Source organism: Oreochromis aureus, linkage group 18, assembly GCF_013358895.1.
Source record: "Oreochromis aureus strain Israel breed Guangdong linkage group 18, ZZ_aureus, whole genome shotgun sequence".
Taxonomy (NCBI): Eukaryota; Metazoa; Chordata; class Actinopteri; order Cichliformes; family Cichlidae; genus Oreochromis; species Oreochromis aureus.
In genome coordinates, this window is record NC_052959.1 from 11265883 (window position 1) to 11526406 (window position 260524).

Consider the following 260524-nt stretch of genomic DNA (forward strand, 5'->3'; position numbering starts at 1 on the left):
GGTGGTCAACAGTCACAAACAACAAAACAGACTGCAACACTAAGCCAGGCAACCAATCAAATAGTAGAAATAGCATGCATAAACAATTATAAAGCTTTATATTTTTACCTTTAACCGTAGCTAGAGCGGAATAAATCCAAACTATTCATCATTCACTGCCTTTCTTGGACTTCATTCTTTCATACATCCATATGATGGAGATTAATGAGATGAACTAGTTAAAGTATGCCGGTGTTCAGTAGGCTAATCCTCTTTTCCATCTTTTAGGCTAACTGTCTGGAAGCTAGCTCCAAGATAATCCTGACTTTTACCCCTTTAATAGTGGACAAAGAAATCCCACTAAAACCAACTAGCATCTTGTTTTTAATCCTTTATAGTAAAAGGGTTCAATCTTCTTTCCCTGGTCTAATGGCCCTGCAGCATTCACTTTATCAGAAAATGCTATGATTGTGATCTGGGATTGGAACATGACAGCACGCCATTTATAATACGTTTTTTAAATGCACAAATACTGACTACAGAATCTCACATGGAGACATAATGTGACACAGCAGTCTTTTCCCCCTCTATAAGAAACATAAATGATCTACTGCATTTATGTGAATTTGTTACTTCTCAGCCATACATGTTGAGAAGTACTTGCCATAGGTTAATATTGCGTTTCCATGTATTTGACCTGAAATTACAATGCAAATAAGTTTACCTGCTTAATTTACCTAATATATAGCAGTATATACACTAGAAAAAGGGGGGTATTGATTCAAGTTTTTAAATAAAGAATTATACTAATTATATATTATACTATATTATACTAATATACTAATTATAAGTGCATAAGTATAAGTGGTGGTTATTTTATAGGAAAGGAGACAAATTATACTGTAAGTAGTGCAAAGTCAAGCCAAAATCCCTTGGTTACTGTTAGTTACTGCTAATAGAAAATATATCAAAACAAAGGCCACCTCACTCATGAGTCATGCATTTCTTTTGTGTAGCAAGTGATACATTTAGCTGCCTTTATGTGCAACACATTAAGTTAGAAGTTGTACACTTGAAAAAAGGCAGTATGAAATACATATCAACTACAAAGCCACTTTTAATCAATTAAAGAAGTAAATCTTCATTCAAGATAGAAAAACTTGATGGACGTGCTTGAAACCCTATAACATGACAAATCATGAACCCTATGAAGTAAATATAGTTGCAATAAGAAATAGGAAGTCATTAAAACAGTGTTTTTCTTACAGTTTTATGTTTTAGTTTTAGATTATATGTGATGTTTTTGTGATGCTTTTGCAAGGCATCTTCTGCAGGCAGCTAACTGACATTTAACAGCCTGGTGTACGTGTACGATATCACTATTCAACCACATTTTGGTTTGTGTTTCCTGTCTTGAGTTTTTTCTTCCTTTTTAAAACTACCATATTTCCTCACAGCTAAATTTGGCCTTATGTGAAAACCCCTTCTTTTGTGTTTTGCAGAAATGCATTTAAACATGGCAGAAGTAGATCTAAAAAGGAAGAGTTTGTACAGTTCTAACAAGCTTCAAAGTCAATATTTGGTATGACTAACTTTATTCTTGTACACAGCCTGAGCTCGCTCTCTCTTTAAGTAGTCTTCAGGATTATTCTGCAGGCGTCTTGGGGAACATGCAAAGCTCTTCTTTGGATGTTGGCTGCCTTTTGTTTTCTCTGTGAACATGATCTACACTGCTTCAATTGAGATCCGGGTCTGTAACTGATCCATCATGTGTTTTTCTATCCATGAATGCTTTTACTGGCTGTGAATGTGGGATCATTGTCTTTCTGAAAAATAAAGCTCTTGTCAATTAGATGCTTTCCAAATAGTAGATCTCCAACACCACTGACTGAAATTCAGCCCCAAACCATGACACACCCTCCACCGTGTTTTACAGATGGCTGTACAATCTCACTCCCATACCTACTTACATATTTAAGATTTGAACTACAAATTTGTTTTTTTTGAATTCATCTTGCCAGACCTTTGTTCTTCTCTGATCTTTCATTCCAGTTCTTGTGTAATTCAGCAGACCTCACCCCTTTCTCTGCATTTCCCATCCTTAAGAATGGTTTCTTGAAAGCCACCCTTCCACTGAAACTGTTTTGTCTCTGCTAGACTTTTTTCTTATTTCTTAAGGTCTTAACTTTCGAAAATGGTCAGGTACAAGGATTGGACTGAAAATGATTGAACAGCTGTCAATGAAAGACTGAAGAACTAAATCTAAAGTGTGTCTTTATTTCATAATCAATCATACTTACACCATGGAGAGTAAGTCAACCATTTAAAGACAAACCATTTTGTGTTAAGAATGGAGCTCAGATTCAACCAGAATACATTTCTGCTATCTGGATTCACTTATCCCAACATTTACAGTTGAGATAAGCAGTTGCATGAATCAGTTGTTCAAGTTAACCCAGAGTTTCCTTTTCATATAAAGCGTGGTGTTAGCAGCATTTGACTAATCTGAAAGGGAAGTTTAATAGTTCACATGACTCTTCTTCCACAAAATTGTTTTCATTGCTCCCTACTCCAGAGACATTATCAGCCACGATCTTGATGCATGCTCAATCATCCAGGTAAGCAAATCCCCCAAAGTTGATTCTGTTCATCTGGACGTAGCGTTTTCAGTGGGAGAAACGTTTCGTCACTCATCCAAGTGACTTCTTCAGTCTCAGCTGACTGCAGGTTTCCCCAATCTTATAAACAGTACATTTGCATAATGACTGAAACCAGCCCACTGAAGGAACAATGGACTGGGAGGTCAGTTCCTTGATCATTAATATGCAAATTCTCATGAACGTTGATCAACAACCACTGATCAAAGGCCACTGATCAATGGCCATGAGTACCATTCACAGAGAGTTGGGGAATGGCTGCATTCACAGCATTGTAAGATGACGAAAGATGTACCCTTAGGCCTCCTCGATTCAGAGATAGTCTTTCCCTTTTCACGTAAATGGCCTCCTTGACTCCGCGCTCAAACCAGCGTTCCTCCCTGTCCAGGATGTTTACATCCTCATCCTTGAAAGAGTGTCTGCTGGCCTGTAGGTGTAAATAGACTGCAGAGTCCTGGCCTGACGAGGTCGCTCTTCTGTGTTGTGCCATCCGCTTCACCAGAGGTTGTTTGGTTTCCCCGATGTATAAATCATGGCAATCCTCCTGGCACTTAACAGCGTACACTATATTACTCTGTTTGTATCGGGGGACCCGATACTTGGGGTGGACCAATTTTTTGGCGCAGGTTGTTTTGGGGTTTAAACGCCACAGAGACAGAAAAAATGCGCCTCAACTGTTCCGATACTCCTGACACATACGGGATCACTACAGGTTTTCGCTTAGGCAGCGGCTGTCATTCTCTCCTGGATCAGCTGGAGCTTTCTTTAGGTGCCTTCCCAGCTTTGACAAATGTCCAGCTGGGATAACCACATTTACTCAGGGCCTTTTAGATGTTATGTTCTTCTGCTTTCCTGGCCGCTGTGCCCGTGGGGATGGTGGTCACTCTATGTTGTAGCGTTCTGTCAGGAGTATCGGAACAGTTGAGACGCATTTTTTCAGGGAACTTCTGGCCTTTAATGACATCGATCACACATCAGTTCAAAATACAGTCATGGGAATCTCACTTGTTTTGTGGCTTTAATACAGGCTACATTATTAACGCACTGTAGATTCCTGAATTTCACTGCTCACATGTGGAATAATTCACAAAAATGATCGCTGGTGTTAAATACAATAGGCATTAGGAGGTGTTTATTACAAACATTACTGATGTTTACTACTTTTTAAACCCATTGATGACTATAGGGACAACCAGCTTTAGATGTCTAAATTGATCTCATTGATAGATAATTACTTTTTTTTTGCAATTATGCAATTGTTGCAAAAAACAAAGACAACACCCATCTTGAGTCAACATCTTAAGCTTGGATTTAACAAATGACTGGTTGCTGAAAGATGTTTCGGTGTTTAGCAATTCATGCAAGAGTAAAAAGTGTGACAATCCATCCCCTATTTACCTCATTGGAATAACCTAGTCGCACAGGTCCGACACATCTTCCAGAGAATAGTGATACTATAATAACTGACTCTAGGCCATGGTTTTATGTCTGTTCACCTTCAAATTACGAACCTAACCTGCTCCGGAGCAAGTTAGGTGACTTGTGTTGCCAACCAGCATAAGTTACCAGCATAAGTTACCATGGCGACATATTTAAGAAGCGAACTACCTTTCCACTACAGAAACCTTAGTGTTAACTTTGAGATTACCTGGATCAGACCACATCCGGTTTCTTTTATATAGCACCAAATCACAACTGTCATCTCAAGGCATGACCAGCAAAGCTGACCACACATTTAATCTCTGAAATAGCTTAATAATAATAATAATAACAAAAGAAAGACGTGGAATTTCAACTGTACGTCTCAGTTTTTCTACATGATAAAGAAATACTGCTGTAGTAAATTAAACAAAAAAATAAACAAAAAAAACAAAAAAACTGTCAGCATGGCTCTTTGGGCCTAAATTGTAAGAAATAAATGTTTACAAGACAGACTGTCTTGTAATTATAAAACTTTTTATAAAAGTTTTTTGTTAAATCGTTTTTTTTCCCTTGACAACAAAAAAATAAATCTATAGCAAATAGTGCAAAAAATATTTTTCTGTAATGTAATTGTTTTTCATTTATTTAACTACTTTAGTGGGTCTAGATCAGTAACTAAAGCTGAAACGTGAGAAAATACAGTTAAAAGTCACATTTTTTGAAAAAAAATCCTGTTGGTAAAATTGGAGCTTTTGCCAGGCCGATTCTGGCCCTCAGACCTTATGTTTGACACCCTGTGCTAGCGAAAAGACAAAGTATCCTGTCATCATGATTCATCTGGGAACAATGAATGACAAATATTGTTCCTGGTCTACATGCCCTTCCGTGATATCCATTACCAGGTAGCTTAACATAAATTCCAGCAACAAATAGCCCTTCTGATGATCTGGAAATGACTTTACAATAGTGCAAACAGAAAGGATTTGGAAATCACCAATGTAGATTAGAAGCAATAAAAGAGAGGAAGCCATGACTATCTTGACTTCTTTGATGACGCTAGAAAGCAATGCATGAGCATGACGTAACAAAACCAAAGGTGCCACCTGAAAAAGTCCTGAAACCAAAGAGGGTTTTCTTGTTACGCGTCTTTTAGAGAACATAACAGTTGGGGAAAGTACAGCACAAAAGTAAAATAGACAGGATGTTGGTATTCAGCCTATACGTGAATAACCACATCTTGCCAGTCTGCCAACTTTCATTGAAACTTAAGTGGATTTTTTAGGTCTCACTCACATCATCAGGACTTTACCTAACAAGAAGTCAAATAGAACTACTTCATAAGTAAGTAAACCAAATGCTGAATCAGACGATAAAATTTCCAGAAACATCTCCTGGAAACCTTGGGGTGTGCCTGTGTCACAACAGGGTAGGTATTCAGCCCTGTGTGCCAAGGTATTGTGCTAATACACACCAGCCTGTGTTATCAGGTGCGTTCATGAAGTCTTTACGTGTATGGGTACTATTACAGGCGTATACAAAATTGTACATAAAAACACAGGTCTTAGAGCCCTATATTAGTATTTTATAAACCATTTGCTAATATTTCTCAGTAAACTCTTTATTTATAGGAAAAAGAGTTTGGTGTTAGCATTAAATCCACATAGATTCGTCTTCTTATGGGGTCTGCGGTGAAAAAAATGACATACGCTGGAAGTGATAAAATGAAGCAATGAAGAATTTTTTGTTTGCACTGCTATGTGATTGCATTAGATTTACGCAGTTCAATGTGTCTGGTGTTTTGGTCTGGTGTGTGGTGTGGGGTGTGTGGTGTGGTGTGGCAGTAAAAAGTTGATTGCATAATGGAGACATTAAGACCTTGGACACCCTTTACTGAGAAACCGGTTTAGGTAGGTTAGGTTAGGTTCTTTAATGTTGGTGATTCATGAAGTTAACTGTGAAATTTCACAATACCAATAACAGATGAGCGGGTCCCATACTTAATAGGATTTGTATTTTCTTAAAAAAAATGTCATGTTTTTTGAATGCTTGTTGATTTTATAAGCTGAGTTCTAGTTTGCACACTAATTTCTTGCATCTAAATTTAGATAAAGCTGAGGTTACTTTACTCAGCCCTAAAATCACCTTAGAAACATGATGTCCATGATGGCATTACCTTGGCCTTCAGTAACCCTGTGAGGAATCTTGGGAGTTATTTTTGACCAGGCATGTGTTTCAATGCACATATCAAACAAATATGTAGGACTGTTTTCTTGCATTTGATCATTATCTCTATAACATCCTGTCATGTGATGCTAAAAAAAAGCTGGTTTGTGTATTTATTACTTCTAGACAGACTTCTAGACTATTGCAATTCATTACTATCAGGTTGTTCTAAAAGCTCCCTGAAAAGCCTTCAGTTGATCACAAAATGCTGTAGCAAGAGTATTGACAGGGACTAAAAAGAAAGATTACTATTTCTCCCAGACTGGCTTCTCTTCATTGGCTCTCTGTTAAATCCAGAATCAAATTTAAAATCCTTTTCCTTACATGTGAGGTCTTGAATAATCAGGACCTATCCTATCTTAAAAGCCTCTTAGTATTGGATCACTCCATTAGAGGCCTTTGCTCTCAGAGTGTTGGTTTACTTGTGATTTCTAGGATATTTAAAAGTAGAATGGGAAGCAGAGCCTTCAGCTTTCCAGCCCCTCTTCTATGGAACAGCCCCCAGTTTGGATTCGGGAGACAATCTCTCTACTTTTAAAATTAGACTTAAAACTTTCCTTTTATGATCAAACTTACAGTTAGACCCTTAATTCTGAATCCTCCTTTAGTTATGCTGCAGTAGGCCTAATATGGTGATGCAGAAGTGCTTCTCTTTCTCTCACCTCTTTTCACTCAGTATGTGTTTATACATCACTTTGCATTTAATCGTTAGTTATTACTAAACTCTGGCTCCCTTCCACAGTCAGTGTTTTGTCCTGTCTCCCTCTCCTCACCCCCAACTGGTCACCACAGATTGGCTGCCCCTCCCCGAGTCTGGTTTTGGGAGGTTTCTGTTAAAAGGGAGTTTTCCCTTCCCACTGTCACCAAATGCTTGCTCATAGGGGGTCATGTAATTATTTTTTCTGTGTTATTTCTGTGTGTTATTTTCTGTGTTATCTTTGCCTTACAGTATAAAGTGCCTTGAGGTGACTGCTGTTGTGATTTAGTGCTATAGAAACAAAATTGAATCAAATCGCACACCATTTCTTTTCCTAAATTAGAAAATGCCCCCCCGAATAATTTTGCCTATATTAATGTCAGTATGATAATGTAATGTAAACGATCATAGTTATAGGATAAACTGAAGAAGTTGTTTATCTGCAAAGTCACTGTACATTTGCAATGTGCATATTAGAGTTGCAAATATGCTGATTTTAAAAGAGATACTCTAATCATGTGCTAACTGTGTACTTCCTGTTTTCACTAAAATCAACACTTCACTTACTCTTGACTCAAACATTATTCTTAACCAGTGTGATTCTTTGCATCATCCAAGAACATATGCAAATCTATCTATCCATCCATCTATCCATTGATAGATATTAATAGAGCTATTACCACTATCTGACAGCAGCATTCTTTCCCTCCCTAACTCATGGAAAAGCAGGAGTGGGCGAGAAAAGCAGAGCAGACTTATTGATGTAATGATTTTCTGTTTTGCCTGAAAGAAAAAAAAAAGATTGACTTTTGTGAAGTACAGTTTTTAGGTGGATATCATTTAGCTTCATTTATAGTTGACCTATTGGAGGCTACATGCTAGTACGTGCCAGGGTTTTATAGAGAAAATAAATTACACCAGGGTCTTTTTCATATTCAAAACTTTACTCAAACAGTCGGTGTTTGCAAAGAGTGTACAGACTTAATGCTGCCATGGAGACAGGACCAAAGGAAACCCAATAGTAGCCATGATCACAGCTAAAAGGTATCTGCAAAGGTCATCTTACAGAGGTTTGTAATTCTCTGCACAAGTCTGTTTTAAAGCAGGTTCAAGGGACTGCACATGAAAGCAAACTCACCTAAATCCAAAAATGAGCTGTCTCGGTTGTTTGTCATCAGGGATCGAACTATCATCTGAAACTGCGATCTCTAAAGCTAGCATTTATCAGAAACACAAAATCTCCACTTAGTTGAGGCAATAAGCCTAAAAAAACAAAAATAAAAAAATAAAAAATGCTCAGAAGGAAGATAACAATAAGCTATTTGAGCAAATTTAGCAATAATAATCTTTACCTCCCGAGGTCACTGCAGAGCAAACGCGAGCCTCAGCTTAGACAGCATGTCTGAAAACCAGTCAATATAATAAATATAAATACATCTGAGGTTTTCTACAGACTGTGAAAAGGACATGACAAAAATAGCTTTGTTTTCAAACTTGATGCACTTGCATAAATAAAAGTATAGTAATAACATTACTTACAATAGTTATAATAAACCAAGATAAACCAAGGTATCGTAGGCCCTCTGAAGTGTAAGGCTTGGGCCTATAAAACATGTCAAACGTTCTCCGTCTTCACAGTAGATGCACAATAACACAACTATGTATGGGTAAACTACATACTCTAAACGTATTTCTCAACCACAAAAACGCAATAAGCAACAAGATCAACTGTTGTTAAAACTGTGACAGAGAAATTGAGTTCTTTGGGGTTTATGATTTGACACAGTTCTTCATAACTCAAACTGATAAAGTCAACAGCTACAGTGTGTCTGCATCAGTGGAGAAAAAAAAAAAAACAGACTTGAGAAAACCTCCATCAACAAGTTTTTTTTTTTTATGGCAAAAATATTGTGAAAATATTAAGCAAACATCAGTCAGAATCAGTTATTTGTGATTTAAGTGAGAAATATGTTTTCGCAGTATAACATGTAAAGTTTTTTAGTCAACAGCTGCTAATCAGGGTGGCAGTGAACAAAGAAAATATCCAACGTTTTTCACATTTAATTCATTAATGGCTTCTTCCTGAGAGAAAGAAAAAAAATGATGAAATGGGGGAAAACAAGCAATCTCCAGACTGCAATGGGACATGAATGTCTATGAATATTATTCAAAGCACACAAGAGTCAGTTAAAGTCCCAGCCGTAGTTTATAAATATGGAGCCTGGCAGGCCATGGAAGAACAGGAGGGGCGGTCAATCCTTTAAGCAGTAGCCGCAGAAAGAAAAGGATGTCACTCCATGATGGCTCGATAGATGACGGGCTCAATGTAGTCCTCTCTATATCGAGAATTGATGACCCGTTGCCTTTTGGTGTTCTGCTTGACGTCGTTTTGTGTGAAGAGCTCAAAACGCATGTCTGATGCCACCGACTGAAAAGCAGACAGGAGATACAGAAATTACCACTTGGTTATACAGATGTGTTGCAAACACACAACTGCAATTCCACAACAAAGTTGGCCAGGTGTGTAGAAAAGAAGGACAAAAGAAAACAAAATACGGTCACCAGTCCCACCCCGCAGCCTTCAAAGTAGATGCACCTACGTGCATCCTACGTCACCTCGTTCTCAAGCTATCGTGTTCACAAAGTTGGGTGTCCATGTCGTCCACCCAGCAGGGTGACGACAATACCCTATCAGCCTATCAGAGCTGAGGGGTAATAAAAACAGATTGTAATGTTCTGCAAAGCTCATAAACCCCATTGTTACTCATAATAGAACACAGAAAAATAGTTAAAGATTAATCATCCCCTCATCAGTTAACAAGAGTACATTTGTAGAATTGAGGCTTGCTGTCCTGTTCTTGCCTAATAAAGACCTAATAAAGTATAGTTGCTCAACAGTCTCGGCTCTTTGTTGAACGTTTCACTTCATAATACTTGAAATGTTTTCAGTAGGTGAAAGGTCTAGACTGCAATGAGGTCAGATTTTTTAATGCATGAAACCACGCTGTTGTAATAGCGGTTTTGCATTATTTTGTGGAAATACACAAGGTCTTCCCTGAAAAGGTGTCATCTGGATGGGGCACATGTTGCTCTAACACCTGTAATACCTTTCAGTTGTCACGCTACCTTTCCAGATCTGCAAACTCTCAATTTCACAGGCACTTATTCATCTCCATACCAGCAGAGTGCTGATTATAAGCTCCACCGTAGTCTTGAAGATGTAATGTTCATATTTTCCAAAAAGAATTTCAAATTTTTAACCACAGAACAGTTTCCCAGTATGTCTCAGCCAATTTTAAATGAGCTCTGGCTCAGTGAAGACAGCAGTGATTATGGCTTCTTTTGCTATAACCTGCATTTGTGGATGGCATGGTCTACAGTGTTCACAGACGGTGATTACTGGAAGTTTTCCTGAGCCCCATGGAATGATTTTAATGCAGTCCTGCCTGAGGGCCTGAAGACTAAGTAACTAAGTAATTAATTACTTTTGAAAATAAGTAATCAGTAAAGTAACGGGATTACTTTTTGGGGGGAAGTAATCAGTAATTAGTTACTGATTACTTTTTTCAAGTAACTTGACCAACACTGTCCAATACTAATTTTGGACTTTGTCTCCTGGATATTAGGAAAAGGTCTGAAGATTATCTCTCCACATTCCCTGAATCTGTTGATATTATGTTCTGTAGGTCAGCGGTTACCAACCCCCGAGCCCGAGTCGTTTGGTACCGGGCTGCGAGAGTTGAGGCTCGGGTGTGAAATTTATGGTTTTCAGGGGGGTTTTCGATTTTATCGTTAACTCTGTTTCCCTGGGTCTTTTCCTGTGTGTTATGAATAAATCTTCTTCTTTTGGTGCCGGTACTGGTTTTATTGTTGTATTTATCTGCGAAAACTTTAAGGCCTGTACGTGAAAATATTGTGGGATATAAACCGGCCCGTGGCACAAAAAAGGTTGGGGACAGCTGCTGTAGGTGACGATATATACATGGTCTTTGTAATTTTACACTGAGGAACATTATTTTGAAATTGTGAGACAATTTGTGGATGCAGGTTTTTGTAGATTGGTGAACCACCTCTGAGATACTCTTTTTAGATGAGTCATGTTACTGACCTGCTGCCAATTAAAACAGTTAGTTGTAAAGTGTCCCTCAAGCTGTTTATTTTAATACTACTTACTCTCCCAACCTTTTATTAGCCCTGTACAGACTTCTGAGACATGTTACTAATACTTTTCATGAAATAGTAAAATGTCTTTGAGTGAAGTAACATCTGATATGCTTTCTATGTTCTATTGTAAATAAAATATGAGTTTAAGTTATTCATTCCACTGTTTTTAGTTACATTTTACACAGCATCCCAACAACTGGTGTTATATTCATTTCCACATAACATAAAGGATTGGGATTTTTAGCTCACCATTCTTGACTTGACTCGTTTAGGCAGATTCTCATCTAGAGTGTAGATGTCTTCTCGCTTGGCAGAGATTTGTGAGCCATCCTCAAATTCCACCTACACACAAACACACACACACACACACACACACACACACACACACACACACACACACACACACACACACACACACACACACACACACACACACACACACACACACACACACACACACACACACACACACACACACACACACACACACGTAGGAAGTGCTTAAATGAAAGCATATTTGAATATTTCTACTCCTCCTACTGTATTGTATGCCGTTGTGTCACATAATAATTTTCTTCATAGCCATAGTAGAATTCACATTCAATAGGTGGGCAACAAAGATTAATGTCATCAAGTAAGTGTGACAAAAAGTGAAATGTCTGACTCCGCTCCTGACAGATGTAACAGTAAAGTTCACCTCCCTCCGGCATAAAATGTCCTTTATCCTGTTTGATGTTAAAGTGAATTTTTCTCATCCCGGCCACATGAATTCTTCTGTTTTAAATGTATATTTGTATTAAAGAAAAACATTTTATCCACATTGAGCTTGATCTTAGACAACTTATTATGTAGTTCTTCTTTCTGCCAAGAAATTCTTTAAACATATTTAAACACGCTGCATTCATGAGAATTAGACAAACTGATCTCCCATCAAAACTCGCATCTATTTTCTGTATAGAGCTTAAAAACATGACTGATAAAGACCCTTCATCTTAAAGTATTACAAACTTGTTAGCAACCATTTGTTTAACATGACAAAATGTTAATTATTAAACCAGAGCACCAAGACTTTACAGTCAGCCTAACCCAGCATTTTGTGTGTTGATGAAGTCAAACAGAGATGAAGCTGATGAGGATCAGAGGGACAAACAGACACATGCTTACCAGGTACATGGGGATGGAGTGGGAAGCTACAAACTTGGCTCCATATATCAGCCCATCTGTCCATCGAACTTGAACAGCATCACCTTTGGCAGGTGGGCCGAGGCGGACGCAGTCCCGGTTCTACAAACACATGAAAACAAATATTGAACTCCGGCCATCTTGAATGGGAGGGCATTTAGAAAAGGAAAATGTAAGGGCAGCTTTAGCTATGTGAAAGTTTATTAACCTCAATATCCTCAGGGAAGAGGTTGTCGCTGAATGAGCCGTCGTCAAAAACCACTTCATAAAACGTAGCCGTGGTTAGCTCCAGCAATTCGCTCTGGTAGTAACGGCCATTCTTGTATTTACAGATCACCTTTTGGCCCACTGCCAGTTCCTGCATGGCAGCTTTGCTGCGCTGTGGAAGACAAACATACTGAGTGTTAATCAAATGCTATTACTTCAAAGTTAATTTTTTCCCTACAGCCCTAAAATAAAGCGTAAAACAGTGGCTGTAGTGCAATAAAGATAACAGGTTACAGTAATGTTTAAACATTATCCCTGCTGTTTTAGAGAGGAGCGGTGCTTCAAAGGATAGTTGCAGATTTCTGTCAGAATCTGCAGATTATACAGTACAAATAAAATCTTCACGTTGTCTTCCCAACAGTTTCACTAACATCTACACCGGATGGCCAGGAAGCCTTCGCGATGTCTTCTCCGGCGCTGATAATTGGCGTCTGTCTTGTGTCAGTGACGTAAAAGACGGATTTAATGCGACATGACCGTTCAAACAGCAGTCGCTTTCTAAAACATCGGATATGTATCGGATTCAGTACCACATACGAAAAGTGACCCAGATCGGTTTGAAAATATCGGTTTGTGCCGTTCACACTGTCATACCATGATCGGATATGGGCCGCATAGGGTCAAAAAAATCGGATTTGATGCGCTTTCGCCTGCAGTGTGAACATAGCCTTAGTGAATCAAAGCTTCAACATGCAAAAGCAGAAATCCCTGTGCAAGCTTCCAGCTGTTATGGTGCTGCACGGCTGACTAAGCTTGTGCTGGAAGCTACAACGGAAGGCAAGACAGTTCTCACTTTATAAAAGCATCGCGTTGTAAAGAAACTTTATCAACTGATAACATAAATGAAAAAAAGGAATTTTAAATGCTACAACAACACATGCCACAGTTTACACAGCAGTGTAAACAACATTAACTATTTTACTGGCTATGTGGACACAAGGAGCTGCAGACTAAACCACTTAATCAGCAGTGCAGGGTGGGGCAAAGAGTTACATTAAAAAAGTCACTTAATAATATCTGTTGAGCACTCCAGTTAAATTTTTTCTTTGTGTAAAGGCGCCTACTATATTTACCGCTCTTTTGTGGATTTAGCCAACTGAATTCCACAGATATAGGCAGAGGGCTATATGGCTGATTTCCAACCCTCTATACACTATGAAGCTAGTACAAAAGGTAGAATTTAATGTGTGAAGCTAAACAAAATCATAACCTTGAATTTATATTACTACCCTGCTACCCTTAATGAAACCAAAACCACAGCTTCGCCTGCACCAGTCCAACACAGCACATCACTGTAAACCGTACAACACCACTGCAAATTAGCAGCTTAGATTGCCTAACTGCCTAATACATATTAGTACATTTTTTTCAGCAACTTTTGAAATACAGCAACTCATCAAGTATCTCTCACAGTAAGATGTTTAGACGTGCTGCTAGACTGCAACTTTAGATCTGAACTTTGAATGTAACAATGCCATTCAAGGAGACCTTGAAATGGTATTATGTTCTTTTTATGACGCAGAATCTCTATACATTCAGCTGGAAGTGTATGAAAAAGTAACTAATTTAACAGTATTCATTAACCTGCCCATCAGATTTAATTGCTCTTTAAATCAAAGTCCAAGAAAGCCATTCAGGGTCATTTTAAACCTTGCTGATAATGAGGAACTAACACTTCTTTACATTGAGGAACTGAAAATGCTTCATCTCTGAAATAAACAATTTTGGGATGATTGAATACAGAATTCTATGGAAATCCAAGCTAAGCAGTGTAAGCTCATGCCGAGAAAAGGGCAAATTTATTTGTTATTTCCTTTCACTGGTAATCTGTTTTACACCTTAAACACATCTTCACAGGACAGTATCTTCAGAAATTATTACTGGCTAGACTGGGACTTTCAATGATTACCTCAGGTATGGCTGGTGCTCTGTGCCTGTGGCAGGTGATGAAGACAATAAATGGCCAATCATCTGGGTGCATGAGGACACCAGCTGCCTGAGCACATGTGGGGTGAAATGCCGTGGAGCAACGCCCATGGGAGCACTGAACACAGCAGCCTTTCACTTCCCTCTTTATCCGTTTCCTGCAGTACACACATTTCTACCGGAGAAAAAAAGACAAAAGAGTGGAATAAGGGGGTGAAATTAAGTGTTCTATATTGTAAGTGGGAGACTAGGAAAACAAAAAACATGAGAAGGGAAGAAGGAGAAAAATCGTCTAAGCCAAGCAGGGAGGATGAGAGGAAGGAAGCCAGAAATGAATTATAAAAGGCAGCCCCAAACACAAAGTGAGATGCAGACATGAGGGAGGAAATTATACAACTTCCTGTTGACAATTTAGTGACATCATGTGTCTTATTTAAACACACGTAAAAGTAGAACGTTTGACAAAGGTTCCTTTGTGTTACAGACGTGTAACAAGGCCAACTATTGTAACTGAATTCCTTCATTATTTCCATCACAATGCTTACATCTCAAACAAACTACAAGATAAGGATAGTGCAATCCTTGTACATTATTTTGAAATTTACTTTGTTGAGCTGACAGGAAGCTAAAAAAGTGTGTGTGTGTGTGTGTGTGTGTGTGTGTGTGTGTGTGTGTGTGTGTGTGTGAGGGACAGAGTGAGTGAGTAGGTCATGTCATTTCACAGTTAAGCGGTACTTTTTCTTTATTTTTAGAAAATACAAAAACAAGAAGTAAAACTGTGGTGACAGTCCAACAGGCAGCACAGTAGTTAAATAAAAGTGATGTGTGAAAACTACAAACTCATGACATCAGTTTCCCAAGTACCCTTGTGCTCGGAAGTGGAAAAGACACAAACACACAGCAGGCAACTACCATGTCATTTCAGGACAGATGCATTCCACATTCACAGGAATTACCTATATCCCTGAATCTACAAAACACGTGACATTGTGTGGGTCACCACACTCATGGGTAATCCTACAGTACACAGCTGTACTGACTTACCAGTCTGAAACGTGGCAGTGGGATGGCAGAGATATCAACAGGGCTCCGCTCAGTGATGTTGACAAAGCGAGCCTCCAGCACAGTTATGGCACACATCACATGAACCCACCTGTGTGAAAAGCAACATGAAGTGGATTTCACAGAAAGAGTACGCGGTTATGTTCAGCAAAGCACCCCCACCGAATGTTAGGGATACATGTTATTGTCTACACATATTCAATATTGAACAAAGGAATGTAACTGTTAAAAAATTGCAATCTTGTATTTACAAAAATCTAAAGATAAGCCCAACAGGAGAAACTAGTTTAACTGAAGATGACTTTTGAATAATATCACTTTAACAGTGTGTGCGAATCTGCTATTTGAACTTCAGCACACTGATAATTCTCTACCCTCTAACAGGATGTGACAACATCACCTGAGCTAAAGGTCTTTGCCTTCGGGCGCTCTCCACATTGTTTGCATAAATAAAGTAGAGCGCCAGGAATTATCTGACTCGGGTGCATGTGAGAAAGCATATAGTCAATATAGTGAAGACAGTCAATCTCTTCTATTTGGGTAACCGACGTTTGTTTGTTTACACAACAACCACACACAAACACACCTGTTTGCGTGGGTGTGTGCGTGCATGCTTGCATGTGTTTGTATGCATTTGAAAAATCAGATTAGCTTAAAGGTCTAATGGTTGAGATGGATTTCAGAGGTAAGAGGTTGAAGGAAGCAAAAATTACAGCTGTCAAAGAGAATGACAGCAAGAGATGGCCGGCAACTTTATGACATCATTTCGCGACTCTGAGCATGATTGACTGAATCCAAGAAGCAGGGAAATATTTTTGTAGAAGTGGGTTTTTTTATGTTCTATTGTCTTAAGTTCTCAGAAGTTCAAAAGAAAATTCAAGAGACAAAGACAGAGGCAGAGCCCCAGTTTCGACCTCTTGCTGCATTACTGTGTGTAAATGACAAAGTTGTGTTTAGAATATCATCGCTTGTTTCTTTTGGTACTTCTTACTTGTCATTGTTGGCTCTCTGTAAAGCTCCTCCTCTCAGGGAACACAGGCAGCAGTCCTGCAAGCAGAAACATGCATCATATATTTTTAGCTGTGGTATATGATTCATTTATCTTTTTACACCAGATTGGATGTTTTGATACATTAGGACAGTATATCATTCTTAGTCTACACTGGAGGAAAACCACAATTATGTAAAGGATTGCATGAAAAAAAAAAAAAAAATCAGTCATATGAAGCTCAATCTCGTCTGATCATTTGTTTGTCCTACAAACCCAACAGACACGTGCTAGAACAGGAAAAAACCACCTCAGCATGTTTCAAGTAAGTAAACCGCTGAGTGTCGCCAATAAACAAAAAGCTGGACAAAATTCATGAAAGAATCACTGACATGCAGGACAGGTCTCTCTTTAAAAAAAATTCTGTTTATTTCACTTTTAAAAATTTGGACAAAAAGACTTGAATGAATCAAGTCTCTTAAAGCCATTTAAAGCTATGCTAGGCAGTAACATTTAAATATTATTATTTTGTTACTATTTACTTTTCTGTGAATAAAACTAATAATTATTGCAAGCTATTTTTATTTGCTTTCTATACACCTTTTTTTTTTAGAAACCTTTATACGAGATATAAACCAGAAAAGCACTGACACAAGAACCATGGGGAAGTAACAGCTTAATGTGGACACCCTGAACCCTGATTAAGCCCTAAGATTCGCTAAAAACAGAACAAGGACATCTGTTCAATAAAATTTTAAGTAAACCTACAAAAACAAAAAAAAAAACCTTTTCGCATACTTAAACCATGACCTCAAGTAAGATAAGACCGAAAACTTCCACAAGTCAAAAAACACAAAACTACAGAACATCGTCTCAGGCTTAATGAAGTGTACAGTGGAGCACTGCCCACTAGTGGTCAGAGGGATTTGGACTATCTTCAGGACACATTCCCAGAATAGTTCCCTATTGTTTTGAGCTGATGGGAATGCTGAGAGCAAAGGAAATTTTGAGATAATTTTTGAAAACAAAAGGTGGGAAAAATAAATGTCCACCCAGAGGAAGGGGCCACTAACGCTATCTCTGCAGAGAGGAAGCGACGTCATACAGAGCCAAGTTTTAATGATGCGGCTGTCAACAAGCCAATTCTGTAGTGCTGACGTGAACAGTTATGCTTTATTCTGTACCATGAAATAATATAAATTATTAGTACTTTTAGTACTAATTTTAGTACTATTTAGTACTATTTAGTACTAATTAGTACTAACTATTAGTACTACTACTACTAACAATGTTTTGACAGAGAGAAAGAATCGGCATGTGCACATATGCAGACACTGTTTTAAAAATACAAAGGTATCTTCACACTCACAAAATTGCCAAAAGATTTTTTGCAGCAGCAGCAGGAGCTGCAAATCATTACAACTTCAGTCAAATAAATTCACAATAGAAGTCTCTGTTATACAAGTTCTGCAGTTCTAGTTATTGAATTGCAGAACACAAAAACTAATGATTTGCTCCTCTGAGGACGGTAGCCGTGAACACAGCATGTCTATACTGGTAATCTTTTATGTTATCTTCAGATTTTTTTGTTTCAGGTACTTTCAGGTAGCAAGCTGTTCATATCATTTTGTGTGGGTATAATCAGCAAACCACCTCAAGTTGATATATTTTTAGTAAGTAGTACATGTGTTAGTTTCAATGCAACCACAGAAACTGATCTCTCAATGCCAGTGGGCCCCACAGCAAGTGTGTTATCATCCTATATGGCGAATGTGGCTTAGCACAAATTTATAAATTGTTTACATCTTACCTCATCTAATTTTACTTTACATTTAACACTTAATTAAAGACATACACATACACACATGTTTTTGTGTGTTTTAACAGACATTCATCCGTTTCTGTTAGCAGAAAACAGAACCACTATGAAAGAGTGACACAAATGGGGCCCATTAAGATTCCAGTGGTAAGCTGCCTCCATTTATGAGCCTTTCCAAGCAGCAGACTATCCTGCTAAACACTTGATTTTGCTGTAACATCCTGTAACATAATCAACATACACAAGCTAATACTAATGGATGTGATGCCATTTAGACTAAATACATGTACTAAATTGTTCATTTAGATACAAGTTTATAACTAAGCAGAGCTAAAGACTTATTTTAACCTGTCAAAAAGAAAAAAAGAAAAAAAGAAAAAAGAAGGATACGCCTTCATTAACTAACCTCAGTGATGGCGTCAGCCTCACAGCGGGCACACAGCCATTCATCTAGCTCTGCATCATCCCTGGAAATGCCATAGCAACCTAAAACAACCGGAAAAAACAAACTCAGACATTTCAAAGCCTAAAAGGGCAGAGATGCTAAAATCAACTTTTTGCTTATTCTTATTTTGCTTTTCTAAGTAAAATATTCTTAAACCATCAACTGTTAGCAGTGCACAAGGTATATAAAAAACAAAACTGAGGGCTACTGTTTGCAGTAAATTTTCCACTTTCATTACTCCCCATTCGTGTTCTCTGTAAAGCAAATAACTCTAGCACGTCATTCAGCAAAACCATTCACTTGAGACTTTGTGAAGCAGCTGCTAGAGGTACTGGCTGCATCGTTTTACGCGTCAAAGGGGCGTTTATGTATTCATCTTTTATGTGCCTATTTATTAGAGTAGCTTAAGAAAAAAAAAAAGCAGCTGAGTGTTAGTTTCCTAAAGAAAAACAAACAGGTCTGGATGTACTATATGTAATTAAGATTTAATTTAATAATCCCTCAGCCTTCTTCTACCTAACTATTTTTAATAGAAGCATAAGAGAAAATGGGCTTACTTGCATGTACACGTACGCAGCACTGAGCGCAGCTCACCAGGCGGCTGGTACCATCCACGGCTACATTAGGGTTAGACAGCTGCCCCTCCCCGCTGTCAGTAATCTTACTGGACTGGGTGTTAAAACACATTTCAGGGATCAGTGGTTTAGACCACTGTTGGCCCCCTGGACGGTTCACCAGAGTCACGCTCGAACTCCCAGTGTTGGATTCAGACTTAAAAGAGAAAAAGTTTAGAGGCTTGTTAGCATCATTGCTCTCCTCAAATTCTGATAAATCCAGTCTTTTGACCTAATACAGAACTACATGCAGCATATTTATTGCAATCTTTGTTTAAAGAGGTATCTTAATAGATCTAACACATTATATTATTTGCAAATCCATAGTTGCTCTTTCTACAGCAGAAGCAAGGATATAATATAGATGAATACAAGACAGTCAACAGTGCTGTAATCTGGTGATGCTTCAAGATGTCTACTTCAATACATCTAAAATATAGGTTCAGATAACTTGATTCACAGTATACTGACACAAAACTAACTTACTAACCCACTGTGCCAGTGCATACTGACTGCCAGAAATGTTACATATGCATTTCTGGCAGTTCCTTTATGAAGGGGTAAAACTTACATAGGAGACTATTTAAATCAAGCACGCAAACCGATTTACTAATGTTTGCGACACACAGTTTACTGCTAACTGTGACAATACTTAACAGGAAAAAACATGTCTTTTTTCCCCACTGACATTTAAATTAACTGAGTTTGCCTGTGTTTAGAAAACGAGAACTTTTGTGAATCACTCGTAAAACTAACCACACCTACGTAGATTACACATGGTTTAGTAAATCAGACCCTTAGTTCCTACCTGATGGTGAGTGTAGAAGAGCAGGCAGATAGAGCAGTAGGGAGCCTGTTGGCCCATCTGTTTGTTATATTCCCTCTCTGCATCAGGGTTAAATGGCAGACACTGCCATAACTGGGTTAGCGGCTTTGCCCACTCCTCTTTCTCCTCTTGGATGACCTGCACATCTACGTATAAATCTATGGATAACAGGTGTGCCATGAACGAAGGAAGGACATGTTGAATCCATTATGTTTTAGGAAGACAAGGTGACAGGATAAAACAAAAACATTAAACACTTTAGTCTTATAAATTTACAACACCTGAGTTCATTTATTAGCAGATAAAGCAAGAAAAAGATATGGAAAAAAATTAAAACAAGACCTAAAATCATTGTGGTAAACACAGTGCTTGGTAATCTGGCGAACTACACACCACACAATTACACAGAGGATCTCAAATACTACGTACCGTCATCACTGTGTGCCTCCCTGAACAGAGGGTGATGACGAGGCAGCTTACACAGCTGTGCTTCCTGCTGGTTCTTGACAGGCTTACAGTACGACTGCTCGTCTGACACCTGCTGGAGAAAGAAGTGCATAGCAAGATATAACTAAAGGACACATAATGCACGTTGTAATAAACATATCAAAAATAATTTGCAGTGAGGTCTCCCTATAATCGGGCATAATGGAAGCTCTGTACTGATATGCACATTTTTCCAGATAACAATCCGATCCAACCGTGCCTTTAAGCTTCTGGTCTCAGGCATTAACTACTTACATGATGAATCTGAGGAATCACCTTCAGCTCATCTTGCACTGGTTTCATGACAGGAATGGTGTCTTTCAGGATGACAATGCCATTATCCGCGAGGGGGGATTGGTTACTCTGTAGTTTAAACAGCATGAATTACATTGAACATCTCAGATTTTAGAATAATGGCTATTAAAATTCAACACGCCAACGAGAGAGATTATAAAAAGACTACAATGTTAATAGAGATTAGTGTGCAAACATTATGCATAGAAAGACACACCAGTACAGAGCAACCAGAAAGTCCTGCGGGTGTTTTAGTTTGGACACTCACATGTGTATTACCAAAGCAAGCGGTTTTAGTGAAACCTAAGATTGTTCATCTTGAGGTGAGACAATTCCCTTTTCGGATGTTAGTTTGTTAGCCTATAAATACTTGCCCGTTCCCCATCACTTCCTAGATTTGTTAATCAATCTAGGTGCATGTCTTAGAGTTAAGATGTGCTAACTTTTGTTCATGTAATAAAAATACATTTTTACCAAAATTGCTATTAAATAAATCTAAACGATATCATAACATTGCATTGCATGCATCATCAAGCTAGACCCAATTTCCACTACAATCAGGATTACCAACATCTGTAAAGCTTTTCTGAGTTATTTTACAACACTCAGATCCTGACAAATTATATTTAACTTATCTCAAAACAAACTGCAACAGCATGCCTGTGTTACGTGTACGCTATTGACATAACTTACACATTTACTTTGATGTTTTTTTAAAATACATTTTGCTCAACAATTTTTCATGCAGTGACACTCTGGGGTCGTTAAAATGTCCTGTTATCCACATATGTAAATAAGTGTTCATCAAACAGTGATGCTAATAGTGCCTGTAATTAATTACTTGCAAACAAGAAAAACAATAAATATTAGTGCTGTCAAAATTAACGCGTTAACGCAAAGTAATCCGCCAACGTGATTAAAATGATTAAAATTTTTAATGCAATTAACGCATCTGGAGTGGAGAATGACTCAAAATCCCTGAAATGTTTTTGTCAACGCATTTCGGGCAGTTTGTCCAAGTAGAGTTACCTTCGCGCATGCGCAAATGGGCAGCTGATCTGGTAGTGACGGGCAGCTGAACCAATCAACTCAATATGGAACATGATAAATGCACAATGGGCCTCTCGATGGGAAATTTGAGTATTAAAAAAATAACAAGATGGAACAGTCGACCGACATAAAATATTATGCACGTTGCGCAAGAAGGAATTTTCACATTTAAAATATCAACACTGACGGGAAGCTTACATTAGTCGGGGATGCTGGTAGCTGGGTAAGGCATCACCCAGCTTGCAACAAACCACTCATGGAGCATCGGGGACTCAGTAGGTCTACCTCGGAAATATTGACTGACACAACTGCCAAGTGGATTGCAACAAACTGCAGACGTATTAATATTGTTGAGAACACGCGCTTTACATAGCTTTAGTTCCTCGTTTCAAGGACTTGAAGTGCCTCACCAAGAGTGACAGGGAGAGTGGATAAATGTTTCAAATCAATCAAATCAAAATGTATTTCTATAGCACATAATAATACAACAAAGTGCTTCACAGTCGGTCAGAGCAATAGCATAAGACAGAATAAAAAGAAACAGTTAAAAGGAGGGCAGGAAACAATATGAACAATATGGGTAAAAAAAAACAAAACAAAAAAAACACAACTAGCCATGAAATAACATGCTAGTTTGAATCAAAAGCCAGACTAAAATAATTATTTTTAAGACGCAATTTAAAAGACTGGATGGACTCGGAGGAAAGAATATAAGGAGGGAGGTTATTCCAGAGTCTAGGAGCTACGACAGCAAAGGCCCGATGACCTCTGGACTTCAGACGAGACCTCGGTCTGACCTGCGTCAGGAGCTTTTGATTGGAAGATCTAAGTGCCTTATTAGGGATATACAAATGGAGGAGTTCGCATAGATAGCTGGGAGCCAAATTGTTTAAAATTTTACAGGTAAGCAAGAGAATTTTGAAATTGATACGATATTCAACAGGGAGCCAATGTAGGTTGGCTAAAACTGGTGTGATGTGGGCATAATTTCTAGTACCAGTTAAGAGACGCGCAGCTGTGTTTTGAACTAACTGGAGCCGGTTAATAGAGGAAGATGGGAGGCCCGAGTAGAGAGAATTGCAGTAGTCTAATTTGGAAGTGATAAGAGCGTGAATGAGCTTTTCAAGGTCCTTCAAAGGGAGGTATGTAGATATCTGATGCAGCTGGTAGAAACTGTTTTTTACCACAGAGGAGATCTGTTTCTTGAGTTTGAAAGAGCTGTCCAGGAAAACACCAAGGTTTCTAACAGTGAGCGCGAGATGGCTGGCAAGGGGCCCTAAGGCATCAGTTAGTTGTTCCAGCGGGGTGTGACTATCAAAAACTATAACTTCTGTCTTATCCTCGTTCAATGTTTACAGAGTTTTTTGTGAACATGAATGTTCAAGATGTTCAATTAACATTTTAAGTGCGTATATTTTTCCTTTTTTCTCGAGTCTGTTTGCTCATGCAAAATGAAATGCGATTAATATCCAATAAAAATGGATGAGATTTAATCGTGATTAATCAAAATTAATTCACAGTAATCCTGTGATGAATCTGATTAGACATTGTAATTGTTTGACAGAACTAATATATATTATACATTAGTGTATATTTACCTATTAGTATATAGGTTTTTTAAAAGTTGTATTTCACAGGAGAGAACCTGCGCTAAAAGATTGAAGAAAACTATTCAAATTCTCTTTGAAATTTAAGCGTACGTTCTTTGTGTTTATTCTGCATTTACTTCATTATATTGCATAAAAGTCAGTTACGAGCTTAAACATAAAGTTGAAAAGTGTAATTGCAGCCAGGCTATTGATCAAGTAACTGCAATTAATTGCGATTAATTACAGAAAATTGTGAGATTAATTAGTAAATTTTTTAAAATCTATTGACAGCACTAATAAATATGTTTTTATTATTAGTTTGTTTGGCGTTTGTGAACAGCCGTTTTTGCCATATGACTATATACAGTGCTACAGTGAAGACACATGTCTGTGTTTTTATAGGAGTGAACAAGCAGAGAAGGCCTGAAGAGGAAGAAAAATAAATAAATAAAAATAAATCAGCCATAGCGCAGATTTTTGCCTGTCAGTTTAATATAATCTGAGGCAGGATCTGCGCTAATCCATGAATCATCATTTGTCATCTTGAGGTTAGCCTATTCAGAGGCAGAGTTATGTTTTGAGTTGTAACACCTGCTTTCTAGGAACAGGCGTCAGTACTAAAAAGCAAAGATGTGATTAAAAGCTGCTTTGGGCAGCCTGCTGGTAACAATCCATGCACTATGGCCCGTGTTCAAACATGCCTACAACACAACACTGACCAAATGAACAAATATAACAACTAACATCTTTCCCCTGTTACATCTTTAATGTAATTGTTTATTATAAAAACATAATTTTTGTAATTTTTATATTAAAGAAATATAAAAACAAAGTCAAACCTTTCTCTTGTTACTCTTGGGAGCCTCAGTTTCCACTTTGTCCACATCTTGTGGCTGTGTGTGAACCAGCGGGGAAGCAGGCTTGCTTATGGGCTCAACTTGAGGCTTCTCCACTTCAGCAAGAGCTTCGACAGGCACAGACGTTTTGGGTTCATGTTCTTCTTTGTCCGTCGCCACAATATTTTGTGCTTCTTGTTTATTCTGTGCTACTTTGGTCATAGTGATTTCAAACTGAGGCCGTGCTTTCATTTGCTCACAGCGCGGCGCCTGAGATGAAGATGGAACCGGCGTTAAGGTTTTGTGCTGGAGATGGCGGGCCTGGTGCTCTCTGGCATAGCTGTGTACATGTAGCTGTGTGGTGGGTTGCCGCTGCGTCTCTTGACTGTAGCTCTGCACCTGAAGAATGTCTTTAGGACTCAGAGTCCTGTGGAATAGCAGACTGGCAACACCCATTTTGCGGGCAGGCTGAGTTCCAACTTCTGTCCACATAGAGGCTGCTGAGACTGAGAGATGCCCGTTTCTGGACCTGGACTGAGATGAGATTGCAGGTGCACGCGTCTTGGTATAATGAGGAGGGCAGCCACTGTCACCCTTACTTTGGGACAGGCCCCTGTGAAATGGATCCATTAACGTGAGCTTGGTTGGAGTGACAACCAACTTTGGTGGGCCTGTAAATTAAATGAAACAAAAAATAAGTTTTGCTACGCTGTTCAACTTCACCATCAAGCAGCTGTTGTTAGTGGACTCTTGGTTGCCATACAGGAATCAGTGAGACAATATTAATACCTTTATTTCTTTTGCCATCTTGTGCCACAGCCCGTGGAGGTATAAGACTGAGTCTAGGACGCTTTCCATACTGCTCTTCATCGTCTTCATCTTCAACATGAGGCACAACTTCTTCGGGCACTTCCAGACACACCCGGTGTCTTTTGGTCTCTATTCTTTGTTTAGTGCTGAGATTCAACAAAACAGATGTGGCATTTGTTAATACCGTTCCAGATTTTCCCAGTTTCATCAATGTTTTTCTACCATTTAATGTGAAGTAATGTGAAGATGTATTCTAAACATATGTTGCAAAAAAACAACATACCTATTAATACATCAGTGAGATTAATCCATGAACACCAGTAAAACACAGGTGAGGAACATGCAGAATGAATACTTTTGATACCTTAAGGTAAATTTGTTAATAAAGCACACTTGTGAAGTACTTAATTGCTACTTTTATTAAGAAATAAATATCTTAATATTCTGCTAAAGCTGGTTTTATGGTAGCACAAAGGTGGCACCCCTGCTGTCAGCTCAACTCCAGGGACTGCCTATCTGCCTACAGTGTGTACTGTTGCCAAACAGAGGCAGTGTACAAGTATGTGTTAGAACCAGTCTATGAACCACTCTTGCTTGTACTCTTATAGCCAGCCGTGGTCAAGAGTAAAGTTATGACATACAGTGAGATAAAGTGAAACCAGGTGTAAAAACACTGGCACCAGCCATTGGTATCCCTAAGCCCCCCCACCCCCACCCATAGCTACAGCTATGGTATCAGTTTCAAAATTCTATCAGTCACACAGTCACATTGTTCTCAAGTTATCACATGACGAGTTTGAACCTAAAGGTCAGAGGTCACTGAGACCAAAACTCGTCCAAGATTGTTAGTAGATACACCTATAATGTCAATTTGATGCTCCTTGTCTCCATAGAGGAAAAGTTCATATTCACGAAGAGATTCATTTGTACAGTAAATGGCCCACCTCTTCCACTGTCCGTCCTCCCCACAGCTCTTGATGGAGCTAGTCTCACTGCTGCTGGTGATGTCATTAAAGGACTCATCCAAGAACTCCTTAGCTTCTGGGGTGGGTCGTGAGTGGTCAATAGGCACCTGGTCTCGGCCTTCAAGCCACTGTTCGTAGCGATCTGGCTGGTACTTTTTCACAAAGACATCCATGGAAATCTTCACCATGTCTCTACGGCATGAGCACTAAAGGGAAAAAATGCATACACAGATTGTGTTTTAAGTAATAATAAAACTTATTTCTTTCCACTAAGATAAGAATCAATTTGTTCTTCGACACTGTGAATGATTGTCCTCACCAAAACTGCCTGCTTGCCATATTCAATCCATCTCTCTGTAGCAAAGTTGGTGGACTCTGCACAGTTGAAGCCGTGGTTGAAACCAGCATGATAGGAATATGGGAAAGTGATCATGAACTCCCCAGCCTCCTGAGTAATCTAATGAAGAGATAATAAAACAATAAGCAAGTGCAGTTCATGCATTTAGCTTGTGTCATGGCTGAAAATATGATAAAATGTTACAAAAAAGTTACCCTTTCGAATGGAATGCTGTATTTTTTCAGTACAAAAGGAGAGATCAGAGTCATCTTATGCCTTAGAAAGGCATCACAATTCTGAGCGCTATTGGGAAAGAAGCCTAGAAGGAAAGAGATCAAATCTCCAGTGAAATATGAATATTACAGTAAAAGATTCCATGACTGTGATGTAGTCATTGTATAGCTATATAACACATATCTACAGAAAATATCCTACTGGCCACCTACCTTGAGCCAGACGCTCAAATCTTTTCCCGTGCTCTGGAGGAATACAATACCTGCAGACAATCAAATGCTGAAAATTACTTTGTGCATGTATCCATCTGCCCTACATCTTTTCAGCCTGGTTTCTATGCACAAGTTGAATGCTTTCTTTAGTTTTAACACTGTGTACACGCTTAACAGTTAACTGCTATTTCTGCCTCTTCTTTAACACCTTGAGAGACGAAACTGTCTAATGTAAATGAAAACCCTTTGCATGTCAAAGGCCTCAGCACCCACGCATGAAACAGCACTCACGCCCAACCCGCAACCCCCGAGTTTCAAGCAGATACGAGAAACCACTATTTTTTTTTTTTAAAAACCCACTGTGTGCAAGTTACTATTAGATAAAATTACCATGATTTAGGCTCTCCAAAGTGCAAATAATTGATACTGTAGAGGTCCATGTCCTCTGTGTGCCATGGAAAGGTGGTCTTCCACATGCCAAAATACAAGTAGGGTGTATTAACACCCTCAATAGTGATGCCGCTGTCGCGCTCCACAGTATCCAAAATGGTGTCCAGATGGCAAATATTCCACTCCTTGACATCCTACCAGTAAACAGAAAACAAAACAAGAATTGTTTTTTAAATGAGACTTAGAAACAGAATCAGTCAGTACAGTATGATCAGTGATGTTATCAGCTTGTGTGCCGGGTGAAATAATGTTAACTCACTGGATCATACAATGTTCCATTAACATCTGCCCCATATAAAGGAGCATTAAAGGTCACGTTCTTCCAGTACTTCCTTTCCAGCTCCTCAAAGTTATCATAATGTGGACTACAGTACCTGTAAAAGAAGAAAAAGAAAAACGTTTATTATCATTGACCAATTCCACAGATTTAAAGCATGAAAAGATTGAATATGTTAGTATTAGTACTCAAGACACATCAGAAAATAAAAATCTTCAACCTCTTTAATTTTGCGCTTCTCACCTGTTGCTGTTGGCAACCCTGCGAAACTCTCTCACCGTCATGGATCTCCTCTGTATGTTGTACTGCGTGAAGAGACCTGACACACCTGTCACAACCTGCTGAATGGGTGCAGGTATCACCAAGTCATCTATGTCATCATAAGAATGTCTGGGCTTCCATTCTTTTGGTGGGACAATCTTGGAAGAAGACATTAGACAGTGAAGCTTTGAAAATGGCTGCATAAAAATATCAAATAATGGCCCAAGTGTTAGCATATGTTGTGTTAGCACTTACTTTAGCCAGGCCTGCTTTATGTGCTCCCTTCGACTCCATATATGCAACATAGCGCCTGAAATTCTTGAATTCCTCGGCAGTGGGATAAAAAGTCATAATCCCCTTGGAAGCTTCCGAAGCCATTTCCAAAACTTGATGGCAGCGCCTGCAAATGTAAATGGTCAAAGTATTTTGTGGCATGCAAAACAATTTGCATGCAAAGGGAAACACATTTAAGTGGAACTTACATGTTGCCCTTCACACATAAAGATTAAACAAATATTTTTTTTTCCAATGTAAAATAAGGTACTGTGCAAAAGTCTTGAGCCACAACTTTTATATAACATATTTTTTTTGCTAGGAAAATGAGAAAGATCTGCAAACATACATGGAAATACAGCAGAAGAGAAAAAGATTCTGACAGCCAATATTTGACCACCTTTAGCCATCGACACAGCCTGAACTCTCTTAGCCAAGTCTTCTTATAATTTCTTTATATTTATATAATGTATATGTCTTCATAGTTATTCTCTTGTGACTTAGCCTTGGACTGGTTCTTATATAGCACTTTTCTACTCTGAGCACTCAGTGCTTTACACATCTTGCCTCATTCACCCATTCACACAAGCACTTCTATGCTCTTTTTTGATGATGATTTGAACTAAAACTTTAAAAAAACAATTTCTACTCGATAAAACCTGTTGCCACTGTTTTTCAGACCAGTTCTTGGCTAGTCTGGCATATCTCAGCCTTTCCTCCCCATTCCCCTTCCTTAAGAATGGCTTCATCACAGCCATCATTCATTGAGACCATTTCTGATAAGGCTTCAGTGAACAATAGATGGATCTACTGAAGGGACATGACTTTTGAGATAGTGTTCATATGCTGTAGTTTTTTTTTCCCTTTTGGGTCTGCCATTTCTTTAGTCCCCCAGTGTTCATACACACTATAGACCACACTAAGATATACGTAGATATAACATAGATATAAGTAAGCTTGTTGGTGTGGAAATACTGTAATATACATGTCAATCTGTGTTACATTTAGGCTTTTTTATGGATTCACCAAAACAAATTACTGACTTAACAAGTCAAATTCTCTGAAAATGTGCAGGAACAAGAACTGGACTGAAAATAAGTGAAAAAGCAGCCAATGTCCAAGAAAAACTATGAAAGACCTTCAGAAAACCATCAGAAATTATTGCTTGAGACCACTTTAAAAATGACAAGAAAGTCTGGCTCTTTGGAAGCGAAATATATAGAAACAACTAGTGACTCAAGACTTCTGCACAGTAATGGATTTGTATTTATGATTTTATTGATATTATTCATACTACAACTCAACTAAATCTTTACGCTGTAGTAAGCAGCCGTCAAAATATTGTGTTATAAATAGTAGTGGTTTCCGTCAGGATCGTCACAGCGCCTCAGTACTCAATACGTCCTGTAGTGGGCACACACCACGTACACGTTTGCCATTGAATTAAAACGCTCCCACGGTCTTGTACGGAAAACATAATCTTATTTAATGCGAATGTGTCCTTAAATGTCCTTGTTGTCTGTTCGCACTTGCACACTTGTAAGTTTCAGCATTGCACTAATGTGGAACAAGCTAGCCTGTGAAGTGCTGTACCCGCCCCCGAAAAACCTGCGGCCATTTATCAGTCTCTTTGATTCGGACTCGCAGATGAAGTCCACCAAACAAATATTTGCTCATTTACAAACTTGCTAAACAAGCAGGAAACGATTCTTGTAACGCCACATAATGTTAGCATTAGCCACTATGATAGCATAGCACTGGTGTCCGATTTAGCTCTGGTGACGTCCGCAACACTGCAAACTAGGACATAGTACTGAAAGTGAACTATATGACTAAACCTTAATTCTAAAGTGACAGGCAGCAGATTTCAGAAGGCTAGCGTTAACTGACCTAACCTTAGTTCACGTTAACACCGACATGGGCTGAGACTATGCTCCGTATTACAGTTTCCACCAACGCTAGTATACACTATCCAGCGAATTCGTATAGTGTCATCTTTGCAAACTTGCATAGCGGTAGCTTAAGTTCTCACATCACAGGTATATAAAATATATAAAAATTATTCCAAAAAGCATCGTTTGAAATGATTGTTCGGGTTGAATTACACAGACAACACTAAAAGTGAAACTATCATTTGTCAAATCAATGATGTTTTGTCAGGAAATAGACTGCACCCTGAAAGGGCTAGCATCGCCTCTACATATTAGCATCGTAAGTTCAGAAGTTCACATTCTACGACGAAGACAGCTCGACATGCACTTACCTACCACCGCTGCTTAATTCTCTCAGAAGCTGTCCCTTGCGTTGTTGATATCGTCGTAATCAATACAAGCGGCGACCTGGAACATAACAGACAAAACACAGCTTGCTAACTAAGCCCCCTGTGAGTAGACGAGTATCCTCCATTACCAGCTCTACGCATGTACACGCTCCTCAGATTTTGTTTACCACAACACGCATGGGAGACGCTTAGCCAATCAGAGAGCCACTCTGAGGCACGTCATAAGACCGCAAAAACCGTCTTTCTGTAACCACGAGATTTGATATGACTGTATCAGTCAAGGGAATAGTTCACTTTTTACCTACAAAAGATGGATATCATTATATTTAATTTTTTAAACAAATGTTGCTAAAATGTTCATATTACAGTCTTTGTTCTTTAAAGGTTCAGCTCAAGATAATATAGAAGAAGGTATTCATTCAGCAGGGTATACAAAGTTTTGTTAAAGGGGTCCAGCTCTTCAAATGCAGGTAAACAGATTTCTGCAGTATCCACAAACATACTAAACATACAATACATGCTAATAAAAGCACTAATACATAAATACTACTAATAAATACACATTTATTACGACAGAAAACTATACATTAACCTGGTGAACAGTGTACAAGAGTGCATTACAGTACAGAACAATGGGGAAAGTTCCACACCGACCTCTGGACAGCGAGGACAGGGCCGGTTCAACATCTGATGATCAGAGGTATTTCCAGTGAAACATTTTAATGTTTTTCTCTGCAATTTAAATCCTATAGTCAAAACAATACAGCGAAGACATCATACGAAGTGCTGAAATGTTTTTTTTAGTGTCAGCCGCCTATTTCACAAGTTGAAATGGCAACAAACAAAAGCTGAATAGGTTAAAAAAAAAGTTTAAAAATAATGTTTCTCAATTAAACAACAGCAACTCAGAGAAACAGGACATGGCCTTCACCTTTTTTAAACTCAAGTGAGTTCCTTTCTAATGTTAGAAAATTGCCACTTTTTGCAGTAGATAATGCATTAGTAACTCAAAAGTTACATTCAGACTGTATCGTCTCCTTTTTAGGGAGTCGAAGTTGTAGATGCCGTGGTTGACTGAGCTTTCTTTTGTATCACCCTGACAGGATTAACATGTTTTCACAGCATCTCAGTGGGGAGTGCTAACGCTTCCTGAAGTGGGAAAATCCCCATACTTTTGTTCTGAATTAGAACATGCCTGCTGTCTTGTATAGAAAGCATAAAATTGCTTGATGTAAATATGTGTAATAAAGTCCTTTACAGCTGCTTAACAGACAATGCTGCAGGACAAGCTAAACTGAAAGATTCTGGGAACGGCTCTAACTGCCCCCAAATTAACTATCTATGTAATTCTGCCCCACTGTTCCATCCCAGCCAGCAAGTACCTGCATATTTGCAGAAATAAAAGAAAAGACCATATGGTGAAAATTACTGGTGTATAACCAAACTGGTTATGTGCAGAGCAGCCCAGAGAGGCTGTGTCTCTCAGAAAAAAAGATGGACAAACTTTTCAGAATATTATCAGACTGTTTGGTGCTGAAAACTAGTTATATTTGATTTTTTGTGTTGTTGTTTTTTTTTTTTTTAGTGAATCAGAGTTGTAAATGCAGTATCTGAATAGCAAGACTGCTGCCGTTATCTAGCTGGAGCTGGCACCTACCCTACATTGACCTCTCAGTGATGCAAATCAGCTCGTCCAGAAAACTGTTCCTAACCTATGCAAATAGGACATAAAAGGAAGCGACTGCCTTTTCTTCCTAATTCAAATAGCTTTTCCTGCTCTTGTAGCAAATTAGTTGCACAAAGCTTCACCTCGTTCAGATAAAGCAGTTGAGCCAAGGAGGCGCAAGTGAATTTGATACAATTAACTGGCAAAAAAGAGAAGCTGAGACCCACTGGATGAAATTTTGCTAAATTAAAGAATGTTTTTGCTTGAAAAATAGAAAATAATTTTTTCATTTTGATGCCAGTCTGCAGTCGCCAGTTTCACAAAAGTGACAGGAACACCAGAGGAGCGACAAAACATTTTAACATTTTATCAGCATTTTATAACCAGTCAATTTGATCATGACTGCTTATAAAAAGTGCTGTCCAGAGACAAGAAATACATTTCTATGGTCATTTAGGAAAAAGAATAGGATTGAGCTAATATGTGTCCATTCAGTATATTGCCTTAGGGATATTTGCAGGCCTCTATTTAATAAACGTGATGAAAAAAATGTCAGAATTGAATTTTTTTTTTCCCACAAAAACATGATTTTTTTTCTCAGTAAAATGCAAATTGCCCACTTCAGTTTTCTAATTTGTAATGAATCCTTATAGTACAAGTTTGTGAATGAGTGGGAGGCAGGTAGAAAGGTTGAAAAGATTCAAAAAGTACAGTAGAGGTGGATGAGTTTAAATTCCTGGCGTCAACCATTTAAAGTGATGGACAGCAAGAGCTAAAGAGGTTTACAGGGTCGTGTGGAGGAAATGCAGAGGGTTTGGTGTGACAGAGGAGGATACTAAGCAGAGGGTGAGATGTAGTCAGATGTTCAGCGACCCCTAAAGGGCGCTGCTGGAAAAAGAAGAAGAAGATGAGAAGGAAGTATCATATCCAGCACTCAACAGAGAAAACAAACACCTTTTAACTGGGAACATCTGATTTATTTCATGCCAGGAAAGGCACATTCATACACTGAATTCGACTGTTTTAATAGGCTATATAATGTTATATGCATCTACATTTAGGCAGTGCATATAATATGATTCCCTTGAATAAATGCCACAATAACATTAACATATTTTGTTAACCACAAAAAGATATAGCACATATGAGCACTGATAATTTATATATGCACACTTTTAGCATAAAGAGAAGTACATGTGCACCCTGTAGTCCATACAGTTTTACTGACCTTTTACACCAAAAGAGACATACAGTACTTTGCATCAGCAGCACTTGTTGGTTTTTATAAAGTCCATAGAGAATATATAATGTTTTAGAGCCGGGTCCATTTATTCCCAAACTATTTCTGTTCATTTGTTCCTGTTGCATAAATCCAGTCATCTCGCATCTGCACTCTCTCTTAAAATGCATATATAACAGACTAGCATGAAGAGCACAAAAGTCCCTCTTTTGTTGTTGTTTTTTTTTCTTAAGGGGATTTTTCACCTTTGGCAGATTCATATTTGGGCTTCTGCTGACTTACACCCTCTGTTACACATAACAGTAATCTATCCAATCAACAGATAAGCACTGTCAGGGAGAATCAGACTGTGCTTTTATTCACACTTTACTGTCCCACTATGAGACAAAGCAACATTCACGAATGAATGTCTAACAGCGAGCAGCATGTCCTGCTTCCTTCAGTCCGACATGAGTAGATATACAGTGTAGGGTGGACGGGGAGCAGCAGGGTTAGGTAACGCACACGTGTTTCGCGATCAGTTATCAGTTTAAGACAACATTTTATCTGTTTGTTGCTGTTATGCCAGGATAAAAACAGAAATAAATAAACAATAATAATACTTACACACTGAGAGGAACCATTTCATTAAAGACAATTGTGCTGGGAATTTATGGCAATATATTGCAACTGTCTGAAACAACCCTTGTGTATATATCTTTCCATACTCTGAACTCATGCATGCTCTCAGTACTTTTTATCCTTAGGATAATGTATATATATATATATATATGTATATATGTATGGTATCGAGGCAATGGCTGTTAATCTGGAAGAGAATCTCTCGGCTTTGATGTTTGTTTTAAAATTAACTATTAACTATGAATTGATTACACTTTAATACTGACGCATAGCATTTTTGATTTTGAGTTTAAAGCAAGGAAAGTAACTTGCTTCTGTCATTTGTTAATCAGTCAGATTGTGTGTGTCTGAGATGCTGTACACTGCATATTATGCATATGTGGTTCCAAAACAATATGCTACAATTTTTTTTTTGTACGTGTGTGTTTCTCCTTCAATCATATTGCAATTTATGTAAGCATGTGACACAGTTATTAATCACATTTTACATGGACAGTGTAGTATATTAAATGCATTTAATCTATTTCCCCGCTGTCTGCATTTAATCAAACACAATTATTCTGTTATAAATTGCTCTTCACCCTCACTGATTCCCCGGTTTACTATGTTTGATGGGTTTTTTTTCTTCTCTTCCACTGAAAGCAGGGCTAAAATGGATACATTAGCCATTTTGTTAAGGTAGAACAGGAGCTCTTTTCTGCAGTACTTTACAGAATATATATGATGGAGGCGAGACAATTCCAACAGCGTTTCACGCCCTTTACGCCTCGTCGGTCAGTTCTTCACCACAAACATTTCATACACAAATCATGGTCGGATGGTCCCTTTGACCTCCAGACTTTGTGTTGGTTTGCAAACATGGTGAGATGGAGGACAAACTGGTATCAAAAAGCGTAGCAGAAACTGACTGTGTATCGGCATCCGCCCCTCTCATCATACTTCCTTTCCCGCTTCATCTCGGAGCACCAGTGGTCATCTACATCCATAAGATGTGACCCTGTTTTAAACAGCTCTCAGCCTGGGAGCCTTAGGAATACATGCCAACTGCCGAAAAATAGGCCTTCTTCTTTGCTCTGTAATAAAACTTTATGCCTTGATGGTTATTTGTTCACAGGTTTACTGTTTTTCAGCGTGTGGAGAGTGTCACTGGCAGCGATCGCCTTCTCTGTGTCTGTCTTGCTGCTGACTTTTCTTGACATGTCAGGCTCCCATAGAAAGAACTCATGCAGGAGGGTGTTGACAGTTTCAGGGCACTCCATCATGACCATGTGACTTCCCTCTTCGATTACTTTTAAGAAAGCGAACAGGAGGATCTAAAAACAAGAGCCAAAATGGATAAAATTACAACAGATCCAAATCCAAATCTATGAGACAATAAATAACAAATGAAACAAAATAGCTCTTGTTTGGATAAAGGTGTGATATACCTCTGCCATCCGCTGGTCCTCATCCATGGGCACAAACTTGTCACACATGCCATGAACCAGAAGAATGGGCACAGTGAGCTCGGCATGGTAGACCTCGTCCCCCTCGGGCCAGTACTGACCGCTCATCATGGCACGCAAAACGAATGGAGACACATTGAAGGCATTGCCCTGCTTCAAAAGCTGCTTTTCTTTGGCACCCTGACGGGCAAATCCAGCTCTGAAGATTAGAGAAAGAAAGAAAAAAACTTTACCAAAATCTGCTTCCTGCACATTTTAAAGATAGTAAACATTTTAACCAAGCTATTATTTATCTATTACATCTGTCTGTCACAGTGTGTCACTACTGTTTGCAGCATCACAGCGTCTTACTTGAGGAAGCTCCAGGCCAGACAAGGTGACAGACAGTGAAGGACACAAGACGGCAGTTGGAAGATGGAGCAGAGGCTGGGCTCCAGGGCTGTGGGACCCCCTCCGTTGATCATTACTACCTTATGGACCAGATCGGGATATTCGTGGGCCAGGAAGGTACAAAATGACACTCTGGAAGAGATATAATGGGATAGGTACAGCATGTTAATCACTGTATGCCCTTACTTTTCTAAGCTGACCCTCAACACAAGCATCTCACAAATCCTCACCCATATGAGTGGCCAATAAGAATGTTGCGTTTACGAGCATATCTCTTGAAGATGGCTCGCAGGTCCTCCGCGAGGGCATAAAAGGTATAAGCTGCTGCAATCTGTGGCGCTGTGCTTGCTCCGTGACCTGCCAAATCCGGTGCAATGACCTCGTAGCCCAGGCGGGAGAAGAAGTCCAGCTGGCTGCTCCAGATGTCAAGAGATCCTCCGACGCCATGCACGAAGAACAGTGCTACATCCGAGTGCGTTCCTTTGCAGCTCGAGATCATCCTCTTGGAGTCTATTAAAACTGTGCGCTTGGGCTTGCGACGGCGGCGCCGCGGAGGCGGAGCAGGTTTATGTTCCCCAGGTGGTGGAGGAACTGGAGGAGGAACAGGGTTGGGGTCTGGAGAAGAGGCTACTTCTTTGTAGTCAGCAAGCTCCACCTCTACAGTGCTGCAGGGCTCTAAATCCCCATCCTGACACTGCAGAATCTCAGAGTGCAAAACATCCCCGAGATTTTCGATCACCAACTGGCCATTTCGGTAGACTGTGATCTTCCTCTTGCAGTGGACAATGCTGCCATTATCGCTGTCATTATTAGATTCGGGAGAATCTTTATCATAACAGTCAACATCTGCATTGTCCTTTTCAGCAACTTGTTTTTCTGTTTCTATGGGTTGGCGCTCAGGGACGATATGCCGCACTCGCAGGACTCTCCCAGGTTTCACCTCCACATACTCAAAACCATCAGAGGGTTCTGACGACTCCAGGGGCAAGACTAGATTGGCAGTCTTCCCAGTCAGGCAGCACAGTATCCCTTCAGTGATGCTAGTCAGCATGGTGTTTCCCTGCAGGAACAACATCACACAGACACAAATAAAACATATCAGTACTCTGATGCTTCCTTTGAAATGTGGGAAAAAAAATATTTTTAATGTCTTGCCCTACTTTTCACAGCTCATTTAGTCTCACAGTTTCAAACATTCAAGCATTCTAACTTGTTCCAGTTGCAGTGCTTTGCCAATAGCATTGGCTGCACTGCAAGAAATTGGACCCAGCTTGATTCCTACAAAACTGAACCCAAGCTGTTTCCTAGCAACAGAGACACAAGGAAAAGGCTTTCTTTATCCTTCATCAGTCCAGAGCCAGACACAAACTACGCCAAAATAAAGGGTACTTTAACACATTTCAATATCCATATCATATCCAACAGAGCTGTTTAAGTCTCTACTAACACACTCACCTCGGTGACTCACCTGGCTTGACATTCTGATGCATTCAACAAACAACTGCAAAGCAATATTTGCACCACACACCACACACCATATAAAAAACCTAGTCCGAGCTAGATGTCTGCTATAAATAACCCCTCTGTTTCACATGGTCAGAATCAGGATATATATAAATAGAGAACTCCAGTCAGAGGGCATGACTGTACACATGTCTGCGGACTGTGTGTCTCACGACAACGTGATAGCAGTTTTCCAAACTGCGCTCTTTCCGGCGGGAGAGCTGGTTTCTATGTTTCCATTTAGGTCCAGTCACTGCTTGACAGTCTGCTGTCAGCAGCACAAACACACACATTAGTGTCCCCACTTTTGATACAAAACACCGTTATCTCTAGGAAACACACAAGGCTGAGTCACATCTTCAGTAGCTGGTGAGACTTTATTGTTTCCTTGTTTGTTTCCTTGTTTAAGGAACTGCTGTTGTGTCTATGCACTATATATGCATTATCCACACTATCATTCAGCACACTTTTGTGTGAATGCAAAGTGATATACAGCTCACTGGATGCAAAGTGAACCCTTATTTTTACACACAAATTGAAAACCCTTTTAACATTTGAGTTGAGCTGCATTTGCAACTCATTACCATTGAGCATTATGTGCATTATTGTAGGATATTTGTGCATTCCCCTATATTAATGTGCGTTTTTGTACTTCTTATTATACTTCTTAGTATACTAAGAAGTACAAAATAATACAAGGATGTAAACATGTAGTTTACGTCTTTATTGTCTTCCAGTCATCTTGGGTACTTAGTATATTTAATGATTGGTACCTTGATAAATTTAGAGAAATATAAAAATAAAATGTAAATAGTGGAAATGATTATTTGTTGGTGGATGTCTGTGGAAACCTGACAAAAACAAATCCTTTAGGTATATTGTGGTATATTGTGCACGTGCCAGTTTTTCAAGCACCATACACCTTACATTAAAACAGAACATCAACACAAGAAGCAAAATCCTCCCCAAAGAGCACGGTTATTACCATGCTAGTCTGCAAAAAAACCCAAAAAAACAAACAGAGCAAAAACACATAGATGAAAAATATTCTACATGGCCACCCACAATCAACAGATCTGCACAAAACAAACTACAGCAGCACAAATTCAACAGTCCTCCCACTTAAATCTGAGCTTCTCCTCCTGACCTACAATTCTCCAATCCTGCCAGCAGGTCTGGAACATGGCTGTGGGGGAGCAAGTGTAATGGTTTCCGCGACATCCATAACCTCGACCAAAGTCAGGGCTGAAGGTTACTCAGCCATGTTGAAGTTGTTTGTTTTGTGTGTCTGCATTGCAGAATATTTAGGTTGACAGGCCTGCCAACTCTTACAGTAACACACATTCGGTACACTGTGTGCTGCTGCATTTCCATAACAAGAGTCTAGCAGAGTGAGGCGCAGTCTGTCAAGATGCACGTGAAGTGAGTGGCCTATATTTGCAACACGAGACCGTTATGTTAAAAACGCCTGATGCACAAACACTTGGCGGCTTGGCTCCTACAACAACACATGATTATTATTTTTTAAACAATTCATACATCGCAATAAGAAGAAGATTCAAATACTCACAAATATACGCACCAAAAATATGTTTATATAAATATTTATATATATATATATTCAGCTTTAGGCTTCATAAATAGTGCGCTTTGAATGACCCTGCTTATATTATTCATAATCTATTATTATTTTAATCTGTGTAAGGCGAAATACATGCATGCAACATGCCTGCAGCCGTTTATTGGCGCTGATATGCTGCACAGTAAACATCAGATATCCAAACGTCACAGAGCAATACAAAAAAAAAAAAAAGCTAAAACAAAAGCAAAACCAAAAGATTTGCATTACCTGCAGAAATACTGATGATTAAGGTGATGAGAAACCTGCACCCAAAGATGAGAGTCAAGGGCCGACCACACAGTACCGACAATAGCGTTGCATCTGGCGCAACAATTTGTCTACGCTAGAGATGCTGCAAAACAGTGAAAGCTCCTTATTGGCCCAATTAGACTGTCATTACAGACCGCAGGAGGGCATGGAGTGAAGATAAAGCATGCATCCATAAAAGAGTGCCACTGGTAGTTTAATGATATACCCATTACGAAAACAGACGCCTGTGTTTTTCTCGCTTCCTCTGCATCCACTGCGCACTCGGGCCAGACCCTACCCAGCCCTGCTGCCCTTGAATCCGCAGCACCAGCAGCAATCTTCGGGTATTTTCGCTGCTGAGTGGCAGTGGGGAGGGCGAATAGAAAGCAGCTGTATATTGAGGAGGCCAATGAGAGACGCCTGTTTGCTTGTTGCTAGGGCTGACAGGCCAGCAAAAAAAAAAGAAAGAAAAAAAAAATACAGTGTGGTCCTGCCTGGGCGCAGAAAAGGAGACAGGAATGATAAAATGACTGCCCGGCTAATTTGTCTAAATAAATTGGGCACGTGACCACAGTCGGGGGCTCTGCGTGGGGTGTTATTTCAAATCCCACATCTGATTGCGGACTATCATCATAAAGTGTCACCTGAGAACGAGTTATTGTTGCCTCACCACCAAGGACAGACATGACCTTTCAGTTTTAATCTAACACATTTCGAGCAGTGCCCCCTTCTTGAACTCACATCAGCAAATTGGTAGGCCTGCTGCTGTGCCAGTCCGGTGCCAGTCACTGGAAAGCAATCTGTGACGTTTATTGGGCGGAGAGCCCGTGAGCCAACTGGGTGCTTTGTTTTATTGCTTGGCGTAAATAATCATTGGTTTATCTGTTTGTATCTGTGTTTTGGAAGATTAAAATTCAATTAAAAAAAAAAAAATAGGCCTTTATCACTGATACCCGCCTAAAAACAAAACGTGCGTCAGTTTTTTTTCAAGATTCCTAGTGTACCATCATCACTGTAATGAACTTTGAATACATAGTGCTTTAAAGATACTGCACTATGTTAAGCAACAGTTTGGCTATGGAAAAAATACTGAAACTGACTGTCAGTGGAGAGAGCTTCAGAATTTGTGTTTGCACATCTCTGCTGATGTGTGTATTGTCTTATCACAGGGTGGTCTTTTACATCAAAGGCTAGCCTGAAGTTAATGTTTAATGACTAAACTGTTAGATTAAAATATAGCAACAATGCAAAAAGCAGAGCCTCCAAAATGCAGGTGAATTACACATATAACATTCTAGATGGCCACCAGAGCACTCAACAGCAATTACACTTACAGCTCAAGGAGTCCTCAGTCAGCATGCCAGGATAGACTATACAGAAACTCTATTATAAAAACATCTTCTCACATCTAAAGCTCACAAGCTCAAACTGAGCGTCAGAGTGAGGAAGAAAGCCCATTTAAGTGACTTTGAAAGTAGAATGGTTGCTATTGTCAGACAGAGTATTTCAGAAACTGCTGATCTACTGGGATTTCCAAAACATGGAAGAATGGTCTGAAAATGAAAAAAATATCTAATACGCGGCAGTTCTCTTAGAGAAAATGCTTTGTTGATGTGAGAGATCATGGGAGAATGGCTGGACTCCTTTGAGCTAATTGGAAGGCAATGGTAACTCAAATGACTACTCTTTATAACCAAGGTAAACAGGAGAGCACTATTGAATCTTGGCACAATATGCCAAGATTTGAAGCAGTTAAGCTACAGAAGACTGCGGATTCAGCTAAGAACAGGAAAATGAGGACATAGTTTACACGTGTTACCAAATCTTGACCAAAGCATGGATCCGCCCTGCCTGGTATCAACTGTTCAGGCTGGTGTTGGTACAATGGTGTCTTCTGGGCACATTTTGTGCTCCTTAGTAAGAACTGAGCACACAGCCTATGCCTGTTGTTGATCACTATGCCCATCTCATTGCTGTGGCCACTGTGTATCCATCTTCGAGCTGCACCCAGCAGAATAATACACCCCGAAGTCAATTAATCTCAAATGGCTTTCTTGAACATGACAGTGTGTTCACTGTACTCCATAATCACCACATCTCAATCCAAAAGAGCATCTTTGAGATGTGGTAGAACGGGAGATTAGGATCATGGATGTGAAAGCAACAGATATGCAGCAACTGTGTGATGAGCATGCCAACATGGACCAGAAAAACGTTTCCAACACCTTGTTGAATTTATACTATGAAGAATTAAGGCTGAATTAAGGCGATTGGGGGCTCAACCTGGTACAAGCAATGTGAAACTCATAATGTGTCTGGTGGGTCATTCACCCTATTAGTGCAGTTAGAATCTACAAATGCTAAATACCTTACACCAACGTAAAAGTTGTGTAAAAACTTTTCTTTAAAATCTGTCCAACGGGACCAAAAGCTGTTGTACCGTGACTCAGAGTAATATCCAAAAATACTTCATTCTAATGTAACCATATATTTCTGTGGTTCTTACACGCTGAGATCAGTAGGTGGCAGCATTCACCTTTAACGTTGGTTTGCAGTCTTTTAACAAAACCAAAGAAGAAGAAGCAGACCTGCCTGTGACATTCACTGCTCTCATGTCGGTGTCATCTGTACATTCCTAAATATCTCAAAATGAACATTATGCTGTCCTCATTTTCCCGACTGCGTGGTCTAACTCACGTGCGTAGGTAAGTGACTTAAGTTATTTGCACGCGAGGCTAACCCTTAAGCCCACAGTGTTTTCTTTATGAGGCTAACATTGGAAAGCTAGCTTGGTACTCATTTAGCAGCATGGCTAGTTGCAGTTAACCTGGATAGATAGCTTATATTTAGTCGAGCAAAGGCTAAACCAAACAATACTGATTTACATTTATAGGCGATTTTACGTTTAATTGCTAATAAGCAGTGTGGTCATGGGAAAAAACACAGTAATAATGTTTCCTATAAAGAACTTTTAAAAAACAGTTTTGGGGAAGACTGAAACACTTTTCTGCTCTAATTTTTCCACAAGTTATTTTATTCATACAGTATCCTGGTTGTATATGTTATGTAGGGGAGACCGGGGCCAATTGTAGCGATCTGTTCCTCAAAGCAGGACCAGCTTTCTTTGATCATGCTCATTATGGTTGAACAATCCACTCTAATATAGGTGTTGTTTGCTATAATGCAAGATTTTAACATGGAACCTTTTAATTGTCCTAGCTAAACTCAAAGACTTAAAATCTATTCTGTAGAAGCTAGAACTGTTGTAAAGTTTCTGGAAAAACAGAAATGGAAGTCTTGAATGTATAGCCAACAACAACACATATATTTGTTCCTTTTATGAAAATATGACCAGTATATTTCATGTAGTCTGTGAGTTATCAAGTTAAATGTAAAAGATGTTGTAATTGCCACCAGTCCACTACTCTTTAAGACAACCTGCACTAAATTTTGTTTGCAAATTCTTAAAATTAGTCCCTTTATTCTAAATATTGAAGTAGTATAACTGATATAATGCTGTTGTCCAAAAATGAAACCCTACACATAAACTTCATTATGATAAATGGATTTACAGCTTGCATGAAGTTACTGTATTATTGTGGCATAATTTTGAAATTAGAGTAACATATTTCAACAACATTTTAATCTTTGTTCTTCCAACAGCATCCCCACAGGACACCTAACTGGAGCCTCTTACCTTAGATCGTTCAGCAGCTGGATTGGTCCCGGAGCAGCTGCTAGACCACAGGTTTTCAAAGCTTCAGATACAATTTCTTTACAAGCTGAAGGTTCAGGAGTGTTTCAGCAGGTTCCCTGGCAGTACCAGCAGGTACGGACCCGGAAAAGAGGCACAGAGTATCAGCCCAAGAACATCAAACGAAAAAGAACCCACGGCTGGATCAAAAGGATCAGCTCACAAGGAGGCATCGAAGTGATTCTGCGGCGGATGTTGAAAGGACGGAAATCGCTCTCACACTGAAAGTTCCCGATGGAAGATTTGACTTTAAAGAAACAGAGCTTGGTTCTTATATGCTGAAGGTGCTCAGCATGCAACAAAGAACTTGTGTATTGGGTTAACTGGTGTGATACTAGGTGTGGTCTGGGTCTGGCAGTTCCACAGTATTGGTCTTGAGAGTGTAAATGTGCCCTGTAGTTTTGCCCACCCACTCTGGTCAGGGTGGTTTTGGTCAAAGTCATTACATGTTAGCACATTTGTGTGACTTCATTTCTTTTTCTTTTTGAGTAAACATTGTTGACTTAAAGAAAAAAAATGTTCCTATAATAAAATTATTTTCCAGAATCAGCATGGTCGGGCTGAAAATGAAAATACCACCTTCACTTCTTTTAGTTTTATCCTGTTTAGAATGGCTTTTGTAGAGTCGCTGTGCTCATGAGCATGATCAGTTCATTTGCAGCAAAAAAACAAAAACAAGTCTGTGTTACCTTAGTTGACACAAAAAGGTATATACATTATTTTTTCTGCATATCTGATAAATGTGTATTATGCTTGAGTAAATGAAACATCACAACAATGGCCTAAAAAACTAAAGATTGTCCTTTGGTTGTACCAAAAAGCTCCTCTATGTTGGAAGAACATAAGAAGAAAAAGAAGTTCTTTGTTAATTCATTGTTCTTTGTTTGAAGTTTTCCGTTATCTTGAGAGACTATACTTGGAGCTACAAAGCTGCCGCAAATTTTTATGTTTTACTTAACCTTTTTCACATATCCTACATTCAGTCCTGGTCTTATCTCTAATAAAAACATGCCTGAAATCCTTTTTTTGATATTTGACAGATACAGAGGCTCAAAATTTACTGGACGATTGACTAACAATCAGTTTTGTGGCCAGGCGAGCCCTGTTTCCTCATTAGCCCGTGACAAAACAAGCAGATAAAAAAAAAACAACAAAAAAAAACCTTGATGTGATTCCAAGTCTGAACTTGCATTTGGTAGCTGGAGCATGGTATAATGTCCAAAGATATGTTCACGTAAGTTAGGCCATCATTAGGTTGAAAAACCAAAATAGACCTATCAGATACATAAAACTTTACATGTAGTCAAGTCAACATAAAAAGTGATCAGACAACACTTAACGGTGCAAATGAATAATGACCCAAAGCATACTGCAAAAGCAAGCCTCAAAAGAAAACAGTGAGGTATTGTTTAATAGTCAACCCAACAGAGCATGCTTTCAAGTATTATATACAGGTGTTATATACAAAACCAAAGGCCGAGAGACCCACAAACAAGCACCGACTGAAGGTGGCTGCAGTTAAGACGAAACAGCATTTGGTCCATGGCTTCCTGAATTCAGGCTGTAGTTGACTGCAAGGGATTTTCATCCGGGTTTAATCCTTATATTTCAATCGATATTTGATAGCCCAGCGGTATAAAAATGGTTCTATAGCCTAAACAGTTAATGCAATACTTTTGTTAAACCCCTTGAATTAAACCTGAAAGTCTGCATTTCAATTACATCATCATACAAATACAAATTACATCATACAAATGTGGCATTATCCAAATAATAATGAACCCAACTGGAGCCTTGATATGGTGGCTCCCCTGAATAAGAAGGCAACAAATCAGAAGTACTTTACTCCTTGGTATAACTCTCAAACATGCATCTTAGACTAATTTAGAAGGTCTTCATTTAGGCTGTAGAAATAGTTTGTTTTTCTAAAAAAAAAAAAAAAAAGCCCCCCGTAAAGCTAGGACATCTTACTATTCATCAAATAAGTACAACCCGAGGTTTCTCTTCAGCACTGTATTCAGGCAAACTGAGTCCGAGCTCTCGTTAAAAACTTTCCTTTATCTAGTAATGACAAGTAATGACTTCATGAATTTCTTCACAAATAACATTTTAACCATTAAAAATATTCACAACCATCCCACAGATGTGCTTATAAGAATAGCAACTTTTAAAACTGCTGATATATATATATGTATACTGAGTTTACTTCAATAATGTCTTCCCCTTAACCATCAATCTGTCTTTTAGACCACACTGACCCCTCTTGAAACAGTATTTTTTAAACAGCTTGCTGAGGAGTTGAAGAGTTTGTGCCAAGATTTAGTGCATCATAGCACAGCACTAGAGGAAGTTATGAATGATCTTCTTCTGGCCTCTGACAGGGAACTCTATTTCTATGTTTTTCCTTTTAGACCTCAGTATTTTACTACAGAGAGTAGAACACACTGTTGCTTTTGACTATAGTTTGGTTATGTAAATGAGGAGTTTTCACACACAAGTTAGTCATGTTCCACATGTTTTATGCAAAGACCAGTACTTTTTACATTGTACAGGCTTTCCTTAGGCAACATTATTAGAAAACACTGCAAAAATGTTCATATTTTCATTCGTATGCAGATGACACTCAGCTTCATTAAGCCACGGAGCTAGATGACACAATTCAGCTAGTTAAAGACATAAAGGTCTGGATGACTTCGGATTTCCTGCTTCTAAATGCAGATCAAACTGAGGTTGTTGTACTTGGCCCTATAAATCTTAGAAATATGGTCTGTCACCAGATACCTATACTGGATGGCATTACCTTGGCCTCCAGTAACACTGTGAGGAATCTTGGTTTCATTTTTGACCACAATATGTCCAAATATATAGGACTGCCTTCATTCATTTGTGCAATATCTCTAAAATTAGAAAAATATTTTCTCAGAGTGACACTAAAAAAAGGTTCAACCATTTTCAAAATCAAGAGTGCGACATCTCACTTAAAATCCAGAAAATCCCATTGGGCTCCACCCAATCTTAAATCTTTATACTAATCGAAATACAAGAGAAGGTCGTTTATTTCCTTGAAAAATGCAATCAAAAAACATGCATGACCAACACAGGCTGTTGGTTATAAATTGTTAATGCTACCCAGTCGTATGCAAAGTGTTAAGGCCAGTTTGTGACCCACTTGCCACTGGGACACAAACCTCAATACAAGAGCAGTAAAGGTCAGAGTAATGACTAATATCACAATATAAAAATGTACCATTACCAATTTTAATTCACATTACATATAAATATGAAACTGTACGTAGTGATTTAATTTCAAACTGAACTTGTGTTATTGCTGCGGGCCACCTGCAGTACCTTCGCAGCCCACCAGGGGTCCCCAGCACAAACTTTGAGAATCACTTCATACATTAATGAAGACAGCGCTTCACAGTGCAAATGACTAATGAGCCAAAGAGTTCCTCAAAAGAAAATGATGATGTATTCTTCAATAGTCAACCCAACAGAGCATGCTTTCAGGAATATATATACAAAACTGTTGGCAGAGAGACCCACAAACAAGTGGCCACTGAAGGTGGCTGCAGTCAAGACCTAGCAGAACATCCCAAGGTAGGCTGGACTGTCATTCATTATTATCAGGCTGTCCTAAAAACTCCCTGAAAAGCCTTCATTTAATCCCAAATAGTGCACCTAGAGTACTGACAGGGACTAGAAAGAAAAAACGTATTTCTCCTATACTGGCTTCTCTTTACTAAGAATCAGATTTAAAATCCCTCACCTCACATACAAGTTCTTGAATAACCAGGCCCCATCCTATCTTAACGACCTCATAGTACCATATCACCCCAACAGAGCACTTCACTCTCAAACTGCTGGCTTACTTGTGGTTCCTAGGATATTTCAGCTTTCAAGCTCCTCTTCTGTGCTCCCAGTTTGGATTTGCGAGACAGACACCATCTCTAGTTTTAAGATTAGGCTTAAAAAATTCCTTCTACGATAGAGCTTACAGCTGGATCAGGTGACACTGAACCCTCCCTTACTTAGGCCTAAGTTGCTGGATGCTTCCCATGAGGCACAGAGTGTTCCTTCTTCACTCATCTCTTTTTAGTCTCTGTATGTTTATTGTCCACTACTGTATTTAATCATTAGTGATTATTAAACTCTGGCTCTTTCTCCCATAGTGTGTCTTTTGTCCTGTCTCTCTCTGCGTTCTTCTCTTTCCTCTTACACTTAACTGGTCTTGGCAGATGGCTGGCCCTCCCTGAACCTGGTTCTGTCAGAGGTTTCTGTTAAAAAGGAGTTCTATCATGAAGTTGTCATCAAGTGCTTGCTCTTAGGGGGATATCTGATTGTTAGGGCTTTCTAATATTGTAGGGTCTTTATCTTAGAATATAAAGAATCTCAAGGCAACTATTGTTGTGAATTAGTGCTATTTAAAAGAAAACTGAAATGAACTGAAATGAAATGTTTTAAATTAATTTAATTGTGTTGTAGCTCTTTAAATATGAGTTTAAAGGTAGTTTTTAGGGGGGGCGTGAACAATTACAGTTTAATACCCTTGCAATATTCTTAAGCCATTATTGTAATTCATTTTAACTGAATATACACGACAGGAATCAGTCCGATCACTTAATTAATAACATTATTATTATAGCTTGTTTTATGCTGCTGTATAATCTGCGTTTTTCACACTCTCTCCCTCTGTGTGCAGATTCCCCAGAAGCGGTGTACGTGTGAGGGGAGTAGTGGAGAAAGTAGTGTTGTTTTTATGAGCACCCTCGTCCATAACCTGCGTCGTATTGGGGAAATTTGTCTTCTACGTCATGACTTTCTGACCAATCGGCTTCTTGCCCTTTCTCTCTTTTCCCAGACCTGCCACTGTTCAGCCAATGAGATAGGCTGGATATCAGAAGATAACCGCCCATAAGAGACGAACAACAAATATGGAGTTTTGAAATAGTAGCAAGTTGGCGGCCAAAAAGACCCTAAATTTCGGCATTTTTGTAGTTACACGAGTGGTAGTTTTCTACCTGATTGAAGTGACGCGATGCAATCATATCAAACGTAGTTTATGTTTTGTAGCAGGCGCTGTTGACCGGGTAAACAGTTCGGTATCTTGGCTTCGACAAAAACAAGGCTTAGTAGCTAGCTAGCTAAAGCAGTAGCATTTGCTGGGTTTCACCCTCACCGTGCTTTGCTCAATAACAAACGAAGAGCACGACCCGGGCAGAAATGGAGAAGGTTGGTTCATAGATACTTCATTCCTGAACTGTTTAAGTTGCTATCCGTCGAATTGCTTGTTGTAGCAAGTGAGACGTGCTGTAAATAGCCTGTCACATTACAAATACGTCACCTTGATAAATGTGAAGGGCAGGAGTTGTTTGTGCAACCTGCCTGAGTGTGTTTTCCATCTGGTAGTGTATGTGTGTCGCAGCTGCAGTTACACTTAAGTGTTTATCGTCTTATTTTTCTGTTGTGTATACAGAGAGACTTCCTGAAAGGACTGCCCGTCTACAACAAAAACAACTTCAGCAGGTTCCATGCAGACTCTGTGTGCAAAGCCTCAGTGAGTGATGCTTGTGTTTCTCATTATGCTCAGATGTTTTCATTTCTAATCTGAGCTCAAGAACGTCTTGTCATGTTGTGATGCCACTATTGATGTCTGAAGCAGTTTAAGCAATAATAGACTAACTTGGACCTCTCTTATTTTTTTCTTTTTTCTTTTTTTTTTTTGTAGAACCGTCGACCATCTGTTTATCTTCCAACTCGGGATTATCCCTCAGAGCAGAGTAAGTACACACCCAGTGAATGGCCTCTAGGCTTTTACGTTCTTTCTCACAGATTGCTAAACTTTGGACTGATGTCAACTTATCATAGGCTTATCAGTATCAGATTACAGTGTTGTGAAAAAGCATTTGCCCCTTCTTGGTTTCTTTTTCTTTCTTTTTGCATATTTGGCACACTTTCATGTTTCAGATCATCAAACTAATTTTAATATTAGTCAAAGTAAATGACTGAGTAAATACAATATTCAGTATATTAACTGATCATTTATCAGGTTAAGCCTGCTTAGCCCTGTGTGGGAAAAGTAATTGCCCCAACCCCTATGTAGGCATAAAAATCTCAAAAAGGAACACATTATAAAACTATCTAAAGAAACAGCAGAGAAACAAAGCCACTGACATCTATCAGTCTTTGGTTACAATGCTGTTTTTAAGGTTGGGACTCCAGTGAACCACAATGACAGCCATTATCCACAAATTGGGAAAACAGTGGTGAACCTTCCCAAGAGTGTCCCGTTACGTATGGCATAAAACTAACACAGCATTTAATAAAAACAGCATCATACCGGCAGTCAAACATGGTTGTGGTAGTGTCACGGTCTGATGTTGCTTTGCTGCTTCAGGACAACTTGCTGTAACTGATGGAACATGAATTCTGGTCTATACCAGAAAATGCTGAAGGATAATGTCCTGCTATAACTTTCTGTTCTGAAGCTCAAGCTCACTTGATTTATACAGCAGGACAATGATCCAAAACATACAGTGCACCTCTGGAAGGCTCAAAAAAAAAAAAAAAAAAAGGTTTTGGAGTGGAGTGGACTAGTCAAAGTCTAGACTTACTGTAAATCCAATAGAGACGCTTTGGCATGATGTTAAACAGGTTGTTCATGGTAGAAACCCCTCCAACATGGCTGAATTAAAACAATTCTGCAAAGAAGAGTGGGCCAAATTACTCAGCAATTTCACAGCAATGTGAAAGACTCATTACCAGTTGTCACAGAGATTTGATTGTAGTTCTTGCTGAACTGAGACTGAGGAAGTCACTTGGATAAGTGACGAAATGTTTCTCTTATTGAAAATGCTACGTCCAGATGAACAGAATCAACCTTTTGGAATCTACTTACCTGGATGATTGAGCATGCATCAGGAAAGGGAAAGGTATTTTTGGATAGCTTTTTTCCTTAATAAATGAAATCATCATTTAAAAACAGGCAGTTAGTCAGGTTGTCTTTGTCTAACATTAAAATTTGTTTGATCCGAAACATGCAAGTTTGACAAATATGGGAAAAAAACAAACAAAGAAAGAAATCAGTAAGCTGGCAAATACATTTTTACAGCACTGTATATGATTTCTAATATTGTTATTCTCAGCAGTAGGCGTTAGATGTGTGCAGTCAAGTATGCTTGCAAAATCATTTATAAAATGCTCTATATGGTTGGAGATGGCTCATCATTTAACATGTTCACTTTGACTCAAATATATTGTATACCTATTTATGCATTTAGAGATTATTGGCTGATACATTGATATCACAATTCTTTTTACTCCCTAAAAATTGATGTCTGCATCTTCCCCAAAAGTCACTCTACATAAACACTCTGCATCTATTATGCATTCCTACATTTTTTTCTCTCTTTTTGCATTGTGTGCTTTTGTGTTTCTCATGATCAGATCATCTCTGTGTTTTTGTTCCTCAGTCATAGTCACAGAGAAGACAAACATCTTATTACGATATCTACATCAACAGTGGGATAAAAAGGTAAAGGCTTTTAAATATCGTTCATCTAATGGAGGAAGCAGTTTGTGCTAATTATATTGTCTATGATGGCACGTCTCCATTATGTTGAAGTTCAGTGGTTAATGTCCTTTTCCTTACTCCATCAGAATGCGGCAAAAAAGCGAGAACAGGAACAAACAGAAGGGGAGAACACGGCACCTCCACGAAAAATTGCAAGAACAGACAACAGAGAGCCGAATGAAGCTTCATAAACTGCTGCGCCATCGATTCTCCGAGTAGAGACTGACCCACTCAGACAAAATGCACGAGCCGATGCAAAATACATGTTTGCAAATAAGTTTGCCACAGCTGCACAAGCAGTTTGATTTCAGACCACAGCTGTCAAGTTGTTCCTAATGTTTGGACTTTACTTTAGAGCTCCTTCTTAACCAAATACCTTTTTCCTCAGTTTATTCACTGCTTTCATGCATTGTTTTCTTCCCTTTGAGGAGGCCATACTTCTACTTCAGAGTTTTTTTTTTCATAGTAGTCTTAAAATGATCAAACATCTACCTCCTTATTGCCCAGTCCCTGTGGTTTTATTCCACTTACACCCATGTAGTTTTTCTTTAAAGATGCCAGGGATTTAAAAAAAAAAAGAAGAAGCTTTTGGCCTGACCCTTTAAAGGTTTACAGTTGCAGTAATTCACACATATCTGAAATGTGCATGTGCTGTGAGATGACCTTGTGGATATTTTTCAATCAGGAACTTAAATTTTTGAATTAAGTAACGACAGAAATTGTTCATATGTCATTTTAGGTAATCTTTTTAAAGATTACTGCCATTACAATAAGTGGAAATAATTATTTTAATAGTGGTTTAGGTTTAACGTTAGATTCAGGGTTTGTTTTTGTGAGCTGCGTTGCAGAAACAAGACGAGTGATCGAGAAATGTTTGTTTTCTCCCGATGAATAATAACTATAATGACTTATTGCCTTATGTGGAAGTGAGTGTGTTTCCACTTGCGTCTTAGGGTGCCCCTTGGTTTACATTGTGTTTCAGGAAGATTAAGCACTGCAGAGTTGGATGGACTTTGGTGTAAGAAAACATCCAAGCCAATATTTATACTAGAGGATGCAATTTTTACTTGTACATATTTTGTAGCTAAAATCTCAGCTTCTTAATACTTCAGCAGTTGGATCTTTGTAATGGCGCCATCAGCACAGTATTTTACTGAATAATATGTGTAAATTTACACTTTAGCCATACTGTTGTTTTGGGGGGACTACTGAGCATCCTAGCTGTAAATGTGCTGTTCTCGTGTGCTTAAACACGTCAGTCATTTGAGCCATGTTGAGGAAATATTTTTGGATCAACAAGGTTCAGTACATACATTGCAAAGAGTGAAGCTGCTCCCAAGGCTCTGCAAATCTTGTATATTTGTACAGTATGTGTATTGTGATTGCCCTCACCTTTTTATCAGGTAACAAGACTCACTCCAATTTTCTTTCCCAAGCTAGCTGTAGTTATCCTCACATTGTTAAGACAACTTTTATGCTGTAGGGAGTTTGTGTAAATGAAACAAAAGCATTTAACTAATTTGTTGAGTTTTTGCACCTTATGAAAGAAATACTTTTGAAAAGTTTAACCTGCTACAGTGTACACGAGCCAGCCACAAAATTAAAACTGACCTTATGTCATGTCGATCTCCCCTCGTGCAACAGCTTTGAGTGTGTGGAATTTAAGGGATGGGTCAGTGCTTTGGGCTCTTTGTGTTGCTTGAGCTGTTCCTGGGCAGTTTGATGTTTGGCCAGAAGCAAGTGCTGTCCTTAATCCACTTATGTACTTTGTTTAAACGCCCACTTTATTTAAGAGAAAGTGGGTGATAGTAACATCCAGACGAATGCGCAAGGTTTCCAGCAGGACGTTGCAGAAGATGTTGTGTTTTTCATCTTTCAGAGGTTTTATCAGTGTGGCTGACTCATGAATGTTCACTTTCTTGCTTGTGCAGGTCAGTGGAACGAGAGTACACGTAGATTTCACATGTACTACTTTAAACCTGAAAGAGGCAGTGTATTTTCTTTAGCTTCATATAAAAGAGTCACCCATTTCTTCTGATGTCTTATGGTTTGTATTCCATCACTTGATTAAGTTTGTTGTTTTGCTTTGAGTTGATTGTATAGTTGTATTGTCAGTTTTGGATGTTCTTGTATAGATTGCTCTGTGACATGCAGTAAAGATGATAACTCTGTAATCAGCAGCCAGTCTTGGGGTGAAACTGAAGAAAGATCCTTCTTTCTGATTGCATGTGCAAATATGCAGGTAATATACAACACTTTAAACATTGTTTATTTTTTTTATAGCTCGGCACCTGAAAGCTATACCTTTTAATACCATGTTTATATAAGAGAATACACCAATGACCACTTAATTAAGTACAGTTCTTTTAATAATTGGTTGGACCCACTTGTACCCTCAGAAATGCCTGAATTCTCCACAGCATAGATCCAACAAGGGGCTGGAAGCATTTTTCAGAGATTTTCGTCCATATTGACATGATAGGATCACACAATTATTGCAAATGGGAAATTGCTCAAATATTCTATTGTCCAGTTTTGGTTAAACTTTGCAAATTGTAGCCTCACTTTCCTGTTCTTTTCTTGACAACAATCACACCCGCTTTGGTCTTCTGCTGTGAAGCCCATCTGCTTCAAGGTTTGATATGTTGTGCATTCAGAGATCCTGATAATTTGAGTTACTGTTGTCTACCTATCAGCTCAGTTTCCAAAATACTCAGACCAACCTCTCTAGCACCAACATCCATGTGTTCCTTCCTTTCCCATTCTGATGCTTAGTTTGAACTTTGAACTCTGGACTATGTCTGCATGGCTGAACAGGTATACCTAATAAACTGGCCTCTGAATGTATATGAGCGTTTTAATTCAAGCCCTACATCCAGCAAAGAAATCGATCCAGCAGTGCGGTCAGTCATACAGTGAGTGTTTTATTTCTCGATGGGCGTTTATTAAAGTGAGATTTATTTGCATCAAGGAAGTACATTCGCTAATTTATGTAGTAAAATAATTCATAGAAAATCAAAGTTAAGAAAAATAGAATATTTTTTATGGTCACAGTGAATAAATCTGACCTATTGCGGAGGAATACAATGGCTTTGAAAGTGCTTCACAACTAAAAAGACACGATGGAGAAGTAATGCATGCACATAATGCAACATGCATTTTATACAGGCATCAAAATGAAGGAGAAATAAATGCAGAATGGGAAGTTGCTGCTCATGACCTCTGACAAAAGGGCTCATTGGTGATAAAGTCCTGGAAATTGAGGGGGGGGGGAAACGATCCTTCACATCAATACAGTGTGTTCTGGTGCTGTTGAAAACCGCTCATGCAGTAATTGAACCTTAATTAAAGGTTACTCAAGCTCCACTCAAGGAGTTATGATTACTGTACATTTTTTACATGGAAGTTAGATAGTTGAGTGTTAATAGATACAGTTTAACGTTTTGTGAGAAGTAAGTTGCATGAAGTGTGAAAGTCTAATCCTCGCTGACTTTACATGTGGTCGTCATGACTAATGTTCTCCTACAGTGCAGGTGCATCAATGTCACTTGTATGCTGCTCTCCACTTTATAATAATACACTGGTTTGGTTGATCATTTATTGAGTCTTTGAGTTGGAGCTTTCTAAATCAGTCAGTTGTTTCGATTCACCTTTATCTGACTCATTCGAGGGTAATTCCTCTGAGGATGTGTTTAACTCAACCCTATTGGGTTGAGTGTTAGCAGCCTGGGTGGTCAGCTGTGTCCCATTTGCGCACACCACAGTACCCTCTGACTTGCTGAAGCTGAACAGCTTCCCAGGACTGAATGTCCGGTTGGGGGATTGTGACCTCTCCTGGCCACTAGGGGGAACTGAAGAGGTCACTGTTGACCCCTGCGTGGCTCCAACTGCCACTGCTGGCTCTTTTTTCACCTCAGGTGACTTCAAGAACTTCAGAAATCCTGGAAGCTTTGCTTCGCCTCCCGTTGGGGACTGAGCCGGGGACCGTGATGTGCCGGAGGAGAACTTCCCCTGGAGAGGAATGATCTGCTTAAGCTTCATCACATTGTTGTTTCCCAGCAGAGAGCTTGGTCTCTTGGGCTTGTCCCCTGGCTTACTTCCTTGTGTTTTGTCATGGTGATGCTGGTGCTGGGTGTCTGCCTTATGGCAGTCGCTCTCCTGACGGGCTTCTGCCTGCAGCTCAGCATGACGCTGAAGCTCTTCTTCTTCACGCCTGCGCCTGAGCTGCTGCTGGAAGTGTTGTTGGGCCTGCAGCTCATGCTTCTAAGAGGGAGAAGTTTGACATTAAAGATAGAGAAAATGAGGGATAAATACATGTAGAAATACACATTGAAATATTATACATTTAAAATATATATACTAACAGTGATGAAATGCAAACATAAATACAAATATCTAGATTTTTCCATTTGGCTCATAGTTGTGTTGCTATCTCTATAACAAGACTTATCATCAAGACAAGGTGCCAACAAGACTATACAGACAAACACATACAGTTACTTCTTCATTCACTGGTGTTTATTGTTGGATAATGCACACCATGAGGTACCAAGGGGCACAAATGTAGAGATATACAAAAACACAATACAGTATGCAGCCAACAGCAAGCCTTACGTTGGCCGAAGGTCTTTCAAGCTATCACAGTTATACCTTGAAAGCTTCCCTTCGTCGGTACTCTAGTTTGGCCATCTCTTCTGCAACCCAGCCAGGGATATCAGGGATGGCAACATGGATGATGTACTTTAGGAGGATTGCAAAGTGCTGTAAACCACCAAGACCACAAAGGGACACTCTCAACACACAGTTCCACCAAGGCACAATGGCATTCTCCCCCTCCCGCCTGTCTTTAATATTTCTATTGATACAAATACCAAAAATCACAATAAATATAAGAAAATATCATTTTCCACATTTACAAAAAACAAACACAAGTCTTCACTGCCAAATCTAAACGACTGCAAATACCTCCAACAAGACGATGGAGATGATGGTCATTTCAGGACTAAGCCAGGGGAACAGACGCTGAAGCTGCCCGCACTGACCAATCAGGTAGCAGTTAACTATAATGGCTATCAAGCCCATGGCCTCCATCGCAGTCTGGCGACACACAGGGAGAGATATTTACATATTATCAGATGCCCCTGCTGTGCACACTGGAGCCTGGAGGCTTTTCTGACATTTTTCAAAGCATGACACACACTGACCTGCCATTGTCCTATGTTCTCCACCCTCTGCCCAAACGGTCTCTGCAGACCGGTACAGAGCTTCAGGGCATCGCTGCGTATTTCGATGATGTTGTTGATAAGGGCGCACATGGCCGCCAGCGGAAACGCAGAAGAGAAAAGCACCACGTAACCAAACTGAATGAACATCTCCTGGTAGTCCTGAAGTGTGTCCTGTCGGGGTCAAGTTGTCGTTAAGCAACAAAATTTCTATTAAATGTCAAATTATTTTCATGGCGACGGATGAATTTAAGTGTAGTCCTACCTCGTATGTCTGCATACAACTCTCAATCTCGGCCTGGGTCAGAGTGACAGCTTTTGGCTCTTCCGGTGGATCGATCCATGATTTCTTGTCATCATTGCCCTCCCCCACATTCCTTCTTCTCTGACAGACAGAGGGCATGGTGGTATTCTCTTTGGTGTCCTGCTAAAGGAAATATTAGACTGCTAATCTAGTAACAGGAGCTTTAATTCTATAGCTTTGCAGTGCATACGTTAGTTGTGATATTGTGAGTTAAATGACTCTCAAACAGCACAATGTAATATTGAGAGACCTTTGATACCTATTAAAGCAAAGGACGTCAATTTTGCATTTTAAAGACATACGGCAAGAATACAAAGCAGCAATCGAATCTGATACACAGTTCAATTAAGCAAAGCACATACTTGAGGCAGCACTTCATAATCACTGTCCTCATCGCAGCTATCAAAAATACTGGAAGGATCCATGCCCTCCTCCACCAGCGTGGGACTGTCCTCTAGGGAGCTGTCATCCGCTGCCTGCGTGTCCGTTGTGACATCCTGGTAGTCGACCTTCTCGGTGAAGCTGACTTTACGTTGCTTCATGGCACTGTCGGTCATGTCCCACTCTTCCTCTGTCAGCCTGAATCCTGCTTTCAGATCCCCTCTTCTCTTTGGCTCTGGGTTACCGTTTGCACTGTGACTGACAGGAATTCCTCTGGGACTCAGAAAGGAATAGGATGTCATTGAAGCTTGAGCCTTTCCCAGAGCCAGGCGGCCATATTTTAGCACGATGGCTTGGAGAAGCTCCCACAGCACCTTTGGGGTGAATACACCGAGCTTGTTTTGCTCATACAGGTAAGGCTGAAGGACCTCTTTGATGTTCTGTAGGAACTGGCGGAAAATCAGTAGAGTAGCTAGCATCTGTGAAGAGAAGGACGGCATCTGTTACTGTGCTGAATGTAAGAATGACATCAAATCAAGACCCAGTCATTGTTGACTGGAAAAAACACAGACACTGGGATTCAGAATAAACTGGTGCTTAGTTCAAGAAATTGTGGGTGTTGCTGTTAAAGCTTTGATCTTGTGTGATCTACAGAAGCTTAGAGCAACAAATGCAGTGTTTCATTATTATACCATGCTGTGCAAAACTCTTGAGCGACCCTCAGTTCTTTATGCTTTATTCTCACACATTATACTGCACCGTGCATTGTTTGCACTGTGACTGACAGGGATCCCCCTGGGACTCAGAAGGGAATAGACTTAGATATAAAGTTAATATCAAAAACCGTTATAACAAATCAGATGAAGTTATCTTTATTCATTATATGTTGGAAACAGCCATTAATGTAATGTTTTATTTCCACACTCTGACTTAAATGAAAATGAGCTCATGTGAAAAGCCCCAAAATACTAAATGAAATATGGCGCTCATTTTAACTTAATTACCAAGCTGTCTGCAGCTGAAAAAAATCCCTTGGTTAATCAGTTTGGTTGATAAAATTGCTGACAACAACAATATTATTACTACAAACTGCCAAGTTCCAAGTGTAGAGTTGCTACTTTGGGCCACGGTGCCCAGTGTTCAGCAAAGTGACATTTGGGCATTTGCAGATAAAATGACTTTTAACTCAGTATTTTGGTTATCTGTGGATAAATAAATAAAACTGTGGTTACCTCCTTCAGTCGCTCCATGTCCTTGAGGTAGAATCCAATGTAGAAAAGGCTAAGGTAAGAATTGATGAATTCAAACTGCAAAACAAAAGGAAAACATTGCAGAAAGGCAAACGCTCACTCACTCACTCGTTCATGGTAAACTGTGTTTAGCCCCAAATGAGGGGAAATAATGACTTACAAAAACCATCTTGATGATGAGATTATTCTCATAGGCACTCTGGAGTCTGTAGTTTTCTAGGCGAAGAAATGCAAATAAGAATAGTGTTATTCAGTGTGCAGCAGTTTTTCCTCTAACAAAAAGTAAAAATACAGACTAGGACATAGGACAGCCTTCTACCTACCAAAGAGTTGCATAAACTAAATCACGGTCATGGGCAAGTACGCTTCATTAAATTTAATTTCTTCTTACCCATGTCATTGAGCCAGTAGGCGATCTTCTTATACACTTCATCACATACAGTTACTGTCATGGCCAGAAGTATCTTCGGAATGAATCTTGTAATACTAGGCAGCTCCTGAATCTCCATCACCACTTCCTGCAAGGTGAAATAGAAATACATTTTTAATGGCCTGTTCATTCATATCTCAAATCCCTGGGCTATTTTTAAAAGGCCGTTAAATGAATGTGAGCTGGTAGGAGGTATAGTTGATTATGGTCTGTTTAACCTGTTTTAGAAAATAACACATTGCACAAATCTCAGGACTACCAGTTGACATGGATCTTACATTCTTCATAGCTTTTATTCAAAAAAACAAAAAAACATTTATGACATAGAATAAAGATAGACTTTATTGGTCTGAAGCAAATTTGTTCTCACTTTTTACCTCTCTTGTTAAACTCCTTATATATTTATTTTGTTAAAGGTAGAATTAATCACAGATATATATCATCACCATGACTATATTAAATTCATCTTGTCTCACAGAACCTGCACACGGTTGTTCTGGGTGTCAAACCTGCAGTTCCAGGCAGAGGAGCATGGCGAGGAAGACGAAGCAGAGACAGAGGAGGCAGATGGGCAGGCTGACCAGCCATCTGAACAGAGCTCTCTTCCAGGGCGGATAGTAGAACTCCTCACAGCCAGTTATAGGACTGCAACGCTTCACTCCCTGCAGAGACAACAGAGGAGGAGGGAACAGACGGGCCAGGCTGAATATGAGATTGGAGGCTATTTTCGGATTTTTGTCATCATTTGAAGTGTAAAAATGATATGAGATGTCTTATCATAGTGCGCTCCACAGCAAACAGCTAATTCTCTGTATATAATTTGTTACATCCAACTCATGCCATCTGTACAATTTGCAACATTGCCTGCCAAGAAGTCAGATCTTCCTATTTTGTAGGACTTCCGGTTATATGTATGTCTTCTTTAAAAGCTATCACGCCCAACGTGGGGCTCGAACCCACGACCCTGAGATTAAGAGTCTCATGCTCTACCGACTGAGCTAGCCGGGCTTGTGCTAAGGAGTTCCCACACTCCCCTTTCGAGGCACTACCCCCCCGTTCAGTTTTCTATTCATTCTTCACAGCACGACACAGTGAGTTGGACACCTTCACCCCCCACGCACTCACACTCACACACTACTCTTAGAAACACGTTGATCGCATTTCCTGGTATTGTGTCGCAACTGAGTTGCTGCAGAACTGAGTAACTGATCCCTTGCATCATGCAAAGACAGCAATATAGCTTTTTACTTTGATAAAAATGGAAATGCTGAATAAAATAATTCAAAGTCTGCGTTTAAATTCATTAATTTAAAACAAATAAGCTTTAGAAGTTTATTATCATTATCACCGAAAAATGTTTGGTGGTATAAGATCTGAAACAGTGCTCACCCTGAACTGAGGTCTGGGCTCCTCTAAGGACTCGGTGGGGGTATCCAGAGTGCCCCACCTGTAAGCCAGCTCTGCCTCTCGCCTCTTCCAGCGCTCCAGAAACAAAGTCGCCCACACAACGTTGAAGAGGGCAAAAACCACACAGCAGATATCCTGACTGGTCTGAGCAGGAGCATTAGAAAACCAAAGACAAAATGCTGTAACATGTGATGATAAAGTTATACCATGCAGTGCCACTGATTAGATTATTTAGTTTGTATCATGTGCTGCTTTAACTTATAAACAGTTTAAGCATTTTATGAAAAACATTAGAGGCAATTCAGTGGAAATTTCATATTTACTTTCATGCATATTACCCAAGTGTTTGCTCCTTACATGTTACATATCAACTGTTTGATCGTGAAGAGGGATTTTTGTCTGTTCTGCTTTTCAGCGTGCCAGCACGTCAGCTTGACCATAAATCAAAGCTGCCTACTTCCTGTCAGGGGCTGCTATCTTTTCAATCTCACACATTCAAATTAAAAGCCTCTGAGCCAGAGCATTTATACTGTCAGGAAAACCAAACCAGAAAACGATAAGCTGAAACGAATACGATTATTTCTGTGTAGATCAACTATCATCTATTTGAATATTTAGTGCCTTATGTTTGATGACATAATACTCTGAATTTGCTTTACGCAAATACATTTTTTCAATTTCCACAACGAGCTAAAGAAAAGATAAAATATTTTCCTGAGATTAAAATGCTTTTTTTTGTAATTTTGCCCCTGTACACCACCACCGTGGATTTTAAATTAATCAAGGTGTGACTGCAGTGTAGACTTTCATGTTTAATTCAAGGACTTTTACAAAGGTTTGGCATAAACTGCTTAGAAATTAAAGCTGGTTTTATACACAGGCCTCCATTTTCAGAGGCTCAAAGGAAATTGGACAAACTGGCATATTTTTAAAAATAAAGATTATTTTTTAAAATAAAATCCTGAAAATCCTTTCAGGTTGTTTAGCTGTGTTCAGTTGCTGCTTGTTTGTGGGTCTCTACATTCAGTTTTGTATTTAATAGCTGAAAAGCATGCTCTGTTGGATGACAGACCCGGCCACTGAAGTATATCCCTGTAAACGTCTTTGCCGTATACTTTCATTTTTCACTATCCACGTGCACCGTGAAGCACTATCTGATCAGTTTTGTAATATTTGTCTGAGTCTGAGTAGAGAGTATAGCCTTTTACACTTCCAATTCATCCCATTACTTCTATCAGCAGTCACATCATCAGCAAACACTAGTGAACCGGTTCCACTGCAGTCATACCATGACACTGCCGCCACCGTGTTTTAATAGATAATGTGGCATGCTTTGTGAGCTGTTTCTCTACTTCTTCATGTTTTTCTTTTCACTAGTTGATTTTGGTTTCACGTGTCCGAAGAAGTGTCCAGGCTCTTGTGTTCTAGGTGTTGTCTGGTGAAGCATAATCTGGCCTCTTTGTTATTGAGTGTAACCAATGTTTTGCACCTTGTTACAACAAGGAAATACAAGAGGAACAAGGAAATACTGAGTGTTTACAAATCCTTCCATACATGAAGGCAACTTTTGATTGTAGACTTGATGTAGACTTGTTTAAATTCTTTACATTACCGATTGTTGACAATGACACGCCTACATCCTCAAGGGTGTTTTTGACTTGGCTACATGTTGTGAAGTTTTGTTTCCTGGAAATAATTCTGTCATCAAACAATCATCTCTTTTTTTTCTAATTAATGATGACCTGCATTTGCATCAACACCTATTTGGACCTCATAGTGATAACAGAAGAGATACCAAATACAAGCTGAACACTTGGAATCAGCTCTAGAGCTTTGATCTTTTCCTAATTAGTCATGAAATAATGAGGGGACGGGCTTCGTCTGTATGCAGTCAATTGTCCAGTTACTTCTGAGTATTTGAAGCATGCCACTTTAATCACATATTGACTGCTTTATTTGAAACTCACTTTGGTATCACTAAACACTAAGATCATCAAACCAGATGCTCTTAATGCAAGTCTAGGCTGAAAACCAGAGGTGATCGTGCCTTTGCTATCGTAGCACCTAGACTATGGAACAATCTCCCTTTTGCCATTCGCACTTCTGAGTCTATTCAGTCTTTTAAATCTCGCTTTAAGACTCATCTTTTTACCTTGGCTCTGAGTTAAGTTGGTTTGACTATCATTTGGCTGTCTTGTCTTGTGTTGCTGTTTGGTAAATTTGTCTTATTTTATTTATTTCCTAATTTGTGAAGCACTTTGATCGAATTTGTTGTTTTTAAATGTGCTACATAAATAAATTTTGATTTGATTTGATTTGATTTGATTTGATTTGATTTGATTTGATTTGATTTGATTTGATTTGATTTGATTTGATTTGATTTGATTTGATTTGATTTGATTTGATTTGGTGGTGTACAGAGGCAGATTTACTGTCAAAAATCCCTGTCCAAAAATGTATAAATGTTTTCAAGAAAGAAAAAAAAAATGCTCCGAGTACCTGGTCAGCCTCTGCTAGTATCCAGAGGAGAAAGCCAATGACAGCAGGATAAAGCATGGAGTTGGTGTAGAAACCCAGCCAAGCAAAATACATAGCAATCTTCACTCCAAAGTAGTCACAGATGTCATCTACAAAGTAGAAAAATTGAAAATGTTGAGGGTTTAGGATTTGAAGGCATCACATAATGTTTTACAGTGTCATTTAATATTCCTTATAACTGTGTGTAGGCATAATGGAGGCCTTCTGTTTACTGCCCTCCAAAGTAGAATTGCAAATCTTCCTACCAAGGGGCTGCCTCTCACATACAGCCTGGACCCAAGATGTCATCAGCTGATTCAGTATCCTCTGCTCATGAAGAGGAAACATTTGCTGGATCACCCCCCGAGCTATCAGCTCTGGAACTAAAGAGGACACATCAAGTTTGGAAAAACATGGATTCTAAAATCTTCTGTAATCCAGCAAAAAATAATACATTTAGTTTATTTTAGTGAAAAGGGTAAAACTCTAACAGTGGATGTCCTGATAGTCTTCAGTGAGGGGCTTCTTGTATTAGAACATGAGATTTTCATGATAAACTTGGCATCTATTTGTACACCAGTTGAAATATGAAATATTGCATTTAAAAGCAAATCCATTCGTGAAGTATTTAAGGAATGCCTCAATATAAAGTGCTCATAAAAAAACCTCAGCATACTGATTGGCTGTCCCTCCAGGAAGTGAATGTTGTGAAGGACCTCCCCCTGCTTGGCTCGCAGGTTATCAAGCCAGTACTTAATGATGCTCTGACGCTCCTGAACAAAACCACGAACACAAAGCAGGAAAAAAAAAGAAAACATACATTTTAATCCATTGAATTCACAGTTTATACTGTTTAAGATATTCAAACAATACTGACATCCATACATAACATGACCCAGGGTTTGGCTTCTAACCTGAGAGGTAAAAAAGCAGAGCTCGCTCTCAATGTTCTCATAGATGTTGTCCTCCTCACAGGAAAAGCGCCGCATGCCACCACCAAACTGTGGTTTAACGTTCTTGTGCATGCCCATCTGCTCCGCTCCTCGCAGTAAGCTGAGGGTGAATGAACAGCAGCATAAACCCTGATGGAGAACTGACACCGAACAGACGCTGCACTGAAAATGTTTCATTATTTAGGTACATTAAGGGCCGGTAAATATCAAACTGCAGTGAATACAAGTGGAGGTGGAGGATGACTTGTCACATGTATTCAAAATAATTTTACTCTAATACTCTAATTACATTTCTTGCTTAGAGTTAGTTCATTGACTGTGACATTTTACACTTAGTAATCCATTTTCAGAGCCTCAAAATTATTATTTGGACAATTGACTAAATAACAATTTTATGGCCAGGTGACACAGTTGATCACCTGCCTCCGACTCCCTTTCTCTCTACCATCCTCCTCTGTCACACCAAATCACTGCATGTCCTCCTTCACTATCTTGTTTGTGATCTTCATCTTTTCCTTCTGCCTGGCAGCTGGCACAGTCTTTTTCCAATATATCCACTATCTTCTCTGCACATGTCCAAATCATCTCCTTGCTTCTCTAACTTTGTCTCCATAACACTAAACCTGAGCTGTTCCTCGAATGTACTAATTTCTAATCTTTTCCCTCCCAATGAAAATCTTAAAATCTTCAACTCTACTACCTCATGTCTTTGTGTTCATGCCACTGTATCCAAAACATAAATCATAGCAGGTCTCAGCCAGCTTCCTCTTTCAGTCTTGCTGCTATTCTAGACTCACAAATCACCCCTAATTCTCATCTCCACCGACTCCACCCTGGTACATTGTTAAAAAGAATGAATGTACTTGCCAGCTCTTCAACACCAACGGAAAAAAAAAAGACCACAGAGGACAACTAAAGCGGATGAATTGTGAATTTTTTTCCTTGGTTAACAAAAATGCTTCAGACCAAGTCAAGAACGCTCCGGAGGAGGTATCATTGTCAAGATCTCCAATCAACAGATGCCTTCATGAATGTAAATAATGAGAGAAAACCACCGGTTAAACTCAAGAACTAGAAGATCAGATTAAACTTTGCCAGAAAACATCTAAAAAGCCTGCACAGTTCTGGAAAAAGAAGAGATGAAATAGAGATGAGCTTATATCAGAATGATAGGAAGAAAAAGTCTGAAGAAAAATTGAAACAGTTAATGAAACAAAGTACACCACATCATCTGTCAACATGGTGGAGGTAGTGTTATGGCATGGGCATGTATGGCTGGCATGTTTATCGATGATGTGACTGCTGATGGAAGCAGCAGGATGAACTGTGACGTGTACAGGGCTGTTTATACTCTCAGCTCAGACTCAGACAAATTAAATGCTGCAAAACTGATCAGACAGAGCTACAAAGTGCAAACACAGGATTCAAAGCATTTGGTGATGTCCATGAGTTCAAGACCTGAGGCAGTCATTGACTATAAAGGTTTTTCAAATATTAAAAACAGTCCTCATATTTAAAATTATGTTAGATTTTTTTTTTAAATAATTTTTTTAACCTCTTTAATTAAAGCTGAAACTCTGTGCTTTAATCCACTGTGATGGTGTACACAAGATCAGAAAAACAAAAACAAAAATAACTGTCTACAAACATATGGGCCTAACTGTATAATCATGTATGTAAAATTAATACTCCACATTTTTGTACCTAACTGCACCTAACTGAATAGGAGCTATAAACACACAGTTCTTTAATACTAAAACACATTTATCTGCCACGAAGCCCATTAATGGCAAAATCTAGCAGAGGATGGCAACACTAAGTCTGGGCATTTGTTTGTGGCTAAGATGAAGCAGGTGTAAATCAATAATGGTATAAAATGTCAAAATGGTGTAACACACACAGCCACAGTTTGAGTTACCTACTTCTCGAACGTTGTTGTGATGAAGAAGGCGTTTGCCTGGGTGTGTTTATGCTGTCGAACCTGGATGCTGACTTGTGGGATTCCAACCCGAATCTGATTCAGGAGCCACAGCAGAGTGTGGTCATCTATTGTATCTGTAGGGAAAAATGTTGACATTTTTTATCAATCGCATTAATGTCATTTACATGTATTTTTATTACAGTCTAAATTAGTTGTTTATCAAAATTATAAGGAAATTATATGTTTGATGCTGCATAAGGAGGCTGAACCAAAGACAGTTTTTCACAGCTCTGACTGAAGTGTCATGAAGCAGGGAGGTAGGTGGGAGGTGGGGGTGGCAGTAGAAGGCCGTTCCAGTTAAATACTTGTCTCCATTTACCACAGACATTTTTTTAAAAGCTAGTGAGGATGGACTGTCACCAATCAATCTTTTTCAGCTGACTCTATGAAAAATTTGAACCAGTAATGAAACTGTTAACGACCTTACTAACACTAAACATCACACTGAAAAGCATTTACAACGTTAAGTTCATCTAACGTGGAAACGCTTTAAAACAGGTGCAATTTATATATAAATATGTGCCGTGTGTGTTTCTTTCTATCACATTCAGCTATGACTGTTGCACATTGTTGAGTTACAGTTTTGTAACAGCTGCTGTCTTTGATTGCTTAGAATAAAGTCATACTGAGCCATTTATGGTTGATAAAAACTGCTTCAGCTGACTCGACAAGACTACTTATTCTGGTTAAAATTCAAGCGTGCCTGCCTAGATTAAAAACTGCAGGTACGCACGATAAGACAGTTAAGGTGCAATTCTGTGCGTCATGTGTGCACTTTCAGATGGATGACTTAAAACATCAAAGCGTAAATAGGTGGAAACAGTTGAACTCTAAACAATCAAAGCAGCTGATGTTTCCGCTGAAGGTCGGCTCAAAAGGAAATGTGTGAAGAGAAAAGTTTTTTTCAGAGTGGTCATAAAAACCAGATCCGCATTCTTCAGATCTGTTTTCTTGAACATAAAAAATCTTCACAGTAATCGTAAGATCCAATGTCGAAGAGTTTACATTTCAATTCCTGTTTTGCTACAATAAACATCTTAACAGTCTCAACCATCTCTTTACTCTAATTAAGTTAAATTAAATTCATGATACAACCTCAGTTCTTAATAATGGGGATGATAAAAACAGAGTGCAATGATTTACAAATTGCATAAACACATTTTATTGATAAGAAGGCATTTAAAAAAAACATATTAAATACTTAAGCTGAGAAAATGTACCATTTTATGATGATTACATGTCTTTAAATAAAGTTGGGACAGGATCATGTAAACCACCGTGTAACATCCCCTCTTCTTTTAACAGCAGCCTGTAAACAGGCTGAGGAGAGCAGTTGCTGGAAATTTGGGAGAGGAATGTTGTCATATTCCTGCCACCATTTTCAAATCACACATCATAGCAGCTCTCACTACCATCTTATAAACCATCCCTTTCACTCTTGGTGCCATCCTTCTGTCAGAGTTCACCCTTGACAACCGTGTCCCTCCACTCCACCCTGCCTGGATTCCCTTTTCACCTGTCTTGTCCTTTGATTGTTGCATTATTTAATCCTTATATCTGCCTTCACTCATCCTACAGACATCTGATGTTCCCTATAACTACATTCCAGACACCACCTCACAGCCTCCTATCTCTTTAGGACTGCATGTTCTGCAAAAGATGTAATCCACCTGTGTGCACCTTCCTCCAATCTTATATGTCATGCTTACCTCCCTACCACAGCCATTTCTATAGTTTGGGCAAAAATCCACCACCATCTGTCCTTCTGCATTTCTCTCCTTAACACCATGCCCACTTAACACCTCTGTTCCTGTCACGCAAATGTCCACTGACGTCTGCTCCAATCACCACCCTCTTCCCCCTTCAGACACTCTCTACCACTTCATCCAACTTACTCTAGAATACCTCTTTCTCTTTTTATCCACATCTACCCTTTTGTGCACTTTGAAACTCTCTTCACCTCAGTAACACTATTCACATACTCTTCAAATAAGATTACCCCTACCTCATTTCTTTTCCTACTTACACCATGGTAAAACAGCTTGAATCCGTCTACCTGGTCTCCTGCACACCTTCCAACATGCCTTCCCCCTTTCCTCTTTCTTTATCTTTCATCAACAGTAGCACAGATTCCTCCAGCACCCTGATGGCCAACAGCAGCCAAGGCAGTCCTTGTTAACCTGGGCCCTGAACTAATATGCTAATCTCATTCTTTATCATCCACATGTTTGATTTGGTCAACATTTTACAGTTGATGGAGGATTAGGAGTCCCCCCTGCAGTCCTGGTCAGTAATCTCACGTTAAACATTTTATATGTTTTCTGTGTTCCAATGTAAGTACAATATAAAATCAGCAAATGATTGTAATCTGTTTTTATTCAGGCCATAAAATTTCATTCCATGTCATCAAAGATTATTTGCACTTAAAAAAAAGCAGTCTAACATAGACCCCACACAAACGGTATCATGTTTAAATGCAACATAATGTATAGGATGGGACTTTCATGTTGTATATGTGAAGGTTTGGCCAACGAATTCACAGCTTCATGAAAATACACTGCAGAAGGGGATGGTGTGTAAGCACAGTAAATGGAAGGTCCCATCTTACAGTCACAATCATCTGACTAAGTGGGTGGCTGATCATCACTGATATTAAATGAACACTGCTCTCTCTGCAGCAATGGCTTCAGCACAGGACAAATGAAACGAATAGGACACGTTTGAGCTTACTGTACCTGGGAATGTCATCAGTATATCACAGTTCTCTGTGGGAACCATCTTTAACCAGGACTTCCGTGACATAATAAAGTGCCTGGCTTGCAGAAGTCGCTTCCCAAACAGTTTATCTAAGGAAGACAGGTAATATAGAGAAAGGATGAGACTGGGTCAAACTGGGGTTAACAAAGTTTAAAGAGAAAAAAAAGACAGATACTAACCACAACTGACCAGTTTTTGATTAATATCAGTCACTTGCTCAATACAGACAAAGTTTAATCACAACATTTTCCATTCACTATTAAGTGTTTGCTCTGTCATGGTGACATAGGGACTGAAATGTAGAAAATAATGAGTCATCTCCAGTGTAGGTTAACAGTGCTGTGACTGAGCAAATGTTCTGAGAGGCAAACAAACAAATGATCTGCAAACTGGTCGGTGAGTAAATACTCTCTAACAAGCTACTTTTTCAAGCCTCTCTAGATAAACATTAAGTGCTGACAAACCAACAGGCCTCGGTGTACTCAGCAGCGTCATCGCACTTGTGCATTTTAACGATACACTGAAGTCTGAAGTCATCATTTTTATTGCTGTGCCTTTCACACGTTGGTTTTCAGTGGCTCACGCTCAGGAACGACAGCCACAGTGATGGGCGAATCGCTTCATAGTTCACTGAATTATAGTGTAACACTCTCTCAGTGTGTGCCTGTCTTCTGGATGTCACATTCTGCAATATCACATCACCTACTTACAGCACGTATTAGCCCTCTTTCTGAGGGCCTTCGATGCTGCTGCCATCTCGTGTGTGACAGTATTTTGTGGCTGGGAATAAACCAACTCACTGCATGCAATGCACAACTAATAAACTCCAACATCAATCAGATGTAAACAGAAATACGTCTTGTGTGACATATTGATGCGACCCAAGCCAACTCACAGACACTGGCTGCTTCGACTCCACGCTCTGTGTGTTTCAGAGTACCGCACACCGATGTTCTCGCTGGTTCCCCATGACAGAAACGCTTATTAAAGCCATGAAGAATCCTCTACTTGAATGTGTATCTGACATGCAAATTTCTCTCCCGGGCAGAAGCAATTTATCAAATTAGGGTCAAATTATCATTAAATGATGAGCTTATTTAATATAAGAATGCAATAGAGCAGGTGCACACCAAAGAACTGGAGTATAATGAGTATATTTTAAACCCCACGACATATTATTTATACATAAATCAATACATAAAATGACAAATAAAACTACATTTACTGAGCACTGGCTATCAGATATTTTTCACAGCTGTGAATATCAATATCAGTCCATATTTTGCAGTTTGCTTTGCTTTCCTGAATATTAATTGTGATTTTAGCATCTAGTTTACTGATACAAAAGGGAGAGGTCTCACGTAATGGATGAGAATTATGATATTTATCAAGTGCAATGGGACTCTAAAAAACAAGTGTAACAGTAAATATTAAATATTAAATCAAATATGAGACTGCATCTTAGTTTACTCCGTGTCATATTTTTGTTGGGATTCATCAGACAGCATGTTATAGCTCAAGAATGCTTTTAGAAAGTTACTTCTCAAAATGTTTTTTTTCCGTTTGATTTTAGTATTAATTTAAATATTTATTCAGGAGTAAGTTGACAAGTCAAAGTCAAGCTGTTGTAGGGTGGTTTCCCAGCATGCAATGGACAAACAGCAGGCAAGCATCCGTGAAGTCTTCAACAAACAGGCTACACACAAACCAGAAAGACGGAAGCTTTGATAATCTGCTGTAGCCTCCAGACTGACAGAGCAAGGGGAAATGGTAGGATATCTTTCCAAACCTTTGAAAGTTTAAAGTGGTTTTTTATGTATGTATACATATTATGTGCCACCAGATTTCCCCCCAGTGTGGTTTACGCTGGTTGGCTTGAAGTCAGTTGGTAAATGAAAGCAGTAGCTATGGTGACACTGTTCAGGCCAGGACTGTAAAGGTTATACAGTAAGAGGCCCAGATTATAACCCGAGTCTTTTATAAAAGGCAAGGTATCTATGCGTCCTGAAACCACCACAGAGCAAACCCCCATGAAGTGTCACAGATGAGTGGAGTAAAAGGTGACAGCGCATATAATTCTTACTGCTTTTTTATCATCTTCATAATCCATCCATCCATCCCTTGCTTACTCACTACTGTAGCATGCTATTTCTCCGTGTAAAGTCACAGCTGACATCTGAGCTCGCAGCGTATTATTTAGTGTCTTCAGAGTATAGCGCACAGTGTCCGACAGCCCGCCGGGACACACACCTCCGTTGCATATCAGCCCTTCATGCACCTGTGGACCAGGAAGCCTGCCTCGGACTCTTCCCGGGCCTGCCTGAATCGGAATGCGCACCGTGTAGCGGCGAAATTAAAGGATACGGAAACCTCAACCCAGTCCCAGACGGATCCCTCCTGTCTCCCCAGTGAGTCATTCAGTGAAGTCTGTTAAGCATCAGTGACTGCACCATATCGTTCGTGCATTATCCCCATTCTTTCTCTCTCTCTTTTTTTTTTTTTTTTTTTTTTTTTTTGGTAAAGGCACACAAACACTCGCTTTCTGTGATAACAGAGAAGGCGAGTCCACACACACATTTTGCCGTTCACCCCCCCATCCCCTCAATCTTTCTCTGCGATACTCACCCAGCACTCCAGACGGGGTTGAGGACGTCTGTTGATGCTGCTGCTGGTTGTTGGTCCTGTCCTGCTGCTGTTCGCTTGGCACCGTCCTCTCCATCCTCTCCCCTGCCCCGTCTCTGTCGCTTATGTCTGCGGCGCTGCTGCTGCTGCCACTGTTTACAGTAGCATCGGCATCAGCTGCCGCGGTGCCCGCCGCTTGCATGGTGGTGCACAAATACTCCAGTTGGTGAATTGGCTGGAAGACTGCACCGCACGGAGGACTCTGATTTTTTCGTTTATTTCATGGCTGTTGCGTGCAAAGGGAAACCCTAATGTATGTGAAAGATGAGGAGGAGGAGGAGGAGGCAGAGGAGGAGGAACATGATCATGGCATGTACACGTTACGCGCACCAGTCGTGACTGTGTGACGACAGAGTTTTAGGGGAACACCTAGCAGGCTACAGGTCCACTGGCGGTATGAAGGTACACTTTATGTTTGTTTTTTTTGGTCTTTAAAAAAAAAATATGTTTATTGAAAATCTACAAAGCCAACAGAATTGTATTGAGTCCCTTCAGGATTTGAAGTTCTCACATATTAAATTAAGTCAGTGCTCAAGATTAATAACTTGTTATCACCAGGACTTCATGGCCTGTATCTGTATAGCAACTAATATGGTTGCTAAACTTGCAACCAGTGCTTTTAAAATCAATATTCTTTGTGCCCTGGATAGCATTGGAGTCTTTTGTGAATTAAAAAAATAGACTAATTTGCTTTTTAAATCATCTTCTGAGGTTGCAAGCAGGAGAATGCAGCCAAGGAAGTGGTTACCATGGCTTACCAGGGGTCTAGTGGTGACAGCAGCTTCTATACAAGTCTGTATGCACGTAACACTCAGTAGTTTGCTTATTACACAGCAGTAAACTAAGAAACCTGACACTCTGACATGGTCAGGTTTCTAGTAATCCCTGAGTCATATCTCATTATTTTGGCATCTATAAAATGTGGCTCTGGACTGCGTATGGAAGTCTTTTTGTTTCACTGTATTGTTTTTTGTGTGACTTGCTGACCTAGTTACATATTCCAAATTTGCTCACTCAACTAAAAATATACCGAGCAAATGTGACTATGGTTAGACACAGCTAGCAAGTTGGTTTTACGCAGGGTCATGTATTTGGTCATAATGAAGTTGAGTTTTACACTTTTGTTCATGTACAAAACAAAAAACGAAAAACAAAACCTAAATAATGATGTCACATTTTAATTAGGTCAAGCCACACTAACCATTTCCCTGTTCGATAAAGAAATGCACATGAATATTTCCCAAGACATCAAAGCATTCATGTAAGTAAGCACAAACTCAATTCTCAAATAAAATTTTAACAAAACTGAAGAAGGAAGAAAGCGTTTATTTCTCATGAGCTCACAGGTCCACTGCTTCTGTGAACTTTCTGTTGCTCAGAACAAAATAAAAAATGTGCACGTTGGTATTTTCTGGCCACCCTCTGATGACACATTTCTGAGCATTAGAATTGGGAAGAAATATGATTTAAGTGACTTGGAATCTCTCAAAGCACAGCAAATTGAACCTTGCAGCAGATGGGCTACAGCAGCAAAAGACCGCACCATGTGTCATTCCTGTCAGTTAACAACAGGAAACTGAAGCCACAGTTGGCCCACGTTCACCAAAACTAGACAAAAGAAGATTGGACAAACGTTGGCAAGGCTGATGAGCCTGTGACATTCAGATGGTAGCATGGAAGTTGTAGCAGAGGAAGACTTTGGACGGATGAGAGCCCCAACTACAGGAATGAAAAGTTTGTTTTTGTTTGTAGTACTTGAATAAATGTGCTGACACGAAATCATTTCATTCACCCCACGCTTGGGTCACCTTTACAGTTGACTGATAATGCACACCTAAAGTCATCTCTTAAACCAAGGAATCAAATTTGGGGTGTCAAAAAACAACAGAAAAAAAGTACAGGGAAAGAAAGCAAAATGAGGGAAATGAGCCATTAACAGACTTCTTTCAAAACAAAGGTGAGCAGAGCACAACTAACAGGTTAAGAATGGTTTAGCTAAGAGCATTTGCTAAAGACAGTGAGCCAGTGCTTCTATCAGAGTTAGCCAGCACAACTTTATTAACACAGGAACATTCATTTCAGAAACAGCCAGAGACTGAAGCAGCAGCAGGTCCCTTTCTAGATTATGTGATACTAGCTGAGCGCATGTAGCAGCAGTTTAAAGTTATTTCAGTCTTTTCTATCAATAGCAGCTTCAGCTTCAGCTTATGTTGGACCAGTGAGGCCGTGATGTAAACAAGGCATTTCTGAGCAAGTGTTTCAGGCTGATGAAATAGTATTTTAAAATGACACAAAGACATTGCTTCTTAATTAATAATAATAATAAAGTATGTAGGTAGTCAGTTATATGGCGACGGATGCATTTATTTACCTTTGGTTAGTTCTTATGAAGCACCACCAGGCAGGACACAAATATGTCCGCGTGTACGCTCACAGTTTCATGTTCTGCTAAATCGTCCAGTTTTCACTAGAACAAAAAACTGCTGTATAACGTTCATGTTTGATAACATCAAAGGAACACTAACAGACGGCGGCTGTTACATCATCGCACATATTGTAAACCTAATTTGACTTTCAACACAGTGCTGTTAGACATGTACAATACTGTCATTAGAGTTTCATGGAAACAAGTAAATATGGATACTTATTTTCACTTTTTACACACAATTAGCAAGATAAGTACATTTATAATGATTCTGGTTTGCCTTGATGATCTGGTTTGACCTCTGATGTGCCTTAGTGCCAAACAGGTTGAAAACAGCATGATCCTGTAAGGTTAAGGGGCTGCAATCAGTCCTGAATGCTTCATTTTGTCTAGAAGACAGTGATAGAGGAGATCTGTTAGAGCAGCGGTCCCCAACCTTTTTTGTGCCATGGACCGGTTTATGTCCGACAATATTTCACGGACTGGCGTTTAAGGTGTCACGGATAAATACAACAAAATAAAACCAGTACTGGTACCAAAAGAAAGAAGAAGATTTCTTCATAACACACGAGAAATGGCCCAGGGAAACCGAGTTAACAATAAAAACGATAAAAACATAACGCTAAAAACCGATAAAAGCCCTGAAAACCTTGAATTTCACTCCCAAGCCTCAACTCTTATGGCCTGGTACCAAACGACCGGTCCGTGGCCCGGGGATTGGGGACCGCTGTGATAAAGGATGATGGAAGTGAAAAGAGAAAGCAAAATGAGGGTTACCCTGGGGTGATGGGAAGGATGAGGAGAGGACAGAGCATGTTAGAAAGCTAAGATTGCACTTTAAGCTTTTTTTATGCTAAGAAAATAATAAATACTTGAATATAAATGAAGAAAATAATACACACTTAAGCTGGATACTCCAAGCAAAACTCATTGAAACATAATGTAATTGTAGAAATGTGTGGATATTTCAAACTGAGCAGACATTTGGTCTTATGTGTTTTTAAAAGCAGCTCATGAATGGCTACACTACAGATTATTGTGTACAGTTATGAGCTAAATTATTTGTTTAAATAAAATCAAATCAAATCATGTAAGATATGGATAAAGAACGGAAGAGGGCCCACAAAGACTACTCATGCATATGTGCCCCTGAAGGTTTGGTCAGAATTTAACATAAACAGCACAAAAGCATGGATCTATCCTGCCTTGTGTCAGCAGTTCACGATGCTGGTGGTGTAAATGCTTGGGGGATAATTTCCTGGCACGCTTTGAGCCTGTCTTGAGGATCAGTTAAACACCACAGTTTACCAGAGTATTATTTCTGACCATGTTCAGGCCTTTATGACGGCAGTGTCCCCATCTTCTGATGGTTTCATTCAGTATGATAACGCACAGTGTCACAAATCTCAGATCATCTCAAACATGGCAACGAGTTATCTAAACTCAAACCACCCCACTGTCACCTGATCTCAATCTAACAGAGCATCTTTGGAATGTGGTTGGAACAAGAGATTTGCATCATGTATGTGCAGCCGATAAATCTGCAGCAACTGTGTGACACTATCATGTCAATATGGAGCAAAATCCTCTGAGAAAAGTTTCCAGCACCTTGTTGAACCCAAACCACAAAGAATTAAGGCAATAATAGCATAAAATAAAGGCGTAATTTATAATGTTTATGGTGAGTCAATCAACAAGCCCAGTAAATGTTCTTATTTTTTTTTGTGAAGAAAAACAATATGAAGCATTAATAATGTCATAATTAAGGTTTAAATAATAGCATATGGTGTTGTATTTAAATATGTGTGCATCGTTTTCCACGAGCAGTATAAAAGAAAGCGTTCAGCTGGATAGCGATACAACAATTAGAGCTATTTGAATCTATTATTCATTCACACCTTCTGCTGGTGTTGTCACACAAAGGCACAGCTGTTTGCCTGCCACAGTTCTCACTGTCATGTCAGCACATGGACCTGACAAATTGTCCCTCAGCTCTGAAAGAGATTTTGTGTCTGCCTTTCAGTGCGCTGTGCAACGTGAGCAGCAGTGAAAGGTTAGCACGGCTGAGCGCTGGCAGTAAGTTGAAGTTAGAGATAAAAATGGAGTACTGTTGATTATTTTCTGTTCTTGACTTTGTATGCCAGTATAGGCTACTACTTGGTAAAAAATAAACCAAACTTCGGGTTTTATAAATTGCATTAACTTCCTGCTTTGTAAACTGGTGTACCTTTCAGGCAGGTAAAAAAGAAACAATCAAAAGAAAGATAAACGGGCACTCATGACACCCTTGTGTTCTAGTATAGCAGTACACTGGCACAGACACTAGATGGAAGCAGTACACAGGTTAGCGTCATAAAGGATGTTTCTGCTGCAAAGTTAATATGTGAACCTGAAACCCTTTTATTGCATTGAAAGAAAGACACTACAGGTCTATGACACACTGAGATAAACAAACGCATAAACTGTTGTAATATTAAGCAAAAATAAGGAAGGGGCTGTCATTGTCACGGACTGAGATACAGATTTTTGTTATCAGACCAATTTTGTTATCAGCATGTTGCACCGGGGCGTAGCACTGGACCTCTGTCATAACTTTTTATGATTTAAATGGGGAACTCCAGGAGTCGCACAACCTTTGAAAAGTACCCATATGAATTTAAGATATTATCAGTGACATCTGAAAGAGAGGATTTTTCACCGAGTTCGCCATTTGTTCTTAATTATTTTCTGCTTTGCTCAAAATAAACAGATGTGATAACTTCAAGAGCTTTGTGTGATGAGTGATGTCCTCTCTAAGGTGTGTAATGTATACAGCACCTACTGTTACCCTTAGCAGACTGGATGATCAATAATCTTCTCTATATTCCCTGCTGTAGGATAGAGTTCTCAGCATGTGAGGGATAATTGATTAGATAAACAGCACCCTCTTGTAAACAGGTTTGAGTGGGCCGGCTTTTTGTTTCTTGTTTGTACAGCTTCCCTTTGTTACATATTGCAGATACACTAGCAGACAACAGTAAATGTTTCTGCTATGCAGCACTTTCTGTTGAATTATTTTGCCTCTCAACAAGAGAGTCAACAAACTGCTTCACTTTTTCACTACACATTGATATATTGTTATTTTATTATCATCAAGTCTACATTTTACTTTGATTCATTAACCAATCAAATGGAGGATAAATGGATTTTCCATTAGTCTCAGCTGCACCATGTTTAGCTTTTCCATGTTGAGCATTTTTGCAAATTGATGTTAGCTTTTACATTGACTCTTTTTTTGTCCTTTAACCTTGGTCCATATGCGGTTTGCTGCCATTTTAGGACAATTCAGACTGCAACTTGCAACGTGTTAATTTTAGTTCCAGTGCAATTCATTAATCCAAATAGATTTTGGAAAGTAATAGTTATAAGACTGTTTGATGCAAAAAAAAAAAAAAGGAGATGTCATCACAGGAGCTTCAAGTAAGTGTTGGTCTTAAAGTGGAAAGTGTCAAAGTCTGCCTGTGAATAACTGCACAAATGTGACTTTCACGGTGTTCATAAAGAACATTAGAGCAAAACTACTGTACATGTGTTTAAATTGATATGCATTCGGCAGAGAAATCAATCATTCCAGCCGAGATGTGAAGTAGTGAAACTGCTACAGTTTTGCTTCAAACATTTGGTAACGATTGATTCAGCAGTGATTTCTGCATCATATCAGTCATAATGAAATTCCATCTGTCCAGCAATTCAAGCTGAACCCAACCATGAGCTTTTCAACTGGATAAAAAAGCCAGTAAATTTAAAAAAAAAAATTCATCTATTGATACAAACTCTTCTTTCTATGCCTTAGTGCTTTGTATCGAACATCACAGAGAAACTCGGAGTTTGGTTTCTTGCCCAAGGATAGTTTTGGATGCAGACTGAAGAAACAAGGGATCAAACCATCAACCTGCCAATTAGTAGAAGAGTACAGCTATTATGACAGGCCTATGACATTAAACAAAAATACAGAACTTACAATCTGACAGCCTTAGCACTTTCATTAAATTAAGAGACACACACAGACACGTCTGTACATAATTTACTATATAAAGTTTAATGAAAGGTATTATTGTGGTCTTCGTGTTGGGGCAGTAAAATAAAGAAAAGTTGTAGGTGGAGCATTTTATTATATTGACGTCACCATTTGAACTTCATGTTTCTTCATAAAACATAAAGGTCTAGCTGTTAAAACAAAGATTATATGAAAGCAACCTGTTGTCTTTAACAACAAAACAATCTTCGCCTTTCTTCCAATAACATTTCTGCTGAAAGAAGTCAAGGTGAAGGTCAGGGTTGCTCCGAAGGATGTAAAAACAAACAGAAAAAAAAAGCCTCATATTCCCCTCTAGACTCTGCAGTGTTGATGGACAAAAAAAAGGGGTTTTGCTTCATGATGTCTTTTCCATCCTGGGCAGCCGTGTGACGGCAGCTACAGCCCAACAGACAGGAAATGCAATTAGAAGTCACAGTAAAAAAGGGGACATTAGCATGCACGGACAAAAGAGTCACAGTCCTGAAGCCCCAGGTGAGGAAGGAGGTCGTAATCATAACCACCCTTACAATTTCCTGCCTTATAGGAAGTAGAGGGAGGTGGTCCTTCAGACTGTGGCACAAATGCCTCATATTTTTGTAAGTAATGACCAGAGTTCTTAGGGTCAAGATCCCCAGTCAACAGCCAGCAGTGACTGTGTGAATGTTATCTAGTCTTAACCTGAGCATGTGCTGGATTAGCTTTTACCCAGACGTACATCTGGCCTTAATAATGACCTGCTTAAACACCCAGTGTATCATATTTGATACATGTCTTTTGTGACTTTTTGAGACAAGCAGTTAAAAAATGCCAGATGTAGCATTTAAATGTAATTATTTTTTTTAAACAAATGGTCAGATGGTTCACTAAACCTTTCCTGGCAATTATTTCATGTTTCAGGCTTTAAAAGATTTTTAAAAACCTAAACAAACAAAAAAACAGGACATGTGTGGATAGACTGCTTACACTTTATTTCAAACTGTGTCCAGTTTTGGCAAAGTGACAGAAAGCTTGAAAAAACAGTGACATGCATTGCTTACGGAAGATCCTAGACATTGACTTTATTTAATGCCACACTGGGGAAATTTACTCATTACAGCAAATTTGACAGTTTTGGACAACTTACATAAGATTTTGGCAGTTTCAAGTTCGTGCCAACAAGTGCACAAGTTAAATGTGTGGATAAAGTTGATCAACATATCCTTTGGACCTTTGTATTGTAAGCAGACACAACTCACCACAACTCCTAAACAATCAGACCTGACTTCACTAGAATACAATTTACTTGTCAATAAAGTTTAATTTAGAAAAAAAGTAACGTTACATTGTTCTTGTATGTGTCTCGAATGTAAGTATATCTCGTATGTCCTATTGTTCTGTGGTAAAGTTCACTTTATGACATGTTAACATATTTATCATACTTTATTTTTAGTTCTGTTAAAAGGAATAATATGAATACAATAACCTTCAGGGAGTTGTTCAAGCATAAATTAAATTTAAAGAATGTAAGGTGGGAAAGTTCAAACTAAGCCTGTAGCCTCGTAGTCTGTTCAGAGTCTGCCCCACCTCTTGCCCTATGACAAGCCTGAACTGGATGAGAAATTATAGAAAGTGCATAACAATTGTTGTTATTGACCACTGTGTCAGTCAGACAATGCTCAGTGGTGAACTGTGCACGTAGAATACACAAATGATGTACGGGGCAGGAAAATGAGATGACATGACAGGAAACAGACTTGTTTAGACCAGCATCATCAAGATAATTTTCCAGTAAGTAGTTTTAACACATCCTGTGTCCCATTGCATCCAATAAAGAGACTCCCAGTAGCATCCAACCATCTGACCTTTAATACCCTGATTGGCGCTCCTGCATTTCACATCCTAAATGTGGAAAACACTACTGTTAAACAAAGGATATCCTATCCCTCTCGCCCAAGCCTAAGTGCTGTATTTAATTGGCACCAATACAAATACCCTTTTGATTCTTGAATTAACAGCATGTCCCCATCCTTTCACAGTTCTTTGAACAGGATGTTTGTCTGTTCTCAAGATGTTTTTTCCCCACTGGACCATGTTGGCTCCACACTGAAGCTGTTGGGGTCCAAATAAAATGGACCTTTGTATGAAACTAATCCAAGACCAGTAGCTTTGTTTATATTTTTGTCTGTATTAAAGCTGCTGTATTAATATTCAGGCTGTGATCGGAGAAAGAAGATAAAATCTGATTGCTATGTCTAAGGTTGTTTAAGGTGTGGTCAGACCACTCATCATGTAGCAATTGCTCCGTCTTTTCCCACCTGTTTTTTTTTTCAATGAGAGGTATTTTAAGATCTTATTTAGATTATGGATATCCGTGTTCTCTGCCGTAAGGAGGTTACGCACTGTTTTTAAGTGCTTGTCAAGAAATTCCTACCATTTTTCTCTGCCTCCATACTAACAAGTTGGCAGGTAAACATAAACATGTTGGAAGGATTAAACCGTGTTGCCAATAAGCTGTCACAGGAGGGGCTTGGGAGTCATCTGCAGACAATTAGTTACACAATAGGTGACGCACACAGAAACAAACAGTTCTTTCCGGATCTGAATGGGATAATATTTTAAATAGCTTTGTTTATAAAGAACAAGACAAGGAGACAGAGAAATGGAGACCAGAGGCACAGTTTACATACTTAGGCTTAAACAAAACCTTTATTTTTATCTTTGTATTTACAGTGTAAAAATACTATATACTAAATACTACATGCCATTATTCATACACGCATGACAAAGCTTCACATTTTAAATGTAAAAGTGCAAGTTATTGGAATGGATTTCATACATGCATACTGAAACATTACCTGTCGGAAGCAGAGCGTGTTATACAGTACTTTTATGTATAGACAATATGAGAACTCAATATGAGAAGCCATGTGTAACAGATAACAACAGATTATAAAAATGATACGGTTAACCCAGTATTCTGGAGATTTCTTGTTTCTCCCTGTTGAAAGAAAGAAAGAAAGACAAAAATTTGGTATTGTATATAAAGTGGAAGTGCATCAAACCTGCAACATGTTGTTAAAGGATAACTTTAGTGATAATCTGTGTTATACACAAGGGTCTTCTAGAAAATTTTGATATAACCTATTTAGAAATAACATATAAACCTACTTTAAAACATTTATGTATTTAATTTTTTATTTTATGTATTTAATATTATTTTTCGTAAGGTGTTCCATCGCACATTGTGTTACCTAAAAAAAATGGTTTGTCTAAAAAGGCCAATTAATCACGTTAGCAGAGGCTGAAATCTGCCATGCTGATTAAAGAAGCAGCACATTTGCTTAAAAAGTGCATGACGTACGTGATGATGCCTCATTCACGTACGTGAGCAAATGCATTGCTTCTTCAATTTTATTTGGTGCACAAATAACCCACAAGTGTTTCTAGTTTGAGTGACTTGCAGGTCTTCAGCTGGCAACTTAATTTAGTAAGAGCTAGACTGCAGGTTTGTGAAGAGAGTATTATACCCTGTTGTATGTCTTTAAGAGTCTATAATCAAACCCAAAAGGCTGACATTCAAAGTCAAAGTCGTTGCTTCTTTAATCAGCACCCTTTTCAGAATTAAGTAAAACATAAGTGATGGCTGATGTTGATTTTAACTTATTTTTAAATAATCCTGCATTAATTATGGTCATTTACAACATTTAATGTCATATTTTATTGCCCTGTGCCTTTCTTTAAGAACCTGCACGTTTCTTTCTGATGCCAACCTTTTGAACATTAGTATAATAACAATACTAGTACATGCCCATTCTACAGTATTATTTGGCCTGGTTGTGCTGTTGACCGTGAAAGGAAAATGATGCAATGCTTTTATAAGGTTTGTAAATGCATAAAAAGGGTCATTTTAACCTATTTTTCTACAAGGTTGCTAGGCAACATGATGATGCAATAATATACCATGTGCCATTCAGCTTTTGTGGATGCAGACGCAGATAGATAGGTGGAGAAATGCTTAAATGAGGTCATTTTAGCCTGTTGCTAGGCGTTCGCTTAGCAACATAGGTAAGAACCTTCAAGGGCTCAAGATGAACCCATGTGCCATCTTGGTTGCTCACCTCCTGATCATGTAGGAGGAATCAGCAATCAGCAACTTACAATACTTGCAAGAAATTATAATCCTCAGAGAATAAATACAATACTTACTGTGGGCCAGGCGGGTTGATCAGGCGTTGTAGATTTTGTATGTGCTGAGCAATGTTGCCTATTTGTTAAACATAAGAAAATAGGGGTTTATCATTACCTCGCCATGAGTTATTAATCATATAGATTTAGATGTTTGACAATGAGAATAATAAATAAGAGTAAAACAAATGTATTTATTTATGCTTAAAGGGTATACCTGTCATTCCATTGGGTTTTCCTGCACCAAATGGCGATCCAGCTCCAGTACTGGTACCACTTGATGTTCCTCTCCCTGGTACACTTGGTGTCTTACTTTGACCTGAGTTACTGCTCCCAAACCAAGGAAAGGTAGTTTTACTTGTTGATGATGATGATGATGATGATGATGAGGAGGAGGAGGAGGAGGAGGAGGAGGAAGAGGAGGAGGATGAACCTAATCCAAAGCCAGAGCTTCTTGTATTTGATGTTTGCTTATTCGAGGAAAACGGATTTGAGCTAAGGTTAGGAGTCAACACTGATGACCCAGAGGAAGACCCGATGGATGAAGACCCTCTCCCACTCAGTAATGGGTTATTTGAGCCTATTCCACCTGAGCTAAGATTTGGATTGTTGATTCCTGACCCAGGAGAGCTGACTCTTGACCCAGTGGACAAGGGTGTATTTGAGGAGGTTGCTCCAGTTGCACCCAGTAGAGTTGATGCAGGTTTATTGAATGATCCAAGTGAGCTAGAACCTTGGCCTAACAGTCCAGTTGACCCTGTCTTACCCTGCTGACCGAAACTGGTAGAGCTTGGAGAGTAAGAACTAGCCCAGCGATTCTGTACTGGTATGCCTGGCTGATGGCCCAGGGCTCCAGTAACTCCAAACCCTGTCTGAAAAATCAAAAATGTTCAGTTTTAACATGAGAGAAAATAGAGCCTTCAATTTTCATTTATGTATAACACAACAAAACATGTGAATCAAGAGAAAATATCAAAACAATGAAATCATGTTCTGCTTTAAGAAAAAACTTTTCCTCAGTAATCACAAAACTGCACTAAGCTTCACATCTAGGTTCGAAATTTCTCCTCAGACAATAGCAGACACTCAACACGAAAGGCAGAAACATTTGCCTGCTTTCACCTCTTTGCCCTCTAGTTTTTTACTGGCAGACAATACCCCGCTGCCCCCTCATCTTCTGCACTTGCTGGAGTTGAGGCTGGATCATTTCCAACAACCAGTCATGCTGCTTTGATCTCATCCACCTTATATAACACCTCATTATCTCAAAGAGGTGAAGCATGGGCTTTTTTCTATGTTACCATTCCTGCACTTGCTCTGTACTGCAGAGGCTGTCATTAACAGCAGTGCTAACGTTTTTGCACAAAATCAGCTAGTTGTTGTATCAACAAATGCAGATCATTGCACTTATCAATAGTTTTATAGGAAAATCTACAACAAAATATACAGACAAATTGTATGGGATCACTTTTCATAATAGCATGAAACTCTGTCTGCAGTTGTCATTGAGTTCCCCTGAGAAAAGCTTTGGAAGGATGAAGGACTCAGTTGAAAATTAAATTAGGTCTTTGATGACTAAGTGGGTTTTTTTTCCTGAAATATCCAAGTTTTTATATAACATCTGGATTAAGAGCACAAAAGAGCGCAAAAAGCGGGGCTTATGTAGCATATCAATCAGTCTCGGGTGTTCGTTCTTACCCTGGACTTGTTGAGAATTTCGATTTGCTGCATAAGGCTCTCAATCGCTTTAGCGTTATAATTGACGGTGCTTTCTAAGACCTCTTTCTCTCCGCTTAGCTTCTTCTTTTCCTTCAGGAGTCTCTCCTGGTCCAGATCGTGCTTCTGCTGAAGTTTGTCTAGGTTCTGTTTGTGTTGCTCAACCATGCCTGCGTGCTCCTGCCTGCACGAGCGGTAGTCTTCAGAGAATCGCCAGTTTTCAGCCTTCAAGCGGATGTTCTCATTCTGAATGCCTGCCACATGATTTCCCACGGTGTCCATGTAACGCTGGAGCTTGTCTTCGACCTCTCTGGACAGGTTGGTGCAGTTGGAGCGGATCTGTTCCAGGTGTTCCCTCTGTTTTGGACAGGTGAGCTGGAAGGCAATGTGTGCAGGGAAGAGCGAATCGATCTTGTGCAGAAAAGCCCTGGAAACATTGTAGACCGAACCCAAGGACTGGGAAAACTCATCTTTGGATGTTTTCTCGTAGATCTGTATCTGCTTTTCTTTTGTGGCGATATCCCTCCTCAGCTTTATGGTCTCCAAGTTGAGGTTGTCCCTTTCTTTGGCAATCTCCTCCATTTCCATCTTCATGGCTTGCACTGACTGGGTGAAGTTGGAATTCACAAGCTGAAACCTAGCTTTCAGTTGTTCGACCATCGCCCCACAGTTACAAGTATTAAGATTTGTAGCTTTAAACAAAAAATAGAAAAGAACAACAATATACAAAGTTAGTCACAGCTGCATGAAATTCATTAATGTATTTATTTTGGGGCTTGCACTGGAGACATATCATATTTACCACTTGGCATGGGGCATGGGGACGATCGTAAGAGTCTGCATGAGAGCAGGTCAGTATTGAACTGTAGCTGTTGACATTAATACAAACAAAAAAACAGAGTGTTAGGGATTTGTTATAAAACAGAGTGAAAAAACACATTTTTAAAACTTCAGGTTTGCCAGTCGCAAGAAATATTATGCCATTTGAGCTAAAGTTCTATGGATCTATGATCATTTTGATTCATCTCCAGTTTTGGTGGTGTGAAGCTCAGCGGTCTCTGCCAACTTCTATACAGCAGGAATGGACACATTCCCTTTGTGGACAATTTTATGTCCTTGCGTAACTTCTTGGAGCTTTTTTTAACCAGGACCATCTTCACCCTGAACCACTGGGGTTCATATATTTTATCTACAAACATTTAACTAACCCTCAGCATGGCCCATAAAAAATCCCACTCAAATACAGGTACAACTATCATAGACTTTCACCTTTTAACATGTACAACCACCTTGGGTAAATGCCTCACTGCCATTACTATTTTGATATCTTCAGATTTCTTGCATCCTAATGCCAGCAAAATTGAGGTTCTGGTGTTTGGACCTGACAGCTTCTCTGAGGAGGTCAGTCATTATGTCGTGCCCCCCCCGTCCAGATTATTGTAAATCACTGCATGTACACCTCTGTGTCCTCCTTAGCCTATCTCCAACTGGTGCAAACAAAAAACTCGCCAGTAAATATTACATTTAATCTTGCTGCCATTCACTGAGAAATTCAGAATTCATTTTCAAATGTCATTAATATGTAGAGCTCTGATTTGACCATGAGAAGATATGTACAGCTTGGCCGTAAAGAGATGGAAATGGTCAGCAATACTTAGGTAAGCTGGGGCATTTAAACAAAGCTCAGCTGGTACAAAGCCAGCCTCCTGCCTCTACAGCAGATCGGCTTAGACCTTATTCCATCAGCTGGACTCTCCAGTCATCGGCAAGTCTAAAGGTGTTCACGCTTTTGGAAGTTGTGGCTCCTAAACTCTGGAACAGCCATACTCAGCCTGGCTGAATATGTGGTTTGCTTGATGAATGATGAAAGCTCATTTTTATAGCTTTTCTTTGTTCTTGTTTTTCTGATGTGTGTGTGTAAGCATGCATGCAGGAGTGAATGTAAGACCGTATATTTGACAGTTTGTATGTTTGAACCTGTAGATTTATCGTTAATGTGCAGTTCATCCAAACTGTGAAGCACAAATGAAATATTATTAATTATATTATTATTTTGCATCAACTTGGCTAAAACATTGCAGGTGTATTGATTATCTTTTCCTATCATCTGTAATTTTACTTATTAAAAAGATGAAAGCTTCATTAATTAAATTAGATAACACATAAGAAGGTAGACATAGAAGAAAGATATAGGTATTGTAAAAAGCTCAGTTCCTCACCAGCTTCTGTTCGCATTCGTGGAAATACAGAATTGACATATTGGTGTACTGACGCAGTAATGCCAGGTCAGAGTCCATCCGAGCCTTCGCAGTCAGGGTGACATTGAGGAAATTGGTCAAGTTTGTCCTCTGCTTCTTGAGAGCCACATTCTCCAAGGATAGCTGACTGAAGCGCTCCTCCAGGTCCTGGGTGCGTTCTTGGCATGCAGAGTCCTGCGTCTTACCATAGACAAGAAAGAGCACGAGGCTAACTATGATAAGAGACTGAATGAGCGAGGAGAAGAAGAAGACGATGCGCATGTAGTAGCCGCAACTCTTGCTGCTGGAGCGGTACTGCATCGTTTTTTTAGCCTGTGGGCTGTGCTTGGAGACCTGGGAATAGCCGCTGCTGTACATGGGTGCTGTAAAGCAGAGTAAAAAATCAAACAAAAAACAAAAACAAAACAAAACGAAGGGCTTAAAGCGAGTCCAAAATCTGAGAGTTACCAGGAGACAGATGATAATGCTGAATTATTTCAGGCTGTCCGGCTGATTTCACACCCCATTTCTTGTAAAGTCTTCCAGTGAAGCCCAATAATGCTGCAGATCCTGACCAGACGTTTCCTCTTTGCAGTTGTGCTACAAGAGAATAGAAACGATTGTGTACTGGGTGTAAACTTGGGGAAGGGTTTATAAACACCTTTGACCACACATTTCCTATAATGGGAATGGTCCTGTTCCCGGTCTCCTCCCTCCGTTGGCCGTCCACACCTATGCAGAGTTTATCAAACACACGATGACCCCTCTGCATGCTTTATGAGCCAAATGTTTTCTTGGGAAAAAATTAATAAATTCTTTTACTGTAATTTGCGAAATGCACCTCATTGCAATTGGTTGAGTCAGAATTTAAGACCTGCTGAAAAAACCCCAAATACCCAGGGCTCCAAGGACCTCACTGGACTGACTGCGTGGAGCTTCCCTGTAAATCTGCCAAATCCATCTTTCATGGGATCATAAACAGTGATTTCCATCACGCAGCTGACAAGGAGGACAATGGCTCCTGATGCTCCTCTAAGAGTCTTACTCAGTGGCTCTTTGATGCTTCGAGTCTCAGTCCAACACAATGACGTCAGCACACTTCCCTCTGTCATAACACAAACATGCACTACGGCACACACAGGCGATTTAAAATGAAATGTAAGAGTGAGAATCCCAACTTTTGTCCTGGACGCTATTGTTGACATGTCAGGCTTCATCTTGACAGGAAGTGGCACACTGCAGAGGAACTGCTGATGTCCAAAGCTGCCAAGAATCTACAGAAAAGACTCAACAAACACAGGATACAGATTACACAAATAATAAGGGTGTTTTAATTGAGGTTGAAGTGGTTTGTTTGTTTTAAAATATCTAGATCAGGGGTGGGCAATCTCAGCCCACGAGGGCTGGTGTCCCTGCAGGTTTTAGATCTCACCTTGGGTCAACACACCTGAATCACATGATTAGTTCGTTACCAGGCCTCTGGAGAACTTCAGGACATGTTGAGGAGCTAATTTAGCCATTTAAATCAGCTGTGTTGGTTCGAGGACACATCTAAAACCTACAGGGACACCGGCCCTCGTGGACTGAGATTGCCCACCCCTGATCTAGATAGTGGGTCCAGTTTCCATTGTATTTTTATTTTTGGAATCATGGTGATGCCGACCTGGTCGAGCAGCACAGAGAGCTATGTTTTATGTGCCTCACTGACTTCCAGTGTACGCTAAACACGTGAAGCCCGAACTGCAGGCATCACATGCATTTGTCCAGCAAGCTGGAGTGAAGTCGGACTCCAGTGGTGATGGTGATGAGCCACGAAAATGTGGTTCAACACCATTCTTTGCCTTTGAACATGAGAAAATCTCCCTACATGTGAATTTCAGGTTCCTTTGTGACATAAATAACAGGAAGGGCTCATAGGGTCCAGTTTTGTGTGATTTCTTTGCTTTGGGTGCGTCTTTCACAGCAGGACTCCCATCACAAAGACTGTAAATCAAATATCAAGTGTTTGAGCTGACCGTTAACAGTCAAGGAAATGTTTCTTGTAGATAATGTCATATTTATAAGACAGACACATGGCTATCAATCTTCTCACATCACACTCCACAAGACAAATTTCCCAGTCACCAAATTTTTTCTTTTCCAAATTTAACCTAGATTGTGACACTCACACTGACCCAAAGACCATTTCATCTGCAACTTCTGCACACAAATTTCTTGTCTCAGTTAGGCCAGCAGGCCAGATTCTTTCATTTGTTCCAGCGACGCAGCACAAACTCAGAGGTGATGGAGCTTTCGCAGTTATGGCTCCAAACTTGTGGAATGATTAGCCATTGCATGTCAGGCAGGATCCTTCACTTGCTGTTTTAAATCTCTTTTAAAAGCACACTTTTACTTCCTGACCTTCAACCCAGTGTGAGAGTTTAAGTTACTTTTTATGCGCCCATTTGTTGTTTAACTTCTATAAGTCTTTCTTTGGATCTGTATCTTTCACCCCTGACCTGTATTTGTCTTTTACATTTGCTGTTATTGTGCAGCACTTTGATCAGCCCTGTTTGTTATTTTTAAAGGTGCTTTATCAATAAAGTGTTATGATGAAATTATCCCATCATGGGTAAGAATTTTCACTAATTCCCAAATAGAGGGACTGAGCAGCTCCTTCAGCAGGAGAGAGTTAACACCCCTGTGTAGGATGAAGGGTTATCACAGGTCCTGTGCTGTACAACACACACAGGGTAAATACCTGCTATAAATACAGGTCTATATATATTATTATTCCCACTGCACTTTATGTACAAATATTAAAGAATAGACTCTGTGACATGTCTTTTAGTGTAGTTTAATTTATGGTACAATTTATAAAAAAGTACAAATTAATCTTGTATTTTACTGATTTTTAACATTTTCAGTTGTAACTTATTTGTTTTTTAATGGTATTTTTAATGTTTTCTAATATATCTCTATTTCACCTTTACCTTGTGACTCTTGTGCTGTGGTAACAAGTGAATTTCCCCCAGTGTGCATTTGATAAAGTCCTTATCTATCTGAGAGATTTTACGCCATTAATATTGGTCATTTAAAAAAAGAAGTATTTTAATTTTATTGTCTAGTTTGTTCAGAACATGGTAGACATTTGGATCTTTATGCAGTTGTAACAATAACAACAACCAAGGAAAACTTTTTTTGACATAACTGATCTTTTTTTTAAATTATTATTAGTCTTTTATTTATCCAGGTAAAAAATCTCATTGAGATTAAAAATCTCATTTCCTCATTTTCCAAGAGAGACCTGGCATCTGAACATAACAGTTATATTTCACTTGACTGCATCATTTAAAAAAAAAAAAAGTAAAGTCATGATTAACGATGATTTTATGAGGCCGCTTAAGCTTTTTTTGCTAGAAAATGCAGACGTTACTGCAAAAACAGTTTATTTAAACCAAATTCTGTTTATTTCTCAGCCTCAAAACTGTCATCAACAGCTGCCCATGTGAGTGTGAAACAGCCGCAATTTCTAGCACCTCATGTGGGAACAAGCCAAATGTGTACTCCTCCCACACAGCACCAGCTAATGTAGGTGTGCAGCATCTGCTCCTGCAGCTGAGGTTAAGCACTTTTAACAGAAACACGGAGCTTGAAATGTTTGTGCCAGGCGCTGAGATTACACTTCAGGCTCGTGGCGGGCAGAAAATATTTCCCTTCAACAGGATTTGTTAGTTATTTTATTGAAAAATAAAAATATCAAAATTCAGCCAGACACTGTAAAAAAAGCTGCACGCTGTCATTCACCAGCGGTTTTCCTTTCAAACTAATTGGGGAGGAGGAGGGTGTTTGTAGAGACCAAAGAGAAGGTATTGCATTGTGCTTTTTATTTTCCTTGAAACCTGAAGACCTCCATTATGCTCGTGTTTCTTGAAACTGGAGAGGGCATACACCCACACAAAATCCACTGAGGGCTGCTTGCGTGTTCGCTTAAAATGCAGAATTACTGCTTCTGCAAATGAGCAACAAAACATTTGGAAGTGGTTAAAGTAAACCTTGGTGCTACAATATGAGCACATATAAATAATTCTCATATATATATATATATAAAGAAAACATTCTTTAGATCTTATGAATGATGAAAGTTTAGTTTTAGTGTGGGTGAAATATTACACAGTTTACTTTTATAGTTTCCTACATATTTTTAAAACATATCAAATTTGTCACCACAAGAAATCAGTTCATGGATTAAACAGTAACATTAATCACAGGCCTCTACAGTGTACAACGTACCAAAACTGACAGATTTCTAATACATTTACCTGCAGCAGGTTGGTAATCAGTAATGACACATTTTAAGTGATAATCATTTAAGTAATGTCTGTCCTGATGGCACAGCAAGAAGACAGTCACATACAGTAATCGTCATGGGACACACTGCCACTCAGAGGAAAATAAACACTACTACAGCTACGGAGCTACTTAGAAATGTAGTGGCTGAATGCATGTGTGTGTAGCAGCTCCAAGCATCAGGAAAGTTGTTTTAAGCTTTACCTGGATTATTATACTCCTCTAGGGAATGTGCATGAATGAAAAATATGCACCTACAGAATTATTTTCTTGGCTATAATTGGAGTGCCACTGGAAAACTTTGAGAATGTTGTTCTGTTCAGACAGGACTACTGATATTTTTGTTTTTGTGGCACAACTTGTCATATTTGCTCAATATAGCCTAACATTTTGATGAAAATTTCATGTTTTTTTTTAATTTTCTGACTATTTTAAAAGTATTCTGCATGTTTCCTTTAGCATTTTTGTGACGTGCAACAATATATCATCCTGAAATTGACACTAGTGAAATTTTTAAATCAATGTGTGCTCTAATATGGGATTTTACAGGATGGCTTGATTTATTTATTTATTTTTTTATATTTACTTTGCCCAAACTCAGATATTCTTTTGTGTATTCCAGATTACAGGTCCTGAGTCATTTTTATGGTATGAAAGGCCAATAAAAATTTCTAGCTTTTACCTTTAACAGGTTTTGAGATATTCATGTTCAAATATTGCTGCAGATGTTAACGTGCAAACAAAAAAAAACATTCTGGAAGTGGGCAGACTGGCTGCTTTTAAAAAGATGTAAGTAGTAATATACCTGTACTTTTTTTGCACCCCCCGCCCCACCCCACTTCCCCTTTCCCCCTCACCACTTCCCTGTGCGTCCATGTGAGTGCGCGTACGCGTGCGTGACCCTCTGTAGTTGGTGGCTTTGCTCGTGCATGTGAGTTCAGGGGTCATATGAGTTCACAAGTGTTTAATAGCGTTTTATTTAATGAAACCATTATGTGTTTTAATTAAACTCTTTTTAAAGGATTGTATAGGTCTCAGAGCTCTGTTATTTAGACATAGATGATTTAATTTAACTAGTTTAGGGGTATTTTACTTTTAATTTAACTAGTTAGGAGCATTTTGCTTTTTTCTTTAGTGCTCTGAAACACACAGTGGCTAATAGTTTCAAACAGAGTGCCACAAATAACGGGTATCCCTTTAGAAATAAACAGTCATACTTCTAAAAACCGTGTATTCCCACACAGCATTTAATTTAACTAGTTTAGGAAGATTTCACTTTTCTAATAGTTTCACAGGCTAATAGTTTTTAAACAGAATACCACAAACAACATGTATCCCTTTAGAAATAAACTGTGATACTTCTAAAAGCACATAGTCACACCTAGCCACACTAGCACTGTATCAACCCCCAATGTTCCTTTAATGCAACTAGCCCTATAATTATCTACTAGTCACAAACACACTGCAACAGTAAGACTTGTTAATTACACATAGATGATTGAACTGTTTTAGGAGCATTTTACTTTTCTTTAGCGCTCCGAAAAGACACAGAGGCTAATAGTTTTAAATAGAGCACCACGAACAACAGGTATTCCTTTAGAAATAAACTTTTCTTGTGTTACTTCTAAAAACCGCATATTCTTAACTAGCCACACACTGCAACAGTTAGACAGAGGGGTTACAGGTAGGCCCCAACAGTCAGCAAAAGAAGTCATAAAACAATAAAAGCGGCCTCCTTATCAAGAGCATCCCAGCACTCACACATCCCAACTGTAGTTCCATAGTTTTCACCTTTTTTCATTACAAACAGTTCCTTTATCTTATCATGTCAGAGGTCAGCTGAAACCATGTCCAACTGAACCTCCAAAGGTTTTTCACCTTTTTCATTACAAACAGTTCCTTTATCTTATCTTATCATGTCAGAGGCCAACTGAAACCAAGGCCACCTATATAAAAACACCCATCAGACACACAGTATTTTCCTCAGCACTTCACAACTGTCGCAAGGTATATCGTTTTAACTTTTATTTTTCGGATCCCAGACACAGCGGTGCGAGGTAGTTAGCACACAGTTTGGACATGTAGAAAACATCGTTTGTTTGGGACACACCAGCAGAGAGGTAGAATTCATAGCTGTTCATAAGAGTTTAATTTAATCAAACCTCATTTTACGGATCTAAGTGGCTCCTCATCACTAGCCAATTCACCATTTTATTTAAATATCAGAATTTTCGGAATGATGATCCAAGCGGGACACAGAGGCTGCTAGTTTTAACGCACCAGAATGCAAATATAAATAAAAGCCTGACTATCCTGAGAGCCTAGCTGCAGCGACACCTTTCTTTCACGCGGATTCCTGGATGTGTGTTGGAGCCGACTTTGCTACCCGCACAGAGCGTTTCTGACCTACGGGCGCTGCTTATACAATAGAGAAAAGCAACAATACAGCGTGTTTCTCTGCTCCAAGACATCCGAGGGCCTTTCACACAGTAAGCATGTCTGTTATACCCAGCGCATAAATGTCTGTGTCTTAGCGCTGATTATTCAAACCCTGTTTAAAATGTGACACATTTGTTATCCAAAAACATTTCCTCTAAATTTGCAAAGTTACTGATTTAAAAATTATATTTTTGAATTTTTAATTGCATGACAAACATACGATAGACTCTTGAGCATATTTATATAGCTAATTTCACAATGGTATAACCGTGCTATATAAAAGATGCCCAAGCACCAATGCACTCTAATGCAAGCCTCTAAACTGCATGTTGATAAGTGCGTGAAGTATACCTCTACCTCTACAGCTGAAAACAGTTTGTATCCGCACTCTGAGGGTCTGCTGAATTGTTTTTACAGTTTTTCTCGATTGCTTAAACACTATAACCAGGCCTCTAAACTAAAATTTCAAAACCATAAACGCTATTGGTCAAAAAGCTCACCCATTTCCCTGAACTATAAACACTATTCCCTGCTTTGACACATGACTCAAATTTGGTGAACTGGTACTGCAAAACTCTACACACAAATCCCTACATTTTACAGTGCTTACACCATGTAGTCATGTAGAAAGCACTAGCATGCAATAATGTTAACTTAAGTCAGCATAGCTTGAGCCCAATTAGCACACAATTAACCAGGTGGAAACACTAGGAGTCAAAATTTAGCACACACCAATCAGAACCTGCGATGGATAGATAAAAGGGCCAAAGTCAGCTCATTCAGGTTTGAAACAATGGATCCAAAGAGATGCAAAGGAAGAGGACGTGGTGGAGAAAGAGGACGTGGTGAAAGAGGAGGACGTGGTGGAGAAAGAGGACGTGGTGAAGGAGGAGGACGTGGTGGAGAAAGAGGACATGGTGAAAGAGGAGGACGTGGTGGAAGAGGAGGAGGAGGTGGTGAAGGAGGTGGAGGTGGAGAACGACGGCGACAAGGAAGGGGAAGAGCAAGGGCACGAAGACAGTCAGTCTCGGATGAAATTCGAGCCACTTTAGTTGACCATGTCCTTGTCCATGGGATGACTATGAGGGAGGCTGGGCAACGAGTACAACCAAATTTGAGTCGCTTCACTGTTGCCTCCATCATCAGAACCTTCAGTGAGGAAAACAGGTAGGTGTACTTGCAGTAAGACTGCTTTGTACAGTAACGTTTAAGTTACTGAATTTATGTGTCTTGAGTTTCAGTATGTTTCCATTATTTTCCTGTAAAATGAATGTGTGACAGTTACAGTAATGAGTGCTTCTATTTGTGTAGGACACAGAGACGACCACCTGGTGGAGGCAGGTTAAGGCTTTTGTCGGAGGAGCAAGAGAGGAACTTGTAAACATGGTAATTGCAAATAATGTAATCCGCCTGCAAGAGATTCAAAGGAGAGTGATTGAGGATGATCATCTTTTTCGAGGCATAAATGCCATCAGCCTCTCCACAATTGACCGCATCCTCCGAAAGAATCAATTCCGGATGAAACAGGCATACCGAGTCCCTTCGAACGAAACTCTGACAGAGTGAAAAACCAACGTGTGGAATATGTTCAGGTATGAGTTTTGATACTGTATAAGGTATTGTGTACCATCACAGCATGGCAGTTTATGCTGCCATTTCAGCACTCTTGAACTTTGGTTCAGGGTACCGATTGACTCTACTGTGTTATGTGTTTTGCAGAGAATCTTTGAGATTGAAGGACGGCCTGTTCCCCATGAAATGATCTTTGTGGATGAGGCAGGTTTTAACCTGACCAAAAGAAGGAAAAGGGGAGGAACATAATTGGCCATCGGGCTATTGTAAATGTCCCTGGTCAGCGTGGGGGAATGTCACTATGTGCGCAGCCATCAGCCAACGAGGGTACTCCACCGCCATGCCGTACTAGGACCCTATAACACTATGCTTCTCCTTGCTTTTCTTGATGGTTTAAGACAACATATGTTCCAGCTGGACTACAGGGAACCAGCACAGCCAGAGCAGCCTCACTACGTTGTTGTGTGGGATAACGTCAGCTTCCATCGCGCTGCTCTGGTTCGTGACTGGTTTACCAATAACCCAAGGTTTTCTAATATCTTTCTGCCTGCATACTCCCCTTTCTAAACCCGATAGAGGAGTTATTTTCGGCATGGCGGTGGAAAGTGTATGACCGAGAACCTTATGTCCGTGTTCACCTCCTTCAGGCCATGGAAGAGGCCTGCCTAGACATATCAGTAGATGCATGCCAGGGGTGGATCAGGCATGCAAGAGGATTTTACCCCGCTGCCTGGCTGGGGCCAATATAGCCTGTGATGTGGATGAGATTCTCTGGCCTGACCCAGACCAAAGACAAGATGCTGTGGTGGGATAATGTTTCTGGTGTGTGTTGTACTGTATAGTACATGAATGACAATGTGCCACTGTACATACATTGGTTGCGTCTTTTGTGTTTATCATGTGACAAGGGTTTTGAAGGGGAGAACCATAAGCAACCTAATTGTTTTGGAACTATTGTTTTGAATTAATTGTACCAGTGTGCAAAACTCTGTTGTAGTGTGTGTGTTTTTGAGGGCTTGTGTTTGATGTCTGAGGGCAAAGTTCGGTTTTTCAGCAGGAGTGAATAGTTTTGGGTGTAGAGCTTCATTTTGACCTGGAAATAGGATGTTTGGGGAATTGAGTGAGATGTTATGGATTTGTGTTTACTGTTGTGCGGATATGAGGCGTAGTTTCAAGAAATGTGTTTTAGCAATCGAGAAAAACTGTAATATGGCACTTTTTTGATGAACTGCAGATGATGAATTCCTCTTTATTGTAGAAACTGTCCCTAAGGTGATATTGTTGCTCATACTTAATGAGTTCCCTAGCTACATCCTTACTATGTCAGTAAACTTTTTGAAAAGGAAGCTGTTGTAGATTTAAAGAAACATCCTAATTGAAGCAAAGGCAAAAAATTGGAGTGAATTTTATGTGACTGTTCATATTAAAGCCAACAACAAGTGAAAATCCAAAAACCGACTCCAATCCTTTGTATTAATGATCTCCCTCTCTCTCTCTCTCTCTCTGTGTGTGTGTGTGTGTGTGTGTGTGTGTGTGTGTGTGTGTGTGTGTGTGTGTGTGTGTGTGAGAGAGAGAGTGTGTGTGTGTGTGTGTGTGTGTGTGTGTGTGTGTGTGTGTGTGTGTGTGTGTGTGTGTGTGTGTGAGAGAGAGAGTGTGTGTGAGTGTGTGTGAGTGTGAGTGTGTGTGTGTGTGTGTGTGTGTGGGCGTGCGCCTTAGAAGTGAAATAATACATTAGCCACACTTAAAAAAACAAAAAAAAATTGAATTTCATTTAGAAGTGAGATTCTAAGTTGTAAGCAGAAATCTTATGCTCAGCCACAAACGTGTTTCCCCACTTTCACAATGCTGAGGTGTCAAATCCACAAACCTCCAACAAATGGTTTGTTACACGCGGGTGTGAAGGGCAAGCTTTACTTACACAGCCTCACACACAGTAGATTTTTAAAGTTTTTTTGGGTACAGTGGTTTAGCCACAGATGCAACTTCCACTTTTGATAAAGATCACTCCACCTGTTTATTTCTTAAGAAATTAAGCTCTTATTTATAAATGTTTACACAATAATAGGCACCGTGTGCTCTGTGACATTACAGTCTTCTACTGTCGCTCCCAACCTTTCAGGTTGTTATGAACGACTTATATTTCTAACATTTTGTGATGTAAAAGTGAACCATGTGGGTTTTTATTTTCTGTGTGATGGAATGACTTAAGACACGAGTTATTTAAACAATTCTAAATGACAGTGTGATGGCCATAGTACTTTATGTGGGCCAAATATGTTAAGGATAATGTTTATCAATGTAAAATTGCAAAGAACCTTTGGATAGATTATAACATTTTGTAAACAGTTACCTCAGAAGCTGTACTGTCAGCCCTGTGTATGTAAGGTAAAGCTTTCCACAGTACTTCCACTTAAGTAACTAAACACATAAAGTCACCCTTACCAATAATCCACGGCTCCTTGAAAAAAGTAGCACAAACAGACAACTCAAATGCGCGTCCAAAGGCTTTAAACATCCGCTTTGTCTGTAACGACAATATCAAACTACAGAGCACTGTTTTTACTAAAATTAAACATTTTCAGATGAAAATTTGGCTGCTTTTTGTTTTTTCACTGTAACACAACCCTCAATGCCATTTTTAGGATATTCTTGGTGACCCCATTTTTTCATATTTATGCTTTTGGGACTGAGGGTATCTAATACGCACGTTGTCACTGTGTTTTGTACTATCAGCTGTGAGGGCTCTGCTTTTGCTTTGTGCAGGCTGTTTTTATTTTGTCTCATGAGTGTGTGTTTTTCAAACGAGATCCTCCTCAGTTTGATTTTGTTACCACAAACTTTGTGTGAAGTTCACAACAGAGGTAAAGAGATTTAAACACACCTGTTTAAGGAGGCAGCAGTTGGACCAGCTGCACAGGGCAGGTGAAGCAGAGAGTGTCAGGGGAGACGTGCAACAGAAGCAGAGGGAACATTTTACAAGATGATAAATGGCACATTTAGATGATTAGGGATTTGTTGACAAGATTAAAAGACACGGCCGTCAGAGTTCAACAACATTACAGTTTGATTAAATAAAAAGTTTTTAAACTACACAAGGTTTATTTTCTCCTCTGATAGTAATCATATTAAACATGTCAAGAAAGAAAGAGTACAAAGAAAAATAGTAAACGTGTGTCTAATTAAACTCTTCCTGTGAACCTTATATCATCCTTTAATATGTTTGGTGTTACAAACTTGAAGAAGCACAGAAGAGATCATCAGACATTAATCTAATCAGTTTTCAGCCTTCATTCATATTGAAAAGTTGAAATCTTCCCTGCTAGACCAAAGTGCAGCGTTTAACACCGTTGGCCATAACATTTTATTACAGCTATTATTAAATGGAGAGGCCTCTTCACACACTGAGGTTAATTATGAAGCTCCACAGGCTTCTGTGCAAAGACCAGTTCTGTTTACATTATACGTGCTTTAGAAGACATAGCGTACATTTTCACTGCTATGCATATGATACCCACTTTTATTGGTTAAACTGCCGGGATGTCTTAGACATATAATGAGCTTTAATTTTCTGCTTCTAAGTTCAGATAAAACTGAGGTTATTGTAACGGGGCGTAAAAATCTTAGAAACACTGTCTAACAAGATCCTTACTCTGGACGGCATTGCCTTGAGTCGTCTGTTGTAGTGATTTGACACATTATAAGTAAAATTGAAGCACACAATCCCGTCGCACAACATCAACATTTATTTATATACAAAAATAATTTTTTTTTTGCCTTTGCTTCAATTAGGATGTTTCTTTAAATCTACAACAGCTTCCTTTTCAAAAAGTTTACTGACATAGTAAGGATGTAGCTAGGGAACTCATTAAGTATGAGCAACAATATCACCTTAGGGACAGTTTCTACAATAAAGAGGAATTCATCATCTGCAGTTCATCAAAAAAGTGCCATATTAAAAACAATTCAGCAGACCCTCAGAGTGCGGATACAAACTGTTTTCAGCTGTAGAGGTAGAGGTATACTTCACGCACTTATCAACATGCAGTTTAGAGGCTTGCATTAGAGTGCATTGGTGCTTGGGCATCTTTTATATAGCACGGTTATACCATTGTGAAATTAGCTATATAAATATGCTCAAGAGTCTATCGTATGTTTGTCATGCAATTAAAAATTCAAAAATATAATTTTTAAATCAGTAACTTTGCAAATTTAGAGGAAATGTTTTTGGATAACAAATGTGTCACATTTTAAACAGGGTTTGAATAATCAGCGCTAAGACACAGACATTTATGCGCTGGGTATAACAGACATGCTTACTGTGTGAAAGGCCCTCGGATGTCTTGGAGCAGAGAAACACGCTGTATTGTTGCTTTTCTCTATTGTATAAGCAGCGCCCGTAGGTCAGAAACGCTCTGTGCGGGTAGCAAAGTCGGCTCCAACACACATCCAGGAATCCGCGTGAAAGAAAGGTGTCGCTGCAGCTAGGCTCTCAGGATAGTCAGGCTTTTATTTATATTTGCATTCTGGTGCGTTAAAACTAGCAGCCTCTGTGTCCCGCTTGGATCATCATTCCGAAAATTCTGATATTTAAATAAAATGGTGAATTGGCTAGTGATGAGGAGCCACTTAGATCCGTAAAATGAGGTTTGATTAAATTAAACTCTTATGAACAGCTATGAATTCTACCTCTCTGCTGGTGTGTCCCAAACAAACGATGTTTTCTACATGTCCAAACTGTGTGCTAACTACCTCGCACCGCTGTGTCTGGGATCCGAAAAAATAAAAAGTTAAAACGATATACCTTGCGACAGTTGTGAAGTGCTGAGGAAAATACTGTGTGTCTGATGGGTGTTTTTATATAGGTGGCCTTGGTTTCAGTTGGCCTCTGACATGATAAGATAAGATAAAGGAACTGTTTGTAATGAAAAAGGTGAAAAACCTTTGGAGGTTCAGTTGGACATGGTTTCAGCTGACCTCTGACATGATAAGATAAAGGAACTGTTTGTAATGAAAAAGGTGAAAAACTATGGAACTACAGTTGGGATGTGTGAGTGCTGGGATGCTCTTGATAAGGAGGCCGCTTTTATTGTTTTATGACTTCTTTTGCTGACTGTTGGGGGCCTACCTGTAACCCCCTCTGTCTAACTGTTGCAGTGTGTGGCTAGTTAAGAATATGCGGTTTTTAGAAGTAACACAAGAAAAGTTTATTTCTAAAGGAATACCTGTTGTTCATGGTGCTCTATTTAAAACTATTAGCCTCTGTGTCTTTTCGGAGCGCTAAAGAAAAAGTAAAATGCTCCTAAAACAGTTCAATCATCTATGTGTAATTAACAAGTCTTACTGTTGCAGTGTGTTTGTGACTAGTAGATAATTATAGGGCTAGTTGCATTAAAGGAACATTGGGGGTTGATACAGTGCTAGTGTGGCTAGGTGTGACTATGTGCTTTTAGAAGTATCACAGTTTATTTCTAAAGGGATACATGTTGTTTGTGGTATTCTGTTTAAAAACTATTAGCCTGTGAAACTATTAGAAAAGTGAAATCTTCCTAAACTAGTTAAATTAAATGCTGTGTGGGAATACACGGTTTTTAGAAGTATGACTGTTTATTTCTAAAGGGATACCCGTTATTTGTGGCACTCTGTTTGAAACTATTAGCCACTGTGTGGGGGCAAAAAAAGTACAGGTACATTACTACTGATATATTTCTTAAAAAGTATTTCATATATACAAAAAAAAAGTATTTGAAAAGCTACAATTTTACAGCAAAACATATATATGTCCAAAATTTAGCCACAAAATCAGTTGTGGATGAGAAGAAAACCTAGACATGAACAGTCCTTAAAGCAGTGAAAATACTGCAATACATGAGGACGATTTAAAGAGCTGGACAAAGAATTATAAATTCTTTGCAATGCTGTGGACAAATTTGTGTTTTACTAATCAACAGTTTTTGTTATTTAGATCAGATTATTAGTTAATATTTGATGGACTGACTCTTTCATACAGCACATGCTGCTGAATTTTTAAAATGCACTCCAAAAAATGTGAACATCAGCATTTTAGCAGCTGCTTTCAAAAGAGTTTTGTTAATGTTTCTTTCCCTAATATACACTGATGGAGATGTTACTTAGTTTCATAGCACCTGCCTAAAAATGATTTTATGACTGCTGTCCTGATGTTACCAGTTGATCTGTGAAGTTCTGTTATTAAGCTTCAAGCTGGGGATTTTTGTTGTCGCCATGTTAGCGTTTTGAAACTGGATGTGATTTGAAATAGAGACTGAGGACACTATGCTTATGATCCAAAGTGCTCTGATTATCATCCATTCTGACTCGTAGAATGATCCAAATTCACAAAATCGACTTAACTGTTAGTTTCACATCATGTTGAATAGAATATTCAGCTCATAAACCCATCTAGGAAATGTTTAATAATGTAATAGATCAAAAAAAGGTGAGGGCCAAAGACTCTTGTACAAGCGGAATTTGATTTGCATCCAAAGGAATCGCCCCCTGCTGGCCATTGGAGAGAATGCAGGTTTAAGGCTTTTAAGGCACACTGACTTTGATTTTTAGACCTGGAAGCTATGTCATCTTTTATTCTGTCTGTGATGATGAGCTGGCCTCCACATTCCCCATATCCCACCCAAATCAAAATTTCCATCTCCAGTTTCACTTGAGAGCAGACTTGAATTCCCAGCCCAAACACAGAGGATCCACACACCACAGGAGGTCCGGTGTCCATGTTCACATGTGTCAGAACTATCTTGTAGCACAGGAAAATGTGCACAACTTTAGGCAGATAGTTTTAATGTTGCAAATGCTTGTTCACTCTCACTTCGGTAAGAAAGTTCAAGGCAAAATTTTAAACATCTGAAAAATAATCTGATTTTCTTGTGTAGCATACAGTCCTGATATGTTTGCTTGCTTATAACCACAGGTAACATAATCCAGCTAATAGCAAAAAGGCTCACTTTTAACATCATCTATTTTTCTTCTTAAATGCCACAGAAATAAAGTGGGTTCAGTGTACGAGCTCTTAATTTTCTTTTTAATTGTGTTGATGGATTTTCTTCTGCCCAGTGAAGAGATGTGATAAAGATAAAATGTAAAAATGTAAAAAAAGCTACTTCTGAAGTAGCTTCCTGTCTTCGTCCCAGTTCCTGTGAACATCCAGACCTGATTTCAGCTTTTATGCTAAGCTAGGCTAATATTGCCCTGTCTGCGCCTTCATGTGACAGATATGAAACTGCGACGGCTGGTCTCATCTCAGCTCTCAACAGTCACAAATTAAATTGTTACATCTCATTTTTCTAAAGCATACACACCAAAGCGTATAAACAATTTGCAGTTTTACCGGGAGGGGGTTTGTGTTATGTGTCGGCTGGGAGCACTAACTTCCTGGAGGCTCTGCTGGTTGCCTGGCAACTGCTCGATAATTCCCTAAAATGTCCAGCTTTCGCTTTAATACCAAATATTTGGAAAGGAATCTAATTTACATGTTTCCTTTTTACTCCAGTGCTTCCTGGACCACCTACCTGCCATACTGTTTTATCTGCCCCAAGAAAAAAACTAAAAAAAAAACCAACCCAAAACTTATTTCCTAATAAAAACTCCGGGATGACACTCAGAATCACACCATAGGATTTCCCTCCTGAGATGTTTCGATCCTTGGTATTTTGCTCCAACGTATCTGGTTACCTGTTTCACAAGCATGTGCTATATTGGGTGACTGACTTAAGGAAAGAGGTGGTACATGTCTTCGTCAACCATCAGACCACGGAAAGGCAAATAAACAAGGTGGTGCTAAATAATGGCACGTGCAGAGTTTGTGCACAAAGAAAGTGGAAATACCTGCTCTTATTGTCTGCACTCCAGCTTGAGCTGAATTTAAATGGCACTGCACCGCGTCGGCGGGGTTCAAAAATTCAGACGTTCATTTATCACGACAATGCGCGATGATATCAAAGACAGAATTGTTGAAATGAATTTTCTCAACAGGCCCTGTGATGTGCCATCCTCTCAGATCATTTATTCTGGCTCAAATTTAATTTAGAAAAAAAATAAAAAATGAAAGAATAGCTGTGGCCAGCACCTCCTGCGGTTATGTGATAAGAAAGACTGGAGCATTCATATCAAAGAAATTTCCCCCTCATATATATTGTATTTATCTATGTTTTTTAATCATTTTTTTCCTGCTGAGCCATGAGGCAGACGGGGAATTATCGGGAGAAACTGGGAGGATTTTGCTTGTAATGATGGAATGTACAGTGGCTTTCTGCACGTTCCCACCAGGCACCTCTCATCTGAGGTGACTGAAAAGACCAAATGATGAATACCTGGGAGTTAATCCCCCTCCCCTCGTTCTCTCTGTGTCTTCAGCACAGCAGATGTTTTCCCTTTGACCCACACAAAAGGCTTCTGTTTTTGTTACCAGGCTTGTCCATTCCTCAAAGGTCAGAGGTCACACTGGTCTCAGGGCGAAGCTGTCACTGCAAGTCTAAACATTTGACGGCCATCAGAGCGTGATGAAAACAGCATCCCTGCAAAAAAGGCTACACAGACGCCTCACGACTGCTTTTAAGTAAAGACCTACTTTCCATATGTTGATGCAGTTGAAAGCACACAGTTTAGATCAGTTTAGAGTTTGGTGGGGATGTCTCGGGGACTGCCCCGTAATCTTAAATTAAAGGAAACTTGACAGCTTAAAGCCAAAAAATGTAAGAATCATTTTAAATTTGACAAATAGGTTTTCTGAGCAGAGTTTAAAGACATGGAAAACTTGTAGTTTCATGTTAGAATTGCATAAGATGATTTACTGAGGATAACCTAGAGTCATCTCTAACCTGAGAGATGGAAAATAGTCCAATAGAAATGAGACATTTAGGTAGATAGACGTATATGAAAAAAGTCAAACTTTTGCAGAGTTTAAATGAAATATTTGAGCCCACATAAAAACATGCCAGATTTTTCCCACAAAGTTGATTCAGTTCATGTGGCCGTAGCGTTTTCAGTGGGAGAAACGTTTCGCTACTCATTCAAGCGTGACTTAATCTGTCTCAGACTGTAGTCACTGGATGCGTGAGGAACGTCTCTCCCACTGAAAACGTTATGTCCACACAAACTGAATCAACCTTTTGGGATTTACTTACCTGGATGATTGCGCATGCATCAAGACCTGCCAGATTTACATGCACGTGTAAACTTAGAGATGTAAAACTGTGTATATTTAGATGTGATTTTAAAGCAAACAAAGCCTCCGTCTAGTGATGGGGTTGTAAAGTCAACTAACAGGCCTTTTTAGGTAGCCTTGTCCTCTATTAACCAGCTGCTTGTCAGCATTTGATGTATTCACCAACTCTGACCCCAATCAGGCTGCTTAACCTTGAAGAAAGGATTCAGCTGTGTCTTGTTCACTTGGTTCCTCGGATCCGTAACAAGCTTGGACATTTCTTACCTCAATAAAAGAAGCCACAGCCAGCTATACAAATACACAGTGTTTGGGTACGAGGCACAGCAATGCTCTGAGTACCTCAGATTCTTCAGTATGTTACAGACTGCTGGTGCTTGAAGCAGACTTACGTTAATTGTTTGTGGTGAGAGAAACCGTTTTTCTTCTTATGATTGATTTTATTTTGTTTTCAGTCTCATTTGTTATGTCATGTTTATTTGTCTAATATCTATACATATACATATATATATATATATATATATATATATATATATATATATATATATATATATATATATATATATATATATATATATATATATATATATATATATATATATATATATATATATAGATATATATATATACCTACCTATATAAATAAAAAAGCGTCATCAAGGCAATATCAAAGGAAATGGAAAACATAAGACCATCATGGTGGTGCATACAAATGCATGCTTGCCTGCTGTGGTGTGTGATTGTTTAATTATTTATAATTACTGATGTTGGTGCATGAAAACTCAACATGGAGGGACCCTGGGAAATGGTATGCAGATCTAGACTGTGCTTAAAATTTTAAAAGGGTTAAATTAGTTCAAGCTATTTTTTTTTTTCTTTTAATCTGTGCATCTCAGAGAGGTGACGTTTATAGATATTTCTGTCACACACACATTTTTTTAAAGAACAGGCTGGGCTAAAAATCACAAGTGCTGTGTATTACAGGTGACCAACCTTTGCATGGTTGTTGCAAGACTGGATCAATCTGCCGGCAGCTGTCAGTCATATCTGAGTATGAACTCATTTGACTATCAAAAAAGGAGGATAGGCTAAATGCTCTGATTTTCACTGTTTGCATCACCTCAACATGCATAATTTTAAGCAAACATCAGAAACATGGGCAGTTTTTGACTCTTTCACTTGATGTGACTGTCTATGCAAGCTTTTTTCTGCCAGTGGGAATGTTTTTATTTTCATGGGACTGGAAAAAAAACAGATAAATAAAAATTTGCCATCGTAAGACAAATTTTCAAGCCCCCCCCCAAAAGAAATTTTGAGTTACTCATTTAGCATTTCAAATTAGTAAGCCTCAGACTAACCTGAGCTTTGCTCCTTACCCTAATTTTGAGATATTAAGTCAAAATTTAGAGATAATAACTTTATTCATGGATGCCAATTTAGATTTTTTTTTCTGTTTCTTCAAACAAACTTTCATTGACTTTCTTACACCAATAAAAAGTGTAATACAAGTAACAGATTGTAGAGAGGTCCCTCTTTTACGTTCTAAAAATAACCTGTTTTACAATTATTATAGATGTTTTAAGGCTGTAAAACTACACACTTTATACACTTTTCTCAGACAGGCACGAACATTTTCACACTTTTCTCTCTTGTTTAAACACCCTCAAAGTCCAAACCTTCATAGAAAAATAAGTCCAGTATTATAGAATGAAACCAAAGATCAAACCCTGTTTTCAGGTCCAGAACATGGAAATAGAGCAGCTACCAGAGAATTCAACATTAATGAATCAATGGTACAGAATTAGAGGAAGCAAGAAGAATGAGTTGTAAAGTTTGACTTATCTGACTGCTTATAATCCGGTGCGTCTTATGGTCCAAAAAATATGGTAACTTCTACCTTCCTTTAGCATGTCCAGAAGTCCAACCATTTCTGCGATGGTTAGCATCTTCCTCTCCCTTTTGGGTGCTACCACCATTCTTGTGTTTGTTGGGGAGAAAACTTACAAACTTACAAGCGATCAAAAATTTATGTAAATCTGACAAGCTGAACACATTCTGTACTGTACAGGAGACACGGCACGGAGGAGATTGATTGACAAGGGTCTACAGCCGCTCAGGACGCAGAACACAACGCGCTGTAAACAAAAACAAAACAAAAAGCATGCAAAAAAAAAAAAATCAGCGAAACAGCGAGGCCGCGAAAAGTGAACCGCGTTAAAGCAAGGGACGACTGTACACAGAAGCTGTGCTCAAAAGGCTGGACAAATAAAACAATATTCTATTTTATTTGGTTATGTTTAATATGTTAACATGCCGATTTGCGTTTTAATTTTATTTTAGCAGTCTTTGAAACTGAGCTAACCCATCAGTTGTTCAACAGCAAAAGAACACATCACAGAAAAATAGTTCAGCTCCAACTAAACTCGTCATAAAAAAAGCATTTTTTTTAAAAAAATTTCTCTATTTTTGTTATCTTAAAACTGCTGATAACTGGGAGCATTTTGCATTTTGAGTAGCGTGACCCTGTTGACCTAAAGAGAATCTCTAAAATATTTAACCTGCTATTAGATAGTCAGACTTCACTATTTTATGTGTATGCACGTTTGTGTTTGTTGTTCTGGCTGCTTGACAGATATTTTTCACAGTCTTGCATTTCTGGATTTCTCGCTGGGAGCGATCACATCCTGCAAGTCCAAAGGTCACATCTCTGCTGCCCCCAGTAGCAGCATTAAATCGGACAGACACGCTGGCGTTGAAGTGACGAGAATGTAAAACATTCTCATTGGGTTTTTTTGCAAAAAGTGATCTTAAATGCCACACCTGTTGTGTGTGAAATGCTATTCGGGTTCTCTAAATGACAATTTTATTATTGACATTTTTGAAACTGAGAGTTTAGGAAGATGCCATTGACATGTTTTGAAGACAGAACATGTCAGTGGCAGCAATCTGGTGAGCTAATGCTGAACCTGCATGGATGATGACATACAAGAAGGGCAGTTGGGTGCTGCTACAGCTCCGCCGGTTAAGCAGGCAACACAAATGCCAAAGGCTACTGCCGGAGCTTCAGTTTGCGTGCAGGTCAGACCATTTCCTGTGTGTCACATCCCCCTCTCACTCTCTCCCTGTTTCCTGCCTGTTCCCGTTACTAACCTCTCAAAATAAAGGCCAAAAAAAAAAGGAAAAAACCAAAGAAGTTCAGTATCCAGGGGTTCGAATCCACAAGAGCTCTAAATTAGAGACTCCATATCCCAACATTACTGACAGCATTATTTATAATGCGATAAGGCTACACAAAACACTCCGAAAAAAATGGTTTTAACATTGTTTTGATTGCGTAAATCAGTCTGTAATACATCCTCCGACCTGCTATGCCAAATTGAAAATCTTCTGACATCTAACGACAGGGCAATTAATGGGAACTCTTTAAATTTACTGTTTTTTAGATACAAAAAGTATTGATTATCGGCCCTGCTGGGTATCTCATCTCCCTCCACACACACTCCTTTTACAAGCAGCCTTTTATTTGACAAGCCTAATCTTTCTCAACACAAGAAGTGACAATAAGCAGGCACAGAGGCCTAATTAAAGGGACTTTCATTCAAATTAACACACACTCTCCCACACAAACCTCTGATGACCCATTAGCTGCACAATGGTTAGGACAATGCTTCTCTATCACACACACACACACACAAATACACACAGTGTTCTGCAGGGGGAGAGCGGTAAAGCTGGATTTAGATTTAGGAATGCAATAAAAGTGCAGATGGGGGTGGGGCTAACCAGCTGCTTGTCAGTAGGGTGGGGTTGGGGGGAGATACCTTCACAATCTCTAGATAAGACAAGTTGCATATAATGGGATCTCTCAGGGCACTTTCATTTATCCATATCTTTGACTGCGACCCCCATGAAGCTGCGCAGTTTACAAGCAGATTCATCACTTATCTCTTGAAGCTCTTATCCGAGGTTGTCGTCCCTCCTCTCCTACCCTTTTATCGGAATTTGACCCCGGGCTTTTAGCGTGGCAAGGGGCGTGAAAGTCAGTTTGACCTCTTGGGGTAACCTCCGACACAAAACACCGTGCGTGGCAACAAAGCGCTGAAAACAGAGGACCTCTGAGAAATGAGCAGTGACCATAAAATGGTAACCTCTATTTTCCAGCACAATAAAGGTGTTCTCGGGAGAACTGCTCGCATGTACGCGGGATCAAAGAGCACCGTTCACGGCGCAGTGCGCTTTTGCGCTGGGAATTGAAGTTCACCTCGATGCTACCTCGCTTGGCTTCTTAAAAAACAAAGTTTACTGCGATATGAAAGCATGAATCTGGGGGTGTTCTTAAAGACAAAGGCGAGGCAGGAGATTGGTTTGCTTCCGTTTGTTGTGGGGCTTCTGGGTAATCTGGTTTTGTCGGGATGGTTTTTGGGGCCTCGGGGTCATGCTCTCTGCATCTCTGAAGACAGACATCCTCCACATTCTTCCTGTGTGTGTGTTTGTGTGCGCACGCTGCCCCACACAGCCCACTCTCTTTGCTCTTTGACTCCAATGGCCATATAAGGCAGCCAGCACCATGGTAACCACAGGGCTTGAATAGCAGTGTCAAATCCCTGGGAGCGCGCGCACACACACACACACACACACACACAGCCCCCTCCCCCTCTGCATACACTCCTGCTCCCCTCCCTCCTTCTCTCTCTCTCCGGCTTTGCTTGATCTCTCTTTCTCAAACACACACAGACTCACACACACACACACACACACACACACACACACACACACACACACAGACACACACAAATACGTTGGAGGAAAACAGACAACAGGAAAGAGGGTCGAGGAGAGAGAGAGAGAAGGTGGGGGGAAAAAAGCAAATGCTGAGAATTTCGGTCTGTGTGTCGAGCTCAGCCATTTCCTTGAATCATAATCTGATTTGTGGACTGTGAAGCCGGAGAGGGAGAGACAGAGGGGTGAGAGGAGCACCCATCTCTTCAACCCCCTCCTTCTGATCGCCTGAGCCATAGGGAAACGCTTCTCACACACACACAGAGGCGAAAAGCAGCACAGAGGGGCTAGGCCGCAAGTCATTAGTTCTTGGTGGACAAGCACTCACAAAAGGCTGGGGGGAGAAGGCTGCACAAGCGCCTGGAGAGCGACCACGGGAACTATGGAGGGCTGAGCACACGGACACCCTCTTGTACACTCTCTTGTTTTTCTGGGTTTTCTCTGTGGAAGCAGGAAGCACAGAAGCTTGTGTCACAACTGAAGCTACAACAAGCTACAACAAGCAAGGAAGAGAGATCACTTCCTTGTGCCGGGGATCTGCTGGTGTGTATTTTGGAAGTGAGTGCAGGCAGTCCACGTCGCCAGGTCTGCTGCCACCGCCGCTGCTGCTGCTGCTGCAGCTGCCCCCAACATCGCTCTGAGGACCGCCGTGACCACCTGAAAATGTTGCAGCTGCTGCGTGGACATTAACTTGGTTTGCTCAGTGTGGAATGTCTCCATCACGGGTCACAATGCTACTGCTGCTGCTGAGGGGATTACAGCAGGGAGAGAAGAGTTGCCCGCCTTCTCAGGAAGATCTCTAGAGCGACAAGAGGATTTCTTTTTCAGCGAGGGAAGCCACAGACACCACATTACTGTTTGCTCTAAGGTAAGCTTGACATTTTCTCTCAAAGGACTCTGCATACACAGAATAGCTGCTACGAGCAAGGGCAAATTCAGTGTTAGGGGTACTTTAAGAGGGGCGGTCAAATGCTCTCCAGGCATGTGCTAAGGCGAGCTATGCTGAGGTCCTTTTTCAGCCATTACTGTTGCTACAGAGACAGGGCTGTACGTGTGTGAGAGGACAAGAGCATGCAGAGCAGCGCGAGACAGGATTCTGCACCTCGTGCCATTTGCTTGCAAATGATTTTGTGTTTTGCTTTAATTTTGGAGGGTGTGCGCTTAATGTGTGTTTCCTGTGAAAGGTTCCTCGGCTGAGACTATTTGCCTGTGCAGCGCTCGTTGCCCTTAACCATCTCAGGAACTGGTCCGAAGAAGAGGACGAAAACACCAGGCAGGGGCTACGAGCTGGATACAGAGAGAGCGCGAGAGAGAAAAGAGCAGAGGAAGACACTGAAATCTACATGCATGCAAAACTAAAAGTTGCCACACTGAGACTGTTTCCAGGTCATAGTGGAGTGGGAGGAGACTGATCGCTCTTGTTTTTTTTTTTCTCGTTCTCCTGCCAAACACACTTCTACTCAAAGGCTTAAAGCCCCCTCCTTTTTTAGCCCCCCTCTCATTGACATCTGCCATCTACCCTGAGGATTGTTTTTCTTTCTGTTCTTTGGTATAACAACCCAGAGACTTCATAAACAACTGAGAGAGGGAGAGGTGGGGGAAAACACACGCACACACAGTCTGGACTTTTTGATATTTATGTTACCTTGACAGCAACCAGAAATCTTGGCTGCCTGTCCCATTTTCCTCTGCGGTGGTTCGTAACCAAGCGATGGCCATGGTGAGTGGGGGCTGGGGAGATCCCAATGGGGGCACTAACGGGCTGGGGGACAAGGGCTACCTGAGGGGGGAGGAGGAAGACGGCTCTCCCCAGGCGGGAGGCAGCGACATGGAAGCCGGAGAAGATGACAAGGCCTGCGTGGTGGACTGCGTGGTGTGCGGGGACAAATCCAGCGGGAAACACTACGGAGTGTTCACCTGCGAGGGCTGCAAGAGCTTCTTCAAGAGGAGCGTCAGGCGCAACCTCAGCTACACCTGCAGGTGAGGCATTGTGGGTAATTGTTATTTTTTGATTTATTGATGGGCTGAGCTCGCACAGTGTTGAGAAACCCGCTTAATACAGGATACTGGAAGGTGAAAGAGGAAATGAGACTAGTTATCGTTAAAAAATACGTCCATATGTTTTTTTCTTTTTTAAAAATTTGTAGACTAAATGAAATATTTAAAAATAGTTATTATTGACATGACGTGTTATTATTGACAAATATACACTTCCTAAATGTGAGGACTCGCTGCATTTCTTTGTCTTGTTGTACTGGATGTAATACTTTAAGTGCCACAAAACAAACTACTTTCATGTGGGAAGAACATTTTCACTATTATCTGTTTTTTCTGACTAAATTATTCCCCAAAAATAACAGAAACGTTACTAATCAAATCAGCTATTATTTGTAGCTAATATTTGTTATATGTGTTCACTAGATCGCCATTTCCATACAATTTTGAAACTAGTGATTATTTTCTTTCTTTTTTTTTTTAAATCAATCTAAAAGACAATCTGAGCTCTTACCATGCCAAGATATTCTCGCTTCAGATTATTTCTGTTCACTTCTGATCAAAAAAAGTATCTGAATCCTTTAATTAATTACAAATATTTATTTATTTATTTGCTGTTCATTTGACTTATTTAGCCCATGATAACATTTTTAGCCAATTTTACTTGAATAATAATGAAAGCGTCTGTTGTGCACAGCAGACAGCTACATACAGTTAAGCTATATGACTGAACCATGTAGCCATCAGCTCTCTGGGCGCCATCATGTTGTGCGCAGCCTCGTGGAAAATCTAGTTTCATAATGCAATATTAATGTTGAGTAGCTCTGTGAAAAGGAAGTGTTGGCATCAGGCTGTTGACACTAATCTGCAAACAGCTTTTATGCTCATCAGATTGTTTTTTTTTTTTTTTGAGAGGAAGATAATGGCTGCACATCAGAGCAGCTTTCCCTCTGCGACTTTTCTACTCCGTGTGTGGGGTTTGTTTTTACATTTGTCATCAGGTTTGGCCGCTTTTGATCACATGTCACACAAACTGATGCCCGCAGTAAAGCTGACAGTCATTAACTGTATTACAGGACAGTGTGGTCGATGTATTTTAATACATGTAAATGCAGTATGTGTAAATGCAGGTGTGATGTGGGGCAAATGTTTATTAACTTTACACATTTGTAATGCTGCTCTGCTGCATGTGCTGCACAATTGTTTCTTTTCCGTCTCACATATGCGATGACATAAGGCTGACTTCATTTTTCCAGACAATCAAATAAAGTTGGCAAATATTTAATGACTTATTATTCATTAATGAACTTTTTCTGGTTTTTATTCTCAGATCAAACAGAGAGTGTCAGATCGACCAGCACCACAGGAACCAGTGCCAGTACTGTCGCCTGAAGAAGTGTTTCCGTGTTGGTATGCGCAAAGAAGGTAACTATCCTGTTCCGCAAATTATTTTACCATCCATTCACTTTCTCTGGCAAAAATAAAAAAAAGCTGTGGCAAATGCTGTGATTATAATTGCACAATAATGGAAATACCGCAGCTGAATGATTACAAAAGGCCACTTTCAGCTGCTCCTGCATTTATAAGGGGTTGCCACAGTGGATAGCTCTGCGTATTTGATTTATGTGTTGGATCCTACATAAACCCCCCAAAACCAGGGATCTTCTGCTTGTTAGGTAAATGTGTAAAGCACTAAACTATAAAAAAGGGGGGATAAGTGACATTCAGCACTAAGCATCAGAGAGTCTTCTTGTTATTTCCATCAGATACTTTTTTGAAAAGAATAAAAACCCATCATAGTATAGTAGTAATTATCTGCTAGTGTAATCTTGCCTTTTCTCTGCTCTGTATTGCAGAGAATGCCACACATAGTTCTCTAGGTCCTATCATGGCTTAGCAAGCCATGCGTGTCAGCTCAATGCCATGTACTAAGTGGCTTAATCTAGTGCCTGCGTAACAGTGAGTGAGAGGGATACAGGGCTAAGACACCTGCGTCCCAGAGGCTTAAGCCTCTGGTTGAAGCTACAGAAACCCTCTGACTTGTTGGCTCAATCAAGAAGAATCCAATATGGGAACTTCACCCTAAGTGGAGGATCAAGCGAGGCCCTCTGACAGATACACAACAACAAACAAATAAATAAATAGTTGCAAACAAACACATTTGTTAGGCCTTTTAAAACTGACATCAACATTCAGGAGATTCTAAGCACAGACATCCTCCCTCAGTGTCTCTTGAGTTGGTTTATTCCTTGTAATCACAGATCACAAAGTACGCTAACTAGACACATTATGAGTCCCTGTAAAACAAGAGAGAGAGGTTCCATTTGCTCCACTACCTTGAGTGAGAGGTCAGAGTCAGCTAGTGAGCCGCATTCCTACTGTATGTGTGAATTGGGCATGTTGCTCAAGGACGCTTGAAAAGGGCAGATGCTCATACCGGGAATTAATATCCCCAAACGCAGCGATCTCTATTGGTTTCTGCCCTGCTTTGACCTGAGTTTGATTGTGCATGCTTTTAATGCTGGAGAATAGCTTCCTAATTGAGTCAAGCCTGTCTGCTGGTAATCAGAAATGCACTGCTGGCTGAATTCAGTTTTAACTTTTCTTTTCTTTGGTCTTCTCAACCAAATCCCCTCCATCACCTCCCCTTGTCCTTTGCAATTTTCTATTCTGCCCTTTTCTTCTCCAAACCCTTTCCTTTCCTTTCCTATCCTCTCCTCTCCTCCCCTTTGTCCCCCAACCAAAATACAGCAGTTCAACGCGGTCGCATCCCACCTCAGCCGAGCCTCAGCCCCTCCATCACACCCATAGGTGGCGCCAGTGGCCTTGGAGGCGGCGAGTTCTATAACAACAACAATGGAGGTAGTGGTGGTGGTCAGCCAGTGTCTGAACTTATTTCCCAGCTGCTGCGAGCCGAGCCTTACCCCAACAGTCGCTATGGACACCAGTACAACCAGCAGGCCGGTCCTGACAACGCTATGGGAATAGATAATATCTGTGAACTGGCTGCGCGGTTACTCTTCAGCACGGTGGAGTGGGCGAGGAACATCCCTTATTTCCCTGAGCTGCCTGTGTCCGACCAGGTTAGAGGATTATTTCTAATTAAAAGTCACATATACAGTTTTGATTTTGAAAGACTCGTCCCTCTTTATCAGATTATATAGCAGGAACTGTAAAACATAAGCAGAATGAACTGAGTAGACAAAGTGTTGAGGGGGGTGTCACTACTAAATCCTCAGGTGGCCCTGCTGAGACTGAGCTGGAGCGAGCTGTTCATCCTCAGCGCGGCGCAGTCTGCCCTGCCGCTCCACATGGCGCCCCTGTTGGCTGCAGCTGGCTTCCACTCCTCGCCCATGTCTGCGGAGCGCGTGGTGTCCTTCATGGATCAGGTGAGGGTGTTCCAGGACCAGGTGGACAAGCTGACCAGGCTACAGGTGGACTCGGCTGAGTACAGCTGTCTCAAGGCCATCGCGCTGTTCTCGCCAGGTGATTAGTGATTCGAGTGGCTAGTAAGAGCAGAAAACGTAGTCTTGCTTGTTGACTTCACCTGCTGTCATTTTAGCACAGCTAGATCAACAAAAGAATGGTAAAAATCCTCACAGTTTGATGGTGACTGGCAAACATCCAACAGCTTTATCTTGTAAAAAGACCCTTTAACTGTTTAAAGAGGCTTTAGGATTTAGAGAAATTGATCTCATGTCCGTCTTCTTCTTCTTTTATGGAGAAAAAACAGAAAGAACTGCTGGAAGACTAACAAGCCACTTAGTCCAAGGCATTCATTGAACAATTTACCTCCTATGGCACCATCTCCTGGCTTGTCATTGAAAATGCAGTAATGTTTTAAGTGCTTTGTAATTAGCAGCACCATTGATCATCATGAGCCCTGAGCTTTTCCTGACTTAAGTCTTACATAAGTGTCTGGCTTAAAGAAATAGTTTATAGCGACTGTCACCTCTAAAAGCGATCATTATTTAAAGTAAAACTTTTTTTAAGTGAGGCTTATAAATCATGTTTTGGCCTGAGAGCATCCATAGATGAAGCACTTTGGTTTCACGTGTTTCCCTCTGGGAGGTTTTATTACATTATTTGCTGGGATTTCATCCTTCCTCTAGGCTCATCACGACTCTTTATGTAACCTGCCCACACTATTAAGTAACTGCCTCCTCCCTCCTCCCTCTTAGATGCCTGTGGTCTAACAGACCCAGTACACGTGGAGTCTCTGCAGGAGAAGGCTCAGGTGGCTCTGACAGAGTACGAGAGGATGCAGTACCCGAGTCAGCCTCAGCGCTTCGGCCGCCTCCTCCTGCGCCTGCCCGCCCTGCGTGCCGTTCCTGCCAGCCTCATCTCCCAGCTCTTTTTCATGCGCCTGATAGGAAAGACACCCATTGAGACGCTGATCCGGGACATGCAGCTCTCCGGAAACTCAATCAGCTGGCCGTATGTCCCAGGACAGTAGCTCCCTGACAGACGAGGTCTCCGTCTGGTAATAGTGACGACAAGGACCCACAGGAAACCTCCTGACTCATCACTATCCATCTGTGTGGTTATCAAACTGCAGCGCCAGCTGGCCATCATATGCACTGTACTGTAACCGCTCAATTCCCCCTCATGAACGAGCCCTCAGACTCCACATGGGCCTCCAGAAGAAGAGAGTAGAAGAATAGCATAGCCAGTGCCAAGCTGGAGCTGTCTTGTTGCCAGTGCTGTCGTTCTGGTGCCAGGTCCCAGGCCGGAGACCAGCTCCTCACGCTGGGCTCCGATATGGCCACCACAGCCAGTCATGTCACCACCCACATGTCATAGTGACTAAAGACTCTGCAGTTTCATGTAGAGGGCAGCAGCACCCCACTACAAATACATTTAGAGAACAAAACTGTCCTGCCAACAAACATCGGAGGAGCAGTGTTTCCCACACCAGGCTCATTTTCCATGGCTCGCCATTTGTGATACAATGACCTTTTTAACCAAATAACTGACCACAGGATGATCCAGTATCATCACTATTATGGATCGATCTGTGCGCCTCACTGTTGAAGGGAAACTCTTACCTCTACACCGGGGAAGACACTAAGGAGCTCTTGAAAAGGAGCAGAAAGGAGATAAAACCAAGGAAAATTCACCAAAGTCTATCATGTCATCCTACGAGATGGTCCTTACACCCAGACAACGAGATGAACCGACTTGTGACTGCCTGACCATCGAGTAAACAGCGCATTTAAATCCATCCACAGGGCTCACAGGTGGTGTAGTTGAAGAAGATTTAACAAAAAAAAAAAAAAAAAAAGGCATAGTAAGATGAGAGCGGACTAATACCTCACTAGACATCAGAATGCTTTAGTCTGATATTTCCTAAACACAAACCTCTGTAAATTTTGTTCACCAGAAACCGCCTTCTTTTTGACAACTGCCTTGTTTTTCAGTACAAATTTGGGACACCTGTGTAACACGAGTCTTAGATCCCCCAAATTGATTTTCAGTCGTCTACTGAATATGAGTTTTGACTCGCTGAATATGGTGCATTCAGCGTTATTTTGATCAAACATCATTGTTATTATATATACATATATATATAAATATATATTTGTTTTCTTTTTTCACATATGCACTGAGAAACGGCAGGCTGACGTCTAAATTCTACTTGAGTTTAGTTGTTTGAAACGATTCTGAAACAATAAGAATTTGCTTGACAAAAACAGCTCTAAGAGTTAATAATCGACACTACCAGTTAAATCCCAGTTTACGCTTCTGGAGACCACGATCTCCTGAAAACTGTATTGAAATATGTACATATATATATTAAGGCCGGCTTTTGTCTTTTCTGCATGTTCAACTGTTATTTTGGATCTCTGCTAAGTTGATACTGTTTTATTTTATGTAATTAAAGTTTCATTTAAACATTAAAGTATTTGCCTTCAATGGTAGCTCCTAAATGTTTCTTCTTTTTTTTTTCCTACCTGTATTTACATGAAAATACCTCTGTCATCTGTTGAGATGTCAAGAAAGAAGCTGAATGCCATTACAACTAATACGACGTAGAGCTGTTCATGCTCTCATCTCTTAACGTCTTGAGTGTGTCTCTGATGTTTGTGAATGATGTTGTAATTGATGAGGATCTGGTGAAAAGACTGCGCTTGCAGGATATTCAATGCCAAAAGATTATACTGTCTGTCGGGTTAGAAGAAGATGGGATTCCCTGGTCCACCTGGATTTACCTCGCATGGGTATTTCAAGAGGCGGGTTTACAAAATCAGGACTATTTTAGGTATTTTTAAGGAAATTATGACAAATGCACTCCAAACTCAGCACGATTCAGCAGTTTGCAATTTAAGAAACCAGAGAGGAAGAGTGCAACTCCTGCTTCTTGATTTGCCGCTGGGCCATTTTGGAAGTTCTTTGCATTTTCTTCCCTCAATCTACAATTCACACAACCATGCCGTAGAGGGAGGGGGAAAAAATATTGTTAATGTTTTCTTATCTTTGTGTTACTGAGTTCTTAAGATTTAAAATTTCATGTGTATGGCAACGCTATTAAAAGAATCAAACGATGACGATGTGTCTTTGTTATGGTTTTTTTTTAACTTCTTGAATAATGTGTTGTAATTTCATCTGTATGAAGAATGCCAAATAAACACTGCAACATGTACTGCAAGTTTGCTGTTGAAAGTAGTTTTGTATGACAAAAACAGAGGAGTTTCACTTGCTTCTTTATTTACATTATGCTCATCTTCCAGCGTATTCTTACATAGTTTGTCATATATTTAAATTAAATTACAACTGAAATTGAAATCTCATGCTTAAATATGACAGACATGGTGACAGACATATGACAGTGCCGTGTTCTTATGCAGTTTAAAACCACACACAGAGTTGCTGTATGCTTACAGCTTCATGAACATTAATGTCAAAAACAGAAATGAGGCTCACTGGCTGTAGGACCAGTATTAGCGCCACTAGCAGGGAAGTTCTGTGCAGCCAGTGAAGGAAAAGTCAGTAAATGCTGGGTGAATTCTTGTCAGCACACCTTTCTGGACAGATGAATAATGTACACTAGCAGAAACCTTGGTCGTAGATTTTCACCAGACGTTTGATGTGGAAAAGTTTTTGCCGAAGTTCCTTACTCTGCTTCTTCTTTGCTTGATACTCAGGCGTCTAGAAAAAAAAAAATTTAAGCAAGTGTATATTTAAAAACCTCAATATTGTCAATTGTAGTAGTGTTACAGTGCAGGAATGAGATAGCTAGTTTATCTTATAATCTGGACTGTAAAACAGCAAATTACATTTGTCTAATACATGCGAACATGTCATAGCTCCCCTTAAAGAAATTAAAAAGTATATAGATGGCTACATTCTGCTTTCAGGTCCTGACCTCTGGGTTCCACCCTTCCCTATTGCTAGTTCCTGATGTTCCTGCTTTTCATGTCACTATGAGTCCTGCAGCCACTGCATGCTCTCCAGGGCCTATAGAAGTTGACTAAAGCTGCCTTTCCTTAGCTTGGCTATTTTTTAGTTTTATTTTTTTGTAGGTTTCTTATGTGCCTAGCTGGTTTGTTTTTGCTTGTTAAACCCGACTGATTTATTGTGACCACAGGGAACTTGTAGGGGAGAGTTGCCATATTCTTTTGATATTCCCCTTTTTCTCTTGTTTATCTTTGGTTGCTAGGGAGGTCTACTTTTCTGTTGACTAGCTTCATCAGTCAATGGGTTTTATTTCAAGTTAGGGCCAGTTTGGTTGCTGTGTTGGTTTTGTCTCTTCCTAAAATGAACTTCTGCTTCCTTTTATTCACAACCTGACAATAAATCTTTTCAAACCGACCCAAACAGCCTCCTCATGTTTCCCTATCTAGTATTATGTAATTCCCCTTACATCTAGGGCTATTTGGGGATGTAACATGGTCCACCCAAAGCCCCCAAATTGGGCTGTTAAATCAAAGAATGATGAAATGACATGTGGGAAGATTTCAGACAAGCAAAGATGGTGACAGAAGTATAACTTACAGTCAAAAAGTCTTGCAAAATGTGTTTTTATTTGATTTCCCTGGTGACTCTAATCCTGCACTTTTTCTGTTTGCGTGACCATTGAAAAAAATTTCGAAAATACCCCTCAGCTCCCTTACTGCAAAACATCAGAAAATAGTCTAGTTTATGGGCTTAATCACCAGCTTCAAGCCCTACTGATTATAAAAGAAATGTAATTTTTAAGAAATGGTCCTCAGTAGAGTTAGAAAGAAGGAGCAACAAGGGGATCTGTGTGTCTTATGATAAACAAGTCATTAGCCAACTAGCATGCAGTGTCCCACTTTTTCACCATCTGCGTTGATTTCAAAACGCTAAGATGACGTTGGAAAAATGTTCGGTTTGACGCTTCACAACTGATCTTTAATTTAACCAATGAGTGATGATGCAGCAGGCATGTTAATCTTTTAAATTCAATCTATGATTTTAGGTTAGTGCATGTTTAATTTACTCAGTTTCTCTCAGCTAGAAAGTGAAGAAACTGCAAACTTTACATTATGACATCACAGATCTTCTTATACTCACACTTTTAAGGTATTTCAGTCGGTTATACTCATCTGCCAGACCCTAAAAAAAGAAAAAAGAAAGGTTTTGCAGACTTTATGCTGGGAAATGTCAAATACTTACAGCCACAGCCATGACTGGCTGATATATTCTCCTGGCCCTCCACCTTAAGCTTTTCCACTCTGTGCACCTTATTCCTGTTTTTCTCTACCTGGTACTTCATGGAGTCTTCTTCCAGTGCGTCCAACTCTCGGCTCAGCTTGTGCATCTTGTCGCTGATGTCATCCAGCTCGCTGCAGAGGATCTTATAGCGCAACAGATCTGAGTCAAAATCCTTCTTGTATTTTCTGCGCTGCTCATCTGAAGTTATCTCTGGGTACAGCCTGGAACAGTGTTAATACCAAGACATGAAATCACTGTTACATTAAAACTGTTATTGGGGTAATGGCAGATACAAAGGGGAGCTTTTCATTAGTATCTCCACCAGTATTAAATTAGCTAAACTCCCTTAGAGGCAACAGTGATCCTGACCACTTCTTTCTGATATTGCTGTATTTTACTCTAAAATATTATAAATACTGTGTCATTTCTTTATTAAAGATGTGACTGATTAGATAATTTTTCCTCCTCAGGGTATGATCTTTACCTAATTGTGGGTATAACCAAAGGGGATTTTTAAAAACTGATACCAGTGCTAATTTTTCTTGCTTAGTCAACATCTGCAGTGATATTCAGCATTTTTTAATTTAATTCCATTCGTTCATTAAAAAATTAAGAGATTGTTAAAAGGAAGGAAATGCATCTGAACCAGCACGTAGACTCTTCATTTAGACATAATGCATATTTTTAACATTATATGAGTAAAACCATATTTTTCTTTTTCAGTAAAGGGACATGTAGTCTTTATAATTTGAGGTTCAAGACTATATTTTGTATTTATTATTTAAACTACTCTGAACACCACCGAAGCTTCTTTTGCCTTGACTGAACTCTCTGAGGTTGCAGCATTACGTGGCAGCAACCTCAGGACATACCTGTAGAGGTAATCTGTGTGGTCCCGGTCCAGCCCGTTGCCGGTGTCTCCCGTGGTGTAACCAGTTTCATACTGCGACTCGATCGTCGCCTGAGCAGCAGGCATTGGCTCTCTGTCCTTTTTCCGTTCCTTCTTCAGGTAATAAGGTGGAGGCCTGATGCTGTCACTCTCATCTGAAGAGCTGCTGGGACAAACTATGGCCCTGCAGTTTTGGTACAAAGGCTCAGCACCATGTGTCTTGCTCTTGTTTGCAGAGACACTGTGGAAAATCAAGATCAGGAACAGGGAAACTTAACTTATATGTTTGACACCGTGACGAAAATGTGTCTCTTTTTGCTTTTTTATTTAATACTTGTTTGGATTTGAAGCCAAACATCAGGCAGCAGTCACTGTCCTCACAGGAAGAGAGATGTGTGTGTGTGTTTTTGTAATGTGACCTATTATTTGGACACAGGCCACACTGGAGAATCCGTGCGTCACAGACTCATTTGCTGCAAACATCACCCACCTGTTGGTTTTGTAATTTCCCTCACTGTGGATGCTGACTGCTCCATTGCCGTAGGAGACCACGCTGTTCTCCGCCCTCAGGTCTGGCGCCGCTCTCTCTGACACAACAACAGTCGGTGCCTGCTGGGTGCTGCGCACTTCTCCAACATGATTCACCTAAGACAACATCCGGACATTCAAATCGTAATCTCCTTATTTACTTTCAGGACCTCTGGTTTGAATGAGCTGAAGTCTTTATCTTGGTATTTTCTGAGATAACGCCATATTTAACACGATGATATAAATAATATAATCCTCCAGAGTTGAGAGATGTATTTTTTTTAAGCCGGAAAGAAATCCTTCGACTGACTCTGTCGCCTAAGTGGAGAAGTGCAGAACTGGAGGGTTCTCCAAACTGCTCAGAAACACTTGGCTGAAAGTCGGCGTGTCCCTGCCAGACGCGTTCGCATGTAGCCAGACTGATACAAGGGCAGACACAAACGCTAGCCTTGGCCTCAGCATGACAGTGTGACAGCTCTCATATCCATTCAGCCATTAAAGAGAGAGAGAAGCACTCCTCCAGGTTTTCAGGATGAGCTCCCCCTCACCTAAAATAATCTCTTCATTTCTTTCAGCAGCTAACAGAGGCGATTCATTCGAAGGACACATCCGCACAATACAATTTCCCGGCTCCATCTGATGTGAGATGCATTCTACCAGAGCGCTAACAGTGTGAGAGCGTGTGAACATCAATATCATCAGCAGCGCGCTGAAAAGGCTGAGACTGCGGCGAAGAGTCGCATGTGTTTATCAGACAGATATTTTAACACCTACAGTGTAACAGATGTTGCAACTACTGTCAAAAGAAAACATCCTTATAGGATACGGAGAATATCAGACACTGAAACTGCATTACGCCTCATTTGATCCACTGTCATATGCATCATTAATGAAGGCTTGTCTGACCTATTTCTGTAACAGGGTGCAGTCACACAGGATAAAGGTCTAGAGAGCTGATGTTTGAAAAATGCAGTCAGTGAAATAGATCTTATGGATGTGAGGGTTGCAAGTCAATCCCCCATGTGAGGGTGTGGGGGGTGTGGGTGGGGAGCACCTAGAGGAAAGCTGCAAGGAATTTGATCCACTGCGGCAGACAGGTGCACATTCAGCTGTTATTGTTAAATCCAGACATCACGATTATTATTAGTAACGGTTCTGATTACTACCTAAATCTGCAGATATTTCCAATTAAATGATTGATTGTGTTGTTTACAAAGGGCTGCCAACTATTAGAATTTAGAAATTTACCCAGGAAGGCTGTCTTTAATGATTGCTTTGACTCACTATTATGGTCATTTGTAAGCAATAAGGTCTGCGACATTATGTAAACAATCATCACAATAAAATCCCTCCGTAACCTTGAGATATTTTTCCTTTGGAGGAGGTCTTGTCATCTGGTCGACTCCTGATGCTGATAAAAAAAATTAATTGAGTTTTTTTTTTTTAATTCAACATAAGCAACACACAGTTTTCAGATATCATAACGCATTTGCTTTTAATCTACTTTTCCTATATTCTCTCAATTATCTCTCTTTTCCAGTCATGTAGCACAAAACCGGGGGAAATTACGTCTTAGCCAGGAGTCTAATCTGCAGCAGTGTGTAGCAGCCCCTTCACAGACTGAATCATTTAGTGCCACCACACTCTGTAGGGATTCACACAGCAACACAGAGGCAACTCAACCCTTTTTATTCATTATACATGCCACATACATTATATATGCCTCCCTGCAAGGCAAGCATCTTCAGTGCGATACAAGAGTGCCCCAGAATAGGGCCTGCCTCTTGATGAAGCAACTCGGTACATGCTTTGCGCTGATAGGAAGAATGTAGGCCAAGACTTCACTGAACTTACTGAATACGTTGCTTCCCTTGCCCTAATGAGTCATGGTGGACCCGATACGTTCATGTCACATGGCTACTCTAATAGATTAATCGCTGCTAAACATCGCATCAGGCTACTGTGAAATAAAAAGAGCACATAGCGTCAAAGCAGCAGGAATAGCTGGTAAATGCTGGACCGCTGATGGTCTCTGAGAAAAGCTCTCAAATCAATTTTTCTTGTCCTTTCATTGATACATGTGTCAATAAAACCCCAAAAGAACTAATTCTTTAAATTCCTCAAACCCCGCATCATTGCGGAGGTCATAATCTGAGATGACGCATACCTGCATCTCTGAGAAATGCAAAGAAGGCAGATTGGACGGTATGTGCACATTTTGGTTCCCATTAATAAACATGCTGTGGAGGATGTTTATTAGTGACATGACAATGAGCCAAATTGCACCTCAACGTTCTGTGAGCTTTGTAGCGGACCAAGTGGCAAAGTGATGGAGTAGTGCATCAGATGGCATGGCCATTCCAACAGCCTGACCTAAACCACCCCATCATGGTTGGGATGCAGAGTGAGGAAATCAGTCAAGAAATGCTTATCGCAGCTGGCAGCTCCTGCAAGACTGCTGGAAAAAATTTTATGATAACCTAAGGAAGTCGCTTGTTGGAATGAACAGTACTCAAACCTGTTATCAAAGCAAAGGAGGTTATTTGAGGAATGCTTTGTTCACATTTTTTGCTTGGCACATTCAGTAAAGGTCAGAAGTTTACATGCTCTCATCACAGGCTTGAATGTCATGGTAATTTGGGGCTTTTAGTTATTTTTTTGAACTGTCTTTTTTGCATGGTGAAATAATTATACAGCATTCATCTTTAATGGCTTTAAAAAACAAGAAGTGGGTGCATGAGTTTGAATTTATTTTGGATTTTCTCTAATTCCCATACAGGCTAATGGGCAACTTGCTGAGGGACATTTAATCAAATGTTTGTGAGAGTGAGTGGCAATTAAAAGCCCCAAATTACCACGACTGTAAACTGTAATTGTGTTATTTAAATTGTTTGATGTCTTCAGGACTGTTCTACTATACTGTCATGTATAAAAATAATGAAAAACCATTAAATGTGTACAAATTGGTACTATAGATCAAGCAAATGTTTTTTCTGTGGGTAAAATCTTGATTCAAACAGATGGAACAAAGTGGTGCTGCGTGTTAGTCAAGAGCTTTTATTTCTGTCTGTCTCTTTTATGTGTCTCAGTTTTAAGTAGATTTTTTAGTTTCTAAGTCATAATTTATGTCATCTAAATTTAAACAAAAATACATGTGACAGAGACAACATAGAAATATTGTTTGTAATCTGCATCATACTCACATATCTTATCCCATCGATAAAATCTAAGAAGTCAAGCTGCTGTTCAGGGTTATTTCTTTAGATGGATATTGTACTGGTTTCTGTGGGTTTTGGCTGATTACATGGAGAATACAGTAATATCAATTAAAAAATAACTGAACGAGGTGCCGACACCTTTGCTACATGAGGTTCATTTATTGCCGTCTTTGTTGCTGTATGGTGTAATATATTATGTAATATGTTGTAAATCTGTGAGGTTAGGAACAAAACAACTTAATTTTATTTAGGGACAACTAGTTAAAAAAAATGCGTTTACCACAAATTTTTCTGGTTCTAAATGAATCATTCTGAGACTGTGTGCAAAGTGAAACTTAAAACCTGGCTCTTAACCATAAAGTGAGTTACGTTATGAGCCTCCTGATCAGTTTCATGTCACTATAAGGTAAAACCTGGACCTTGTAATGCTGCCTGACTGTCATTCTTAAATGGTTTCTATGTGCCTGTTATCACTAGTCTGGTTAATCATCAGTCAGAGTGAAACCTGGGAGTGTCATGGATAAACACCAGTATTCTTTGAATCAACATCGACAGGTATTGTGAGTTTGTGACACTCATTTTTCACTGTCAATGCATGAAAACTTCAACAGTTTGTTTATATAAATGCTGGGAATTCATTGGTGCTGGTATATAAAAAAAAAAGCCATCGTGACCATGTAGGAAGTGATGTAACTCTAACTGTAAAAAATGAAGTTATACAAAAATAAGTCAAGATCTTTTTGTTAATTAACTTTTTTATTTATCCTCAGCTAATAAACATCAGTTCTCCATTTATATGCTTTGTCAATAATAATACAGTTTTTTTTAATTGGTTTGGCGCAGTTTCCACAAGCAATTGGTACATTTTCAAAACTCTTCGTACTTATATCGCAACAGATCATCAAAAGTGCACCTTTTTCAAACATTTCAGCATATTTCCAATTGTGTTAGTACAATACACATAATGGCAAAATATCCTTTTCACTACACAAAATAAGTGTTTCATCTAAATAAATGTTTCGTTCACAGTTACTGCCTTTCATAATGTTATCCCTATAAAATTTTTGATTTGCATCTCTTATCATTCAGTTTAATACATTTGTCTGTCATTCAATTCAACTGATCTTAATGTTTAATCAATGAATCATTCATTATGTCCATGGATTTTCAACTTGACTGATTGTTGTCTGGTCATTTGTAAGTTACACATTGCTGCAAGAGCTTTCAATCTAGAAATACTAATTGCTAATTGTGTCCCCCTGATGATCACAATTAGTTACCATATAAGTAGAACTGTGTTTGAGACTTTGCACTGTTCAAATATGGAGCAGGATAGACTCGTGGGAGAGGAAACCTTCATCGAAGAGGTGGTGGTGCTCCTCGACAGAGAGGTGGGCACGGACAAAGAGGAAGAGGTGGTGGTGCTCCTCGACAGAGAGGTGGGCACGGACAAAGAGGAAGAGGTGGTGGTGCTCAACGCACCATCATCTCTAATGAAGTCCGGGCCATCATTGTTGACCATGTGGTTAACAGAGGCTTTACCATGGCTGAGGCTGCCAGGTTGGTACAGCCTAATTTACAAAGGTCAACTGTCAGCTCTATCATCCAAACTTTTCGCCAAGAAAACCGGTATGTCTGCTATAGCAACTTCACTTCTAAAAATAGTACCCTATTGTATAGATGAACAACATGTAATTGTCAGTTTACAGTAATGTGATTGGTAATACTTCAATATTGACAGTATATGATTGTCCTCAGAATTAACAGGAGACAACCTGGTGGTGGTCGCCCACGTGTTTTGACTGACCAGCAGGAGTTGGCTGTGGTGGACATGGTCAGGGCAAGGAATGACATACGGCTGTCTGAAATCAAACAGGCTATTGAGAACAGCAATGACACCTTTGCCAATGTGCCATCAATTAGCCTTCCAACGATTGCCCGGCTTTTGAAGAAGCACCAAGTTTCCATGAAACAAATTTACTTGGTTCCTTTTGAGAGGAACAATGTCCGGGTGAAACAACTGCGTTCAGAATATATTCAGGTACAACACTAAACTGGCATGCAATTACTGTAACAGTACTGACAACTATTAGTTGTAAAAAAAAAACTAACTAAATTATCATTTTAGAGGGTGATGGAGCTGGACGCTGCTGTGAATCATCACAAGTATATTTTTTATTGTTGATGAGGCCGGTTTCAATCTGGCAAAAACTAGACGCAGAGGACGTAACCTTATTGGACAAAGGGCTACCATCCAAGTCCCTGGACAACGTGGGGGAAACATCTCAATGTGTGCAGCTATATCTGAAGATGGTGTGGTAGGCTGTAGACCAGTTCTAGGGTCATACAACACTGAACACCTGATAGTTTTTTTAAATGAACTGGAGCAGGCCTGTCAGGGAGAAGACATTGTCTATGTTGTTGTGTGGGACAATGTCAGCTTCCACCATGCACAGCTGGTTCAGGAATGGTTTCAAACACATCCTCGCTTCATGACCCTCTATCTTCCACCATATTCCCCTTTCTCAACCCAATTGAGGAATTCTTCTCTACATGGAGGTGGAAGGTGTATGATCGCCATCCCCATGAGCATGTCTCCCTTCTTCAAGCCATGTGTGAAGCTTGTGGTGATATAACTGCTGAGCAATGTCAAGCCTGGATTCGTCATGCCAGGAGATTTTTCCCACGGTGCCTGAACAACGAAGACATCCACTGTGATGTTGATGAAAATTTATGGCCCAATGTTAATGACCGGCTTGATTAATTGTGTAAAAGTGATGAGAATAAAATAAAATAAAAATATATTTTGCTTATGTAAATGACTTGTTTTTTTCCCCTTTTCATGTGTGTGTGTGTCTGTGTGTATGTATATGTATATGTATAGTTATATAATTTTTTTATGTCTGAACATAAGTGTAATATTTGCTGTGTACAGTTTTACAGTTCAGTTACACTCATTCATCACCAAGGACAATTTGAATCGCTTACCTTGTATTATTTTCTCCTGAATGAAATGATTGGTAAAAGTACTAAGTTGAAAAAAGAGCTTACTGTTTTGTTTGGGTGATTAAAGCAAATGTTCTCAAACTATATCACAGTGATCATGTGTTCTGATACAATGATTACGTGGAATGTAACTATGTGCAAATGCAATGAAATCATGACATCTGATTTGAAAGAATGACTAGTGGTGTTACAAATGTGATCAAATGTGAGTTTTGTACTGAGAGATTTGAAAATGCACACTTTAGTTATGAAAATAGTGCCAAACCAATTAAAAAAAACTGTAATGAGACTTTGCTCACCCAGTCCTGTATATCCTGCCCCTCCGATGGCCTGGCCACGGGCTCATCCCAGTGGATGTTAGCTTTTCCATGGCGCCAAATCTTGCTGCGGGTCTTGTAGGCGAAGTAAGCAGAAAACGACAAAGCCACCACCACCAGAAGACCCAACACAAACGCCACTGCCTGAGGAAAGATTGAACTTTAGATAGATAGATAGATAGATAGATAGATAGATAGATAGATAGATAGATAGATAGATAGATAGATAGATAGATAGATAGATAGATAGATAGATAGATAGATAGATAGATAGATAGATACTTCCTGCTAACCTCCTCGGGGTCCATGTAGCAGTAGTGCTGCAGGTATTGATTGTACAGAGGAAACCCCCCAGGAAAACCGGCCCCCACGCTGCCACTGAGGCTAGGGCTGCCCTGGATGTTCTGACACATCATGAGCATGGGGTTGTACAGCATGCTCTGCGAGCTCTGAGACATCGGGTTCACCCCAATCACAAAGATGATGTCAATGATGCCCTAGACGACAAACCGAAAGCAAATTTAATCATAATAAGTAATTTCAGTGATTTGCCAATGCCACACATTAAAAACACAGAAGTCTCATGTAGTTTCTACTTCCACTAAACATTTGGCTCAAACATTTAATTTAGCATCATTTCTGAACACAAAAGGCTGCAATTCAGTTTCAGGTAAAAACTAACTGATCAGGAGAGGATCCCACTGATAAGCCCACAGAGAACACAGAACCACTGTACTGTGTTCCCTCTCTGACTGGGGTCCTTCTGCATGGAGTTAGCATGTTCTCCTGTATCTGTGCGGGTTCTCTTTGGCTACTCTGGCTTCTTCCTACTAGTCAAAGATATGCAGGGTGTTAGGTTAGTTGGTGATTTCAATCTAGCTGAAGGTGTGCAAGTCAATTAAATGGTTGTTTGTTTCTCATATGCTGGCCCTGCGATAGACTGGCGACCTGTCCAGGGTGTATCCTGTTAGGACAACTGCTTTTGAAAAGCAGAAGAAGAATGAATGGATGGGTGATGAGTGCTGATCGAAGTGATTTGATGAACATGAACAACTGAAAAATTTGTGACTTGCTTTCTTTGTTTGATGAGACAGACTCACCTGAAGGACAGCTAAGATGATATCGCAGATGAACACAGTGAGGTAAAACCTGCATGTCCGTATGCTCCGTGACCGTGAGAAACTCGCCACCAAGAACCCCAGTGACACCGGGAAGTTGATGGCGGCCATAGAAATCATCGCTGCCTTGGCAGACTGAGGAGTCATGTAGGAGCCGCCATAGCCGTAGCTACCTCCGTAATATCCTGACCCCAACCCTCCAACACCTCCAGTATCAACAACACCATATCCCCCATAGCCAAATCTGTTCATGTCCCACACCAAAGTTGACGCTACTAAGGCGAAGATGAGGAAACACATGAGCACCGTGGCTCCTTGGAAGGTCTTGACAAAACCAGGAGGTGAGAACCAGCGGTAGAAGTGTTGAGGCTTCCCCTCCATGTAGTAAGACTCTGGTGGGACATCATAGGTGTAGGGGACATTCTGGCTCCGAGGGGATTGGACACTCCTTGGGGGATACAAGCTGTGGGAGGTAGTGCTGTAGGGTGGGCTGTACACAGGGGGGCTATCATAGTACCGAGGCTCATACATGGTTTAGTGGATAATGCTCCAATTTCACCTGGAAGAGGGGTGAAAATGAGACACTATTAATGCAAGGGTAAATGCCTTGAGCCTATATAGATATCAGCCCTATAACATAATGCATTTAAAACTGATTTTATTGCGCTAAGTATTTTAATTCAATTTTTTATAGTTTAAATACTTCGGTGGGATGCTTTGATGAGTAAAATGACTTTCAAAATCTAAAAGATGAATTCACTTCCAACGTATTTTCCCTGTCCCTTTAAGCGCTAATGAAGTGTAGCTACGTTTTAGTTATAAGTACCTTTTTCAGCTCACCAGCATGCAGCACACTCACCTCAGCCCGTCCCTGAACCCTTTCTAGTGTAGCTGACCCACACTTCATCACTCCAATGAGCTCAAACCAAGCACGCTTCAATTATTCAGACACACAGCAGATAAGAGGTGAGCCGGAGCAGCCATGCGTGGTGTTTTCAGCAGTGGAGAGCCACAGCCATATCCCCTGTTCTGCATGTTACCTGTGCGCACCTGCTGATTGTCAGCACCACTTACGGAGAGGGGAAGATACAACTTAAACCCCCCAAATTTAACTTTTTCTGTTTGATTTAAACCCGTAAAATAACGAACTAATGTACTTCTCTGTTACTGCAACTGTGTGCTATTTGTGTATAACTGAACATCTCTACATTAAAAGAGGTTCATTCCACTTCAGCCCAGAAAAAACAATATTCAGTCCACTGTCATTCCGAGTTTAAAATATGAGCATTTTACTTGGTCGTAAAATGTTTTAAACTCAATTGTTAATACTCGGAGGTTTTCGTTTAATCAATCAGCATCATCAGCGAGGTTAAACGGTCAATAATAATTTAAAAAATTCTCTTTAAATGTAAAAAATTTCAGAGAAGAATCAACAGGGACATATCAGTTACGCAACTTACCCAAGCACCGTGGAAAGCTCGTAAACTTTACACCGGTCCAGGTTCAGCTGTGCTTAAACCGCGTTGTTCATGACTCCTGTCCACCACCACACCGTCCGCTTTATATCCCATCAACGATCGTTAACTTCGGCTTTATTTTACTGGATGGATAGTTTCTCCTAACAAAACAATGAAAGTTTCGAAAGCTTCACCCACACCCTCCGGAGCTGCCGAGCGTCTCTGCAGGGGCACAGTTCACCCGCTACGACCTGCTTCACCCACGTGCTCGTGACAGTTTATACCCAGGCTCCTGCTACATTCAAATTTAAGTTTACAACCTCCAACCTAAGTATAACCTACTGATAATCAGCCCAGTCCACGCATTAGACCGAAACCTTTTTGACAAATCTTTTAATCAATTATAATATATTTGTAAAAAATACAATTCATGTGATCTATGATTCATACTTTATACCATGCAGAGTGATACTTAACTACAAAATCATAACAATAAGTGCATAACTGCTTTTGTCAGACAGGCTGGTCTAAGTATTTCAGACACTGCTAAACTGCCGGGATTTTCTCACACGATCATCTCCTGGGTTCAGGAGAAAATATCCAGTGAGCCGCAGTTCTCTGGGTGAAAATACCTTATTGATGTCATAGGTCAGAGGAGAATGACCAGAGTGTTTGGAGCCGCCAGGAGAGCAACAGTAATTTAAATAACCACTCATTAGAAGCAAGGTATGCGAAAGAGTATATCTGAATGCACGACATATCAAAACCTTGAAGGTGATTGGTTACAGCAGCAGAAGACCACACCGGGTGCTACTGCTGTCAGCTAAAAACAGGAAACTGACGCTACAGTTCACACAGGCTCACCAAACCTGACAAAAGAAGACTGGAAAAACACTGCCTGGTTTGATGAGTCTCACTTTACTACCTTACTGCCTACCTGAGTATTGTTACTGACCATGTCCATCCGTTTATGACCACAGTGCGCCCATCTTCTGATGGCTGCTTCCAGCAGCATAGCACTCCCTGTCACAAAACTCAGATCATCTCAAACCGATTTCTTGAACATGGCATTAAGTTCACTATACTCAAATGGCCTCTACAGTCACCAGATCTCAGTCCAGCAGAGCAGCTTTGGGATGTGGAGAGTAACATCACGGATGTGTAGCTTCCAAATCTGCAGCAAATATGTGATGGTATCATGTCAATATGGACCAAAATGTCAGAGGAATATTCCAAGCACCTTGTTGAATCTATGTTAATTAGCTATTAAGGCAGGCCTTAAGTCCAAAGTAGTTGAGTCTGGTACAAGCAATGTGTAACTAATAACATGGCCAGTGACTATAAATCTGTTCTAATGGGTGTATATGACAAGAGAAAGGATCAACAGGTGGTTTTGTTTGTTGTTTGGTTTGTTGTTCTTGTTGTTTTTGTTGTTGTCTTAATAGAAATACCACAGCTGCTGATTTCATAGATAATATCTCTTCATTGTGTATTCTATTAATGTCTGTGGCAGAGTCTGAGAACAAGAATAATATTTCTGAACTGAGTTACTTTACAATACATTTGGGAGAAATTTTGCTGCATTCTCTTATTTAACATTTTTAAATCAGATAAACTATGAAATCTCCAAAATATATTAATATCATTAGATTAAAAATTATTGCCAGTTTCCAAGTTCTGTTAATTTGGCACCTGCAGTTTTTTTTTAACTGATAACTAAGAACTTGCTTTTGCTGTGGTGCCCAAAGAAGAAAAGTGAAAAGTAAAGAAATAACAGCGTAAAATTAATATAGTTAAAAAAATTTATTACAGAAAGATATATAACAATCCTTTAACTTGATTTTATTTCTACCCAAAGCATTTGAACATTGCTCAGCCATCACAGAAATGACAAGAAAGTGTTTAGAAACACAAAACCGTCAAGTCAAAGCTCTACAGAAGAAGCATCTCTTATAATGTTGTAGGCCAAGTAGTATAATCATGTCACAAACCAGAATTTGTGTAAACATTGATCTAATTTTACATGAAAATACAATGATGTGCAACAATCAGACTTTTCCAGAAGGAAGAATATTGTCTGTCACACAAAACAGAAGAGGAGATTTTAAAAAGTGTTTTTATTTCATCAGTTCATCAGTTGCTGCGGACACTTCTTTCTGAACTTCTTCATGTCTGACCATCTGCCATGGTCTCCTGGTCATAAACACGGATTCTGTTTTTAATGTGGCTCAACTTGGCTTTCAAGTAGTCACAGCGTTCCTTTTTCTCTAGGAAAGTAGGGTCCTGCGAAACACGCACACAACAGTCTGCTGATTAATGGCTGAAAACTCTATTTCCATCCTTTCTTACCCAATTCATTCTGTAATTGATCTGTGTTAAACATGATTTTTCAGAATTATTTGCATCAGTAGACAATTATCGAATAAAAGCTACTATTACCTGGGCAGAAGACAGAACTCTAATACCTCTATGGTTAAATTTGAAAATTGCTACAATTGATTTCAGTGTGAGCAGCTGCAGAAATCGTGGTTTATACTGTCATTAAAATTTTTTTTAAAAAAAGGTGAAAAAAAACCTTCTGTCACTTACATTCCGTTTCTGGTGATACTTCTTTACAATACTTTGAATCCTGTGTTGGTCCTGTATGAATAACAAAGTAATTAATGCCCATTTAAAATTGGCATCTGATTATTACCTGGGAGGTTGGTATGAATCTCACCTCTTTGCTATTTGTCTCTCTGGGGAGTCGTTCCATCATGAGATCCAGCTCTCTGAACTTACTCAGAGTAGCACTGATGTCTCTGTGAAGGTCTTTGTATTCCTGATACTGATCATTGAAAACTGCTTTGTACTTTTCCCTTTCCTCCACACAGCTGATCTCTGGATACTTGCTACAGAAAGGAGACACACAGTAAAACGGATTCTTTGTATTTTTCTGTATGTGGTAATGTTCCTACAGTATATAAATAATACAAATAAATACAGAACTAATGGTGTGATTCAACATGTAAATGTTAACTTACATGATGTAGTCTGCAATGATGTGCACTTTGGGGTTCAGGTTGACTGGATTCTTTTGGACCTCATGTAGGAGATTATCCCGATTGTTATAATCTTTACTCAGCGCTTTATCAGCTTCATCATCCCTGAATGATATGCGTTTTTTTGTTACCGGTTTGAGTGGGATGGACTGCTGAAACTCCTCCTGAGGCTGAAGGTAAAAGAAAAACATCATCTGGCAAATACAAAACAAATGAACAAGATGTTCTAAACACTATACTGGCATGTGCCATCATTACATTAAGGCTTTTATTTTGAAAAATAAAGCTGCATTTCTTTAATGGACCAATTATGTTCACATCTGGCTTCTCATCCTTTCTTATTTGACATCACTATACATATTATCCCAACACGCCATTACAGAAGACTATAGAGACAGGTTTACTGCACAGGTTATGTGGCGATCTGCACTCATAGTAATATAGTTGTTTTGTTAGCCTACAGTGGCCCAGATGTTGTTGTCAACAGCTGGAACAGCCATACATTGAAAACTAATTTGCTTCATTCTTGTTTTATTCTTCAAATATTTGCTGTGGGTTACTCATGGGATATATTTTGCTAACCCCCCAGTCATCTGTGTATCTGATATTTCTATTTAGCTCTATCAAACCTGCAACGTCACAGAACAGGCAGCCCTCTTAGACCTGTTTATCTGCCAGTGGGGAAATGATATGGTCATGGGAGCAGTGCTGATGTTATTTTATCATTATCAGTATTGTTACTGGAACAAAGTAGCTGCCCTTGTGCCAAAGATGCAGGTGATAGCTACATTTACAGGTGCAACTCTGTTCTTTAAAATTCACCCTCACTTTAAGGCCTTGTCTGTTGGTAGAATTAGCTGCAGACAAATTGACAATAAAGTTACATACAGTACGTTTGCTGTTATTCATAACATAACATCAATCCAGCCACCCTCTATGGATTATTCAGTGTAGGGTCATGGGGGGCCTGGAGCCTATCCTAGCTGTCATAAGGTGAGAGGCGGGGTACACCCTAGACAGGATGCCAAGTTGTCACAGGGCTAACACAGAGAGACAGACAACCTCTGCCTAATAAATGATATTTAAAACCCCAAATAACGACAGAAGTTGAAAAGTGATGTCCAAGCTTCATCTGCCACACAAGAAATGAGCTAAATATTAAACAACTTTAACAGAAAAAACTGTGATGATGAGCAATTTAAAGGTGGCTTTCCACTGTATTAGCCTTTCACAGAGAATTCAACTGTACTGTATTCATGAGGATACCTTCATATATGCAGCTCTGAAATGTATTTCAGTCATTATTCAGATTTAGAAGACATGACCTTGTATTTCATATTTGTTTACAGAGGAGTAAAAATCTGTACCTGGTTCTCAAAATACTGCCTCTCTCTACGTGCAGCTTCATGCCTCCACATCTTCAGACATACCAGGAAGCTTCCTAGATACAGGGCCATGTTGATGAAGATGAAAGCTGTTCCTGCCATCTGGCCACCATCAACCCGACACAGATTCGCGACGATGGGGTTAATACCTATTGTTGTGTAGCACAGCCCCCCGCGATTCAAGTCGTTCAGGTAAACTATCCCTGCTGCCATGTAGAACAGGAACAGAGCCACGTTGATGAAGGCCTCTGTCAGGGGCCACCACGAGGAGTCGAGAAGTATAGTGCGATAGTACATTGTCATTCCCACCACCAGGAGACACAGAGTAAGGATCCATGAGATTCCAGCTACAGCTAGAATGAAAGGAGTCATAGGACCTCTGTAGCTGTACCCAGACAGGCCCATCCCATTGTTGTATACACCATTATAGAGTCCGTAGCTGTTGGACCATTCACTGTCTTTCTGAATGTAAGCAATGACACATGCAAAAACCATTCCTCCAAACAGGAGCTGAAGTCCAGCTAGAAGCCTGAGCAATCCCGGCCATGATTTCAAATAAGAGTACTTCTGCTTGTAGACCTCCACCTTCTCAGCGTAATACTCTGCAGGGTGGATGCTGGACAGTAGTGACTCCTCTACTGGGACGTGACCAAAGAGACCGTCAGTGGGACTCTCTCTTATCAAAGGCTTATGTGAGCTGTGACTGGAGCTTCCCAGAGATTCATTCCAGTTCCGACGCTCCACCAAGGGACTTACCGGGGGGCTCACTCTGGTCCCATTAGGTAGGATCTGGATACCAGTTGTGCTGGCTTCAGAGTCGCTTTCTTTTGTCCATTTTTTGCCCCATGACTGAGGGATGAGGGATTTCAATCTGTCCTTCAGGCTTCCTTTTTTTTCCTTCTCTTGCTCAGCATAAGGTGGAGAACTGGATGTGCGACCTGTGGAGGTCGCATCATCCTCGCCATCATCGGTGATATTATCCGGTGTGGGTGTGTGAGTAACCCATACAGGAACTGGTGGATCTTTAATGGTGGAGGACCTGACCACTCCCTCGTGGTCTTGTTTCTTGAAGGATTTCATGCTGTGGGCTGATTTTGGGAATTCATTAGTAAAAATGTAATCGCAGAATCTTTACCACAGCGAGACAAAGAGAAGCTGTGGGAAAGAGAAAGAATAGTAGCATTCTACAAATAACATTCAAACATTTGTATATCAGTTTATTTGGGTAAAAATGAAGCCATGTGTATGTATATATCTATCTATAGATAGATAGAAAGATAATCATTTGTGGGTTTCTACTACTGAATTAAAATTTACAGGACATAGTTAAAAATAAAAACCTTCCCGATAAAGACAAATGTCAGATTCTTATACAGTGAGGTATCTTATGCATAGACCTCCTCAACCAGTTGCAAATATATGGTGACACAATATTTCTGTTTTAAATAGAAAACGAAGGAAAGCCTCGATTCAAGATTTCTAAAACACAGTTGTGTTGTTTGCAGTACAGTTAACAGCAGTGGAGTGTGGTTTGTATGACATGGGCCAAAATTAGTGGAAATGGCCGTTAAAGCCATTAGTCACACCATGTCGAACAGCACGACACATACACCACAAACTGCTGGAATACAACAACTCCAAAAAAGACCCCAACATGACTCCAGTGCTGCTTGGGCTTTGCTAATTACAGAGGACTTGTGTGAGTTGTGACTCACACAATGCTGCGGCTCCGTGTACTTCACTACTGTTGCGATACTATCGCTGATTTTTAAAAAACGGAACACCTGATTCTACATTTGTTTTTTAAATGTCAAATCCAACAGCTTACCTTGACCCCAACTCTCTGGTCATGTAGAGATGGCACTTTCTCATGGGATTTTTGAGCTGCAACTGTCCAGCAGGCCCACACAGTTCACTCTCTTCAATCTCTCGGGTGACTCACTCCTGGTTTAGCACACACAGGGAGACTGGCTAATGTGTGCGGACAAAAGAGGTGGTACTAAAAGCTTAAACATTAAACCTGAACCGCCCCTGCGCTGGTGCTGACTGGCACTGCTAGGTTAATCTGTGGGAGAGAGAGTGGCTGAAACTGTTGACAATCATGGAGTGCATGATGTTGGCACTTTGCTGATAAGAATAGGTTAAAAGAGTGAAAAAAAAAGTGCACAATCTACTAATTAATGCTGGATCAGGGACTCCTGGGAACACAAAAGTTCATCATGTCAGCAGTTCTTAAAGCATTACGCATATCACATAAGACTATCAGCAACAGGAGTTTGTCCATGAGATTTCACTTTTCTTTTTAGAGATGAGAACGTGTTTGATAAGAGACCCATATTATCAATTACATCTCGTATCTTGCATCGGTATAATACTGCTTTATCAACCCATCATTTATGCATTATTCATTCTCATCTCAGCTGTGGCTTTGTGTTAGACTGGGAGCTGAGTATTTGGCACTAGAGGGCAGCAGGCTCCCGTGCTTCTCCTGCTCTGAGTTTGGTTTGTCTCTTTATCCCATTTAATGTGGCTATCTTTCCCACTTACCTTTTCAGTGTTGCACTGAGTGTATTCAGACGTGGCCCTGTGAATAATGGCTACAATCTGTGTTTTAAGATTAGTCATGTTTTCTGAGCTAAATTCATAAAATACATTTAGTTGCAGATGAAACTGCAGGGTTTGATGATGACGTCTCTAAGGTGTTACTGGAACACTTCCCATAAGCGATGACATTGTGATACATGTCTTTTTATGTATCATTTAACCCTCCAGGAGTCACTCCTGCTGTATAGCGAGGCATCACTCGGTGCCAGCGATTGTTCCAAAACAGTGCAGATTTTCATGTAGAGAAAGCTCGGGGCAAGGACATCTGTAGTCCACCGCCCCTCCCCACCTACAGAAAACACGCATGCACACACACAATGCAGTACTCATACCCCATACAGTACAATGATCTTATAATTTGAAGAACTCTATCAAGTGAATAGGGAGTTGGTGGACCTCCGGTAGCCTTGGGCGTGGGGCTAAACCTCATTTGGGGTTACCATAGTGGTCCACTGCTGCAACACAGGCACCTACTGAACTGCTGATTATTTGGAGGAGAATGCAAAAGCATGTTTAAATATATTATTATATAGGTAATACTGCAAGCTTAGTACAGTGCCTCTCGGTTTGGAAACTGAAAAAGGTTCATGCCTCACACTCAGGCAGAATTTTACTGATCTAAATATAAGCATAATGGCATCACCATCATCAAATGGTACAAAATTGAATATTTTTAAACTTCCACTTTATGATTTTTTTAAACTAAGTTTTTAATTCTATGACAACCTAAATACCTGCTTGGTCTTTGCTGTTAACAGAGCAGGTAGCAAAGGTTTAATAAGTCAGCTGTTTGAAATGAATAACCTGTAGTTGCCGGCCACACCATTACCACTGGCTTTACTGATTATTTACTGATGTAAATAATGGGCAATAGAGTGAAGAGTGAGTCCTTGTGAGGTGTGATGTAGTCTCAGTGTGTCAGCTTAGATTGGAAATAACAGTGTCGATCATCATGGTTTTATCATAAACAACATTTATTGTGTCCATCTCGGTTGTGGGCCAGTACCCCGTTTCTGTGGTTGTTAACCATAGATATATATATGAATAACTGTATTTACCTACTGATGGCGCTAGCCCCCCAATTTGAGAGCCACTTATGTACTAAATGAGCAAAAATTTACAGATGAAGCAGCAATGAATCATGCTAGCTGACTCTGTGTTAAGTTGATAGGGAAACTAGGCCTACACACATACAAGAACAATACTGTATGTGAGCGATCACCAATCTGAGTTTTTAGCCTTGGCTGAAATGATCCTTTCACGTGGAAAACATCCAGCTAGCCAAGCATGTGTACGTGAGTGTGAACATACACATACGCAATATATAGTGCATGTACACTTTCACAGTTGGACTCCTAGCATATGGTTTGAGAGTTTTGAAAAGAGCTGCCGCCTTCTTTCACTGCTAAATGAAGCAGAGAAGCAATGGCAGCTTCCAGCAAGCAAGCTCATTTGCAGCCGTTCATTCTGTTCGGATCTCAGAGAGAGAAAAATGGGCAGCAGATGAAAAGATACAGATAGAGCTAAAAAGACAAAAAGAGAAATGATGGATGCTGAAATAAGTGACACTCAAAAAAACATTTGGTGGAATGAAAAGGCCCTTCACACCCACTCTCCACCACTACACCAAAACCAAAATCAATACTCTCTCTGATTTCCCCAAGTGTATGCCAAACCACATTAGTTGAAAGCTATATGCAGGGCATTAAGCATAATGCAGCTCCTAGCTGCTCGTTCCTGAGAAAAGTCAGCCTTGTAATAAATTGAATAACTTAATAAAAACACTTCCCAATGTCTTCTGCAAGTTTTCCCCATAGGATCTTTTCAAACTATGCTCTTCAGTACCCTACATGCTGATTTTTCTTCCCCCTGTCCTTCCAAACTCCAAGGGTCATCTTCAGTCCTCTGCAACATGACTCCATCTCCTGTTTCCTCACTGTTTGGCTGAGCTTCAGTACCCTCTAGGGGAGATTACTGGTAATTTAATGCCACTATGCTTGCTTTTCACACTTCAGCACAAGGATAAGCTGAGTGAATTAAATGTGTTTATTAAGACAGACTGTTAGAGAAGGAACGGATGGACATGTGGCATAATTTGTGTGCACTTTTCACAATTTCTGCCTCTCTTTCCTACTTTGGTTTCCACCGTAAAGCAAGATTTGGTTCTATGAGAGCACATTCAATGTCACATATGATTGTTATCACTTTAGAGGATAAAAACAATATTTTAATTACTTTGTACTAATTGGATTGTTGAGGAGCTGTTGCCTGTGTTTCCACGGTTGCATGTCTTTGGGGTTGTGTAGCAACAACAACAGGGTGACTGACTCTGCCACTCTTGCGGGATATCGGTCTGCTGCCAAGTCCCTACAGATTTGACTGTAATTAACCAGGCAGAGCCTTGTTTGTGCATGTGGACATGAATAGTAGCTTGTTATTTGAACATTAATGGCTGTGTACGTGTGTGTACGAGTGTGTGTGTTGTGCACAGCTCACAGTTCACCTTGGAACAGCGCCCCAGCAGCTGCGTGTCCTCTGGAGTGCTGTTTATATCAATACTTCCTCCTGTAATCATGTTTTAGGACGGCCCATGCCTCAGTTTCACAGGACGAAACGTGTGATGTTTGCGTCTGTCAACACATTTGCCAACCCACCTTTCAAGTGTCACATTTGACTTTGGGCTTCTGCCATTTTCCTTCCCTCTCGGGGAGGCCCTGGCATGGGAAAGTTTCAGATTGGAGTACGCAAATTAAACGGGAAGTAAAGCATTAGGAAGATTATTCAAAACGGAATTTTCAAATTCCAGCGGAAGAAAAAGAAAGAATAACGGTCATAGATGAAGATAGTCTTTAATGTTGACCTTGGTGTCTCTCCTTGTTAGGACAAAGGTTCACCTGCAAAATGAAGGAACAATGAACAGTATACAGAGAACATGTTAAACCCATTTGCCATCCATTAAAAGTTGATTTATTCCAGTGCTACTACGTACATTATGCATCATGTGGCAGTGTACACAGAACAATGATTTGGTTACATTTTTTCAGTTTTTTGGGGAGTGGGGGGTTCACTCTGTACTCAGCAGAAGTGTGCTCTGATGCCTGCTCTATGACGAAAGCCTACTTAGGATAATAAAAGTCCGGGATGTGTTAATCGTTTTGTCTTATCTACCATTATCAGAGCAACATCATGAATGTCCCTCACTTCACTATGAAATACTGTGTATGTGTTTCATCTTCTAGAAAAGATCAGTTCAGTAAATATTAGAATGGTGTTTAGGCTGGTCTTTGTGATGGGATACAAAGAAAACCAATTACAACAGAGTAAGGAACAGCAGATCCTGGATTAAATTTCCTATCTGCAAATGTAAAACAATAAAAGGTCTTTTGGGGTTTTCTTTTTTAACTGCCAGAATTTCAATCCCTTCGTGTAATTCCTAGGCATTTTTTTTTACTACATACCTACGACATGCTGGCAGCCAGCTACCTTTACCTTTTCACCTTTGTCCTGTTTAAATGGTGACATCTACAATGAGGTCATATTAACAGGACACCCAATCTTGCTGTTCATAACCTTCCTGTCAGTGAATGAGCAAAGTCTTTCCTTTTTTTCGTGCCACCCGATGAAGTCCTTAACACCAGCATTGTTATGTCTCTCTGGGGAAGAGACTCCAGCATCTGTGATCCTTTCTGTTGTAACTACACACCAAGTACAAAATGGGACATGACCTGGGTTTCCATTGCTTCTCCTCCCTTGCAGTTTTTTTGTTTGGTTTTTTCTTTTGGAACCACTTCAATGTCTTTTCTGCAGGCCATCTGTCAAGCCTACTTTTGTATGAGGGACTGATATTCTTAATAATGACAGATGAAAAACGTGAGGGCGTACCAGATGTAATGACAAGGTGGAAACCTTAGATAGGAGCAGGCAGGTAAGGCTGTAATCAAGCAGATAGGCTTAGCCGTCCTGACTAATTGGATGATACTGATTGAAACAGAGACTGCAAAAGCATGATAGATCTCTTTATAGGCTACTATTAGGGAGAAGTGTAGCACTCTGAGAGAGGAAAGGCTAAAGGTGGGGGCAGTAAAGAGTCATGCTTCATCAACTCAAGTTGAAAGGGAAAAAGCTAATATTCATGCTCGATTAAGTTGCACTTGTAGCAAACTGAATACATTCTTAAAAGAAGTGCTCTCTGGTCAGTCCAGAGCCTGTGAGATAGCGAACCTGTTTGTTCTCTCACAGGGTTGGACCTCGACCCAGTTAAGCCTAAAGCAGCTTGGAAATAATTAAGACCATGGAAATAATAATGATCCTACAACTGTCCATTTGCTTAAGGGACCACGAATATGAGTTTTAGCACTAGCGTACTTTTGGGACTCAAATAATCTACTGTTTGAATCATCCTAGCCCGCTAACCTGATGACCTCCTGTTCTGTTCTAATGTGCTCTGGGAAAATCCTAAATATTTGTCTTCAAATTAAACTTTGCAAGTCATCACAGCGCTAGCATACGCCAGTGCATGCTTTCATAGATGTTTCCCCCTCATTTCTTATCCATTACTGTATCACTCAGATAACCAAAGCAAAGGCCTCAAAGAACAGTACTTTACTACTGAGAGCTGTCCACTTAAGCTACAGGTCTGTACAGTAAATATAAAGCTAGTATTAGAAACCAGTTAGCTTATTCTCCCGATGAGTCAACTGAAGCCGCAGACTGAAAGTAACAAAACTCAGAAGCTCTGACAGACATGCCCAATTTTATAGCAGAAGCAACATCTTTACAATGGATTTGGTACCTATAGCCAATTTCCAAGTTTATAACAACTGTTTGGAATAATTTTGACTTAATTAGACTGTTTATTTGTAATAAAGCTTGAACTATAATTAAGGGTGTATCTGAGTATTGTTGAGTGTCTTGTTCTTGTCATACTAAAAGATATTTTAAGAAATTGACTGTTCAGTTTTCGCTAGTCAAAGTTTGTGTCGTGTTCAATATCACAGTGAACTCCTGATGCATCTTTTTTCTAAACTTTCCCAGCCAGTGCTAGCATTACAAACCATGAGTCACTGCAGCTCTCTGAGAAAAAAAATCCCCCTCACAAAAAAGCCCTCAATGTATCCGGTATCATCTGCATAATGGAGATAATGTGTCACAATATGCTAGCGATAGCTTAAGAGGAGCTAGAGCTAGCATATAGCTCGGGTTGTTTTGATTGTGGCTGGACTCAGTAATGTAAGTGGTTAATGTGAATTAGTGTTTATTACTTAAATTTCTCTGCATGTAGATGACAACATACACAGAAATTAATCGTGCAGTCTCCCACCAGTTAAGCCAATCTAAAAATAATTTTATATTTAAAGTACAGACATGAGGGGCAGTGATAACATACTTCACAAGACAGCAAAAAAGTTTAATCTTTTCTTCTTTTTTTAAACTGTAAAACTATGTTTTATTTACTTTGAGGTCATTTAACTGTTTTGTAACCCTCAAAGTTTCTTCAGCATTTTTTGTATTCTTGAGGATTTTTTTTATAATACTGATTTTTAAAAAGATCTCACCTCATATTTTAAACAGGGAATCAATTACAGAATCAACTTGCTGTAATTCTTTAGGTTCTGCAACTCTAAAAAAAACCCAGGTATCCTCACAAAATAAAAAAATGGGGAAACCAAAATTAAAAAATATAATACAAAAGAAAAGCAACCAACAAACCAAAGGTAATCTAATGAAACCAAGTGTATAAATAACCAGAGCCATCTGGGAAGCTTGTGATCCGTAACTACTACTGGACAGAACCATGCAAAAGAGCTGGGTTAGTTACTCAGTTCGACCAGTGATGTGTTTGTGCCTGTATCCCAGCAGACCTCAAGCCATGCAATTTTCTGAAGACCACAGGAAGTTCTAATTAGTGGTAGTGAGAAAGGTAGACTACTACATATTTCATATTTGTTGTGTATGAGTGTGCAGCATTGAGCTAAAAGTGAACTTGTTCTCTGAAACACACAAATATGCTCTCAATCTGTCTCGCCACGGGTTTCTTGCTGTACTTCTCCATTTGTTGCTGTGTTAGAAATAGAAAAACAGGTTTTCAAAACATTTAGAGTTGCGGTGTAATGGAGGCAATGTTATGCATGTTAGACATTTTCTTTAAAGTTTTGGAGAGGAATGTATCTGAAAAAGGAATGCAATGTTGTATTTAGACTGTTAACATCGTAAAAAAGCTCTGAAATTAGTAATTAAATAACCCTCTACTATTTATACATTCAGGCACTGAAAAATCACATGTCAATATGTAACTAAAAAAGATAGTCGCTCTCATTTTTTTCCTTGGTAAGAACAAGGAAGCTGATACCTTGAAGTTGGCAATAGTGATAATTTTTCCTACCCAGTAGTAATGCCATATGCATCCCCTTTGCTATTTATTTGTGTAACAGTTTCTCCTCCCCTTTAAGTGCATTTTCAATCACTGACCTGAAGTCAGAGCTTTTGTAGCCTCTCCTAAAGCTTTCACCCTAAACTATGGGAAAGAATCCATGACACTAGTCATTTGAAAGGGAAGTCCAATGGTTTGTCTTGTTCTCCTCACCGGACAAACAGGTAGACGGACAGATGGGTGGACAGATGTCCTCCATGGCCTCAGAGGGCCAGCAGGTGAGCCAAGGCCCTCAGCTCCACAGACCAACTTCCCCCCTTGTTGTTAAGGACTCTCCGGTGTGATAGCCAGCTCTCACCTCAGCAACCCTGAACTCAGTCTTTTTTTTTTTTTTTAACTATACAAGGGCTTTTACAAAAAAAGCTAACTTGGACAGCCATACAATGGCTAAAACATAAACCATATCTCTACTTTATCTCAGTTTGTAATTTTTTTTCTATTTTTCTTTTTTGGATGCATTTGTTTTTTCTTGATTTAAGTCTTTGCTTGCTTTTCTTTGTTCTTTTCGAGTAGCTCTAATCAGGCCTGTGCTGAGAGGCTCAGTCACAGAGAAACTGGTTTTCTGGATTTTTTTTTCATTAGGTGGAGAGGAAGGAATGAGTGGGAGGGAAAGGACAAGGATCAGGTCAGGGACCAAGATGTGGGTTCATTATTAGTCCAGACATGGACTTGCCAGCAGATATGAGACAGAATTGGATGGGACAGAATGAGGCGACACGTTGGTTTGGGAAAGGGGGTGCTCAAAGGTGATTACAGAAGATTTGTCAAGGTTATCCGCTATCAGAGGAGGTGTGTGGTGCTGTGGAGGGAGAGCGCCGCCTACGGGCGGTGGAAGTCCAGGATCGCTCGGAGCGTTCGGAACGCTCAGAGGCTAGCGAAGCGGGTCGAAAGCGGTGAACAAAGCCGTCCAGGAAGTCCTGCTGCTGCTGGGTTATGGCTTGCGAGATGAGGCAGGGCAGTGCCTGCAGGCTGCCCGTCACTGAGTCCAGCTTGTCCTCCAATGTGCCGATGCGCTTATCCAGCTCCTCACTGCGTTCCTGCAGCTCCGACACCAGGTCATACATCACATTCTGGGTCTAATGAAGGAGAGAAAGTAAATGTGTTTCAGGACAAGAAGGAACAGGAGGACAGAGACAGGAGGGACAAGGGAGGAAGAGGCAAGATAGAAACATTAAGAAGCTGTTTCACAACTTGTTGCAACAACTAAAATTAGGAGATGATATACAGTAGGAAACATATAGTGATTAAAGAAAAAAAAAACCTTAATGTAACAGTAATAATAACTTCCATGAGTAGACAACTACAGTAAATATATTACAGCAGAGGAGGAAATCATTTAAAGGAAGCAGTAGGAAGGGGAGCTGTAAAGTTTCAGCAAGTCAGCATAGATTTTATCTTCCCATAGATTTTACAACCAACTTCTCCAATCCATTTATAGCTCCTGAAGGTCTTTAATCCTTTATGTGTTTGCTTGACACAACTCATTTATATAATGAAAAGCATCGCTAGTATTTAGGTACTTATTGTTTAACAGTTGATGCAGTTCTGGCCAGCTCAGCATGTGGCATCTGCAAGTAATTCTTGCATCTAAACTAAGCAGTTTTCCATATTGCAAAATTAATCACACATTATATACAACATACTGCATTCTTCACCATTACAGAGCATTTTATAAGATTTGCAATTTAATAGTCATCTGCAGAGATTACAAAATACTCATGTAGGGTCTCCAGGCATGTGTGCCCCTCAGAAATCAAATCTAAAATCCAGATGTGAAAGGTTTATATCTCTATGGGGCTTGAAAGCTGAGCCACTGTAGGGTGTATGCAGATTGATCTGACCATTGAGCACAGTAAGGCGCAAGTAAACACACATTAAAGGGATTGGCCTTGGAACCTTTTAAAATACACACTGGAGTGCAAATGCCATCCACATCAAATGAAGTCAATGCAGTCATGCACCTCCCTTTGAACCCCCTCTCAGCTCTGGTGCCTCAGCTGACATCTGTACAGCCAGACAGAAGCTACTGAAGCATTTCTGTATTCAGCCTCTTATGGACAGATGCTGTTTACAGTGTGTCATCAGGTTCAGGTTCTTCAAACCGAGTAGTCTCGCATTAGGGTTCATTCTCCACAGAGTTAGCTTAGCCAAGATCACTTTTTAAGGTAGTGCAGGTGCTGTTTGATTTGAAGTGACGCATATATGTTACATTCAATTTAAAATGCTATGATAATGATAAACATGAAATCGAAAAGAAAACAGTTAACAATGGAGATATAATTACTAAATAAATGTATATTATTTATTGTGTACAATAACTTCACCGCTTTAATGATTTCTATAGGAGCTTAATTTGCCGAAAAAAAGAGAAAATAGTCCATGAAATAAAGTTATAATTGATTCTGACAGATTGTATTTTCATCTTCTCCCGCAAACCTTCTATAGATAACATAACAGTAAAAGTTTTAAAAGTTTTATTTAAGAATGAAACTGATGACCTGTACTGAATGACGTAATGTTTGACATTTGTATTAGGCCTCAAAAACTATTAAGTATTAGATTAAAAAGAGCACTCCTCTCAAATGTTGAAGCCTGAACAACTAAAGCTAGACTAAACTAAACTAAATCTCCTAACTCTTCAAGAGCTGCACATATTGTCTACCTGGGATGTTGTATCTTGGGCCAAGCATTTCAACCAGTTGCTTAAAACCCTGCTTTTCCACCACATAATCACATCAGTAATTTCTATCCACCATTTGCTCTTCCTTTCATATGCAGTAGAATTAGCAAGTAGTCCAGCAATGTTTGCTCATGTTACTTGTTCACATTTGAGTCTCATATAAAAAATTGCTATTATCTCCTCATTTGAAGCCTGGTTGTACTCAATGTGTTTTTGCCTGAAGTAATATAAAAAGTTAGCTGTTTCCACCTTTAGTCAGAAAGGTTTTCTTGCATATTTTGCAAAGTAGTGAGCTTTGCTGCTAGTTGTTGAAGTAGCTTCCTTTTATTTACCAAATCGTCATCAGAGGGTGATGCACGCTCTTGCTTTCAGACATGCCAGGCTTGTCTCGTTGTTCTGTGTGCTGGGGAATGTAAACACAGGCCATGGCTATAGTAATGATATGGTACTTTTTTATTATGTATTTGCGGATGATATGATATGGCACAGCCCTATTTTCCTAGGGTTTTTTGCTGACTATTCAAAAAAAAAGAATGTACAACTTGATGCAGTCCCAGGATTGGCTCACCTATCAGCTTTATGTGGTAAGCTAAAGACCCTACAATTTTTGAGAGGAAACCAGAGGAACCAGAAGACCCTATATTAGCAAGCACTAGGGGACAGTGGGAAGGAAAAGCTCCCTTTTAACAGGAAGAAACTTCCAGCAGAACCAGGCTCAGGAAGAGGCAGCCAGGTGCCTTGACCGGTTAATGCATGTCATTTACCGTGCACGGGGAGAACACTGAAAATATCCTAGGACAAAACCTTGGGGTTCCCTATAGTTTATGTCCTTGGAAAGAGCCTGCTTAGGCCCTTCCTGAGAAGAATATCTCCATATAATAGAAGAATATACATTCAGTCAGTTTAAATAAAGACAGAATAGCAACGGCAAGTTACCATCATCACAGCACAAATTATATCAAAACAAAGTCAGATTTTTAACGGAAAACTTACCTTTGCCAGGTCCACCAAGGTGTTAGCCTGATCATTGAGTTTCCTTTGCTCCATCTTAACACTGCGCAGTCTGAGTGGGCGCACAAGGAGGTGTGAACATGAAAAACAGGGAAGGAGAATGTGGACAAAAGAAAAGAGATGACAGCAAAGAAGAGAGGAGAGCAGAGTGAAGAAGGGGAAGGAGGGTAGTTTGAAGGAGCAGAGCACAGAGAGACAGGTTTTTGAGGGGCAGAGAGGGCCAATAGAAAAGAAAGGAGGAGGAACAACAAATGTTTTATCAGGACTTTTTTCTCATTGATGACATTGAAAAGAAAGACAGACATGCATTGTAAATTTTTTCTTTATGTATTTATATTTATACACATATATGGAAGTGTATGTATATAAATATATATTAAAAGCATTCCTGGTCTTGGTCAATACAATACCAACCAAAACATGCAAAATTACAGAAGCATACTACACTCATTTTGAAAAAAAAATATAGACTCTTTATCATGTTTTAGCTAGCTCTTTTTTGTTATAACAAGATCTTTTTTTCACAACGTTACAGTCCTTTAAGCAGCAGGTGGCAGCAAGTATTTTTGCTGTAATGAGAAATGATGCTAATAGCGAGAGATGATCTTGTTACAAGCCAAAAAAAGAATCAGTTTTTGAAAAAGTGGGAAAAGGAGCTCAATACGTGAAAGAAATGTATTATTAGAAGTTTAAAATGCCCCTGTGAGCAAGAATGCAATATGCTTCCATACAAGAAAATCCCAAAACCTGTTTGAAATCAAAACATTCCCATCTCTTTCCAAAACTAAGACATTGAAAAAAGGAAAAAGATGGCATGCCCTTTGTCAGTGCTACACACAGCTCAGTGGTAGGACTTCAGATATACACACTGGTCATTCAGTAAGCGTGCAGTGACTATGACTGACTTTGTGCACAATGAAACGAGTTGAGTGTTTTCAGTGCTGGATATTGTGAGTGTGTGTGTGTGTGTGCATATGTGCATGAGCTGATGTGTGTATGTGTGGATGCCACAGATAAAGGATGAAACTTGCCAGAAATAAACTGCCTAATGACACCGCTGAACATACGGCAACATCGACATTTCAAACATTTTAAATGAAATGCTGCACGATGATACATTGGACATGTTTTGTGATGCCTTCAACAAAGCGCCTCCTTATCTCTAATCAAATACATTATGGCTCTGTAAGAACTGTTAACGCTGATGTGCATAATATGCCATTGTTAGCAGTGGCATCACACAGCCATCATCTGAATGTGCAAGGGGAAGAATTTCCCTGTTCGGCAAATTATGAGACAGGATGACATTCAAGGGCATTTATTCATGTGCAAATCAGTATATCAGAGCAGAGTGAGACTGCTCGCTTACGGCTCTATCTCTGTGGGAAACTGCTTCAGCTCGTATGTGTCTGTTTGCCCGGCTTTGTCATCCCTTACGGCTGTCGAAGAATTGGGACTATTTGAGGTAAAAGCTCTAGTTATTAGCGTAACACATTTTGAGTACAATTTTGTTCTACAAAACCCCAATGTACATGTTGCGCTGTGCCTTTTGTGCCATCCTATTAATGTCATGTACAAGGCCTTGTTGTTTGATCTCATATTAGAAAGGGAAAAACAGCATAAATCAAGACTAAATCAGCAGCAAGCATTTGATCCACATTAGAACTACAGGATAGAACACTGTGCTTATTTATGTCATCACAAAACCTTCAGGAGTGTAGGATGAGTTCTGTTGATGCAGGTTAATATAGCCCCAGAGCAGCTATATTAATCATGGGCAACATTATACACTACATCATCAATGATTATGAACTGCTGGCCAAGCCAACAAAGCTCCAAGCTCATTCTGCGCAAGATGCTTTTTCTTTCACACGTTCTCTCCAGACAGCCCTCCACTATCGACAATGTGGATGCTTTTCGTTCATTCAAGTCAGGGGGGAAATGGGAGGGAGAGGGAAGTAAATGGAACACTGAAGTAAAGAAAAAAAACACAACCGAAAACAGCAATTCAGCATCCATCCTTTTTTTTTTCTTTTCTTCTTTTTCTTTAGTAACAACTTTTTTTTTTTTCTTTTTTTTTTTTACATGCATGTCGAACGCAGACATGGAGAGAGGAGGAGCAGGAGGATGTTGAAGAAACAGTAGGAAGAGGATACATAGAAGACTCAACTTACTTCTGAGCTCTGCGGTGATAGAGCAAAACAAAGACAGAACACAGTACAGAGTTTTAACCCCACAACATTCACGAAACGAGTGAAAACCATTACACTTCTCACTGTAAGCACAGGGTAAAAAGAGGGTCGCGGGGAGAGGGGGGCAAGGGAGGGGAACAGGAAGGACCATTACACTAGATTGCAGAGTGTTTGTGTGTATGTGTGTGTGTGCTTGTGTGTATGTGTGTGTGCGCGCGCACGCTCTGTATGTGTCCATCTGTGAGAGCTTACATGTGTGTATGACAATCAAAGGAAATGGTCTTCGAGGAGAGGACATTGTGGGAAAACACCATTGTTGATACTATCAGATATACACAACTATGTGGCATTATAGCTGATAATGCTGCCTAACAACAAACAACATTAAGGAATGAACACAAAGGGACTATTTTCTTTTACAGCTAATCAGTAAGAATTACATTATCTCAGATTAACAGTTGAAATGATAATACAGCCTAAATATTTTAACCACGAGTAGCATTAAAGATTGAGCATCATTAGTTCTGGTTTTAGGCCATGCTGAAAGTCTCCTTGGTAGTTTGTGGTGAACGTCTCTGTCATATTTAGATCAGATTACGCAAAACACACACGGTGCAGTGAACTTACTGGTGAATGGCTTGGAGAAACTTGCGCTGGTGTTTCCGCACCTTGGCGTGATCTATCTTCTTGACCAATTTTGTGTGTTTGTAAATGAGCCATGTTTCCCTGAGTACATTGGCAGCTGTGTTCTTTACCTGTGAAACAAGGGCGAGAAACTTATATAACATAGAGTAGTTTGTACTGCTCTGACAGAGTACAAACTGAAGCACCCATCTGTGTGTATTATTATGATATAACAATAATTTCAAAAAGTGGTTAAACACAGAAAAATAAAACAATAATAAAAAGGTTATGTTAGAACTACATGTGCCAACATTGAGTTTTAAAAGCTTTTATTCAAAGAAACAAACTCATTGTATTTGACTCCATACATACACTCGTCAGCCAATTCATTAGTTGCACCTAGCTAAGACTGGTTTTGGATTTGTGAGAGCCAATTCCTCATGACGTCACACAGTTACTACAGATTTATCAGCTGCACATCCATGACATAAATCTCCCATTCAACCACATCACAAAGTTGCCCTATTGGACTGAAACTTCTTGTCATTTTCAAGAAACCGGTTAGAAATGATCTGAGCTTTACGACATGGAGCTTTATCCTGTTGGAAGCTGCCATCAGAAGCTGGGTACATTGTGGTCATTAAGGGTTGGACAGGTGGTGTTTAAAGGAAGTTCAGCTGGTCCTAAGTGCATTTTCCCACCCATAGTTCATTTACTCTGGTCCAAATCAGTTGGTGAATTTGTAAGCTTGTGGCTTTCCCCCAGGTTTGGTTTGTTTTTTATACAGAGAAAAGTCCAAGAGAACCAAAATGCATCACTACAAACTAGGTAAGAACGTTCAGTCTGCTTGAATGAATCCATGCATTCATGGTGTTTATGCCATGTTCTGACCCTACCATCTGAATGTTGCAGCAGAAATTGAGACTCATCAGACCAGGCAATGTTTTTCCAATCTTCTGTTGTCAAGTTTTGGTTAGTCCATGGGAATTGTAGCACCCGGTGGGATTCTCTGCTGCTATAGCCCATCCGCTTCAAGGTATGACATATTGTGCATTCAGAGGAGCTCATCTGCATACAATTCAGTTCAATTTTATTTATATAAAGCCAATTCCCAACAAAAGTTGCCTCAAAGTTTCTTATAATGTAAGGGAAAGACCTTAAAATATTAGAAAGTTATCCCAAACGACCCCCTGTCGAGAGTGGGAAGGAAAAACTCCCTTTTAACAGGAAAAATCCTCTGACAGAATCAGGCTCAGGGAGGGGCAGCCATCTGCCACAACTGGCGGGGGGTGAGGGGAAAGAGAAAAGAGCAGAAAGAGGACGAAGGGAGAGAGAGTCAGAGTTTAATAGTTACAAATGATTAAAACCAATAGTCGGCAGAAAACACACACAGGTTTTTTTCAGCAGGTTTTTTTGCCCATGTCTACATATTTAAATGCACTGATTTCCTGTCATGTGACTGGCTGGTTAGACGTTTGCGTTAACAAGCAGTTGAAGAGGTGTACCCAATAAAGTGGCTGGTAAGTGTATTGTTTATTCTACAATCCCAGTCAAATTAACCGTCTGGAAGAAGCAAATTGTCACACATTTTTTGAGCTGAGAATGCTCGAAAGAGTTATAAACCAAAACCTTATCATCACTGTTACAAACACAAAATGCATATTATAAGAGTTTACTATTACAGTTTACTGTGACTCACTCGTTTGCAGAGTTGTGTGTCCATCATGAAGTTGTGGACATGCTTCTCAGCCTTGGTTAGCTCCAGCTTCCTGGCTACCACTGCAACTACCAACGCAGTGCAACCAGCTCCCTGTTGCACAAAAACAGCAACTGTTCTTTCTTATATGGACACTACGTTGGGTGTGGTGTTACATAGATCTCCATATATACCTAGTACATTTCAGGTTCTTTAAAATTCATGACCAGTGTGTGAGCTCTACAGAAGAAGAAATAAATACGTGTTCTGGTAGGTTAAAAAAAAAAAACAGAGGAAGAGAGAAACATAAATATGTGGAAGAATCAAGTTGAAATCTGACGTTCAGGTTGCATGATAATACTTTGAGCGTGAGGTTTCGTTCTATCTGATCATAGTTGTCTTGTGTGTTCTGTTATACATTTATGTAACGGAAGACATGTTGAACCTACCATGATCCCTGTAAGCAGACACACGCCTTTCCCACAGTAGGTGTGTGGTACCATGTCTCCGTAGCCAATGGAGAGGAAGGTAATCGAGATGAGCCACATGGCTCCCAGGAAGTTACTGGTCACTTCCTGTTTGTCATGATACCTAAGGCAATGGAGATATGCAGAAGTCAGGAAAACTGGAACTCAGTTTCGTGAATGTGAGCATGCTGAAGAATGACATGGTGCTGTGTGAACCAAACGGGTTGTGAGCGGAGGTGGTGGAGGTGGTGAGGATCGAGGAGTAGGAAGAAATCATGATGGAAGGTGAGACACCTGTTTTATAAAGCCAGTTCTAAAAAAAAATGCAGCAGATTTTAGAGAAAAACAACAAAAAAAGGTCTACTCAGTACATGTGCAAAAGACAATAGAATTTCTTTCTGTTTTTCTTCGTCTTTGAGGCAGTTTTTAATGCAGAGCCATATTTTTAATGGGAAGGACGCTCGGAATAAGGCAGGGGGAAAAAATCACTTTCTCATTGAAATAAGCTGATTTAAAACTGAAACCGTGATGTTCACCGTCTGTCAGTTTGAAAATGAGGCACTTGATGAGATGAATGATGGGAAATTTAAAAAGAAAAAAAGAGTCTGAGGCCAAATCACATCATCTTGATTTAAAATGGAAGTATAGTAAGCAAGTTTTAAATGACAAAGAGAGAGGCCATGTTGCTCAGCGTGACTGGATATAGTGCCATGGGTTTAAGTTATTTTCAGTATTGCAACCCCAGAATGTACATCAGTGCATCCAAAAATGCATACGCTTCTTCTTTAAATCAAACTAATAGTCGGATTATTGGTCAAAGTTTTATAAAAATCTTCCTTCCTTCTCAGAGTTGCCCTGACAGACGTTTTGGTAATTCAAATCATCAGTTCAAACTGATAGCCATGCTTGAAAATGTCAGTCCAAAAGGCCCATAGTGCATACGTAAAGATACTTGTGTAACAAAAAACACAGGGCACACAAAGCTGGATTGAGGATGACATTGCCGTACCTTCCACAGCAAAGCAAAAGTCAATCACGGAGGCAAATCTGCCTCATTCACCCACCCTCATTCAACTCGCCTGATTATTCCCAATGGGCTGTCTAGGAGGAGATCAGATAAGATTTAATTTTGAAGTCAAAATCAAATATTCATTAAGCACTTTCAGACAACATCACGCTAACATCCTTATGACAAGGCAATCTAGACTCTGAGTCTAATTTCTTGGGATTTGGTTAAGGATTTTGTAAAGGGAGTTCTAACTGGGCCAATCATGAATTTCCGATGAGTCTGAAATATCCAGCAGCGGCCAAGCCTATGAACTCAAAATGACCAGCACAATCATCTCTAATTAGTGCACAAGTACATATCAGAACAGCTGGGGTCAAGTCTATGAATTTCCAAAGTTTTCTCTACACCAGGGGGAAAAAAAAGAAAAGATTCACAGTTTCATAGAAAAACCGTTTCCTCTTTCTCCTCCAAGACAGTTCATTGTTACCAAACACCATAAATGAACTAATCATGCCTTCCACATTTCTTAAAACTCCCACTCTCAAGTTTTTCTATTCATGCTCAAAGTCCGGGGGAAAAATAGCTGAGCGTTTTTGTCCCACAGAATGTCAAAAAAGTGTGTGGTCTATGGGATTCAAGCTTTTTCAATAACATGCAGAGAAGCAGTCTGTACAACACCATGCAGGAATAAAAAAACATGTCTGCATCTGCATGCTTCAAAGCCAGTATATTGAGAGCAGGGGAGCAACAGAAAAACCTAGGGTCCATTTAGAGATTAACACCACCTATGACAAATCCTGCAGTATTACCATGTGGAAGGGGACCGCTATGTCTTCTTGGTACTGTTCATTTGTAAACAGTGGGGTGAGGACTGGTTGAGTAACAAAGGAAGAAGCTCATTGAATTTGACACCCCTGTCTCTTTTACCTGCATCCCAACACTTCACCAGCTGCCCTTTGATAACTGCCAGGGGGATAAACTTGATCAGCTGGCTAAATATTGTAATTACAAGTGACTACAATGTTAGTGACTAGTATGTTAATTTCATTCATTTTGTCATCAAGGCATGCAGAGAGTGAGTCACGTCTCCAAGGCAGGCAGGAATGTGCTGCACCTTTCAGCACAGTGAACAGTGTATTACAGTGCAATATGGTCGCCTCTCTGTTGTAAATATGACCTATAAATATGCTTGGCAACAATGCAAAGAGGCATTGTTGCTTTCCGTTTTATCGCCTGTTTTTCTGTTGGTGGACATTTCATTGCACATATTTCAGCTCTCTGAAAAAGAGCAGAAGACAGCAGTACTGGAGCAGAGACAGAGGCTGAAATGGGAGCAAATCAATAGCGTTTTAAGGCTCTCAATATACTGTGTCAAGTTTTGGAATAGCATGGAGAAGAGCTGGCACCACTTTCAACTTATTCCAGGACAGGACGTATATAATGTCCAGAGCAGATAGTTGTAATCCCCCCTGGTTAAATTCTCCCTGACAGACACTAACAGCAAATGCATTATTCTTGGATCAATTACCCAAACGTTTTACAGATTACATTATTTATCCGGCATCAAATACAACAACAACACCGTCATTTACACCCAAAAGACCACCGAGGCCTTCGTTCTGCGAGAGAGCGTGATGACCACAGCACAAGACCGATAAGGCAAGGTCTCAAGTCGCAGTGTTTTAACTAAGCTGACCAGCAACGAGATAAACAATTGGTTGTGAATGACTACATCGTCCTGTTCAAATCACCATCGGTGTAGTCTAATCAGCCCTTTCCCTCCCAACATGGCTATGCTCTCTGTTTATGTGCACAAATGGAATCACTTCATTTTTCAGCTGCAGTTGTCTGTAGATGTTTGACAGAGGCTGACAACACAGCCTCTCTATAAATAAAGTAGCAAGAATGGATCACATGTGAATGAGCCGCACTTAACCTTGCCAACATGCACACACACACATACACTCAGGTTTTCCTTTCGAATTGAATTCCTCCACATACGTGAAATATTTTAACAGATGTTCCCTTCGGAACAAGGGCGCTTTTTAAGGTATCGCACACATAAAAGTTACTACTGTGCTTTGTGCACCTAAAATGCACAAATGAATTAAAAAACACTCGCAAAACCCGATAGTACAACAATATTTAGATTTCAAACATGCTAGAGGAAGAACATCAACCTTGTCTCTGTTTCTTGCCTTCTTTAGTCAGCCGGCACAGCGAAGCAAAGAGCCAAGCACTTTGTTCACACTGAAAAGCTCGTGCTTTACATTCTGAAGTCAACACCTTCATATAGTAACAGCACATCACCACTTTTGTCCAGATGTTCAATCACGGCAAAATAAATGAAAAAAACAAGTCAGAATGCCAAAAAATTAATCTGAACACTGCTGTGATGATTTTAAACAAATACATTGGGATGCTCCACGGGGGGGGGGTTAGTTGCAATAAACATGAGCAGATTAAACTCAAAGTAATGACAGCTTCTTTGAAAAACTGCAAACCTAGCAGTGTTTTTACAGCACAGCAATACACAAGAGTAAGCAAGCAAAGCAGCACAGCAAACTAAAAAAAAAAATCTACATTTGCTAATTGCTGAAATTGAAAGGAGACATATTGTATTTTTACATGATTTGTCATATTTGCAGTGTTACAAAAATGGATCACATTACAAATTTAACGTGGCTGATTTTTTTTTTTAAATTGCCATGTACGAGACAAAAGCTCAGGCTTTTGAATCTTTGGGATTTCTTGTACCTTTAGGCTTAGTTTACCAAGAGTTCTTTTGCTCTTAGTTCTTTATGAACTAAAAGTACAAGTCAGAGAGAGAGAAAGGAGGTGTATGGTCATCTCAGTTGAACAGCTCCGGCTGTGAGCACAGTATTCCCACCCACTTGGTGTTCAAACACTCAACCAGAAGGGAGGATGGCCTTTGGATAATGTTCTTCTGAAGGAGAGGAGCTAAAACTGCTTCTTTCAGACAGAGGGCTGAACCAAGTCCCAGTGTAAGCTATATATGGATTATTTTGAACTGATTTATGCAAAGCTACTCCAGCAGAGTCCAAGAATTAAAATATGGAGATGGGTATGATAATAGGGGAATAATAAGTCCACTTTAAATATAGTGGGAGTTTTCTCAGTTCAAAGCAATACAGTACTGAGTTTTTTAAATCCCAGATTCTTCCTGTGGCACCAACATGAGATTGATTTGTGATTTTTGAAACTTTACAAACTTTACAAGACAAGATTTTCAGTTTTCTCTAATGACACGATTAGGTAAAATTTAGTTATGGATTAAATGTGTGAAAGAATTAATTATGGTTAATTAACAAATGTTAGCATGCTATCAATCTAAAGAGATGAAGATGGGACACGTTTTACTTAAAAATATGTCAAACTTAAAAATTATGCAGGTTTTACTTGCAGTTTAGACTCAACCCACTGTAAGGTTTATGCCCTAAATTAATCGTATTGGTAATTACCAAAATTGTTTTTATGTTTCGGTAACGGTTAATCTACAGGATGCACAAGCTCTTTAACTGAAATATTTTAATGTTGTTGTTATTGTTGTTACCCTGGATTTTCAAATTTTCTGGTTAAAAAAAATAAAAAATAAAAAATATAGTTGTTAAGATGCCAAATTACAGTCATCTACTTGGATTCCTGAACAGAAATTTTTATTTGATTTGATTAATTTCTTCTTAAAGAATTAAGTGTAACAGCTCAAATTTGTAAAAATATTAATACAGTAAAGTTTGTTATTTTCCTAATGAATAACAATATTTTTTAGAGTTAAACAATTTCTTGAAAGTTTCTAAATTTCTATTTGTGTTTTCTTGTTTTTATGGCCTGTGGTCATATGCACACATTATATACATCTCCCTCTCACCACCTGCTGGGTGATGTTTGTGGTCCTCAAGCTTGGGTCCTCAGGTCTGGGAGTTTGAGGGTCCTATGCAGTATCTTAGCTGTTTCTAGGTCGGTACTCTTCTGAACAGAGACATCTGATGTGCCTGGAATCTGTATCCATGTGTGGGGCATCCAGGTGGTTCTCAGGCTGCTCTGCCTGGTCTTGGAGTCCTGGTGGTGCTTTGACCCATTGGTGTTATTTCCAAAGCTATTATGAAGTGTGCTCATGTACTGACTATACATTTTGCCTGCTGCAGTATTTGAGAGGAGCTTCCATGTTGTGGAGAGGCAGGTGATTACCTGGACAGCAACAGTGTTGTACCCTTGTAGGGCTCCTTCATGCATATAACCTCTTACATTGGCGTGGCTGGCATAGTAACATCTGACATGGACCTTGTTAATAAGGCATGTGTACATGTATTTTATAATATCTATGTTTAGACAGCTTAGGAAAAAAAGAGATTTCCAAGTTCTCTAATTGCTTTCGGTGTAATGTGTACAATGAAGAAAGCTTATATATGAAAGTATACGTCATGCAATTCAAACATGAAATGAAATTATGCAGACGAATCTGCAGCAATCTTCACCTCTTGGCTTTGTGCCCAAATCCAACTCTGTCAAATGAATTCTTAAACACACTTGAGCAGTCAAGGGGCTCAATGTCACAGTGACCTGTCATCAGGAAATCAAACACAGAGGAGTGGCGGTCTCACAAGATCTCATGTACTTGTGCTTCGGTCAATTAGCACGAAATATAAACCACATGGAGGCTTGCCATGTTGCAGAAACTGGATATTAGCTTTAAATTAAGTACCTGTTAGATTTCCTCTATATATATGTTGCAGGGAACAAAATGAATTTTAAAGTGCCAGTGCAAAAATGCACACACTTCGAAGAAGAATTAACCTAAATCTACTGTACTGCTGTCAACCATCTAAAATGTTTTGTTTTTAACTGACAGCTCTTTGGATTTGCTGACTCAAGGTTTTATCCCCCCTCAACGAGGCTTTCTCTGGGCCTCTGCTGCCAGAAATGCTCAGAGTGTGTTAGCACATCTGCATTTTTTTTTTTTTTTTTCACAGGGGCAGTGAGAAAACTTTCGAACAGTATGCTGTAACTGCAGAGATTTTCTGCAAGTCACTCAATTATGAATAATGATGTAAATAATGTCAGCTGGCCTAAGCCCTTTGCAGTGTTGTGTGTGCGCCCTTGCAAACTTTCATAATTAACCTGAGAACTACAGTCAGTCTTTCCTTTCATAAAGTCAGGTCTCTCTGTGCCATGCTGGGACTGTCCTCCCTAATCTACAGACAGGAAACTCCATTCGTGACACCCTTAATCTTAATGTTTCAGAGCTGGAGTGTGTGCTTACCTCAAAGGTTATCAGATTGACAGTAATCCATCACAGATGTTTCACTGAATTAGGATAGAGACACCTCTAGAAAAGCTCCTCGGTAAGCTTCCAATCCCAGTAACACACTTTAGGCATTCTCAACTCCAACAATAGCTGTTTTGCTCAAGCTAAGAAGCAGTTCAAAATAGTTCCCATGTAAATGTTAAAAAACATTTCCAAGAAGTAACTCGTTCATCCTCTGATGCACACTCTGGGTATTAAACCATCATGGGACACACAGAAACACCGAAACACTACCACTCCACCTCCACTGCCAACTCAGTACATCTAAACATTTTCTTTTATGTTTCAAATCTTCTCAGTACACTCAGCCTTCCACAATGTGCGGTGTACTTCTGCACACAACACCGAGACTGTCTTTAACATTACACTTTTAACTCTTTTAGGTGCACTAAAAAAATAGACCTACCAAATGATTGTGAGGTTTTCAAGTTTTCAAGTCCTAATCATCAGGTCATTATTTTATTTTTGTCCCTTTTTTGCAGCTGTACAGAAACCTTTCAGTTTTGCTTATTAAACCACTTGTTTTCCCACACGTGAGAACCACAGCGCAGGAGCCTCAGCAGTGAGCCTGTTCTCCTGTGAGGCATTAATGGGAGGAGTCGGTGGAGCTGACAGAGTCCCTCAAATCAGACTTTTCCCTTTCTAAGAGTAGACTGAAACAAGCAGGAGGATCTCCTAGACAGGATAACAACTCCATGTGTAAACTGGTAGAAGCAATGCCACCGCTGCTTTGTCTTTTGGAAAATCATTTCTAAATGTATATGATCGCATCAAGACTGCAGAAAGAGACAGTAACTGATGTGGCTGATGAAAAAGAGAGAACTAACTTAATTTTATGTTACTGCATGTCAGTCTTTTACCTGTCCCAGTGCTTATCACATATTATGCAAATTTACCTTGTGGGCTTGCATGCGCCGATAGGCTGCAATCGATACTAGGCCTGCAGAGCGAGCACGCTGTCACATCAAGTGAAACAATGAAGGATCTAACTGTCCCTGGTGAATATAGTACTACATGCCACATCGAATCAAAGAGGCTCCCTTACATTGCTCAAATTGCAGCATCAGACTATAAATGTAAACCTACTGTAAGAAACTCAAAGGAATGGCAACATTTCGGTTTTGTATATGTTTGGTTGACCTCACAGCCTGGAAACTGTAAAGTTACAAAGCCTGCTTGAATATTTCATGTAAACATGTGGTTGGTGTGAGAAAGTTCAAGTTGCTCTGGTATGCATTTCTCCAGTTAAACATTCGGACAACCTGTTCTTGGCTGACGCTGTTTGTATCTTGAGCCTGATAATCTGGTGCTGTGCTCTGAGGGAAAGTCAGCTAAACTTTCTTGCCTTTTACGTAGCCTACAGGCCCTCACTGGAGTATGCGAGGTGAGAAACAGCAGCCTCGCATTGCCCCAAAATAGAGCGTTTTGTTTCAGATAACAAAGTTAGAACAGGAGTGGAAGAGAATTAGATAACAGCTAAAGAGAAAAAGGAGTGAGAAACCAGGGAGGCAGGCAAGGCATGCATGCAAGTGTGTAACTGAGTTCGGGCTGGATTAGGCCTGCTTGTTATGGATAAGGAAAGGCAAAGGGACAAGGAATCAGTAGTGGGGAGAGATGAGGAGAAACTGCAAAGCATGCCACGTTAGATGGGTACAGTAGGAGATCTGCAAAGGATCAGTCAGCAGTAAGAGAGAGAGGGAGGGAGGTGTCTTTGGTAGTGAGGGAGAAGCCAAAAGAGCTTAGTTAAGGAGCTTAGTTGAGGTAGGTTAGCTCTGAGGATGGGCTGTAACAAGAAAGATGGGAAAGGGGGCCAGTGTTAAATCCATCTACTGTAACATTAGCATTTCTCCCATCTCCACCCTCTCTCAGTCCCTCTGGTTGTGTGTCTTTCATTCCCCCCATCTAGGCATTTTCCAGGTAGACTCCGTGTTCGTCCAATCTCACACCGTACTGCCCTTTGATTTACTTCGCAGCGTGGTCAATGTGACAGTGTTACGGCGCATTTAACAGATACAAGTCACATACAGCACTTTGGGAAACAAGCGCCTCTTTTTTTGCCACTTTTGTTTCACTTGAAATGATGGGATTGATAAGTAAACATGAAAACTCGCATGCTGTTTCAATGTTTACTAAAAGAAAGGAGGAAGGGGAATGACATTCGGCTCACGTGGGCAAACAAAAACCGGAGACGCCGCATTCGGCAGAGACCAAACGCTTGTTTTTAAAAGATGTCTCCGTTAACACGTGTAGCAATGGAAAGCAATGCTCTCATTTACCCTCTAACTGCGTTACGCCACTCGCGTATCTCGCATTCAGAATCATGCTGTGCTAAAAGTAACACGCAGCCCAGACAAAAGTGCCCTCAGCTAAATACACGAAATGACTTGACATTCGTTCTCTTCTTGCACACTCGGGCCTTATTTTGATAACAGAGGACAAAGTGTCTTCATCTCTGCAGAACAATCTTTTGGGTACAAGCAACAAAAGTCTGTGGAAAACTATAACACTGTTCAATTAGTTTTGTGAGGGGAGACACATAATGAGATGGTAATGTGTGAACACAAAGAACAGAAAGGCCTTTGGTCCTCGAAAATCTTTGGAGTTGCTGCTAAAAAGACATCTTTTTGCAGTATGGATCTATAACAATTGCATAAGGAGAGAGAGAGAGAAAAAATGAGATAAGACAAATTGCCCTCTGGCAGACTGGTGAAGGTGACTTGAAGGAGTTGCTCCATTTTTATACAAACTTCCTCCTCCTCCTCCTCCTCCAGCTCCTACCGGCCTAATGCACAACAGTTAGCAAAGAGACGCTTGCTTCAAAGTGCTGCTCACACCGTAGGTCTCTGCTGTCCTCCTACAGCCACTAAAATCTCTTAGGAATTGTGCCACTTTCACGCCAACTAGAGGGCCCTTCCTAATTCTCTGTTTGACCAACTAGGTTTGGAAAGGATCATCGGTCAATTTTGTTTCAGAGGAGCTGCCCCTTCTCCCCGCTACCACCACCCCGCTCCCCACCACCCTCCAACCCCACTCAGGGCAGCAGTGGCGCCAGCTCGGTGAAAAAAATGATAAGTTGGGTTTTCCACGGCTAGAGAACGAGGACTCACATGGTATCCCTATGGAGCAGCATAGTGGGGAAATAGAAAGTACAACAAAACATTATACAAACACACGCACACGCATGCACACACACACACGCACACACACACACACACAACCTTCATGTGCATGCTAAAGTGCACCCATCCATAGTAACAGACGTAGACATACAGACACAAATCTACCCATCTGGACACATTATTCTGAGGCTAAAGGATTAATAGCATGCTCTGCTCATGTGTTTGTGCATTTTGAAACCAAACCACACTCTAGAGATTCTGTGCCTTTCACCTCCTCATTCATTTAAGTCCAGAAATCCAAACTAAACCCATTTAGTTTGTTTTTTTTTCCTCTACCAGCCTTTGACTTGAATGAAATGACTCCTTCCTTTTATGAGGTGCTAAAGACTGAATGATGGCAAAAATGTGACATATAGCCAATTATAATAGTGAGACTTTGTGCAAATTAACTTTATGGAGACGTCATCATATGCAAACTTTATGTTGTGTTTTTTCAACCAATGCATGAAGCGCTTTGAGTGCTCAGGTAGAGTAGAAAAGCGCTATATAGGAACCAGTCCATTTATCATTGGGTTAAGGTGATCTCATGCCTGTGACACCTCACTGGCCTCCCTCTGTGCTCAAGAGGAGCTGGTGTGAAAGTTTTTGAGTTTTAAATCCACCAGCCAAGAGGATCCCAAGGTAAGGGCGTGTAAAGGGGGGTGGTTAGTGACAGGTTAACATGTGGGTAGTTAGGGGCAGGGGTACAGGAGGGAGAGGGGAGGTACTTAATAAAAGCAGGCAAGGTGAGCTGCAGCAATAAAAGAAAAACCTTCCTCTGACGGGATGTTTAGCCTTTGCGGTGTAGCACGTGTAGACTAAAATATTGGGTTTGACAAGAACTGCTGCTATAGATTTTCCCACTCTCCACCCATGCAACTCGAGTCCCCCTTCCACACCATCTACGCAAAAATGAATTTAAAAACATCAAAGCTGGCATTAATGTCTCATTTCCCTATGCAAATGCACAAACGAGAAAGAAAAAGAGAGCCTCTCATTTCTCCCTGCCTCTTTCATTTTCAGCGAGAATCATTGGTGCCCCCTTGAGACGAAGCCCGTTGCGCAGTTTTGGTGAGAAAAACGGGTTAGGGGATCCTGGGGGCTGCTCTGCATTATCAAAACAAACCATTCAGCAAACAAACAATTAAACACTCATGAATTATGGACAAGCCATCTAAAATAGCAATAAAAACAAGGAGTGGGAAGTCGTGGAGCAAGTGCTGAGCTAATGAAATGTGTGCAAGGGTGTTTTTAAATAGCCGGGCAGTGGTGTAGTATGTGGGCGTACTAGCGTATGCCTTCCTGCACACGTGTACAGCATCGATATGTAACCTATTCTGATGATTCCACATATTTCCGGGAAAGGACAGGAAGCACGGAAACGCGTGGGAACAAAAGCGATAAGTGAAGGAAGAGAAGACGTCTAATAATCCACAAAGTGCAATTGTGCATCAGCCATTTTGGTTTGTGCCCAGCAACAACATCCATTATTCACAGCCCTGTATTTACCTCTCACAGACACGCACAGTCCATGCAGCAATGATCCAGGAGGATATACTGAACACCAGCAGAACAGTTCCTGGACAGATGGTCATGAGGGTCTTCATGACAAAGCGTGTGTTGAAGTTAATCTTGTTGAGGGCGCCAATGCTGCGGGACGAAGCGTCCGTGAACAGCTTGCTGTGGAGTAACATGACTCTGCCAATCAGGTAGAGTCTCAGGAACATGGGGATGGAGAGGATGATGTCCACATCCGCGTCGGCCACCGACGGCGTGTAGGTAAAAGCCAGCCGCGCTGTCCATGTGAAGACATACTGGCCCGGGATGGGGTGAATGGCACACACCAGTAGTTCCAGCACGATGAAGAAGATTCGCTCATACGTCATGGCTATCCTCCAATCATCCGCACCATTGTCGACCATAAACAGCTGAAGGAAACGACAGACTGAGGTCAGTTTGGCTAAACTTAGAATTTCCTTCCACACTCAACTTCTTTTCCTTCTACACATCTTTAATACATTTTCAACCACATGGACCCTTGAATGAGGCTTCATAGTATTGGTGTGTTTATAAATGATCCATAAGACATGGATGCTGCTCATGTTGGCCAATACCCCATCTACAAATATCAGCCACGGCATTAAAAACACCTGCCAAAACTTGTGTAGATCAGAAATGTCAGTTTACTGGGATGGTGGGAGATGGTGATGGTGAGTTCCTCTGGGCTTGTCCTGAGCAGGTTTTGTGGTGTCCTGGCCTTGCCTGTGCTCGATTCGCAAGAAGGTTTTTTCATGGTGCATCCGAGTGATACGAGTGTCAGGATCCAACATTTCTCAACCAGAAGATCATCAATGTTATTCGCTTTTTTGTGGCTAATCTTTGCAAATTAAGCGAGCAGGCAAGAGTAGCATCGGTGTCTTATGTATCTCTAAGACTCAAATAAGCTTAGGGCAAATACATAATACATATACAGAGCATGGGATGTCCTGCAGTAGTTCTATTTATCCCAGGAAAAATGTACAGAAACTCAAATACAATAAAATAGATAAATAATACAGTGTGTTTGGACAACAACTTAAGAGTGATTTTTTTTTCCCACTGGAAAACCTAAATTGCGCAATACATTTGTAAGCATAATTTTTACGAAAATTGTGAGAAGGTTCAATAAACACAACATTTTCGAAAAAAAAACATTGAAATCTGTCAATTGTTTTGTGATTTGGGGTTTAAAGGGTTAATGGATTTATTTTAAGATGTGTTTTTCTCTACAGTGGCAACAAAACATTCAGCCTAACACGGCTGCAGAGGTTCCTGTGAATATGCTGCACATGTAGGTTACTCTTCCTTGCTTCTGGCCAGGTCTTTACTGTTTTGGGTCATTTTCTTTCTTTAGAAAGACAAAGTAGTCCATCTCCCATTGTTACCTGTTGCCCTTTTTTCCCCACCATTCTCTTAGCAATATAAAATACTAATTGTCACACTCAGGATTGATGTATCAGAGTGTACAGTGACATAGTATTCCTACACTGCCTTTGTACAGACAAAGGGGTTTGTAGGAATTGTCAATATTTAGTTCAGTATTAATTTAATCAGTATCTTAATTTAACAAAAAAAAACTGCTATGATGTCAGTTTTGGTTGTGTAAACTATTTAGTAACAATTTATAATCACAATCATTAATAGAGTGTAAATTGATCATTTTGTTTATGGAATTTTATTGATTTGAATCAAACAAACGATTGCAAACACTTAATACTATCTATAAAAATGTGGATTTATATTATCATTTATCAAATGTTTACAATACTTATTTAACTGACTGTGGTTTAAATCTTAAGTTGGAGACTGCTGTGGTCAGGGCTGTGTTTAGTTTTGTTTCCACGTGTCTACATTTTCTGTGAATGATTTTGGAGTGAGACCTCTCATGATTTCTACATGCGTATCACAGGACCAGCACTACGAGACATCCTGTATGAATCTGAGACGTCAGAGGCTCTGACAGCACAGCAATATTTCACACCCCGAGACTGAGAACAGGCTCAGTGAAAGGTAATAATAAAAAATAAATGAAAAACTTTATCACAAAATCACAATGACTCTTTGCAGTCACTAACAAATATAAGATATTTCATATACAGTATGAAATAAGTATTGTCCCTTATCAGTTATGATATACCACATGTACAGTACTCATTACTTTACATTTTGCTACAAACATAGGTGCAGCGATGTATTAAAATGTGTGCAAATGTACATGGAAATACAGCACACAGTTTATACACTTCCAACAAGCTTTAAAGTCAATATTTGGTATCAACACCTTTATTCTTCATCACAGCCTAAACTCTCTCAGGCAGCTTTCTTTTAATTTCTTGAAGTAGTCTGCAGGAATAGTTCTCCAGGCTTCTTGAATGACATTCAAAGCCCATCTTTGGATGCTTCTGCCTTTTGTTCTGCTCCCTGTGGAGATGATCCCACACTGCTTCAATAATGTTAAGGCCCGGACTCAGGGGAGGCCAATCCATGACTGATAGTGTTAAACTGTGTGCTTTTCTGAAAAATTACCTGAAAAGGGTCAGGTACAAAGACCGGTCTGAAAATTTATCAAAAACCAGCCAATGTCCAAAGAAAAATGCTGGAAAAACTAGATGGATAACTATTGCTCAAGACCACTAAAAATAACAATAAAGTCCAGCTCCTTAGAAGCAAAATTACATGGGTTGGGGGGTGGGTGGTAGAGCGGTTACAATCAAGCACTTTTTGCAGTTCAACATTTTTTTAAGCTTCAAAAGTTTATCTTTGGGTGCTTTAAGGTTACGCTGAACTGACTGCTTCAATTTCAGTTAAAAAGAAAAAAGAACAAGTGATTTGTATTGATCATATTTTTGCCAGTAGAAATTGAATTCACAACAGACTTTTTAAAATCAGGTTTTATAATATTTAACTTCTGCCACACTGATCCCAAAAGTTAAATGAATAAACAAAGGTTACTTTTTCTGCAGTGCACTCACCTGGATTTCCCGGGCATGGTACATTATTATAAGACCAAGCAATATAACAGTGGAAAGGCTGATAAGGCATTTCAGTGCAAATGAGTATGAAGATTCCTAGGGTGAGAAAAAAAGGACATGAGAGACAATATTAGAAATAGCCACCAAAATTAAAACCGTTCTCTTAATATGTGCAAACATCATACAGTATCATATATAGGAGTACAACTTAACATTACAGTCAAAGAGTGTTCACCATTACATAACTCGTGTTTTCGAGGTTTAAAATAATAAGATACATGTCATTTTAACCTCTATGGTATAGCTATATGTATACAGATGACACTAAACAACTGCATCTATACATAGCACCCTCAAACACACACTAACATATATACACACACACATGCTACTTATTAGCTGAAGCCCAACAAGAGCCCACATAATGGGGTTTCACGAACAGCGCAGTCAGGATGTTGCTAAACAATACAGCTGCAGGTGGAGGTGTAGCCTGATATTATCTATGGACACCATTTCCCACCATCTAAACTACCAATTAATCAAAGCCCAGCACTAACAGGGGGACTTTCCACTTAATGGTAGGTGCAGAAAAGGCAAGGATGGTATTAGCAGGGGGGCCAGCACAATGAGCACTGCTGGTGATAAATAGGCTGGCTGGATGCTCACGCAGGAAAGCTCTTTGTATGTGTGTATGCGTTTGTACATGGGGGCCGTAGATCTAGAAAATGAGAACCTGTGCTACTCAAATCCCCCCCCCCCCCACCCTCTATGTTGGTAAAATGCCAACTGATAAATCAATTTAACAACCATGGTGTAAAAATGCTGCTCTGCAGCAGGCTAATGATCATAGTGTTGTTATTACAATAACAACACTGACGACAAACGATTAAAAAAACCAAGTGGAAATATCATTCATAATTGCCAGTGAGATGACAGTCCTTGCTTCTCAATATATGTTGTCCTTTGGTGGTCCATATTACAGAATTATTTTTAGCCATCAACTAGATTGCTTTGCCCCTCAGGTTGGCGACATGTTCTCAAGACATTCTAATGTCTGAAATTGTTTTGAAAGTCCCTGATGAAATAATACAGAGTAAACCAATTAATCCACGTGCCAGAGGTTCAAGGATTTTTAAGTCCCAGTGCTCACTGCCTCTTTACATGTTCCCTCCTTCAGGGCTCAGAAAACCTTTGCTGAGCCGCGAGCGTCTGCTCCGTGACGGGACGTGAGATGGAAAAATGGACCAGCCACAGCACATGCTACCTGTCTGATGTGGGAAGGCTGCGGTGCTGCTCAGAGACATTAGGTCATTTCCATTTCAGCTGAGGTCAGTATGATGAATGGACTGAACAAAACTCAGTAACAGTCACAGACAAATCTATTGACTTTCCTAAAACCCCATAAATCATCCTATAGATTACCCCACCAACTTACTATATTTTAGAGACACAAACCCTTCCTCACACACATATGAAAGAAAGAACACAATTAAAATGCACACACAGAGTTCCAGTTCAGGCAAAAACAAAATCCCTTTTGAAAGGAAAAAATGTATGTTTTGTAAAGAATTTCAGTATGTCATTCACAAAATATTAAAAAACTTCTAATTGACCATAATAATTACCGTGACAGTTAGCACACTCCAATCCTGCATACATAAAGTAAAAATACCCATTAAGATAAGCGCATCATATGAATAATTAATGATTCATTATGCATTTTCAGCTTTAAAATTTTCACAAAGGCATGCTGCACTCCTCTCGTTTTGCTGACAGTGAAAAAAAGTCTTGTTTGGAAAGAAGTTTATTTACTATAAGCTCATTTCTGACTGACTGTAAAAGATCAACAAAGAAAAAGCAGTAGCCCCTTAAACCAGAATTACTTCTAAGGCCAGTAGGGGGCAAGTCCACTGTTTGTAGAAAGAAGTCAAATTGACTTAAAAAAAAAAAAAAGTACAAGAAAAAATATTTTTTGAACTGGAACTTTGTTGAGCACTTTCTTAAGAATTTAAGTCATCATTTTGTACACGAGGATTAAAAGAAAATGGACAATAAAGCAGGATATGCGATCATATGAGCATGCAGCATCCTCAGATTATGTGACCAGATAATACCAACATTCTAAAAACTGCAAAAGTGCTTGTTTTGTTTTAGTAATATAGGCAACGTGTATGCCAAAGCTGCAATTCTTATAGAACTGACAGGGGGCCTTCCAGCGTCCTTGTCTATCTTGCAGAGAGTATGACTCGGGTATGGAAGTACTTTGCATTTGAGGAGAATGACCGGGAGGTGATAGGCTAAGTGATTTACAAAAGCAACATGCAAACGAGCTTTTTCCACTTTAGTGAAGCCCTTAAAAGACTGACATCCACATTTTTTCAAAGAATTCAAGTCAGTTAAGTTTCAGTTCATATTAACAACCTCCAAAGGGTCGTTCTCATTATGTTATCCTGGAGATCAGCTGTGATACACATGCTAAAAGTTTGCAGTGGCTAATGTTATGTTGAATGAATGTTCAAGCTAATGTAATGTAACAAACATTATACCTCATAGTAAACTTTAGCAGCTCACTCAGCAATCATCCTAAAGTCTCAGTCTGTGCCTGTCAGCAAAACATAATGTTAACATTTTCTGCTCTGTACTTTTGTTGCTTTTATTTACAGAAATGTCACTGTTGTAAGTGTTTTTTGTGTTTTCTTTTTTAAATAAAGAAGTTTAAATAAGTGGGATGGCTCTGTAGTGATATACAGATTTGCTTGGCATCCTAAAGGTCAGTAGCTCACTTCCAGCCGGAGAAACCTGGGGGCTTCTCTGTCCCCTTGGGGTTGTGTCAGGAAGAGTGCTTTGTGTTTAGGTGCATGGTAGTATGAAAGTAGTATTATGGCATGCATTCGTCAGCTTCTCAGTCAGATCCACCCCTAGCTTGTGACAGCTCAAAACTCAAGGCTTAAGAACAGTTCCCAGACCCTGCACTTAAATTTTCAAACACTAGGTCTTCTATCCTACTTTGTTTTTACTGACACCACAGAAGAAAGAAAACAGCTCTGTGACCTATCATATTGCTGCAGTGTCAGCTCCACAGTAAACAGCCTAATAAATAATGTGGTGGGAGTTGTGCCGCACTAAGTGAATGATATTCTTCCCCCAAATATGACACGCTAGGGTTGACTGTTTGACACTGATGGACAATGACGGGCCAAGGGGTGGTAGCTTGGTCACCACAGTGACCCTGAAAACACACTGCCTCGCCAATGTCCTCGCTCAATAGTCCCTCTTGTCTCTAGAGTGTGCTGCGTCATCGCCACTCCTACAAACTGATGCAGTTTGAAAAACCTGGAACTTCATTCCAACCTTTTATTCTCACTTGCCGACCTCTTCATTTCTACGTGTCTTTATCTCCCTTTGTCTGAATCTTTATGGCTCTCGTTGTCCACTTTGCTCCACTATCCCAGTTTCCTTCTGCCAGTAATGGCAATAGCAATGGAATCAGTCCTTTGGGTACGTGCCAATCTAATGCCAATAAGTAAAACTTTTAAGTAGTGACAAAAATAGACCTACCAGCAAAAAAACCCCAAAAAAGACAAAACAAGTTCCAAAAAGACAATATCTTTTAATAGAATAAATAGTCTATTAGTCATTGTGCAGATCACATGACACTTCTTTTTATTTCTATTGAAGCAATACTCCCAGTTGCTTTGTTGCATACTGTACGTCAGTGTCTGTGCTAATAATCACTCTTCATGAAACTGACAGCTGCCAACCCCACACAACTCAAACATAACAATAGAAGTGACAACACACAGGGCTCCCACTCATGCATCACACACACACACAGACACACACACGCACAACCTACCTTAGTGTAAACCCCCCATGACAGTTCCGTCTCTGTCACCATGACAACAATCCCAAACATCCCAAAGATGAGAGCGTAATCGCTTAACCGTTTCCGCTTCTCAAACAACGCCCTCCGGTGGCCGAGCTTGTAGCCAATGTCCCTGTTCTTCTTCTGGGGAGCCCGCCCACTGCCCCGCCCACTGCCCTCCCTGACCAAGCTCTCGTTGGATGCCTTGCTGGGGTCTTCGCCGCCGTTGCCCTTGGACACCACCACCTCCAGGCCAGAGCTGTGCAGCGTCTGCAAGGGTTGCGTCTCCGAGTCGAGCTCCGCGAGGTTGCGGCGCGACGAGGACGCCAGGCTGCCCACTAGTGGTCTCACCACTCCGCCATTGTACTTGCAGGTGTTCATGGCTATCTGAGGGAGTCGGCCACAGCTCTCAGAGAGGGAGGGCTTGGATCCAGCATGGCTCAGCTTCTTCTGCTCAGTAGTGGCCTGTGAACAGGAAGCAAAGGAATTAGCATAATACTACCACAACTTTAATTTAAAAAAAAATTAAGGGTGTAAAAACCGACAGCAGGTTGAAGAGACGCACAGGTTTAGACTTTAAATAGAGCATTGATGTGGGAGTTACATCACTGCAGCTCTGGAGAGGGCACAGAGACGAGAGGATCTTGCAAAACAATATTGGTTATAAAAGGAGACAAATTTAGTGCTTAGCAGGACATGTGTCCAAGCGTACAGCATGAATCAAAATAGCAATAGTTCTGGTTTCAAAGTCCCACATATGGAGGGTTTTTCCTTGAGTAACAAATTGATAGCTTCTAACCAAGTTACAGCTCTTCATTAAGAACAGCCTGTTTTTGTGGGTAGTAAAAGCATGATTTTTGCTGTTAAACATTTGGTGCCCTCTTTTTGTGGAGCTTTTCCCATACATATTAGCTTCCCTTCAAGAAATGCCATCCAAACTGCATGGCTCAAAAATAAATTAATAATGAATGAAAGGGTTTTTGATGTATAAATAAAACCATATAACCAATATTGGACCCTACAAAGTGCAGAAAATTGAATCTTTGCGCAGCACAAATTTAGATATAAATGATTAATGTGCAGCATGGCCCTGTTTCCTGTCAGACAAACATTTTTCCCCTGCAGAGATGAGCAGCTAGCTGCCCAAAAGAGGAGAAGAAGAAGAAGAAAAAAATAACACGGATCTCCTTAATTCAGGCATCCCAGCTTCTCACTAATTTAACAAAACAGTATAAAGTGTTTATTGCGTTTCATGTTGAAGGCACAGCAAGCTTACAGGAAAGCTGAAGAACAAAGGATGACGCAAGCATATAAATATTAAGTTTTCACCACTGACAACAGTATTTTCTTCATTATAAGGGGGATGGGGACTCATTTTTTTCTCTTTCGCTTTTAAAATCACCTTCTAACCCGATGCTATGAGACGCGCCTCCTCTTTTACTGAGTCCTATATCACTTCTGCTGTTCTTGGTAGATAGGAATGAGTTTCTGCCCCGGCAACGCAGACAGAAAATGTTCAATCCATGCAGAGACTATAGAGCAGTCACCCCAGAAGCATCTATCTGCCGGTCTATCCCTTGCCCTTCAGAGACTTGGGCCGATTATCATAATGGGTTATGAAAACTTCACATGGAACAGTGCTTTTTCCGAAACAAGTCGGGGGTGTGCGATAGCACTGCTGGCCCTTTTTTATCAGCCTTGACAAAGCATGCCTAATGCCTTTAAATGTGCTGGTGGGAATACAGAAGGGCAGCCCTAATGGAAATTTACTAACTCTGGTCCTGTGATGCTATCGTCTTGCACATATTGTGGCTCCATGAGAACAGGACTAAAGGTTAAGGATAAGTGCAGCCCATAGTGTTTCTAATCCCCTTTCCTGTATTAAATTGCTTTTTAATCTGTGCCATTAGGACCCCTGTACACTTGTGAAGACTGAAGTGAGTGAACTTTACGTTTGAATGACAGGAAAGACTGCAGAATTAGATGCTGATATGGCAGTCCTACCAAACATGATGGAAGAGGATATAATTAGAACAGGAGGAGCTGAATTTTCCTAATCTAACTTTCCCCGCAGATGCTTCTTGGATAAAAGGGTCTTTTGAATTAATTTAAATTAATTCTAACAGTTTGCATCTTATTGACATTGAGGATTAGAATCCCCAAATATGGATTTATTTTAGTGTCAAGTGAAGTTTGAAAAGATTTCACACAAATTATGCCTTCCTCTGGCTTCCTCTGCTTCAGGAAACCCTTGAAGCAGTCAACATAACCCAAAACAATAGGGCATCTCAAAAAAGTAATTTTTTGTAAATAAATTTTAAATGATTAATAATTATAGCCCATCAGAAATCCAGTGTCTCAAATTATTAGTAGTACACATAGAACATCCCAATCCAGCCAGTGGATTCAAACCCAGCACATCCATGCTGTGAGGCAAAAGCGCTAACCACAGCACCTCTGTGCTATGTTGCACTTTATCTGGAAATCAAGGTCCTGGAGTTTAGTGGAAGAGTGGAGTCGAGTAAATATTCAGGGTGTTTTAAAACCCAGTGTAAAGTTTCTGCAGTCTGATGATGTTGAGGGCCATGTTGTCTGCTGGCAGTTGGTCCACTGTGTTTTATCCAGGCCAAAGTCAACACAGGCGCTCAACCAGGAGGTTTTAGAGCATGTCATGCTTCCACCCAAAGACAAGCTTCATGGAGAAGCAGAAAGGGACTTTTTCCACAATACTCTAAATTCTTGAGACGCAAATGTCAAAAATATCACCGATTGTGAACCAAAGATATGTACAGACTGCGTCAGCAGAGAAACAGCAGAGCTGAATCATCCCGCAAAATACAGCTGGATCGATCTCAACCATAAGCAGTCTGTATTTAGAAAGCCATTTTATTAAATTCTAATAAATATTTCAAAAGTCATTACCAATGCATCAATAAAGTCCTTTTACTAGCATTAAGATCCAAAGCAGAAAAGCCTGTCTTTCCTTTAAATGCTTGGGATTGTCATAGTAACTGGCGAGCAACTGCAAAATATCCTTATTCCTTTGGTTTTAAATGTTATAAACATGATGTCACTCATTCTCAAGAGATAATTTCCAACTTTTGTGTGGGAGGTAAATAACACTGAAGTTTCACTTCTTGCTGATCCCGGGTTATTTTTAGTCTCAGTCAAACTTCCTGAGATGCTTGATATGCAAATATGGATGGCAAACTATAAAAGCTGACAAAAAAAATTATATCACGGAGACTCACTGAAGACCACTACTTCAAGCATCGCTTGTGGATTTCTGTGAGAATGTACAGTAAAAAGGGCGTCCAACACAGATGTATTTTGACTCAAGCGTTTCACAGGTATAAGATGGCTTTTTTTCCTGACAGTCATCCTCGTGTTTTGAGTGCGTCTATAAATCAGTGCGCGTTAGTATGCTTACTTGAACAGACTAAACTAATAAACCAGCCTGATAGAGTGCCACCCGGCCAGTGTAGTCCTCTCTCCCTTCTCCTGGTGGTATCTACTTTCCACCATAAACACGCCCCTTTCACGCAGTTGCATGGCTGAAAATTTTGATAGCATTTCATGTTGAAATATTTCCAACAGATTAACTACAGTCACTACAAACTGTTGAGCAAGTTTTGAAAAATCTAAATTAGTCACTCTGACCTTGCAGTCATCCCACTGCAAATCACCCGGACCGCTCCATGCAAACATTTTCATTCATTTCTGTCAAATTTATTTATTTTTATTTTTTTTTAAAATACGTTTAAAAAGTAAGAAATGCAGCAGCGCAGCGCCGCGCAATCCAAGCGCTCTCTCTCGCTTACCATTGTCATTCACGTGTCGGACGCTCAGTGAACGCAGCCTCTCGTTGCAGATCTTTTACTAAACTACTGGTTTAAAACGGGTCATTAGCATTAATATGGACCCTGCTGAAAGCATGTGACGGGCACACTTTCCAGTCTAAAAGCGCTGTCAACGCCCACCTGCTCCGCGATTTCCTGCTTCTGCTGCCTGATCAAACCTGATTTGCAGGAGTGTTCTGTCCCAAACCGCACACGGGTGTGACTTCTTAAGAAGCAAATATTCACCTCCAGTAAAGGTAAATTAAATGATCAGCCCAATCATGCAGTACAAATGAATGCTGCGCTTCGGTTATTATAGTTCATTAAAACTAACCTTAAAACTAAAAATACAAAAAAAGACTTAAGAAAAAATAAAAATGAATCGGTGTAAAGTAAGTTCTGTGTTTTTATTGTAATATCTGTACTGATTTTCATATATCTTCCCTTTGACATGCAATAATAATTAGAGGGGTTAAAATTGGGGCTGAAATTAATAAGAGAAAAAATAAACTAAATCTAAATATTTTCAAACACAAAACTAAACTGAAAGAAAAAGAAAAAACGCACTCTGTGAATGAACTGAAAGTGAATTAAAAGCAAAAAAAATTAAATACAAAAACATTATAAAAGCTCTTCTTGGCAGGTACAAAATTAGGCACACCCAGTATATCCTGCTCATCTCATGTTCTGGACTGAACAGAACAAAATGACCATCATGTTGTAGCTGTTCTATAAGACATGAGACCTTGAACTTGCTAGGGTAGTGTTTAGTGATGTCAACACTTTAAGCCACAACATTTTTAGCCTACAACATACTTTACATAACTCACAAGTTATGGCTGAGCATCTGCTTACCTTTGATGCTGGACGTTTTGGCCTTGGTTTGTAAAAACTTGCAATGATTTAGCAGGAAAAAAATGCAAAAAAGAAAAGACGTTGTACAGATTCCCCCTCTCTAGTTATCTGTTAATTTGCAGTTCTCACTAGGTGTGAGCACTGCTCATTGGTCAGACTACCTGTAGGAACAATTAGCCAGCAACAAACATTTATTTGCGATCGCCCATTGGCATCCTCGAACTATAAATACACAGAGTCGGGCTCCTACTGTCTAAACACCTGTGTGTTGACACGTTGGAGCAGAGATGATGAACATCAGCAAGAAGAACTCCCGACAGATTCAGCTCATGAGGCAAATGGAGAATTGGCGCCAGAGATTTAAAGGTATTTTGCAAGCCTGGGAATTAAACTGTCACTGTAAACTGTACACCAGCACAAGACGGAAAGACAACACCGACCGTTGAAACTAAGGAAACTGCAAAAATAAGCAACAAAGTAAATCACTATATTCGGTACATACATACAGTATCAGTTCTATGACACACTACATAACCAGCCTGTTTATTGCTGTGTTGATAATGTTTTGTTTTTTGGACTTCCACAGTGATGTCCTGGCTGACAGCATGACCAACACCAGTTGACTGTACAAGTGGTATTTGTCATGCCTGAAGAAAGCTTGGCTGGAAGTATAAAAAGACCCAATTCTTTCCAATGTTAGAGAAGCACAATAAGGAGGCAAAGCTTCAGAATGCTCTTTAGTGGATAGAATCAGGGGAAATATGGTACTAATCTTCTACCTTCACTAAAGAAACCACTGTGACCCTTGGAATACTATGCACGGTCTCATTTCCGATGGAAAAACCACTTTGTTGTCAAATCAAGCTCCATGTCTGAGGAATGGTTTTCAGACAAGGTGCAGGTCCTGTGGTCACTGTAAGGGAATCACAGACAGACTGTATTCTGAGCAGACAATTATGAAGCAAGTTGCTGCACCCAGTATCAGGGAACATTATGGCCAGAATCATAGTTTCTTCCAGGACATCGACCTAAAGCACACTACTGCTTCAGCCTAAATTACATCAGAGGGCATCAACTGGGTAAAAACTCCAGAGTCACTGGTTGGAGCTTGCTTGGCACTCCATGAAAGACTTCCTCCATACGGAAGCAGGAACTTGTTCATGCCATAAAAGTGTTTTGAAGATTTTTTTGTTTAAAAATCTCATTATGGTCACGGACCAACCAAGGACCGGCTGGCTATTTTAAGTGAAAGTATGATCCACTTGCTGTTGTAAACTCATTTAAAGAAAAAAATGCTCAAGTTCAAAAACAGAAGCAAGAAGAAGAAATAATTTTTTTTTAAAAAGACATGGCCTACATGTTTTGTTCATATGGGTTAAAGCGATTTCCTGCTTCTGCTGCCTGATCAAACCTGATTTGCAGGAGTGTTCTGTCCCAAACCGCACACGGGTGTGACTTGTTAAGAAGCAAATATTCACCTCCAGTGAAGGTAAATTAAATGATCAGCCCAATCATGCAGTACAAATGAATGCTGCACTTCGGAATGCCATACTCCCACATTAGGAACTTCATAGGAAGGTTATTATAGTTCATTAAAACTAACCTTAAAACTAAAAATACAAAAAAAGACTTAAGAAAAAATAAAAATGAATCGGTGTAAAGTAAGTTCTGTGTTTTTATTGTAATATCTGTACTGATTTTCATATATCTTCCCTTTGACATGCAATAATAATTAGAGGGGTTAAAATTGGGGCTGAAATTAATAAGAGAAAAAATAAACTAAATCTAAATATTTTCAAACACAAAACTAAACTGAAAGAAAAAGAAAAAACGCACTCTGTGAATGAACTGAAAGTGAATTAAAAGCAAAAAATTTAAATACAAAAACATTATAAAAGCTCTTCTTGGCAGGTACAAAATTAGGCACATCCAGTATATCCTGCTCATCTCATGTTCTGGACTGAACAGAACAAAATGACCATCATGTTGTAGCTGTTCTATAAGACATGAGACCTTGAACTTGCTAGGGTAGTGTTTAGTGTTTCACTTGCTGTTGTAAACTCATTTAAAGAAAAAAATGCTCAAGTTCAAAAACAGAAGCAAGAAGAAGAAATAATTTTTTTTTTAAAAAGACATGGCCTACATGTTTTGTTCATATGGGTTAAAAATCTATATTTTCAGAGTAAACTATGAGCTAGTGTGTATCAGAGAAGGACTTTTTTAGTGCTAAAAAATAAACCAGAGTGTGATAATAAAAACAGAAAATATGCACCATAAAAATAGCAGACAACTTAAACATACTAAAATCTAACTCTGGATTCCCCTTTGTATAACTCAAGAGTCCTTCACAGATTTTACACCAAGAGTCCTCACATTGCTTTCCAAAACCTCAGAGCACTCAACCAATTCTAAAATACTCTCACCCGCTTAGCCAGCTACCCGAGCCCCTTTGCTTTTCATATGTTTCTCTTCACCCAGACTAAACAGCAGAAAGGCACGCTGGACCATTGTCATCCCCTGATGACCCCACAGAGGAGCCATGGGTGGGGGCTGCCTGTCCAGCCAACCAACAGCTCAATTTTAGGCTGAATAGCACGTAGCATTCAGGCTTTTTGAAATTGAGACTTATAATGAAATTGAAAAGCCTCAGTGCAGAACAGTTTAAATGACGGCAACTCTTCGTCTTGCATTTCTCCCTCTTTGCTTCATTCTCCATCCAGCTCAAATCAAATAGAAAATCCTCACTCTCCTGTGTTGTAGTCTTGAAGGCTTATATACTCTAAAATGGAATAGTGTATTATAATATTAATTGGGTGAGTGTTTGTAAGTTTCAGCACGTGGGTGCCAGTCTGTTTAATTGTGTGTGTGTGGCGGGAGGAGGGGGGGGGGGGTCGCATATGTGTGCTAAAAGTACATGCTGAGTCTCTGCCACGCTCTGGATTAGGTTGGATATTGATGCAGACAGCGTGAAGCAACGAAAACGAGCTCGAGGAGAAATTGTTTGAGAAGATCCATGTGTTTGTGTAAAATCTGCGAGCAAACGACAGATGCTGACAAGTCCGATATGAAAGGAAGGTCACAAATGAGGGAGACGCGGGAAAAGCGACAAAGTAAGGTAGGGATCTAGAAATCGAGGAAACATAAAAGGGTGAAAACAGAAAGAGATAAATGAAAGAGAAGACAGACAGCTCCCTATGGGTGTCTCTGCCAGCCCCTGGAGTGATTGAGAGCTGCAGGCTACACTCTCCAGTTTGTCCCTGCACACTAGACGCTGTCACATTTCTCTGACAGGCCAGCAGGAAACAGGGCTCCTCCATCCATCCCTAACCAGCATGTGGATCATTACTCAGCACTAGCAAAGACAGGGGATAACCAGTAGCTGCAGCCCCACACTCATGAAGGAAATTACTCTGTCAGAGCTATCTGTGTGCTGAGCTCATTGAAATAATTATATATTTAATGAATCATGCTGGAACATTAAATGTTTAAAGGTGAATAGCATATTCTTTAGACACATCGGGTCTGAGGAATAACACCATGATTTTAAACCTGTTATCTTGCAGTAGTGGAAAAGGTGAAACTCTTTGTGCTCAGCCTTATCACCTTATACTTCATGCCCTCATATCTCTGTAGGGGTGTCTGTCTCCGGGATAAGCTACAGCTATTCTGAGTGTTTTGTGAAGACACAGCAGTTCTAGGGAGTAAGGAGAAAGCAGACGTTCAAAGTTCTCACAGGATACACAGAAATGTAAAGTCGGACTGACTTCACATGTCTGATACAATCTGTAATGTCTGAACAACTTGAAGTGCGCTGAGGTGAGCAGCTCGTGTGTCTGGGACGAGGCTAGAGCATGTTTGTAACAACTTAATGGGTACACCTCTTTCACTGCTCATTAAGACAATGTAGATATGGTCAAGATGTGCTGCTGAAGTTAAAACAGAGCATCAGAATGGGGAAGAGAGGTGATACAAGTGACTTTGAACGTGGCATGGTTGGTGGTGCCAGATGGGCTGATCTACTGGGATTTTTTGACGTCACCACACATCTCTAGGGTTTACAAAGAATGCCCACCAATCCAAAAAACAAAAGAGAATATCCAGTGAATGGTAATTCTCTGGGTGAAAATGCTTTGTCAGAGGTCAGAGAATAGCCAGAGTGTTTGGTTGAAATGTGTGTTTGAGTTACTTTTCCCGTCCTTTCAGCTCAAAGTTATGTAGTAGTCTATCTCTAAATGCTCAACGCATCAAACCTTAAAGCAGAAGGGTTAAAGCAGCACAAGAGACTGAGTGACACTCTTATCAGCAAAGAACTGAGGAAACTGCAATTTTCACCAAAAGTGGACAACAAGATTGGAAAAATGCTGCCTGGTCTGGCGAGTCTCAATTTCTTCTGCAAAATTTAGATGGTAGTGTCAGAATTTGATGTAAACGTGAAAACATGAAGTATCGATGGTTCAGGCTGGTGGTTGAGCTGCAAGGAGTGGGGGAGATATTTTCTATTGGCTCCTCGAATATTATCGCTGACCATGTCCATGATGGTTGTCTGATGGTTGCTTCCAGCGAAATGACACACCATGACATTAAATCATGTCAAATTGGTTTCTTGAACATGACAATGAGTTCACTGTATTCACACTGTACTGTATGGTCTCCAAAGTCACCAGAAATCAGTATAAGAGAGCCCCTTTGGGATGTGGTGGAACGGGAGAGTCACATCATGAAAGTGCTGCTCAAAGATTCACAGTTAATTTGTGTAACTTTGTCATTTTACTATGGGCCAAAATTTTTCTAGCACCTTGTTGAATCTATGCCAGAAACAAATAAGGCAGTTGTAATAGCGGAGGGCTAGTAGTAATACAAACCAATACTGGCCATGTGTACTTAATAAAGTGTTCAGTGAGTGCACACACCACCTTTCAACTTATAAAGCACATTTGTGTTACACAGCAGTGACAGTGGAAGTGCAACGCCAGACAGGCTGACCAAAGTATTATCTGGCATCTCAGACAGTTGGCACATTGTATCCATGAGAGCATTGAAGGTCTTCTTTGTGTGTTTTAGAACCTGGTACCCTAGAAGCATTGTTGCTTCTGTTTTTCAGACCCACTGCATGCCCTGTTGCTCTCAGTGTGCTAGGCTTTTGTTCTTCACTTTGCAAAATGAATCCTGGCAAGCTGGGCTGCCAGCATAAATAGGTCAGAAGCTGCCGCTGTCCAAATAATTATGTGCATATAAAAATAATTAAAACTTTGCTTGGATTTTGTAACAACCTCATTCTTCTATAACAAAATATAAAAACAATGCTATTTAGTTTTCTGTACTTACAATATCCATCGACAGATAGTCAAAATTTAGTGATCTGAATCGTGAGACAGACTGACATTATTACTGTATAAGTAAATTTTCAATCATAAGCCAATCATAGACAAAGACATGTCTAATGGTGCACACATTAGATTTATATTGTTCGCTCACTTCTTTGTAAATGCCACATTAATTGTGTTTTCTCTGCATTTTGAGTTACCTGTCTCCTGTTCCACTCCTTATTCTTCTTCTGTTTTTATGGCAGTGGGCAAAAAACTTCTAGGTGCATTACCGCCACCAACTGGTATGGAGTGTGGCCCAGAATGTCACTTAAGGATTAGATCCTATCATACAAATTGCTGAGGTTGGAGCTGGTTCAAATACAGACTCTCATCAAGTGGGCCAAACCATCAAATGGGCCAAACCATCTGCAGTAACAGCATGGGGTCTGATTTGTATTTCTTTGTACTGAGTTTAGTTATTGTCCATGAGATTTTAAACTCAGTGGTAGAATCGCTGTCTGGAAATTCACTCTCTACGCATCCTGCAATTAAGATTGATGGCCTGTTTGATAACAGAGACAATTATTGGCGTCTTGTTAAGCTCACCCTCCCTCTTGCCCTCTTTTACGCTGCATTTAGAGATGAAAGAAAAAGTAGCCAAAAACAAGACAAAGCCTTCACGGAAGGAAGGACACAGGTACACGCCTGTGGGAACGTGATATTGTTAGGACTAATAATGCACTGTGTTCAACTGAGACACAAAGCTGTTATAATTAGGACCCAACAAGGTTATTTCATGTGTGAGTGTGTGCTTTATAATCTAGGTCCTGGGGAGATTGGCGTTAGAACTAATGGGAGGAGGGGTATTTTTCCTGTGGGACACCCATTGCCTCATTAGGGACAATTTTAATTTTCAGCAAATTAAAGGAGAGGGCTGTTAGAAACTCATCTGCAGAACAGACCATAATGTGTGAACTGAGATTGATAATATACAGTAAAATAAAATGTACATTAAATCTGGCCGTGTGTGGATCCTTAAATGTTGCATGGTTGGGAAGTAAATATATTAGAACTACTGTAATCAAGTACTGCATGTAGAAACAGGAAAGCATCTTCTTTCTTTCAGCTAATCAACAGTATTGCCCAGTTCACCCTCAGAGACTCCAATTATGCCTGATTGCTTGATTGATTCCAGATTTGTGCCAATAACCCGTTTAGAAGGACAGAACAGGTGTTTGACGAACTCTGTGAGAGACATTTCTGGCCAGAAATCATACCTTCTCTCACACAGCACTACAGTCATCCTTTCCTTTTGTTCTATTAAATTACCTCATAAAAACTTTGGCACGATAAAATGAAACTGAACTGAAACTGAATTCTGTGGGTTCAATTTAAGAGAGTACGTCATCATCAAAAACTGCCAAAAAGGGGACCTGTGCCATTCGTTTCTGGGACATGCTCATAGCGAACACAAAGGGAAAGGAAATGTGAATATATCCACAAAATAAAGAGTCAATATTTTTAGTACAGTAAGTATGATCAAATATTTGGCCATAATGAACAGAGGCGGTATTAATATTCTAGAGAGGCAAACAGCAGCATTAACTGCCTCCCAAAGGAAACACAACGCTCATTTCTCACCAGCTGCAAGGTGGGGTGGCACTTTTGGAAGGTTTTCAGCAGTCGCGGCCTGGCTTTCAGTTTAGTGGTGTAAGCAAGCTTTTAGCCCCATTATTGCAACACGGTGACATAAACCAGTCATTTATTTTTTAACTTTTGTTACAGGTGTAGAGCAAACTACAAGTAGTGAGTTCAATGGTGCTGATGGTGTGTACGACTTAAAATCAGATGTTGAAATTTCCAAATTCCCAGTCGGAAATTTTAACTGACACAAGTTTAGAGTAGTTCCAAAGACCCCGGCTTAACAATCCAAGATGGCGGCAGTGCTTAAATACTAGCAAAACTAAGAAAAAGCTGCCTTCAGTGGCAACAGCAGGTAGCGCTGCATGTTTGAATTGGCAGTAGACGTCCTTCCTGATGTAAACCAAAGGGGATTTGTGTTAAACCAGGAATTTTTCAAATGTGTGAACTACTACACTAGGGCAGCCACACACATCTGTCGAACTCAACATCTGCGCTGCAGATATCTAATCCTTAAGTGTTGTGTATTTGTGAAAAGAGTCTGCCTGTGAACGTGCTGTAGTGTTTTTAAGTGCAACAAAACAAGCACTGCGCTATATTGCTAGTAATGCATGAATGGCTGTAACTTGCTAAGGAGCTAAACATGCTTTTCCTTCCTTTTCTGACTTTACTACTGAACTCACGAGCAACATCTGACTTTCAAGGTAAATGCAACGCAGCATGAAAAAGAAAGCGCTAAACAAGAATGCAAATATATGTATCTGATTTTTACAAATGCGACTATAGATTTTGGATGGGAAAAAAAACCCATTCATATTCTCCATAGAGATTTGATTGTGACCCACGATGTTGAATAAAGCCACAACACTGCAACAACATGGTATGTCCTCCCATCGGAACCACAGTTGCTCACGTGTTTTAAAAATAACTTTCAGTCCTAAATAGAAACAGCGACATCTTGATGTTATACCACTGTTAATTCACTGTTAATGCAAATGTTTCAACCTGCAAACGTCAGCTCAGTGAGTACAAAACGCCAGAAACCACAAGAACGGTGATTGCGGTCAAGAACAAAGCACTGAACTGTATCGATAACTAAGCTATGCTTTTCTTCACACACTGCAAAATATATTACAATCTATTACATCACAGGGGACAAGGGTAATGAGAAGGTTTAAATATAACAAGGTTGGTGGAATCTGGGGTTTGCAGTGCATTATGGAATGAGTTTGTAATTATGTACACAGTCGTGGGCCTTTTGCCTTGTTTTTTTACATTTTTCTTGTGATCCAAGCCAACCTTGTAGTTTTGGCTTGGGTCACAGCTTAGAACTCTTTATCTGAGCATTTCTGAAATGCTAATGGAAACAAATGATTGGGAAATTTACTTCCAGAACTGGAGCATATAAGAAAGGGTGGCTCAGTTAGGGTAGGTACTGATCCATGTATACATCCACCAAGCAATGCCTACAGACAATCAGTGGGTTTCTCTATGAGATTGTAAGGTTTTCCTTACAATGTAAAGTGCTCTGAGATGATTTATGATGTGACCTGGCCTTATCAAATAAATTGAATTTGAACTTCATTGAATAGTTTGTTGCTAGTGATCAATAGTGCAAGGAGTAGCAGTAGTTTGAAATTACATGTGTAAGAATGTATGTAGGAAGGTATGGGGCATTATGTTTTGTATGATTTATGACCTAAATAGTTTCTCATGCCATTGACCTTTTGTCCCATTAATCAGCGTGCTCAGTAATGCATGTGGTCAGGGACACAAGACTCACAAACACACCAAACCACAAAAGCTTGAAATATGGCTGGCTTATGTGTTCCCAGTGGACTAAACCAACCTCATTAGGTGACTACTCCCTGGGTGGCTATTTGAAATCCCAATAGCACCACAGTGGCCCTATATTCCAGTGGCATTATCACCCTTAAGTGCCCATAATCCACATTACAATCCCACAATCTTGGACTCTTACAAAGCTTCATTCGCTACTGCGAGACTTTACAACGGTATCAATGTATAAACGGCACCGCCTGACAATTTCTATTTTCATTGTGAGGTGATTGTAAGTCATTTGAAAACTGGCCCCCGGTAAATTCAGGCCGAGGCAGTTTCTTTCTCTCCCCGAGGCAAAAACATCAATAGCGGAGAGAGAAGCCAGGACAACCTATAGCACAGGACAGATCGATAGCGCAACAAACTCAGTAAAGATTGACTGGAGAGTTGCCTGGAAACATCCAGCTTGAGATTTATGATGGGAGGAAGACACAAGCCAAGAGGAGAAGCTAGAGGACAAGAGAGGGAGAGAAAGACGCACTTATGGGGATTCAGAGGAATTCTCATATTTTTTAGGATCTCAGAGCTAAATATCCTCCTGACAATTGTAAACATACCAGTTAATAAATTAAGTAAACTGTCCCTAAACACTGTGCGGATTTTTCTATGGAGAATAAACACCAATGGAAAAAAAATCCAAATTAATCTTTCAGCTACATTCCCCCTTTTCTAGCCATCTTCCATGTGGTCTTCCTGTTGAAAAAAGGAGGAAAAATGATATCTACTCAAGCAGACAGTATATGCCTGACATTCCACTGGGAAAATTACTGAAACAGTGACAAGATGAAATGAGAAGATATCGAGTTTCATCGCTTCTCTATTCTAACAGAGAGCCCTTACCATATGTCACCCGGCTCCAGCGTGCTCTGACTGGTGCAGCAGCCTTCCATAGACTCAAACTAATTGAATATCCTTATCTGGCAATGAACTACCCCCTTTTTCTCTGGTGAAGTGAAACAGAGGCCAGTTGGAAAAGCATTGCATTTGAATTCACCCAGAGACACATCCAGAGGAAATTTAACACACTACTGTACTTTCTTCTCTGCATAATCTTGTTTTCAGGTAGATGAACCATAACCAGACCCCACACCCTACTATACTACAGCAAGATAAAAGTTCTGGGAATGGTGCTAACGGCCTTAAGCTACAGCAGCTTCCCTCTGTGATTTTTTTTCTTTTTTTGAAGTTATGAAATTAAGTGCTGCAGTTTCTAATACCCCCTGGGCTCCTTAGTGTAAATTGATTCTATTTAAAAGGCTTTTTTCCCTGTGTGACAGAGAATAAGAGGTGGCTGGGGAGCAGAAACAAATGATTGAAAATGAACTCTCAAAGAAAGAGACGGGAGACAGCTGGGGAGCAGCTTTGTTCATGAAAGGGTTAAAGAGGAAAAAGTGGAGACAAAGACCACTGGACCACTAAGAGTTAGAGGGAAGCTGATTATTTTAGGCTGGAGCAACTGTATAGGGCCAGTATCATAGACCAAGGAAAATCAGGGAGGAAAACACTATAAACCACAATTATGACTTGATTTCAAGTCATAATTGTGGCTTGAAACTATACAGCTAGCCTACACTTTATACAATACATGTGATCCATGATTAAGCAATAATGGTCAGATTTACATCAGCCAGGCTGAAGCTGAAATCTCAAAACTAAATCTGAGAAACAAAAGCAACATTCACATGCTGCACTGTGCAAAAGTCTTGAGCCATCTCTCATGTCTTTATGTTTTCTTTCATGGAGTAAGATTTTCTGTCACTGTTAAAGTGGTCGTGAGCATTAGTTATTCAGTCTTTCACAGGTTTCCTGTAAATATTGTCTGCTTTCAAATCATTGTCAATATCTATGGAGGAGATCAGGAAAGAACAGTGAGTTTTTACAGCCATCTGTAAAACACGGTGGAGGCTCTGTCATGGTGTGGGGCTGAATTTCAGCCAGTGGTGTTGAAGATCTTGTCAAAACTGATGGAATTATGAACTCAGAAAAGTACAGTCTTTTCAGTCCACCATGAAATACAATCTAGGAAGTGTCTTACTGGCAACGGCTTCATTTTTCAGCATGAGATTGATTTTAAAAATACTGTCAGTGCAGTAAAAGCATATCTAAAAAGAAAAACACTATCAGTCATGGATTGGCCTCCCCAGAGCCCGGGCCTCAGAATTGTTGAAGCAATGTGAGATAATCTGGACAGAGAACAGAACAAAAGAAACCTGGAGAACTATTCCTGAAGGCTACTGTTTGTACATTTTAATAAATTGCTGCACCTGTTTCCCATTTTCCTATCAAAAAATAAAGAAATGAGGGGCACCTTAAGACTTTTGCACAGTACCGTATTTGCTACTGCTTTTATTTATTCAACCGCAAAAGAAATGTAACCCAAATCCAAAACCCATTAACACATCCTCATTCTAAAGACTACTGCAGATGCATAATTAAGCAAGCTATGACTCAAACAAGGAAGCATTCCTGGCAAAGAATCCAGTGCAGTGATACAGTGGAGGATTCCTGGATAATATGCTCTTCTACATGAGAAGCTGGAAAAGAATTAATGTCACCTTTTCCAGTTAAAGCGCTGACTGTGGTACGCACACGATAATGATAAACTAAAGCTATCCTCCCACTCACTCGCTCACTCTCTTCCGCTTAATACTTAAACCAAGTGCAAACACAGAACATGCAGCAGAGCACACACACGCACACACATACACACATACACCAGAGAAATGCCCAGTGGAGAAGCTGTTTCTCTGCAGCTTGTGTTATCCATGACAGCTATTTCATATTCTCCAGCTAGGTGATTTGAGGTAACAAAGGAAAGCAGCTTCATTCAACTCGTATTCTCTTTCAATTTGCAAAGCTCGTATGTTGGAGAAGAGCCACTATAGCTGGAAATAGTAAAACACAGGTGCACACACACACACACACACACACACACACCTCAGTAATTTGAATGTATTACACACATACACACACAGTAGAATACACACAAATACACAGTCGTCCTGATTAGGTGCTTGGATTACTCTTTTTTTATTCCCAAAGAAACACCCTTGTTTGTATAAAGGTAACAAATAGAATTCACATTGTCTATAAACCGCTAACTGCAGGGTGCATCTGACTAGATGCGGATCAGGTTTTTTGTCTTCACTGCATATTTATCAGTGGCCAGAGGAGGCTGTGAATGAGTAGTGCAGGGAAATGGTTTGTGTATCATGTTCTGTAAATTAAGCACTATGGTAGCTCAAGGGATCAGCAGTCAGACTTTGACCTGGAGGCATAAAGACCTGATGAGAAGAACAGGGGGAAAAAGCACATTTAGTGAGAGCAGTGGAGCAGCATTCACATGCACCAGTAGAGAGCACACACCGACACACAAAGCAAACATCGTACAGATTCTAACAATGGCAGGAGAAGCTTTCCAAACTTGAATTTTCAAGGGCAGGTTGCGAGCAAAGCGTTAGTGGATTGTGTGAGCTAAAGTATGATGAAATCACACATCTTTCACATCCCATTATTGCACTCTGCACTCCTTCCAAACACTGTGTTTAACAAACATTTGATAACAGCCAGCAGGCAATATTGAAATGACTCAGTGGGCTTACATCTCGACAATATTCAAAGATACGTAGAAGGACGCATGCGCGAACACACCTGCAGCCGTGCACGCACACACTGTGGAGCATCACTGTACATCTGCATCTTTAGGGCATTGTAAGGAAAGACAAATGACTGCTTAAAGCCGCATTACTCATACTTTCATACTCTTTTGTGTTGTGATCATGCCCTAACGCAGGACCAGCCTCAGATCAATAACCTAATTAGCCATAAAGCATATGCATTGCAGTGATACATTATATGCCTGGCATCAGTTGGCTAACATCTCAGGAATTACCATATAAATTAACTGTGGTCATTTATTAAGCAAAGAGCCATGGTGGGGAGTTGGCACGCGACAAAGTTTTAAAAAATTAATTTGTAAGCTACAACACATATTAGAAAAGAAAAACACCATGAAAGTGTGGCCCCTTAGTGCAATAACCGTGCAGGCAACTGCCAGTTACATTCTGCCTGGGTGCTGAAAATTGGCGTCCTGACAATTTATTAAAACAGTATACTAACTTAGTAGAGCCAGCTATTTAAGAAAGTGCAGCCTCGGATGCCCCACCACTCACTGCCGATGGTAGATGATGTAAATTGGTTTTCCAGCTGTCTTTCAGGTGGACTTCCTGATTCCTCCTAGAGGGGGTGTGTGACTTGAGCTTGCCTCAGCATTACCTGTAGCCCTGAGAGGTACAGGTGAGGTTGCTGCAGGTTCCCCTGCCAAGCGAACCGTTACTCAACCACAGTTCTCAGCTTCACTATCTGGACTAGCTCCCACAGCTCCTGGGTTAGCTGGGGAGGAGAGGAAAACTCTTTCTCAAAACTTCAACCCTGGTCAGAGTGTAACCGAAGTGGGGTTATAGAACCATTCCTTGACCAAGACCTCTACAACTGTCGAAGCCTGCTGGTCCCGAGTGGGAATGACCTGGATGAACTTAGAGAAAACGAGAGTCATTACTAGCACATACTCCCTGACATCTTATGCAGGTTCTAGCAGAGAAAAGTCCGGTGCTAGAATTCCATTCGGCCTTGACAGTAGCAGGTGCCCCTTAGGTGCCCAAACCTGCGGTTGGGTATTTTTAGCCACACTACACCTGCTGCATCTCTGACACAAGTCTTTAATCATCATCCCCAGAGCAGGCCAGTAACACCGCTGCAGGATTAACTCTGTTGTCCTTTCAGCTCCCTGGTGCCCATGGTAGGTATGCTGTTGAAAAACTTCCCCTTGTAAACAGTCGGGTAAGACCAATTGGACACACACTCACCCCCATCAGGCCGCTAGTACCTCTGATGCAGCACTCCCTCTTTCAGCAGCTGACCATCCCACTGCAGTAATCCTAATGCAGCAGGGGGAAGGTTCTGCCTCTCAGAACTGCTGGGAAACCGCTCTTGCAGACAAAAAGATAGAACTGCACTTATAACAGGGTTGACCTTCTGCAAGGCCAACAAATCATCTGTTGAACATTCTGGTACAGCAGAAATAGTGACCTGGACTGCTTTGTTTGTTTTATCAGCCTTTTGAACCATGTGTGGCACAGCAGTTCCTGAACAGATAGGTTCCACCCCTACTGCTGTTGGAGAGAGGTGTTATCTGGACAGCGCATCAGCATTCTGGTTGCTTTGTCCACACTTTATAATCAAACACTGCAAACTCTGATACCCAGCGTTGCTCCGTAGCTGCAAGCTTGGCTGTGTTTTAGATGACTGAGGGGGTTGTTTGAGCCATCCACACCAGACACCTGTGGCCCAGGAGATATTCTCAAAATCTTTGGTCAATTTCATTTCCAGGGACTCCAGTTTCATTGAGCTGTAGTTCTTTTCAGCTGGATGGAGACTTCAGCTGGCATAGGTGATGGGTCTCACTTTACACTCTTGTTCCTGGGACAGGACTGCTTCAAGCCCTTTGTGGCTGGCGTCCACCTTCAGAATAAAGGGAAGGCTAAAATCAGCATACACCAACACAAGTGAGGACATCATGGGTTTGAGGTCCTGGAAACTTCTCTCTGAGCTGTCCAGGCATCATCCAGGGCCACACTCCCGCAACAATTTTTCTTCCCAGTGAGGTCAGCCACCAGCTGGTGGAGTGGGGCAGCCACCTTGACAAACCGCACTACCAGCTTGCAAACCCAAGAAATTATCTTAATTCTGATACTGTCCTTGGCGTTGGCCACTCCGCTACTGCAGCCACCTTCTTGGGTTCAGTGGCTACAACAGCAGCTGACACCACATAACCCAGATACTGTACTTGGCAACGGAAAAACCGGCACTTCTCCAGTTTTACTTTGAGCCTTCTTGGTTTTACCTTTTCGTAGTCTGCAGTCCACACAGAGTTGTAGGCTACTGTCCTTCTTTTACCAACTAGGACGATGGGAGAGGCATACAAGCTGCCACTCTCTTATAACAGTACTCTCTAGCAACTGGCAAATGCGGCCTCTCACATCATCATAGTTCGAGGGAGGCATACGCCTATACCTCTGTCTCATTGGGACATCATCAAGCAAGAGGATGTCATGGGTAACTAAGCTTGTGTAACCCAGGTCACTATCTGAAGCGGCAAACACGTTCAGACAACATTGCCCCAACTTTGTCTTGCTCTAACAAAGGGAGAGAAGAGAGGTACAAGGACCTTATCTGCTCTCTTACTGAACTACCCAAAGCATCATGGGACGAAAGCCTAGCTGTGACAGTACTGGGCTCCTGAATCACAGTAGAAATCCCCTTGGGCAAGCTTACAATCTGTGCCTGGCTTAACACACCAAGTGGACAGCGGGGGTGCAAGTAGACCATGTATCACCTATGTTGACTACTGGCACATATACTGTGCCTTCCCTGACAGTAACCATTCCTGGAGAGACAAGCACACTCTCTGAGAGGGACTAATTGTCAACAAGGGGCTTAAACAACACCGCATCTGACTCAAAGAGTTGCTGCAAACACGTAGCAGCCACCCACTTGACCACACCACTAGGTATGAACACAGGACATCATACCCAGTACTCCTGGGACATCAGGAGAGGGCTTTTGGCCGGGGTGGTATATTACACTCACCTTTATGAGGCACGTTTTTCCCAGCACTTCTACATCCAGCTCTACATAATCCACATAACCCACAATCTCTAACCCATTTAAGGCCTGCAACTGCAATGACTGGTGAGAGCTTGGGGAGTCCTGGAAATGTTCCCTAAAGAAGCTCTTGGTTATTGTGGTCACCATAGACCCCATGTCTAACAGGCACTTTAGCGGCACCCCATCCACTTTAACTGTCACGAAAGGGCACAATGCCACTAAACTAGGGGCAGGAATGTGACAAATGGGATCTGATGCAGGTAAGCCTTTATTAGACCCTCCTGACGCTCTGTTCTTCAGATCAGGGGAAAATAGATTCCCACATCCTGAGCTACAGTACATACAGCAGCAGGCGCAGGGTCCCTAAGTGCCTGTTCCTGTGAATCCACATGTGTGTAACATTCCCTAACATAGTGGCCTGGCTTTTGACAGTGTCTATACAAAACGGTATCAGGGCATTTAAACCTAGCAATAGTGTAGGGGGCGGTTTGCAATACAAAGAGACCCTGGGTCAGCTGGTTAAGCGGTTCCTGCTGTTTTTTAACAATGCTTTTAAATCAGCAATTTCTGTCCAACCTGTGTTAGCAGGTGCGACACCTCTAGAGCACTGTAGACGGGACAAAATGTCTCCTACCCCTAGGCTCATTGGGCTGCCCTTCCCGCTCCCAACGGATAGCTTCAGCTCGCACATCCAAAGTATAACCTGGTGACTGACGCACCAACCATTTGATAATTTGAGTCATACACATGCTCAATGAACTGGTCTCTGAAAATACCAAAACATGCTCCTCTAGGGACACACCGTTCAACCTTTTTTTCATAAGACAGCACAGAGCACGTGAAAATTCTTCCTCAAGAAAAAGCTTTATTGCAAATAGGATTTAGGGCAACCATACAACTCTTCAAGAAAAGTGAATATCTTATCTGGATATTCCAGCGCTGCTCTTGGTCTGTAACCCTGATCTGATCTTTAGCTTCCCCTTCCAAATGTTCATTTATAAAATAAGCTTGATCAACAGGTTTTAAGTTTCTGGTTCTCAATGTAGCTTTAATCTTTTTCACTGCAATCCCAAAAGAGGCCCTAAAAACGGGACATTATCTTTCTCTAGAAATGTACAGTAAACGTTCAATAGGTACAGTAAGAGCAGGGTGAGAATCACCAGCCAGAGAGCCAGTGCTTGAGCCAAATGCTGCCGGCGGGGGATTAGTTGCCTTTTCCTGTAGCAAACGTTCTTTTTCCATCCGCAGCTGCTGAACCAAGTCCCACAGCTCTTGAACCTCATTCCACATTATGGGAGACAGAAGAGATTAGTTCAGTATGACCACAAATTGGCCTGCGGGGATTCCACAGCCACCGTCGAAAGGTCCCTTGAAATGCACACTGCTGTTTTTGTGCAAAAATGAAATAAATAAATAAAATAAACAACTAACACTTTGTCTCAAGTCAACTGACCAGCGTGAACCTGTCGACATCGCCAGAATGCGGCCCCGCCCTCACATTCAATTATCTAAATTCTAAGGAACACGCTTGGTCAAAGAAAATGAGCTGAGACAAACAAAGCTTTCCCCAAAAGTTATCTATAATTTATTTAACAATTTTCAAATAATATTAATAAATCTTAAATACAATCACTACAATCAATCAAAAGAAAAAGAAAATTAATAAATCGTCATCAATTATTCCGTATACGATTACCTGATGTGTCTCACGGAAAGTGCTCACCAACAAGCAGATCATCCGTGCACAGCATCCTCACCACCAGCCTTGCAGCACATTTCCACACACACAGCTATAACCACGAGCATGATAATCAACTATGTAAAGTCGCAGAATCCCTTACCGGTAGCAAATAAACAGAATCTGCTTGGCCTCTACAGAACCAAGCCACAGCTCTGCCGCGTTTCCACATCTGACAGCCTAAACGTTGTGCACAGCTGTATGCGACTGGGACATTTAAAGAGCCACCCAATCCTGGCTGGCATCTTTCTGCAAAAGGGGGAGGGCGTGCAGCACCAGACAGCACTCCTTAGTGCAATAAACGGGCAGGCAACTGCCAGTTACAAAGGATCCAACAGTCAAGCTGCAAACTCCACTGATGGCTAACAGAGTGAAAACATACCTTGGCTGTACTCGTGGGAAGGAGCGACGTAACCGAGGAAACCCCCAACACACTTTCTTTCCACTCTTTGTATTCAACTGGACCGCAAGTAATTCAATACAACTGTTATTGTGCAGGATCATTCAAATGAAATGCAAATGAACTAGAACAAGTGGAGAACTATTTAATGACCTCTTACAGCAATGCCAGTGTTTGTGTGGGCTATGGTGCAGTGTGTGTGTGTGTGTGTGTGTGTGTGTGTGTCATGTGCAAACAGTGCCATTAAGTGTGTCTTGCTTTTGGTAAAGACAAGCATGAAATGACTTGTAAATCTAACAGATAGTCTTGCTCTGCACATGATTTCTTGACCAAACTCAGTAACCCAGAGAGAATCTGCTACACAATACAAAGCTGATCTCTCTATAGCAACACTCATGGTAACATTTCAGAGCAGACGAGCAGCATAGCATTTAAACACAGCGTAGCACACAGACACACAGACACACAGACACACACACAAACACACAAAACTAGGGAAAACAGTTTAACAACAACTACATAATTTAACCTTGCAACTCTCCTCGAGCTGCACAATATTGTCACAATGCATATTAATACCATATCTGTAATTTCCATCCACTGTTTGCTCTTCCTGTTATATGGAGGGAATGTAGTGAGTGCTCAAGTGATGCTTGGTCGAGTCACGTGTTTACATTTGTGAGGTTGCTAAGGTAGTCCCTCTTTAGGTATTAAATTACTTAGGTGATTGGAGACTGACACGTGGCTCTTGCTCTCAGACATGTCTGGGCTTGTGTCATCGCTGTACACAATAGGGAAGTTAATGCATGGTGTTGCTACGTCATTCATATCAAGGTATGGCACTTTTTTTTTAATCACCTAAAACTTTATACCAGGACAGCATAGTATGGCATAGCCCTATATGTAAACAGTGTTGGATGCAACAGTTTACTCTTTGTACAAATAGTTAGAATCTGATTACAATACTAAATAGTTAAATGCAGACACTGTACCTACAATTCTAGATGCAACACAGCTGGGAAATGATTTGAAGCTATACAGCTAGCCTACACTTTATATAATACATCCAATCAATCTCATGTTATAACTCTATGACACTCTGAATGTAGAACTGGCTTGAGCAATATATGTTACTACTGTATATATGTAAGGTTACATCCATGATTAACCAATAATGGTCAAATTGATTTCAGACAGACTGAAGTTGAAATCTTAAAACTAAATCTGAGAAATAAAAGCAACATTAACATGCTGCACTGTGCAAAAGTCTTGAGTCACCTCTCATTTCTTTATATTTTCTTCCATGGAGTAAGATTTTATGTCATTTTTAAAGTGGTCTTGAGCATTAGTTATTCAGTCTTTCTGAAGGTTTTCCACAGGTTTCCTTTAAATATTGTCTGCTTTCAAATCATTGTCAATATCTATGGAGGAGATCAGGAGAGGACAGTAAGTGTCTACAGCCATCTGTAAAACATGGTGGAGGCTCTGTCATGGTGTGGGGCTGAACTTCAGCCAGCGGTTTTGAAGATCTTGTCAAACCTGATGGAATTTTGAACTTGGAAAAGTACAGTCTTTTAAGTCCACAATGAAAAACAATCTAGAAGGTGTCTTACTGGCAACGGCTTTATTTTTCAGCATGGTTATTCTAAAAAATACGGTCAGTGCAGTAAAAGCATATCTAAAAAGAAAACCACACAATGCCACACTATCAGTCATGGATTGGCCTCTGTCGGCACCCAACAAAGTTTTTTAAAATACTTTGTAAGCTGCAACACATATTAGAAAAATAAAATACCATGAAAGGTCCAGCAGTCAAGCTACAAACTGCACTGACGGCTAACAGAGTGAAAACAGGCCTTGGCTCTACTCGTGGGAAGCTGCGACGTGACCGAGGAAACCCCCCAGCACGCTTTCTTTCCACTCTTTGTATTCAACTGGACCGCAAGTAATTCAATACAACTCTCCTTGTGCAGGATCATTCAAATGAAATGCGAATGAACTAGAACAAGTGGAGAACTATTTGAACACCTCTTACAGCAATGCCAGTGTTTGTGTGGGCTATGCTGGAGTGTGTGTGTGTGTGTTTGTGTGTGTATGTGTGTGTGTGTCTTTGTGCGTGTCAAGTGCAAACAGTGTTGTTAAGTGTGTCTTGCATGTGGCAAATACAAGCTTGAAATGACTTGTAAATCTAATAGATAGTCTTGCTCTGCACATGATTCCTTGACCAAACTCAGTAACCCAGAGAGAATCTGCTACACAATACAAGGCTGATCTCTCCATAGCAACACACATGGTAACACAAATCTATTTCAGAGCAGGAGTGCAGTGTAGCACTTAAACGGACCGTAACACACACACACACACACACACACACACACACACACACACACACACACACAAAACTAGGGAAAACAGCAATCAATTATTAAATGAGCTTCATGTTCATACTTACTGCCTGTGTATTTTGCCAGCTGCAGCCAAAAACTAAGAGGCCCCCACTGCTCAACACCTACCTCACTTCATTCAGCTTTATCAGAGATAGACAGCGGTGCCACTCCTTCTAATGTGAGCTAGGATCTGCCCTGTCTCTGACATTTAATTGTTCTGTCGGGTGTGTTTACTTTGAAGGTGTTGGCTAGCCCTCCAATGCATAGGCCAGTGGAAACATGGGCATCTAATGAGAGCAAAACAAACAGAGGCCCTACAACAACAACAGCGGCGAGATGACCGATAGAGAAAGTTTAAATCAACATAATGTTTCTCCTGGCATAAGCCTGCCAGTAAATCATAATGCTGTAAGCAGATCTGTCTACATCAATTGTTTCGAGTTCCAGCAGACAGTGTTACCTCAGCGTTATTACGGAGCCAACCCAAACACACACACACACACACAATGATAAGATAAACTAGTTTTTTAAAGAGAGCCAGAAGCTGAATTACCTCAACATTTCCTTAATTTAGACAGCTCAAGTGCACAAGCGTCCGGGTAGGATTCAATTAGAAATAAACGATCTCGGTTATAAGAAAAATTGAATGCCCGGAAAGGAGAAAAAATTACATGCTAAACAAGAAGCTTTAAATGGAGAAGAGCAACGTCTGGAGAATCAAATGTTTCCTCACCTTCTTTTAAGGAAATAATCATTCCCCTGCTACCGCTCAGACCTCTTGCAAACACAACCATGCTAAATCCTCCAGACAGCGTCAGCGAGACACTAAGTTGGTTGCAAGTGGCACTTTGATATATACTGTGTTGACCTAGATCATATAGAGTGATTATAACCATGTTGGACCGCCATTTGGCAGGAGCTGCACAAAAGGTTTTACTGTAATAGCTTTCCTCCTCTTTCAAGCCATCCATTCTGCAGTGACACATACAACCTTATGTTCTCCTGAAAGGTGGGCTGGCAATCGCCCGGCACACACGCACGCATACATACCGCTACAGTACAGTAAAGCAGGCCTTGTTGCATCCAACAAATGTGTGATGCGACAGGTCAAAGAGAGAAAGGTGACACCGGGTTATAAATATTTTTTTTCTTCTCTTCTTTCTAGATCGACTTATTATATTGGCTTTCCCTTAAGGGCAGTTTTATTCAGTGTAAAACTGACTGTTTTGCTGCGCAGCCTCTAATGCCACATTGGGTAAACTGGGAAGTGAAAAGATTAGCACATTGACAGGTTAGTTTGGTGACAGAAAATGAACAAGAAACTATTTAATAATTGATCATCGGTGCCATTTTTCAAGCAGAATTATAACTTATATCTTTCTCAAAAACATTTTAAGCTATATCGTTTTATTTGTGAAGACCTTTCTCTTGTGCTTGGATTTTGACTGCTGATCAGCTGTAACACAGAAAATATAAGCTGACCAATACATTGGCAGGCCAATATCATTGGGTGAGTTCAGCTATTTGCTAATTCATCAGTACCAGCCTTTATAACAAACAATACATGGAAATTTTAAAAGTAAAGAAGAAACACCCTTCAACATCGTATGAGTGTTGACATCGCGTAGTTTGTCCACCAAAGCACACTCAGCAACTTCCTGTTAGCAGCACGTGTTTGGAGTGACACAAACACAGCAACCGGCGTAAATGAGTAAATAAATAACTACACATAACAAGTGTTAAGAAAATGTTTATGTTTTGTGTTTGCAAAAGAAAAAAATATCTGCCGATATATCAGTGTCAGATTTTATCTGATCAGAAAAATAATAAGACTGAAATCTTTCACTAATCTAAAAGTTCCCATTACTTTCATTCTTTTAATTTCTGATTCCTGTAAAAATTTCAAACACTCAAAGAAACTAATATTCAAACCAAACCAATCACACAACCTACTCGGTGGGGGTATTTAAGTGTGTCTATAAAGGTGTGTCATTTCTGGTTCCAGCTTCTTATATGGATTTGCTACTTTTCTCTAATCTGTATCGCTGAAAGTGGATTATTTGGGTGATCTGACCTGTTGTTTTAACAAAACAAAATTCTGAAGATGTCTCCTGGGGCAATTGTTTTATTTTATCTTATTGCGTTTTTACCATTAATATTATTTTTTAAACTGCATAAATGAGCTTAATGCCATAATTTGTCATTTATGGCATTGAAAAAGGAAAAATCTTGTCGAAAATGTTGTAGAAAATCTAAAAATCTGAGATGTTGCCCTAAAATGCTTTATGAAAGTGCCAGGAAGGATTCCCCGGGCTTGTGCTCCCACATGTCATCTTTGGTGTTCCAACAAGAGACAGAAGCCATGTTAATATAATAAAAAAAGAGTGAAAGAAAAAGGAAACCCACCTCAATTTCTGTGAATCTGCATACAAAGCCTTGCATTTATTTTACCACATTTTAAATTTCAGACAAACCTCCTTTAATTTCTGGCATTGAATCAGACAGACTGTATCCCGATTAATCACAGGTGTCTGCTACACACAGTGTTTGTATATACTCCGAAAAAAAAGAAAAAACAAGTTATTAAACGAAAGCAAATCCACTGGTGTTTATGTGCTACAATGTCCCTGCAGGGAATATCACCATAGCAGTAAGTGGCAGGCATTAGAGTACTTACACAGCCCGGCACAATAGAAGCAGCAATGCAGCTTTCAAAGCACAATGTTACTGAGGCAGGACACAATATCGTACTACCTGCCATCAGTTCAGTGGGCTAGCTATTGAGTTTCAGGGTGTGCTGATACTGTAATCGTATACACTTTATCGGGCTTGTTCTGTCACAAGTGTTTTGTTTAAGGGATTTCAGATGGGTGAGGGGGTATGGGCTGTCTCATTAAGGGTGAGTCAATAAGATGTAACCACGATCCCACAAACGTCTGCGGATAGATAAGCAGTTCTCGCCGTACCAAAATACTTGGCATGGTCAGCCTGAGCGAGTGGAAAAGGGCTGTTACTTAACAGAGTTTCATAGCAGCAGTTCCACGATTGTTTTTCTTTTTCTTTCTTTCTTTCATCCTCATTTCCATTTTCATGATTGAAACGGGATTGTGTAATAGTTGTGTGATAATAAATGTCTTGTTCACAGTGCCAATTACATGCTGGAAAGCTGCATACAAATGGGGATAATTACAATACATAATGGCATTTTGATTATTTTTGAGAGTGCACAAAGTTCATCGTATTCATCTTGCTTCTCGTTCGGAGGCTTTTTTGTAGCCCTGACTGGTGTCCCACTATGTGCAGACACCTCAGACCATTTCACAGCTTTCAGTGCCTCTGTGGCTCTTGAAATCTCTCAATATCACGTTGGCAAAGGATTTTAAAGACATAACATTCTTAGAGCTTATTAAAATCCCAGATTCTTTACACAGTAATGAGCATGCACTTGGACTATTGTTCATTTAATCTTTATAATGAGTTTTTACACTATAATTAGTGCAATATTGGCTCATTTGCTATTATACAGAGATAATAGTTTCACAGCATTCTTATGTTCTTCACAAACATCGTGTTTTCCATTCTTGCTCACTTGTTTGTGATTCACATTAATGTTTAACTAACTAACTAACCAAAGACAACTGATACCTGGTGAACAACATATCACCTGTACCTTCATCTATGATGCAGTGAAACCAGCAGCAGCACCAGAGTCGACCGTCATACTTCTGGTAATAACTTATAACATTATTTTTTAGGGATCTGGAGATCAAAGCAGACTCTGTAGTATGGACACAACTGTAATATTATGCCACTAGAAGAGGTAGAGACGCTACTCTTCATTTTCCCTATTTTTCCTTCCTAGCAGGACCCTGTGAAGTTGGTAACTTCAAGGAAAAAAAGTTTACTTTTCCTGAAGCCACTTGGTCATTTTTGGACGTTTTGCTGACGCTCCAAAATCGAGCCAAGTTCAGAACAGTCGTGTCAAGGTGGTTCGATATAACACCTTTTGCAACTGGTGCCAGCTCAGCCTCAGAAAACAGCTGTGGCATTTTAAAAAGGAGCCTCTTGGTGATATTTAGATGCTGCTGAGCCCTCATCAATGCCTTCCTGTTCCTTTTTTTTTCCTGTCCTGTAAAAACATCACCTTGACAGCAGTGGGAGGAAATGCTGAAGGAGGGGAGGAAATAACAAAGGTGGCAACTAACTTAATAATCATTTTTAAAAACAAACAAAAACCTCCTAGGTCCATCGGTACACTCAGACATGATTCAACAACTAGATTTCTCAGTGTCACTTTTAAAAGAGTACTCGGTGTGCTGCGGGGGAACATCATCAGCAATCATTATCATCAACAATCCGGTTTAACACTTTCAAATTTATCTTTGTCTGCCTTATCTTTTCCTTCCATCCAAACTACAATAAAACTCTTTACCCTCCAACTTTGAGTAGCCTAAAGAACTTCAAGTCACTGTTTTATCAGCGACTTTGGAACAAATGTGCATGACATGCTCAAGGCTAACTGGATCAAGAAGCATTCATAGTTCTTTAAATTTCCCACCCCCTCCTTCTTTTCCCCCCATTTTTTGTGATTTTGATAGACATATGCACATTCCACTTGTTGTTACCACTTTCACTTCTGATGTCTGTTGAGTTGTTATAACTCACTCCTACCCTCAGTTATCCCCATTTTTTATTTTTTGTACCCAATCAACATTTCTGTCCTCCTGATTTGACATCTGTTGTCAAATGCAATAACTGACTTTCTTTTAAACAAACAAACAAAATGCTGCATATTTAGTCCTCTTAATACAGTGTGGACTGCACTGTGGCTGTTAGGAGAGAGATCTCTGCAAGCAGGAACATGCAGCAATGTATGAAGTGAGTGTGCTCACAGAGCCAGGTATCAGGGCCTAATAACATTAAGCTGAGCACTGTCTCAGAGCTAAAATATAAAAACGTCCTCATGTTCTGTGGAAAACACAAACCTCCCTGTTTCTAATCAGCACCATTTGAATATTTCTAATGTACTGCCTAAAAGAACACCGCAACATGGAACAGGTGTGTGCGCGCGCGAGTGTGCGTTTTGTGTGTGTGTGTTTTTGGACTTGCATGCGGACGCTTGTGTGTGACCACGCGAAATAAACAAGCTTCCAGGTAAAGAAAGGAAACATCACAGAGTTGGTTATATGTGCGGTAGTTTCGCGCATTCTGTTTAAGCTGCCTAATAGATTACTGAATGACGATTCACACACATGAGTGCGCGCACCAAACGCGTAGGTTAATGTGTTCTATCAAAAATCATATCGCAGGCGTGGTCATTCACTGAAAATCTTAGGAGCAGTTTGTTTTGTCATCTGGAGCTGTCTCCGAAACCGCATGATAAAATGTGGAGAGGAGGGGAAGGGAGGAGGGGAGAAAAATTACCTTGTGAAGGTCTATGCGTATCCTCTCCTCTCCTTTATGTGGACTCTCGGGCCACAGGTGATAGCTCGAGCCGTAGTTGGGGCTGTCTTTGCTGCTGTTGCTGCCGGTAGTCGCGGACGAGTTCCCCGCGTATGCCTGTTGTGTTACCGGGGGGGTTACGCGGGAGTCGCGGTTGTGTGGCTGGTCGCTCTGCGCGGTGATCCTCCCAGACTTATTGCGGTCTTGTTCACAGTGCTGCGGACGCTGGGGACAGAGCCCCAGTGCGCCTTGCTGCCGCTGCTGCCGCTGCTGCTGCTCTTGCTGTTGCAGCAGTGGAGCCCGATGAGTCCTACATAGCTCTCCTGAGTCGCTGGCGCAGTAGTTGATAGGCAAGCTGCTCCCCACCAGTAGCTGTTGCTGCGCTCGTAATTGTGGGATCTGTTGCTGCTGCTGCTGCTGCTGCTGCTGCAGGTCCTGAGTCTGAAACTCGAATGCTCTCCTAGCCTCGGTTGACTCGCATACATTTAAAGAGCGCCCTTTCTGTGAGTTTGCACGGATTTCTTCAGGGGAGGGGTCTTTCTGCTGGAGTCTTAAATGACAGTGCTGCTGCTGATGCTGTTGCTGCTGCTGATGCTGTTGCTGCTGCTGCTGTTGCTGCAACAACTGCCTGTGGTCTCGGTGCCCTCCTGCTCCTCCTCCTCCTCCCCTGCAGCGTTCCACGATGCTTGCCTGTTGGTAATTACTGGCACTCCTTCGGAGACGATCCCCCCTCTTAGATTCCCGGGAAAAGAGCAGAGAGGAAGAGGACGACGTTGGTGGCGGCGGAATAGGCGGCGGAATAGGCGGGGAGGGATGAGGTGGGAGAGGCTGGAAAGGATGGGGCTGGTTTTGAGACAAGCTCGCCTCCTGCTCTGAAAAACTGCAGTGGCAGCTCGGAAAAACGGGCTGCTTCTCTGACTGCGGCGGCGGAGGCTGCTGCTGCAGCTGAGAGCCGGCCGGGGCCCAGGGATCCTGGTGCAGGTGTGCCGGCTGCCCGGTGTTAGGTTCACTGACTCGGTGTGAAGGTCGCTGGGCGGTGTCGTAGCTAGCCAGAGGTAGAGGGTCGCCGCTGTGAACAGGTCTCCGAGAGGGCTGGCTCAGACAGGGGAGCTCCTGGAGGCTCTGGCGATGAGCGGCGGTGGTAGAAGTGCGATCTCGGTGGTGAGAAGAGGGCGGGGGCGGCAGGCTGAAAACAGGCGCGACTTGGTCTCGGCTCTGCTTGCTGTTTCCTCGGTTTTCGTCGGGGATTTGGTGCTGATGGACAGCTCCCGCGTACCGATGCCGCATCCCCTTGATCGCCTCGTCTCGCTGTGGTTGCTCCTTTGCCGTGCAGAGCTCCGACACCCGTTCATTGCGATCAGTCCCAGCAGAATAGGACCGACTTGTATCATTGGTAGGTTTGACCAAGACCTGCCTTAAAACGTCACTATACAGCCAAAACACCGCCTTCGACTCAATATCGGTCCATTCCCTGCCATGCGCACAGGTTGCAGCAGATCGATCACTCCCGAGTGTTAAAGATTGGCCTATTACAGGAGCGGGACTATGCAAGAACGGTGTTTAAATCCCGCACACTGACGGGTCGATCATGTTAAGCCACTGCGGACCTAATGCATCGAGTTTGTCAGTGTTGCCATAACCGCCTTGTATAATCAGAAATCACTTTTTTTACTGCTACGTCACCCTTATCCAACATGCCCACATACATCCCGAGCGTCACTAAAATTTATGACCAACTCTGCATGATCGCCTTGTTTGTAAAGTATCCGCATGTTTAAAGAAAAAACACGACGGCAACAATTTGTGTCTGTTTGCACATCACCTTTCCACTTGTTGGTCCATGGAAAGCACATAAAATCAACAGGCGTGTAGCCGATTACCTCATGCTATACAGCACAAGCCTTGCAGTATGGAATTTAATAATTCATGTGCATAGTTTTTGTATTACCAGGCAGAAATATTAAGAATGGGTGCTGCATTCAGCGCCCGCAGTCACCTCTCGCAGGCTGCCGTGTGTGACGCGCAGCTCGCAGCTGTTGCATGCTCTCACTAAGACATTGTACAGGCTTCACTGTCACAGCTGTGAGGGGATCGGTTAGATGGAGACAGAGAGAGGGGCTGGGCGCAGACGGCACTGGTGCTGGAGGGGTTAAGACACGCATTTCTAAAATAGCCTATACTTGCCGGGGTGTCAAGTGGCCAGAGGACTGTCCGTCAAATGTCTGTTAGTGTCATGCAGCCGGGAGGATTACTCATCCAATAATAGACAACTTGAAGTACACAAGTTCAGATATATGTATATTTTTAAAGTCTGCCTATTTAAAATAGTCATATGTAGAGATAAAAAGTATTCTACACGTCAGTACTTGTAAAACCCTGTTGGCTAAACTGCAGAACTCTTTCTGTATGTCTGTGCTTTTTTTCCCCAGCTGTGCTGTAAAGGAGGGATAGTCATACAAAAAGAGATTTCATTTAATTTTTTAAAAAATTGTTGGAAAATACCCCTTTGATTTAGAAGGACCATTACATTTTGTTGCTTTGGTTGAAATTTATTATAGAACTGAGGTCTATTAAGTACATGGATTTTCTTCTGCAGCACATTTAAAGCTTCTCCTTCAGAGGGGCACATAAAAATAGAGTAGCAATAAATTACAGCATGGGAATGCATCAGGGATTAATCAGTAGAAATAAATGATTTCAAAGAAAACAAACCCATCGGACCAACGTGCTTTAATGAAGGCCACTTCCACAGGTGTTGTGCTTCTAAAAGCAGAATCACCGTTTGTCTTGAACCCCTGATTGTGAAACTTCTCGACATTTGATGGTCAGACATTAGAAGTCTTGGTGCAGAATAGGGATAAGAAATAATAGATCAAAGACTGAAGCTGAGTAAGAGATGCCTTTTACAGGACTTTGATCCTATATGCTGTGTGGAAATCTGTCTATTAAATTTGTTTCCTATTGTCCCAGGTAAACAGCTTTCTTTAGAGTTGTGTCTGTTCAACTGATTTGTGTTGTAAATCTGGGATTCTACAAGGGTGGAGAGATGTTTTCCTTTCTTTCTTTTTTGTTTTGCTTGTTATGTCCCTCTGTGACCCCTATTTTCTTTTTAGAGGCAGCAGCGACTTTTATGGCAGCTGTGAGGATTATTTATCCAATAATAGAAAGTCTGTCTATTAAAATTACTCCCCTGAAGAGTTAAAGGGTATTCTACTGTATAGCACTGTATAGATTTACCAGCCACTTTGTTATCGACACCTGTTCAAGTGCTTGTTAACATGAATATCTAACAAGCCAATCACATAGCAGTAACATTTAGGCATGTAGACATGGTCCAGACAACCTGCTGAAATTTAAAGCGAGCATCAGAATGGAAAAGAAAACTGATTTTAGTGACTCTGAAGTGCTGATCTGTGTGGGATTTTCCCACACAAACATCTCTAGGGTTTACAGCAAATGCTCCAAAAAAAACAAAAAACAGACTGCAATGTGCAGCAGTTCTCTGGGTGAAATGCCTTGTTGATAGTAGACAATCAAAATTATCCAGAAGAGCATCTCTGAATGCATAACACATTGAACCTCCAAGCAGATCAGCTACAACACCTGAAGAGCACATCTAGTGAGATGCTTAGAATGAGAAACTGAGGCATATGGGTTGAAATTGGACAACAAAAGACTGAAAACAATGTTGCCAGGCCGGATGGGTCTCAGTTTGTCCTGTACAGTTTGGATGGCAGGGTCAGAACTTGGATTAAGCAAATTGAAAGCCTGGATCCATCCTGTCCTAATGGTTCAGGCTGGCGGTGATGGTGAAATGGTGTGAGGGATATTTTCTTGGAACACTCGTGGAACACTTGTGACAGCTCCATGTCACAAAGCTCAGATAATTTTAAATTGGTTTTCTTCAACATGACATTGAGTTCACTGTATTCAAATGGCCTCCACAGTCACTAGATCTCAATCCAACAGAGCCAATTTGGGATGAGGTTGAACAGGAAATTTTAATCTTGGATGTGCAGCCGACAAATCTGCAGCAACTGTGTGATGCCAATCTGTGGAGCAAAATCTCTGAGGATGTTTCCAGCATCTCATTGAATCTATGTCATGGAGAATATAGACAAGTTTTAATGCATTTATTAGGTACACTAGCAAGGTGTACCTAATAAAGTGACCAGTGAATGTATGTGTACATTGAAACTGGTCTTCACAGGGAATTGCTCAATTGAATCAGGCCTGTGAGCTTTGTCCACTTCACAGTCAGTATGCAAAGCGGGTGAGTGAACCTTTTCACCGTGTGGATATGTGACTGTTGTATTGAAAAAGACTTCTGCATGCTTTTGTAGTTTCATGGTCTGTTGGATAGTATGTCAAAGTGTAGGCACAAACAACTCAAACACAGCATTTTAGCCAAGAGAGAGAAGCGGAGACTGAGCCAAAGAGACAGGAGAGGATAGAGGATAGAGATGAAGATGAAGCCAACTTTTACATCATACATTAGCCATTCTTAATAAGTAATAATCCTTCCCTTAAAGCTGGCTCAGCCGTTTGAAGGTTTGATGGGTCCGAAGACTGCAGAGGTGGCACACTTTGCCTAACCGCTGGAAGAAAGCTGTGGTACACTCTGTTTTATAGCTATGTGAAGTACTGCAGGAATTTGGAGTAGAGCTCTGGCCAAGGCTGCATTAGAAACCTGAGCATTTTCATTAAGTAATTGGTCGCTGTGACCTGTGTGAGTTCCTAAGCAAGATGGAGTTTCATTTGCTAGTTTGGGAAGCAATGTTACTGCTTCCACATGAATAATTAAACCGAACTTTACAACTGCTGGACACACACAAACACCCATCCACCAACCAGCCACACATGCCAAAACCCACACTTTATATCTCAGTTTTCCTTCTTTTTTTTTTTTCTCCCTTCCTCCTGGTCCAGGCCAGCAAAACAGCATATTGTGTGTCCTCGTCTCTGTTGGCTGCTGTAGGGAGAAGCGGCAGATCTGTGACACTAAAATGGTAGAGGAGGAAACATGGAGGAGGCCAGTGGCTGCAGCGTGTAACACAGGAAGTAGATAAGAAACCTGTAATTACAGAGAAAGAGAAAACCAACCAGGGTGAAGCGGAGAGATGTGTAAGAATTTGTGTGTGCGTGAGAGAAAGAGAGGAAGAAACTGATAGTGTGCGCATATGTGAGAGAAACTGGACAAAGAGAGAGAGATATCTAAAAGAGCAGGTGCACCATCACAGAACAGATCAAAAGAGTTCAATTGAAAAGAAGAGGAAAACAAAAAATGTGCTGTAGTGTGACATAAACCAAAAAATGATTATACACAGGTACAGAGATTAGCCATTAGCAAAACACAGAAAACAGCCACACTGAAAGACACGTCATACCTGTTTCTAATGTTCTTTGCATCTCACTATATTTTGTGTAATATATCCAATAGCATTTATTTAATATTAATGTGACCAGCTTTACATTTACAGTATTAGGTAAACTGATGTGACTTTGACTGAGCTGTTTGGCACGACTTGCTCAGAGACACTTTAATTGAGCACATGTGGGGTTTCAAACCAGAGTCCAGCTCCTTGTTACCAGCTGCGACACTATAGCAGGTATTGTTTTCAGCTTGTGCGTCTGTGTTTGGTGTTTGTGTGTGTATATGTGTACTTGAGTCATCATTGCAAAACAGCACTCTGCTCCTGGTGACGTTTACTGTAACATGAACTAACCTAAAGGTGGTTTTAACTGTTTTAGCATAAAGTACAACAAAGCTGAAGACAAATGGACATCACATCCTCTGTCATAAACTGCCATTTCCACCAGTCGTACATCAATGATTAAACAGAGGAAGATGCAGCAACTGTTTGAAAATATTTTATGGAAAAAGCCTTGAAAAAAAATTTAAATTCTTCGCTCCTATACCAGCGTAAATGTGGAGGTATGGTCTGAGTGAGGACACTTGATGTGCACCCTATTAAAAAAAAAAAAGCAAAGAAAAAAAGGAGAGAAATCACACTGAAGGAAGTCAGATGTTAATAAAGTTCTTTCAAAATAAAGGTACAACTAACAGGTTAAGAATAGTTTAGCTAAGAGCAGTTTAGGCTAAGGTTTGCTATATAAAGCTTAGCAATACTAACATCAAATAGCATTAAGCTTAACTGTATGTTGGACCAGTGGTTCAACAAACAATGAACTGCTCCTCAAGGGAACAAACCAGAGAAGAAGAAAGAAGTAGGCCTGTGTTGGACTAGTGGTTCTCAACTGGTGTACAAAGAGGTAAGCGAGGCATTTTGAGGTACATTTTAGGGTAATGAGATGGCATATTAAAACAGTACAATGACAATGCTTCCTTAACTTTAGATAAATGGGTGGAGGTTGATGGCAATGAATACCTGTGTGCACTCTCACAAAAGCTTTAATGCATTACTTAATCATCCAGAATATTCACAGCAGCATCAGACATGCTGTATGTGGCCCTTTTAACTTTTGTGTTCTATAATATTAAAAAACACTAATAGAAAAAGGATGTTAGACCAATTCACATCTCAAAAAGCTAATTTAATCTGATGCATGTTAACATATTTCTATTAGGCTAATTTAACCTTAATGTTAGACCTTCATAAACAAATATGTTTGGAGACTTACCTAAACTTTCATCAGTTATCATCAATATAATTACATTATTTAAAATTAGTGTGGTGTGCCTTAATAATCAGGTGTCACTGCTGTTGTGTCATAGCACCAGAACAAAACCGTATTAAACTGTAAGCAGGTTAAGGAGCTAGTATAAATCCTGCGTGCTTTGTTCTGTGTAGCAGATAATGAGCAAGAGTATATGGTACCGACTACACATTCTGCACGCTGTGAAATCAGGGCTGAAATGGAAGAGATTTTAAACTGTCCAGAGTTATGGACATTTCATAGAGACATTTCAGATTGTTGCATACAGTTATTGGCATAAATATCTGTTAAAAACAAACAAACAAAAAAAGACGCATGAAAGATATCGATCAAGAAGAATGGAAGGGGTCCCACAGAGTCTGCTTATAGGGCATGATGTTCTGTGCTACGCCCCTGTATGACTGTGACCTACAAGCACTGACTAAATTGCAGTGAAAGTAATGGACCTAAAAGGGTCACTGGCTTCCCCGGTTGATGCCCTTGTGCCATAGTCTTTTAATTCTCCATATGGTAGTCACTTTTAGCTGCTCCCTTATTTCCCAAGAGGTCAGCACGGCTGATAGATCCATATGTTTGATTTGACATTGATTTTACAATGGATGCTAAACCTGACACAACCCTCCCGTTTAATCCGGGCTTGGGACCAGCACTAGGAGAACGCTGGATTTTGATACCCTGAGGCTGGGTTTGTGTCTCCTCCTAGTCTTGAACCAGAAATCCTTCAAGTGTAAAGCAAATTCTAAATAGATGGATGTACAGTCAATCTAACCATCAGACTATCAGACTGTCATGATACCATTAGCGCTGCATTTGCTCCCCTGGGAGTGAACTGCACTCCATGTTTACTTGAGCTCAGCTTTATTGGATCATATGCAATGAGTTAAGGAAGTAAGCTTGTTCTCTCTTGAAATGATCCAGGTGGCTGTCGTAGGTTAATATACTATATTAAAGTAGAAATGCATTTGTCTTATTAGGGTTAGAGCAGCAACACCAGTACTGCTGTTGCTGCTCTAAATCTTAAAGGGGTTTTCCATTCCCAAACTGATGGTCTAAGCAGGCATGTTTAATATTATAAATAATGTGACTTCTTTTTTTAATAGGTTTTTAATATTAGATTTTAATTCAATTCATTTAAATAGCACCAAATCATAACAACAATCGATTTGCGATGCTTCGTATTTTAAGGTAAAGACCCGACAATAATTAAGAGAAAGCCTCAAAAATCAGATGATCCTCCCTGTGAGCAAGCACTTGGCGACAGTGTTAAGAAAAATCTCCCTTTTAACAGGAAGAGACCTCCTGGAGAGCCTCAGGGAGGAGCAGCCATCTGCCACACCTGGTTGGAGGTGAGGGGAGGAAGACAGGACAAAAGACACGCTGTGGTAGAGGAACCAAGCAACCCAAGATTGGGGTGATACTATGAGGTCTTTAAAAGATGAGGCCTGATTATTCAAGACTTAAAAAAAGAAAAAAGCCAAAATCTAATGTGAGCATGCACACCTTACAGTGGACAGCAATACTGTAACCATGAGACTTTATTTATTTTCCTCTTATACCTTGCATGCATTGAATAATTTTTCTTGCAACCTTTTGCCAGTCGTGAAATTCTGACAGATTGTCATAGATCTGAGAAAAATGTGGGTTAGTTGTTATTTAAACGTGTAGTCTGATATGTTTCTTGTCATTGCTCTCTTGTTCTGCACAGAGGCCTTGCCACCAATTGAAATCCAAATTAGTCACTAAAGTAATTGCTAATCAATGTTACTGCAGCAAGCTTTGTCAGTGGTGTAATTTTGAGAATAAAAAGCGATTCTGCATCCTAAATGAGCAAAAACTCATCAAAGTCGCCAACAGTAAAAACAAAAATTGCACTGCAGAATTTTCATGTTACTGTGACAATTAGGAAACAGACACACACACGCACACCTCTCTATCAACACAGATTAGGCAATTTAAGAAAACACCAACTTTGAAGTAAAATGAGTGCACGAAATATAAAGGTAAAGGTCTCCACCAAAGATCTAAAATAAAGTTACACTTTAATTCATTGCTTTTAGGGTAAAGCTTAGTGAGAAAACCCTTTTTTTCCTTTTATATTTCAAATAGAAGTCATAAATTACTTTATCACTGCACAAGCACATCTGAAAGCTATTATAAAGACAAAGCTTATAGTAAATATCAGATGTAAACAGTGTCGTTAAGTTAAGCAAAGGTTTCCAAATCACTTCTTTCCACATCAACTTCTCCACATTGTTACTTTTTTCCATTATAATGGCTGAGTGTATGGGAGCCATCTTGATATTCACTGCATGTTATTTCAATGGCTGTCATCTCACTCTAAAACTACTTACTGGGACAATGCCTCAAAGCCAGACTTTGGTGCAGTGGAAACAAAAGTAGGCCTTTATACAGTGACCAGTGAATAATGTGACACATATTCTGCTGGACCAGTGCAGCTTGCCTGTGCTAATGCTGACATGCTCCACACATGATGAACTACCTGCGATCCCAGAGATCAAAAAAAAAAAAAAAAAAAAGAGTCGTGACTGAGTTCAGCTGCAGCATTAACACGCTCGTGGTGCAGTTAGTGTGAGATGATACCAAGGGGCAGGCTCGACACAGCGCGCCTGGGAGATACAGGCTGCCAGCCGGGGCAGTGGCGGTGGAAGGGCCCCGTGCCCAATGGTGGAATTTATCTCTGACAACTAAGATCATTAGTCAGATTTGCTCCACCACTCAAATGACTAAGCAGCTTTACCATCATTCAGGAGGAGGCAGGTACCGGAAGAGTCATTGTTAAATATCAGCTGACATGTTTGCATCCCACTGTCCCATAAATGAGCGGAGAGTCCTGCAAGGCGGACAACTGTGATGAAGTGTTTTCTATTACTGCCACGGAAAGGGCCAAGGCACAAGGAATGATGGAGTGGCCCATGCAGGCAGCAGCTGGATTGAACAGACATGCCAGGTAACATCCGAGATGAGATGGGATCCCATTTAAGGAATTGAATAAGGGAATACCACATCCAGGGTAGAGAGACAGAAGAGTGAGTGTTCTCATCCACCTCCAGAATATAACCCAGAAGCCAATTAGTCCCCTTGAGCCACAAAAAAACAAACAAAACAAAAAACACACACACACATACATTCAGTGAGTAACACGTTGGTATGACAGTTTCTATTGATTTAGTGTAGTATTATATTTGCTATAGTGTATAATGTTGAGATTATGAGTGACAAAAAACCTTTTTATTTTAGTAAGATGACAACTAGACACAGCAAAATCCTCGCATGACTGTGACACCTACTGCCCTTTAGCTTGTTTATCTTCACCTGAGACATTATCACATTTGCTTTAAAGCGCTGTACGTCATGCACCTTTTACATCTGATCAAGGTGTGGCTGTGTTAATGCAGTAATGACAGAAGTGTCTCTGGACTTTGCCTGATGCTGGGTCTACGTGACGTCTTCTCGGCTCACAAACACCAAACACCTGCCCCGCATTCTCTGGCCTGGCCTTTGCAGGAGCACTGGGCCATCACCCTCTTTTCACAGAGCACAGCATTGCCACCGCACTAAATAGAGCAGTTGACGATGAGGGGAAGTGAAAGAGAACAAAGAGAAAGATAGAAAAACACAGGGCAAGGTCCATTTATAATGCAGCCCGGTGTGTGTGTGTGTGTGTGTGTGTGTGTGTGTGTGTGTGTGTGTGTGTGTGTGTGTGTGCTCCTGCATAGGTATAAAGCTAGTTATGACATGATATTTAATTGTGTGTGTGTGTGCACACGTTCCAAACATGTGCCTCTGGACGTGTGTTTGTGCATCAGTGTGTTCTTGTGAACAGATGTGCACACTGGTGCACCACAGTGTGGGCGGATGGGACCAGCGTCTGACTAGAGAGGCTCACTTTGTCCAGTTGTAAAATATGGTGATGAGAGATAGAGAGGCGAAAGCTCATCACTAATGCAAAGGTTCAAAGACTTAGTCCCTGTCTCATCATCAGAGCCGCAACAAACACAAAGGAGATGACCAACTGACCCCCCCCCACCCCCCACTCCATATTATCCACCAGCAGGAGGAGATGGACTGTGCACTACTCTGTAAAAGGCTCATCTTATGAAACCTACCTTTAGAACACACACTTAATGCCACCTAATGTAAGGACAGAAAATTGTAAATAATGGCGCACACGTGCAGCATTGCATTATCTAATGCAAGAGGATATACCTTTATATCCCACTCTGCATACCAGTGAGAAAGAAACTGTCTGCTCCTACTTACTCAGTATAGGTGTGTGGCAGATAAGAAGCTTCAGCTCTGCAAATAAAAAAAAAAAAAAAGGAAAGGAGAGATGGGGGGGGGGTCATGCACTACTGCTGCAAGGTGTGAAAATGCAAATAAAGGGAGACCCTGCAATTGGAATTTCATCCTGCAATCTTTTCAAACCCCGTCCTTTTGAACTGATGCTAATGGGAGAGAGAATGAACAGGAAGGCAAAGAAATGAGGAATGCCAGGAAAGAAGGAGAGGACGTACCTTTTATTTGATAGAGATTGCACAGGAGCTCTCCTTGGAAGACACATCAACGATGATTATAAATGACAGAAAGAAAATCAATAGTCTCCTGCTAAGAATAGGGGCTCTCCCAGTCATTGCCGTCTCCTGTCGCTTGTAGCATGGAATGGAAACGGAGGAAACACGTTGTGAAATTTTGCAAGCAGCTTATTGTTACAGCTGCTGGCTGCTCTCGTTTCTTTGCGCCTCGGTATTTTCCTCTCTTCCAACTGTTTGTGCGCTCACAAAACGCGGCTTCTGCTACGGAAAGTGTCCCCCTCTTTATTTAAAGAGAAAACGAGAAAAAAAAAGAAAAACTGATTTATTTTACTTTTTTTTTTTTTTTTTTGCCTTGATTGCTCAGTGAAAGCTCATTCCCATTCTCTGAGTCACGAAAGTAATTATAAGGAGGGACGTTTTAATAGGATTTAGTGAGGGATCGATACCATTTGGACTTTTGTTTTTTATCAATTCAGGGCGATGAAATAAAATCTGACACGGTGTGGGTCTCGTGGATAAAAAAAACAGTGATGTGAGCTGGAGCAAATCATGAAATGCGCTGGATGGGGACTGGTGGTGTGGGGGGGTGACTTTGTGTGAGCTGACTCCCCCACCCGCCCCCCTCCTCCTCCTTCTTCTGAATTGATGCGGGGATTCCTGGTGCTATTTTTAGCCTCTCGGTCGTGGAGAGCCGTGCGTGGGAGGAGAGAGAGCGAGAGAGGGAGAGAAGAGGCAGCGGGAAGAGGAAGAGGAGCAGCGGGTGGATGAGGAAGAGGGAGAGATGGAAGAAGGAGAAGAGAGGAGAAAGAGGTGAGAGGGGGGGGTATTTGCATGGAGGGGGGGTTCCCATGCGGACTTGAACTGCAGCAGCATCCACACACAAAGCTCCACGCTGTGAGGGCTCTGAATCGTGACCAGACAGCTAGGAAAAAACAGAAAAGGGAGCGCCGTGTCACCCCCCCAACACACACACAGACGCACACACACACACACACAAAAGAGAGAGAGAGATTTCTCTTTGATTTTATTTAGTTTTTATTTTTATTTTAGGTTTGCTTATTTTTTTTTTCAAACGCCAGCCTTAAATTAGGTCTTTGAGAAAGATGGAGGAAGAGAAACCGTGCAGAGGTGCATGACGTTAAATGAGAGTAATAGTAATAATAAATGCAATATTTAAAAAATATACACAAATAAATACTTCAATACTTAATCACATTATTGTCATTTTAATTCAATCTAAAATTACTGGATGAGATTAAAGACCCAGCTGTGTGATGTTGTATCAGAGGCAGGGAATTCAAAAAAAGGGGGGGAATTTAAACTTCCAACATTCAAACTTGGTCAGACCACTAAAGATTTCTATTTAATTCTTCTATTTATTTCACTCCTGTAATTGCAGCTGAAGTCAGCATTTGGCTTTGACGGGAAAATTATGTGCAATTTTCCTTCAGTAACAAATAAAAGGGGGGGGTGCATTAATGCACACCATTAGTAGCGTCAGCTCTTGCGTTTCTATACAGCACGAACCCAGCAAATTAAGTCGTACAATTAGCCGCACAGACCGAAATCACGAGGAGAGTAGAGGGGCGCTTGGCATATGGAGAGAGGTTTTATTATTTATCACCAGAGGACTATTTTTAGCTCGCGCTGCGCTGTGTTGGCGTCGAGGTGTTTCCGGGCACGTTGTTGGCAGGCTTCCCCGTCACCCGCAGGTCACACGGTGGGGAGATCCATACATGCCATACTGCAATGAAGGGGGGGATTAAAAAAAAAAAAAAAACATACAAACGTCACAGAGAGGACTCCTGCTCAGCCTGCCAGCTTCATCACAGGCGTGCAAACAAAAGCAGGCACCTTCACCGGGGTAAGAATGCGTTAAGGAAGGAAGAGTAAATCAAGTTGACTCTTGGGCAAAACAGCTTTTTAAATACAGTAAAGCTCTTCTTTTATTTAATGTTATTATTTCCAAAATGGCCTTCAAAAACAATGCTCAGTAAATAGTCACTAATATTGCTTTTTTATGGCAGAACAATAAGCTGCAGGCAAGTTTTGGCCTGTGAGGTAGAATTCAAGTATGATGCATTAATGACAATTTTCAGTTTTCTTCCCCTATTTTTATGCCAATTTTTGCATCTTTTGCGTGCTGTGGAACCACCTGAATTGATGTGGGCCTGTGAGCTTTGTGTAAAAGGAATCGACGGAGTTTCTACAAAGGAGAAACTGGACCAACATTTATTAGAAAAGTGCATTTAAGGTTGAACGCATCCTCCTAAACTGGGAAGCAAAGAGGAAGAACACATGCAGCGAACAATAAAATGAATTATATAAAGCAAAAAGACAAAGAGAGAGAGAGAGAGAACAATGGACGTAGTGAGGAATGAAAACAGGGTTGCCTGATTGAGGGGGAGGACGGTGGAGGGACAGGGGAGCGAGACAGATAGAGTGCATTAGGAATGATTGGAGAGGAGCGATACAGAGAGAGGAGTGGATGGGGTACATTCAGATGTTCTGGATGATAATTCTGCCTTGTGTGGTAATGAAAAAATCCTGATGCTATCTGGTTGCTGGAAAATGCTGCCCCCTTCCTAGGAAGAGAGTAAAGCCACTTTCTTGAAGGGTCCTAGATGGCTAAGCACAGTAAGGGTTTAGATATAGCATCTCTTCACTACCAAAGTTGTCCCCAAGGCATGGAGTGGTTGCAGGCCTGTGCTTGCTGCCTGTTGCACTGTCTGCCCTCCATCTATTCTGCATGCATGCCTGGATTTCTGCCACCCGGCCTGCCTGAATGTCTTCTTATCCGTCAGTCTCCATGCATCTGTCTGTCACTGTCTGGCCAGCTGTTTGTCCATTCTGTGTATTATTTATATTCCACATGTATCTCCGTGGTCCAGCTTTTCTCCGTTTCCTCTCTGACAGCCTCCCTCCCTCTCACGTCTGTCTGCATGTTGACGCTAGGTGCCTCTGTCTATTTGAATACCTCCATTTTGCTGGACGTCTTCACTGCTCACTGTCTGCTGCATGCCAGGCGGCCTGTCTGCTTCAACGCCTCTTTGCCTCCCCTCTGCTTCAGGAAAAAAGACGAAGCTGCTGCCACACCCAAAAACAACATTAGGCCTACTTTGTTGGTCACGATCTAACCTTTAATTTGTGAATTTACAGCTTAACAGCTCTGTATGTGTATATGTGAGTAACTGGCTAATTTAAAATGGAGCTGAGGGAAATGCAGAACAATGACACAGACACAGTCCTAATTAAGGAATTAAAGCAGCTTAGGTTTATTACGTGACAAGGTCCATTCATCTGAGAGTTTAACCGTGCACCTTGAATTGGCTGTTCAGGGTTCAGTTTGAAACTGACCTCATGTTCATGGTCTTTAAGCATGGTGAAATATCAGCCATTAACAGCATTGTTTTTAACCTTCAAGGGACCTTCAGCTGTATTTTTTCACCGGTTCCTTAAGGCTACAGAGTATTTTTGCACGCAATTGCTAAACTGGTCAGACAGCCACATCTAGCTTTTGTGAAACTAAATTTATTCATTGATTTTTGCTGCTTATAAAAAGCAAAATATCCATTTTGATAAAGGGGCATTTTGGAGGATTTCAGTTAGTGATTCGAAACTAAATTTGCTACAGTTGTAGATCAATCAAATCAGTGTGAAGGAAAAAACCATCAAAATGTACTCGTGACAGCTGATATTTATAACTGTTACGTAAGTTATGATGCTGCTTTTAAGAGAAGTGACAACTGTTAAAAAACAGACAACATCTAGCAAAAGAAATGTTATAAGATGTAGTTTTAGTTTTCTGCCTTTAAGCCCTATCTGGTCAACATCACTGCAGGTGTAGTTACTGCCCTCTGCTTACTTTTAAAGTCAGATTACAGTAAAAGACCAGGTCAGCATTAAAATGCTATTTTACAGTCTATCTACTGTAATTCATAACAACAGTTTCTTACTGTAAAACATCTTTGGCTCAGTTTGCCATATATATATAAATATTACTTAGTGTTCCTCCTGTTATTTCCATTAAACAGTTCATTACTTTAATATGTAACATGGAGCTACAAAACCTCACACCTGCACCCAGAATTCAGTTTCACATCTTTCTTAAATTATGACAAGGTATCAGTTTTGTCTATATTCCCCTGCTCGTTGCGATGGATGGTTACAGGAATGCTGCTGTGTTGATGTGATTAATCACCACAGGTGTCTATTCTCAGGTGCGCAAACACAGGAAACTACATAACGCATGCATGACTATCAAACTCTAAACACCAAATATGAGCTGAAAGAGTCATCACAGCTTTTCCAAATATAGATTTAAATTAAAATGTTTACATTCCTGTCAGTTTGTGCACTTTCCAAAAAAAAAGAAAGACAAAGAAAAAAGCTGTTACATCCAGAGCATCAATTATATCCAGATGGTTTTTACAAATATGCCACATAATTGAAGAAAATCTATTTTAGTTTTACAGCAATTTGTTAAATTGTAAGGCAGAGTCAGCAGGTGTTTGATTTAATGCCTTGGCTTTAATGAGGGCGTGCTGCACAGCAACATACTTACTTGCTTAGACTGGACGTAAAACAGTAGCGAATCCTTGTTTTGGGATGGTGCTGGAGCTTCTTCCAGACTGCTGTGTTTGGGATCTGATGCTGTTTGTTGTTAATGGGCCAGACAGATGTGGTTGCTATCCATCAGGCCACATCTTCCATGTGTCACTAACAGTCTATTTCCCCGTGGTGCTGCCTCTCTTTAAAATGTGTCACTTTATTGTTCTGATTTCTCTTTCTTCTCCTGGGAGTGGAATATGATTTCACAGAACATTAAGTGGATGGGATCTAGGGGAATAGAGTAGGGACCGGGGATGGGAATGGCGGTGGCAATGGCAGTGGCAATGGCGTAGAGCATCGGTGATCTGGCCTAATTAAGCCCTCTCCCCATTTCCCTCCTACCCCCCTTCCTCCTCCACCTTTACTCCCACCCAGCAGTCCCTACTCCCTGTGCCTACCCCCCATGCTCTCTGATAGCTTGGTGACTTTCACCGTGGAGTGTGAAGGACGAAGGAGTACTTCTCAAATCGTAATCCGCCTGACTTTGGGAGAAAAAGGATTAGTCTAGCAGTAGCCTGATTCAGTATCCTGTGTCTGTGTAACCCATATGTCAAGTACAAAGATGAAGAAAGGGTAAATGAAAATATATTAAGACATCAGAGCAACTAAGGTTAAACTTTAATGCAACCTAGTCTTTGTGGACTGAAATTATACCAGGCTATGAAGCCACAAATAGCACAGGACTTCATCCAGACACTTTCGCCTTAAATGCGGTGGAATGCAATCTTCTGTTATCACTTGATAATGATGCTTCCTCCCTAAGCTATATTAGGGTTTATATAGGCTACATTTCATAAGAAGGCATGACCTCGTATTATTTTAATAGCACTGACCCAGGTATCATTGAGTGGCGCCAGGTGGATCCAGGCTAACCTTGTTTCACCCATGGCTGGCACAATTAGTAGCTAATCATCTCTTGTCATTAAAATCATAGGACTCTCTGCCAAAAAGGGAAGACCCACAGAGGTCACGCAGGGACGGAAGCCCTATATACAAAGCACATGCTTTGAACGCACAATTCAAACGAGGAACAATTGTGAGGGGCGGAGGGAGGGAATGCGTTGTCGGAAGGAGGGAGGAAGTCCTGCAGCTACAACACATGCCCCCTCCTTCGCATCGGGCACGAGGCTCGGGCAAGTGTAGGATGATTGATAGCGGTGCCAAGACAACATCTCGTCAGGGGCCCAGTGCACAAGGGTGCCTAGCAGAGCAATGATGGACGAGCCTGTAGACCCTACATAAAAATCGAACCCGGCATATATAACACATTCCCAGCTCCCTTTCTTAACCTGTAATGTATTGTGATAGAAATTTGTTTCGCAGTCCATTGCCACAGACAGTGATGGATGCCAAAAAGAAAGAGAGGGAAAAGGGGAAGAGGAGAGAGAGGACATCAGGCGCTGAGGTGTGAATGTGTTGTGTGCATGTGTTGAGATAAACCGAAGGAATCACTGAGGATCTCTGTCGTACCTTTTGCTGCTGTACACTTTATATACACATATATATATATATATATATACAAATCTGCATAGACTAAGAAAAGTGAGCACAGGTGTGCAGTCAGCTATTCACACAGAGGTTAAAATGAATTAATAGTAAGGCTAATTTTACATTTTTAGCACATGATAGACACATGTATTTGTGGTTAAATCTTCAGTCTGAGAGCTCGGTTTCAGCTAAAATTCATGAGTGTTGAGCATTTGTTTATCCAATAACGTGCACTAAGTTTATGGTTCACTGATGACAGAAGCTAAAATCTGAGGTTGAGTGATCCTGCTGATACCAACCAAGCATCTGTAGGTAAGATGTGTTTGGTGCTTCCTTGTTTTAGGGAAGGCTAATGAGCCCGGCTAGGATAAAAAGACAGCCAGCTCTGTGTGTCACTAGCATATCACTCAGCAACACCAAACATGGAAAACTGGCCTACTTGAAACAGGCAAGTTTTATAGAGGATTCATTTTTTCACAGCAGGCATGCCTCAATGCCATTGTTTCATGCTTTTAAATATGTTTATGCATTTTCACAATATTTAAAGTGAGGTAAAATTTGGATAAGACAGCCTGAATCTAACCGAAAATACAACTTATATTCAACCACAGAGACTGAGTCATTGTTCCAAGTCTTGATCCACAGAGTTTGGGCTTGGTTACTGCATTTGGATTTTTTGCTGTAGTGAAGTTGCTGTATTTAACTGCTGAATCTGATTTGATTGTCTCAATTTTGATTCAGGAAAAACCCTGATTGGTAACTTCTTTAGTGAATTACTATGTCTAATTGGGCAGCCAGTGCTCATGTGGTAGAGTGGGTTGTTATCTTTGCTATTGCATGGTTGGTGGCTTGATCTCCAGCCTCTAGCACACGTCTAAGTGTTCTTACAGACACCGAGCCCAAGTGCCCTTGACCCGATGGCAGGCCAGTCTCTTGTAGAGTGTGCGTGCGGTAAAATGCTTTTGCTATCATTTAATATTATTATGAGAGAAAATTCAACACATCACCTCGCCCTCTGTGCTGGGACTGAGTTTATGCTACTTAGAACTAGTCAAGTGATTAAAGTAAATGGCTTCTGTGAGAACTGTCATGTGTGCACTATATATGAGAACACATGAGACCCATATGCATGCTTGAAACACACAGTGCACACGTGTGCTGCTGCTACATGACCCATCATCACATCTCAGGCTCTCCCAAACCCACACACACCCACACACTATGATTTCTTTTATGTGCAAAACGCTCGCAATTAACAGAAATGTGTTCATATTTATGTTTTAAATGAATAATTAAATGAATAATTGTACATTTTGAATTTCTTAAATATTATTTCCTTGTGTTTTTTGCGTTTATTAATCATATTAATCAATCATTTGATTAGATACTCTGTATTGATGCAGGTGGCACCCCTCTGCCTCCTTGCACATGCACGCCCATGTGTTGTGTTGTTTATGCCTTCTTTAACGCAGACTCACATACCTGCCCGTGCACAGAACACCGACCACCTCGGTGCATTGTTAGCCGATCAAATTGACTTGTCGTCACGAATCTCCCAGTAGCTGATGAATATTAGATGGGAGCAGATAATACCTCGACAGAGGAGGCCTCCCCCCACCAAGGCAAGAGAGGCTGCGCACTCAGCAGTGAAGCGCTGCCCACTGAGACCAAACCCCGGCTGCTGAAAGATTCCCTTGCAGTTGCGTGCTGTATAATTGTGGGTGGATTTCATGTAACTCGGAGAGCTAGAGGAAGTGTGTCCATGTGCGAGTGAGCGCGTGTCAGCAGAGAGAAAGCGAGAGGGATGATGGAAAGAGGTATTCATCTCCATCTATCTCTGCAAACCTCCAACTGGATTTAGCAGCAGGCCTCTTCATCATAAACTGCAACGGACTATATTCCAAAGCCGTAGCTGTAAGAGGAGCCCCTCATGGCTTAAGTTTTTTAAGTTAGTGTATGTGTGAGAATGACAACGAAGGGGAAAAGCAGTGAGTCAGAGATTTTGCATACATATTTATGCATGGTTTTGGATTACCAACCATACATGCAGATCTGCATATAAGGATGAATAACTGTTTGTGACATTACTCAGCACATAACGATTGTCACAGGGGACCTCTTTATTGGTGCCGCAAACGTAAACAAATGGTAGCCAGTCACAGCACAAGTAAAAGGTAAAATGTTCTAGCCACAATTATTTTTACAGAAACACAATATTTAAAAAATAAGTAATTCTAAATTATTATTGCATACTCTATAAAAAAAAAGAAATGATCACATGATTGTGAAAATCTTCTATCCAAAGTCCAAAAATGACTGAATGGGACTTCATGAGATGAGTTAAGGATTGGGGTTGTTTTGACAATGTTCCCATTACGTCAAGTCAGTCCTTTTTTTAGACACTGACTAAAGCTCTTGCTGGAGATTTGAATAAGCAGAGTGGTTAAACTGAGAGAAAACATGGATTGAAACAGAATTCACAGAGACGGTATGATTTATTAAACACGGCGAGGTTAAATTTTGATTTATTGACATCTTTGATTTAATTTCCACAAGGATCAGAAAGAATTGGACTCGTGTAACTGATGCAAACACATTACAGGACAGTTCACTGCGCATGACTGGCATGCTTAGTACACAGCAAAGTGGGACGTATGTTATGTAGCTGAATCTTGACATGTTGTAATGCATGCTGTAGGCAAGAACTTTGTCGTTTACGTTATTGGGTGGGCTCATCTATGCATGAATCGTCATGTACAATTGGGGAACGTGTCTTGTGTGCTCTAACCTACTGTTCTGTTGGAGCTATAAAAAAAAAAAACATGCCCTGATTTCAGCTGAATAGACATTCTGCAGATGTCTTGAGAATAAAGTCAATTTTATCTAGAAATCATTATTCAATGTGATTATTTTTCAGACCACACCCATTCCTGAAAAAAGTATATATAGTTTTATATTTTAATATATATTGTTTTGACTAAATCAGACATTTAAACAGCTGCAAAATGTTGTAAGGGCCTTTTTGTTATTTCCTGCTGCAATAGACAGCTCAGGATCATGTGTTGTTGTGTAACACACACACACAGGCAGATAGAAAGACTTAAAAGATGAAAACAAGACCACATCAGCAGATGACTCTGCAGTTTTACATGGTTCCCCTTGAGTTTTAAAACAGATTTTACCATTTTGCTAGAAATCTTGTGTCTCTGAATCAGATTCTTTTTTGATGTTTGTTCTTTATAATCCACATTAGTTTCTTAGAACCTCTGGTTGCTTCCAAATGTTATAACCATTAGTTTGTTTTCCAAGGTGACTGGACCTTTTCAGCCCTCAGCTTTGGAACTCTGCCCGAGCAACTCAGCTCGCCAACTCTGCAGGGTCTTTTAAATCACTTCTTAAAGATCACTTTATTGACTTGCTTTTTATTTGACTAAGTCTGCATTCCTCTTTTTCTGTTCTTACCTGTTTGTGCTATAGCCCTCCCATCATTTAATTCATTTAGATATTTTGTGTGCGCCTTGTTGATTCTGTTAACCCTTTGAGGTCTATATCATTTTCATCTATGACAAAAAGATTTGTCGTGTATCGTGATTGTCAGGATAGCTTTAGGGTTAGGGGTCCTTACACCTCAGTGGGCTTATGAAAACTGGAAAAAAAAAAAATCTAAATTCTGATGCCTCTTCAATAACTAATTATACTCTGGTAGGTTTGAGGCTTATAAATGGAAAAAATGAGCCCTAACATGGCATGTAGAAGTCTAGGCACTATTCGTGATATTTTTGCCTAATTAAAAAAACAAGAGTGTGACATCAGCAAGTTATTCCCCAAGACACCCTGGCAGAGGAAAATCCTTGTGGTGATGTTTTGTTTGTGTCTGTTTTACTCCATTTATTCACCTACATATTTTATGGTCTTAGTTTCTTTTCATTTCTCTAAAATAAAAAAGGTGCATTTTTGTTATAAAAAGACACATTTTTTTCCGTAAAAATCACTGAAGGTGTTATGAGTTGTGACAACACTGAGTTTAAGACTGTAGGTCAGAAAAGGTTCTCATACAGCAACACCTTTATTTGCAATGAAAATGCACTGATAAACACAATATATGCTCACCCTTCCCCATGCAGCAGAAAGATAAAGGTGGGGATGAAAATTGTGAATATTACACTTGCAACATCAATTAGGTGACCCAGTCATATTTCTGACCTGTTGCCAATTAATCTAATCTTTTTAGCACCACATAATTTTCCAGCCTTTTGTTGCCCCTGTAACAACTTTTTTGTGACGTCTTAAAATGAGCTAATATTTTCATGAAAAAGTCAAATGTTTCTCAGTTTAAACTTTTTATATATTTTCTGTGTTATATTGTAAATAAAATATGTGTTTCTGAGATTTTCAAATGATTGCGTTCTGTTTTTACGCAGCAACCCAACGTTTTTGGAACTGGGTTTGTATATGTTTACCTGATGACTCCTGTAGCCAAAATTGAGTTGCAACGTTAGTCCCTGTCATCTGCTGTGTAAAACAGCTTTGTTTAACTGAATGTCAAACAACCGTATTTGCACTGTAGAGAGTAAACAGCTCAGCATCCCGCGACTGTAGCTGAAAAAGAGTCACTGAACTTCACAGCCTTTTAGTAAGCCAATAAAATAATAATAAAATATAAAAAGAACTTGAAAATAGCCTGCCCTCCTCCTGCAGCTCTCTCCTTGTGCTTCCAACCCCTCCATCAGAAAAATAGCTAATGTTTACAATTGCTATACATGTGATAAAACTGAGTCAGTGCTGACTTTTTTGTTCTCACTGGAGTCAAACTATTACTTCTTCAACTTCTTTCCTACATACCTGATTTGGTAGAAAGACCTGTTATTGGCCAAAGTCTCCCAATCACAGGCTAGTTTTCCTCAAACCTGAAAACAGATCCTAGAGGACATGAAGGAGTCTAATTCATTCTCAAACTGCCTGAATCACAATGTGCTAAAAGTCTCTTAGGGATTCTTTTCTTTTTCTACACTGATGCCAAAAATTATGATGACCACAGCAATTTTATATGTGCGTTCCTACATTGACATTACACATGTGCAAAAGGTAAGAGCTAAACTGATCGTTACTGATATAAACTAACTTGATATTTAAATCCATCTGTGACACAGTAGAACTCTCCCATTCAAAGACGCCGTCAGTTAAATAGGAAAGATTGGCACCAGCTAATTAGCATATCGAAGGATCTACCCAACAGATGGCCTTGGATTATATTCAAGGCTTGGCTCAAGTTAGTGTGATGGAAATGTCTGACACAGGAACTGCCTCTCTGTGTGCTCATCGCTACTAGATACATGTTATAGTCATGAATACTTACCTCAACTCCAGGAAAAGTTTCGTCCCTGAATGATGACTGATGCTTGATTTTTGTGCAATACCAAAACCATAAAAAAGACCACTTTGCTCTGTCTGTAGAAACTTGTGAAAAACTTTTGAGTTACTTTGCATATGTGTAATGAATCACTGATATCCTACCCTAATGTCAGCTATGGGTGAGCAAGCAGCCAGGTACATTACCAGTCTAAATCCTGTAAAGCCTTAAAGCTGGTGACAGGGCCACCAGTGGGCCAGTGGTACAGTAGCTGCTGGAAAATACATTAGCTGATAAGATGGAGTACTTTGTGTAATAGTACTAATAGTACTATCCATTGTTTTGAGACCTGATAGCAAAAGTCACAGTTTAAACGTGCCTGCTGCTGGAGATGAGACTCATGAAGAAAGTGACTCTATTGTCTTGGGTCTGGATTTTATTAGAATTAAGTACAACTAAAGTTAGATAGTATTTTGCCACATTCAAAAACTTTGTTGGAATCAGTCAGAGGTGGTTGGGGTGGAGGCTGGGCATACAAAGCACCCGACTCTTACACCAGGCTGATCAAAGTTTTGTTTAAATGCAAAAAATGTCCCACTTATTTTTTTTTAGTAGCATAAAATTAAAAATACCATTGCCCTTATTAGTAGAATTGCTTAAAATTAAGTTACAAGTTTGAATACAACATAAATTGGCAGTGAATATATTAGTAACCAGTATCAGTGTGTTTTATAATTGCACTGAGAGAAAACAGAATCTGGTTACATTTCCTACATTTGCCTTTGTATTGCATTGAAATATAAAATCATCAGTTTAGGGATGTTTAATGGAATCAGCAGCTGTTAGTCACATAGGTGAGCGCACAAGCCAAGCCTGGTCTTAATAGTGAAGCTACGGGGTTTACACAGATCCAGGTTTGAGAATGCGGTGATCACTGATGCAGTACTAGCTCAAATTAAGTATTTAAAAAAAAACTTTGTAGTTACTGTCGCTTTCCTCCGCCCCTAACTGGTTGTATTTCAAACATAACATTGTTGAAGTTAAAGCTGCTAAAGACATATAATTTTTCAATACAGCCCGCGGTTTGTGTCTTAAATTTGTGCCCTTTTTCTTTGAGCAAGAGTAGTTCATATTCGCAAAGCATGGTGTCATACCGCATGAATATATAATCTAAGAGATTCCTACATTTATAATAAGTTTTACTGTGGAGGAAGAGTGTGGAAGTGAAACCGGGAAACAATAAATGTGACCCGACGTATTTTTTACTTGTTGAGTGAATGAAAAAGACATGAAACTGACAGAAAGAAGGAAGTCTGATACTTCAGTCTCATTAACATGCACATTAACAAGGGTCTGGTCAGGCCCCAAACATCACCTTGTCTAATGTTGGAAGAGAAATACACAGGCTGATGGAGCTCCTGCATTGAGTATTGATGAGTGTGACTGGATAGGATGACAGCACAAAGTGAAACCGGAGACCCCTCACAGAATGAGGGGAGGGAGGCGGTGGTGGCTCTGGTGGTGTGATTTAGCATTTTAACATTATCACTTAACAAGACAGGCCTGGCACTCGGTCCCAGTGTAGGCCTAAAGAGAGCAGGTGGTAAGGAAAGGAAGGAGGGGAGACAGAGAGGAAGAAAAATTGAGATGTTCAGCAAAGACTTACCCATCTTATTCACAAGAGCACGAGAAAGGAAGACTGATAGACATGGAGGGAAATGGAGGAAGAGGAAAAAGAGAAAAATGGAGGAAGGGTGCATTTCCACTGGAAATTTAATTATGCATGGCAAGGCAGCTGGAGCAAAAGAGCGGAAGAGTAGTGGATGGAGAGGGAAAGAGGAGAGTACCCACCAACGCAGAGGAATGAGGAGGCAGGTTAAGAGCAGGGGGAGTAGGAAGGGTAAAGGAGATAAAATATGAGAAAGTGGTGGCAGGCATGGGGGGTGGAGGCGGTTCTGTCATGCTTAAGGGTGGATGTAGGTGGTGAAAGTTGAAATATACACATGAGAGCCCATTGTGTCGACTGAGCGGTAGGTGATTACGCATTCAACAATTATTGTGTTCGGTTACTGAAACGAGCATGTGAAAAAAAAATATTTCAAAATAGGGGTGATTAGCATTCATATTCAGTATTTGTTCTGCAATTACATTATTATATTATCAAGATCAGCAACACCACAGTGAAGGGGAAACATAAGCTACACTAACTTTTGTCATTCCATGAGTCATTTCTTTGAGTTCATACATCTCACTATACTGCATGTATGTGAATCTGTTCTCAGTCCTCCTTCACTCATTAATCAATTAGTGTACATTTTTGACATAAAGAGCTATTTATGGTCCCACAATTGTGTCCATTTGCATTTGCATTTCCATTTGAACACCAAGCCGAGGGTGATTTCACCTAGTGCAGATGCTCTACCGTGCAGTCCTCCAAAATCCCAACAGCATGTCACTGGACGTGGATGACGTACTCGCTGGTCAAATGTTGACAAGTGGGCCACAGGTTAGCTGCAGAGATGGGCAGTAACGCATTACTTGTAATGCATTACTGTAATCCGATTACATTTGGCAATATAATGTATGAAAGAAGTGCTAAGTGTTAAAATGTATTCCACTACAGATTACAGAATACATGGCCCAAAATGTAGTCTGTAATGTATTCCGTTAAGTTACTCACTGTGAGTAACGTATTCTGAATACTTTGGATTACTTAATATATTGTCATGCTTTTTACAACTACATGAATGTGTTATTGCTGTGTGATTTTTATTACAATTACTGAAGCCTACTTGCCAGCGAGCTAACGTTGTTAGCTGACGTTAGCTGGGTTTAGTTCATAGACCGCAGACTGTTAGACTTGATGGATAGCATTAACAACCTGCTAGCTACAAATATTCATGTGCAGTTCTGAAAGCAAAACCAACTAAATTTTTAAATCTTAATATAAACCGAGTAACATTAGGGTGGACATTAGGTAAGGCTGCACTATTTGCAGTGATCTCGTATAGAAAACTATTTCTGTATCAGTAATATGTTTTCTTTCCGTCTACTTTCAAAACTGCACATGATTATTTGCAGCTAGCAGGTTGTAATGCAGCCTTCATTAATAGTTATAAATCACTCAGCAATAGTTCATCGAAGATACTGAAGTGACACATAACCCAGGTAGCTACCACAACTGAAACAAGGTAGCTGCAGTAGGCTAACGTTAGTTTTTAAAAAAGAACTTACTTCCAGATGTTTGTTTAGGTTGGAGGTGGAGTCTTTTGATGCTGAGAGCAGCTCAGTTGCTGGCAAACAGAGTTTGGCATTGGAATTTTCAAGTAAGAAATGCATTCCTGCCCGTACACTGCTGGCTCTGTTATACTGGCTCCAGGTCCACTGTGTAACTGACGCCACCAACATTAACAGGACGCTTACATTAGAGCCTCTTATTGTGTGTTTTGTTAGGATTTCTGACAATGCGTGAAATTACCAAAATTAGAGAGTGGATAGAGAGGGGATAGCCTAACATATGAAACAGGAAATTACTGCCGTGTAATCCATTTATTTCAAAAAAGTAACTGTATTCTAATTATCACCTATTTAAGTGGTAACTGTAACAGAGTACAGTTACTCATATTTTGTATTTTAAATAAGTAACGCCCACACATGTATTCCGTTACTGTCAGGGTCCTGGGTCCCCTGACCCAGCATGTTTAATTCTTTATGATTTTTGTAGTATTGTGCTTGTGAGTTGTATCGTTTCTAGTTTCGATCCGTTGCCCTTCGTGTTTCTCTGTCCCCTCTGTTCTGTGTAGTCTGTCTGCATGTTGAGTTTCCCTCTGTGTCTTTCGGTTCTTAGAGTCCTCTGTCTTATGGTTTATGTCTCTGTGTTTCTTAGTTGCTGTCTCCACTGTGCCAAGTTCATGTCTCTGTGTCATACTTCCTGTTTTACTTTGAAGGTCCGTGTCTTATGTAAATGTGTCCTGCTTTGCTCCCTTGTCTCGTCAGTCCTGATTTCTCCCAGCTGTGCTCTCCTTCTGTGTCTCATTCCCCTCGTTACTTCCCAGTGTATTTTAGCCCTGTGTTTCCCTGTGTCAGTGTCGTGTTCTCCCTCATGCTGTGTGTTTCTACCTGTAGCTCCCTGTGTGTTTTGTTAGAGTCTTCCCAGTTTAGATTTTGTAGAGTTTTTGTGTTCAGCAATAAAAGCTGCCATTTTGAGTTCAGTCCAGTCTCCAGTGAGTTTGCGTTTGGGTCCAATTCCTGCTGGCGCACAGCCGAATCATGACAGTTACTCCCCAACACTGGTTATAGAGGGAGTCAGGGGTCCAAGGCCAAGTAGTAAAGTCACTCTGCCCCCTCAGCTGAATTCCACTGTTACATTTAGACAATGTCACACTAATTTACACAATTTGGTAATGAAAACCTTAAAACACCCACATTGCCAATAAGGAAATGCTGTGCAGTCTCAGTTTAGCTAATCATGCGGTTAACAGTAGTTTAGTGCTTCTGGTTATCGTGGCTCAAAAGTTGGCAGTTTGTCTTGTAATCAGAAGGTTGCCGGTTCGAGCCCCGGCTCCGACAGTCCCAGTCGTTGTGTCCTTGGGCAAGACACTTCACCCATTGCCTACTGGTGGTGGTCAGAGGGCCCGGTGGCGCCGGTGTCCGGCAGCCTCGCCTCTGTCAGTGCGCCCCGGGGCAGCTGTGGCTACAATGTAGCTTGCCATCACGTGTGTGTGAATGGGTGGATGACTGAATGTAGTGTAAAGCGCTTTGGGGTCCTTAGGGACTAAGTAAGGCGCTATACAAATACAGGCCATTTACCATTTTTACCATTCTGCAGCAAGCATGGTAACCATTATGAATGAGGAGGACACTAAACAGATGCGTCAATACAGGTCAGACTTCGGGAAGTACTCCTGTGTTTGTTTGTTAGATGAACTATCAAAGTGCATCCCCCCCCCATTACATACTGGATGTGTAAAATCCATGCTAATATTTTGCACAATATCATAATGTTGGTGGACAAATGTGCAGAATTTATTTTTTCAAACCAAGCTTGCTTGACTTTTCCGTCTTTGGAATCATCAGACCACCACATCTGACAACAAGTGCTCTTGTAGCTCAAAACTCGCACCTGTACAGAATATACCAAAAGTAAAATAATAACCATTTTACCTCAGACACACAGCTAGACACTGCTCTGGGTCAGTCAGCTCTCTGAAATTATTTCTCTACCTCCTCAGATGTGTTCCCAACCAGAGTTCAAATTGTCTCACTGACATCCAGAAATTTGTACGAAAGCAGTCGTGGTACAGCTTCAACTCCTGGATCAATCCATGAGATTCTCACTGCTGCTGCTTTTGCGTGAGAATTGGATGAACCCAGAATATCAGATTCTTCTATTTCTTGTTCAGAAACACAGCTCATCATTGCTTGATGCCATTTTCCTTTCTTTCTTTTTTTTTTTTTACAGTGCTTTCTTTTAGGGCAAATATTCAGCAAAAACTAACCACATTTAGTGTTTATGTACGTCACATGACAAGTTTGGAGCCAAACAGTACTGAATTTTGTGTCACTTTTTTGCAACATGCTGTGTAATGGCCTTTATTCTCATTTATAAAGTAGAAATATAAGCCCTCTTCTTCATTTTCACTTCCCAGGCTCAGGTGAAAACTTCTTTAGTGATGCGTTTAATGCACGGGGGCCAAACCCTGAACAATTAAGCTATTATATTTGTTAATGGGTCGACTTAGTAGAAGTGACAAAGAGCCAGCGTTTCAATTTTTTTAAAAGGTACCTCACTGTATTAAGATACTCTACCTGCTGTTGTTCAACTCCTCTGGGCTTAAGTAATGCACTGACTCTCTCTCTCACACACACATGCACAGAGGGAGAGAGAGGCAAGCAAAGGCCAAAGTGTGTTACACAAAAAACACATGGAACATGCACGCGCAGACTCATCACATCTCAGCTTGCCAGGAAGCTCATGTCTCTCAGTCTGTCTTTATCACACATCCTGATGGGCTGGAGAACTGGAAGTTACACAAGCAGCTTAGCTTTGATTAGGTGAAGCGTACTGAATGGACTGCTCATGTTTTAACAGCCACCCCCCACCACTGAGACGGACCCGGCTGACGACAATAGTGACAGGAATTTCAAAAGAGACGAGCGGACGGGAAAAGAGCCCGCATGTTTGTGTGTGAGCCACGATTTTGTGGAACATTTAATGTGTTTTATTTTACTTAATAGAGCAGGGTCTCAAATAACATTTATTTGCCAAGACAGCCTTCCCAGCATTGATTTCCCCACTACATCTTTTAACTCTGTTTTACTATTCCATCAAGAACTATCCTCTCCTGCATCCGCACAGCGGCGTCTTTAAAACGTACATCACTGAGACGGTTGCACGTCAGCTAAGTACTCCCACCGTGGAGTGTTTTGTCAAGATTACATCAGCTACAAACAGCCCAGTCACACATGAGCGTACGGAGGGACGAGCCAGAGGGAGTGATGGACGGAGAGAAAGAGGTGCAATGGAGCAATTGGGAGCAGCTGTGAAAGAGCAGCTGGAGTAATCGCTTTTCTGGGCCTGCCCACCGCTGTCCCCCTCTCTCTCCCTCTCTCTCCCTCTCTCCCTGATCGTTTTTCTCCTCGTAGCCTTTTCACTCACTCAGTCACTCACACACACACACTCTGACAAGCATTTTCCATCTTAATCAATTCTCTATTTCTTCATTGCGCTTGGAGCCTAATCTCCTGTTTTGCTTGTGTCACTACCGTGCCCGGCAATTATGAGAAGGTTACTCCGCCTTCTACATTTCAACGTCTGCAAACACGTGGTGTGGACGGACACGCATGCATACACACATGAGACGACTGCTGGGTCTTGGCGCTTCATCCAATTAGCTTCAGCTTCACATGGGAACCCCCCCCCCCCCTCAGACCTCCTGCATCTGTGTAACAGCTAAGCTTTACAGAGTGTCATGTGGTAATTGCATCAGATTAGACGCTACCAGGTGAGAAGCACCGCATCACATTTATGACATCACGCAGGATTCTCTGAGCGCACCCCCCTTATCACGGTGAGCAGGGAGGTGTTCTAAAAATAAAAATCAATCTGCAAGTTGCTGAGTGAAAGGCTAGAAAACCACATAAATAACTTCTGCTGCGCTTATTTATTCAGCACTGAGGATCTGTGTCATTTTTAGGTGCTGAAACTCTTTTACTCTTTTACAGTCTACTTAGTTTTGATTAGAGTTGTTACAGAAAGTGACTCAAAAAATTGTAAAGTTCACCTTTTTTTTAACAATCTTTTATTTGTTGTTGTTGGGGGGTTTTTTATCTTTTCAACCATAAATGAGTTTTCTTTCATTTACTCGGTCGTATGGCAAGAGGTCAAGTGAGAGGCCGGATACACCCTGCACAGGTTTGCCAGTCTATCACTAACACAGAAAGATGGATGACCATTCACGTTCATTTTCAGCCAGCCTACAGCCAACTTAGAATCACCAGTTAACGTAACATGTGCATGTCTTTGGACTGTGGGAGGAAGCTGGGTTATCCACACAGGTACCAGGAGAACAACTTTCAGACACAAAGGACACAGTCAACCATTTTTTTCTTTGAATATTTTATTTTTAATCTCACACAAAAACAGGTAATTATTGTGCTTATTCATTTGAATTCTGCTTGACTAACATTTTTTTTAAATTAACATTTAAAAAACTACATGCAGTACTCTGAAGTACCCATAGGGGTGCTAGTACACCTAGTTGAGAAATACTGTCCTAGATAAACATAAGGAGTGCTTATTAAAAAATTATAGGTATGGACAGATTTGTTGTTCTTCTTCTTGTTTACCGCAAATTACGGGAAGTCTGCTTACACCTGGAAACTTTCCAGTAATTCTGATTTGAGTACTTATTGAAAATTTATTTATGCATCTATTTTATAAAGTAGTATACAGCTCTCAAATTCCAGACTCTGCTCCTACCTAAATAGAGCAAAATACTTACACTTTAGTACTTTGTGGTGTTAGTAACATGACTAATAATTTTTAAAATATAATCCTTGTAAACAAAAAAAGAAATGTTCGCTGACAAAAAATAACTAAAACCTAGTTTATTTTTATATGTTATATGTTAAATGCAAAGCTATTTAGTAACGTCAGTGAGTAGCTTGAGGGCTTACATGTAGCCGGACAGATATCTGCTATTTTCTGTCCATCTCTGGACTAACTAACTAATAAAAGTAATAAATGATCAAACTTTTACATAATACTATCTCAAATAGAAATGCACACAAAAAAGTAGGTTTTTAATTATTCAGCAGTGGCATTACACTCAGCTGTAAGCAGTAGACTGGAGCATCACTTTATCTGTGCTGCACTGTGGCACTGAGCTCTGCAGCTGCAGAAAACCTGCCTGCAGTTACTTTAGCGGCTGCTGCTGCCACACTGCCCTCTACCAGTTCAACTCTATTAGTTCAGCTTCACCACCTCCCAGCGGCCCCAAGGTTGTGACAAAGTGGCAGTTGATGTCTGTATGTGTGTCTGTGCGTGTGTGTGTGTGTGTGTGTTTGCTGCATGTGCATCTTGTCTTCCACTATACAGATTAAGGGGCTTTAATAACGAGCATATGACGGACCATATAGGGCGAGAAAGTAATTAAGGGAGCTGAGGTAATAACTGGCTTTGGTTTGGGGGCCGTGGGCAGTGAAAATCTGAGGACATTTAAGTTTCAGAGGAATGAAACTGAAGGATACTGACACTCCTGGCCCAAAGCACTTGATGACAAAATATTAACAAGCACTGCAAAGAAAGAATTTCTGTGGCTATATCTCCCTCATAGATAACCACTATTTGTATAGGCTTTCGGAAAATGTAAAATAAAGCATAGATTTTGAACTGTTACCTGTATTTTTATAAGTTTGACAACTTTTCCTATTAATAAAGACCCCCCTACTCCTACCAAAGTAATTAAGTAATGCATTCCACAATTAAATGGCAGAAAAGTTATATATAGAAATATCTATTTTTTCTCTGTTGTTGTATTTTGTTGTTGTTGTTGTTGTTTTTTACAGTGAGTCCACAGTAAAGGACATTTTTTATGAATAAAAGAAAACTTAATATTTTATAGTTACAGGACAGTCTACCAGAACTTGTTCTTTATCATTTAGCTTCACTGGTCCAGCTGAATGTGTCCACAATGTAAAATGAGTTGTCTGATTTGAATCATGGCGTGCAGTTAAGAAATAGAAGCATCTGCAAAAAAAAAGGTTTGAACATGGGCAAAAAACATTACAGCGGTACTTCTTCACTACTGTTTTTCTCTGGAAAAACTGTGTTTTATTTGCTTTATCTCATAGTAACAACGCTAAAGATAGGGAAATATAAATCCCAGATGACAGGAGATAAGAGAACACCCAACAACAATGTGCTTCCCATGGGAGCAGTCTGATTGCACAGCGCTCTTGAAGCTGTCACTGCTGGTCAGACCATCTAAATGCTGCCGAGCAGAGGAGAAGACAGACCCATCATTTTGCAGTGGATGGTGGATGCAGCAGATGGAAGGATAACAAAGTTTCACAGTATATGGGATGATGTTAGGAAATGGTTTTCTGCAGATGAACTAGGGATAGGTCTGAAAGATGTCTTATCTTTTTTTAGAACTTTCAGGACCGCGTAAACTCAGTTGATGGTGTGTTTATTGGTTTACAGAGTCCTCATGACCGCATAATGATTTCAGATTTGATTAAAGTGAAGCTTTGGAGCTGACCTTAAATAAAGCAAACATTAAATTCGTTTTAAGAACTAGCTGGATGCAGAACAACAGTGGAACAGTGAGTGATAAATAAGTTTCTGCATAGTAAATTGCAGAAAACAGGAGCAGGGGAGGAGTGTTTTTCCCTATCACAGCACAAAGAGCACCAGTTTGTCCGATATCATTACTCATATCTGTTATAGTTCTGGCTGCATGTGCCACTTTCTCCTGCTCATGTTCTATTGCTTTTTCTTCAGTACAGCAAATAAATAAATGAATCTTTTTTTAAAAAAAAGGTATGTAGATGATTAGAAGTTACAACTTTTCATATGTTAAATCTTGTTAGTTTGTTCATTTTTTGTGTCTGTCATATGATAGAGTGAAATGTTTCCTGTTATCTGTGTCTGGCTCCATGCTGCAGTGGTTTGCACAGTTGCTAGAAAGTGAACCATCCCTTGTTTGACCCCAGGAGGAGACATATATTCCATGGGATTTGTGTAAGGAAGACCATCTGATCTAAAACAAATAATCTGCCAAATGAAGTATGCAGAGCTACCTGCCGTGGTGACCCTTTGTGAATAAGGGAGGCGCTGTAAGAAGCTCTGCCAGTTCAAGACACAGTCTGCATATCTGAAGTATTATGTTACACATGCACTCACCGACCACTTCATTCGGTGCACCTTTTCAACCGCTTGTTGACATGAAAGCCTAGTCACCCAGTCACATGACAGCAACTCAGTGCACTTAGGCATGTCGACATGATTGAGACGACAGCTGATTTAAGTGACTTTGGATGTGGTGGTGTGGTGGTAAATACTAGAAGGGCTGGTCTGAGTATTTCAGAAACTGATGATCTACTGGGATTTTCATGCACAACCATCTCTAGGGTTTATAGAGGATAGTCTGAAAAAGAGAGCAGCTTCATCAGGCCTCAGTCCAATGAAGCATCTTTGAGAGCATTGGGAGATTGACATTGTAGCCTTGCAGCCATCAAATCTGCAGCAACTGTGCGATGCTATCATTTCAACATGGACTAAAATCTCAGAGGAATGTTTCCAGCACCTCGTTGAATCAATGCCATCAAGAAAAAAAGGAGTTCAGAAGGGGATCCCAACCAGTACTAGCAAGGTGTACCTATGAGTTAGCTGCTGAGCATATTTTCACATATTACTGGAGTTACAGTTTACACCTTGCAATGCAAAACAAGCAATTTGTTAAATCCAAATTTAACGGATAGAGCTATACTGTTATTACACATTAGTTTTAACCCTCACATGGCCAGCTCGTGTGTAAGTCTGCATCATAAACAGACTAAATTTCTCTACTGTCCATTAACATTGGATTAGTAGGAAGTATTCTGAAAAAATTGAGAAAAATACCCCAAAAAACACAGAATGATTAACAAAGTTACGACTGGAATAATGAGAATTTGATGGGAAAACCTGAGTGCTTGAGATATTATTAAAAGCATTCAGAAAACTTCCCACAAACACTAATATTAGCATTGTTATTAGCACAGACGTATGCAGATGATCCATTAAAATAAAATCTGATCCTGTTCTCAAAGATCCCAATCATTCACACGGTTTCCACATTCTGGAGCAGAGCAGAGCCGATCTATGCCATAAAAGGGGGAATATGACAATCGCGGAGTAAACCTCATCTTCAGGTTTGCCGTGTGAATCAAGACGCACAGCCTGTCACAGAGGATTTCTTTGACACAACGTCTGACAGCTTATGTTGCGTAAAAGCACGCCTTGGAGCTCTAACAATGAAGGACTCACAAAAACAGACATGTCAGTCATTGTCCTGACTTCTGCTCCCCTCTGCACACCCACATGTGCTCGCTGGTCACAAACCTGCACAAACCACATGCACGTTGGTACAAAAACAGACGAGCGCAGCCACAGACTTCAAATGGGTTTCCCGGTCTCGTACGCCCACACAGATTATGCGGAGCACATAGACATATGCAAACATCGACACGTGAAAACATGAAACCTCTACACACACACACACATTCACAAAGTATGGCATCTTTAGCCTTGACACTTTTACTGTTGGAAACAAGAGCACTGAGAGCCATTTCATTTACATGCAAATTGACACCCACAAGTCCACACACACACACTCTTGCCTACCGTGTGTGTGTGTTTGTGTGCTCATGTGTGAGCCGTGTAGCTGCTCTGCTGGCACTCAGCAAAGGTGCTATTCTGCCCTGCTGCTTTTCCTGCTCACTGAAATTAGACACAAAGAGATAGAAAGGCAGAAGGAGAGATAAAGGCTCTGATTTCATTTTCCATATTTGGTTTAGCAGCTTCTCAGTTGACAAAACAGGCATGGAGAGAAGCCCACCAGAGGGGCCCCCCTGCAGCCGTGCGTTTGTCATCTCATGTTGGCACTGCATAAGGCCTAGAAGTGTCCTCTGATCACATTTTCCCTCTTGTCACAAGGAGATAAAGGATCACTCGAGGTGATTGAGCATTTTACGATAATGAGCTGCGAGAGGCTGATCATCGCAGCAGGAGATGTGGCTGAAATACACGAGAAAAGAATGGGATGGATACAAAAACAAAAACGCGACACCCTTAACCTGACAGAATTAACCAGCTCGTGCACAGAGCGATGGGTGGGTGGTAATGTCAAGTGGGAGAAAGCAGTGTAGCACCTCGCTTAAAATCTGATATCTGTCACTCTCTGCTGGTTAGCATGAGACACTGCATCAAACTTCTGTCAAATCACTGCCCTAGCTTATATGCGTTTTATTTCAAAGTTCATGTGTGTGCTACTTAAATTGGATTGTGAATCATTTTACTTCAGTCAGTAACCTGCTAGTAATTTTAATGACCTACTGTGGGGCAACTATAAAACTGCGACTATGCTTTTCTCTCCCTTTTTGCAGGACAGCAAATATTAGTAATATCGTACAAGCTGAATTATGTTTGTACGCTCCTTTTGTGCAAATTATGATGACTAACAGCAATGAATTTGTGGGTGCAGGAGAATGTTTTTTGGAATTATCTTATAATTAGGAAAAAATTACATAGTTTTTTCCAGATAACTTGCGTGTAAATTTAAAAAAAAAAAAGATGAGGGGTGACTGTAGTGTTTGTTTGGTCATTTCTTTCCTTTCATACCCATTTTATATACATATAGTACTGTGCAAAAGTCTTGAGCCATACCTCATTTCTTTATAGTTTGTTAGGAAAATGGAAAATATGTGTTTGTATAGTTCTAACAAGCTTCAAGGGGAGAATTGGGTATCACAACATTCTCTCTCTCTTAGTCAGCTTTCATGTTTCTTTAGTTATTCTGGAGGAACAGTTCTCTGATGTGACATTCAATGCTGAGTGCTTCACGTTCTGTTCTCTGTGAACATTATAAATAATGTTGAGGTGCGTGCTCTGGGGAGGCCAGTCTATGACTGATAGTGATCCACTGTGTGTTTTTCTGTGCAGGGATTCTTGCACTGCATTGGCAGTGTGTTTGGGGTTATAGTCATGCTGAAAAATAAAGTTGTTGTTATATGATGGCGCTGCATGCAGGCAGCAGACACTCAGCAGACACTGTGTCTATCCTGGCCTCCTCCATACTTATTTTTGAAGATTTGAACCCAAAATTTCTAACTTAATTTCATTATTCTGTCTCTGATAAGGCTTCAGTGAACAGTGGATGATCAACTGAAGGGTCAGGATACACGGGTCCTGTGTCAGATCTTTGCTGGATTTTTTTTTCCTACTTCTTAAAGACATCACTTTCAGATACTAGTCGTGTTCTGCAGATAGTTTTTCATGCCTATCACACTGCACAGCACTCTGAGATATGCCAAGTTTTCACCTAATTACTTTATCTTTGTCAAACTGCGTCATCCTTGATATTTTTCATAGAATCAACAAAAAAAGCCTAAAAATAAAATTTCAAATGGTCAGGTACAATGACTGGACTAAAAATGAAAAACATCCAAAGAATAACTCAAAGTCCTTCAGAAAATCTGGAGAACTATTGCTTCAGTCTGGCCAATTCTAAGAAAATATAAAGAAATGTTGGGTGGCTCAAGACTTTTGCACATTACTATAAGCATGGGCCATCATGCTACTAATACTGTAGTATGATGGCTGACAAATCCTAAATGCATGCATTCAGTTTGAACCCAAAATTTCTAATTTAATTTCATTATTGTTTGATGGATTAAACCAATTGTCACAGGCATTATTAGTGTGCTGTATTCTCTGATTATCTCGGTTAAAACCTTTCTAACAATATAATCTGCTAACAAGTTGATCTAATTTTAGCATTCATCTTTGCGTGCTTTGTCTGATAACACAGCAAATAAAACCAATTACGCAAAAACAAATCGTACGTACAGCACAATCCATTCTTCCCTCAATTAAAACAAATTAACCAATCAGTCACTGTAGGCTGATTTCATTTGCTATTAGGAGTCATTCGGCGCAGGCTGCAGTATAGAGTGGCAGCTAATCAGCGGCACATTTGATTATCCGTTGAGAGAATTATACACTCCTCGGTGTGAGGCACAGGCCGGGTTACAAAGATTATTTCTGTTAAATAGCTCAATGGCTAGGCCAATAGCCTCAATCCGATTTAGCTCTTTTGGCACCAGTAAACTGCACTCACACTGAAACTTACATGGATCTTAATATATACCAGTATGCATATACAGCAGAAAAACAGCTCAAGTGTTAAAATGGTTCTGTGGCATCTGAAGTTTTTTGTACACTTGCATTTGTTTACTTACTGCGTAAGATTTGGGTTAGCAAATCCGTTGATGCAGATTAGTGTATAAGACACAAGCAGTAACTGAAACCTTTATGGGAACACTCCATTGGGAGTAGTATTTATTGTCATCTTTGTTAGGTCTGAGAAAATAAGGGTTTGATTCTGTGACTTTTGTGATTTCTTATGGACTGACTGTCCAGTAATATCAGTTCAGTTAATATTGATAAACTGAAAAAAAATAAATCAAATAACAAAATCCTGTGTGCACTCCAGTTTTATCTTTGGTACTGTTACATGTCATAGATAAATATCACCAAGTACATTTAGGATCACTAACAGATTGCCCAGCACAGATCAAACTCTGAAGACAATAGCTTAACTCTTTCTGATATGCGACCAGCTTCATTTAGCAAAACTGTATCAGCTCCTTCATGCTACATCCTTTCTCACAGCAAATATCAGATATTTTTCCAGCAGTTCGCCTGATCCGAGAGGACAGAAGGTGAGGAGCCAAGGAGACGGCGTCCTTTTCCGCGGCTGCCCTCGAAGCCGTGCGGACAGCCTCTGAAGCCAGGTACTCTTCTGTGGAGGAGATCTGCTCCCCTGCGCAGAGGTAACACATCTGGGATTTAGAGAGATCACTGTAAACGTGCAGCTTCATCCCCAAAATATCTTGCAAAATTTTGATGGCAAGAACCAAGAGTACATCTTTCCCTGTTTACCTTTCATATATGTCATGAAAACACAAATAAAACATTGTTTAAGTACTTACAGAGAGAAGCATATTGATTCTTTCCCAGTCCTAAATCCGGGATGCTTCTCCTGACCCGGGAGCTGCCGCAGGATGAGACGGCCAGACGTATCAGCTCTCGTCCACACATCTTGATCCTCTCCTGTGCATGTGCCACACACACTGCAGCCACTAGCACCGCCACGAGAGACACCAAACACCTAGCAGCTGGCATTGTATGATATGGTACTGCTCCTCGGTTGGTCGGCAAAGGCAGAAAATGAGTGACCTGGGGAATTTGAGGGGGTTTATATAGGGAGTGTGTGTAGTGGCCACAGGCTGCTCAAAAGTTACATTCAGCCTTGGTGAAGGAAAAGCATGTCCTGATCAAGAGCTCAGCATCAAAGTGAAATCTCAAGGCTGAAGCTTTCATTGAGATAAAAATCTGCTCTGGCACTGATCTTGTTTTTCAGGGTGGAAGTAACAAGTCACTACTTCTGTAGTTACTTTTGTTAAGCTGCTTTTCTTTCTTTTCTTTTCTTTTCTTTTCCTTTCTTTTCTTTTTTTAAGGAGTATTATTATTGTATTATTATTATTATGAGGGAGAAAGAGCAAGTCCTTTCCCAGTCTGAAGGTTGGTGGTTACTTACACATAGAAAGAAGTGCATGCATATATACATACGCTGACTTTTATATTTGAACCTCTGTCCATGTTTAATATGGGCATCCACCACTGTCCACTTTAGCTGTATTTAAACAAAGACTCAGTGCTTATATTTGATTAGCTTTTCTGCTTTTAGTCATCTTTCCTGTTGTTTGTTTATATTGCATTGTGCAGAATCTAATCTGGGTTTGGTCCCTGATTAATTTTAAGCAGTTTACAGCAGTTTTGCTGATAAAACCTGCTCACAGCATACAGTTTTTAATGTGACACAAAGTATTTCTTTTTTTATATTAACACTCATTACATCTAAGTATGCATGCTTGAAAAGTGCTGACTTGTGGTTAAAATATTTTCCTTGAATATGAGTCCCTTTAGCATCTTATCTTAACACATCATGAAGGATGGGATCTAATTGGAAGAGAGCATGACCGGAAAAAGGAGATGTCAAGGATAATGACGCAACTGTTCACACACATGGTCACCCTGTGGCTATACTGTAGTTGCTTAATCATACCAGAGATGACTGCTTCATATCTCTGGCACAGATGAACAATATGAAAGGTGACACTTTAACATCTAAAATGCACTTCTGGCTATGATTAGCATTTTAACCTCTAATGACGATATCACTGGTAGGCAGTGGCCTGTTTGTTTTTCTCAGCTGCTGTGCTCAGAGCAAAGCACCGGTCTCAGTTGCTTATTTTTTTTCGCCTTCACAGATTCTTGCCCTTTATTTCTTGCTGAGGGTGATGCTGTGTGTTAACATTTTCAACCATTTAGCCCAGCACACACAGATGTCAGTCAGTTTGCAGATGTCAAATAAGCTGAGTGTGTTTACCTCATCATGGTACTGCCTACTGCACCACAGTGGAATCAAAGCTTTACTGCAACCTATCATAACTCATTGTTTCCTCTTTTGCTGATATTCTATCATATGCCATATATATACATATATATATGTGTGTTCATGTAACCCCTTCCACCAGGGTTACTTGCGTAGTAGCATTCCAACAACGCCCTGTTTTCATCTCTTGCCCACCGATGCCTTCTTGTTCCAGTAGCCCACTTGTCATCAGGGTGCCCTGGTTCCTCAACACCTGACGCGGACCTTGTTGATCCGGGCGACGTCCGAGCCGGCATGCCTTCATACTTATCTGTCTCGCTCATGTCTGCGGTAGGCTCGCTTAGCATAGGGGGTCTAGCCTTACGACCCTTACTGGATACAGAAGCCCCAGGCAGGAATCGAACTTGCGATCCTCTGCTCCAAAGGCGTGTAGTCTAACCACTACGCTATCCAGCTGCTCAGGAAGAAGGAACACGAGAAGATGGAGAAATACCAAGGGCTCAGAGAAGAAGGTAACGGTGGTCCCCGTGGTAATCGGAGCACTAGGTGCTGTGACTCCCAAGCTAGGCGAGTGGCTCCAGCAGATCCCGGGAACAACATCGGAGATCTCTGTCCAGAAGAGCGCAGTCCTGGGAACAGCTAAGATACTGCGCAGGACCCTCAAGCTCCCAGGCCTCTGGTAGAGGACCCGAGCTTGAAGGATAAACCGCCCGTAGGGGCGTGCTGGGTGTTGTATATATATATAAGTATATATACATGAGGACCACTTTTGCCTTCACCCTCACATTTTTTCTAACTCAGCCCTTGGTATTTCTCAAGCTTCTCAGATTCCTTCTTGATGTTGATCCATTGCTTCCTCTTCTTGTCCACTACTGCTATGCGTTAACCTTCTAAATTTTCTAAATTTTCTGATTTCTCTCCTTCTGGCTGAGTCATGTGATACAGCCATACTCTTGAGGTGTAATTGATGCTGACGACACAGTAAAACCAACAGTCACTACCTAAATTCTGTAATAGTATTCGCTTCATTCCTCAGAAAGATAAGATAGGTGTCCACTAATAAATAAGGACTTTAAGGTTCTTTTACATTAACTAATTTTGCGTAAGCGAGGTCTGCTGAAAGACAATAATTTTTAATGACAAATAAATGGACTTTCTCATTTTTGTTTTTGAGTTTGAAATAAGTATATTGTAATGAAGTAATTGTGATGTGCCCTTCCTCTTTTACCTTAATCTTCAAAATTGAAACTTGCTGGAACTGTTGTTTCTTTCAGGCAATATCATAAAAATGTAACGATCCAGTCTGATAAAAATCGCCTAAAAATTTGTCGACTTTGTACACAAATGATGTTTTATAAGCTTTCTCCCCTGAAAGCTACACTTCCACCACTGTCTTCACTGCCGCAAAATTCTATCATAACTGAGTCACGTGTTTCTCCCTCGCTGTAAACTGAACCACAACACTTGCAAACTACCCTGTTTAGCCTGTACTTACTTTCCAGTATAAACTTTGGAATTATTATCCTTCAATTCATTTTTTAAAACATTTCAGAAAATGAAATGGCTAACTTCAGCCACACATCATGCACAGAAACAGTGTCTGATTAAAAAAATCTTAAATGAATGGTATAACATGTAATCTTTAAATTTCCAAATGAAATCATGTCAGTCGCCATAGAAACATTCCTTTTGTTCTTCAGAGATTTTTTGTCATCACTGACAAATACAGCCACTATACCTCTAGCTAGCAGACAGGTTGAGATCCAAATTGCACAGGAACAATTTGTGCATTAAATCTGTTGAGCTGTTTGAAACGTTGAATTTGTAATTACCTGCCACTTATTAAAATTATTCCTTTTTATGCTCACTCCTCTTCTGTACCACAAACACAACTTTATTGACAGGGATGGGACGGAAAAAAGGACGTGTGCAGACGGGATCATTTGGTGAACTACCCCATCTGTGGCATCAGAATCATCCAGAAAGACCAGAAAGACTGCAGAGCATGAAAACTGAACTGTTTGACAGTGTTTTGTATTAAACGTCCTATCAGATATAATTACTCGATAACTGAAGGTGCCAGAGTTCCGGACCACTTTAACCCCTGATCAGAGGGTAAATTAGAGACATCTGACACTACATTTGATAGTTCTCTCATTAATTAGTGCACTTGCACAAAACTTAATGACAAGGAAACATCAGTCACTAATGATTCATTGTCTCTGATTATTATTCAAATGGATGGAGTCACAGTCTGCTGTAAAATGGATGTTCAGGATGTCTTTCATGAGCAGAGGCACAACACAATATTCCTGCAGTTGGAAATGGAGTGTAACTCCCACGGCATCTGTCGTGACTAACCAGAGAACTTGTTTCTAATCTCCTCTATCTGTCCCTCTTATTTAAAACCAGTGTCGAGCAGATGAGCCAAGAAAACTGTGGTGTCTGTATCCGCAAAGAGTTTTTGTATGTTTGTTTAATACGTTATAATGCTGGTCTTCTGGCGCCCAGGGCAAGACTTGGGTTTATGATCTAATCATAGCATCACAGTGTGACGACAAGGCTTAGACCATGATTGATCCTGACATCTCCTGGTCAAGAACGGAAAGTTCAATTCTCTCTCGCCGCAGGGATCACGACAAATTCTGAGCTGTTGGATGACAGATATAGGCATCACTGCCCATGTGTAAGTAGGAATGAAAAATCGCCACGCTGGAGGCCTCTATTGTACGTCTATTAAAAATAGTTTGTAAGTATTTAAATACATCCTGTCTGTGCACACCTGATCAGATTCCTTCTGTCACCAAAATAGCACAGTACTTGATTGACTTTTCCCCTTGTCTGACTAGGTAGGAAGCACATGCACAAATCCTACTAATCCTTGACAACCAAATTACACTGAGGCTCCTGATCGGTATACTGACACCCGCTGCTATATCTCTCACCCTACTTGGGTGTCTTCAAGACCACACGGAGTGACTGGACAAAAAAAAAGAGGGAGTGCTTTTTCGATAGGTATGCCACTTCGATGAAACATAAATTGTGTCAAATGTGAGAACTTTTCATTGATGGTGTTATAGTTTTTCTCAGATGCACACATAAATAAAATGTTTTTATTGCAGTCAAACAAATGGTGACTAAAAGCCGCCATGATGTGTGGCGGTACATGCTGGTAATGGCCAAAGCTGCACTAGTTAGAGGTTGAAGGTACAATTTCTTTTTTGCTGAGCATCAAAGTAAAATGTAAGAGACTATGTAGTCACTCAAAACTGTTCATTAATAGCACTTTCAATGACAGTAGTCTCTTCAAAATGATATAGGAGTAGTTTTGCTTCATTCAAATTGTCACTGCTTGACCTCCTTGTGTCAAGCATCTATTTCTGTTGAGTGAGCATTAGTTGTAGCCTTGTGCTATTTGTGGAAACACATAAGAAGTTGTCTAGTCTGAGCATCTTGTCCATTTGACAGAGGAATCGTCGCTCATAGTGTGAAAACAGTACCTACTGCAAAGCTGAGGCTTAATGCTTGGCTCAGCTTTCTGCTTTCCCCCATCAGATCATTTTTATTAAATCACATAGGCTGAGACTTAGAGGCAGATGGAGTCTTTTGCTTTTGTATACCCAAGGGTGATAAGGCCATTTAGGGTTACTGAGGTCACAACTAGGCAACTTTTCCTATTCCTCGATCTCGTGGGTAAATTGCCTGCCGCTGGGCCGATAGTGTATCTCATCATCCGAGTCCTCCGGCTGGGGTTCGAAGCAGCTGTCAAACTTACGCCTGAGACGTTTTTTGAGCTGGAAGGTGCGCACTGTGTTGGAAAAGTTGAATTCCTGCTCCTTCAGTTTGGCATAGTAGTCGGAGAACTTGTTGAACAGAATGGAGATGGGCATGCCGTTAAGGATGATGCCAAAGGAGATACAGCCGAATGCCACACAGCGGCCGAGGTAGGAGATGGGGACAACATCTCCATAGCCCACAGTAGAGATGCTGACCTACAGGAAGAAAGGAATAGTGTCAGCTTCCATAAAATTACTCAAAGCCAGTACTCTCTCGTGTAGATTTAAGTAGAGATCAAGAGAAGAGCAGAAGAAGTTTTCCGTTTAATCCTCACAGTGCCTGCCTTTCACCTGGCCCCACGCACTTTGTATCCATTACTTTAGGTGAATCTAGTAATTAAAATGCTTTTTTTGGTACTGATAAACTGACATTTTGGAAGTTTGGAATAAATAGGCTCAAAAAACCTTCCAGGAAAGTAGTGCTACATTTTATATTTCTTGAATTCAATCACTCTGTCTGGCTACAAATGAGACGCATTACGCAGCATTAGAGGGAATTAGACACGTATAAATTCACAGCTGCCACCAGATAAATGAAAACCATGTCCTCAGATGATACTGAAAGACACACGGAGTACCAGGCTGGTGACACAGTGTGACCCATGTGAAACTTCCTAGAAATGGTGTGATGTTCATACCTCTAAACATTGATCGTTTATATATGAAGCTTGAAAGCAAATTTGGGTTTCTATTATACACACATGAGTGAACATATATTGTGGCATCCAGACAATGAATTCAATCAGAAGAGTGCTCAGCATAAGTTACAGTTTAACCATATGACAGCTTGGTGGCCACCAGTAGCCATTCTCCACATCTGTATAGGCTTGATAATTTATATCAAGTTTATGTGACCCTGGAGTTGCTCCACACCTTTCTCTTCATTTCAGATATAGTACCAATTATGGGAGATACTTTGGGTAAGAATTACACAAAGGCAAATCCTACATTTATTATAGTTAGTAAGTTTTTCTGCAAGAGAGACAATTTCTTATTTAGCCAACCATTAATTCACTAAAGAAGACTGTGTTTGAGCTCTTGAATATAATCAGTGTTTACTGCATTTTAAAAGCATAAAAATAGCACAGAACATGATCTGTACTGTGAATCTTTGTCTTGGTCTGACTAAGCAGGCAGCACAAATCCAGATAGACCTAATCCCTGACACCCGAAATGCACTGCACTGCTTGATCATACTGACACACCCCAACTGAGCTTCCCTTCAGCGCTGTCAAGAGGAAGAGCTTACCAAGCTTCATAACTGAGTTAATTGATCCGGAAGAAGCTGAGTGGCAGCCGGTAAGAGCTGGCTACACGCTCTAAATGCTGTAAAACATTAATTGCCCCATTCATAATGAAAAGATGTGGAGCAACTGTGGTGTTATAAGTAGGGTTACATCATCAGTGTGGCTGGACCTAAAAATTGGACTTGAAAATATTTTCAAAAATAATTTACAAAATCATCACAGCTGCCATTAAAAAGAAGAAATAATTCCCAGAAAGCTAAAACTTTTATAGAAATCACTAAAAGACACAAAAAACCAAATCTGATGTTTTGGCTATACTGCATTTGTAGCAAGCATCCCAAACATAATAGAGCCATAGAACTTTACTGGACGTAGAGCTTGTCCCGTACTCACCGCAGCCCACCACCAGGCATCTGGTATGCTGCTGAAAGGTGTCCCGGGCTGATCCACCTCCACAGAATGCATCAGAGCAGAGAAGGTGAAGATGCCCATGGCGATGAAGAGAAACAGACAGCACACCTGCAGCACGACAGAACAGAGCACGTCAACGACAGCGCTTGTTTATATGAAACTATGTCATAAAGCAGTTACTATTTTAGGGGCTTGCATCCAGTAATATGACAATTTGAGATGTTACTATAAAGCCTTCCTGACATTTCTGCACTCGACAGGCTGTGTAAGCTTTGTTCAATTAATCGCTTTTAAACACACGATATGCAAAATTAATAAATGTGATATTATGTTACATTAGTGAAGTTTAGAGCTGCTGGTAGGTGGATTTTGTTCTTTATCATAAGCTCTTGAAGCTCTCTCTTCAAGAAATAAAATATGCACATTTAAATAGATTGTGATATCCTATTGTAACACTATCATAAACTTCTTCTCTACTTCTCTTCTCCTAGTGGTGACTTTCACATAAAACTACCTCCTGTTCCTCGTATGTCTCTTCAGAGCCTTACTTACGAGTTGCCATGTTATTCAAAGGCCTTCAGATGTTACCAGCATTTGTGTTTGTTGTTTATTCCCTTCATACCTGCTCAGAGCACTGGCGGATGGTGAAGCCAAAGGCCCTCATGCCGGTGGAGTGACGGGCAAGCTTCAAGATACGGAAGATGCGCATGAGCTTGACCACTTTGAGCACCTTGCTGACTTTGCTGACTCTCGACATGGCCTTCAAATCCTCCTGAGCACTGATGTCTTCAGAGTCTAACACAAAAGTCTCAAAAATGATCTGGAGGAAGTAGGGCATGACGGCTACCAAATCGACAAAGTTGAGGGCGCTCTTCACAAAATGCTTGATGTTTGATGTGGTGAGTAGTCGCAGAAAGTACTCCAACGTGAAGAAAAGGATAGAACTAACCTCCACCCACTCCATGTAGGTTTTGCCTGCAAGTTTGTACTGCCTAAGTTCTTGGACTGTATTCAGAGTCATGGCAACGATAGAGATAAGCACAAAGAGACTGGAAAACACTGCAAAGGCTTTGGCTGACAGTGAGGAGTAAGGATTCTCCATCAAGTCCCAAAGTGCTTTACGAAAGTCTCCAAGAAACATGGTCTTGTAGCCCTCGTCATCATGGTGAGGTTTAATCTCATCAATGAGCTCCTGGTTAACCTTCAGGTGTTCTCTGATGTCGTCCAATTTCTCCTCAAACAGAATGCGGCAGCACCTGAGAAAGACAGACAAATGCGTTACCATAGCTACTTTTTAAATACCCACAGACAAAGCCACAATAGATACAGTGCATATCAAATATCTACAGCACACCTTGGAGTATCCTTCAGTTTGAGCCCCCAGAATGAGATCTCTTCCTCAAAGTTGACAGGACACAGGCTATCCATCACCCACAGAACATTACTGCAGTAAAAGTGAAATATGTAATGGAAAAACATGGGGTCCCTGTCAAAGAAGAACTCGTTGCTCTGAACATTATAATCGTCACAGAGCGTCAGACGCTTAACTGGATCATTGCACAGAGCAAGGACTCCGATCCTGGTCTTTGGGTATCGGAGGACCAAGTGTTTAGGGATGTGAAACACCTTTCCGCCCACATTTAGGTTGACAATGTTTGATTGCCAGGGGTTTGGTGCATCCTTCTTCTCATCTTTTTTCACCTCTTTTCTGTCACCAGGAGTGTCAAGGTTGTCCATAGATGTCCATGGTTTTACTGAGCTGTCCTGTGAAAAGGGGAATTCACTCTCCTCCTCTTCGATGCTGTGCGTGAAACTCGCATCGCGTTTTACAGATGCAAAAAGACTGGAGCGACGTTTTTTTAGAATTTTCCACTTCTCCATTGCGACAGCTTCTCAGAAGATAAATCAGTGGAAAATGTCTTGTGCCAAGTTTGAATCAAGTCACTGGACAAAAATGATCATATATTTTTTCTTTAAATCTACAACATCAAGCAAAATATCACCATGGTTTTAAAAAAAAAATCCTCCAGGTTGAAATAAAGACAAAGAAAGAGCTGTGGTACTTTTCAGTCACTGTGCAAGAAGATCAACTGCATGAGTTAGGGCTTCAGCCTCTTCACTGATTCTCTAATCCTATTGCTGTTCTTTCTGTCCCAGCGCAAGTTAAAAATACTGTTCACAAGGATTAGTGTTGTGATTTAAGGCTTTGACTTCTGAGAGAGGAAGAAAAGCAGAGAGGGCAGTGTCATGACAGTATTGCATGGCTAACAAGGCTACAGAGAGGTTTTACACAGGATATTCAGGTAGAATACACAAACTATCAGCTATGGCCTTTTTGACCTATTGCTGAACTAGTTCAACAAGCCTGATTTTAGAATTAAAGGTTAAATACATTAAAACTAATAATAACTGATAAAAAATGTCTTTGTTTTCTGTATATTCTGCATAGACCCTTAACTGTATTGTAAGGCTCCACAACAAAATCACTGTTTATTACTGATGTGTTTCTCTTTACAATAACTCACTGGTATAACTGACAAAGTATTCATTTTAATATTAACTCAAGCCAACTAAAACCAAAATATTCATTATATAACACTGAATGTATTTAATGATGTACTGAATCAGTAACATTTTTGATACTGACTTTGGATAAATAGGCTGTGTTTTATGACTGACATCCCAAGCATTTGTAGTTAGTCCAGTAACTCAGTATTTGAATTGTCTGTATGTACGCACAAAACAAAGATACATTTACACAGAGACAAATCCCTTTCTCTGTTTCTGGACATTAAAATAGTTTCGTAAACTCTGTGAATAATGGTTTGGCCCAGGTTTTTACCATGGCTGCTTCGAATGGTATTTCCCAATCTACCGGAAAAGGAGGTAACTACGAATGTATAAAAGTTTTTATTAAATTTCGGTATTGTTGTTATTACTCATATGTTTATATTCTTTTACTTGTAATTTGATTTAAAAATAATTTAAAATTAAAAATTTTATTAAACTGAGAAATTACAGTTGCCATATATACCATCCGTGCACCACGTGACTTCCTTTCCGGTCTAGCCTGACAACATGGACGCCAGCCGCGTGCAGCCCATCAAGCTTGCAAGAGTAAGAAAATCTATAAAACGCTGAAAATGATTATATAAAGCACTTAGATACCTACAATAATAAGTATTGTTTCAAATGGGCTCAAAATTTTTAGGCTAAATCCATTTTTTGTGTCGTAGTTAGCAAACGTCTCTTTGGCTCTCGTGCTTCTATCATGGAGGCCTGTCAATGCTACAGTCTCTGCTAGCTGCCGCAGTACTTTCGTGATGCTTAGTTTTATGGATTCTCTATGTTCGTTAAATATATATGTGTGTATTATATTGATTTTAGAGATTTGATGTTCATGTTTCTCGTGTTTTTATTTTCAGGTCACCAAGGTTCTCGGGAGAACCGGTTCCCAGGGACAATGTACACAGGTATGCTAGTTTGGCTAACACCTCAAATTTTGTCCGGGACAAACCATGTCTGCGATTAATGTTTGCGTTTTGTACGTTTAAGCTTACTTTGAGTTACTGTCAAGGATATACACAAGCTAGGGCTGTAAATTCATGTGAAAATAAAAACTAAATTTATAAACCAAGGTAAAAATACCTGAAACGATGCAAAAAGGGCTAGGATGAAAAATGTAAGAGTTTAGTTTTGTCATACATAATTTGTCTACACATTAATTATGAGAATGTAATGAGGCAGCTGTTTGAAATTTGGACATTTTCTTTAGCTGCAAATCACGTTTTTGTTTGTTTCTTTAGAAACAAAACAAAAAAAACTTGATCTGAACTTAATTTTTTGCTGGTGATAAATATCCTCCATAGTGCTATAACTAAAGTCACTAACGCTGAAACTGGGCAGATCCACTGTACCAACTAACTGAAACTAGACTGAATTATTATCAAAAGTTTAAGATGAAAAACTGATTAAGCTACAAAATATGACTCGCCTGATTTCTTGTACCGGAAATAAGGCAGGTTATTTTGGGGGCACAAAATTTTAAACTGGATTTTAACTACTAATGACATACTTAGGCAAGCCACTGATCCTAACTGGAAACCACGTTTAATAGAGAAACTAGATTTATCTTTAAAGTGTATTAATGCATTCATTCATCCATTTTTTTTGTCCCCCCACTTAGCTTATCTCAGTTGTCATTTAGGGTAGTGTGGGGGTGTACCGGTTACTTGGGCTAATGATAGCAATTTATGTTACATTCATATCTATAGCCAACTTAAGCCCCTTTTCTCTTAGTACCTACTTGGATTGATTCGTAACGTTTTCGGGGTTTTCCATTAGGTCACACTACCTGCTCGGCCGGGGTTCCAAAGCAGTCCGAGCAGGTACTAAAATGTTGCATCATCAGACTGCATGCCACTGATTGGCTGGTCAGTGGCGTGATGAGAGCATCACCAAGTCAATCTGAGTAGGTACTAGTGGAAAAACGGGCTATAGTTAACCTAAAATACATGTATTTATACTTCGATTATTCAAACTGCTGTACCACTGTGTTGCCCACTAACTGTTTACTTTATTACTAAAATGTGTGTTCACTTGTGTTGTTCACTTGATGGCTTTTACAGCATTGCAGAGTAAGATCCTCAGATACTGTTTTCTGAGAAACAGCCGGGATCCCCAAAAAAAAAAGCAGATTATAAAAATAACTTTTTAAAAAATGCCAAAAAATAAATTTTTAGGTATTGTGCTATAAATTGATGATCATGACCACTGATTTATTTTCTGTGTTAACTGGATAGTTTAAACAGCTGAAAAATTTCAAAATGAATATAGTTTTAAAATATTTTTAAATTAAGATTGCTTTGCTCCCTTGCCACATAAATAGGGATGCATGACAAAAACAAAATGAGGAAAAATCAATATAGGCTGTCGGTAAACATTTGAACAAAGCCTTTTTAATTGGTACATCATTAACTTAAACACAGGAAAAAAAAAATGTCTGCTGTAGAGTCATTTTAATATTTAAATTTTGGGTGGTCCCGTTTTCCACCAGGTCCGTGTCGAGTTCATGGACGACAGCAACCGCTCAATCATCAGGAACGTGAAGGGCCCGGTCAGAGAGGGAGATGTGCTGACACTCCTGGAGTCTGAAAGAGAAGCCAGGAGGCTGCGATAGGTGAGACAATGTAACCTCAAGTGATCAGTGTTTTGAGTCATTAAACTTGTCAGCATTGGTGAAGCCCACAGTGAGAGTGCTGATGGATAATATGCACTCTGATGATGCTGAACATTATTATTAAAAACGTAGTGAACCAAGAACACTTTAAGAAGAAATAACACTGCAGGTGAGGTGATGACAATGTTTTCCATTGTAATATAGTTAACAAAAGTTAAAGATATTCCCATAGTACTAACATGTACTATAGGAATATTTATATTCCTTATATAACCTTATAAGGTTAGAAAAAAACATTAAAAATGGCTTGCAGTAAATCATATTGCAGGGCGATCTGTTTTTGGCTTTGGAATGTCCATAATGAGTCTTAAACTCAACCTAATGCTAAGTTCTCAATACAAATATCTGCAGTATTAGGTCATAATTGCATCTGGGCCACTAGTCTGAAGCTCTTATCTAGTTAAAGTGTAACAGAGCTGCACAAAGATTGAGTGTTTTCAGTTCTGTGGTGGTCAGAGGTTGAAGTTTGAATTCTTTAGTCCTCCCGATAGGCTGCTCATGTCTAATGCTGCTCAGTTCAGAGTGTATCAGTGTTCTGAATTTGGGAATGTATGAGACTTAAACACAGGCTTAAACCCTTCTCCCATTTTCACTTTTTCTGTCTTCACAGTGCCTGCTGAAGCTGCCAATCCAACACTGTGGAGCATCAACTACAGCAGGATGCAGTCACTTTCAGTGGACTACCCACCACTTGTTCAGATGTTTTGAAATAAATTTGAGTTGAAAATGATCCTTGAAGTCTTCTTTCTTTTATACTAAGTGTGATTTGTTCTTTAATAAACTCGTATATTAGCCTGCCATCATAAACCTGCCTGAGACGAGCAATGACTCATTATTGATACGTTAGTAGTAGGCGAGGTGTGGCTGTCAAATTGTTGTATGCTGAATGTGAATTAAGCTAAATACTTGTACATACATATATATATATATATATATATATATATAAATATATAAATATTTGGTTACTATGATGAAGTGTCAGCTTCTCAAGTCTATCATTCCATTACAGTTCAAAAGAATTAAAGTGCGCCACTTTTGAACTAAAAATCGGAGTTTTTACTTCAGAGTAAATTAATGTTAGTTCTTCCAAGTGCCTTTAGAGGTCATTACAGGGAAAAATCTATTATCTCACCCTGTCCATAACATGCTCGTCTGTCATACAAACTCCCTGCATGTCCTTTATCATGCCCGTGAACATCAGTTTTGAAATATATCCACCATTACTCCTGTGTAAATGTCCAAACCTAAATATAGCTGTTTTCTGATGTACTGTTGTGCATGAAAGTTAAGGAATTTCCACAAATTTAGCTGGCACGTCATTGTTGTGCAGTTTACATTCTGTCCAGCAGGGGGCAGTGTCTGAGTTTTAAAAACTAACTGAATTGACCTCCATTTCAGGTACAGCACAATCGACTGCATGTAAGAAGACATCCCCTCATTGTATATGTGCAGCTCTCTCCTTTAGACTAAGTAACTTAAACGTCTATACCAGCGTTCATTTCCAGCAGTGTTGTTTCTCCATCATTTACTCTAATAGTAATGAAACAAGCTGAAAAAACGCCACAAAACATAATTTTTATCTGTCATTAAAAATCACCAGAACTTGTCTGTTTTCTACTAAAAATCATATTTATCCACATTAGTTTTATTTCTTATTTTTAACTGGTTGTCGGCCTGCAATGGCTCCCCACTGTTTGAGCACCACTCCAAAGCCGTGTACCTTGTATAGCTAATGAACACATTAAAAACAGATTCAAATTGTTCAAAACACCTTTATGTGACTCGTTTTTTCAGCTAGTTTAGATAAAAGCTGAGGATGTACTAGTTAACACAGCTATAGCAATGCTTTCCCCTCCAGATCTTTCCAATTTTGCTTAATGCAGTTTTGAAATGTTCTGTCTCCTTGATCTACTTTTCTCTTCTGCAGTGTTAGAAGTGAAATCTGGTCATGAATGCTGGTGAACCAGGTTTAGGGTGGCCATGTTTAAATGTTGAGGACTAAAGAACTTTAAGGTCAGTTACCTCTGAACGATGTGTAAATGTCATGAAATAAGTTAGAGGAATAATGCGCAGTCTGTAAATTCATACTCTGCAAAGGTATCTGGCTAAATTCCAGCTTGGGGTTTCTGAAGGATCTCAGCGGTTGTTTAAACAGGAAAGGAGGTCAGTTTGAGTTATGTACACTGTAAGTTTAATGATCTCCTATTTTACCTTGGCCTGTTTTACAGACAGGTTGTGTGCAAAGCTGAGTTTAACTTAAACACTTAGGCACCTTTTTCAGACATACAGTGCAGTGAAAAAGTATTTGCCCCCTTCATGATTTAATAGTTTTTTGCACATTTGTCACACTGACATGTTTGTGCCAACCATAGCAGCAAGAACTGCGATCAAGCACTTCTTTTAACTGACAATGGGTCTTTCACATCCCATGTGGAGGAATTTTGGCCCACTCTTCTTTCCAGAAATAATTAAATCAGACACACTGAGGAGTTTTTGAGCATGAACGATCTGTTTAAGGTTAGACCAAAGCATCTTAATCTTTGATTTAAGTTCAGACTTTGACTAGGCCACACCGAAACCTTCATTTTGGGGGGTTTTTCAGCCATTCAGAGGTGGACTTGCTGGTGTGTTTCTGATCATTGTTCTGTTGTATAATCCAGGCATACTTGAGCTTCAGGGCATGAACAGATGGTCGGACATCCTCCTTCAGGATCTTCAGGTAGAGAACAGAATTCATGGTTCCATCAGTTACGGCAAATTGTCCAAGTCCTGAAGCAGCAAAGCGGTCCCAGCCCATCACATCATCACCACCATGTTCAACTGCTGGTATGATATGCTTAATGAAATGCAAAAGGTTCAGCTTTTGTGTCGTCAGTCCACAAAATATTTTCCCAAAAGTCTCGGGGATCATCAAGATGTTTTTTGGCAAATGTGAGGAGAGGCTTTGTGGAGGTTTTTTGGTCAGCAGTGGTTTTATCCTTAAACTCTCTCATGGGTGCCACTGTTGCCCAGTCTCTTTCTTATTGTTGAATCATGAACTCTGACCTTAACTGAGGCAAATGAGGCCTGCATGTCTTCAGATCATGTAAGACATCCTGGATGAGTCATCAATATGCTCTTGGAGTAATTTCAGTTTTCTCCAGTTGTTAATAATAGGTCTCACTGTGGTTCAGTGATGTCCTAACACCTTAGAAATTACTTTGTAATCCCTTTCCATTCTGAGAGATGTCAATGACTTTATTTCTCAGCTTTTTTTAGATGGCGCAATGTGTTGCTTTTTTGAGATCTTTTGCTTCACTTTGTCAGACACCTTCTATTTAAGTCGTTTCTCGATTAAACAGGTCTGTCAGTAATCAGGCTTGAGTGTGGTTAGTGAGTTCTAAAAAGATTGGGAAAATATCTGTGACTTCTACAAGAAAGGATCAACGTGTAGTATATGTAGAACCAGAAAGGAAATCTGACACCAAGCCACAAATTAATACCTGGAATCTATTCAGCTGCCAGGGTAAAGGGAGAGCGTGCTGGCACTTGACAGCTTTTCTCGGAGAACCTGAAGGAGACAAAATAACACAGTGAGAGAGGTGAGAGACAGAGGGGAGAAGAGACAAACTGCTTTGTCTCTTTTCAACCTTCAGACATGAATCCTGATAAACTCCATTTATCCTAAAGTTGTTATTTACCCAAATGAGCTTTACCTGCAAATCAGAAAACACACTTCAGCTTGTAGCTGACTGTTACTCACAAACGCTTCAAAATCAGCGTTCTCTGGAACAACAGAAGCAGTACATGAGGAAGAAGAGAGCGTCCTACTGTGTTTATGTTTTCAGTCTTCAGCAGCTCCGTGCATGAAAACAACTTGATGTCACCTTGGCCCTTGCGTCACTGTCATTCTGCCCCTCTCCAACCCTCTGCGTCAACAACCCTTCAAGAACTTCACTTGGCATGTGTTTACCACCTCTTCCGTATCGCTCCCATATCTCCCACCAGTCCTTGTTTCCACTCTTTTTGTGAAGCAGAAATACACCAGGTTAGAAGAAAATCCATCCCAAGGTTTCTACTTGTTTGCCTGCATGCCACCAAGGTCTAACCCAGCCAGGAGAAAACATCAGCAGTCTGAGACAACAAGTCTGTTTGTCTCAGATCTTTAACACGGTTCCAGAGAAACCAGGAAGAAATCAAGGACATTATGACTTGTAGAAGTGCAGCTACTGTAGCGCTGTTGGTGTGTTTTGGAGTTGGTGGCGAGGACGACAGAGCTGAAAGGTGTATGTGTGGATCTGCGGACGACCTAAAGCAAAACTCCCAATGACTAATAACGTTGCTAAATGTATCGGTAAGTATAAAAGGGTTTAACAGTGCATCTCCTACAACACGAAAGTACTGTGTTTCTTATTCTGCTTGATCAAAATGCAACTTTAGTATCATCAAAAAGTATAAAACTAAAGGTAAAAAAGTTTATACTGATATAGTTCATTATTAAATTGTTAGTAATAAGTTATATAGCCATCAATAAAGCAAATAGCTATTGTGGCTTCTTTTAAAGCGTCATATACTTTCCTCTGTACCAGTATGTTCTATAAGGTCTCAAGTAATACAATGCAAAAAGTATAGTGTGTATAAAGGTATTGTTTAAGTCACTTAATGATAACGTTCTTATAAATATTAGAAGAGGACTCGCTGGAAATGAAGGAACTTGGCAAAAGGCTTTGGGCTTTGTTTCTGCATACAGGGTAACAGGAAGTGGAGCGCAGGGGTGATGGAACCTCCAAGGGGAGACAGCCACCGATGTACACACTCTGAACCCAACCACGACCTGGGTCAAGGCCATGAAATTTACAAATGGGGCCCATAGGACACAGAGGAGGACAATAACCCCAGAGGTAACTAGAAGTCATTCCCTGCCCCTCTCTTTCAGTCCCTCTGCTGGTATCTAGTTCTTTGTCACCCTCCCTGTTCCCTTCCATCCCCGCTGTTTACTGAACTATAGTACACTCTGCATTTGAAAAGGTTATCCTTATTTCCCGCCTTTAATTTGTGGAAAATGACGTTGGTCCACTTAGCCAGATTTTCACAATCAGTGTCAATGAGAATCTTTATAAGGGGGAAATGCTAAAAAGAAAGAATAAAAACTTGCAAGCATGCACAGTTCATCTTTCACTCAGAACATGCTGATTCTGTTTATCTGTTTGCAAAAGCACGCAGGTTTTCATTCACAACTGTGGACAAAAAAAACAGTACAACATGCTGAAATAACACGCAAGACCTTGCCTGAACTATAACTCTGAATACAGACAGAAAGAGATGCACATATAACCATGTGACCATGAACTGCATGCCACAGAAAAAAGAAATATATAAGCAGAAGAAGCAGCTGGGTGATAAAATGCAAAACACAGTTTAGACATGCTTGATTTGCTTTTATGTAAGCTAAAGTGCAAAGAGGGGGGGGCAGCTTCATTGTGCGAAGGTCAGAAACACAATACATTCACTTATTTATTTATTTATTTTATAAAGCAGCCTCCCAACCCCACTCCCACTCCCACACACACACACACAGTGTGCATGACTTATGCAAAATATTTCACAATTCGCCGCACAACAGCAGGTGCTCGCACAGACGGGAGAGTGACGGGCTCAAATACAGGGTCAGATTCTTGGCGTCTGATAAAAAGCCTGTTGTGGAGGGATGGTAAAGAAAAAAAAACACTGTTTTGAAGCTCTCTAGCACAGGTTTTTAAGTAAACACTGTAGCTACAAGGCTTTGTGTCCCATAACTGCTGGAAAAACGTCAGTACTGGCACGGTATCATGTATTGTTCCAGACATGAAAATGTCTGTGTGGGGTGATGTGATCTGGCTTGTCTTATGGCCATGCTACACAACTTTGGAGAATTTAAAAGTACAGTCGGGTTCAGGAAGCACTCGGTCTCCACATCCCTGCATTATTTCTTCATGTACTTATATACTTCATATATGGATCACAGCTTCTAGGTAAAAAAAAATGAATCAGTATGCTGCTCATCACTGCTTGTCATTGTAGCGTCATGTACAGCACAAACCACAGTAGCCAGCGGGCTTAAACATTGCAAAACCTGCTCGAGAAACCAATATTATCTGAGTTAAAGGTGGTGTTGATTTCACATCAGTTCAGATGTGCTCTCTAAAATACAGAAAGAGACATATTATGACAGTTTGAATGCACGCACAATATGCAGTCGCTGGCACATGCTAAAATTTTGCAGAGGTCACTGAAGAGTTAAGTTTCAGTGGTGTTGCATTTAGGTTTTATATTACATTCCTTAAAGATTTTGGCATTTATTACATGGGTTTATGGAGCCACAGAAAATCAAAATAATGCTGTACAAGCCCAAGCTGCTGACACACCCAGCACTCAAGCTTTAATGGAATTTGCCAAGCTAAAATCCAAGTTTTAAACAAAAAATATTTACCAAATTTTCAATTGGACGTTATTCTCTCTGTCTATCTGAGCTCATTTGGGAGAAATCAGGTGAATGATCTATTTTCTGTTATGCGTAGAAAAGATTATGTACCAACTTTCAGGCAGGGTGAAAAGACAAAATTATTTTTATTTACCATAATAAAGAAGTAAAGAAAAAGCACACACACAAAATAACATACTGGCTAAAACTGTTGTGTATGCATTATTATTATTATTATTATTATTATTATTATTATTACTGCTTCTTTTAATTCCATTTCTGTACTGCTGAAAAAAAGGGGAAAAAAGCAAAGCGTGAACTGCTTTCTGGTGCCACAGTTCCAATTAGGATTCTGGATTTGGATTAACACGGATGAAGGCAGTCACTGGGGTTTTAATGGGGATTCAGCAGATGGTCAGAGGTCATGCACTCGATGTGGAATCTTATAATTCTTGAAGTGGTTCAAGTGGTGGATTTCCTTTTAAATGTTTTCACTCAGGTAAAAAACCCCTCAAAATGTCTTAATTAATATGTAATAAGCAAAGCGTTGCCAGTGTTAGAGTCGCCTCTGCAAAACACAAATGCTGCATGACACTGTCTTCTCACAGGAGGTGGGTGGTTTCACTGCAAACAAATTTAGCGTATTGTCATTTTCGCAGCAGGAATAAGAGACATAAGAGCACGAGTCCTGCAGAAATGTCAGTGCTAAAGAGTGCACATCTGCTCGGACACACTCGCAGGTCAGAGCCTCGTCTATTTAGCAAGAACACTCTGTAACACAAGCCTACTTTCCTTCTCTTTCTTCTGCAAACCACCAGCTGCTTAACGCTGGGGAGGTTGTCTGCCAGTACCCTCAGCTTTCCCACAAAAAGCCTCATTCACAGTCAGATCCCACTTCAGTTCAAGTGTCTCTTCCACCTCCACTCCTGTTGATTAGAATTAATTGAGAAGTGAATTAGTATCATTGTGATTAGCGACCTACACCCTGTGACCCAAAGTGCTCCTTACGCCGTGGTAAACTCAGTGTGCGTGCATGAATGTTTCATAAGAGGCCGATTAGTTCATGGGAATCAGGCTCAGTAACTGGGGTACACAACAAGGGGCTCGTTTTGGGGACAAACAAGGAACAAAGCTGCATCCTCTGAAACCCCAAGGAGACTAAACAGCCACAGAGATTTGCGGTTTAAGTCCATGAAATTTAAAGACGGGTTCTGGAGAGATCGTTCAAAGTCCCAAGCCAATATAGATATGTGTTTATATTTATTTACAGCTCCAGCATTTAGTCAGGAATTCATGGAAACTCTTTTTGTTCTCCTGTGGCTTATATTTTCAGAGTATAGTGTATATATTACCACAGGGTTCCTCGGCATGTACACACTGTTAAAGGAATACATAGAAATAAACTGATTAGGTTTTTGATCTCACTCCACATAAAATCTGTGCTTTAATAAATGAGATAGTTACAGCCTCAAAGACAGTTACCTGACCTCAAACATGGGGCGGCTCTTCCTTATTTAAACATTTTGTTCTGATTAAAAAAGATACACCATGATCCCTGTAAATGTTTAGAGTTGCTGTGAGGAGAATATTTTTTGGTTGTCTGTTTGTGCAGAGCTAGGCAGCCGTTAGATTTACATTTTTGGAAGTACACTAGTTGTTTTCAATTTTGAGAATTTGTCTTCTTTTTTTAAAGGAAGAAAATGCCTGACAATCATTTTTAAGTAAAGGTTAATTATGAAGTACCACAGGGTTCAATGCTAGGACCAATTCTGTTTACATATATATAACTTAGGCAGTATCATTCCAAGACATAGCATACCAGAGGTTTCTTCCTGTTAAAAGAAAGTTCTTCCTTCCCACTGTCGCCAAGTGCTTGCTCATAGTGGGTCGTCTGATTGTTGTGGTTTCTGTATTATTGTAGGGTGTTTACCTTACAGTATAAACACCTTGAGACAACTATTGTTGTGATTTGGTGCTATATGAATTGAATTGAATTGAATTGAATTGAATTGAATTGAATTGAATTGAATTGAATTGAATTGAATTGAATTGAATTGAATTGCTGGGCTGGGACCGGTTAGCGTTGCACAGATGTGGAAAGTAGTTAACATAGAATATCTTTCTTTTTATCTTTACAAAAAGCAAAAACATGCCGAAAAGCAGCTTTTGGCCTACTCTCTCAATGGCTTTCCTGGTTGTTTTCATTAGTAACCATCCGAGCATTTCATCTTGGTGCTGTGCTTTTATAGCTGTTGTGTAACTCTGGATTTTGTGGCCAGAAGGGAGGAAAAAAGAGATCACACTTTAGACAGCAGAATTGACTCAAATTCTTGGTGCAATCTGTCACCCAACTGTCCTTATATTACATTTCTCTGTATAGTCTTGCTGAATTTAGCCTGAGGACGACTCTATTACTCTTCAGAGTCTTAAATGGATACCATTAGTTTGTTCAGTGTACTTGGTTTAACCCCAAAAGTGTGTAAATCACTGTGGATCTCCGGCACCATCAAAAGAAAAAAATTTATATATGACAGGAAGACAGCTGCTGATCTCAGCCACAGTCTATACATATCTAAATTTTCCAAAATGGAAAATGTGTAGGCGACATTGTGTACTTTTCTGCTTCCTGCATCTGGGTTACTCGTTTAGTCCATAAGCAATAAAAAAATAAAAATAAAAAAACTGAGGGAAAAGCATCCAGCATCTGTCTGCATGTGTTCCTTATATGTCCAATCGGAAAAGTTAAAATATCCCAAAGCTGTCAGTCAAGCAGAAGCGCCACGTTCATTTGTATCATGCAGCATGTCTGTGCATGTAGGTTTGAGAGGAGGTGACTTGTAAAAGGTGTTTGTCTGTGTGCTCAGCAATAATGAATAATTATATAGACACGCAGTACACTGTGTGTGTTTTGTCAGCTGCACAAAAAGAGCAATAGTAATTATGCATTCTTTTTCCTTACATAACTTGTTTTTTGTCCCAAATGTTTTGAACTCAAACAGAAAAATGGATACACGATTTTACTGAAAAGAGCTAAGAAGTCACAGTTAGGTTAAGCAGGTTGTTAAAGTTCACAAACAGGCATATAATTCTGGCATTTAGCGTGTGGAAACTGAAGGATTCTCTTGGAACATGCAATATGTAAATGGGGGCATGTATTGAATTGTTTATTTCTATCATCCTCCCGTATCCCCTTCTTTTATGTACCCAATGAACCCAGCTGGAGGTGAAACAAGTCACACCTCATGTTTCAGGACAGCTGGAGGCTTAAAAGAAACTGGCAGGTTTTGATTTGCTCGATGCTGCGTCGCATTCAGTATGCAGCGCTTAAGGCAAAACCGGTAAAGCAGGCACTGAAGACCCCCCACCACCACCACCACCCCCACCCCTCCATGTAGACAGATGAGTACAAGTCAAGGCTGAGCAAGTAGGCAGGGTATGCTCTCGCCTCTGGCCACTGGGAGGCAGAAGTGTGTTTTCTTTGGCATTTATTTGGAGGACAGGAGCTGGAAAACTGGTTCTAGCTAGTTCCCCTCTACATCTGGATGGTGCCTGAGTGTATCTCTGCTTAAATAAATATCTTGAAAGATGTATATTTTAAAAATGTCCACTTTTTACTGTGGTGTCAGACACGCTGGTCTGATTTATTACTGTAAATTTAAATAAATGTTTAATTAGCTACGGCTGCAATCCACTATGGATCTCTTATGGTGCATGTTTCATGACTATCGGGGCCACCTTTCATGTTTCCTTTCCTTTAAATAAAAAAACTGATACACTACACCAGGAGTAAAACTGTATTATTGTAGAGTCTTTGCCTTATAATATAAAGCGGCTTGAGGCGACTGTTGTTGTGATTTGGTGCTCTAATCAATAGTTAAAATTGACTCTAAGTAAAAGCTATACATATATATATATATATATATATATATATATATATATATATATATATATATATATACATATATAATTCGGATATCACCCTATTATTAAAAATAAATAAATAAATAAAACCAGCCTTTTATCGATGACCAGTCCTGTTGTATGCAGGCCTGTTCGTCTTCTAGAGTTGCATCCTTAATCCATCTTCACTGAGTCAATCACAGAGCAGTCATGAGCTCCGTTCGCCGGCTGTGCAGTCGGCTCGAAAGGTCACTGCTTTCCTGCTCCTCATGAATATCTCATGATATGTGTGATGATGGATTTGTTTGTAATATTGAGCCTGTCTTGTGTGATCATATATTTATAATCTCATAGGTCATATTAAAAATAAATTTCATCAAACTGGGACATGAAAGAAGAAGCTTCAATTGTTTTCTTTCCTCTGGGTTTCTCTTCAGTTTTTCATTTTTATTTTTATTTTTATTTGCGTCATTTAAATATTTTGGGATGTGAACTTCCGCCAAAGACAAGTGGAAAAAAGTGTGACGTAAATCGCCCAAAAACCTCATGAAACAGCCAGCCCATGAGAACCGGCTTACTGCCTCCAGCACCTGCTTTTTTTTCTTCTTTCATTCTTCCCATTTTCCATTCCCTCGTACACAACCATGTCTGTAGGGGTGGAGGGGGGGGCTGCACTAGGATTTACAGATGTTCTGTGTTTGGAATCTGGGTAAAAGGTCAGCATGCCGGCCAGAGATGGGAGCGGCCATTTTGGGAAATTGAATAAGCAGCTGTGGCAGTGAGGTGTGGATGCGGTGATGAGCAGGGAAACACACTCGCTCGGAGGAAACGGGGGAGACTGATTCCCACACTGTTTAACATCCGTGACATTAAACAAATTTTTAAAAAATGATAACAACAGTTTGTTTAATCAATGGGTTTAGTCTGTTCTGGAGTAAATATATAAACTGTCTGCTGACAGCATCGGCTCTTCATGTTTGAGCTGATTTTATTCTTGTTTTTACTCGAATACTAAGCTCTGGGGTACTTGTACATACCTTGAGTAATTCCAGTAGCTACTTTGTGTCATAAGTCCGTTACATTTTGATAGATCATGTGCTTTTTACTTTACACTTTTTGGATGGCAGTTACTATTTGCCATATACATTAAAACTCTACACATATGATCTTGTAAAATATAATAACACTGGCACTGATTAAAGTTTCCAGCAGCATGTCAATAGATGTAAACATTAAAATGCAGCTT

At 40.2% G+C, this 260524-nt stretch overlaps 14 protein-coding genes and 1 non-coding gene across 26 annotated transcripts; 5 read left to right on the top strand and 10 right to left on the bottom strand.

Moving 5' to 3' along the window:
- Nucleotides 1-7901: 7901 nt before the first annotated feature.
- LOC116314387 (lysine-specific demethylase 4A-like) lies at nucleotides 7902-30782 on the bottom strand. 4 transcript variants are annotated; one of them, XM_031732403.2, is made up of 23 exons: nucleotides 30609-30782; nucleotides 28328-28472; nucleotides 28055-28230; nucleotides 27794-27908; nucleotides 27475-27668; nucleotides 27085-27134; nucleotides 26854-26957; nucleotides 26621-26758; nucleotides 26281-26507; nucleotides 25316-25482; nucleotides 24530-25197; nucleotides 21013-21120; nucleotides 20701-20809; nucleotides 20254-20429; nucleotides 19389-19602; nucleotides 18793-18872; nucleotides 16571-16626; nucleotides 15562-15670; nucleotides 14501-14692; nucleotides 12533-12703; nucleotides 12307-12426; nucleotides 11392-11484; nucleotides 7902-9406 (listed from the first exon to the last, which is right to left on the bottom strand). In XM_031732403.2, exons 2-23 carry the CDS (start codon nucleotides 28448-28450, stop codon nucleotides 9269-9271), a joined length of 3528 nt encoding a protein of 1175 aa, XP_031588263.1. In that variant the 5' UTR covers nucleotides 28451-28472; nucleotides 30609-30782; the 3' UTR covers nucleotides 7902-9268. The 4 variants fall into 4 exon arrangements, with proteins under 4 accessions (XP_031588263.1, XP_031588258.1, XP_031588277.1 ...); XM_031732398.2 differs by having other exon boundaries at nucleotides 20701-20812; XM_031732417.2 differs by lacking the exon at nucleotides 21013-21120.
- A 2477-nt stretch (nucleotides 30783-33259) lies between these two features.
- Nucleotides 33260-39646, bottom strand: abhd8a (abhydrolase domain containing 8a). The gene is made up of 5 exons (XM_031732430.2): nucleotides 39341-39646; nucleotides 36219-37048; nucleotides 35950-36120; nucleotides 35581-35797; nucleotides 33260-35466 (listed from the first exon to the last, which is right to left on the bottom strand). The coding sequence occupies exons 2-5, from the start codon at nucleotides 37037-37039 to the stop codon at nucleotides 35254-35256; spliced, it is 1422 nt and encodes a 473-aa protein (XP_031588290.1). The 5' UTR covers nucleotides 37040-37048; nucleotides 39341-39646; the 3' UTR covers nucleotides 33260-35253.
- A 2225-nt stretch (nucleotides 39647-41871) lies between these two features.
- On the top strand, nucleotides 41872-43905 carry mrpl34 (mitochondrial ribosomal protein L34). The gene is made up of 2 exons (XM_031731956.2): nucleotides 41872-42066; nucleotides 43025-43905. Exons 1-2 carry the CDS (start codon nucleotides 42011-42013, stop codon nucleotides 43338-43340), a joined length of 372 nt encoding a protein of 123 aa, XP_031587816.1. The 5' UTR covers nucleotides 41872-42010; the 3' UTR covers nucleotides 43341-43905.
- Nucleotides 43906-47994: 4089 nt separating this feature from the next.
- LOC116314425 (DET1- and DDB1-associated protein 1-like) lies at nucleotides 47995-53533 on the top strand. The gene is made up of 5 exons (XM_031732442.2): nucleotides 47995-48347; nucleotides 48592-48672; nucleotides 48844-48895; nucleotides 50588-50649; nucleotides 50775-53533. Exons 1-5 carry the CDS (start codon nucleotides 48339-48341, stop codon nucleotides 50877-50879), a joined length of 309 nt encoding a protein of 102 aa, XP_031588302.1. The 5' UTR covers nucleotides 47995-48338; the 3' UTR covers nucleotides 50880-53533.
- ano8a (anoctamin 8a) lies at nucleotides 51149-70830 on the bottom strand. Of its 2 annotated transcripts, none has more exons than XM_031732180.2 (18): nucleotides 70516-70830; nucleotides 67869-67979; nucleotides 65075-65207; nucleotides 63114-63252; nucleotides 62876-62972; nucleotides 62466-62582; nucleotides 62182-62309; nucleotides 59665-59826; nucleotides 58785-58937; nucleotides 58237-58363; nucleotides 58006-58061; nucleotides 57828-57902; nucleotides 56577-57074; nucleotides 56176-56334; nucleotides 55893-56084; nucleotides 55654-55785; nucleotides 55339-55449; nucleotides 51149-54951 (listed from the first exon to the last, which is right to left on the bottom strand). In XM_031732180.2, the coding sequence occupies exons 1-18, from the start codon at nucleotides 70712-70714 to the stop codon at nucleotides 54286-54288; spliced, it is 3255 nt and encodes a 1084-aa protein (XP_031588040.1). In that variant the 5' UTR covers nucleotides 70715-70830; the 3' UTR covers nucleotides 51149-54285. The 2 variants fall into 2 exon arrangements, with proteins under 2 accessions (XP_031588040.1, XP_039458267.1); XM_039602333.1 differs by having other exon boundaries at nucleotides 56176-56337.
- trnak-cuu lies at nucleotides 59211-59283 on the bottom strand. Its single transcript has one exon. It is a non-coding gene; the product is annotated as a tRNA-Lys (tRNA).
- An 8881-nt stretch (nucleotides 70831-79711) lies between the features above and the next one.
- plvapa (plasmalemma vesicle associated protein a) lies at nucleotides 79712-85958 on the bottom strand. Its single transcript, XM_031732452.2, has 7 exons — nucleotides 85640-85958; nucleotides 85154-85554; nucleotides 83737-83803; nucleotides 82917-83626; nucleotides 81436-82090; nucleotides 81240-81297; nucleotides 79712-80031 (listed from the first exon to the last, which is right to left on the bottom strand). The coding sequence occupies exons 1-7, from the start codon at nucleotides 85941-85943 to the stop codon at nucleotides 79998-80000; spliced, it is 2229 nt and encodes a 742-aa protein (XP_031588312.2). The 5' UTR covers nucleotides 85944-85958; the 3' UTR covers nucleotides 79712-79997.
- A 6376-nt stretch (nucleotides 85959-92334) lies between these two features.
- Nucleotides 92335-93320, top strand: LOC116325985 (rRNA 2'-O-methyltransferase fibrillarin-like). Its single transcript, XM_031747067.2, has 2 exons — nucleotides 92335-93106; nucleotides 93251-93320. Exons 1-2 carry the CDS (start codon nucleotides 92733-92735, stop codon nucleotides 93318-93320), a joined length of 444 nt encoding a protein of 147 aa, XP_031602927.2. The 5' UTR covers nucleotides 92335-92732.
- A 14116-nt stretch (nucleotides 93321-107436) lies between these two features.
- nr2f6a (nuclear receptor subfamily 2, group F, member 6a) lies at nucleotides 107437-116124 on the top strand. 3 transcript variants are annotated; one of them, XM_031732476.2, is made up of 6 exons: nucleotides 107437-108348; nucleotides 108665-109460; nucleotides 110806-110900; nucleotides 112227-112558; nucleotides 112715-112961; nucleotides 113657-116124. In XM_031732476.2, the coding sequence occupies exons 2-6, from the start codon at nucleotides 109192-109194 to the stop codon at nucleotides 113929-113931; spliced, it is 1218 nt and encodes a 405-aa protein (XP_031588336.1). In that variant the 5' UTR covers nucleotides 107437-108348; nucleotides 108665-109191; the 3' UTR covers nucleotides 113932-116124. The 3 variants fall into 3 exon arrangements, with proteins under 3 accessions (XP_031588336.1, XP_031588344.1, XP_039458172.1); XM_031732484.2 differs by having other exon boundaries at nucleotides 112230-112558; XM_039602238.1 differs by lacking the exon at nucleotides 107437-108348 and having other exon boundaries at nucleotides 108527-109460.
- Nucleotides 116125-116182: 58 nt separating this feature from the next.
- On the bottom strand, nucleotides 116183-128916 carry zgc:154006 (uncharacterized protein LOC563016 homolog). The gene is made up of 9 exons (XM_031732463.2): nucleotides 128691-128916; nucleotides 127213-127789; nucleotides 126406-126609; nucleotides 126095-126256; nucleotides 119534-119688; nucleotides 119027-119284; nucleotides 118204-118375; nucleotides 118014-118055; nucleotides 116183-116624 (listed from the first exon to the last, which is right to left on the bottom strand). The coding sequence occupies exons 2-9, from the start codon at nucleotides 127759-127761 to the stop codon at nucleotides 116523-116525; spliced, it is 1644 nt and encodes a 547-aa protein (XP_031588323.1). The 5' UTR covers nucleotides 127762-127789; nucleotides 128691-128916; the 3' UTR covers nucleotides 116183-116522.
- A 1559-nt stretch (nucleotides 128917-130475) lies between these two features.
- On the bottom strand, nucleotides 130476-135075 carry ocel1 (occludin/ELL domain containing 1). Of its 2 annotated transcripts, none has more exons than XM_031732498.2 (6): nucleotides 134942-135075; nucleotides 133096-134201; nucleotides 131711-131898; nucleotides 131407-131578; nucleotides 131277-131327; nucleotides 130476-130970 (listed from the first exon to the last, which is right to left on the bottom strand). In XM_031732498.2, exons 2-6 carry the CDS (start codon nucleotides 134191-134193, stop codon nucleotides 130854-130856), a joined length of 1626 nt encoding a protein of 541 aa, XP_031588358.2. In that variant the 5' UTR covers nucleotides 134194-134201; nucleotides 134942-135075; the 3' UTR covers nucleotides 130476-130853. The 2 variants fall into 2 exon arrangements, with proteins under 2 accessions (XP_031588358.2, XP_031588366.2); XM_031732506.2 differs by having other exon boundaries at nucleotides 133096-134268.
- A 3586-nt stretch (nucleotides 135076-138661) lies between these two features.
- kcnn1a (potassium intermediate/small conductance calcium-activated channel, subfamily N, member 1a) lies at nucleotides 138662-199585 on the bottom strand. Of its 5 annotated transcripts, none has more exons than XM_031731979.2 (9): nucleotides 198785-199585; nucleotides 168678-169151; nucleotides 164822-164917; nucleotides 161820-162238; nucleotides 150800-150941; nucleotides 150354-150464; nucleotides 148658-148785; nucleotides 145821-145890; nucleotides 138662-143223 (listed from the first exon to the last, which is right to left on the bottom strand). In XM_031731979.2, exons 2-9 carry the CDS (start codon nucleotides 169065-169067, stop codon nucleotides 142918-142920), a joined length of 1662 nt encoding a protein of 553 aa, XP_031587839.1. In that variant the 5' UTR covers nucleotides 169068-169151; nucleotides 198785-199585; the 3' UTR covers nucleotides 138662-142917. The 5 variants fall into 5 exon arrangements, with proteins under 5 accessions (XP_031587839.1, XP_039458761.1, XP_031587846.1 ...); XM_039602827.1 differs by lacking the exon at nucleotides 198785-199585 and adding an exon at nucleotides 193426-193450; XM_031731986.2 differs by lacking the exon at nucleotides 198785-199585 and adding an exon at nucleotides 190677-190730.
- A 36472-nt stretch (nucleotides 199586-236057) lies between these two features.
- insl3 (insulin-like 3 (Leydig cell)) lies at nucleotides 236058-236988 on the bottom strand. Its single transcript, XM_031731998.2, has 2 exons — nucleotides 236741-236988; nucleotides 236058-236571 (listed from the first exon to the last, which is right to left on the bottom strand). The coding sequence occupies exons 1-2, from the start codon at nucleotides 236931-236933 to the stop codon at nucleotides 236375-236377; spliced, it is 390 nt and encodes a 129-aa protein (XP_031587858.1). The 5' UTR covers nucleotides 236934-236988; the 3' UTR covers nucleotides 236058-236374.
- Nucleotides 236989-241880: 4892 nt separating this feature from the next.
- On the bottom strand, nucleotides 241881-245581 carry si:rp71-39b20.4 (potassium voltage-gated channel subfamily V member 2). The gene is made up of 4 exons (XM_031732191.1): nucleotides 245055-245581; nucleotides 244323-244956; nucleotides 243683-243808; nucleotides 241881-242198 (listed from the first exon to the last, which is right to left on the bottom strand). The coding sequence occupies exons 1-4, from the start codon at nucleotides 245579-245581 to the stop codon at nucleotides 241881-241883; spliced, it is 1605 nt and encodes a 534-aa protein (XP_031588051.1).
- A 1082-nt stretch (nucleotides 245582-246663) lies between these two features.
- On the top strand, nucleotides 246664-249669 carry rps28 (ribosomal protein S28). The gene is made up of 4 exons (XM_031732518.2): nucleotides 246664-246817; nucleotides 247126-247173; nucleotides 248757-248879; nucleotides 249550-249669. The coding sequence occupies exons 1-3, from the start codon at nucleotides 246779-246781 to the stop codon at nucleotides 248877-248879; spliced, it is 210 nt and encodes a 69-aa protein (XP_031588378.1). The 5' UTR covers nucleotides 246664-246778; the 3' UTR covers nucleotides 249550-249669.
- Nucleotides 249670-260524: the final 10855 nt, after the last annotated feature.

What these genes read in the sequence shown, in the direction of transcription:
- si:rp71-39b20.4 (XM_031732191.1), bottom strand. Translation starts at nt 245,581, where the DNA reads ATGGAGAAGTGGAAAATTCTAAAAAAACGTCGCTCCAGTCTTTTTGCA. An exon ending in TCCGCCAGTGCTCTGAGCAG is followed by an intron (nt 243,809 to 244,322) that starts GTATGAAGGGAA and finishes GTCGTGCTGCAG; the next exon opens with GTGTGCTGTCTGTTTCTCTT. An exon ending in ATGCCTGGTGGTGGGCTGCG is followed by an intron (nt 242,199 to 243,682) that starts GTGAGTACGGGA and finishes TTCTTCCTGTAG; the next exon opens with GTCAGCATCTCTACTGTGGG.
- kcnn1a (XM_039602826.1), bottom strand. Translation starts at nt 169,275, where the DNA reads ATGCTCTATTTAAAGTCTAAACCT. An exon ending in CATGGGGGGTTTACACTAAG is followed by an intron (nt 164,918 to 168,677) that starts GTAGGTTGTGCG and finishes TTCTCACCCTAG; the next exon opens with GAATCTTCATACTCATTTGC. An exon ending in ACTGTGCGTGTCTGTGAGAG is followed by an intron (nt 150,942 to 161,819) that starts GTAAATACAGGG and finishes CCATTGCCTTAG; the next exon opens with GTATCATGACAAACAGGAAG.
- rps28 (XM_031732518.2), top strand. Translation starts at nt 246,779, where the DNA reads ATGGACGCCAGCCGCGTGCAGCCCATCAAGCTTGCAAGA. An exon ending in AGCCCATCAAGCTTGCAAGA is followed by an intron (nt 246,818 to 247,125) that starts GTAAGAAAATCT and finishes TTTTATTTTCAG; the next exon opens with GTCACCAAGGTTCTCGGGAG. An exon ending in CCCAGGGACAATGTACACAG is followed by an intron (nt 247,174 to 248,756) that starts GTATGCTAGTTT and finishes GTTTTCCACCAG; the next exon opens with GTCCGTGTCGAGTTCATGGA.
- abhd8a (XM_031732430.2), bottom strand. Translation starts at nt 37,039, where the DNA reads ATGCTGACTAGCATCACTGAAGGGATACTGTGCTGCCTGACTGGGAAG. An exon ending in CTGGCCTGGAGCTTCCTCAA is followed by an intron (nt 35,798 to 35,949) that starts GTAAGACGCTGT and finishes TCTAATCTTCAG; the next exon opens with AGCTGGATTTGCCCGTCAGG. An exon ending in AGGACCAGCGGATGGCAGAG is followed by an intron (nt 35,467 to 35,580) that starts GTATATCACACC and finishes TCTTGTTTTTAG; the next exon opens with ATCCTCCTGTTCGCTTTCTT.
- ocel1 (XM_031732498.2), bottom strand. Translation starts at nt 134,193, where the DNA reads ATGAAATCCTTCAAGAAACAAGACCACGAGGGAGTGGTCAGGTCCTCC. An exon ending in GGCAGTATTTTGAGAACCAG is followed by an intron (nt 131,899 to 133,095) that starts GTACAGATTTTT and finishes TTTTACCTTCAG; the next exon opens with CCTCAGGAGGAGTTTCAGCA. An exon ending in AGTATCACCAGAAACGGAAT is followed by an intron (nt 130,971 to 131,276) that starts GTAAGTGACAGA and finishes CGTGTTTCGCAG; the next exon opens with GACCCTACTTTCCTAGAGAA.
- LOC116314387 (XM_031732398.2), bottom strand. Translation starts at nt 28,450, where the DNA reads ATGGCTTCGGAAGCTTCCAAGGGGATTATGACTTTTTATCCCACTGCC. An exon ending in AGATGGCAAAAGAAATAAAG is followed by an intron (nt 25,198 to 25,315) that starts GTATTAATATTG and finishes TTTAATTTACAG; the next exon opens with GCCCACCAAAGTTGGTTGTC. An exon ending in CAGAGAGCCAACAATGACAA is followed by an intron (nt 15,671 to 16,570) that starts GTAAGAAGTACC and finishes CTTTTCACACAG; the next exon opens with GTGGGTTCATGTGATGTGTG.
- ano8a (XM_039602333.1), bottom strand. Translation starts at nt 70,714, where the DNA reads ATGCAAGCGGCGGGCACCGCGGCAGCTGATGCCGATGCTACTGTAAAC. An exon ending in AGCCCAGACCTCAGTTCAGG is followed by an intron (nt 58,938 to 59,664) that starts GTGAGCACTGTT and finishes TTGTCTCTGCAG; the next exon opens with GGAGTGAAGCGTTGCAGTCC. An exon ending in ACATGGAGCGACTGAAGGAG is followed by an intron (nt 57,075 to 57,827) that starts GTAACCACAGTT and finishes TTCTCTTCACAG; the next exon opens with ATGCTAGCTACTCTACTGAT.
- nr2f6a (XM_031732476.2), top strand. Translation starts at nt 109,192, where the DNA reads ATGGCCATGGTGAGTGGGGGCTGGGGAGATCCCAATGGGGGCACTAAC. An exon ending in TGTTGGTATGCGCAAAGAAG is followed by an intron (nt 110,901 to 112,226) that starts GTAACTATCCTG and finishes ACCAAAATACAG; the next exon opens with CAGTTCAACGCGGTCGCATC. An exon ending in CATCGCGCTGTTCTCGCCAG is followed by an intron (nt 112,962 to 113,656) that starts GTGATTAGTGAT and finishes CCTCCCTCTTAG; the next exon opens with ATGCCTGTGGTCTAACAGAC.
- mrpl34 (XM_031731956.2), top strand. Translation starts at nt 42,011, where the DNA reads ATGAACATTATGCTGTCCTCATTTTCCCGACTGCGTGGTCTAACTCAC. An exon ending in GGTCTAACTCACGTGCGTAG is followed by an intron (nt 42,067 to 43,024) that starts GTAAGTGACTTA and finishes TTCTTCCAACAG; the next exon opens with CATCCCCACAGGACACCTAA.
- plvapa (XM_031732452.2), bottom strand. Translation starts at nt 85,943, where the DNA reads ATGCAGAGGGGTCATCGTGTGTTTGATAAACTCTGCATAGGTGTGGAC. An exon ending in GCATTATCATCTGTCTCCTG is followed by an intron (nt 85,555 to 85,639) that starts GTAACTCTCAGA and finishes TCTGCTTTACAG; the next exon opens with CACCCATGTACAGCAGCGGC. An exon ending in ATCAACCCGCCTGGCCCACA is followed by an intron (nt 80,032 to 81,239) that starts GTAAGTATTGTA and finishes TTCTTTCAACAG; the next exon opens with GGAGAAACAAGAAATCTCCA.
- LOC116325985 (XM_031747067.2), top strand. Translation starts at nt 92,733, where the DNA reads ATGGATCCAAAGAGATGCAAAGGAAGAGGACGTGGTGGAGAAAGAGGA. An exon ending in ACCTTCAGTGAGGAAAACAG is followed by an intron (nt 93,107 to 93,250) that starts GTAGGTGTACTT and finishes CTATTTGTGTAG; the next exon opens with GACACAGAGACGACCACCTG.
- LOC116314425 (XM_031732442.2), top strand. An exon ending in ACTCTGTGTGCAAAGCCTCA is followed by an intron (nt 48,673 to 48,843) that starts GTGAGTGATGCT and finishes TTTTTTTTGTAG; the next exon opens with AACCGTCGACCATCTGTTTA. An exon ending in ATCAACAGTGGGATAAAAAG is followed by an intron (nt 50,650 to 50,774) that starts GTAAAGGCTTTT and finishes TTACTCCATCAG; the next exon opens with AATGCGGCAAAAAAGCGAGA.
- insl3 (XM_031731998.2), bottom strand. Translation starts at nt 236,933, where the DNA reads ATGCCAGCTGCTAGGTGTTTGGTGTCTCTCGTGGCGGTGCTAGTGGCT. An exon ending in GAATCAATATGCTTCTCTCT is followed by an intron (nt 236,572 to 236,740) that starts GTAAGTACTTAA and finishes ACCTCTGCGCAG; the next exon opens with GGGAGCAGATCTCCTCCACA.
- zgc:154006 (XM_031732463.2), bottom strand. Translation starts at nt 127,761, where the DNA reads ATGTATGAGCCTCGGTACTATGATAGCCCCCCTGTGTACAGCCCACCC. An exon ending in GGCAGGATATACAGGACTGG is followed by an intron (nt 119,689 to 126,094) that starts GTGAGCAAAGTC and finishes ATGTTGTCTTAG; the next exon opens with GTGAATCATGTTGGAGAAGT. An exon ending in AAGACTCCATGAAGTACCAG is followed by an intron (nt 118,056 to 118,203) that starts GTAGAGAAAAAC and finishes TTCTTTTTTTAG; the next exon opens with GGTCTGGCAGATGAGTATAA.